Raw genomic sequence first — 288,358 nt, forward strand, 5'->3', positions numbered from 1 at the left:
TGTCTTTTAGCATCAGGAACACATTCTCCTCCTTCTGCCTTTATGAGTAGTCTGACCATGAAACATTGTTGCCTGCCTGACTTCCCTCATTCCTCACAGCTTTTCTTTCTTAAGAAAGGTTCCATCCCCTATTTTGCTGATCTTTGTTGTATCAAAAACTCCCTCTCTACCTAGTCTTTTTTTTTTTTTAAGTGTTGCTTATACCTGAGCCTTTTCTGTCATTACTTTTTTCCCATGCTTACTTGTTTTTGTCTTTTATCACCTCCCACTGCCATAGGCAAATGGATGGAAGGGTAGTTCTTCAATCATTTGCTTAAATATTGCTTTAGACTTTATTCTAATCAAGCTTTCTTAATCTCACTTTCATGCTCCATCTGTCTCAAATTTCTCTTAATTTTCATTAAAACACTTAATGTTACAACTGGTATAATACAAACATCCATTCTCTGTCATTTGAAATAATATTTAAAGTATTTTTTATTTACTATTTTCCCCTACCTTCTTTCTTCAGGAGAGCCTTGGAGACTGGTATCAGGAAGGAAGGGGAGCCAGGAGGGAGAAGAGAAGGGAAGGAGGGAGAGAAAAGAACAAAAAGACAAAGAGAAGGAAAAATAAGGGAAGTTTCTTCTGCTGTTTGGAATCAGCAAACCAAACTCCTTGTTACCACCTTCCTGCATTAAAATACTTTGGCTTTGCTCCATAAATTTTGTAAAACATCATTGTGACATAATTACAAGAGTCTAAAAAGGTAATGATAGGTTTGTCCATCAATAAAGCTTGCTCTTCAAATTGTTCTTTCATCTGAGTGAGCAAGATTCTCTTTGTGAGAGACCTAGCCAAGGACACGGGTGATGTCTGGAGTTATAGAAAAGGGCTCCCCTGACAGCTGAATGGTCCCATGAGTACTGGGCTGAAAGGCAAGCCAACAGCTTTGTTGTTAATGGATGTTAATTGTGGACCCAACAGAATTCTAGGCACTATGGACTATGAAGATGTACACAATAGAGTGCCTGCCCTTGAGCAGTTTATAGTAAATGGTGCTACTGAATTAAGTGTCAATACACACTAGAACATAAAGGTATACAAGAATGGATGTATCAGTGCTGGGAAGGTGAGGACGGTGGACAGAAGTGGGATTGGAACAGTTTCATAAATGAAACTGACTTGAACTGTGTCTGGAAGGGATGGAAGGAGTGGCTGGATTGAGGACATGAAGGCTGGAGAGAGGTGGTCATTGTTATCAAAGAAATATAAATCAACCCAGAGGAAGGAAAAGATAATACAGAGTATTAAGGAAATATTGAAGAGGATAAAAGTGGAAATGTTCTCAAGTACCTTGAATGCCAGACTGAAGATGCCAAATGTCCCTCTCTTTCTCCTGTCTTGACATAAAGAAGGACAGTAATTTCTGAACAGGACTTCTTTGTCTAAGCTACAGCCTGAGCTGCAATGGTCTTGTTCCTACCCATACTCCCCCAACCACCCTTTTCTTGCTACAGCTGTTTCCTTCTCATATTTGCTTTAAATGTCCACTTCCTCATAACACCCTATATATGTAATCTACTCCCCTCTAATATTCTATCATTGCATCTCTGACGTGTTTGCATATAATTAATTCAACCACCAAGTGCAATTCTATGTTTACTTGTCTGCCCAGCCCCTCTGGCAGTAGTACCAAGTATCACACTCAAGGTCCACATCCTCTGTATTTGCTTACAATGTTTTCTTGATAATAATGGCCATCTTTCTCCACCCCTTCTTATTTCAGTCAGCCAATCTTTCCTTCCCTTCCAGACTCAGCTTAAGGCAGACTCATCCCACAAAATTGTTTCAACCCATTTCTGTCCACAGCACATCAAGAAGAGGAGAAGGCCAACACTGCCATGAAACATCAACTTTGTAAGCAGTCAAAAAATAGGAAATAACTCTAGGAAAGAAAGGAATAGAAAAACAATGTCCCCAATCACAGAAAGAAGAGTTTCAAACAGGGGGTGATAAATAGTCTTAGAAAATATACAAATACAGAGTGACAACAGAGGGCTTCTCACTTAGAAATAACCATGGATCTTGGGATGCCTGGGTGGCTCAGTTGGTTAAGCAGCTGCCTTCAGCTCAGGTCATGATCCCAGCGTCCTGGGATCGAGTCCCATATCGGGCTCCTTACTCCGCAGGGAGCCTGCTTCTCCCTCTGACTCTGCCTTCCACTCTGTCTGCCTGGGCTCGCTCTCACTCTCTCTCTCTCACAAATAAATAAATAAAATCTTTGAAAAAAAAAAAAAAGAAAGAACCATGGATCTTTAAGAGACAGTTTCATTGGAGTGGTAGGGATGGAAAACATAATTGTCAAAGTTAAGAGTGTGCTTTTGAGAAGCCTGAAAAAAGAAAGGGGTCAGCTTGCATTTAAGGAAGGGAGAAACATGGAGAGTTAACAAGAGAAAGATTAAAAACATAAGGCAAGGGCGCCTGGGTGGCTCAGTGGGTTAAGCCGCTGCCTTCGGCTCAGGTCATGATCTCAGAGTCCTGGGATCGAGTCCCGCATCGGGCTCTCTGCTCAGCGGAGAGCCTGCTTCTCTCTCTCTCTCTCTGCCTGCCTCTCCATCTACTTGTGATTTCTCTCTGTCAAATAAATAATAAATAAAATCTTAAAAAAAAAAAAAAACAACATAAGGCAAGAAGAGATGGCTGATGGTGCTGAAAAAAGACAGTTGCGAGGGAATCATTGTTAAAGGAAGCTTCAGAACGTTCCTTACAGAATTGCCAAGACTGCATAAGGCAGCAACCTAACATCACATTTGCTAATTTCTCACATATTGGAACAATAGCAAAAGGCCATAAAAGAGACCTGACAAGCAATAGGTCTATGTTAATAAGACATTGAAGAATGAGCATGAAACTGCAATGGGAGGGTTTTCTGTATCACAAAGCCCAGCCATACCCATTTATCTTCTCCTCCAGATATCTTTACAAAAATAAATCTACATGGCTCTCATTCACATACACAAGAAAAGGTTGTACACAATCTTTCCCTATAACATCATATAATTTCAGATATGGAAAGTACATTAAAAATATATAATCTACAATTCAATAACAAAACCCCCGAAGAATCCAATTTAAAAATGGGCAGAAGATCTGAATAGACATTTCTTCAAAGAAGACATATAGATGACCAACAAACACATGAAAAGATGCTCACCATCATTAACCACGAGGAAAATGAACATCCAAACCACAATGAGATGTCACCTTACACCAGTCAGCATGGTTATTATCGAAAACACAAGAAATAACAAGTGTTGGCAAGCATGTGGCAAAAAGGAAACACTCATAGTGTTGGTGAGAATGTAAATTGATACAGCCACTATGGAAAAGAGTATGGAGGTTCTTCAAAAAATTAAAAATAGAACTACTCTATGACCCAGTAATTGCACTGCTAGGTATATACCCCCCAAATACAAAAGCACAAATTCAGAGGGATACATGCACCACTAATGTTTATTGCAGATTATTTATAACCACCAAAACCATGGAAGCCGTCCAAGGGCCCATCAATAGATGAATGGATAAAGAAGATGTGAGCCATAAAAGGAATGAAATCTTGCCATTTGCAACAACCTGGATGGAGCTAGAGAGCATTATGCTAAGTGAAATAAGTCAGTCAGAGAAAAACGTATACTGTATGATCTCATTCATATATGGAATCTAAGAAACAAAACAAACAAGCAAAGGAAAAAGAGAGACAGACCAAAAAACAGAGGGGAGGTAGACTGGGGGACAAGGGAAGTAGGGGATGGGGATTAAAGTGTGTACTTTGGGGCGCCTGGGTGGCTCAGTGGGTTAAGCCGCTGCCTTCGGCTCAGGTCATGATCTCAGGGTCCTGGGATCGAGTCCCACATCGGGCTCTCTGCTCAGCAGGGAGCCTGCTTCCTCCTCTCTCTCTCTGCCTGCCTCTCTGCCTACTTGTAATCTCTCTCTGTCAAATAAATAAATAAAATCTTAAAAAAAAAAGTGTGTACTTTGATGAGCACTAAATAATTTGTATAGAATTATTGAATCACTATATTGTACACCTGAAACTAACATAATACTGTAAGTTAGCTATCCGGAATTAAAATAAAAAACATGATATAAGAAAAGAAAATGAAAACACTAAGTTGAAAAGGGATGTATACCCCTATGTTCATTGTAGCATTATTTACAATAGCTGTGATATAGAAGCAACCAATGTGTCCATTGATAGATGAATGAATAAAGAATATGTGGATATATATCCAACAGTAAAAACTTGAGCATAAAAAATAATGAAATCTGGGTACCTGGGTGGCTCAGTTGGTTAAACAACAGCCTTCGGCTCAGGTCATGATCCCGGGATCCCAGGATCCAGTTCCACACTGGGCTCCCAGCTCCCTGGGGAGTCTGCTTTTCCCTCTGACCTTCTTCCCTCTCATGCTTTCTCTCACTCTCTCTCTCAAATGGATAAATACAATCTTTTTAAAAGATGAAATCTTGCCATTTGTGACATTAATGAACCTAGAGGGTATTATGCTCAGTGAAATAAGTCAGACAGAGAAAGACAAATGCTGTATGACTTCATTTATATGTCAATTCTAAAAAACAAAACAAAACAAAACAAACAAAACCAGACTCAGATAAACAGAACAGACTGATGGTTTCCAGAGGAGAGGAGGATTTGGTGGTGGAGGGAGGGGGAGTGAAATAGGTGAAGGGGATCAAGAGGTACCATCTTGTAGTTATAAAATAAATAAGCCATGGGGATATAAGGTACAACAGCAGGAATATAGTCAATAATACCATATTAGCTTTGTATGGTGACAGATGGTAACTAGATTAATTGTGGTGATCATTTCATAACCTATATGAATGTTGAATCACTGTATTATACATAGGAAATTAACACAATATTGTGTGTCAGCTATACTTTAATAAAAATTTATCTATTCATGGACAACAATGGACCCAAATCAAGATGACATTTTCCTTTCCCAATTATTGTTTCCTTTTGTTTCTCTGCAGAGTAATAATAATTTCTTTTTAAAAAGTTCACTCTTCAACTAAAATATGCCAAAGGCATAGTCGATAAATAGAAATTCTCATCTTTCCATCTCTAAATCTTCCACTGGTTTAATAATTCACTCCTTCTCAGTGCCTTAAAAATGGAACTTTTATCTTTGAATCCATCTGTAAAGCCATTCTCTTCTCCTCCCACTTACTAAATGGACTCCATTTATCACTCATTTTATGGGAGCTTATCTACTCCAGGAGAAGTTTGATTAGACAACTTCATCCTTAAAAAACCAGAGGAAGATTGTTAGGAATGACTTCAATTGTTTGAGAGCTTCTCTTTGATCTGAAATATTAAGGGAGGCTATAGGATGTCCCCTGGGTCTCTTGTGTTTTTGATAGTCCAGGAAATGATCACCCTGGTCTCAGAGTCTGGAGAGCCTTTGCTGAACATGCTCACCGGATCCCATTCTTCAGAATGATTTGAGGATGAGCTTAATCCTCAGCCAGAGACTGAACATTCCTAGTTTAATGTTGTGATAGAATATGACAGATTTATACATTATTCTGACATAATAAAATTCAAAGAGATGAAGTGTTTTATTTACACAGTAACCTCCTATTTCAACAGTTCAGTCATGATTACATAGGCTTTCTTGGCCTTGTCAAAATGGCCTCAGGATGCATGGCCATACCTTGCAGAGCAGCCTCACCCCTTCAAAGACAGGAGATCCAGGCCATAAAGTCACGAAGGAAAAAACAACAACACAAACAAACAAGAAACAAAACCAGGAGACCTGGGACTGTCCACTACTCTAGGGCCTCCATCTTCCTCTGTTTGGATACAGAAGTCACAGAATATATGTTGAACGAAATCCTTTTCAGGTTCATCATTCACTCAGCATGGCTGATCATTGCTTCAGCAAACATTGTGTTCCCTCTAGTAGATATAAGGAAGTGACATAAAGGTGAAAGGGCATGCTGTTCTGTACTCAAGGAGAAGGAAGTCTTGGGAGGGAACCATATGAATACTTAAATTCAATGTGCTATGCCCTTCAGTAGGCAACACACTGGTTATTAGAGAGGGGGACACAGAGAAGAGATTAAACTAACCTTTGGGTAGTCAAGAAAGCTTTAGAGAATCATTCTAACTGAAAATCATTATGGATCTCTTACACCAAACTTATGACTTCAGTAGAGAAGATAAGGAAAGATATGGTACTTTCTCTTCTAACCAGTGTTCTGGACATAATATTGGAGGACACAGAATCCTCGGCTATGAATCTTTGGGAAATTTGAAAAGTGTGTGAGCATATAGAGAGATGCTGGCTCCCACACTGTTCCAGAATAGGACCAGGCCTTGGCATGGGGCAAAATGGGAGTCACCCTAGATAAGGCCATTCTTATTTATTAGAGCAAAGTATATCCTTCCAGATGGGTTTTCTGGTATATCTGGATAGGAGCACGTAGATGAAAAAAAACACCTTCATCACAAACATGGAGAAAATGAGGAGATGATTTGCTCCAAGGTTTTTTACCCACCCCCCTCCAGTTTTGAGAGAAAGGAGAAAAATCAGACCTCATTCTAAAGTAAGGCCTCGCTCCGCAAACTGTGATTGATGCACCAGCAGCATAAGCATCACCTGGAAGCTCGTTAGAAATGCAGAATCTTGGGACATCTGGGTGGCTCAGTTGTTAAACGTCTGCCTTCATCTCAGGTCATGATCCTAGGGTCCTGGGATCCAGCACTACATCGGGCTCCCTGCTCGGCAGGAAGCCTGCTTCTTCCTTCTGCACCTGCTTGTGTTCCCTCTCTTGCTGTGTCTTTTTCTGTCAAATAAATAAAATATTTTAAAAAGAAGGAAGGAAAGAAGGAAGGAAGGAAGAAAAAGAAAAAAAAGAAAAAGAAATGCAGAATCTTGGGCCCCAGCCCCAAATGACTTCATCAGAAGGGACAGTTTAACAGGATGCACAGGTGATTAGATTTGTACGCATGTTAAAGTTTGAGAAGCCCCACTCTAGACCAGCATGGTGGCTGAACATTGGAATCACCTGAATATCCTTTTAAAGCACCAATCCCACCACAGGAATTCTGATTTAAATGGTCTGTCTGGCTTCCTAAGTGATTCCAAATGTGAGTGAAGGTAGTAAAGCCTCTTGATCCCTATGAGAACTTCTGAAATCGCAGCAGGTCTGGGTGTTGCTGACATTGAATGGATACAGAGAGCTCCCAGAAATCCGGCAAACCTGCTGCCCCTTCTCCATACAGGTAGGAGCTGGGTCCAAGCCTGGCTCTTCAGATTCACGGGCCTGACCTTATCCTTGCTCTTATACTCATGAAGGCTACTCACCATGCATCTCAGTATGTGGAATCCATGTAGAAATTTGTTATGGGAGCTCAGAACCTTAAGCCCAGAATGTTCTATGTATGCCTAAGTGTTTTGCTCATCCTCAAGCAAATCATTTGTGTTTAGGATACGGTCCTGTGCCATAGAACATAATAAAAGGAGAAAGGTTGTCCAAGAAAGTTAGGGGCCTAAAGTTATAGAGCAAGAAACAAACAAAAAAACCCAGAAGAAGTTATCCAAAGGAAGCAGCACCCAGTGAACCCCAGCCATGAGTCAGCACAGGGGAGGCCCAGCCCCTTCTAGGGGAGCCTGGTTAAGGATCAGGCTCAGCTGCTGGGCTGAGCTGTGTGTGCTGCTGCTTCTGGTCCCAACACCAAGTTTTAATAGCAATTTCCCTTCTTAGGCTGCTTAAATCCCACCCCCCTCCCCGTGGCTGAAAAGAAGTGTCACATTTTACTAGCTCCCCAGCCTTTGTTCCCACCCCCTTCCAGAGAAGGTTTGCGCATGTGGAGGGGGTCCTGTGAGCCACCTCCAGCCTCAGGTGACTACTGTAAGGGAACTTTCAGCTCCTCTCCCTGCAACACTATGAAGTGCCTCTGGAAGCCCAGGACTTGGACCACTGCTTTTCTGCCTCTTTGCCTGCTTTTTTTGGAGATTCTGCAAGCAGGGCACGGCCACCTTTATAACAACAGCTATGCTGGGTGAGTAGAGCAATTTTCATTTCCTGTGTGACTTTTAGTTGGATAAGGGGGCTGATTCACTCCTGAGTCTGCCTCGGATTTTTTTTTTTTTCCTCATCTGTGATTTTTGTGTGAATCTGTACACTTCGCCCTTACCTAAAGTAAAGCGTGTGTGCGGTTCCCAGCTCTTGGGTCAAGCTCACTGAAAGAACGCGGCGGTCATAAGTCTAGCTTTTCACACTTTTTATAGTGTGCCATCCTCCACTGTGGGCCATTGTTGAATGGGATTCTGTCCTTGGTATGGCCAGTATTTACAGTATCCACATAAGAAGGATGCTGTTGTACCATGTGAATTATGACCTGAAAACCAGAGCTTCTCCTTCAGGATTGTAGGCAGAAAGGGTTGAAATTCACCAGTGATTAAGACCAGAGTGTGGTGTGTGTGCATGGGTGTGTGTGTGTGTGTGTGTGTGTGTGTGTGTTAGCCTGCATAGTGGTTATTAGAAAGATTTTTAAATCTGAGCCATGCAAATGAGCCAGCTCAAAATAAGCCGAATAAAAGTAACCAACAGTAAAATTGGGTGTTTTTTTTCAGAAGGGAAGAATGTAGAAGGGGAAAAAACAATTAGTTCCCCCTCGCCCCGTGTCTGTAGCTTAGGGTACCTTGTATTTGCCTTTCTTAAGGAGGCACAGGACTGCAGAGGAAGCAGTGTGCGACTCTGCACCTCTTCTCCCAAAGGCTTACTGAGGACTCTACAGCATTTGTTTTACTCAGATTTGCAGGGGACATTCTTTGAATCTGCAAATTAGGGCATTACTGCATTTTAAATCAGGAAGAACCTTAAATAGCTCATCTAATTCAATTGCATCTGATAGAGGAGGAAAACCAGGATCTTAAATCTTTATCTTTATGTAACTATCAATTGAGGAAAACTTTCCCCTAGGTGTGCCCAGTGTGTTAAGACACAGTTGTTCTTACTAGTAATAATGTAAAGAAGAACTTATAAGTATGATCCTAGAAAGAGAAATACTTCCCTTTTGTCTCCTAAAGAGTCTAGTGCTAGGGCACCTGGGTGGCTCAGTGGGTTGGGCCTCTGCCTTCGGTTTAGGTCATGATCTCAGGGTCATGCTCCCCCCACCCCCTTTGCCTGCCTCTCTGCCTACTTGTGATTTCTCTCTCTGTCAAATAAATAAAATTTTAAAAAATAATAAATCTAGGCCCTGCCTTTACTGTTTCTCCTGAATATGGTGCTTACAGAGAAAACTTAAAACAATACAAAAAACATGTCCTCCGTTTTGGGGACAATAAGATGGGGAGGAGGCATTGGTGGAGGTAAGGGCTATAGATGGTAATACAATCCTGATTTTTCCACCCTTGTGTTCCAGGGAGAAAGAGAAAGGGGCGGACATCAGAAGGTTTGCTTTTTAGTCTCCTAAACACACAGGGTTCAGGCTTCACATTCTGTCATTCATCATGCTTTTGGATATCTGGACAAGGGAGCCATGTTTCATGACTGGTATTGGCCCCACTGTGGACTTTACAGACTCTTCTGTCTGGTGTCAGGCCATGTGATAATCACAGATCACAGGTTTAGACACACCAGTGTGACCTACTCAGCTCCACCCAGCTGGGGCCCTGTTCTTAATTATTTCAGTGTGTGGTGTTTGATGATGACCAAGTTAGCAGACCTGCTTCAGCGGAGCAGGTGCAGGCACTTAACTAAGCACCATGTAGAGGAAACACAGCCAATGGCAGTAAATTTTTCCTTCTAGAATTTGCTGCAACTGGAACTTCTCTGGAGGAAGCTGCACTATTTTTCTGTTCTGCAATGAAAGCATTAATTGCTGTTTTCCCTTTGGCTGAGACATAATAAGTCAGTTCCAAATGTATAAATTACCGGATGTCTGAAAGTTGGAGAATAAAGCTGAAACATTGGAGAAACTGAAGATCACCTTACCTGTCCATCACTGTAGAAATCTAGAGCTTCTTTAAAACTGGAAGTGTCTGAGCACATTCCCACCAGAGATGGATTTTAACTTCATCTTACTAAATAGGCCATTCTCTCATCACGAAAGACATGGCTTCCCTCAGGAACTACTTTCTGCATGTCTCGTTCTTGAGTGAATGAGAACCTAATGGCATGACATGGTGGCATAGTTACTTCGTGTGATCTTTGTTTCCAATTCAACGTTAAAATTCTAAACCACCTCACTTTTTCTCCTTTAATAGGTTTAGGATTTGTTAATTATGGAGCAGCCCCATTTCTTGCATTTTGGTAAAAACAATTTTGTAGGTCTTTATCAACAATATAATGCAGTTTTGGATATCCCCATTTTACAGTTAAGCTAAATGAAGTACAACTGGGTAATCCAACCCCAGAGCTAACTAACCCAAGGTCATTGTAAGGGCACAGTTGGGATTCTAACCTGGCTCTGCTTGACTGGACAAACTACTTCCTATTCTGTCACTCGTTTAAGATACAGAAGATAATTGGTCTTAAGGAAAACTGAAGGTTTAATCTTGTTTGGGGAACTGATAGTTTCAGGGTAACAAAGTGGATTATGTAGCTAAAACTGGAAGTCTAATTGTTGTTCCCTTCTCTAGGTGATGAGTTACTGATGGTGAATCCTCATTAGAAAAGCAGGCAGACAACACAAGGGATGGAAAGTGTAAGATGAGTAAAAACAAAGTAGCACAGAAACTGGCCATGGGTGTGTGCCTTCATTCATTCAACAAGTAATAATACTCTGTGCCAAGAACATTAACCAACAGAGTCCATGCCCTCTGATAGCTTGGTTTAGTAAATAACTCCACACATAACATTAGTAGACAATGTATAAATGTTGGATGGAATGAAGAGACCATGAGGATTGATTAGTGAGCTCTGAACCAAGAAGGGAGGAGTGGAAATCTATCCCAGGCCTCACCTGTTCTGATCACTCAGCCCTTCCATAGCTCAGCTGGGGAGGAGTGTGAACATGCTTCCTGACACTAGGGTTCCTTGTTGGACTTGAGCCCCGTGGTATTGGATGTGCCCGCTAAGGACTAGAACACTCCTTCCTCACTCAGCCCTGCACATGCTAAAGACTTCTTTCCTGTCACTGTGTGGTCATTTCTCCTTTCAGGGGAGCAACTCTAAGGACTGCCTTTGTCCCATGACCATAGGTATGTATGTGCAAGGATGGTTATGGCCCACTAGACAGCTGGTGCATGCTGAATAGTAAGTGTCCATGCAGTATCCACACCCCCATCCTTCACCCTGTTGCCCCTAACACCCCATACCTCCACCTTGGTTTACTAGTCCTTCATGGAAAAGGGATATGGAGAATTAGGAATGGAAGGAAACAGGGTTTGTTTTTTAAGAAGGCAGTTTGGTCCTTGAAACCTTTAAGGAAAGAGACCCCAAATCAGGATGTGATGTGACCTATTGAAAAGCAGACAACTATGAGAAATACAGTGACTCAGAACAGCTTGAACTTCAGGGATGTCCTATTTGTTTTCCAGCTTACCACTCTGGCTCTTCCTCTGTCTCTCAACAGCAGCTTTTTATTTTCACCCTCCAATGGTGGCTTCCTTTTAATGTCTACTTTTAGAAACCCAGAGCTAGAGTTCAAGAGTACCGAGTGGTCATTGGAATCTGTGTTGTCTTCTATGGTGGTAGTTAAAACTCCTGTCAGGTAAGGTGGCTCGAAATCCCTGTTTGCCTGAGACTGGCCCTAGTAATTGGCAATAGTAATTGGTCTTCTGGCCTAGTAATTGGCAATACCCCATTTCAGTCTGAGCAGAGTCCTGATTTAGATGGTAAATCATGGATTCAGACTTATTCCCTGTGTTTCCTTCTTTAATAAGCATTGTTTCAAGTGTTTAGCTATCTTCTTATTTCAAGTCTGCAAATTTAGTTCCTTACCATCTTCCTATAGAAAGTCTCTTCCTTGTCCTCTCTCTTCTCCCTTGCCATAGCCACCAGCCATATCAGTATTTCCTTATCCTAGCCCAAAGTAATATGGCTTTCTCCTAACTGCTCTACCTCTCTACTCTGTTCTCGTTCTAATGATCTTACTAAAATAAGCCTTTGCATGTCTTACTCCCTTGCTCAAAAATCTACTTTGGCTTCCTATTACTGAGTACATCAAATCCAGAATCCTTTGCCTGCCTTTCAAGACCTCTATAATCAGACTCTCTGGTTCTCCTGTCTCTCTTTCACTCTTCTTCAGCCTTGAGACTCCTTCGGTAGTCCAGAGGAGGGAGCGCTTCAGCCTTAATCCATCTTTTGTTAAAGAAGGCAGGCCCCATTCATCATAAGGGCCTAAAGCAAAAATGAGCCATCTCAGATCACGAATGATAGATTGGAATGTCTGAGCTCTAGGGGCATTAGGGAATTATGAAAGATGTACAGTAGGTTTTAAGTTTGGTTTTTGAACCTATTGTTCACAAGTCAGTGTGGTTTATAGTTCTTCAGTGTTCTCTGGAAAGTTCCTTTGAGCTCTTGGCCCTTATTAATGGGAGAATAACTTAAGTTTTCTTTATGCACTAGCTCAAAGGGCAACTCCTAAGTGCTGATTATCAGGTGTTTATTCCAAAAGCTTTATTCCCCACAATCTGTTCTGTGTGTTGAGGCCTCTCGCTTTGTTTGGTAAAAGCATGCAATGCTGTGGGTCTCTATTTCCTCTGACCTGAACTCCCAGGCAGGCATAGGGATCAGCATTCCCTCTGCCATTGAGCAAGTAGAAAGAGGAGTGTTTTATGTGCTTCTGGACCACTTCTTGGAGCCCAATCTGGTAATGAAGATTTTATTTTATGGCACCAGGATACATTCTGGGTAATACCATGAAGCATGATCACTTCCACTTCCTGAAAAGTAGTGAAGGATGTTACTATTCCATAATTTTATATTGTGAAAGCTACAAAAGCATTAGTCTTTTAGTCTGTGTAAATGGAACTGCTGATCAGAAAATGAAGTTGTCTTGTGAACTGTTCTAGTCTTCACTACGATCCCTCAGTAGAAAACTGGTTCATAGGATTAGAATTTGCTTTGCCAAACAAATACCTTTTCCAGTCTACCTCTGGGTGTTAGTTTCTTCATAATAAAGTGGAATGTAGAATATGAAGTTTTCAAGTAGCTTGTTCTGGGTAGTATAGGAAATTTCATAAATTATTTTATTAAAGGTTCAAGCAAACTTTAAAATTGCTTCAGCAAAATTACCATCTTCCCAGTGTGCTTTGAAAATAATAAAATATTAGTATTTTTTATGTTGGGTTGTGGGTTTGTTGGTTTGTTTTTGTTTGTTCTTTTTCTATAACAATCCCAAATCTCAATGGTTTGAACAAGAAATTTCTTTCTCATGTAGAAATACAAGCGGGTATAGTTGGTAGTGCCAGAGAAATGGACTCTGTCCTGTGTCTCTGCCATGCTCAACACTCAACTCTCAAATGTGGTTCATTGAGTCTAGCTCGTGAGGTCCAGCCAGCAGGACCATGGAAAATGTTGGTCACTCTCCTTTAAGATAACAGTCTTCGCCTTCACTGCCTATTGGCGAGAGTTAGTTAGATAGATTTGGCTGCATGGGAGGCTATGAAATAATGGCTGGGAATGGTGAGTATGGCTTGGGGGAAACATACTAGGAAATAAATAGCAGCCTCTCTCAGTGGTCATTCTGATATTTAATGATTAACCAATTTCATTAAATTGGTTCTTCTATTTCTTTCTCCTATAGAAGCAATCCATCCAAATGGGTTTTTAGAATTGTGTACTTCACACAGATTCAAAATGTGCATTTTTATTCTGTAAATGGTACTTAAATCATAGAATCAGAAAAGAAAGATCACAAAATTAGAGATCAGTCCCTTTCTTTAATAAACGAGGAAGCAAAACTCAAAAACAATTTTTTTTTGCAGAGCTGGTGGAGTGGGACTAAAACCCAGGTCAGCTGAGTTTGAAGTAGTCCTTATAGTTAACAACACTGTTTGGCGAATCCAGAAATCTTACTCTTTCTTATTCCTTAGGGTTACTGGGAATGAAGTAAAATGGCTTCTCAGCCTTAGGAGGCTGAGAAGTATTTAATGAGGGAGGATTTAATTTCATTTCTTTAAATATTCATAGCATATCTGGCCCTCTGCTAGTGTGGGGCTACAGATAAAAGAGCAGTCCATGTGCATAGTGTAATGAGTAACTTGGATAAGTAAACAATTTCAACTCTGGGATCACTGTGCCCACAGACAAAACTCTTGGTGTTGAGTGAGTGCAAGAGAATGGATCACTTAATCTAGACCTCTGAAAGGTCAAAAAAGGCTTTTTTGTTGTGAGAAGAGTCTTTAAAAGACAGAAATCTGAGTGAATTATTAAATATGCAAAGTATTTTACATTTTTCTTCTGAATGCTTGGGACTCCAAGAACAGGGTCCTCATCTCAGGCATAAGGAAATAGAAATTAAGTGAAGGCTTTCCAGACACAGGGAATATATTGCCTGTGCAAAAAACTATAAGTGAGAACTTGGTCAAATCTAGAAAATGAGAGCAATTAAGTATGAACAAAATAAAGGGTGTTTCTCTTGGTAGGAGAGGTGAGGTAAGCCTTCAACGTCATGAACTACTTTATGTCCCATTACATGAAGTTCTAGTTTCTTCCAAGGGTGATTAGATGTTCATCAAGAATTTTACAAAAAAAAAAAAAATCTAGATTACTTTCTTTCCCTGCCCCTCAAGGAAAATTCCCTTTCCCATCATTGAGAAGGGAAGATTTGAAGGCTAATAATTGAGGACAAAAGACTGGGATATTATAGTGATCATGGTAATAACATGGTAGAGCCTGGTTTCTGGCAGTAACGATCAAAGGGAAAGGACAGAACCAATTTAAGAAATACTTAACAGGTAGAATTTTCACAATTAGGTAACTGAAGAGGAGATAAAGGAGGTAATAGTGTAAAATGATTCTTAGGATTAATAGAACTGAGCTTTTTGCACAGAGGGTAAGTACTACAGCTCTGTGTAGTTTGAGGGGTTTATAAAGTACCCAACTGGATAGATCGCTCTGAAGCTCAAGATATCTAGACTGTGAAATAGATTCCAGGAACTGATGTATGCCATCTTAAAACCATCGCGTGTACGATGGGGCATCTAGGAAGCACTCATTACATTAAAAATAACTCAAACCAAGATAGAACAATGGGGGGAAAGGAGAGCCAGAGAAACTAGTAGAAAGTACTAGAAAGAAACCCAGGAGAGTAAGATCCAAGAAAGGTGAGGCCGGTCACATTAAATATGACAAAGTGATATCCATTGGCTTGTCCATTCAAGATCTCAGTTGTATTATCATCAAAGGTGCTTTTAGTGAAATGGTGAGGGAAATCCAGAGCTCGGTCAGTTGAAGAACAAATGGGATGTGAGCACATTAGCGGTGAGTGCTGACCATAATTTAAAGAAGCTTATCCATGAAGTCGGAGTGGAGAGTTGATAAATAATTGAAAGGGTTTTGTTCTTGTTTTTACTACTTAACATAGGGGAGTATGACCAAGTTTTATGCCAGGTGGTAGGAATAAGAGTAAGACTATAGGTAAGAAATGGAGTTAGGTGTCTGAAGAGATAGGAAGCTAACTGGCCTCTTTCCTAAAAAACAAAACAAAACAAAAACAAAAACAAAAACAGAAAACCTAGCCCTATGAAAACATAGTAGATAGAGGACCTGATAAAATATGATTTTTCAGGTTTTTTTTTTTTAAGATTTTATTTATTTATTTGACAGAATTCATGAGTAGGCAGAGAGAGAGGAAGGGAAACAGGCTCCCTGCTCAGCAAAGAGCCCGATGCAGGGCTCGATCCCAGGACCTTGGGATCATGACCTGAGCAGAAGGCAGAGGCTTTAACCCATTGAGCCACCCAGGCACCCCTCAGTTTTGTTTTCTTAAACTTAAATTTTTTTTTAAAGATTTTATTTATTTTTTTGTCAGAGAGAGAGAGCAAGAGCGAGCACAGGCAGAGAGGCAGGCAGAGTCAGAGGGAGAAGCAGGCTCCCTGCAGAGCAAGGAACCTGATGTGGGACTCGATCCGAGGACGCTGGGATCATGACCTGAGCCGAAGGCAGCTGCTTAACCAACTGAGCCACCCAGGCATCCCTTAAACTTAAATTTTACATTTACTGTACAGAGGATTCCTACACCTTGCCTCCTCTAATGTTAACAAATTTCTTACAAAATTTATAAATTGGAATATAATATAGATGTTAAGTATATTATTATGTCTAATATTAGAATATTTGGAAAGTCTCTCATTTAGATAACCTATTACAAAACTATTATCTTTCATCTTCCTGGGAAATTAAAAGTTCTGTTAAAATGTCTTCATGTTCTCTTAGCCAAATGAATGGGCTTCCCTTTTCCTTCCTCCTGTCAATTCCCTCAGGACTGGAGGTACACCATCCTCTCCATCTTTCCAGGCCCGTCTTCCCTCATCGTACCACACTTACCAAGTACCAGCCTTGGCGGTATGCCTTACCACCAATCCTTTGTTCCAGGCAGGGTTAGGAATCCCCAAAGCAGAGAGAAGAGTCTCTGCTTCTTAAGGGCTTTGGGTTTTTTTTTTTTTTTTAATCTTTAAAATTCAATTTAGTTAACATACTATATTAGTTTCAGGGATAGAATCTTATGATTCATCAATTGCATTTAACACCCAGTGCTCTTTACGTCAAGGGCTCTGTTTAATACCCATCGTTCAATTATCCTTTCCCTCCAGCAACCAAAGATGGCTTTGATCTTAATCCAGTGATCTAAACTGAGACAGGGGAGAATGGGGGGAGAATGAAAATGCAACTACATTAGATCAACAATCCTCTTCCTACTCTTGACTTTTAACACACACAATGTGTATTTGTATAGCATTTCAGTCTTAGATTGAGCGTTGCTAAATGTTACAACTAGGGTATCACATTATATCACCAGATGAGCTTATTTTTGCACTTAAAGAATCTGTGACCACCTATACAGGTGACCTTATTTGCCATATTTTCACGTCCCTCCTCTATCTTTTAGATTTCCCTCTTAATGGGACTAATTTATGAATCCTCTAAAAGTCTAAGTTCCTATTTGAGACTTTTGTGAATATAATGAAGACACAAGTTTTCTAGTAAGAGACTCTAATAGGACTGGCCATATCGATCATGTTTCCATGGAAGGTATATCATGTGTGCATGATGTAGTAGCAATACATTTGGCATCAAAATTGGTAAACATATGGAAGGTTAGAGGGATTTGGGAGAACCCTGTATAGCAGGCTGTTTGGAGTAAAAACTTGCTGCTGGAAACTGTATTCTATGCCCTTGACTTACAGGGCAGAAAAGGAGGACACAGGAAGAACTGGGCTCCCCCATAGGAGTTTTCAGGCCTCTGCGTGTCAGGAAAAGGGAATGACTGCAAGTGACAAGTAGGAAATTCTCTTAGATTGAGATAGAAAGACTACTTCTGCATTTCAGAAAGACTACTTCTGCATTTCAGAAAGAATTACAGTCTGACTGGTTTTTCCTCTGCCCTAAATGAGGGTGTTTATTCCCTTAGAATATAGTTGGCCTTCACAGCAGCTATTCTGAAACTCTGCAGTTACTTAAAGCTCTTACTCTACTTCACTCTCCCTCCCTACTACCCCTGACCCCAAACTTTTTACTAATAAAACTAAAGACGTGTGTCTTTAAGATGGAGTCAATGTGGTCTACGGCCATACCACCCTGAACGCGCCCGATCTTGTCTGATCTCGGAAGCTAAGCAGGGTCGGGCCTGGTTAGTACTTGGATGGGAAGATGGAGTCAATGTGGTGTATGGCCTGAGTTATCTTGTCTTCCATCCTCTCTGACTCAATCTATACGAATCCCAAGCTCACCTCTCATTCCAAGACAGTATCTCCTTTATCAAGTCAACACTAATTTTTCCCCAAAGTATAGCTGATGGTTACATTAGTTTCAGGTGTACAACATAGAGATTTGACAAGTTTATACCTTATGCTAAGTTCATCACAAGTGTAGTTGCCATCTGTCATCATAGAATCTATTACAATATCATTGACTACTACCCTATGCTGTTCCTGTCATCCCTTTGACTTACTCATTCCATAACTGGAAGTCCATATCTCCCACTCCCTTTCACTCCTTATACCCCTTCCCCTACCCGTCTCTGCTCTGGCAACCATCCGTGTGTTGTGTGTATTTGAGTCTGTTTCTGTTGGTTTTATTTTTTAGATTCCATATATAAATGAAATCATATGGTCTTTCTCTAATTTAATTGACTTAGCATAATAACGTTTAGATCTATCCAAGTTGTTGTAAATGGCAGGATCTCCTCCCTTTTTTTTACTATTGAATAATATCTGTGTACGTGTGTACAAGATCTTTATTCATCTATTGGTAGACACTTGAGTTGTTTCCATATTTTGCCTATTATAAGTAATGCTGTAATAGCATAGGGATGCCTATATATTTTCAAATTAGTGTGTTTGTTTTCTTTGAGTAGATCTCTAGTAGAATTACTGGATCTTATGGTTAATTAAGTTAATTTTTATTAACTTTTTGAGAAACCTCGATTGTGGCTTCACCAGTCTACATTCCCATGTTTTACCTTTTTAATTTTTGACAATGTGACACCTATTAGGGGGTATCTCACTGTGGTTTTAATTTGCATTTCCCTGATTAGTGATGTTAAACATCTTTTCATGTGTCTATTGGCCACCTGCTGTCATCTTTGGAAAATGTATATTCGGGTTCTCTGCCTATTTCTAATCAGATCATTGGAGTTTTGTTTTTTGTTGTTGTTGTTGTTGTTTTGTTTTGATAAGTTGTATTCTTAGTGGGTTACTATTTAAACTATGTAATCGGAGTTATCCTGTACGAATTTCTCCTCCCATTCAGTAGGTTGCCTTTTCATTTTGTGTTTCCTTTTCTGTGCTAAGCTCTTTATTTTGGTCTAGCCCTGATAGTTTATTTGCTTTTGTTTCCCTTGCCTTAGGAGACCTATCTAGAAAAATATTGCTAAGGCTGATATCAAAGAAATTACTGCCTATATTTTCTCCTAAGATTTTTACGGCTGCAGGTCTCACATTTAGGTCTTCAATCCATTTAAGTTTATTTCTGTGTATAAGAAGGTGTCCCATTTCATTCTTTTACATGCAAAGGACCAGTTTTTCCAGTACTGTTTGAAGACATTGTCTTTTTCCCATTGCATATGCTTTTCTCTTTTGTCCTAGACTAATTGACCATGTAAGTGTGGGTTTGTTTCTGTGTTCTGTTTTGTTCCATTCATCTTGTGTTTGTTTTTATGCCACTGTCATACTGTTTTGATCACTATAGTTCTGTATCATATCTTGAAAACTGAGATTGTAGTATCTCTAGTTTTGTTCAAGATTACATTGGCTTTTTGGGGTCTTTTGTGGTTCTACAAACTTTAGTATGCAAGTTCTGTGAAAAATGTTGTTGGCATGTTGACAGGGATTGCACTGAATCTTTAGATTGCTTTGGGTAATATAGACACTTTAACAGTATTTTTCCAATTCATGAGCATGGAGTATCTTTCCATTTGTTCATGTTGTCTTTGGTTTCTTCAGCGTCTTACAGTTTTCAGAGTATAGGTCTTTCACCTCAATTAAACTTATTCCTAGGCATTTTATACTTTGGTGCAAGTCAACACTATTTGAGTGCCTACTATGTGCCCAATGCTATTTTAATGCCTAAAAACGCAGGAATTTAGGTGCTAGGAATTACAGCACTGCTTTAGGCAACAACTGTCCCTCATGGGGTTTATATCTTAATGGGGGATTAAAAAAAAAGTCACCATAGTGTTAAGATATGATAGGGGTTATGAAAATACAGCATAGACCAGGAATAAAGAGTGTCAGGAGAAAAAATGAGAAGAATAAACCGAGGCCAGGAGCCATGTGACTAGGACTATCTGGGGGTAGAAATTTCCAGGCAGAAGAAATAGCAAGTGGGATGGGAGCTTGTTGGCCATATCTCTGGACAGGGGTTCTCAGACCAGAAGCACCAGCATCACCTGGGAACGTCACAGAAATGCAGACTCTCAGGCTACACATGCTCCTCCCCACAACCCCCTCCACATAAGGAACTCCAGGGTGGACCTAGCAATATAGGCTTTAACAAGCCTTTCAGGTAATGTGAGCTTAAAGTTTGAGAACCCTGTGGTTCTCATGACATGGCTGGAGCTGAGCCACTGAAGGGAATATTTACTCTCTTTTTCTGCTTCTCCCCTGCAATAAATAAATAAATAATAAGTAAGCAAATTCTTTATTTCCTTTTTCTTTATAGTGCAAAACATTCCCCAAATCCCCTCCACCTCCTCCTCTGGGCCTTAGTCTCTGTGGCATGCATTTCTGGGGAATCCCTCCTTCTCCCTCTCTGGAGCCTGCCTGCCTTTCATGAGCTAGTTCAAACATTACTCCTCAGGCAGGAGTTCCCTGATTCCACCAACAGCTGTGATTGCTCCCCACTCTGTGATCCCATAGTACTCTATCTGTCCTTTTTTACAATCACCACCAACTGCTGGGTATTAATAGCTTTTTGTGGCTGTCCTATCTTTGCTATTCCAGGAAGAAAGTTGATTTACAAGCAAGTTGAGAGTAAGGTGCTAGATCTTACTCTTATATTCTCCCAGTGCCCAGATAGTATTTGGGAGATTTGGTAAAAGTTTAGAAGGATGTGAGGGAAGGGCAGGGGAAGGCAGACAAGGGAGAAAACTAATACATTAGGAATCAAACTTCTGACATTTGCAGGCAGTTTTGCCAGACTAGATTCATAAAAATAAAGATGGTAGTGAGAAGTAGAAGCCATTTACCCTTCAGGCCTGCAGGGAGGCTGTGGGGAATATTGAAAGCTACCACCTGCATGTACCTATGTGCGATCTATCCCACCCTCGTGTCATTTTCTCCCTGCTCAATGCATTTCATGTATCACTCCAATGATTGCCCAATTTTGGTCTCAGATACTTTCCTTCTCAGGCTCTTAGGACTGCTTTGAACAGTATTGTACCTCATTATGGGGAAAAAGATGGTAAAGTGGAATTATTACCTATTCAACCATCTCCCCCCAAATTAAGTATTTCTAAACCAACTACTGTAAAGATGCAAAATCTGTATAGCAATCTCATTTCTAGAATAGCAAGATACCTAAAAGGACTTGAGAATGGACAATATTTAACCAAGGTTTTTATATTTACACATACTGCTTGCATATAGGTTACTCACAGCTTCCGGTAAAAAAAAAAAAAAAAAAAAAAGAGAGAGAGAGAGAATGAGAGAAAAGTGCATCTTTAAATATTACTCCTATGATTGTTCTCTTCATTCATACTGTATGGAAGCCAGTTCTTCAATTCACCCAACCTGAAACTGTTAACTTCAAAATAAGAAGAACGGCCAAAGTGGGGCCCATGAAAATAGTACACCCTAAATGATGAGACCTGTAAACTCTCATTATCTACTATGACTATTAACGGCCAACATAGTTCTTAGTTTTCTCAGTTCAAGTGGCAAGTTATAGCTCCCAAACTTTGTGGAACACCTTATATACTTAACCAATTGGTTTAAATTCGATTCTGCGAAGCTTCTGAGTATGCTCATATAATATTTTTTTTTTAAAGATTTATTTATTTATTTATTTGACAGAGAGATCACAAGTAGACAGAGAGGCAGGCAGAGAGAGAGAGAAGCAGGCTCCCCGCTGAGCAGAGAGCCCGACATGGGACTCGATCCCAGGACCCCGAGATCATGACCTGAGCCAAAGGCAGCGGCTTAACCCACTGAGCCACCCAGGCGCCCCGCCCATATAATATTTTGACTAAGGTTTGTATGCTGCCTTTTTTGCCACTAACAGAAGCAAATGATTTTCCGTGTTTATTTTCCAGAACATCATTTACCTTCTTCCAAAGCTCTCAGAATGCTCTCCTGAAGCACTTACCACTTTGCAATGTAATTGTTTGTGTTTTTTTCCCTGACTAACATGTATATTCACTGGGAATAACCTCTTCCACTTCAAGTCCAGTCTCTATTCAAACTAATACCTGTTTTATTGTTATCCTTCCACCCACCCACAGAAGTTGAGCCACACTAAGTTGCCAATATTAAACGTTTTCTCTAAAATAACAGCAGTTTCATATGCTTCAACCTCATAAAAGCTTTAAGTAACTGAAAAATTACTTTTTTTTTTCATGCTGTGGAAATACTAGCTGTTTACATGCAGATTTTCCACTGAAGTACAAAGATCTATCAAGTTTACAGTGTGTTGCCAGAGCTTCTGCAGCTTTAATGTACAAAGGAATCACCAGGGGATCTTGTTAACATGCAGATTCTGCTTCTGGAGGGTTGGGGTAGGACCTGACATTCTGCATTTCTAACAAGCTCCCAGGTGGGGCTGATGCTTTGGTTCATGGGTCACCCTTGGAATAACAAGTGTTTGGACTGCAGGATGAGGAGTCAAGATGTAAAACCTAGATCTGCTACCAGCGATTTGACTTTGTCACTTACTCTTTGTAGGCTTTACTTTCTGTAGCGTCCAGGGGTTCAAGTAGGTGGTCTATTACTTCCAAGTCTAATGTGGATGACCTGCGAAGGTCATGTTTACCTAAGTGATTAGAGAGTCCATACAGCACAAGGGTCAGGAGCACCAGCTCCAGCCTCAAATAGCCTGGGGTAGCATCTCAGCTTTTCCACTTACCCTATGACCTTAGAGAGTTAATCTCTCTGTGCTTCAGTTTCCCCCCTCTGTAAAATTGAACTAATATTGAATGCATATACGTGAAGTGCTGAGGACAGACCCGAACACACAAAAACTCCAACATAAGCTATTTTCAACACTAATATTCTCGGCAGTTTAATTTCTAAGAAGCGTTACTAAGGGAATTATCTGAAGTGTGGGCAAAGACTTAAAGTAGATGGAAAGATGTTTATCACCAATTTTACAAAAATGTGGAACACTACATCTATGTTCAACAAGAAGGGTTACTTCTATATTATGAAATCTGTGCCCATTATAAATGCCTAATATATTAGTGCTCAAGATACAATATGAAATGTTAACCAGACACAAAACTGTATTAACAGCTTATATTCATGCTTCCTTACAAATGATATGGTTAGCTATCTGGTGGGGGATATGCTCTAAAATATTAAGTGATTATTATGACCAATAGACAGCCTTAGGGGGTCCTGTTTTCTTCCTACATTATTTACTAATTCTACATGAGGGATGAACAACTTGTGTATTCAGATGAATTTTTTTTTTTAAGATTTTATTTATTTATTTGACAGAGAGAAATCACAAGTAGATGGAGAGGCAGGCCGAGAGAGAGAGAGAGAGAGAGAGGGAAGCAGGCTCCCCGCTGAGCAGAGAGCCCAATGCGGGACTCGATCCCAGGACCCTGAGATCATGACCTGAGCCGAAGGCAGCGGCTTAACCCACTGAGCCACCCAGGCGCCCTCAGATAAATTTTTAACCTGTGTAAACCTCATGGTATCCCCCCACTCCAAAAGTCAAAACTATCACAAGGATTTCAGCTTTTGTTATGCCAAAAGTTTTACAGAAGAATTGCAAATACGAATCAGAAGCCAGTAAATTTAATGATACAGCACTCAATATCAAACTAATAACTGAAAAGAAAAAGAAGTGCGCTCATTCTTTTAGTTCTGAGCAAAATCTGAGATTGAGTATTCTAACAAAGCATTAAATGGCCAAAGCGGCTGCCTTGCTGTGTGTCCCATACATACCAAGGAAACTAGAAAACACAGGAGCAGGGTTTGTGACTTTGCAGATTGGAAAAATACCAGGCACAACCAGCATCATGCTCTTGTGTTGTTTAAGTAGATTTTCAAATAGAAATTCTGTGGTTGCCATACCACACCACAGAAAAATTTGTATTTCGATCTTTTTTCATTCGAAAGTAATACAATGAGTCAGGACATGCATTTGAAATGACTAGAGGGAGACTCCATTATGCTTTTAGTCTGTTCCTCTATTACATATATTTTTCCAAGACTGAGCTAACCCATCATGTCTTGAAGAAATTCCGGAAAAATATTTGCTAGCAGTTTCCTACACCATCAATTTCTTTTTAAAGCTGCCATTGTAGTGATAATCATAACGTAGTCCAGGTTGAACATTAAGGGTTATTTCGTCTTTTCTCTGTGGGGCATGGGTTGAAAGGAAAGTTTGTCTGCAAAAATTTTCTGCTGCTACTCCACTGTCTGATAAAATTCCACATCCCTAATTTTTTTTTTTTAAATAAACATATTTTTATCCCCAGGGGTACAGGTCTGTGAATCCCACATCCCTAATTTTTATTTGATTTCTCAGTACTTTGAACTTCTCACTTTTTGAGTAGACCTCTCCTATGATCTATGAATACTTGATTACCTCCCTCACCAGTAACTTCAACTAGAAACTAGAAAAAGAACATCTGAATAAAACCACTTTTCAATCACCTGCAAATCATTTTTCTTTGCCCCTCTCTCATACATTCTAGAACCTTGACTATAGAGAGCTCTGTCTTTAAACACAGGTTTTTGCTTAAAGAATATTGCAAAAGATTAGCTTTGCAGCTAACTTTGTGGCTGATTGTCCTGTAACTCTGGATAACTGTCATCCAGGAAAAAAAAAATGGTATAACAGATCTCAAACATTTTCTCATCCTTTAATTTTTGTGTATGTTTTGAAATATAATATAGTGATATTAATTTGAACTGTAGATAAGTCAAATGCTGGACTCCACCTTACCTGTTGGGGTATGTTCCAAGGCCCCCAGTGAGGCCTGAAACTACAGAAAGCACTGAACCCATTATATGTATGCATACTGCAATAAATTTAGATATATGTCAGGCACAATAAGAGGTGAGAAATAACAGAACAATTATTTATAGTATATTATGACAAGTTAGGTGAGTGTGGTCTCTCAAAATGTTGTGTACTGTACTCCCTTTTCGTGTGCTGTGAGAGGACATCCCTATGTGATACCTTGAAGTGGGGTCAATGACCTAGGCATTGTGAAGGCAGCATTAGAATATTACTGACTTATCTGATGATTTGGTGGGAGGATTATCTGCTTCAAGACCATTTGACTGCAGGTAACTGGAATCATGAAGAAGGGTCTGGGCAGGGCAGAGGGGTTTGGGGAGGGCTATTGTATGTAGAAACCAGGAGTGCTCACAACAGTCAATCATGGAGCTTTGAAAATGGAAGGTGGTGATCGCAAAGTTCCATTAAGTCAGCCAACAACAGCCTATACAGAGACCAATATTCATTTAACAAATTCTCATTGAGCACCTATATGTTCCAAGTTCCAGATGTTAAGAATATAAAGGACTAGAAATAAGGAAGGCAAAGCGCCTATTCTTGTGAAGCCCATATTTTCATAAGGGAGATAGATAATGGATAAGTGAACAAACGGTAACAATTAGATTCTTACAGAGGGTATTATGTAAAATGCTGTGACTTTCATTTCGAATGTTTATCTATGCACCTAGCATAGTGCTAAGTATCCCACAAGAAATGTGGTTCGTGCTTTTAGTGAGTTTGTGCTGAAGTCCAGGTGGCAGACATTGATTAGAACTGTAATTGTTATAAAGGAGAAGTAGCACAGAGTGCTGCCTACTCGGGAAAAACTATTAAGGCAGAGAGGTCTTTCTGAGGATGTTGTTCAAGGCAGGGCTTTGAATGATGCTGATTTCCTAGAAGCAGCTATTCTAGCAAATGGCAGCTGGTGAGAAATGTGCTGTCTCCAGTAGGGGATAAGGAGCAAGGGGTATGTGATGCCCCTGCTGATCACAGATTATTTTTAACCACAGTTTTAAAGGAAAATCTAGCCCAATAGGTTACTATTGAGTACCTGAGACTTTACAAAGTACTTTCTCATGAACTCTCTCAGGTGTTCCTCACCTACAGTAACTTACAAGGAAGTGCTTTAAATTCTGCTATAAATAAAGCAAGACAGGTGTCTTTCCTAAACTCGGTTTCTAAACTATAGAACTGGATGTGATTCTCCCATTATAGGGCACACCTGAAATTGTGAATGGTACTCAGTAGAGCTCTTTGCCTAGTACACAGAATTTTCTGAATATTAGCTATTGACTTTAAGAGGTAGTTGAACTGCTTTGAGTTTGTTACAGTGCCGCAGACGGAAGGCTGGGAGGAAGACAAAAGGAAACAAGATGTGATCAGCATGTGAGGCTTACCAAAGGTAACACTCCCACCTGAGGAAATCAGATCCAAATGCCAAGAGACTATAGGCAGGGAACAGATGGCTATGGGAGAAACTTGTATAGGAGGAAATGCACCTCCTATTCAATAATCCGATGTAAACATGTACTTTGTTTACGCTTCAAACACAAGAATCTTCAAAACTTCGTGGAAAAAAATGTCACTGCTTTTTTTTTTTTCCTTTTGTGTATTTTGTATCCATATTTTAAAAGAACCATATTCAGGGATATTAATCTTTTGTTAAAGTCTGTCATGTATTTGATATAATTTATTTGTCTTTAGATGTTTCTGTCAGACAAAAGACAATATAAACAATTTATTGGTTATAAATTCAACTTTACTTTAATTCTTCCTCCTTTGTTACAGTTTTAGATTTATCTTGTTTAATATGTCAAGTAGCTCTTCCACTCAATTAGACAACTTTTTTTCCCCCCTTCTGGCTTTGGCCTCTTTGGACCTTACATGGAATTTTCTTTGTACATGGTGTGAGGAAGAACATTATTTTATCCTAGAGGGCCATTTACAGAAAAGGGTATACAAAGAGCCAACATACACAAAAAGTTATAGTTCATTCCCAGAGAAATGCAAATTAAAGCAACAAAAAAGCCATTTTTCAAATAGAAGATTGAACATTTTTCAATTTTTGAGTTTAATGTTGATGAGGCTGTGAAAAAAAAAACTCACAGTGCTGATGGAAATGTGAAATTGCTACTAACTCTTCAGAAAAGAATCCTACAGAATCTAGTAAGAGTTCTGATTCTTGTACCTTTGCACAAATCAATCTTACTCATAGAAATCATCTGTCCAAAAGGTTAGCACATGTAAGAGCCTGATTAGCCAGAGGTAACCATGTTGTTGTAAGCTTGGATTGACCATGCCCCTCCCAGAGGAACTTACTTACAAATCCCGGATATAGGGGTGGGCCAGGCCGGATGGAGACATCCAATCAGAGGGGTGCACATATATTTGCTATGGTGAGCTGGAATTCAATTGGCCACCGGTATGGTTGAGCGAGCATGACTGTGGAGTTTTCCCTGTGTGTTGCAATCTCATTGGCCACCTGTGTGTGGGCCGGGCTCAACCACCTCTATAAAGGTTAGTGTGGGAGGTCAGGTGGGGGTAGTCGTCCTTGGGGTGGTCGTTGGGAGTCTCGTGGCTGTTGGGAGAGCGGCCTGGTCGGCTGAGCGGCCTGGTTGGCGGGGCGGAGCGGCGCGGCGCGGCCTGGTCGGCGGAGCGGCGCGGCGCGGCCTGGTCGGCGGAGCGGCGCGGCGCGGCCTGGTCGGCGGAGCGGCGCGGCGCGGCCTGGTCGGCGGAGCGGCGCGGCGCGGCCTGGTCGGCGGAGCGGCGCGGCGCGGCCTGGTCGGCGGAGCGGCGCGGCGCGGCCTGGTCGGCGGAGCGGCCTCGTCAGTCAGGTAGGGTTGTGTTGGGGGAGCGGAGCCCTGGGGTGGGGGAGCGGCCTCGCCCGGATAGCAGCCTCAGCGGGGAGCGGCATGGTGGGATAGCGGCCTTGGCGGGGAGCGGCCTCACCGGGGAGCGGCAGTCCCGTGGGGCTTTGTGGTCAGGTAGGGTCGTTGTCAGGTAGCAGAGTTGGGAGCGGCGTTGTCGGGGTCGGTGTCCTGGTCGTTGTCGCCTCTTTGTAAGAGACGCCCCGACTGGTCGGTTTGATTTTCGGTGCTTGGCAGGAAATAAAACTTTGCGGGACTTTCGCATTACAGAAGTCTCGTTCCTTTGATCAGGGACCCTAACAGTGTGCATTAGAATATTAATTGCAGCATTGAGGTAGGGATTAAAAAAACTGATAAGTAGAAGTCCATCAGTAAATCCATTGGAAAAATCAAGATCTAAATCAAGAGAAGTCTATAGTATGGAATATTATGAAGCTGTTACAAAGAATGAGTTATGGACACACACTGACCTAGAGGAATATGTAGGATATGTTAAATGAAAATCGAAAGCTTTAGTGTCATATGCATGATTTTTTTAAGGTAGCCTTTGCACTGTAGGGCTGTCTCTCTGGGATGTTAATTCTTAGGAGGTAGGGAAAAGGTGATGGTGTTTTGAGAGAAATTATCTTTTTTATCCCACTAAAATAATACCATGGGAGATTTAATTTGACCACCTAATTATGTATTTCATAGTAACTGGACTAGGAAAGAAGAAATCCAGGTTCTGTTTTGACTTACATGCCATGGATTATATTATTGGATTCCTAATCTCTTCTATCACCTGTTGAGGAAATATAAGGAATTATCAAATGCTCCAAGGTCCTCCTAGGACAAGATAATGTTTCCTCTGCACTTCTTACATTTTGCTGTAGTTATATACCAAGATTTAGAAGATCATAAATTAGTATGTCAGCTATGGCCCCCTAAAAAAGGGCCATCAGTCTTCACTTGAGAAGGTTCAGTGCATTTATGCCCATACTTAGCATATGGAAAATGGACCCTCAGTCTGGAACACAGCCTACTTTTCATAGAATCTCCCAGTCATAGAACAATACATCTAGGAAGAAATGAGCAGACTTTAAACATGATTGCTCATCAGAATTATCTGCAAATCGAATAAATGCAGATCTATCCTATGCATACCCTCGAATGTACAGAATCAAAATATCTAGAAACTAAGCCCAGGAATCTTTTAAAAAATGACAACCAAGGGATTCTGAGCCATCTCCTTTGTACACTAGTGTTTGTGGACTACAGATGAAGTTTATCCTATAAGGTCGAGCTGCCTGTCAACAAGGCAGGGAAGACAACAAACATTTGTAAAGTCCCTACATAGGAAATACCTCTTAGTGCTAAGCCCTCCTGCACAGCTAGCAAGATGTATGAAATTCAAACATGTTTGTAGAGTTTCATTTTTCCCAGACTAGGATCCTTGATAAGGAATTTTTCCTAAAGTAACATACAAGTCTTGGCATAAAGGGTTACCCTGAGCCACTTTAATCTGCAACTGATTTTCTGTGTCCTGATAGGCTGTGTCCTAATCTTTAGTCCAAGGGCATATACTTTATGCAAAAACTCCATCATTGGGTGGAGCCCTCTCTTTAAAACTTTGTTAAAGCTAATGGTCAAATTGTAGTTGTATAGTCCCTCTTAAAGAAAAAAAAAGTCTATTAACACCAGACCTTCAATTTCTGAAATGCTTAAAAGAATATTACCACTAACAGAAAGACCAAGTGGAAAGGGAACCATTTAGAAACACTGAAACAAAGCAAATGGCACGCATGGTATTTCTTTTTAGCTCTAAAGCAGTGAAGTACCAGATGTCATGTAACAAAGTCTGAGGGGACCATGGAACCTAATGGGCGTAGCCAGAGTGCTAGCTTTAAAAAGCTCGTGTGCTTATAAAAACAAGCAACATGTCACCATTAACTCCATATGTTAGACTTAAGACTTTTTCCATCCTGCATTTGATTTACTTAAACACTTGTAATGCTTACCTTTTGCATTAAAAGGGAGAATATTAGTGAATAAGGGGTTTGTCCAGCCCCTGTTGTGGGTCTTTCACATAGTAGGTTGCTTAGTAAAAATCTGGTGGCTCTGTTAGCTACTACCTTCTAATTGTGCTGATGGAAAAGGAAAGGTCAGCTGAAGTTATCTCTCAAGTTGAAATCAGCTACACAACATAAACACTGACTTCATTATCTAATGGGGATGGCAGGAAATGGTGAGTTTGAAAATCCACAGCAGAAGTCTCTAATTCCACAATCTTAAAATGAGCCTTGGTTAATTTCAGGGTACACAATGCATAGATATAGTTACAAAATTACCAATGAGCAGTCCTTCAAGTTCTTTTTCCTAGAAATCTATGGAATTATCCAAATACGATGTTGCTCACACCTGTCTGACCACTGCTCCTTTGTCTCCATTGATGGATCCCCTCCCTATCCCAACCCTATTTGCTGCTCACATTATCATTCAAAACGTTCTCTGCAAGCTCTGTATTCTCTGCTCCAAACATGCTGATTGTTTTTCAGGGCACTAGTTCTATTATCTCTGTTCTGATGAGTTTCAGGCCTTTATTTCCTGCTCTGGCTTCTTCATGTTTCCAGTCCGATATGTTCATGATGGCTGCTGGACATTTCTATGTAGATGCCAACTTCTTTGAAACTGTTTATCCTTTAACACTTGTCCTCTTCCTATCCTCATTCAGGTTGGAGAAATCTAACCAGCCAAGGTCAAAACTGCTCATTTTTTTCTTCCCCACTATCATTACTCACTGAATCTTAGCATTCCTTTTTCCCAGCAGCAATGTCTTCCCTCCATCTCATTTCTCTCAATCTTCTTTCATTATATCATTCTCATGTGGCCATAATAACCTCCTAATTTCCCACTGCCTCTATCAGTTCTATGCCTCAGTACCAAATTAATCCTCCTCAAGTACATTTATGTCCTATAGCTCTGCTGATCCAGAACACTTCAGGAGGCCATGACTTCTCAAGAATGCTGTTCAAACTCATTTTTCTGAAGTCCCAAACCCTCTGCAACTCTTTCCCTTTCCCCTCTGTTCTGGTCCGAGGAGTCTGCCATTTCACCAGACATGACCACAGCTCACTCCTACTCCATCCACTCCATTTTTAGCACCTAGGAGGCTGTCCTGTGCTCTTTCCTCCCATGTGAAAGGTCCCGTCCCTTCAACCTCTAGATTTATGTTTCATCTCTAGCGTGACCAAACAAACCCACAGAGACCAGCTTTAACAGCTTTTTTGTTAGCACTAGGCACCTTTAATATAGAGCCTGTATCTTCAACTACTTCATATGCTTCCCCTAGTATTTCATAAATAGTAAATGCTCAAAGATTTATTTTGGTTAGATTTAGAAACTGGCCTATTGCCTTGTTTATGATTCTCCATCCAACTTGCCCAAAACAATGAAAGAAAAAAGAACCCAAAGAAAATACTGGCAGCTAAGCTAAGTACCCCTCCTCCAAGGTTCAAACAAAGTTCTGTGAATAGAATTCAGTCTCTGTCTCTGTTCAAATAATGCATGTCTCCTAAGACTGGGAAATCTGTACTTGGGGGAAAAGTACCAGCCCAGATGGAGATGTGGAGGAATGACTCTTGCCATAGGAAATTTTCTAACTTCCAGTTTGAAAAAATTCCTTTTAGGGGGATTTTAGGATATACATGTGTGTCCCTCACCATAACCTGCAACTGGTCCTTGTTTATGTGGGAGAGGCAATTTGCATAGACCTGGATGGTTTCCCTAAGATTTTGCAAATTCTGTTTCTGACCCTTAGAAGAATAAGTCATGATTTTACCTAGATGAATTTTCCTTAGCCAAACTACCTTTTAAAAAATACTAAAAACACAATTCTTCTTTCCAGCCCAAATTTTTATTTTTTCAAATATTCATAGTACAAAAGCATAATTCTTAAAACCCTGGTATGAGTTTCCAGATAGATTTATTTTTCTAAGATCTTACTCATTTTAGAGCAAGTGAGCACACGAGTGGGGAGGGGTGGAGAGAGAGTGAGACAAAATCTGAGGCAGATTCTGCGCTGAGTGGGGGGCTTGATCCCACAACTGCGAGATCATGACTTGAGCTGAAACCAAGAGATGCTCAACTGACTGAGCCACCCAGGCACCCCGAGATACATTACTTTCTTAATTATGTTAACTGGGATTGATTAAGTCTTAATATATTTTGCTGTGAAGAATTGGCTAATACTAAGAATAGATTAAATATTCTAGAAAATGATGGACCCAGGGACTAAACTAAAGTATGTTAGCTTGGAGCGTATACATATAAGTCTTCAGGAAAGAAAAAAAAAAAAAAAGATGCACACCCTTCTCTTTGTCTTCTAGTGTGAGAGATTCATTCCAAAGCCTGCTTCTATTAGTATGCCAATGAGGCTGAAATCAAAGTGTCAACAGGGCAACATTTCCTCTGACAGCTAGAGGGGAGAATCTGTCCATTCCCTCTAGCTTCTGATGACTGTGGCTACCTCATTCCAAACTTTCTCCATGGTCACACTGCCTTGTCAAATCTCTTGCTTCTTTAAGGACATGTGTGATTCCATCTTTAGGCTCTTCCAGATAACCCAGTGCAGTCTCTTGTCTTTATATTCTTTTCTTTTTAAGATTTTATTTATTTATTTATTTATTTATTTATTTATTTATTTGACAGAGGTCACAAGTAGGCAGAGAGGCAGGCAGAGAGAGAAGAGGGAGCAGGCTTTCCGCTGAGCAGAGAGCCCGATGCGGGGCTCGATCCCAGGACCCTGAGATCATGACCTGAGCCGAAGGCAGAGGCTTTAACCCACTGAGCCACCCAGGTGCCCCTCTTGTCTTGATATTCTTAATAAATTTGTAATGCTCTCTTTTCTTTTTTGTCATACAAGGAATACACATTCTAAGGATTAGAACATCAATGTATTTTGCGAGCCATTATTCAGCCTACCAGAATGATGATGATTATTCTGCATATATAAAAAAACTTTTATATTTTTGCTGTTTTACAGTTAAAAACTTTATGTCTATACCATTTGGTCAACAATGATTATTCTTGGGAGTGGGTCGACCAAGAATTTTTACTTTCACTACCACACATGCTTCTTTTTTTCCCCCTAATATTATTGTGCTTTTGAAACCGTTCACTCTTCTGTAAAGAACAATGTAACTGATGTTTGTATTGAGGGATAAAATGGTAAGGATTAAAGTGCAAAATTCCAGCCATATAAAAGCAAAATGATGCCCTAATTGGGTATCTTTCTCCTTCATCTCATGGTACTTCTTTCCAGCACGGCCCTCCCTCATCCTTGTGCTGCTGCTCTTTCACTCGCCTGTGCAACTTGGATTGAAAACACACTTGAGACAATTAAATCCAAACTCGAATTTGCTTGGCCTCAAAGTCCCTGCTGTTCCCTCTGTTGCAGGCTGTTTCTCTTAATTTCTCCTTTCAAAGACCAAAGAAAGAACTTTCCAGAAGAAAGGGGACAAGGAGAAGGATTGGAAGGAATAGGGAATATATATATATTTTTTTGACTTGTGCTCTGAGATGTCTTTGGTTTTGTATATGTTTGTTTTCCTCTACTCAACAAAGGCTGCAGAGTCCTGTGTGGGGATAGATCAAGCCTTACTCTTCACATCCCAAACTCTACTATTTGTGAAAGATTTCTTTGCTATGCTGCTGACTTAGTATCATTTGTTCACTTTCTCAATTTGGATTCTTGGAGCATTTGCTATCTTTTAGGCAAGGATAGTAGGAGAATGCCCTAAGAAATCCAGTTTCCCTTCAATCTGCTACCAGAGCCCAGTGCCACAGATTTAAGATACATAGATCTCATTGGTGATTAATAACTCCCCCCATTACTCTCCTCTAACATCCAGTTTCCTTACACATCCCTCAGAAAGATCAAAGTGTCCACTGGTCTGAGCAAACTAAGGATTTGTAATTATACAGCGATGTCCTTTCCCTAGAAACGAGACTTCATCATGTTTAAGGACAAATCTGGAAACCCATCTTCTTTTCTATAGATATCTTAAAGAATTAGTCACTGTTGCATTGTATCTACTTGGCCATACTTTGCATTTTTTGTAGACAGAAGACATTTTCCATTGTTTTGGTGAAATAACCGACTGTTTTAACATGTATATGCAGTCAGGCATTTTATTAAATCAACTTAGTTTATCACTGGGTGCATTTATTGTACTGTCTAATCACGGAGGTAAACACAGCTGCCATGGGCATGTGGTGAGAATACTCTGGAAAAGGGGGGCATGGTGGGAAATCTGTTTAAAAGCTGCCAATTTATCTTTCCTTTTCTCACTTGAAATTTTGCAGAGAGGGGCTAGTTTTCACTGACAGCAAAGGCAGCAGTCAAGTATATACTTTTTAAAAAGTTGAAGAAATCTAGATTTTATAGAAATGAATCATGGGAAAAGTGTATAACCAAGCTTCTCAAAAATGATGTGCATAGAAATCACCTAGAATCTTGTGAAAATGCAGATTCCAATTTAGTGGGGCTGGGCTGGGGCCCGAGATTTTCAAACAGGCATTTCTGGTATGGTCCCCCACCTCCACCCCCACTCCGGTGGTGCTGATGCTGCTGGGGTTGGTTCAAGAGACGAGCAAGATTGAGAGGAGTCCATCAAATGATTCGAGGTCACCATCTTTTTGAAATCAAGAAAATATCCACATCTTTTGTTTTTAGGGGCCAAAATGTAGTGTCCTTTTTTGATGAATTAAAGAAGCTCTAATCCAGAGGAGTGCCTTTCTGATATTCCAAGCCTGCAATAATAGCTGCTTAGTTCTTTCAATGGCTTGGTTTACTCTGGGCATTTAAAATGTATGTGTTTTTAAATTTCCAAATGCTGCCATACTCATTCAGAGTAGAAACAGGATCCTGATAGTGCTGGACGCATATTAAATATTTAACATGTGTCACCAATTGAGTAAGACTCTTCTGTTTCTATAAGGTATTTCCAGTAACCCTTGTCAGTGAATTGCCCCTTTTGCCAATTAAACAATTGAGAGAGCTTAGGAAGACACTGGGTCTAAGCTTTAAATGTGAACAGGGATTCAAGGCAGGTTTTAGGTTAAGGCTTCCTATTAGATTTCAAAGAAATACTCTGAGATCTCTGGGAAGCTGTCACCACCTGAATGCCCTTTCCTTCCCTTCAGGATTGCTATGCCAACGCCCTTGACATTGCTCCTCATTCAAAGCGAGCCTTCTTTTTCAATCATTTTCCCTTCTGTTTTGGTATGAACTTAACACTTTGTCAGTGGGATAATCCTGTGTATCTTCGAGAGGTTGGAGGTGGGTAAAGAGATCATGGACAACATTTATGTCCCAGCACCTATCTTGACACATCTCATTTATGTATAATTAGGTGTACTTACGATCAGAATTCAAACTTAGGGATATTGCGAATATGACCATTTCCTAAATCATTTCTAGACAAGAACTTTACCTTTGAAATTTTGAAAATACTTTTGAAATCTGTTACTTTAATTTAGGGCTTATATAAAATCAGGATTAAAATTCATTTGTGGGTCGCATCTAACAATTATTAGAGCGTTTGAACTTCAGCCTTGTTTTGTGCTAGGATAGAGAAGCGGACAGTAAATAGCAATGGAATGCAGCTATAAATTGGAGATGCATACAGGAGTTAATGTAATATAGAAGACTAAAGTAGCCTTCCACTTGCCAGGATACTGTAAAATCAATCTTCGTTCAGAAATAAAGAAAAACTGAATGAAGCCATTAGGAGAGTAGGAAGCACTTTCAAAATGTTCATTGTGTCAAATGCTTATGATGGAAACTGCAATTATAAATCCGGGTGACTTAAAAATAGTAGATAAAATCTTCTCAAGCTGCCTATAAACTTCCCAGAGCCCTTACTGTCTATATATTGTTACACACAATATATTATTTGCCAAGTTCCACAAACCTAATTGCCAGAGCAGAGGCTCCCGGCCACCTCCCCCCCCCCCCTTTTCTGAAGCAGAGTCATGAACTGATTACATGGAATAAATAACTCATTAGGGTCATCCATACATACTTGAAATAAGAAAATGTGGCTAAGTGTCCTCTGCAGACAGGCTACTTAACCAGTTTTCTCTATTCAGACTTTATTCACTTACCAAACCAAACTTCAGATCACGTTTGTCTATTAAAATCCTCAACATCCTACTGGAAAGTGAATTGTGCCTAGTGAAGGAACTAATCTTTAAAACGAGGTTACTTTTTTGGGAGAAGGCTTTGGACATCCTAACTTTTCAGTGTCCACAAGGGCTGAAACCTCTCTCTGGCCTTCTAGAAGAAATTTTCATAGCCTTGTGAGGGTTTGTACTCCCCAGTTTGTTTCCCAAAACAGATCTTAACAGATCTTTATCTTGTTTCTTGTATTTAAGATACTGTGCTACACTGGCACATCAGATGATCTATTCTCTGTGTTTCTCTGTGCTTTGTGACATGGAAAGCTGTGTTGATTTACATGCTGATTTTAGTCTCTGACAAAATTCTCCCTGCTACCACAGTGACAGGACTGGCAGTCAGCTGTGGGTAGAAATGTATGTCTCTTAAATCAAACTGATCACTCTTCTGAGGCTGCCAGACGCTGTAGGACATGAAACTGCAGCCCAGTTGTTAATCCGTGCTGTTTGTCTCTACAAACTGCTCCAAAGCCTGGGTGGGGGAGCTTGGTTCCTACTGCATCCCTGTTTCTGCCCTGGGATGATGTGGTTTCTTGTGGCTGAGCCATCTTCAGAAGGGCGGAGCTAGGATTATCACCCATTTACACCCCCTCCAGGTGCTAGCCCAAGCCTGGGTATCAGAGTCGGTTGCTGTAGACTCATCAGGCCAAAGGGACTCAGATAAGATTGAGATTTGGAATCCCTCCCAGTACAAGTCAGCTTGGAGTACAAGCACTACACAGCCCTGTGACTCTGTCCACTGTTGCCTCTTCATGGGATAACCATGCTATAGGGCTGTTGAGTGGAGTACCACCAGACCATTGTATTCCTCAACCGCCCCTTCCCATCTGATATTCGGACTCAGCACTACCTAACTCCGATATTCTCTCCCTTTCTCTTGAGTTCTCTCCAGAGTCTCTGACATCCCTCTCTGAGAAATGGCTTATGTAAGATATGCCATACTCCCATCTTTCAGACAAGTGTGGGGTGTGTGTGTGTGTGTGTGTGTGTGTGTGTGTGTATACATACATACATACTCCTACTGGGGACGGGGTTCAGATACCACTCCACCCTAAACTGGAAGCCTTCTTCGGCTTGTGTCAAAGAGCTGATAGAAATAGATACTTAAGACAGGTGGTACTCAGTTCCACACACTGGATTCATCAGAGTGTGATCATCAGCCCAAACCGAGCCCCTGCTCCTACATCCTGGAGCCCTGGAAATGAGAGCTGTCACAAGTTTCTTTCAAATTCTCCATAGAAACCCTGATCAATCTGATATTTTCCAAACTATCATAATCTGGATTTTTTATCCAATTAGCATTTCACCTGTTGTGTATCTAAGTGTCTATTGTTTGTAAGTAACAAAAACCAATTTGAGATACTTTAGACTAAAAAGGGGAATTTATTGCGAGGATTCAGACTGGGCTCTGGGGACTTGAAGGTGAAATCATGGACCTTTCTCAAAAGCCCTGGTCTCACCAGACCTACAGTCTCTCAGTATCACAGTACCTGAATTCTGAAAAGAAAGAAGTGGCTATCCATGTTTCAACTAACAAAGGCCAGGGACTCAATTTTAGGTAACTTAAGTCAAAAACCTGGTGCCAAGCGCTACAGACAAGGTACAGAGCTAGGGAATCTCTGTGGCCCAGCCTACAAATAGTACCCACTACAGGAAGTATTGATTTTTCTTTTTTAAACATTAAGACAATGGTAGTGATCAAATTTTTACAAGTCCTTAATCTGTACTTCATACAAGGCTACTTAAAATGTTCTCAGAAGGGTTGAAGATAAACCCAGTAGTTCTGAGCTTGGGTTTCCTGGACCTATAAAGATCCATGCTAGGATTCTGAACGTTCTTCAGCCGCTCCAGTGTTCTGAGAAGCCTTCACTTAACTTACCAGGATAAAGCTGCAAAGGATCACTAGCCCCTTGAGTTTCTTGGGTTTTTAGCTAAAATGTTATTAAGTTGATGTGGTAATGTTCTGTGTCCTCATGATAGAAGTTCATTATATAGATCTTTATTTAATCATGGAGAAATTAAACTCAGAAACAGACACAGTACTAATAGCAAACACTCATGCAATGTCTTCTGTGTGCCTGTGCTCCTCCAGTACTCCAGACATGATCTTTCCAAAGCTGCAGTTCATTGACAAGGGAGGTAGAAGGAGATATTTAAGTGCCAGAGAAGACTGGGAGCCACCCAACCAAGTCTTCAGTTAGAGTTCAGCGTCAGCGGTGATCCTCATGCAGAGATAGAAACATCTTGCTCTTGACAGGGAGTTAGTTATTCCCAGAACAAACTTCATAACTGAGTCTTCTTTTGCTTGCCACCCCTGAGTTTGATTCTAGCCACAGTTTCACACATTCCTAAGTTGTAGTTTTGGTCTGTGTTCAAAGTAACCCTTCAGGAGGCTTGCATTTTTTACTGTGCTGGACATCTGGGGTTAGACTGTTTAGCAAGATAAAATATCCTCATTAGACTATAGAACAATTTGAAACCACATAGGGCTGTTGTACTCTTTCAAGAATTTGAAATGTGTACTCTGATCTGCCACATGGCTTGTCTATCACTTCAAAACCACAAAGTAGTTATTTAATAACAATCCAGATCTAAGTGTTACTTTGTTAGATAATGAACCAGATACCTTTTCATAAATATTCATGGAAACACTCAGAGATGATATCCCCTCCTTTACAGATAAAGCAACTGAGGCTTGGCAAATAGCTTGGCAAATAGCAAATAAAAAGTACTCCAAAGCACCCCAGGAGTGGAAGCTGTAATGTTCTAGGCAGCAGAGACTGTACCTGTTTCCTGTTGTATTCTCAGTCCCCAGCACAAAATGGGTCCATAATAAATACACAAGTAAGAAATAAACGAACAACTCCAACTCTTATTTTGAAGTTCATGCTCCTTTCTGCTATATTGTTTCCTTTAAGATTACCCTGGCATACATTTTGTGCCTAAGCAAAGAAATAATTTATCAGCACTAGTAGGAGTAAAATATTCTGTTGTCATAGAATAAATGTATACTTCCACCCATTGGCTTGTCTTTTGTGTTGTTCGCATGAAGGTTAGTTGCAGTATATAGAAATAAATCCCCATAAGAAAAGCAATCACCATAAATCCATGCTTGAGGAAAGGGGCCATCATCATTTTGTTGGAATGCCGGTACAATATGCGAGCTATCAAAATTCACCTAATTCTGGGATATTTTTCCCCAGATAACAATATATAAAAGGTAATTCCATTGAACTAATCTTGTCAGTATGTTTAGTTGATGTTTTATAGCAGTAAAAATGTACTTAACTGCAAACCTCAAACCAAGTTACTGGAAGGAAAGATAAATACACGGGTGATCTGTGTTATGAAAATCATAAGGCAAAATTGCTCTAACTTTACTCTTACATCTGTTGATCATACCACATTGCTTTAAACATTCGAATTCCAGTTCTAAGTATTCATTGGCCTGAAAGAAATACTGTATGAATTATAACATTTACTTGCAATCCTTAAAAAATAAGGAGGATGTATGCAGAAGACTTTGTCTTGGGAAATGCTGCCCAATGTTTGCTGGAGAAAATGGCTATATTGATTCCAGACAATGGTTTATATTATCTTAGCAAATATAGTTTGAGGTCAGTTACCAGAAATGCTAGTTTTTCACTGAGTTTATAAACTTCCTGGTATTTATAAAACTGAAAGAATGTGTGCTGTTCAACTTGTAACCATGATTATTCAGTGGGTCACTTTAAGTAAATATGTAAACATCTGGTTCCAAGAGACCAGCAAAGACCTCACAGCTTCAGATCTGTAAATAGTGCCTCTCTATTAAACCTCCTATATTAGTGTTTGGGGGAAAAAAAAAATACCCAAAACAGCTAAATGTTGTTCAGGGGAATATATAAGGTCAATCTTAGTTTTGTAAGCTTCATGATTATATGACCCAAAATAGATTATTTAGACCAGAGAGGGATAAATTCCTTTTTGGTTCTGGATCCTTTTGTGAAGCTGATGACCCCAAAATTGGCAGAATATTACATACAGCTTTAGAAGGTTCTCTGATCTGAAGTTCATCAATCTACATTAAGAATATAAATATCGGGATGCCTGGGTGGCTCAGTTGGTTAAGCAGCTGCCTTCGGCTCAGGTCATGATCCCAGTGTCCTGGGATCGAGTCCCACATCGGGCTCCTTGCTTGGCAGGGAGCCTGCTTCTCCCTCTGTCTCAGCCTGCCACTCTGTCTGCCTGCGCTCGCTCTCGCTCCCTCTCTCTCTGAAAAAAAAAAAAAAAAGAATATAAATATCACTTCAATTTTTAGGCACAGGTGTACATGAATTTAAATCTACATATTAGCCTATTTTTCTCTTTAAACTCTTCATTATATTCATGTGCCTCTAAGTGCCCAAAGCCATAATGCTACAAATGTGAGAAAAGTTATTCTAGCAAAGTGGTATTTGATACTGTGCTGTTTATCTAGGCCCTCCCCTTTCCCTTGTCCACTAGGCAGTAGCTTATATTCCTTAACCTTATGTGGAGAGGCCTGCTCTGAGTTTTTGGTTGTTCAAGTGTAGGATTTTCTCTGGAAATTTTTTAGAAGTCATATTCAGGAAATGGGAGAAAACTGAACCTGGGAACATAATAAAACTTTTGAGCATCATGCTTCCCTTTTCCAGCTAATTCCATGGTGGTGTTACTCAGCTAAAATCTGTATGTCAATATCTTTGCCTTTCTTAAGTATCAGTTACAAAGTTTCTGCCTGAAATAGACATCTGTCTCTAGGATCTTACAAATCCAATTGGAGAGAAGAGGCTATACACGGAACAAGAAAATAGTGAATTATTCAGTATTGATACAGAATTGTAAATATTGATGGGGGTAATGGATGCTAAGAGCAAGTCTACAATTAAATCATTATAAACATAATGAGTAATAGTGTGTTCCCAAGCTTATCCGAGCCTAAATCCTATTTTATAACACTGATTAACATCCAAAACAAACTAAGGAACTATTATCTAGAATTATCATAAATTTTCCTGAGGCTGAGGGAAGCCCTTGAGAAATAGACAGGATGTGAGTTTGGTTTGGTCCAGAATCACCAGGGATTATTTGTTTTAAAAAAAATTCATTACTGGGCACTACCTCTGTCGTATGAAATCATAATTTTTGATGTGGTGGCATTGGATCTCCACATTTTAATACCATCTCTGCCTTTATGAACAGTCAGACATGAGAACCCCCTTACAGACATGTGTGATGAAGAGGAAAGGTGTCCATACCATGTAGACAAAAAATGTTCAACAGTAAAATTCTTTGAGCACTTTGAGTCTAACCTCAAAACTTGACAACTTGAAAGATTTTGTAAATAGTGACCTCTTCCAGGCTATCATTTGCTGGACCTAATAAAATGAACTTCTCATAGCTAAAATAGTCCTTTTAGATTTCCATTTCAGCACATGGTTTCAAATATTTACTTCCTGCCAAAAAATTCAAATAATGCAAGTTTGTGTACATATAAGTCACAAACACATCTATCTACATAATTTCTTTTGATTTTTTTTAAAGATTATTTATTTATTTATTTAACAGACAGAGATCACAAGTAGGCAGAGAGGCAGGCAGAGAGAGAGAGAGAGAGAGAGAGAGAGAGAGAGGGAAGCAGGCTTACTGCGGAGCAGGGAGCCTGATGCGGGGCTCGATCGCAGGACCCTGAGATCATGACCTGAGCCGAAGGCAGCAGCCCAAACCACTGAGCAACCCAGGCGCCCCTCTTGATTTTTTTATGGGAGCATGTGGAGGCACTGATTGCCTTATATGTCAAACTTCATAAAAGTGAAGCAAGGGAAGAAAATAATTACAGAGTAAAAGGAGTTTCATGCACTTTTTTTCTTCATGACTGTGAGATCTTGGATAAAATTTGAGGACCTGCTAAGTCTGATGCCCAGAAGGACTTCTGATGAATAATTCCCATTTTTCCTCAGTGAGAAACACTTTTTAAAAAAAAAATCTAACTCCTTATTAAATGGTGGGACTGGATGTTTTTTTCTCTTAGGAACTAAAAGGGAAGGGAATTTAAAAGTATTTTACTTTTTAAAAAAGAATTTACTTTTCCTGAGGCTCTACTAAGGATCAGGTTCTTTATTTCACTTACTGCCCCTTCAACATCCAACACAACTCCATAAAGGAGGTGGTATGTCTCTAAATCCTTTTCATGGATTAAGAAACTGAAGCAGTAAGAAGTTGCATGGCCTCCTTAAGGTCTTAAGGACTGTTAAGTGCCAAAACCAGAGTTTTAACCCTCTTCTCTGTGCTGTGCTTGTTTTTCTGTAGCACATTTCCCGAGAGCAGCAGGACGTCTAAACATTGTACCTCTAGCCCAGGACACCCCTCACTTCCTGGTGGCAGACCATTTCTGTAGAGGGGAGCAGCCTACACCAGTTTCAGCTTGGGTGGAATCTGCTGATTGTGGAAACTTCTAGGAGCATCACAAGGTACCTAGTGTCTCCTCCACTCCAACAAGCAGAGTAGAGCAGTGATTACCAATGTGGACTTAGGTTTGATAATGACTAGCTGTTTAGCGTTAAGTGAGTTACCCAGCCTTTGAGACTCTTCCCTCAGTTGCACAATGGAAGTGAGGTCTACCGCACAGAGCTGTATGGGTTTAACAGCTTTAGTGAGGTGTCATTTACATGCTCTAAAATCAATTTATGTATAAATTTCACTGAATTTGGTAAGCATCTTTAGTTGGGAAATTGCCACCACAACCTAGTTTTAGGACTTTTGCATCACCCCCTAAAGTAAAGGGCCTTTTTCAATCCCTAATGCCTACCTTTCCTTGGTCCCAGAAACCATTTGACTGCTTTCTGTTCCAACAGTTTTGCTTTTTTCCGGAATATCACGTGAATGGAAACTGTGTAGTCTTTTAGCGTTTTTCAGTTAGCATGTTGTTTTGTGGTGCATGCATTTTGTTTGTACCTTGTATCAGTAGTTCATCCCTTTTATGGCTGAAAAGTATTCCATTGTATAACCTACCACATCTTATTTATGTTTGGGTAGTATCTATTTGGGGTTACTATGGATAATGCTGCTACACATAATCATATAAATATTTCTGTGGCCATAGGTTTTGTCTTGGGTAGATACCTAGAAGTAGAATTGTTGAGCCAAGTAAGTATATGTTTAATATTATAAGATGCTGTCAAACTTTTCAAAGTGGTTCTACCATTTTGCATATCCACCTACAGTACATAGTGTTTCAGTTCCTCCACATCCTCAACAACACTTGGTATTGTCCACCTTTCTAACCTGAATTATTCCAGTGGGCATGGAATGGTGTCTCAATGAGGGCTTAATTTAATTTCAATGATGGTGAGCTTCTTTGTGTCTTGTGGATTATTTGTATATCTTCTGTGGAGTATCTGTTCAACTTATATACCTTCTTTTGTGTGGTGCTTGTAAAGAAAACTATGTATCTTTTGTGTAAGGTGTGTTCAAATATTTTGCCCAATTTAAAATTAAGTTGTATGGTTACTAACATAAAAATTTTTTCTTACTGTGTATTTTAAGCACTTTTTATATTTTTTGGAAACAAATTTTTCATTAGATATTTCTGTAAATATTTTCTCAGTCTTTAACTTTTCATTTCCTTGCTGGTATATCTCAAAGACCAGAGTACTTGTAATAAAAGCTGACTTACTAATTTTTTTCTTCTATGACACAATAAACATAAGCCAGAAAAGAAGCTTTGGGTGTCACATCTCAGAAATCTTAACGCAGTGTCATGGATTTTTTTTTCCCTAGGTTTTCTTCTAGAATTTTTAGTTTTAAAATAAGTTCTCATTTAGATTTATGATCTGTTTTAAGTTAACTTTTGTGCATGGTACAAGAATCAAGGTTCATTGTTTGCATGCAGATGGCCAGGTATCCTAGCACTATTTGTTGAAAAGATTTTCTTTTCACTATTGGTTTACTTCACCCCTTTGTTAAAAAATCAATTAACCATTTAAACATCTTTCCAAATTCTCCATTCTCTTTCATTGATCTGTATTTCTATTCTTATGCCAATACTATATGATTATTTTTATATTGTTTTGAAATCAGGTAGTATATAAGTCCTCTATCTTTGCTGTTCTTCTTTAAAAATGCTTGGTATTGAGGAGAGCCCAGGCAGCAACCTCTTTGACCTCAGCCACAGCAACTTCTTCCTAGAAAGAACCATTTCAAAGAACCATTTGAATGGTTCAGTGAACCATTTCAAAGAACCATTTCTTGGTTTCATTGATCTATTTAATTTTTAACATTTTTATTTTTATTTCTGCTCTACTCCTTATTTCTTTCCTTCTGCTGCCTTTAGGCTTTGTTTGTTGTCCCTTTTCTATACATGTAAGGTGAGGTTGTTTGAGATTTTTCTTCCTTCTTGAAATAGGCCTGTATTGCTATATAGTTGCCTCTTAGAATTGTTTTTACTGCATCCAAAGATTTTGGACCATTGTGTTTTCATTTTCATGTACTTTATTTCTGTTTTTATTTCCTGGTGTTGGGCTGGCAGGAAGGGCTACTAAAGATGGTGAAAGTTCCCGCCACAAGACCTGAGCTCGGACAGGAGAACAAAGGCCCAAGCAGGAATCTGAGACCCCCCCGCCCCGGGCTCCCGTGGACCAATGGGATCCCGATGAGCAAGCGGGATATCCAAATAAGGGAAACTTCCAAAAGACCCCTGAGCTTCCTCCGAGACCCCTTAAAAGCCCCCTCCTCCCTGCCTTGGGCGCGACTTCCGCCACTCTGCTTTCCAGAGTGGCGGAACCTCGCCCGAGGGTGCCCACCTCCTCCCGGCGCAACTTTCCTGGCTCCCCTTCTCCTGAGCCCTGAAACTTCGCCAGAGAGCATTTTTAATAAATCTTGCCTTGCACCCACTTTGCCTGGTGTTGTGTTTATCTCGCCGGAAAAAACTTTACACCTGGTTGACCTATTCATTGTTCAGTAAAGCATGTTAAACTCCATGTATTTGTGTTCTTTGCAGATTTTTTTCTTGTGGTTAATGTCTAGCTTTATAGCATTGTGGTCAGTAAAAGATGCATGGTAGGACTTCGATCTTCCTGAATTTGCTGAAGCGTGTTTTGTGAACCAGCATGTGATCTTTTCTGGAGAATATTCTGTGATACACTTGAAAAGAATGTGTTTTCTTTTAAGATAGATTTAACAGATATACTCAAAATATCCTATTCCAGTGTGTCAGTCAAAGCCATTGTTTCCTTGATTTTCCATTTATATTATCTGACCATTGCTATAAATGGTGTTTTTAAAGCCCCCTATTATTATTAGCTCCTTTGTTACTGTTTTATATATTTGAGTGTTCCCCTCTTTGGTGCATAAATATTGATAATTTCTATTTTCTTGTTGGAATGTTCCTTTTATGATTATATAGTATTCTTCTTTATCTCTTATTATAGTCATTGATTTAAGGTTTTTTATCTGGGGGGGTCTGGGTGGCTTAGTTGGTGAAGCATCTGAATCTTGAATTCAGTTCAGGTCATGATCTTGCAGTGGTGGGATTGAGCTCCACATCAGGCTCTGCATTCAATGGGGAGACCACTTGAGATTCTCTCCCTTTACCTCTTCCCCTTCTCACACGTGCTCTCTCTCTAAAGTAAAACTTTAAGTTCTATTTTGTCTGAACTAAGTATTGCTACTCCCACTTCCTTTGACATCCATTTGTATGATAAATGTTTTTCCATACCCTTTCAATTTGCAGGTGTCTAGGCCTAAAACGAGTCTACTATAGGCAGTATAAATGGGTCTTTTTTCCCTCAATCCATTCTGTTTTTTTTTTTTTCTTCAATCCTCTATGTCTTTTGATTGGAGCATTTAGTCCACTTACATTCTAAATAATTATTGATATGTATTTATAGCCATTTTATTACATGTTATATTTTTTGAAGTGTTTCTCTAATCCTTCTCTTATCATGATTTTTGACTTTTTTTTTTTAGTGATATTCTATCCTCTTCTACATATAGCTTTCTATATTAAGTTGGTTGTCATTTAACTTTGTGACCATTCTTTGTTCCTTAACTCCCCACATTTTAGGTGTATGTTTATATTTTATATCCTTTTATTCTGTGAGTTCTTTGACTCTGTGGTTTTTTTGTTTTGCTTTTTTTTTTTTTTTTAAGAGGAAAGAATCATTTTTACTACTTTTGTGTTTCCTACCTCTATATTGTCACTTTTGGGGTTTCCTTTCCACTCAATGAATCCCCTTTAATATTTCTTGCAGGACTGGTTTAGTGGTCATGAACTCCTAGGAGGTTTTTGTTGGGGAAACTCTTTATCCCTTCTTCTATTCCTAATGGTAGTCCTGCTGGATAGAGTGTTCTTGGCTGCAGATTTTTCCAACTCAGCATTTTGGATATATCATGCCACTCTACTCTGGCTTGCAAAATTTTTTGAAAAATCTCCTGCTAGCCTTATGAGTTTTCATTTGTAAGTTACTGACTTCTTTTGTCTTACTGCTTTTAAAATATTGTTTTTAGCATTATATTTTGCCAGTTTAATATATGTTCTGGTGTAGGTCTGCTTTTGTTGATTTGATGGTAGTTTTTGTGCCCCCTGGATCTAGATATGTTTCCCTCCCCAGATTAGGGAAGTTTTCAGCTATTATTTCTTCAAATAAATTTTCTGCTCCCTACTCCCTTTTTTTCTGGAACTCTTAAAATACAAATGTCCTGTTTGAAGTCACCGAGTTCCTTAAATGTATTGTTTTATATAATTCCTATTTCTTTTCTTCAGTTTACTTCCCATTCTGTCTTCTAGGTCACTAAATTTTTCTGCTGCTTCTACCTAGTGTTCATTCCATCAAGCACATTTCTCATTTTGTTTATTGAGCCCTTTCTCTCTTCTGTATCATGCCTTATTTCTGTTAAGGGTTTCATTCATGTCCTCCACTCTTGTCTCAAGTCCAGTGAGTACCCTCCTGATCATTGCCTTAAATTCTCTATCAGGTATATTACTTATATCTGTTTCACTTAGATCTCTAGGCATGGCCTTGTCCTGTTCTTGCATTTGGGATAAATTTCTCTGTCTCCTCATTTTTTTTCTGCATTTCTGTGTCTATTTCCCTGTGTTGAGAAAATCAGCTATGTCTTCTGTTCTTGAAAAGAGTTACTTTATAAAAAAGAGGTCTTGGAGTGCCCTGCAATAGAGTGTCCCCTGTTCACAGAATCTGGCATTTCAAAAGAGTATTCTGTGTGTGAGGCCTATAATCTGTTGTTGTGTCTGAGTCACTTAGGTTCCTTTCAGTGCACTTGTCTGCACTGACATTCTGCCTGTTGTGGGCTGTGCTTGTTCTCTGTAGTGTTAGTAGGACCCAGGCACACCAGTTCTGAGGGAGCATGGCCACCAGGGAACTTGGGAGTGGGCAGCAGGATTAGCAAAATTTCCATTAGGCCGCAAATCCTATGCCAGATCTCTCGAAATGCTATAGTGGCTGGGGGCCATACACCAGCAGTTGGAGGCACAAGGTGTGGGGCATAGTATGCAGCAATGTCTGGGCAGGGTACATGTGCAGCTTTAACAGAACTTACCTTGAGGTCAGGCCTGAGTTATATTTTGCAGTGCTTGATATTGACCCACAGATCTTCAAGTTTGTTTATTTTTAACTTTATTGTTCTGTTTTTAGATTGTGACCTACTGATTTTTCATTCATTGTTTTTTTCTTCACCATTTCAAATCTGTTTGAGTATATACAATATATTTTTCATTTCCATTAATATGCTTTTCTTCTCTACAATAGCCATTGGATTCTTTTAGTTTCCTTCTCTTAGTATTTACTATTTGTTCATTATTTGAATATTCCTTGAACAGGATTTCCTTTAATTTTTTAATGTATTTATAATAGCTCTTTGAAGTCTTTGTCTTAAATCCAACCTCTGAGCCCACTCAGTGTCAAATTCTAATGGCTGCCTTTTTCCCTAGATATGGGTCATTCCTGTTCCTTTTCCCATCTCATATATTTTGGTCAAAAATTAGTAAAAAGCATTTGTAGTTGTACTCACAGTGAATCTGAAATCGGTTTTGTTCTTTGGAGGGATTTAGACTTTAACATGCCTGGAGTCAAACTGAAATCTCCAACCACAGATGTTTTTTCTTTTGCCTAGTTCTCTAAGGAGTTCCTCTGCACCTGCATAGTTCAGAGGCCAAACAGGCAGAGATTGTAGTCAGAGACTCTGAGTTAGTCAGGCTTTCATCCTCCTCTGTTTTGTGTAGATTTCACTGTGCATTCAGATGTGTGGCAAATTCACATGCTTTCTTTCAATTTTTGTTGGGTTCCCTGCTGTATCCAATAAGCACACATAGTTTAGCAGTTAACCAGGTATATATGGAAAGCTTATTGTATCAGTTGCTCTATAGCTTTCTCACATCCAAAATCTCCCTCTGAAATTTCTAACTGCTTTGTTGCCTGCTCCTGAGTCTGTCACCTCCAGCTCATAAAGCTGGATTTTCACTGCCCATGTTTGGTAGTTGGTGGAGCTTGGGAATGCTCTCAGACTCCCACCTCCCCTCCAAAAGTTAATTCTTAGTTATTACTCAATGCAGTACAGTAGCAGTTTCACATGAATTAGTATTTCCCAAGTTGTTGCCTACCTTTGGTTATTTTCCAGTGCCCTGAAATGATTGTCACAAATGGTTTTGTCCAGTGTATAGTCATTTTCTATGGAGCAGTCATCTGACCATCTCATGCTGTTGTTACCAGAAGTAGAGTCCCTAGATTACTTTAAGGATAAAAAGAAATAGTGTGCATTAAGTGTTGGGTATAGTTGCTGGCATATGGTAAGCACTCAGCAGGTGATAGAATCTGTTAAATAATAACAGGAAAAGCTAGATCCCTCAATGGACTCTCAGTATTATTCATCTTTTCTGGAACATAGCTTCCAAACTATGTGCTGGAGGATCCATCTCATCAGCCCTCAGGTTTCCTGTCACTTCCACTTTATGCAGGATTCCGAAATCCTCCATTTAACCACTGTTTCATACAAATACTATCATTTTCTGTGTATGTCATGATGTAGAAAGGCTTAGGAAGCATTACTCTTAGAGGAAAGCCCAGAACAGGATCCCTATTGGATGTTCTAGATCTGCTTCCAAACAAGTTCATGGGAACAAGTCTTTTAAGGTACTTTTCAAAGTTCTCTGAAATAGGAACTCCCTTACATATAAGACTCTCCATTCAATAAGTAATGTTGATGACTTGCAATGTGCCAGGCCCCTTTTCCCACCTTCTCTTAATTCCAGGAGTAAACCAGAGGTCCTGACTCCAGTGTGGCCCATGGTATTCTCTTCACTACCCTAAGGGATTGAAAGGCCCTAATTAGATGTGTGGCTTGCCAAAGACCTCTGGGTGTGTACATGCATGCATACATGCAGGAGATAGCTCTAGTAATAGCTCTGAGTATCCTGCCATATGTCTTCTAGGATAGTGCTGCAGAATAAGGTAATGGTGATCTTGGGTCACACAGTTTACAGTGCTGTATGGGAAATAGGCAGAACTTCATTTCAGTTATTTTCTTGTCTGGGGCCAGTCTTTTCAGTCACCAACACACAGTTACTGTTGCAGCCATCAGCCTTACTAGCTAGAGATGGACAATAATGTTGGTGCTCTAAGTCGTTGTTGGAATTTTCAAGTTTCTATTCCTGCTTGTGTGAACTAACCCTCACTAGAGTTCTTTGTGCCCTAGGCTTATGGGTTTATGCTAATTCGTATAACTTGGTGAATATATATCTACTTTCACAACTCTAGCATATTAACTAATAAATATTACATTTGAACTAACTTGGGTATTGCTTTTTACTGTTTATCTGTGTCCCAATTTGATTCAAAGAGGTTAACACTTTTATAGAGACCTATGATTTAATGGCAAAGTACATCAGCTTCCCACTAATGGATCATGTTTTGATGTTGCCACTTAATAAACCTTTTATGTAACTGTCAGCATTTCTGTGTGATACTAGCTTCAGTAAAAATAGCCTATGATGCCCACTTTTGAAGTAATATAAAGAAGACATGATTTACACATAATAAATTATGGCAAGAAAAATAAGCTTCACTGTTAAAAAAAAATACAAACAAAAAACACATTCCCAGGGAAAGGTTTACTGTTGGTAATTAAAATGCTTTACAGAAATGTTTCACTGAAAATAGTACAATGGTGAATTGTATTATTAGACTTACAAATCAAAACCCCAGTGAGATACCACATCACACCAGTCAGAATGGCTAAAATTAATGAGATAGGAAACAACAAATGTTGGCAAGGATGTGGAAGCAGGGGAACCCACTTACACTCTGGGTGGGAAGGCAAGCTGGTACATTCTTTACTCTGGAAAGTGGTATAAAGTATGGAGGCTCCTCAAGATGTTAAAAATAGAGCTGCCCTATGACCTACCAATTGCACTACTAGGTATTTACCCCAGAGGTATAAATGTAGTGATCCAAAGGGGCACCTGTGCCCCAATGTTCATAGCAGCAATGTCCACAGTAGCCAAACTGTGGTAAGAGTCTAGATGTCCATTGACAGATGATTGGATAAAGATGTAGTACATATATAAAATGTAATATATACAATATGACTCAGCCATTAGAAAGGATAAATACCATTTACACTGATGTGGATAGAATTGGAGGGTATTATGCTGATGGAAATAAGTCAGTCAGAAGGACAATGATCATATGGTTTCACTTTTATGTGGAATAAAACAGCATAGAGGGATCATAAGGGAAGGGAGGGAAAACAGAATGGGAAGTCATCAGAGAGGGAGAAAAAACTATGAGAGATTCTTAACTATGGGAAACAGGGTTACTGGAGGGGAGGTGGGTAGGGGGATGGGTAATTCGGTGATGGGCATTAAGAAAGGCTCATGATGTGATGTGCAATGGGTGTTATATGCAACTGATAAGTTACTGAACACTACATCTGAGACTAATGATGTACTGTAAGTTGGCTAATTGAATTTAAATAAAGAATAACATAAATTTTTCAAGCAGCTGCCAGTGCACAGTTCACACTGTAACAAGGGAAACATGGCTTCATCACACTCAAGTTGCAACAACCTCTTGTTCTTTAAATCTGTTTTTCATCTCTGCACAAGCAACTGCTAGTACAGAAAGATGTGTTAATTAAGTCCAGCATAGTTCATAAGGGAATTATTCTCTATCAACAAGAGAAGTTTTGAAGTCAGTGCCAAAGGTTTATCTGAGGTTTTGTTTTAATTTAATCAGTTCATGTTTGGGCCCCTGCAATTAATATTCTTCTTCTAAAATGATCCTGAAATCTATGTACCATTTCAAAGTTCTGTAGGTAAAATATCAGATAAATTTAAAAAGAAAAAGTCTGTGAGGTAACTTGGTAAAGTATTGAACCAAGTATTTAAAGCTTGAAATTAAATGTCACAACCATAGTTGCAGAAATATATAGGAAACATGAAGGATTTGTTGTTCATGACGCAATGGGTAGGCTAACGATGCAATATTCCACAGTCATGGAGGGATCCAAGCTCTTTTAATCTTTTCTCAGTCTTGCAGTGGGTTCTTGCACCCCTAATCACATGAGGAAAGTGAAGGTGAAGATGATCTCAAGTGAAGTTTCAGGGGCCAGGTTTGAAAGAGGTACATAGTACTTCTTCCCTCATGCCATTGACCAGACTAGTCTCTCAGGGCCGCCTAAATGAGCTGAAGAAATAGACTGTGATAATCTAAATAAAAAGATAAAAATAAAGATATTGATGAGCACCACTAATCTTGATCACAAGCATGGAGCTATACACTTACATAAATACATAACGTGAGCTCTGAACAGGTGTATGAGGCCAATAAGCCTTACTTCTAAAAACTTAAATATTTGGTTATTATGTGAACTTCCTTTCATTTTGTTTTTTAATAAGATACCCCTTTTTATTGAGAGAAAATTGACAAATAGAGTTCTCAGAATGTAATTTTCAAGTTCATGTTCAAAGTTTCATTCAGGGAATACCATGTGCTTAGCCATTCGTCACTTGCTGTTAATTTTTATTAAAATATTTGTACAGTAAGCTTATTGTAGATAAACTTGTACTATACCAACTATGTAATACAATTATATTTTTCATCTCATTTGTATTTATAAGCATTTTATTTTCTCTTGAAATATCTTTTGTAGCTAAAACATTAAAAATATAATATGTAACTGACATATTCCCTGCAACATATCTAAAAGTTAAATATATACTGAAGAAAATTAAAAAAAAAAATCTGTTGCTCTACTGTGATATTTTCTGACTTATATTTTTAACTCCTAAGTATAGAAGGCATTTCTTAACCTCTTCTAAAGTACTTCTTCAATACTAATACTGTTTCACATGCACTTTTAGTTTAAAATAACATAACTTTGAATGAGCACTGATGTGCTTCTTTGGATGTATGACTATAAGGATCAATGCCTCCTGAAGATTACTAGAACCAAATTTCTTAAGTTTATCTGACACAATCACAAGTATTTTAAACTTCTAACTTTTGGTAGTAGTTAATAATTATGTTACTCTAAATCTGTCACCATTGAAAACTTTAAATATATTAACCTCTAATATATTAACAATTAAGAACATGAGAATATTCTACCAAGATCAGTCCCATCTTTCCCAAATGAAATGTTAGGAAATGTAATCAGCATTGAGTATCAATGAGGTATGGAGATGAATAAAAATAATTCCTATACTTAAGCTTGCATTCCAGTTCTGAATGGGCATGAGAGCTATTATGTGAATATGTGCGTGTCTATAACTAGAGATCTAGACATGAGAGTATCTTCCCAAAATGGACAGATGGAAAAGTGTCACTGAGTCTTTGGTGATTTTTAGTGGATGACATTTTTGGAATGTTTCAGAAGATATTAAGGACAAGATCTTTAAAAATAAAATGAGTTGGTTTACAACAAATGATGGAACGTTATATTTAAATCTGAGGAATCTGTATTAGCATGTAGGGGCTTACTTAATCACTATATTTTATATATAATGTTCACAGTGCAAGGATCATAAGAGTTCAAAATGGATAGTGGATGTGTAGAAAGATCAATGGATGGTCAAACAAATGAAAGTTAGAATCATTTATTTTTATTCATCCAATCAAAAACCAAAAGTAGTCCAAAACTATGTAATATCATAGAAGAAAAGATAAGCAAGAATTTCAAGAATGGGTCATACTCCAAAGATCATTTCACAAATGTTTTCTTCCAAACAGACCTCAGAGTTAAGGATATAGCCTGTAATTAACACATGCATAACAAGTTCATAGTAAGGTAGCTAGAACTTTATGAGGTAGTTCATTTCTAGGCTTTAAATCTTGGGTTAATGAGTCTGTGAGTGATGGCTCTTCAGGAATAAAGAGTACCAATGTGTATTTGCCCTAAAATCTTTCTTTCAAGAAGCATGGAGTATTCTCTTTGTGGGGAACTGGCAAAAAAAAATCTAGAGTTAACTTTCTCAAATCATTTCTTAGAATTGAGTCATTGTCTGGTTATCCTACATCCTTTCTGTCTTCTTGGCTGTTGGATTGCCCTTCTCTAGACCCTCTTCAAATTTGTCTTTTTGTCTTTTTTATTTCCTTGGTAGTTTTGGGATACTTTAAGGCTCATTTTAAAAAATTTATTGAAGTATAGCTGGTCACATAAAGTTATGCTGGTTTCATTTGTACAACATAGTGATTCAAATCTATACCTTATGTTATGCTCACAGGTGTAATTACCATGTGTCACCAACCAATCCTATTTCAGTATCATTGACTATATTCTCTATATCCTACCTTTTATCCCTATGACTCTTTCCATAACCAGAATCCTGCACCTCCCTTCCCCTTTCACCCATTTTACCCATCCCACACCACAGCCTCCTGCTCTCTAGCAACCACAAGTTTGTTCTCTGTATTTATGGGGGATTTATTTATTAATTTGAGACCGAGAGAGAGCATGAGTAGGGGGAGAGGCAGAGGGAGAGGGAGAAGCAGCCTCCTGCTGATCCAGGAGCCCAATATGGGGCTTGATCCCAAGACCCCGAGATCATGACCTAGAGGAAGGCAGATGCTTACCTGATGAGCCACCCAAGTGCCCCTGCATCTGCTTCTGATTTGTTTTTTAGATTTCATGCACAGGTGAAATCCTACAACATTTGTCCTTCATCGTCTTACTCCATTGAGCGTAATACTCCTTAGGTCCATCCATGTTGTTGCAAATGGCAAGACCTCATTATTTATGGATGAGTATTATTTTATTTGTGTGTGTGTGTGTGTGTGTGTGTGTATACACACCTAAACACTTTCATCTATTCATAGATCAGTGGACTCTTGAGTTGTTCCATGTCTTGGCTATTATAAATGATAATGCAATGAACATTGGGATGGAAATATCTTTTCAAGTTAGTGTTCTCAATTTTGAGGGTGACTACTCAACAATAGAATTACCAAATCAATGGTATTTCTATTTTTAATTTTTTGAGGAAATTCTATACTGTTTACCTGAGTGGTTGCACCAATTTATATTCCCACCACCTATGCATGAGGGTTTTTTTTTCCCTCCATAGCCTTACCAACGCTTGTTATTTTTTGTTGATAGTATCCATTCTGACAGTTAAAAGGAGATCTCATTGTGGTTTTGATGTGTATTTCCCTGGTTAGTGATGGAGAGCACTTTTTCATGTGTCTGTTGGTCACCTGTAGGTCATCTTTGTAAAAATTTGTATATTCGGTTCCCTGCCCATTTAATCAGATGTTTTTGTGTGTTAAGTAGTGTAAGTTCTTTATGTATTAATTATCCAAATTAATAGTTTGGATATTAACCCCATATCAAATACATCATTTGCAAATATCTTCTCAGTAGGTTGCCTTTTCATTTGTTTATCATTTCCTTTGCTGTGCTAAATATTTTTATTTTGGTGTAGCCCCAATAGTTTATTTTTGCTTTTGTGTCCCTTGCCTATCTAGAAAAATGTTATGGCCACCCTCAAACAGATTATTGCTTATGTTTTCCTCTAGGAGTTTTATGGTTTCAAGTCTGACATTTAGGTTCACTAATCCATTTTGAGTTTATTTTATGTGTGGTGTAAGAAAGTGGTCCAGTTTCATTCTTTTGCATGTAGCTGTCTAGTTTTCCCAAGCACCATTTATTGAAGAGACTGTCTTTTCCCTATTGTATATTCTTGCCTTCCTGTAATAGATTGATGGACCATACAAACGTGAATTTATTTTTGGGCTCTCCTATTGTGTGCCATTGATCTGTGTGTTGATTTATGGGCCATTACCATAATTTTTTGATTACTGCAGCTTTGCAATACAATATTGAAATACCTGGTATTTTGATACCTCAGTCGTTGCTCTTTCTCAAGATTGTGTTAGCTATTCAGGATTTTTGTAGTTCCATACAAATATTAGGACTATTCCAGTGTTTTGAAAAGCACTGTTGGTATTTTCACAGGAATTGGTTTGAATCTGTAGATCGCTCTGGGTGGAGTGAACATTTTACCAATAGTATTCTAATCCATGAACATGTATCTTCCATTTGTTCATGTACTTTTCCATTTCATCAATGTTTTATAGTTTTCAGGGTACATCTTTTTCTTGGGTTTATTCCTAAGTATTTTTATTCTTTTTGTGTAACTTTAAATGGAGTCTTTTAAAATTTTGTTTTCTGCTCCTTTTTTTGGTGGAGTCTTATGGGATTTTATTTATGGTGTCATGTCATCTGCAAATAGTGACAATTTTACTTCTTTACCAATTTGGATGGCTTTTATTTCTTGTTTGATTGCTGTGGTTAGGACTTCAGGTTATGCAGAATAAAAGTGGTGAGAGTGGAATCCTTGTGTTCTATTACCTGTGGGTTTTGCCATCAATGGTCTTTCTTATGTTTGAGGTATGTGTTCCATGTAATCCCACTTATGAGTTTGTATCACAAACAGCTGTTGAGTTTTATTATGACTTTTCGACATCAATTAAGATACCATTTTTATCCTTCATTTTGTTAATGTAGTATCAGTTGATTTTGTAAATATTGAACCATTCTTACACTCCCAGATTAAGTCTCACTTGATTGTGGTGAATGATTGTTTTACCGTATTGTTAAATGTGGTTTGCTAACTTTTTTCAGGAATTCTGGCATCTGTATTCTTTACGGATATTGGCCTGTAATTCTTCCTCCTGCTCCTCTTTGTAGTGTATCTGTCTCATTTTGGTATCAGGGTAATGCTAGCCTCATAGAATGAATTTAGAAGCGTTCCTTCCTCTTCTATTTTTTGAAATAGTTGGAGAATAGATAGTATCTCTTCTCTTAAATATTCTAGAACTTGTGAATATGTCTAGTTTTGGACTTCTGTTTCTTGACTTTCTTTACCAATTCAATTTTATTACCAATCATCTGTTCATTATTTTCTATTTCTATTTACTTTTGGAAGATTGTATGCTTCTAGAAATTTATCCATTTCTTCTAAATTGTCTAATTTGTTAGCATATAATTTTTGATAATCTCTAATCTGTATTTTTGTGGTATTGTTATTTCTCCTCTTCCTGATTTCAGTTGGGTACTCTTTATTTTTCTTCATGAGTCTTGTTAAAAGTTTATCATTTTGTTTATATTTTCAAAGAAAGCTCTTGATTTAACTGATATTTTCTATTTTGGTAATTTTTTAGTGCCTATTTCATCTGTTTCTGCTCTGATTGTTATTTCTTTCTTGTACTAACTTTTGGCTTTGGGTTTTATTGGTTCTTTATCTAGTTCTTTAGATGAAAGGATGAATTGTTTACTTTAGATTTCTATTGCTTCTTTTTTTTTTTTTTAAAGATTTTATTTATTTATTTGACAGAGAGAAATCACAAGTAGACGGAGAGGCAGGCAGAGAGAGAGAGGAAGGAAGCAGGCTCCCTGCTGAGCAGAGAGCCCGACACGGGACTCGATCCCAGGATCCCGAGATCATGACCTGAGCCGAAGGCAGCGGCTTAACCCACTGAGCCACCCAGGCGCCCGATTTCTATTGTTTCTTGAGGTAGGTTTTTCTCGCTATAAATTTCTCTTAGGATGGTATTGTTGTGTCTCAAAGGTTTTGGACCACTATGTCTTCCTATTTATCTCCATGTATTTTATTTTTCTTTGATTTTTTTCACTGACTCGTTGGTAATTTAGTAGCATGTTGTTTAGCCTACATGTCTTTTTTTCCATTTTTTTTTCTTTTGTAATTGATTTCTAGTTTCATTCCATTGTGGCCAGAAAAAAAAAAAAATGCTTGATATGATCTCCATTTCAAATTTTTTTTTTTTAAAGATTTTATGTATTTATTTGACAGAGAGATATCACAAGCAGATGGAGAGGCAGGCAGAGAGGGAAATAGAGGGAAGAGGGAAGCAGGCTCCCTGCTGAGCAGAGAGCCCGATGCAGGACTCGATCCCAGGACCCCAAGATCATGACCTGAGCCGAAGGCAGCGGCTTAACCCACTGAGCCACCCAGGCGCCCTCCATTTCAAATTTATTGAAACTTGTTTTGCTGTCTCCCATATGATCTATGCTGGGGAATGTCCATGTGCACTTGAAAAAAAAGTATATTCTATTTTGGGTGTTCTGTTTATATAAGTGTATCTGATTTAATGTGCTATTCAAAAACATTGTTTTCTACTGCTTTTTTCTCCTCTGCCTGGATGACCTATCCACTGATGTAAATGGAGTGTCAAAGTCCCCTACTGTTACTGTATTACTGTCACTTTCCTCCTTTATGTCAATATTTGCTTTGTGTTTAGGTACTCTAATGTTGGGTGCATAGATGTCTACAAGTGTTATATCCTTTTGTTGGATTAATCCCTTTATCATTATGCAGTGCCCTTTGTCTCTTATTATAGTCCTTGTTTAAACGTTATTGTGTCTAAGTATTGCTATTCAGCTTTTTATTTTTCATTTGAATTTGCATGGAGTAAATTATTTTATCCTTCACTGTTAGTCTGTATGTGTCTTTAAGTCTGTAGTGTCTTGTATGCATCATATAGATGGGTATTAGGTGTTTTGTTTACCATTCAGTCACCCTGTGTCATTTAGAGTATTTAGGCCATTTACACTTAGTTGATTTGTTTTTGCCATTTTGTTAATTGCTTTCTGATTACTTTTGTAATTCTCTTGCTCTTATCGATGAGTTTTAGTGCTATGCTTGATTTCATTTCTCTTCACTTTTTGTGCATCTGTTGTAAATTTTTGGTTTGTGATTACCATAAGGTTCATATATAACATCCTAAATCAATCTATATTAAGTTATCTTCACTTAAGTTTGAATACACGTTAAGGAAGTTTCATTCTTCCTACTTCCATGTTTTTTATGTATACTGTCCTATTTTATATCTTTATTTTGCCAGTCCCTGCAACTAGTAATATCTTATTATTTTTGTCTCTTAATCTTTATAATAGCTTTATAAGTGGTTCTACTACCTTTAGTGTATGTTTGCATTACTGGTGAAATTTTTTCTTCCATAATTTTCTTATAATTATGGTCTTTCTACTTAAAGTATGTTTAACATTTTTTATAAGGCCAGGTTAGTAGTGATAAACTCTTAACTTTTGTTCATCTAAGAAACTTTCTCCTTCAATTCTGAATGATAATCTTGCCAGGTAGAGTATTCTCAGTTGTAGGTTTTTTTTTTTTTTTTTTTTTTTTTTTTTACCTTCCAGTACTTTGTAGCCAGAAGGGAGTGGCATGATATAGTCGGTTTCTGACAAAAGTCATCTGATGTTGTTATTAGGAGGTTTCCCTTGTATGTAACTAGTTGTTTCTTGCTACTATTAAAATTGTCTTGATGTTTAATATTTGCCATCTTATTTTTTTAAAGATTTATTTAGAGAGTGAGCATGCAGTGGGGGAGGGCCTGAGAGAGAGGTAGAGAGAAACTGTAAGCAGACCCTGTGTTTAGTGTGGATCCCCACATGAGGCTGGATCTCAGACTCTGAGATCATGACCTGAGCCTAAACCAAGAGGTGGACACTCAACTGACTGTGCCACCCAGGTGCTCCTAATCTTTACCATTTTAATTTTTATGTGTCTTGATGTGGACCTCAGTGGCTTTTTCTTGTTTGGTACTTTCTGTCCTTCCTGAACTCAATGTCTGTTTCTATCCCCAGGTTAGGTAAGTTTTCTGTTATCATTTCTTCAAGTAATTTTCTGCCCTACCTCTCTTCTCCTCCTGGAACTACTATAATACAAATGTTTGTTTTATATTATCAAAAAAATATCACTTACTCTAACCTCATTTAATATTTTTTTCATTTTGCTGTTGAGCTTGGGTACTTTCCATTATCCAGTATTCCAGATCACCTATCCATTCTTCTATATCCTCTGATTTACCAAAGCTTAGCTTTGATTTCAGTTATTTTTCAACTCTGGTAATTTTATATTTATTATCTAGATCTTTGCTGAAGTACTCATTAAGTTCATCTACTTTTCTCTCCAGTCCAGTGAGCACTTTTATGATCAGTACTTTGAACTCTTTATCGGATAGATTACTTATCTGCTCTGTTCTTTTTCTGAGGTTTTGTTTCTTTTAGAGCAATTTCCTCTTAATTTTCTGGGTGTATTTCTATGAATTAGGTGTAAAATCTACTTCTCCTAAACTTAGAGTAATAGTCTTGTGTGTGGCCATCACCAGTGTACACTTGTGTGCCTGGTGACTTTGGGTGGCTGACTAGAGCGGTGGCTGGTGGGGGTGTCCTGTGTCATTCTTTTCTGGGGCTACCCTGGTGGGATTGTTGGAGCCAAAGTATGCACAGACTGGTATGGTCCTGGGGATTTCTTTATCGACAGTACCTTGGCAGGGTTGCTGAAGCTGAAATGGGTACAAGCTGGAAGGTCCCAGGGCTTGCTTTGTAGAGGACATGCTTTTTCAGAACAACTGAAGGCAAAGTAGATGACAGCCATGGTGTCATGGGGCACTCTGTATAGAGGGTGCACTGGCAGGGTGGCTGGAGCTGAGACAATGTGGGCTGCAGGATCCCAGAACACTCCACATTAGGGGGTGTCCTGGTTGGGCAGCTGGGGCTGAGCTGGCACCAAATTGTGGGGTGGGGAGGGAGGTCCTTGTGTGTTTTGCTTAAGGGTGTTCTGTGAGTTGTCTGAGTCTAAAGCAGCTATAGGCTGAGAGGTCCTGAGGTGCTCTGCACTGGGGATGTTCCTAAAATTCTGGTGCTGAAGTGGTGCAGTGATTTGTGCCTGTGCCATTTTAGCAAAATGGCTGGAGCTAAGGGAGTACTGCCAAGGGGTATCCCAGTATGCACTGTACTGAGGCTACCTTGGTGGGACAGCTGGAGATAGTCTGCAGCAGAACCCCAGTTCTCCTTGAAGCAGCAGGCCAACTATAGTGCCCAGTTCCTCCCCCCATCTGTACTCTCAAAGTGGAGGGGTAGCATAAAGTATTGTGCTTACCATCACCTTAGATCCAGGGAGCGTTCTAGCCACTCCCCTGACATTTGGCAGGGATTCAGGGCTAGTTCCTTTGAAAGGGCAACTAGAATTTAAAATGGCAGCTTCTGCCTCCCCACCACCATGTTTCCCAGGGAGAAAAATTTGTTCCTGGTCCTTCAGTACTGTCCCTTCCTATGATAGTTTGCAACATCAGGGTTGGGGGTTTCTTTCATTACTGTATCTCCATCTCTCTTGCCATTCTTCATTGTGCAGAAGCTGTTCAATCAGGCCTCCATTCTTCAGAAGGAATTGCTCTATATGAAAGTATAGATTTGGTTTGTTTGTGGAGAAGTTGAGTTCAGGATTTTCCTACATTGCCATCTTAGAGTCTCCCTGATTGTTTTGTCTTTCTTGAGGTTTAATAACTAGCACCACAGGCAATACACCAACTGACTTTTTAAATAAGTGTAACTACTGTTATCCATTTCATTTCTGGAGGTCCAGTCCTTCCTTCAGCACTGACACATTAGCAGATCTTGAATCTTTGCATTTGAATCCAACTTTACAATATACATTTCTCTTAACCTACATCTTCTCATTTGATTTTATAATAATCTTCCAGTACAAGGATGGGTTCTATAGTTCTCTTCACTTTACAGGTAAGAAAACTGAGGTCTAGGACAGGGAAAAGTCTTGACCAAGGTCACAATAATAGATAATGAAAGAGCCTGAACCTTTGATTCTTAGGGCCATGATAATGATGAGGATGAAGAGGAGGAGATACCATCTACTGCAGCTTATTAAAAATATACACAACTAATGAATCATTGAAAACCACATCAAAAACTAATGATGAACTAATAATAAATTACATAGAGATACTTAACTCTAGGCACCATGCTAAGTAACTTCCTATTTCCGTGTTATAAGCAGTCCTCCTAGCCGAAGGTCAAAATTGTTAAGGGATTTGCAAAAGCTCACAGGGCTAGTAAACAGCAGAACATAGTATCTAGGCAAGATGTCTGCCAGATGCAAAAGCTCATTATCTGGTATAGACCCTAAGACCCAGTCCATTGTTTTGGTCTTGGTACATCAGGCAATGACTTCACAAAACCAAATAAATAGTTTTGGGTCTGATCTGATAACTTGGGCTTGTTATCATTAGAGAGATATCTGTAAGGGTGACAGCCATCCCAGTTTGCCCAGGACTCCATGGTTTCCCTGATTGTTGAATTTTAGTCCTAAAGCTGAAAAGTCTTGGACAAACCAGGATGACTTGCTCACTGTAGGTCCTGTGTCCTTTAATGCATCTTGTTGGAAATTCCTGGTTTTTTAAATCCTAGTTTGCTATCTTGTTTCCTAGAAGAGCTAATTTATCACTGGAGTTAAGATATCAACTTTAACCAAGCAGAAAAGGAGGAATTTGAGCCCTGACAGGTAGAGGTAACTTTGAGTAATCCATAAGGTTCTTTGGCCTCTGAAGGCCTAAAGTAAAGAAAGACTGTATGTAGGTATCTATTATATACCAAAATGTAGTTTAATTGAATTGTTCTTCAAAATTATTTTTGTGAACTCTCCCACACTTAAATAAAAGTCAATTCTATGTATTTTTCCATTCCCTAAATGCTTAAATTTTATGATTTCTTAGAAGCCACTCCCTGCCTTTCCCTTATGTATTTAATTTGTGTCTATAAATTTATTCTTTAGTTGACATGTTCCCTAAGAACAACATCAGCATATAAACTGTTCCTTCATATGGTTTGAGATTGTGAAATCCATGCTTGCAATGCAACCATTAAACATGAATAAAGTTCCATTTTGTTTTATTAGAGTTTTGAGAGTTTGTATCTTAAAGCAAAGGCTCTAACAGCTTTCTTTTGCAATATAAAGTGGGTTTGTGGTCAGCCAGGGCAGAGTGGTTAGGCCCCAAAACTCATAATTCCTGTTATCACCACTTTCTTTTTGGCTACATACATATATGTACATTAAGAGATTTTTTTTTTATAACACTAGTGTGTGTTGTACCAGGTTTTTTATGAGAGTTGAATTAAATGACAAATGGTTGGGTAGTAGTAGCCTAGGCTAAGGGGGAAATGTGATCCAAAAAAAAGATCCTAATGACTTGATTTTCTGTCATGGTGATATATCACAGACAGTTGAGCTGAGCTATTCATGTTGGCTACTATGATGGAGAAGAGAATAATGAATAAATGTATCAAGTGGCTGTAAGTACTATAATGAAACCCAACAAGATAAGAAGATAGAAAGTGAGGTTGGGGAAGTTGCCTCCAATAAAATGGTGACTGATTAGAGCTATGACTGAAGTGAAAGTGACCCATGCCTATGTCTGGTGGAAGAAAACTCCAGGCTGAAAAAATGTGAGAGATCAGTCAGTACCCTTGGATCACTTCCTTCGTCAAGGAAATGGTGGCATATACCGCAAGTTAAGAAGAGGCTAGTTAGTAGCAATGAGAATGACCTTTTACAGGCACCATGGTCTTTATATCCTGGTAGTTAGCAACTCTGTTCTTTAAATGTGAGCCAGAGTACCAAAAAAGGAAAAGCCACTGGGCTATCTACACTATGAGGGTGGCTGGGAATCTCAAAATATAGGGAGAAGATTCTCTTTAGGGTATTGGGAATTGTTTGACATATCTGGATACCCAACAAAAAGGACCCTGCCTTTTGAATACCCATAGCTCCTGAGAGAGTGGACAAAACCTCTACTTCTCTAAGATGAAAGATGACTGGGACCTTTACTAGAACACAGATTTACCAAGCATCAGGAGAGCCTTGTGCTGTGGAGAGACAGAGGTGTCTCATTGTTTCATTGGCAATAAGGTGTTCTGTTGGCATTCCTCACCCTGTTGCAGAATCACTCCACATATGAAGCTGATAATTTTTTCCTGAAGGGGAAATAGTAAAGGAGGTAAGAACTTAAAGGAAGAGTTCCTACAGCCTATCACCTTGAAGCTTTGCAGAGCTGACAGGTTATCAGGGATAAGAAACTTATATTGACATTTTTAGTAAAAGAATGTGAATAGCACAGAGACTGACCATGAAATATTACACTCCTAGAGGACACAGTGATGAGCTTAAGCATGTAGGTAATGGTGTATAAGACAAGCTTCTGATGTCAAGAGATATATCATCTAGTGAGGGAAAAATCAGACTTGCCTATCAAAAATTAATTTTTACAAATGAAAAGAACCTGAACTTCTAAGCTTTGTTCTGTAAAGTTACTAGGAAAATTGTCAAAAACCTATTAAACTACCATCTTGGTAGGCAAGGCAATAATTTTAGGCAGTAAGGACAAAAAAATAATACACATAGAAGCTTCATGGAGTAGGGTCTTAAAGGATCTAAAAAGAAAGTGAAACTTTCTTATAGGGAGGAGTATGAAAAGGAGTGGGGAGCGAGAATACTAATAAAAAAATAAGTGAACCACCAAAGCCTGAGAGAATCACCAACAAGATATTAGAGAACAATTCCTATATCTCAAAGTAAAAATAGTTTCTCTTCTTGAAGACTAGAGTAGAAAACCCCAGTAATTCATAGGATATCAGAAGACTACTCAGAAAGATCTACCTTCAGTAGTGAAGCAAAATTGTCTATGGAATGAAGCCTGCTCTAATCCTGACATTTTAAAGGAAGTTAGAGAAGAATCCAATTGTTTCCAGGTAATTTAACAGTGTCAAAGAATAAACTTCAAAAATATTTATAAGAACAAAAAAAAGATAAATAGTCAAGATGGAAACAACGATGTCAATTGGTGGATGAATGGATAAGGATATGAGACACACATACATGCATATATATACTATACACACACATGCACAAATACTACTCAGCCACAAAAGGAATAAAATCTTGCCATTTGTAACAACATGGAGGACTTCAAGGGTATCCTTCTAAGTAAAATAAGTCAGAGAAAGACAAATACCATATGATATAATTGGCATGTAAAATCTAAAAAACAAAGATGAACAAACAAAACTCATGAATACAAAGAACACAGGGATGGTTACCAGTGGAGAAAGGGCCTGGTGTGCAGGCAAAATGGATGAAAGGGAAGGTACAGATTTCCAGTTGTGAAATGAATAGGAATGTGGTGTGAGCCTGGTGATTATGGTCAATGGTATTGTGCATATTAGAAGGTTCCCAGGAGAGTGGATCTTAAATATTTGCATTACAAGAACAAAGTTTGTAACCTTTTATGATAATTAATGGTGACTAGACTTACTGTGGTAATCATTTCACAGATAAGGATTGAATCATACTGTATTCCTGAAACTAATGTTTCATATCAACTCTTACTCAAAAACAATTATGTCCAGAACCCAACAAGGTAAAATTCCCAGTGTCATCCAATCAAATATACCAGCCATGCAAAAGAGTAGGAAAATAAGTCATGATGAGGAGAAAAATTAATCAATAGAAACAGACCCACAAATGCTACCAGTGATACAGGTAAGAACACTTTTTCTTTCATTTTATTTTTAATTTTTATTTAAAATTTTATTTTATTTTTTTTTATAAACATATAATGTATTATTAGTCTCAGGAGTACAGGTCTGTGAATCACCAGGCTTACAACTTCATGGCACTCACCCCAATGTCCATAACCCCACCACCCTCTCCCTACCCCCACCCCTGGCCACCCTCAGTTTGTTTTGTGACATTAAGAGTCCCTTATGATTTGTCTCCTTTCCGAGCCCATCTTGTTTCATATTCTTTTCCTACCTCCCAAACCACCCACATTCCATCTCCACTTCCTCATATCAGGGAGATCATATGAAAGTTGTCTTTCTCTGACTGACTTATTTCGCTAAGCATAATACCCTCTAATTCCATCCACGTCATTGCAAATGGCAAGATTTCATTTCTTTTGATGGCTGCATAGTATTCCATTGTGTATATATACTCCACTTCTTCTTTATCTATTCATCTGTTGATGGACAGCTAGGCTCTTTCCATAGTTTGGTTATTGTGGACATTGCTGCTATAAACAATCGGGTGCACATGGCCCTTTGGATCACTATCTTTGTGTCTTTAGGGTAATACCCAGTAGTGCAATTGCTGGGTGGTAAGGTAGCTCTATTTTCAGCTTTTTGAGGAACCTCCATGCTGTTTTCCAGAGTGGTTGCACCAGCTTGCATTCCAAACAGTGTAGGAGGGTTCCCCTTTCTTCGCATTCTCACCAGCATCTGTCATTTCCTGACTTGTAAATTTTAGCCATTCTGACTGGTGTGAGGTGGTATCTCATTGTGGTTGATTTGTATTTCCCTGATACTGAGTGATGTGGAGCACTTTTTCATGTGTCTGTTGGCCATCTGGATGTCTTCTCTAGAGAAATGTCTGTTCATGTTTTCTGCCCATTTCTTGATTGGATTATTTGTTCTTTGGGTGTTGAGTTTGCTAATTTTTTTATAGATTTTTGATACTAGCCCTTTATCTGATATGTCATTTGCAAATATCTTCTCCCATTCTGTGTGTTGTCTTTTGGTTTTGTCAACTGTTTTCCTTTGCTGTGCAAAAGCCTTTGATCTTGATGAAGTCCAAATAGTTCATTTTTCCTCCTGCTTCCCTTGCCTTTAGCAATGTTCCTAGTAAGAAGTTGCTGCTGCTGAGGTTGAAGAGGTTGCTGCCTGTGTTCTTCTCAAGGATTTTGATGGATTCCTTTCTCACATTGAGGTCCTTCATCCATTTTGAGTCTATTTTCGTGTGTCGTATAAAGAAATGGTCCAATTTCACTTTTATGCATGTTCCTGTCCTATTTTCCCAACACCATTTATTGAAGAGACTGTCTTTTTTCCATTGGACATTCTTTCCCACTTTGTTGAAGATTAGTTGACCATAGAGTTGAGGGTCTATTTCTGGGCTCTCTATTCTGTTCCATTGATCTATGTGTCTGTTTTTGTGCCAGTACCATACTGGGCAAGAACGTTTTTTAACAGTCATTTCATAATATTCCATATGAACAAGAGGGTAGATAAGATAGATCATGTAAGTAGAGATAGAAAACATGAAAGACACAAATTAAAATTCTAGAGATAAAGCTGTCTAAATATACACTGGACGAGTGAACACATCACCAAAAAAGATGTACAAATGGCCAAATCAACATATGAAAAATAGTTTGTAATTAGCCATTAGGCAAATGTGAATTAAAACTACAATGTGGGTAAAAGGTGACTTCAAACTTTGGACCTTGAGTAACTGGAATATTTATGGTATGCATGATTATTAATATAGGAAAGCTAGTTAGAACTGGAAGTAAGGGATTGAATCTTAGATATGATACGTTTGAGGTAATAGAGGAACATCCTGAGTGGAAATATTTATCAGACAGATGAAGATATAGAACTAGAACTTGGAAGACACGTGATGTCCAGATATATAATTAAAAGAAATAGAGCCATGTAAGCTATACCTAAATGATTTTTTCTTGATGATACAGTGTTCTATGTATGTTTTGTGTATGCTCATGTGTGTAGTCATGTGAAAAGCTTATGTTTCATTGCTTTGAAGTAGCAAGCACTCAATTGTCTAAATTAAATTACATTTGGTTAAATGAGAAACAGCATACTCAACCCTTACCTATTCCTCTTGTTCAGAGTGACACGAAGTTAGAAATCCTGGGGAAAATGCATTTTAATACTAATATTTAGAAAAGATCAATGTTAGCTTTAAGTCTAATCCTGCATGCAAGTCATTTTTCATAGGTATGCCTCATCCTTCATGGCTACTGTCAAAAACAATACACAGTCCCTAGCACACCTCCCCTCCAAGTCTGTGTTAGGAACACCATTAACAATTATAGCCAAATAGTAACATGCTGTATCACTAATGGAGGAAATGAGATAATTAAGTCTTAGCATCCTTGGATTTAAGCCTAATATTAGATTGAACTATGTAAGGAAATGTTCTTTTAGAGAGAGCCATTTGCACAAATGGCTGAATTTGGTGAGGGTGTTGGCTAAGAAGTTCTTGCTTGCTTGCAGCTTCCTATCCATTGAAAGCATGACCGCTATGGATATCCCTGGGTATTTTTCAGCTCGACTACTTTATGTAGACAAAGAAATTTCCATTCTGGCATCCCAAGTATCAAGCTGATTAGCATAAGCATTTGTTGATCTTTCAGTAGTAAAAACATAGTAGTATTCAAGTCAATGATATGAAATTGAAAATGTTTAGGTCAGCACATTATCAATAAAACGACTTTTAGAGGCATTGAAATCCATTCAAAACTGATGCCTAGAAGCATTTTGTCTCAAAAGTGTTTCCTCTGCCAAATATCAAGTAAGGATTTTAACACAGAGACCTATGTTTGAGCAAAAATGTCCTTTCTGTAAAAAGCAGGATAACACTAAGCAGTGTTTTTTGTTTGTTTGTTTGTTTTTTTAGCAGTGTTTTAATCAATAAGCTTTCATGAATAGAATACCTATAAAATTCTTTTGTTTTGGGGGGTGTGTAGGGTGTTTTTTTAAATGTGAACTTCTATTGGCCTCATACACAAGAATAACACACAAAAAAATATGCACAAATGATACATGTTCAGTTGAATGACTTTCCAGAAAGTGAACACACCTATGTATTTGATAACCAAAGACTGAAAATTACCAGCACCTAGAATCTCTCTTGAGTTCCTCACAGTCCTTGCTTCTCTCCTCAGGGTTAACCACCATTGTAACTTTTAACACTGTTACTTAGTTTTACTTGTGTCTGAATTTTATGTAAATGGAATCCTATTCTTCAGGTCTGAGTTTCTTTCACTCAACATTGTGTTCAGGAGAGGTGTCAATGTTTGTGCATGCATGATGGTACAGTGTTCTCTTATGCATTCTCTTATCTCAATGTATCCATTCTGTTGATAGACATTGAGTTTTCAGTTTGGGACTATGACAATTATTACTACTATAAATGTTCCTTTATGTCTTTTGGTAAACATAGGGGTATAGTCCTGTTGGGTATATGGTAGAACTTACTGAAACATTGGGTAGATACTACTAATTTCACCTAAGAAGTTGCAGTGTACATTTTCATCACCAAGCATTGTAGTTGTTGCATAACATAGCTAATAGTTGATCCTTAAAAACTTGGGTATGAACTGCTCAAGTCCACTTCTATACTGGATTTTTTTTTAAATAGTACTGTAAATGCATTTTCTCCAAGGATTTCTTAACAGTTTCTTCAGCATGCTTTGTTGGAAGAATACAATATATGATACATATAACATACAAAATGTGTTAACTGACTTTGTGTTATCAGTAGGGCTTCCAGTCAACAATAGTTAGGTTTGGGGGGAGTCAAAATTTACACATGGATTTTCAAATACGCAGGTGTCAGTGCCCCTCATCTCTGTGCTATTCAAGAGTCAACTGTATGTGGTATTATTTGCCTTTAATTTGAGCCATACCAGTGGTGGTACTGCACTGAGTTTTAATTTGCATTATTCTGATGATTACTGATGAGCCATTGGTGTGTTTGGCCATTTTCAATGTCTTTTTTCATAAAGTGCTTATTTAAGTCCTTTTCTCATATTTCTGTTAGATTATCCTTGAGTTGTAGGAGTCCTTTATATATTTTGGATATGACATCTTATTGGAAATATATGGTAGTCATAATTAAAATTTGTAAAAAAAATTGTAAATATCCTCTCGCATTCTGTTGTACCTTTTGATAAATAGAATTTCTTCATTTTAAAGTAGTCTAACACTTCAGCTTTTTTTGTCTACACCTTTTTTTTGTTTTTAGAAATTTTTGCCTATCCTGAGGTTTTGAAGACATTCTATTTTTTTTTTTCCTTTGGATTTCTCCTTTATTAAGAGGTTTTTTTTTAATTTTTTATTTTTTATAAACATATATTTTTATCCCCAGGTGTACAGGTCTGTGAATCACCAGGTTTACACACTTCACAGCACTCACCACCAAAGCACATACCTTCCACAATGTCCATAATCCCACCCCCTTCTCCCAAACCCCCTCCCCCAGCAACCCTCAGTTTGTTTTGTGAGATTAAGAGTCACTTATGGTTTGTCTCCCTCCCAATCCCATCTTGTTTCATTGATTCTTCTCCTACCCACTTAAGCCCCCATGTTGCATCACCACTTCCTCATATCAGGGAGATCATATGATAGTTGTCTTTCTCTGCTTGACTTATTTTGCTAAGCATGATACACTCTAGTTCCATCCATGTTGTTGAAAATGGCAAGATTTCATTTATTTTGATGACTGCATAGTATTCCATTGTGTATATATACCACATCTTCTTGATCCATTCATCTGTTGATGGACATCAAGGTTCTTTCCATAGTTTGGCTATTGTGGACATTGCTGCTATAAACATTCGGGTGCACGTGCCCCTTTGGATCTTTAGGGTAAATACCCAATAGTGCAATTGCTGGGTCATAGGGCAGTTCTATTTTCAACATTTTGAGGAACCTCCATGCTGTTTTCCAGAGTGGCTGCACCAGCTTGCATTCCCACCAACAGTGTAGGAGGGTTCCCCTTTCTCTGCATCCTCGCCAGCATCTGTCATTTTCCTGACTTGTTTATTTTAGCCATTCTGATTGGTGTGAGGTGATATCTCATTGTGGTTTTGATTTGTATTTCCCTGATGCCGAGTGATATGGAGCACTTTTTCATGTGTCTGTTGGCCATCTGGATGTCTTCTTTGCAGAAATGTCTGTTCATGTCCTCTGCCCATTTCTTGATTGGATTATTTGTTCTTTGGGTGTTGAGTTTGCTAAGTTCTTTATAGATTCTGGACACTAGTCCTTTATCTGATATGTCGTTTGCAAATATCTTCTCCCATTCTGTCAGTTGTCTTTTGATTTTGTTAACTGTTTCCTTTGCTGTGCAAAAGCTTTTGATCTTGATGAAATCCCAATAGTTTATTCTTGCCCTTGCTTCCCTTGCCTTTGGTGTTGTTCCTAGGAAGATGTTGCTGCTGCTGAGGTTGAAGAGGTCGCTGCCTGTGTTCTCCTCAAGGATTTTGATGGATTCCTTTCGCACATTGAGGTCCTTCATCCATTTTGAGTCTATTTTTGTGTGTGGTGTAAGGAAATGGTCCAATTTCATTTTTCTGCATGTGGCTGTCCAATTTTCCCAGCACCATTTATTGAAGAGGCTGTCTTTTTTCCATTGGACATTCTTTCCTGCTTTGTCGAAGATTAGTTGACCATAGAGTTGAGGGTCTATTTCTGGGCTCTCTATTCTGTTCCATTGATCTATGTGTCTGTTTTTGTGCCAGTACCATGCTGTCTTGATGATGACAGCTTTGTAATAGAGCTTGAAGTCCGGAATTGTGATGCCACCAACGTTGGCTTTCTTTTTCAATATCCCTTTGGCTATTCGAGGTCTTTTCTGGTTCCATATAAATTTTAGAATTATTTGTTCCATTTCTTTGAAAAAGATGGATGGTACTTTGATAGGAATTGCATTAAATGTGTAGATTGCTTTAGGTAGCATAGACATTTTCACAATATTTATTCTTCCAATCCAGGAGCATGGAACATTTTTCCATTTCTTTGTTTCTTCCTCAATTTCTTTCATGAGTACTTTATAGTTTTCTGAGTATAGATTCTGTGCCTCCTTGGTTAGGTTTATTCCTAGGTATCTTGTGGTTTTGGGTGCAATTGTAAATGGGATTGACTCCAGGGGGCACCTGGGTGGCTCAGTTGGTTAAATGGGATTGACTCCTTAATTTCTCTTTCTTCTGTCTTGCTGTTGGTGTAGAGAAATGCAACTGATTTATGTGCATTGATTTTATATCCTGACACTTTACTGAATTCCTGTATAAGTTCTAGCAGTTTTGGAGTGGAGTCTTTTGGGTTTTCCACATATAGTATCATATCATCTGCGAAGAGTGATAATTTGACTTCTTCTTTGCTGATTTGGATGCCTTTAATTTCCTTTTGTTGTCTGATTGCTGAGGCTAGGACCTCTAGTACTATGTTGAATAGCAGTGGTGATAAGGGACATCCCTGCCGTGTTCCTGACCTTAGCGGAAAAGCTTTCAGTTTTTCTCCATTGAGAATGATATTTGCAGTGGGTTTTTCATAAATGGCTTTGAAGATATTGAGGTATGTGCCCTCTATCCCTACACTTTGAAGAGTTTTGATCAGGAAGGGATGCTGTACTTTGTCAAATGCTTTTTCAGCATCTATTGAGAGTATCATATGGTTCTTGTTCTTTCTTTTATTGATGTGTTGTATCACATTGACTGATTTCCGGATGTTGAACCAACCTTGCAGCCCTGGAATAAATCCCACTTGGTCGTGGTGAATAATCCTTTTAATGTACTGTTGAATCCTATTAGCTAGTATTTTGTTGAGTATTTTCGCATCTGTGTTCATCAAGAATATTGGTCTATAGCTCTCTTTTTTGATGGGATCCTTGTCTGGTTTTTATGGGATCCTATGCTGGCCTCATAAAATGAGTTTGGAAGTTTTCCTTCCATTCTATTTTTTGGAACAGTTTCAGGAGAATAGGAATTAGTTCTTCTTTAAATGTTTGGTAGAATTCCCCCGGGAAGCTGTCTGGCCCTGGGCTTTTGTTTGTTTGGAGATTTTTAATGACTGTTTCAATCTCCTTACTGGTGATGGGTCTGTTCAGGCTTTCTACTTCTTCCTGGTTCAGTTGTGGTAGTTTATATGTTTCTAGGAATGCATCCATTTCTTCCAGATTGTCAAATTTATTGGCGTAGAGTTGCTCATAGTATGTTCTTATAATAGTTTGTATTTCTTTGGTGTTAGTTGTGATCTCTCCTCTTTCATTCATGATTTTATTTATTTGGGTCCTTTCTCTTTTCTTTTTGATAAGTCGGGCCAGGGGTTTATCAATTTTATTAATTCTTTCAAAGAACCAGCTCATAGTTTCATTGATTTGTTCTATTGTTTCTTTGGTTTCTATTTCATTGATTTCTGCTCTGATCTTTATGATTTATCTTCTGCTGGGCTTAGGGTTTCTTTCTTGTTCTTTCTCCAGCTCCTTTAGGTGTAAGGTTAAGTTGTGTACCTGAGACCTTTCTTGTTTCTTGAGAAAGGCTTGTACCGCTATATATTTTCCTCTCAGGACTGCCTTTGTTGTGTCCCACAGATTTTGAACCGTTGTATTTTCATTATCATTTGTTTCCATGATTTTTTTCAATTCTTCTTTAATTTCCCGGTTGACCCATTTCTTTTTTAGAAGGATGCTGTTTAGTCTGCATGTATTTGGGTTCTTTCCAAACTTCCTTTTGTGGTTGAGTTCTAGCTTTAGAGCATTGTGGTCTGAAAATATGCAGGGAATGATCCCAATCTTTTGATACTGGTTGAGTCCTGATTTAGGACCAAGGATGTGATCTATTCTGGAGAATGTTCCATATGCACTAGAGAAGAATGTGTATTCTGTTGCTTTGTGATGAAATGTTCTGAATATATCTGTGATGTCCATCTGGTCCAGTGTGTCGTTTAAGGCCTTTATTTCCTTGCTGATCTTTTGCTTGGATGATCTGTCCATTTCAGTAAGGGGAGTGTTAAAGTCCCCCACTATTATTGTATTGTTGTTGATGTGTTTCTTTGATTTGGTTATTAATTGGTTTATATAGTTGGCTGCTCCCACGTTGGGGGCATAGATATTTAAAATTGTTAGATCTTCTTGTTGGACAGACCCTTTGAGTATGATATAGTGTCCTTCCTCATCTCTTATTATAGTCTTTGGCTTAAAATCTAATTGACCTGATATAAGGATTGCCACTCCTGCTTTCTTCTGATGTCCATTAGCATGGTAAATTCTTTTCCACCCCCTCAGTTTAAATCTGGAGGTGTCTTCGGGCTTAAAATGAGTTTCTTGGAGGCAACATATAGATGGGTTTTGTTTTTTTATCCATTCTGATACCCTGTGTCTTTTGACAGGGGCATTTAGCCCATTCACATTCAGGGTAACTATTGAGAGATATGAATTTAGTGCCATTGTATTGCCTGTAAGGTGACTGTTACTGTATATGGTCTCTTTTCCTTTCTGATCTACCACTTGTAGGCTCTCTCTTTGCTTAGGGGACCCCTTTCAATATTTCCTGTAGAGCTGGTTTGGTGTTTGCAAATTCTTTCAGTTTTTGTTTGTCCTGGAAGTTTTTAATCTCTCCTTCTATTTTCAATGATAGCCTAGCTGGATATAGTATTCTTGGCTGCATGTTTTTCTCATTTAGTGCTCTAAAAATATCATGCCACTCTTTCTGGCCTGCCAGGTCTCTGTGGATAAGTCAGCTGCCAATCTAATATTTTTACCATTGTATGTTACAGACTTCTTTTCCCGGGCTGCTTTCAGGATTTTCTCTTTGTCACTGAGACTTGTAAATTTTACTATTAGGTGATGGGGTGTGGGCCTATTCTTCTTGATTTTGAGGGGCGTTCTCTGAACCTCCTGAATTTTGATGCTCGTTCCCTTTGCCATATTGGGGAATTTCTCCCCAATGATTCTCTCCACTATACCTTCTGCTCCCCTCTGTCTTTCTTCTTCTTCTGGAATCCCAATTATTCTAATGTTGTTTCATCTCATTTTGTCACTTATCTCTCGAATTCTCCCCTCGTGGTCCAGTAGCTGTTTGTTCCTCTTTTGCTCAGCTTCTTTATTCTCTGTCATTTGGTCTTCTATATCACTAATTCTTTCTTCTGCCTCATTTATACTAGCAGTGAGAGCCTCCATTTTTGATTGCACCTCATTAATAGCTTTTTTGATTTCAATTTGGCTAGATTTTAGTTCTTTTATTTCTCCAGAAAGGGCTTTTATATCTCTCGAGAGGGTTTCTCTCATATCTTCCATGCCTTTTTTGAGCCTGGCTAGAACCTTGAGAATTGTCATTCTGAACTCTAGATCTGACATATTACCAATGTCTGTATTGATTAGGTCCCTAGCCTTTGGTACTGCCTCTTGTTCTTTTTTGAGCATTGTATTTTTCCATCTTGTCTTTTTGTCCAGATAAGAGTATATGAAGGAGCAAGTAAAATACTAAAAGTGTGTCAACAACCCCAGGAAAATATGCTTTAACCAAATTAGAAGAGATCCCAAATCGTGAGGTGGGGAAAAGGGGATGAAAAGAGGTTCAAAAAGGAAGAAAGAAAAAAAAAGAAATTAGAAAAAAAAAAGAAAAGAATTAAAAAAAAGAAAACAAATAAGTAAAGTATAAAAAAGAAAAAGTATGTATATTATATAAACTAGTTAAAAAACTTTAAAAAAGAAAAAGGTAAAAGTTAAAAAAAATGTAATCAGAAGGCGAGAAAAAAATAAAAACAAAAATGAAAAAGAAAAAAATTAACTGCAAGCCTAAAAAAAAAATCACAGGGAAAAAGCCATATGTTCCGTGCTTTGCTTTCTCCTCCTCTGGAATTCTGTTGCTCTCCTTGGTATTGAAACCGCACTCCTTGGTAGGTGAACTTGGTCTCCGCTGTATTTCTTGTTGATCTTCTGGGGGAGGGGCCTGTTGTAGTGATTCTCAAGTGTCTTTGCCCCAGGAGGAATTGCACCGCCCTTATCAGGGGCTGGGGTGAGTAATCCGCTTGCGTTTGCTTTCAGGAACTTTTGTTCCCTGAGCGCTTTCCATAGAGTTCTGGAGGACGGGGAATACAAATGGCGGCCTCCTGGTCTCCAGCCCGGAGGAGCCGAGAGCCCAGGGCCCCACTCCTCAGTGCGTCCTCAGAGAGCAGCGCCCAGTCTGCCTGACCTCCGGCTGCGCTCTGAGCTCACCGAGCCTGCGACTGGTTCAAGGTAACACCGAGCTGTGAGCTTACTGTCGTGAGCTTACTGTTGGCACTGTCTCTGTAGCCGGCTTTCCCGTTCCAATACCCGCAGGCTCTGCGACACTCAGACACCCCCGATCCTTCTGTGACCCTGCGGGACCTGAGGCCACGCTTACCCCGCGTGGGATTCGCCCGGGTTTAGCCCCTGGAGCGATTTCCCTCAGCGGAACAGACTTTTAAAAGTCCTGATTTTGTGCGCCGTTGCTCCGCCGCTTGCCGGGAGCCGGCCCTTCCCTCCGGGGTCTATCTTCTCTTCGCTTTGGATTCACTTCTTCGCCAGTCCTACCTTTCAGAAAGTGGTTGTTTTTCTGTTTCCAGAATTGCTGTTCTTCTTCTCTTTGATCTGCCAATGGATTTTCAGGTGTTTGCAATCTTTAGATAAGCTATCTAGCTGATCTCCAGCTAGCTGAAGTAGTCTAGGCCTGCTACTTCTCCGCCATCTTGACTCCTCCCCCCCTGTTTCTTGTGTTTTTCAATTAGCCATTCTGATAAGTGTGAAGTGTGAAGTGATACCTCATTGTGGTTTTGATTTGCATTTCCCTGCTGATGAGTGATGTTTAACATCTTTCCATGTGTCTGTTGGCCATCTTTATATTTTTTGGATACTGATCTCTTACCAGATATGTCATTTGCAAATATCTTCTTCCATTCAGTAAGTTGTCTTTTTGTTTTGTTGATTGTTTCCTTTGCTTTGCAGAATATTTTTATTTTGATGTAGTCCCAATATCTTATTTTTGCTTTTTTTTTTTAAGATTTTATTTATTTGACAGACAGAGACCACAAGTAGGCAGAGAGGCAGGCAGAGAGAGAGAGAGATGAGGAAGCAGGCTCCCCGCTGAGCAGAGAGCCAGATGCGGGGCTCTATCCCAGGACCCTGGGATCATGAACCGAGCCGAAGGCAGAGGCTTAACCACTGAGCCACCCAGGTGCCCCTTATTTTTGCTTTTGTGTCTTTGCTGTAGGAGACATATCCAGAGAAACATTGCTGTAGCCAGTGTCCATGATATTATTGCTTCTGATTTCTTTTAGGATTTTTATGGTTTCAAGTCTCAGATTTGTGTCTCTACTCCATTTTGAGTTTATTTTTTGGGTATGGTATAAGAAAGTGGTCCATTTTTATTCTTTGCATGTAGTTGTCCAGTTTTCCTAACACCATTTGAAGAGACTGTCTTTTTTCTGATTACATATTGTTCCATCCTTTGTCATAGAGTAATTGACCATATAATTGTAGGTTTATTCCTGGACTCTTTATTCTGTTCCATTGATCAACCTGTCTGTTTTTATACCAGTACCATTGTGGTTTGATTACTATAGCTTGTAGAATATCTTGAAATCTCAGATTGTGATACTTTCAATTTTCTTCTTTTTCAAGATTTCTTGGGCTATTCAGGTTCTTTTATGATTCCATACAAATTTTAAGATCGTTCTATTTCTGTTAAAAATGCTGTTGGTATTTTGATAGGGATTGCATTAAATCTGTAGATTGCTTTGGATAGTATGGACATTTTAACAATAACTGTTCTCCCAATTCATGAGCATGGGATATCTTTCTATTTGTTTGTGTTGTCTTCATTTTCTTTCATCATTGTTTTATAGTTTTTGGAATACAGGTATTTCACCTCTATGGTGACATTTTATTATATTTTGCACTAATATAAATGAGATTGTTAATTTTGCTTTCCACTACTTTGTTATTTGTGTGTAGCACTGCATTGGATTTCTGTATATTGGTTTTTGAATCCTTTGATCTTACTGAATTTATATATCTGTTCTAGTCATTTTCTGGTAGTCTTTAGGATTTTCTAAATATAGTATAATGTCATCTGCAAAGGGTGAAAATTTTACTTTTCCTTACCAATTTGGATATCTTTTTATTTCTTGTCTAATTGCTGCAGCTAGGATGCCCAGTACTATGTTCAATAAAAGTGGTGAGAGTCCGTATTCTTGTCATCTTCCAGATCTTAGAGGAAGAGCTTTCAGTTTTCACCATTGAGTATGATATTAGTTGTGTATTTTTCCTAATAGCCTTTATTATGTTGAGATACATTCTCTCTAAAGCCACTTCACTGGCAGCCTTTATCATGAAAGATTTTACCATGAGAGGTTGTACTTTGTCAAATACTTTTTCTATTGACATGATATATGGTTTTTTTCCTTTTTCTTGTTAATATGATGATTAATCTCTGCACTCTTTTTTCTCCCTGAGGCTTTGTCCTGTTCTTTCCTTTGGATCATATTCCTCTGCCTCACATTTTGTTTGACTTTCTCTCTTTCTGTGAATTAGACCTAATAGCTATGTCTCCTAAACTTGAAGGAATGGCCTTGTTTTTAGATGCCCCCAGTGTCAACTGTGTGTACCTCATGTCACTGCGTGGCTGGTAGCTAGAACTGTATCTGGCATGGGATAAGGGTCTGGGCCACTTTGTGCTAGGCCACTTTGATGGGAAAGCCAGAACTGAAGTATGTACAGGCCATGGGGGTGGGGCTGTTCCAGTGTTCTTCATCCAGGGTGTGTCCTTAGAGGACAGCTGAAGCTGAAGTGAGTTCCAGTCAAGGAATCCTGAGTAAGTCTGTGAAAGGGCACTCTCACAGTCTGGCTGGAGCCAAAGCAAGTGGAAGCCAGGGATAGTGGTGTATTTTTCTGGGGTATAGAGATCTGAGGTGGGTGTTGAAGGTCCTGTAGTGCTCTACTCAGGAGACACACTGCTAGGATGACTGGGACCATGGCAGGCATAGGCCAGGCAATCCTGGGTACTCTGCACAGGGAGATTCTGATGGAACAACTAGAGCTAAAGTGGGAGTAGACTGGGAGGTTCTGGGGTGCTCTATGTCATTGGTATCCTGGAGAGTCATTTAAAGCTGAAGTGATAAAGACCTGGAGTGTTCTATGGTGCCTTGTGCCTATGTTGTCTCTGTGAGATGACTGGAGCTACAGCAAGTGGTTTTGAGGTGTGTCTTGGTGTGTACCATGCTCGAGCCATCTTAGGATCTGGAACAGGTGTCTGGAACTTGATGAGGGACAAATCAGCTGTGTGGCATCTAGACCCTGCTCATTATGAAGCTGAAAAGGGGATCCAATCCATGGCATGGCCACCCTTTGACACAGAAAGTTCCAGAGTTTGATGAAGGGCTAGTTTTTTTTATGTAGTACTTGCACTTTTAAATGGTAGCTTTTTTTCTTTGCCCCAGGGGAGACAAATCTCAGTTCCTCAGTTCTGTCCCCTCTTTCCCTGCTGCAGTTCCTAACATCAAGGGTAGGTATTCCTGTATTACAGTGTCTTCATCTTTCTGCTCCTCTCTATGTAGTCCCTCTGTCCTCTGTTGTGCAGAAGCTGTTCAGACAGTCCTCAGGTCTTCTTCAGAAGGAATTCTTGATATATAGGTATAGATTTGGTTTGTCCATGGAGGAGGTGAGTTTAGGGTCTTCCTATGTTAGCATCATGAATTCTCCTTGTAATTCATCTATTTTAACTGATGTTTAAAGCTCCATTTTTGTGGAGACCTACAACTTACCATTTCTACTACTGGTGGAAATTCACATTTTTCTTTGTTCTGTGATTATGAAATAAATCTGTGTTGAACAGTCCTGTGTGATTTTCCTGGTGCACATGTGCATGAGTGTTTTCAATTTACTAGTTAACACCAAACTGTATTCTTTCAAGGTGCTACTCCAATTTATATTCAATTGAGCAAAGAGGCAAGTTTCAATTGCAATTTTCCTGATACTGTCAAAATTGAAGAACTGTAGTTGTGAAATGGTGTCATAGTTTGGTTTTCATTTCCACTTCCCTGTTTACAATAATACTGAGCATCTATTCATATTTTTATCATTTATTTCTTTTGAAATACATGTTTATATCTTTTGCCCATTTTCATAAATACGCACTCTGTTTTCATGTTGATGCTCATCTTCTGATTGATGCTTACATATCTTCTTTCCATGTGTGACTTGACTTTTGACTTTTTCTACAGTATATTTTGATGAAAAGCTCCTAAATTTAATAGAACTGAATTAATCATAAATTTATTATTTCTGCATCTTGTTTGACAAATCCCTTTCTACCCTGAGGCGATTTCTACCCTGAAGTTATTTTGTCTACCCTGAAGTTATTTTGTCTACAAAGTCTTCTAAGGTTTCACCTTTCAGTTCTTAATCCAACTTAAATTGTGTAAAGGCCCAAGTTAATTTTATTCCCATGTGAATAACTAGTTGTCCCAGTTATATTTATTAAACAGTCCATCCTTTCCCTACTGACCTGCAACACTACATCTGTCAATGATCAAGTTTCTCTTTAAGAATCTACTGCTGACCTAATTGTCTGTCCTCATGCCAATTCCACAATCTTAATTACTATAGCTTTATAATATCTTGATATTTATGACAAGTCACTCTACTTCTTCTGTAGGAGTACTTGCCTCTTCCTCACCATTTGCTGTTTCAGTATTGTTCAGATTTGAATTATCCAATTTTAACAAATAAATCAAAATTTTGATTGAAATTAAATATGCTGTGTTTCTGTTTATTTGTCACCTTTAATTTCTTTTCATAACATTTTATCATTTACTCTTTAAATAATTTGTGTATCTTTTGTTATAGATGTGTTGCTAAATACCTTATATTTTTGTGGATGATATATTTTTACATAATATTTTATGTGTTGATAATTTATAGAAATTCATAGGACTTTTGAATTTTAATTACATAGCAGTTGACCATGCTAAATTCTCTCACCAGTTGTATAACTATAGATATTCTAAAGTTTTCTATGTGGTTAGTCATATCATCTATGAAAGCTGACATTTTTCTTTTTAATACCCCTACCCTTTGTGTCTTGTTTATGTTGCACTAATTCTGTTGAATAAAAATGATGGGGCACCTGAGTGGCTCAGTGGGTTAAGCCGCTGCCTTCGGCTCAGGTCATGATCTCAGGGTCCTGGGATTGAGTCCCCCATCGGACTCTCTGCTCATCAGGGAGTCTGCTTCCTCCTCTCTCTCTTTGCCTGCCTCTCTGCCTACTTGTAATCTCTCTCTGTCAAATAAATAAATAAATAAATAAAATCTTTAAAAAAAATGATGACCATAGCCATCTTCATTCTTGATTCAAAGAAAAAAGTTTTGAGTACTTTATGGCTGAGTGATGTGTGTAGATCAGAAACAGAATAGGTTGTCTCATACTATGTTACATGACTCTAAGCTGCTTTATATTTTATAACTGTTTCTTTATGTTTTCAATAATTTCTTGAATGTACTTTCTGTATTCCCTCCTTTCATCACCTTATATCATATTCTTTATCTCAGACATTATACTATATCCAGCTCTCCACCTGTTTTAGTCAATAGTATTGTACTAAAACAGAGTCATATCTACTTGTTTCATATCATCTGGGTTGTGAACCATACTATGTCAGAATTGAATAGTTGCAACAGAGACTGTATGGCCTACAAGCCTAAAATATTTACCATTAGGTCCTTGGCAGGAAAACTTTTTTCCAAACTTTACTCTCCCTGATCACTTCAACATCAGCAAGCTGTACAGGTCTAATTCTGCTCTTAGTTGTTTCTTCTGACTTTTGCCCATGGTGGCTTATTTCCTGGTATCCTTAATAAGTATTGATAGTTCATATTTTGGAACTTCATCTGTGGGAATTCTTTGAAAGATTTCCTTTTTTCTGCTAGGAACCTAGAGACAGGTCATGTCACAAACCAAGTTCTCCCAGGGAATGAACTCTGCGTGGAAAATCTTCATGGAAGCACTTTACTGAGGAGTACTCTCACAAATGAACAGCTATAAGGGAATGAAGGAAGTACAAATTAGTAGGAAACTTGAACTTCTATGCAGTTAAAACAGATTTCACAGTATATTTTTTCCGTTTTGTCGAAGATTATTTGCCCATAGAGTTGAGGGTCCATATCTGGGCTCTCTCTACTCTGTTCCACTGGTCTATGTGTCTGTTTTTATGCCAGTACCATGCTTTCTTGGTGATCACAGCTTTGTAGTAAAGCTTGAAATCCTGTAATGTGATGCCCCCAGTTTTATTTTTGTTTTTCAACATTTATTTAGTGATTTGGAGTCTCTGCTGATTCCATACAAATTTTTGGATTATTTGCTCCAGCTCTTTGAAGAATACTGGTGGAATTTTGATCAGAATGGCATTAAAAGTATAGATTGCTCTAGGCAGTATAGACATTTTAACAATGTTTATTCTTCTGATCCAAGAGCATGGAATGGTCTTCCATCTTTCTGTGTCTTCTTCAATTTCTTTCATGAGTGTTTTCTAGTTCCTCAAATACAGATCCTTTACCTCTTTGGTTAGGTTTATTCCCAGGTATCTTATGGTTCTGGGTGCTATAGTAAATGGAATCGGTTCTCTAATTTCCCTTTCTGTATTTTCATTGTTAGTGTATAAGAAAGCCACTGATTTCTGTACATTGACTTTATATCCTGCCACATTGCTGAATTGCTGTATGAGTTCTAGTAGTTTGGGGGTGGAGTCTTTATATCTTTCCAATATAAAGAATCATGTCATCTGCGAAGAGAGAGAGTTTGACTTCCCTATGACCCTGCAATTGCACTACTGGGTATTTATCCCAAAGATACAGATGTAGTGAAAAGAAGGGCCATCTGTACCCCAATGTTTATAGCAGCAATGGTCACGGTCGCCAAACTGTGAAAAGAACCAAGATGCCCTTCAACAGACGAATGGATAAGGAAGATGTGGTCCATATACACTATGGAGTATTATGCCTTCATCAGAAAGGATGAATACCCAACTTTTGTAGCAACATGGACGGGACTGGAAGAGATTATGCTGAGTGAAATAAGTCCAGCAGAGAGAGTCAGTTATCTTATGGTTTCACTTATTTGTGGAGCATAACAAATAGCATGGAGGACATGAGGAGTTAGAGAGGAGAAGGGAGTTGGAGGAAATTGGAAGGGGAGGTGAACCATGAGAGACTATGGACTCTGAAAAACAATCTGAGGGTTTTGAAGGGGCGGGGGGTTGGAGGTCGGGGTACTAGGTGGTGGGTATTATAGAGGGCATGGATTGCATGGAGCACTGGGTGTGGAGCAAAAATAATGAATACTGTTATGCTGAAAATAAATAAAAAATAAACTAAAAAAAAAACATTTCACAGAGAACAGTAAAGCAGGGCTGGCCCTTCAACAACATTTCAAGTTAAGACAAGGGACACAAGACTTTGTGCCTCAGCATAATTTAGTGTGTACATTTGGGCTACCCCTGGGAAGGAATCTTAATCTTAAGTGGAGCCCCCTTTAGCTGTGAAAAGCTTTTTATTTTTGTGTAGTCCCAGTAGTTCATTTTGGCTTTTGTTTTCCTTATCAGAGGAGAAATATCCATCAATATTTTCGAAATGCCAAAGTCCAAAGATTACTGCTTTTGTTTTCTTCTTGAATTTTTATTATTTCAGGTCTCATATTTAGGTTGTATCCATTCTGAGTTTATAGAAGTAGTTCAGGTGCATTAACTGCCTGCAACTGTCCAGTTTATCTAGCACTATTCATTAAAGATTGTTTGCCCCCCCAGAATTAAATGTATATATTTTTGCCTCCTTTATCACAGATTAATTGATCATATAAAAATGGGTCTATTTCTGGACACTCTATCCTGTTCCATTGCTCTGTGTGTATCTTTGTGCCAGTATCTTACTCTTTTGATTTCTATAGCTTTATAGTGTATCCTAATGAATCTGATATCATATGTCTTTTTACTGGAGTATTTAGTCCATCTACATTCAGAGTAAATAATGAAAGATATGAATTTAATGCCATTGTATTAAACTGTGAAGTCACAATGTCTGTAGATTATCTATTCCTTCTGTTATTTGTTACTTTTGGGTTTTATCTTTACTTAAAGGATCCCCTAATTTAATAGTTCTTGAAGAGCTGGTTTAATGTTTGTGAATTCCTTTGGGAAACTCTTTGTCTCTTCTATTCTGAATGACAGCCTTGCTGGGTAAAGTATTCTTGGCTGCATATTTTTTCCCCATTTAGCACCTTGAATATATCATGCCAGTCCTTTCTGGTTGGGCAGGTCTCTCTGGGCCTGTCTGCTGCCAGACTTATGTTTATGCCCTTATATATTAAGGACCTCCTGTCCCAAGCTGCTTTCAGAATTTTCTATTTATCTCTGAAATTTTCAAGCTTCACTATTATATGTCAAGGTGTTGACCTATTTTTATTAATTTTGAGGGGAATTCTCTGTGACTCTTGGACTTGAATGTCTGTTTCTTTCCCTAGATTAGGGAGTTTCTCAGGTATAATTTGTTCAAATAAACCTTCTGCCCCCATCACTCTCTCTTTATCTTCTGGAACTCCTATTATCCAGATATTATTTTGCTTAATGGAATTGCTGAGGTCTCAAAGGTTCCCTTCATGATCCAATAGTTGTCTTTCTCTATTCTTTTCCTTATTTTCCATTATTTTGTCTTCTGCATCACTGAATCTCTTCTATGTCATTTATCCCCACTATTAAACCCTCCATTTATGACTGCATCTCAGTAATAGTAATTTTTTTTTATTTTGGCCTGATTAGATTTTAGTTCTTTTATTTCTCCAGTAAGGGATTCTCTAGTATCTTCTATGCCTTTTTCAAGCCCAGCAAGTGTTCTTCAGAATTGCTGTTTTAAGTTCTAGTTCAGAGATCTTACTTATATCTATATTGATTAAACCCCTGGTAGTGAGTACTACCTCCTATTATTTCTTTTGGGGTGAATTTCTCCATCTCATTATATCAGAGGGAGAGAGGGAGGAAGGAAAACAGTAACAACAATAGGGGGAAAAACCCCACAAGAATTCAGAAGAAAACAAAACAAGAGAAAATCAAATAACCAAAACAGAACAAAACAAAACAAACAAAGAACACTAGATCCTGGTGTATTTTGGCTTGTTAAAAAAAACTAGATCCCCAAATAGGAAATAAAGAAAGAAAAACATATATACAAAAATAAAATATAGAATGAAAGGAAACCCGAACATATATTTATATATATACATTATATATATAAAAGAATTGAAAAAAATAAGAAAATAGCTGAAAAGAATAAAACTGAAATACTAAAGAATTAAAAAAAAATGCAAGTACTATATACTGTTTTCCCCAAGAGCAGAAGATTATATAGTTTTCAATAATTGGTAAACTTGGCAGTAGCCAGCTGTTCCTGCTAGTCTTTTGGGACAGAGACCTGTTTAACTGATTTTCAGGTGCCCTTACACATGTGGAAATATGCCTCTCTTTCCAGGGCCAGGTTCAGTGTAAGTGGCTCTGGACTCTGCTATGTGATGCTTTTTGATCACTGAAGGCTTTCTGCAGTGATGAGGGGAATGAAAATGGTGGTGCTGCTCTCTAGCCCCAGAGCTGAAAGTTTCCACCCCCACCCCCACCTCTTCAGTGAGCCCTCACTGGAATGTAGTCAATTACTTGTGTCCCCTCGTTTCTGTCCCAACTCTGAGTTCACCCAGTCTGTGACCGAGCATTTATCTCAGGCATGCGACGGATTTTCAAGTCTCCAAATTTTAGAGACTTTTGCAGAACAGACCCATGTTGTTCCTTCTGAGGAAGGGAGGGGGATATCTCCATGCTTCTGCCTGCCTAGACACCTTCTAGGAGAATGGTCCTGCGACTGTGCAGTGATTCACAGTTTATGGCAACCCCAAGCACAAAGCTGATGCCCAGGCTTTCTGTCTGTGGCTGGCTTCCCCATCTGATAACTGGGAACTCTACAGCATCAGGCAGCCCCCCGCCCCCATCCTTCTTATGACCCTGGGGATCCTGAGACCATGCTGTCCCACCTGGGATTCTACCTTGCTTCACCACGAAGCACCTTTAAGCCAGAGATATCCCCCACTGCAGCAAACTTCTAAAAGTTCAGATTTTGTGTTTTGATGCTTATAGTAATTTGCCATAGTCTCCTTAAGCCAGCTCCCTCCCCACTCCCATATCCTCTGATATATCACACTACCTACCTTCCAAAAACTAGTCACTTTAATTGCAGCATTTCTTTTCTCAGATCTCCACTTGTTTTTACAGGTGTTCATAATGGTTTGATAACTAGCTGAATTCCAGAGACCAGACAAACTTAGGGTCCCCTACTCCCCTGCCATCTTAATCCTTCCCCCTGGTAGTACATCTTAAAATGTAGGATTTTGATACCTTCAGCTTCATTCTTTTTCAAGATTGCTTTGGTTATTCAGGATCTTTTGTGGTTCCACACAAATTTAAGGATTATTTGTTCTATGAAAAGTGCTGTTGGTATTTTGATTGAATCTGTAGATTGGATTTAGTGATGGACATTTTAATAAAATCAATTCTTTCAATCCATGAGCATGAAATATCTTTACATTTGTATCATCTTCAGTTTCTTTCATCAGTGTTTTGTAGTTTTCAGAGAAAAGGTTTTTCACCTCCATGGTTAAGTTTATTCCTAAGTCTTTTATTATCTTTGGTGCAACTGTAATGAAATTGTTTTCCTTTTTCTTTTCTTTTTAAATTAGGCCCCATGCCCAGTGTTGAGCCCAAGGCAGGACTTGCACTCATAACCCTGAGTTCAAGTCTTGAACTGAGATCAACAGCTAGACCCTCAAACAACTAAGCCACTCAGGCATCTCTGGAATTATTTTCTTAATTTCTTCTTCTGTTACTTCATTATCAGTGTATAAAAGCACTGAGCCAATTTCTGGGTTATTAATTCTGTATCCTGCAACTTTACTAAATTTACTTATCAGTTCTTACAATTTTTAAATAGATTCTTTGGAGTTTTCTATGTAGAATATCATGTCATCTGTAAATAGTGATGGTTTAACTTCTTTACAAATATAAATGTTTGTCTTGTCTGATTTCTGCAGGTAAAACTTCTAGTACTATAGTGAATAAAAATGGTGAAACACATCCTTGTCTTGTTACCGATCTTAGGGGAAAACTGTTTTTCACCATTTAGTATAATGTTAGTTGCGGGTTTTTCATGTCTGGTCTTTATGATGTTGAAGTATGTGGCCCTGTGCACTTTTTTTTTTTTAATCATTTAAAGATGGTGTATTCAGTCAGATCTTTTTTCTGAATCTATTGAGATAATTATATGGTTTTTATATTTCCTCTTAATGACATATCGCATTTTTATATCAAATATTAATTCATCTCTGGAATAAATCTCACTGATTCTTTTGTATTGTGAATTCAGTTTTCTCATATCTTCTTGCATATTTTTGCATCTATATTCATCAGAGATATTGGCCTGTAGCTTTCTTTCTTTCTTTCTTTCTTTTTTTTTTTAAGTGTGTTTTCCTAGTTTGGGGTGCAGGATAATTGTGGCCTCATAGAATGAGTTTGGAAGCTTTCCTTCCTCTTCCAATTTTTGGAACAGTTTGAGAAGAATAGGTATTAACTTTTCTTTGAATGTTTGATAGAATTAATCTGTGAAGCTATCTGGTCCCGGACATTTGTTTCAAGTTTTTTGATTACTGATTGATTCCCTCTTTTCTTTTTTCCCCTAGTAATCAGTCTGTTCAGATTTTCTCTTTCTTCCCAATTCAGTTCTGGAAGATTGTATGTTTCAAGGAATCTATCCATTTCTTCTAGGTTTTCCACTTCGTTGGCATATTATTTTTCATAGTATTTTATTATCCTTTGTATTTCTGTGGTGTTGGTGCTTATTCCTCTTACATTTCTGATTTTTTTTTTAGAATGCATATTTCAATTAACATCTCTTAAAAATTTTTATTTAAATTTAACTTAGTTAACATTTACTGCGTTATTAGTTTCAGGAGTAGAATTTAATGATTTGTCAGTTGTCATTTCTGATTTTGAGTTGTCTCTCTTTTTTTTTTTCATGAATCTGGCTATAGGTTAACTAATTTTTTTTATTTATTTTTAATCTTTCCAAAGAACCACCTCTTAGTTTCAGTGATCTTTTCTCTTGTTTTTTTGTTTGTTTGTTTGCATATTTACTATCTCATTCATTTCTACTCTAATATGTATTGTTTCTTTCCTTCTAGTTCCTTTAGTTATAAGACTTAAATTGTTCATTTCAAATTGTCTTATTCCTTAATAGTAGGCCTAGATTGCTATAAACTTCACTGTTAGAACTGCTTTTTCTGTGTCCCAGAGTTTGGACCATTGTGTTTCCATTTTTATTTGCCTCCATATATTTTTTTAAATCTTTTGCTTGGATTTCATTCACTCATTTGTTGTTTAATACTATGTTTAGCCTTCATATGTTTGTGTTTTTTTCCAATTTTCTTCTTGTAATTAATTTTTAGTTTTATATCATTGTGGTTGAAAAAGGTGCTTGATATAATTTCAATATTCATTAATCATTTTGATATAATTTCAATATTCATTAATACATAATCTATCTTGGAGAATGGGCATATGCACTTGAAAAGAATGCATAGTCTGTTCTTGGATAGAATGTTTTCTATATATCTGTTAAGTCCATTTGGTCCAATATGTCATTCAAAGCTACTACTTTCTTATCGACTCCTGCCTGGCTGATCTATCCATTGTTGTAAATGGCTTGTTCAATCCCCTACTATTATTGTATCTGTCAACATCTCCCTTTATTCTATTAATATTTGCTTTATATATTTTGGTACTCCTATTTTGGATGCATATATATTTACAAATGTTCTATCATCTTGTTGAATTGATTCCTTTATCATATAATGCCTGCCTGCTTGCTTGCTTGCTTGCTTGCTTTCTTTCTTTCTTTCTTTCTTTCTTTCTTTCTTTCTTGTTAGAGACTTTAAGTTCCATATCTGCTGTTCTAATTATTGTTACTTCAATTTTTTTTGTTTGTTTCCATTTTCATGAAATGTCTTTTTTCATTCCTTCACTTTCAGTGTGTGTATGTCTACATTTAAAGTAATTTTTGATAGGTCTGTACATCTTGTTATTTTGTTTATTGTTTTCGGGGTGTTTTGTAGTTCTCTATTCCTTCCTTTCTTGCTTTCTTCCCCTGTATTTTGATGACTTTCTTTAGTGTTAAATTGGCTTCTTTCATCTTTTTAAAATGTTTCTATTATAGATTTTTGATTCACGGTTACCATGGGATTCACATATAACACCATTTGTTATAGCGTATAGCAGTCCATATTAAGTTGGTTTACTTAAGTTTGAATCCATTCTAAAAGCACTACATTTTTACTAACCCCATCATATTTTATGTTTGTAATGTCATAATTTACATCTTATTGTGTATCTTTTGTAGATATATTTGATTTCCTACTTTTGTGTTTTAACCTTCATACTGGCTTTTTAAGTGAGTGATCTATGTTTACTATATGCTTGCTCTTGTTTGTGTTACTTTGATTATTATTATTATTATTATTTACTTCTAGTTATCTTTTCTCCTCACTTAGTAAATTCCTTTCAACATTTATTGTAAGGCTGGTTTAGTGGGGATGAACTTCTTAAACCTTTTTGGGGAAACTCTATATCTCCTTTTATGCTGAATGATAACCTTTCTGGGTAGAATATTCTTTGTTCTATTTTGTCCTTCTTAGTACTTTGAATATATCATTTCACTTTCTTCTGGCCCACAAGATTTCTTCTAAAAAACCAACTTATAGCCTTATGGGGTTTCTTGGTGCATAACTTTGCTTTTCTCATGTTCTTTTTAAAATTCTCTTTGTCTTTAATTTTTGAGGTTTTAATTATTATGTGTGTTGGTGTGAATGTTTTTTGGTTTATCTTGTTAGGGGCTCCCTATGCTTCCTGGGCCTAGATACTTGTTTCCCTCTCCAGGCAAGTGAATTTTTCAGCAATTATTTCTTCAAATAATTTTCTGCCCCCTTTTGTCTTCTTCTGAGACCCCTGTAAGGTAAACTTAGTGGTCCCTTAACCTATTATAATTTTTTATTACTTTTTTCTTTTTGCTACTCAGGTTGAGAGCTCTCCATTACCCTATCTTTCCCAATCACTGATCCATTCTTCTTCATCCTCTAATCTGCTATTGATTCCCTGTAGTATATTTTTATTTCAGCTTTTATATTTTTTAAAAGATTTTTTATTGATTTATTTGACAGAGAGAGATCACAAGTAGGCAGAGAGGGAGGCAGAGAGGAAGGGAAGCAGGCTACCTGCTGAGCAGAGAGCCCCATGCGGGACTGGATCCCAGGACCCTGTGATCATGACCTGAGCCGAAGCCAGTGGCTTAACCCACTGAGCCATTTTTTAACTCAGACTCATTATTTTTACATCTTCTAGCTCTTTGTTGAGGTTTTTAGTATATTAATCCACTCTTCAAGTCTGGTGAGTATCATTATGACCATTACTTTGAACTGTTTATCAGATAAATTTCTGTTTTTTTTTTAAGATTTTATTTATTCATTTGACACAGAGAGATCACAGGTAGGCAGAGAGGCAGGCAGAGTGGGGGGGGGGTCAGGCTCCCTGCTGAGCAGAGCCTGATGTGGGGCTCGATCCCAGGACCCTGAGATCATGACCTGAGCCAAAGGCAGAGGCTTAATCCACTGAGCCACCAGGCGCCCGTATCAGACATATTTCTTACCTCCATTTCATTTAGTTTTTTTCCTGTGATATAGGCCTATTCTTTCATTTACCACCGATTCCTTTGTCTCTTTGTTTTGGCTAACTCTGTTTCTATGTTTTAGGTCAGCTATGTGTCCTGGTTTTGAAATTAGTTGCCTTGTGCAAATGTCCTGTGGTGCCCTGTAGCACAATACCCCCTCATCACCAGAACTGGACACTCCTGGGTTGTCTCGTGTATGGATTGCATGTTACTTCCTATTGTGGTTGAGCTATGGATACTGTGGGTGTGCTGGTGGGTGGGACTGGACCTCAGCCCAGCTGGCTGCAATGACTCACTTTCCCTGTGAAAAGTGTGTCCACTGCTGGTACACTGGGTAAGGTTGTTACCTGAGCTTTGAAGCTTATGGGCTCATTGATGGGTACAGCCTGGCTGCTATTAACCACTGTGACAGCTGTGGGCACACTAAAGCAGAGAGCTTGTTCACTGTGTAGCCAGCTAAGAGATCCAACTTCAGGAAATGTGAGGGCCCTGGTGTCTGGGGATATCCTCCCTGCACCATTTCCAGGGCAGGAATCACTTTGAAGGATTGCCAGTCTGAACCAGGGTTGCCTGCCAGTTGTGTTTGAGCAGGAATTGCTTTGGAAGGAGTACCTGGTAGGTTGGGTTGAGTAGGTCCAGAGGGAATGTGAGGGAGCAGGGGGTATTAGCAATGTAGAAGGAAAGTGCTAAAACAGGCTTCTATAAACATCCAATTATCTAGGCTAGGGTAGAGCAAGAAAAAAAGGCCCATCCACCCCTGCACCTCTGTTCTAGAGAAGTCTGTAGATCCCTATTTCTCTGACACATATCCTAAAATTAATTAAAAAAAAAAAAAGAAAAAAAAAGAGAAAAATCTCCTTCACTTATATCCCAGGGGTTTTTAAACTGCTGCTTCTGTGGTGTGTCTTGGACTGGTTTTTTAAGGGTGGGGACATGGTCTTCTATCACCCCTCAATTATCTCAGATTTAAGGACTGCTTATTTTCAAAGTCAAACATTATGGGGACTTGTCTTCCAAGTATGGGTGCCCAAGGCTATGGGTGCCCAGTGTGATGGATGGGGGGTGGAGTGGGGTCTGATTCGCTTTTCTGTGCTTGTGATATCCCTTCTGTTTGTGGTTGGATGCACTGGGGGTTTGGCTCCTCTGTCTCAACCTTTTTTTGAGGTGGTCTTCTCTATGACTAGCTATAGAAGTTCTCTTCCACCAGTCTCACAACATTTCAACAGTTAGTTACAATATATATAATTGTTGCCTTGTTGTGCACTGGGGACAAGGTGAGCTTAAGAACCAGTTTCGTTATCTCATTCCTTAAAAATAACTAAGTAAAATGACCGTTATTATGCAGGGTCCTTTTGGTTACAAGTAGGACAGCTGACTCAAACTGACTCAAACTGGTCTATACAGTAAAATTTTTATATTACATAACAGGAGGCCCAGAGGTAGGACTAGCTTAATTGCTTGATTCAACAAGATTACCAAAGACCCAGGTTCTTTCTTTCTCCCCACTCAACAGTCCACAAAGTCTGCTTCACTCTACAGCTCATTCCCTTCCTAATTACAGGCTTCCACTGGCAAATACAGTTATTCATTTCCTTGTTTACATTTAACAGGAAAGTGACCGCCCCCCTCACCATGAAATAATAATCCTTCCCTTTAATTTGATTTGGCCAATTCACAACACATGTTAATCTCCACACTAACAAAATTTCCTGGGCACTGATTGTTCTGATTGGCTGATCAAGACCCATTCCTAATGAAGGTATAGAGTGAGTATCAGAGCAAACCCCTTCTGCTAGAGCTTAAGAAGGGGAAAATAGATTTGGAGGAGCAGCCAGCAGCATCCAACAGTCATCTAGTCTTATACCTCTGAAGAAGAGCATTAGATATCCTTTTCTACATCTGGGTAAATTGTGCCTTTAAAAGTATCGAAGCTGTGTAGCTTGTACCAATAGAGAGAATGTCTATACAGAACTTATTCTGAAATTTTCCATTTTTATTTTATATAAAGTGTCCTATTTGTCAGTAGCTGTTGTAGAAAATACCATCTAATGTGTGTGATAAAGAGATGCCAGCCTGAGAAGAGAGGAAATAGTTTCAAATTAAATAACTGATCAACAATTAGGTTCAAATACCCAATGGAAAGGTCAAGAAACAAAAACACGGGGCGCCTGGGTGGCTCAGTGGGTTAAGCCGCTGCCTTCAGCTCAGGTCATGATCTCAGAGTCCTGGGATCGAGCCCCGCATCGGGCAATCTGCTCAGCGGGGGGCCTGTTTCCTCTTCTCTCTCTGCCTGCCTCTCTGCCTGCTTGTGATCTCTGTCAAATAAATAAATAAAATCTTAAAAAAAAAACAAAAACACCAGGAACAGCAATAAAAAAAGGTTAAATAGATCCATAATAAAATAGTGTTTTATTGTTTCTAATGTTCACAGTGGAACATACTTGGAGAAGCATCTGCTCTCAGCTCTTGAAGTTGTACAGGAGGAGAATATACTTTTCCTGTAGACATAGTAACAGAAGTTACTGTGCATTAAGAGTCTCTAACAAATTAAGCATTTTCCAGACAATATCTCATTGGTACCATGAGTGTAAGCCCATCACTGGCAGAAACTGCTATATCCCTAGCACCTACTGCCATACCAGGCATAAAAGTAACTTTAACAAATGTGTCCAAATGAAATAAATCTCACAAAAATCTTATGCAACAATATATTGCTCTTTCCTCAATTTCAGGATTAGGAATCATTGGCTCTAAATGTTTAAGCAGTTTGGTCAAGTGATAGCGCATGGATTAAAATCCAGCCTTACTCTCTTTTTTCCCCCACTACCTGAAGAGGAAATAGATGGGAGAAGATAAATCCAGTGACTTAGAGATCAGATATTTTTAATTTATTGTTTAAATATTCTTAGCAGTAGTACATTTGTTAGGTTTTAAGAAAAGACATACTCCAGATACATCAGATAATAGCAGTTTATTATAGGAAACACAGGAAGAATTGAGACTATTTCCAGACCTGCCTCTGGAGGCTAAAAGATCATTTGCAAAGGACAGTGTGTCCAGTGCCTATGATCCCTGCTTGAGAACCTTGCCATGGTGGTTATTGAGCTATTACCTGTGTCTACTGCCTTTGCTCCTGATACTGAAAAAGGATTTTTTTGTTGTTGCTGTTTTGAGTGTAAACTCCCCAAGATCTGACTACATCAGCAGTTAGTCACCGTCAAGTGGAGTGAGCCCAGCTAGGCAGGAGTCACTTGTCATTCCACCTGATCATCCACTGGCTGCCTTTAAGTTCAGTGTCAAACTAAGTGTGGTTACAGGGGAAGGAGTTAGAAGATACCAGGCAAATGATACCTCAAAGGAAGACTGTGGACAAGTCAGACATTCTTAAGATATCCAGGATGTCTGCTATAAGTACTTTCCTCTAAAAAGAATCTTACGCATTTTATTCAATGTATTAGTTCTTGAGTCTAATAGAACATAGAAGACAGAGTTGTTATAGTCAGGAACCCTAAGGTACAAATATTGGATAAAGTGAAAATACACAAAAAATTCAAAAACTTCATAGGATCAAACATCTATATTGTCTTTAGTCTGTATTAGGTGTTATTCTAAGCACTGAACATGTGTCCTGCTTTAATCCTCATAATAACCCATGAACTAAGTACCAGGAACTCCAGTCTATAGATAGAGAGGCAGAGGCACAGAGAGGTGAAAAGCATTGCCTGAAGTCCCCCCAGCTAGTGCCAGCAACTTGTCTCCAGAGTACGGGCTTTCACCACCCTGTCATTTGTTTTATTAGGTAATTGAACTTTGTAGGAAACAGGGAAATTTCCAGATGCCAAACATTTGGAGGCCAAAAGCATCAGCTAACATGCAAAAAAAAAAAGCTGATACTCTGTACTTCTGGGGTCAAGACTATGAAAAGAGACTATCAAGTCTGAGGCTGGGATTCCAATGTCTATATCAGGAAGATACGGAGAGCTTACAAGCAAGTTTATAAAAAGAAAGGGAACTGGGATGCCTGGGTGGCTCAGTTGGTTAAGCAGCTGCCTTCAGCTCAGGTCATGATCCCAGTGTCCAGAGATCGAGTCCCACATCAGGCTCCTTGATCGGCAGGGAGCCTGCATCTCCCTGTCTCTGCCTGCCATTCTGTCTGCCTGTGCTCACTCACTCTCCCTCTCTCTCTCTGACAAATAAATAAAGTCTTTAAAAAAAATAGAAAAAAAAAAAAAAAGAAAGGGAACTTCAAAGTGTGGTGAAAAACTCCCTATAGCAGGAGAAATAGAGGAAGTTTTAGTCCACTTGAGATTTGGGTGATGGGAGATCACTGAAAAATAGACACCCCAGGTCTCTACCATGTATGGGTGCGGTCTCCTAATTTACACTCTGCATGATAGATAAATTGCAATTAAGAGCTAACCTATAACCCAGCAGTCTCAATACTGGGTATTTACCTTAAAGATGGAAATGTAGCTATCTGAAGTTGCATGTGCACTCAAATGTTTATAGCAGCATTGTCCACTATAGTCAAACTATGGAAAGAACCTAGATATGTCCATCAACAGAAGATTTGATAAAGAAGATATGATATATATATATGATATATATCATATATATATATATATATAAAATGGAATACTATGCATTCATCAGAAGAAATGAAATCTTGCCATTTCCAATGACATGGATCAACTACAGGGTTAACTTGGTATAGTGAGACTAAACCTGCATTGTGCTGGTGCTGGGCATGGTGGCTGCTTAATCATCTCTCTCTCTTTCTGCACCCTTTCCCTGTCTCTGTCTCTGTCTGTCTCTCTCTCTCTAAAAAAGAGTCTCAAAACTATAATCTCCCTACTTTAGAACCTAGAAAAAGAGGAGAAAATAAAACTAAAGAGGAAAATCAGAAAAATCATTCTACCCAATCTCAAGATATTCGTCTACAGTAATCAAAAGTGCGTGGTGTTGATGAAGTGCTAGACCAATGGAACAGAATAAAGATCGATAAGTGGAACAGAATCAAGGACCCAGAAAGAGAACTGCACCCTATGTACAATGGGGCCTTGACAAAGGTAAAAGGCATTTCAGTGGAGGAGAGAAAGCATTTTGAATAAATGGTGCTAGAGCAAGTGGACATGCATAGGCAAAGAAGAAGAAAGAGAAGCAGAAGAGGGAGCGGGAGAGGGGAGGAGGAGGTGGAGGACGAGGAGGCCGGGGACCACAATCTAAGTATCAAACACTATACAAAACTTAACTCAGGCTGCCTGGGTGAGGCAGCCTGTGCGGCAGCCAGCTCTTGATTTCGGCTCTTGTCAAGCTCTCAGCGTCCCGGGACAAAGTCAGGCTCCAAGCTCACTGGTGAGGCTGCTTGAGGATGCTCTTTTCCCTTCTCCTTCCAGGCCCCTGCCCGCTCATGCACATGTTCACTCTCCCAGAAAGAAAAAAAAAAAGAGTATTTTAAAAAGTAGCTCAAAATTAATCACTGCCTTACATGGAAAATGATAAATCTTATAGGGAAAATGTGGGGAAACATTTCCAGAATGGAAAGCTAGGTAAAGAATCCTCCAGTCGAACATCAAATTATTTTCCCTAAGGTAAAGTTGATTAATTAGACTTTATCCAACAATCAGAATTGTAAATCTGTGCCGTGTGAAAGACCTCCTTAAGAAGACCCAAAAGACAAGCTACCAACTTGGAGGAAATAGGTCCAAATCACATAGCTAATAGAGGACTCCTGTCTGAAGCATGGAAACTCAGAATTTGACCCCAAGTAAGCATGCAATCTAGTTAGCAAAAGGAAATAGAAGGGGGGTGGGGAAAAAGTAAAGGGCCTGCCACCTTTACCAAAGCGTAGACAGATGGAAACCACATAGAAAGTTGCCATTGGGGCAATTCAAATGAAAACTCCAGTGAGCTCTCACTGCACACCTATCAGAGTGATTCAAACCAAATGCGCCAGAGAGGGAGAGAGAGACCCCACCACCAAATGCAAGGCAGGATGTGGAATGACTGGATCACTCCCGCATCACAGTTGGGAATGGAAAATGATAGAGCTGACTCTTGAAAACAGTTAAGAGTTTCTTTTCCTTTTCCAAGCCGTGAGTTACATTCCCGTTCACATGCAGTATAATATCAATTTCAGGTGTCCAATAGAGTGGCTCAACCCTTCCACACAGATTCTTTGAGAACTAGACTTGCTACCGCCATAGGAGCAGGTCATGGCACTATGGCATTTATCTTAGAGAAATCAAAACTTAACGTTTGCTCCAAAGCCTGTAGGGGAATGTATCTGTGTCCTTATGAAAGCATTGGGGCTGCCAAGGGGGTGGAAGGGACTGGAGTGGTTGGATATTGACACTTGACAGGGCTGCTGTAAGTGATAAACTCCTCTTGCTTCTTTGAAGGACCCTTCCCCTTAATGGTGGTCCTGAGGACGAGGAGAATAGGAATGTCAACGATTTCAATCGATTTCAACCTGCCAAGCATTAGAACACCATCTCTTCTACACTAGTTCACTCTCGTCTTAATCCTCAGTATCCCAAAGCAGACAGGTGGGGTCTGGTCCAAGAGGGGTTGCAGGCAGTGTCCCTTCCACAGGCCATCTCCCCTCTTGCCCAGAAGCCCAATGACCAGGTCCCAGGCTTTCAACTCATCTAATTTCTGTGCCTTCTCTAGGGACACCAGGGAACTTCTGGGCTCTTTTTCTGGCTTCAAGGAGGCTCTGCGACGCTGGGTCTAGTGCTCTCAGCCGACTTGGACCACACGGCCAGTTGTCTCCTCCTGCATGGGCCACCTATTGGCTCGGGTGGATCAGGTGAGGGCATGTCCTCTCAGAGAGATACATGGAGAACAGAATAGAGGACCTCTTTCTGGCATTGTTTACCCTAATCTCTCAGTGGTTGCTACCATCGCTTGACTTCCCTGGAATTTCAAGCCCAGGAGAGGGGGGTGGGTCAGCAGCCAGAACTGTGGCTTCACCCTTGTGTCTTTTTTGAATGTTTTCCGCAACCCAGAGGGCTTCCGACAACACCAATTGATAACCGCATATGGTTTCCGTGGGCCAGGCATCCAGGTGCATCTAGCCAGGGACCTGTGTCTCAGGATCTCTCACAAGGCTGCAGTCAAGATGTCATGTGGGTCTTCAGTCATCTCCAGGCTTGTTGGCGGGAAATCTGCTTGTGTGCTCACTCGGGTGGCTCCTAGCAGCCAGAGGTCCTCCATTGCGGTGAGCAAGAAATATTCATTCCTTGCCACATGGGCCTCTCCATCATACAGCCCACAAGGAGCAGGCGGCTTCCCTCGAAACCAATGGTGAGGGAGTGAGAGCAAGCCCAAGAGGAGACCAGTGTCTTTGTCTACGAGCCTCAGAAGGGACATGCTATCTATCTCTCGGGCCATATTCTGTCCTTTCGAAGTGAGGCAGGAGTTCCTGACTCTAATCCAGTGGTAGAGTATGGAACACAAAACGAGGTGTACCCACGAAGGGAATCGTTGGAGACCCTGAAAGGCTGCCCTCCATGCTTTGCTGGGACTTTACCTCTTCTAGGCATCACCATAATCCTTGCATCCAAACTAGAATGTGACCTATGAGAAAATTTTGTCAAGCCCTTCTGGGATCCTTACAGCAGCTTGCCTAGAAGTTCCTTGCACAAGGGAAGGGTGCCTGTGTGGCTTAGTCAGGTCAACGTCTGACTCTTGATTTTGGCTCAGGGCGTGGTCCCATGGTCTGTGAAATCCAGCCCAGCGTCTGGTTGTGCACTTGAGTGGGAAGGCTGTCTAGGAATCTCTCTCTCCCTGCCCCTCCCCCGCTTGCATGTGTGTGTGCCCTCGCTCTTTCTCTCTCTCAGAAATGAAGAAGCAGAAGTCATCGTAGTGGTAGGAGTGGTAGTTATTTTCACATCAGTGGGTAATGAGACAACCTTGGCTTGGAATGGGAGCTCTGAAATTCACTAGCTGTGTGATCTTGGGGCAAGTTGTGGCCCCTCTCTGAACCTCAGTAGTATATGACACACTGGGTTATTGGGACAATTAAGTGATCAGTAAATGACACTTAAAACCCTTGGTTGCTGGCATAGAATCCCTTCATACAATCAATTCTCAGTCGCAGTAGGATCAGCAATTTGATCGTTTTATTTTTTTGGTCCTTAACAATGAAAAAATGCTCTCTCACATGGCTATAGGGAATAGGTAGCATCAGTTCAAGAATGGGGTGGATCTCCAGTCAAAGGAGCAATGGGTGTGGCTGAAGGGGTAAGGAAGCACAGGAGCTTTTGTGCTCTGGTTGTGAGTGTTGGTGGCTGCTGGGAAAGGGAATCAGACCTGCAGGGGACCCGAGAACTTGGAGTCTGGCCAGTGCACCCTTGCTCCCTTCTTGGGCTTCTGGGCTTTCAGGGGAGCCTGTGGCCCTTGAGGGCATTTGGAGGCTGTGCCCAGAAGAGCAGGAGCAGGAGCTGGAGCTGGAGCAGGAGCAGGAGCAGGAGCAGGAGGCCCCCCGGAGACAGGCTGGACCTTGGGCCCAGAGTTGGCCAGCTTCTGCCTGAGGCAATGGTTTTCTTCCTTGAGCCTTTGGAACTCCCTCTCTGCCCACAGAACAGCCTTCTGGCTCTCCTCACTTCTGTTCTCCACCAGGAGGCGCTCTCGGTCATGCAAGGAGGAGATTCTCTGCCATTCTTGGTGCAGGTCGTCGGCCATCTTCTTGTAGAGGCCTAAGTTCCAGTGGGCAGCATCCACCTTCCTGCGCACCTTGGCGAGTTCGTTCTTCACTTGCAGGCAGCGTGCCTTCTCCTCCATCATCTTCCTCTCCAGGTGTTTGAGGTGCTCTTCGCACAGCTTAGGCTCTGCCTCAAGCTTCAGGTGCAGCTTCTGAATCTCCCTTTCCAGGAGGCTGTTTCGCTGGTGAAAAGATACTTGCTCAGCTTGGTGGATTGTTGTGTTTCCTGGGAGCTCTTCATTCCCCTGACGTGCCTTCTTCAGTGCCCTGGATGGCTTTCCTTGATTCAGGGGGCTCCCACGGGGCACGTGATCAGTGGAGGAGGAGCCAGTCTGCACCTGCCTCCTTGAGCCCCCACCTTCCAGATGATCTCGAAGGAGCTCTAGCAGATGCATCACCGTCAGTAGGATCTGGCTGAGGGTGTGGTGTTGGCTCTGGCCCTCAGCGGGGGCCTGCCACGGCACACCTCCGTCAGGAAGCTCTGGCCTGCCTGCCTCCCCTGCCTCTTCCTGCCCTCTCAGTCCACAGCTGCCAATGTCCTGAGACAGAGGGTCTGCACTTCCCCGCAGATCAGGGCTGTCCTTGAAGTCTTCTGGCATATTCCTCGCAGGGTGTTCTCCATCGTCCTGGGCTGCTCCACAGATGGGATTTTCATCGGTGAGCTGGTGAGGGCTCTTCTTCAACAGCCTTTGCCGAACTCCCTTCAGCAGTTGCGTAGCGTCTCCCACAGAAAAGTACCCGACATCTTGATTCAGGGCAGCCAGAGCAAGGATCTGTAGCGGGAGAGGACTGGCCTTGTGCTCCGATGATGCGACGGCTCCATGGGCTGGTGCATCCGGGTCGGTCTTCTCCATGTCTTTTCCAGATACTTCATTCTGGGCACAGTGCCCCTTTCTTCCTCTTAAGCGGAGTCCACACTTTACTGGAATGAACACCAGCAACACAGTGCACACGAGGATCTCCCAGCCAAACCCAGAGTCTCGTGGCCCATGTGGCCAACGTTCGATTATCGGCAACCCAGAAGCCCACAGCTGTTCCCGGAGAGCCCACAGCGGCTCCAGAACTGTGTGGGGAGACATTGTAATGGCCACCAGCTGGCTCCAGAGAGCCTGGGGGCTTTGTCTCTGATCACCAGTGTCCTCTCGGCCACTAGAAACTGCTTGGAACCCCTACGAGGGTTCCGTCTCCAATGCAAACCAGTGCCTGGCAACAGGAGCTGAAGGGAGTAGGGGTGGGGGAGGTGCACCCGAGACTCCAACGCAAATCAGTGCCTGGCAACAGGAGCTAACAGTCGTTGGGCAGCGGAGGAGAATCTCTATATTGTGTACCTGAAAAAAATGCAACCCTATGTAGCATTGTCTTGGAATTAAACTTTGACACTTATAAAAAAGTTAAAAATGAAACTAGATATCAAAGGGAGAAACATAACAAAATCTAAACACGTAGAAAGTAACTTTCTAGATTATCGGAGACAAAAGATAAAATTTCAGTGCACTGACCCGAAGGAAAATAAAACTACAACGTATTAAAATTGATGGGACACAGCTAAATCAACAGAGAGCTCAATTTTTAGCACTCAATGCATACATTAGAAAGGAGGAGGAGCATCTGGGTGGCTCAGTCAGTTAGTCCAACTCTTGATTTTGACTCGGGTCATGGTCAACCTTGGGATAGTGAGGCTGAACCTGCATTGTGCTGGTGCTGGGCATGGTGGCTGCTTAATCATCTCTCTCTCTTTCTGCACCGCTTCCGTTTCTCTGTCTCTGTCTCTGTCTCTGTCTGTGTGTCTATCTCTCTCTCTCTCTCTAAAAAGAAAAGGAGTCTCAAAACTATAATCTTTCTATTTTAGAACCTGAAAAAAGAGGAGAAACTAAAACTAAAGAAGAAAACCAGAAGAATCCTTCCACCCCATTTCAAGATATTCGTCTACAGTAATCAAAAGTGCGTGGTGTTGGTGAAGAGCTAGACCAATGGAACAGAATAAAGATGGATAAGTGGAACAGAATCAGGGACCCAGAAAGAGAACTACGCCCATATGTCGAATGGGGCCTTGACAAAGGTAAAAAGCCGTTCAGTGGAGGAGTGACAGCGTTTTGAATAAATGGTGCTAGAGCAAGTGGACATGCATAGGCAAAGAAGAAGGAGAAGCAGAAGAGGGAGCGGGAGAGGGGAGGAGGAGGTGGAGGACGAGGAGGCCGGGGACCACAATCTAAGTATCAAACCCTATACAAAACTTAACTCAGGCTGCCTGGGTGAGGCAGCCTGTGCGGCAGCCAGCTCTTGATTTCGGCTCTTGTCAAGCTCTCAGCGTCCCGGGACAAAGTCAGGCTCCAAGCTCACTGGCGAGGCTGCTTGAGGATGCTCTTTTCCCTTCTCCCTCCAGGCCCCTGCCCGCTCATGCACATGTTCACTCTCCCAAAGGAAAAAAAGAAAAAAAGAGTATTTTAAAAAGTAGCTCAAAATTAATCACTGCCTTACATGGAAAATGATAAATCTTATAGGGAAAATGTGGGGGAAAATTTCCAGAATGGAAAGCTAGGTAAAGAATCCTCCAGTCGAACATCAAATTATTTTCCCTAAGGTAAAGTTGATTAATTAGACTTTATCCAACAATCAGAATTGTAAATCTGTGCCGTGTGAAAGACCTCCTTAAGAAGACCCAAAAGACAAGCTACCAACTTGGAGGAAATAGGTCCAAATCACATAGCTAATAGAGGACTCCTGTCTGAAGCATGGAAACTCAGAATTTGATCCCCAAGTAAGCATGCAATCTAGTTAGCAAAAGGAAATAGAAGGGGGGTGGGGAAAAAGTAAAGGGCCTGCCACCTTTACCAAAGCGTAGACAGATGGAAACCACATAGAAAGTTGCCATTGGGGCAATTCAAATGAAAACTCCAGTGAGCTCTCACTGCACACCTATCAGAGTGATTCAAACCAAATGCGCCAGAGAGGGAGAGAGAGACCCCACCACCAAATGCAAGGCAGGATGTGGAATGACTGGATCACTCCCGCATCACAGTTGGGAATGGAAAATGATAGAGCTGACTCTTGAAAACAGTTAAGAGTTTCTTTTCCTTTTCCAAGCCGTGAGTTACATTCCCGTTCACATGCAGTATAATATCAATTTCAGGTGTCCAATAGAGTGGCTCAACCCTTCCACACAGATTCTTTGAGAACTAGACTTGCTACCGCCCTAGGAGCAGGTCATGGCACTATGGCATTTATCTTAGAGAAATCAAAACTTAACGTTTGCTCCAAAGCCTGTAGGGGAATGTATCTGTGTCCTTATGAAAGCAGTGGGGCTGCCAAGGGGGTGGAAGGGACTGGAGTGGTTGGATATTGACACTTGACAGGGCTGCTGTAAGTGATAAACTCCTCTTGCTTCTTTGAAGGCCCCTTCCCCTTAATGGTGGTCCTGAGGACGAGGAGAATAGGAATGTCAACGATTTCAATCGCTTTCAACCTGCCAAGCATTAGAACACCATCTCTTCTACACTAGTTCACTCTCGTCTTAATCCTCAGTATCCCAAAGCAGACAGGTGGGGTCTGGTCCAAGAGGGGTTGCAGGCAGTGTCCCTTCCCCAGGCCATCTCCCCTCTTGCCCAGAAGCCCAATGACCAGGTCCCAGGCTTTCAACTCATCTAATTTCTGTGCCTTCTCTAGGGACACCAGGGAACTTCTGGGCTCTTTTTCTGGCTTCAAGGAGGCTCTGCAACGCTGGGACTAGTGCTCTCAGCCGACTTGGACCACACGGCCAGTTGTCTCCTCCTGCATGGGCCACCTATTGGCTCGGGTGTATCAGGTGAGGGCATGTCCTCTCAGAGAGATACATGGAGAACAGAATAGAGGACCTCTTTCTGGCATTGTTTACCCTAATCTCTCAGTGGTTGCTACCATCGCTTGACTTCCCTGGAATTTCAAGCCCAGGAGAGGGGGGTGGGTCAGCAGCCAGAACTGTGGCTTCACCCTTGTGTCTTTTTTGAATGTTTTCCGCAACCCAGAGGGCTTCCGACAACACCAATTGATAACCGCATATGGTTTCCGTGGGCCAGGCATCCAGGTGCATCTAGCCAGGGACCTGTGTCTCAGGATCTCTCACAAGGCTGCAGTCAAGATGTCATGTGGGTCTTCAGTCATCTCCAGGCTTGTTGGCGGGAAATCTGCTTGTGTGCTCACTCGGGTGGCTCCTAGCAGCCAGAGGTCCTCCATTGCGGTGAGCAAGAAATATTCATTCCTTGCCACATGGGCCTCTCCATCATACAGCCCACAAGGAGCAGGCGGCTTCCCTCGAAACCAATGGTGAGGGAGTGAGAGCAAGCCCAAGAGGAGACCAGTGTCTTTGTCTACGAGCCTCAGAAGGGACATGCTATCTATCTCTCGGGCCATATTCTGTCCTTTCGAAGTGAGGCAGGAGTTCCTGACTCTAATCCAGTGGTAGAGTATGGAACACAAAACGAGGTGTACCCACGAAGGGAATCGTTGGAGACCCTGAAAGGCTGCCCTCCATGCTTTGCTGGGACTTTACCTCAGCTAGGCATCACCATAATCCTTGCATCCAAACTAGAACGTGACCTATGAGAAAATTTTGTCAAGCCCTTCTGGGATCCTTACAGCAGCTTGCCTAGAAGTTCCTTGCACAAGGGAAGGGTGCCTGTGTGGCTTAGTCAGGTCAACGTCTGACTCTTGATTTCGGCTCAGGGCGTGGTCCCATGGTCTGTGAAATCCAGCCCAGCGTCTGGTTGTGCACTTGAGTGGGAAGGCTGTCTAGGAATCTCTCTCTCCCTGCCCCTCCCCCGCTTGCATGTGTGTGTGCCCTCGCTCTTTCTCTCTCTCAGAAATGAAGAAGCAGAAGTCATCGTAGTGGTAGGAGTGGTAGTTATTTTCACATCAGTGGGTAATGAGACAACCTTGGCTTGGAATGGGAGCTCTGAAATTCACTAGCTGTGTGATCTTGGGGCAAGTTGTGTCCCCTCTCTGAACCTCAGTAGTATAGGACACACTGGGTTATTGGGACAATTAAGTGATCAGTAAAGGACACTTAAAACCCTTGGTTGCTTGGCATAGAATCCCTTCATACAATCAATTCTCAGTCGCAGTAGGATCAGCAATTTGATCGTTTTATTTTTTTGGTCCTTAACAATGAAAAATGCTCTCTCACATGGCTATAGGGAATAGGTAGCATCAGTTCAAGAATGGGGTGGATCTCCAGTCAAAGGAGCAATGGGTGTGGCTGAAGGGGTAAGGAAGCACAGGAGCTTTTGTGCTCTGGTTGTGAGTGTTGGTGGCTGCTGGGAAAGGGAATCAGACCTGCAGGGGACCCGAGAACTTGGAGTCTGGCCAGTGCACCCTTGCTCCCTTCTTGGGCTTCTGGGCTTTCAGGGGAGCCTGTGGCCCTTGAGGGCATTTGGAGGCTGTGCCCAGAAGAGCAGGAGCAGGAGCTGGAGCTGGAGCAGGAGCAGGAGCAGGAGCAGGAGGCCCCCCGGAGACAGGCTGAACCTTGGGCCCAGAGTTGGCCAGCTTCTGCCTGAGGCAATGGTTTTCTTCCTTGAGCCTTTGGAACTCCCTCTCTGCCCACAGAACAGCCTTCTGGCTCTCCTCACTTCTGTTCTTTACCAGGAGACGCTCTCGGTCATGCAAGGAGGAGATTCTCTGCCATTCTCGGTGCAGGTCGTCGGCCATCTTCTTGTAGAGGCCTAAGTTCCAGTGGGCAGCATCCACCTTCCTGCGCACCTTGGCGAGTTCGTTCTTCACTTGCAGGCAGCGTGCCTTCTCCTCCATCATCTTCCTCTCCAGGTGTTTGAGGTGCTCTTCGCACAGCTTAGGCTCTGCCTCGAGCTTCAGGTGCAGCTTCTGAATCTCCCTTTCCAGGAGGCTGTTTCGCTGGTGAAAAGATACTTGCTCAGCTTGGTGGATTGTTGTGTTTCCTGGGAGCTCTTCATTCCCCTGACGTGCCTTCTTCAGTGCCCTGGATGGCTTTCCTTGATTCAGGGGGCTCCCACGGGGCACGTGATCAGTGGAGGAGGAGCCAGTCTTCACCTGCCTCCTTGAGCCCCCACCTTCCAGATGATCTCGAAGGAGCTCTAGCAGATGCATCACCGTCAGTAGGATCTGGCTGAGGGTGTGGTGTTGGCTCTGGCCCTCAGCGGGGGCCTGCCACGGCACACCTCCGTCAGGAAGCTCTGGCCTGCCTGCCTCCCCTGCCTCTTCCTGCCCTCTCAGTCCACAGCTGCCAATGTCCTGAGACAGAGGGTCTGCACTTCCCCGCAGATCAGGGCTGTCCTTGAAGTCTTCTGGCATATTCCTCGCAGGGGGTTCTCCATCGTCCTGGGCTGCTCCACAGATGGGATTTTCATCGGTGAGCTGGTGAGGGCTCTTCTTCAACAGCCTTTGCCGAACTCCCTTCAGCAGTTGCGTAGCGTCTCCCACAGAAAAGTACCCGACATCTTGATTCAGGGCAGCCAGAGCAAGGATCTGTAGCGGGAGAGGACTGGCCTTGTGCTCCGATGATGCGACGGCTCCATGGGCTGGTGCATCCGGGTCGGTCTTCTCCATGTCTTTTCCAGATACTTCATTCTGGGCACAGTGCCCCTTTCTTCCTCTTAAGCGGAGTCCACACTTTACTGGAATGAACACCAGCAACACAGTGCACACGAGGATCTCCCAGCCAAACCCAGAGTCTCGTGGCCCATGTGGCCAACGTTCGATTATCGGCAACCCAGAAGCCCACAGCTGTTCCCGGAGAGCCCACAGCGGCTCCAGAACTGTGTGGGGAGACATTGTAATGGCCACCAGCTGGCTCCAGAGAGCCTGGGGGCTTTGTCTCTGATCACCAGTGTCCTCTCGGCCACTAGAAACTGCTTGGAACCCCTACGAGGGTTCCGTCTCCAATGCAAACCAGTGCCTGGCAACAGGAGCTGAAGGGAGTAGGGGTGGGGGAGGTGCACCCGAGACTCCAACGCAAATCAGTGCCTGGCAACAGGAGCTAACAGTCGTTGGGCAGCGGAGGAGAATCTCTATATTGTGTACCTGAAAAAAATGCAACCCTATGTAGCATTGTCTTGGAATTAAACTTTGACACTTATAAAAAAAAGTTAAAAATGAAACTAGATATCAAAGGGAGAAACATAACAAAATCTAAACACGTAGAAAGTAACTTTCTAGATTATCGGAGACAAAAGATAAAATTTCAGTGCACTGACCCGAAGGAAAATAAAACTACAACGTATTAAAATTGATGGGACACAGCTAAATCAACAGAGAGCTCAATTTTTAGCACTCAATGCATACATTAGAAAGGAGGAGGAGCATCTGGGTGGCTCAGTCAGTTAGTCCAACTCTTGATTTTGACTCGGGTCATGGTCAACCTTGGGATAGTGAGGCTGAACCTGCATTGTGCTGGTGCTGGGCATGGTGGCTGCTTAATCATCTCTCTCTCTTTCTGCACCGCTTCCGTTTCTCTGTCTCTGTCTCTGTCTCTGTCTGTGTGTCTATCTCTCTCTCTCTCTCTAAAAAGAAAAGGAGTCTCAAAACTATAATCTTTCTATTTTAGAACCTGAAAAAAGAGGAGAAACTAAAACTAAAGAAGAAAACCAGAAGAATCCTTCCACCCCATTTCAAGATATTCGTCTACAGTAATCAAAAGTGCGTGGTGTTGGTGAAGAGCTAGACCAATGGAACAGAATACAGATGGATAAGTGGAACAGAATCAGGGACCCAGAAAGAGAACTACGCCCATATGTCGAATGGGGCCTTGACAAAGGTAAAAAGCCGTTCAGTGGAGGAGTGACAGCGTTTTGAATAAATGGTGCTAGAGCAAGTGGACATGCATAGGCAAAGAAGAAGGAGAAGCAGAAGAGGGAGCGGGAGAGGGGAGGAGGAGGTGGAGGACGAGGAGGCCGGGGACCACAATCTAAGTATCAAACCCTATACAAAACTTAACTCAGGCTGCCTGGGTGAGGCAGCCTGTGCGGCAGCCAGCTCTTGATTTCGGCTCTTGTCAAGCTCTCAGCGTCCCGGGACAAAGTCAGGCTCCAAGCTCACTGGCGAGGCTGCTTGAGGATGCTCTTTTCCCTTCTCCCTCCAGGCCCCTGCCCGCTCATGCACATGTTCACTCTCCCAAAGGAAAAAAAGAAAAAAAGAGTATTTTAAAAAGTAGCTCAAAATTAATCACTGCCTTACATGGAAAATGATAAATCTTATAGGGAAAATGTGGGGGAAAATTTCCAGAATGGAAAGCTAGGTAAAGAATCCTCCAGTCGAACATCAAATTATTTTCCCTAAGGTAAAGTTGATTAATTAGACTTTATCCAACAATCAGAATTGTAAATCTGTGCCGTGTGAAAGACCTCCTTAAGAAGACCCAAAAGACAAGCTACCAACTTGGAGGAAATAGGTCCAAATCACATAGCTAATAGAGGACTCCTGTCTGAAGCATGGAAACTCAGAATTTGATCCCCAAGTAAGCATGCAATCTAGTTAGCAAAAGGAAATAGAAGGGGGGTGGGGAAAAAGTAAAGGGCCTGCCACCTTTACCAAAGCGTAGACAGATGGAAACCACATAGAAAGTTGCCATTGGGGCAATTCAAATGAAAACTCCAGTGAGCTCTCACTGCACACCTATCAGAGTGATTCAAACCAAATGCGCCAGAGAGGGAGAGAGAGACCCCACCACCAAATGCAAGGCAGGATGTGGAATGACTGGATCACTCCCGCATCACAGTTGGGAATGGAAAATGATAGAGCTGACTCTTGAAAACAGTTAAGAGTTTCTTTTCCTTTTCCAAGCCGTGAGTTACATTCCCGTTCACATGCAGTATAATATCAATTTCAGGTGTCCAATAGAGTGGCTCAACCCTTCCACACAGATTCTTTGAGAACTAGACTTGCTACCGCCCTAGGAGCAGGTCATGGCACTATGGCATTTATCTTAGAGAAATCAAAACTTAACGTTTGCTCCAAAGCCTGTAGGGGAATGTATCTGTGTCCTTATGAAAGCAGTGGGGCTGCCAAGGGGGTGGAAGGGACTGGAGTGGTTGGATATTGACACTTGACAGGGCTGCTGTAAGTGATAAACTCCTCTTGCTTCTTTGAAGGCCCCTTCCCCTTAATGGTGGTCCTGAGGACGAGGAGAATAGGAATGTCAACGATTTCAATCGCTTTCAACCTGCCAAGCATTAGAACACCATCTCTTCTACACTAGTTCACTCTCGTCTTAATCCTCAGTATCCCAAAGCAGACAGGTGGGGTCTGGTCCAAGAGGGGTTGCAGGCAGTGTCCCTTCCCCAGGCCATCTCCCCTCTTGCCCAGAAGCCCAATGACCAGGTCCCAGGCTTTCAACTCATCTAATTTCTGTGCCTTCTCTAGGGACACCAGGGAACTTCTGGGCTCTTTTTCTGGCTTCAAGGAGGCTCTGCGACGCTGGGTCTAGTGCTCTCAGCCGACTTGGACCACACGGCCAGTTGTCTCCTCCTGCATGGGCCACCTATTGGCTCGGGTGGATCAGGTGAGGGCATGTCCTCTCAGAGAGATACATGGAGAACAGAATAGAGGACCTCTTTCTGGCATTGTTTACCCTAATCTCTCAGTGGTTGCTACCATCGCTTGACTTCCCTGGAATTTCAAGCCCAGGAGAGGGGGGTGGGTCAGCAGCCAGAACTGTGGCTTCACCCTTGTGTCTTTTTTGAATGTTTTCCGCAACCCAGAGGGCTTCCGACAACACCAATTGATAACCGCATATGGTTTCCGTGGGCCAGGCATCCAGGTGCATCTAGCCAGGGACCTGTGTCTCAGGATCTCTCACAAGGCTGCAGTCAAGATGTCATGTGGGTCTTCAGTCATCTCCAGGCTTGTTGGCGGGAAATCTGCTTGTGTGCTCACTCGGGTGGCTCCTAGCAGCCAGAGGTCCTCCATTGCGGTGAGCAAGAAATATTCATTCCTTGCCACATGGGCCTCTCCATCATACAGCCCACAAGGAGCAGGCGGCTTCCCTCGAAACCAATGGTGAGGGAGCGAGAGCAAGCCCAAGAGGAGACCAGTGTCTTTGTCTACGAGCCTCAGAAGGGACATGCTATCTATCTCTCGGGCCATATTCTGTCCTTTCGAAGTGAGGCAGGAGTTCCTGACTCTAATCCAGTGGTAGAGTATGGAACACAAAACGAGGTGTACCCACGAAGGGAATCGTTGGAGACCCTGAAAGGCTGCCCTCCATGCTTTGCTGGGACTTTACCTCAGCTAGGCATCACCATAATCCTTGCATCCAAACTAGAACGTGACCTATGAGAAAATTTTGTCAAGCCCTTCTGGGATCCTTACAGCAGCTTGCCTAGAAGTTCCTTGCACAAGGGAAGGGTGCCTGTGTGGCTTAGTCAGGTCAACGTCTGACTCTTGATTTCGGCTCAGGGCGTGGTCCCATGGTCTGTGAAATCCAGCCCAGCGTCTGGTTGTGCACTTGAGTGGGAAGGCTGTCTAGGAATCTCTCTCTCCCTGCCCCTCCCCCGCTTGCATGTGTGTGTGCCCTCGCTCTTTCTCTCTCTCAGAAATGAAGAAGCAGAAGTCATCGTAGTGGTAGGAGTGGTAGTTATTTTCACATCAGTGGGTAATGAGACAACCTTGGCTTGGAATGGGAGCTCTGAAATTCACTAGCTGTGTGATCTTGGGGCAAGTTGTGTCCCCTCTCTGAACCTCAGTAGTATATGACACACTGGGTTATTGGGACAATTAAGTGATCAGTAAAGGACACTTAAAACCCTTGGTTGCTTGGCATAGAATCCCTTCATACAATCAATTCTCAGTCGCAGTAGGATCAGCAATTTGATCGTTTTATTTTTTTGGTCCTTAACAATGAAAAATGCTCTCTCACATGGCTATAGGGAATAGGTAGCATCAGTTCAAGAATGGGGTGGATCTCCAGTCAAAGGAGCAATGTGTGTGGCTGAAGGGGTAAGGAAGCACAGGAGCTTTTGTGCTCTGGTTGTGAGTGTTGGTGGCTGCTGGGAAAGGGAATCAGACCTGCAGGGGACCCGAGAACTTGGAGTCTGGCCAGTGCACCCTTGCTCCCTTCTTGGGCTTCTGGGCTTTCAGGGGAGCCTGTGGCCCTTGAGGGCATTTGGAGGCTGTGCCCAGAAGAGCAGGAGCAGGAGCTGGAGCTGGAGCAGGAGCAGGAGCAGGAGCAGGAGGCCCCCCGGAGACAGGCTGAACCTTGGGCCCAGAGTTGGCCAGCTTCTGCCTGAGGCAATGGTTTTCTTCCTTGAGCCTTTGGAACTCCCTCTCTGCCCACAGAACAGCCTTCTGGCTCTCCTCACTTCTGTTCTTTACCAGGAGACGCTCTCGGTCATGCAAGGAGGAGATTCTCTGCCATTCTCGGTGCAGGTCGTCGGCCATCTTCTTGTAGAGGCCTAAGTTCCAGTGGGCAGCATCCACCTTCCTGCGCACCTTGGCGAGTTCGTTCTTCACTTGCAGGCAGCGTGCCTTCTCCTCCATCATCTTCCTCTCCAGGTGTTTGAGGTGCTCTTCGCACAGCTTAGGCTCTGCCTCGAGCTTCAGGTGCAGCTTCTGAATCTCCCTTTCCAGGAGGCTGTTTCGCTGGTGAAAAGATACTTGCTCAGCTTGGTGGATTGTTGTGTTTCCTGGGAGCTCTTCATTCCCCTGACGTGCCTTCTTCAGTGCCCTGGATGGCTTTCCTTGATTCAGGGGGCTCCCACGGGGCACGTGATCAGTGGAGGAGGAGCCAGTCTTCACCTGCCTCCTTGAGCCCCCACCTTCCAGATGATCTCGAAGGAGCTCTAGCAGATGCATCACCGTCAGTAGGATCTGGCTGAGGGTGTGGTGTTGGCTCTGGCCCTCAGCGGGGGCCTGCCACGGCACACCTCCGTCAGGAAGCTCTGGCCTGCCTGCCTCCCCTGCCTCTTCCTGCCCTCTCAGTCCACAGCTGCCAATGTCCTGAGACAGAGGGTCTGCACTTCCCCGCAGATCAGGGCTGTCCTTGAAGTCTTCTGGCATATTCCTCGCAGGGGGTTCTCCATCGTCCTGGGCTGCTCCACAGATGGGATTTTCATCGGTGAGCTGGTGAGGGCTCTTCTTCAACAGCCTTTGCCGAACTCCCTTCAGCAGTTGCGTAGCGTCTCCCACAGAAAAGTACCCGACATCTTGATTCAGGGCAGCCAGAGCAAGGATCTGTAGCGGGAGAGGACTGGCCTTGTGCTCCGATGATGCGACGGCTCCATGGGCTGGTGCATCCGGGTCGGTCTTCTCCATGTCTTTTCCAGATACTTCATTCTGGGCACAGTGCCCCTTTCTTCCTCTTAAGCGGAGTCCACACTTTACTGGAATGAACACCAGCAACACAGTGCACACGAGGATCTCCCAGCCAAACCCAGAGTCTCGTGGCCCATGTGGCCAACGTTCGATTATCGGCAACCCAGAAGCCCACAGCTGTTCCCGGAGAGCCCACAGCGGCTCCAGAACTGTGTGGGGAGACATTGTAATGGCCACCAGCTGGCTCCAGAGAGCCTGGGGGCTTTGTCTCTGATCACCAGTGTCCTCTCGGCCACTAGAAACTGCTTGGAACCCCTACGAGGGTTCCGTCTCCAATGCAAACCAGTGCCTGGCAACAGGAGCTGAAGGGAGTAGGGGTGGGGGAGGTGCACCCGAGACTCCAACGCAAATCAGTGCCTGGCAACAGGAGCTAACAGTCGTTGGGCAGCGGAGGAGAATCTCTATATTGTGTACCTGAAAAAAATGCAACCCTATGTAGCATTGTCTTGGAATTAAACTTTGACACTTATAAAAAAAAGTTAAAAATGAAACTAGATATCAAAGGGAGAAACATAACAAAATCTAAACACGTAGAAAGTAACTTTCTAGATTATCGGAGACAAAAGATAAAATTTCAGTGCACTGACCCGAAGGAAAATAAAACTACAACGTATTAAAATTGATGGGACACAGCTAAATCAACAGAGAGCTCAATTTTTAGCACTCAATGCATACATTAGAAAGGAGGAGGAGCATCTGGGTGGCTCAGTCAGTTAGTCCAACTCTTGATTTTGACTCGGGTCATGGTCAACCTTGGGATAGTGAGGCTGAACCTGCATTGTGCTGGTGCTGGGCATGGTGGCTGCTTAATCATCTCTCTCTCTTTCTGCACCGCTTCCGTTTCTCTGTCTCTGTCTCTGTCTCTGTCTGTGTGTCTATCTCTCTCTCTCTCTCTAAAAAGAAAAGGAGTCTCAAAACTATAATCTTTCTATTTTAGAACCTGAAAAAAGAGGAGAAACTAAAACTAAAGAAGAAAACCAGAAGAATCCTTCCACCCCATTTCAAGATATTCGTCTACAGTAATCAAAAGTGCGTGGTGTTGGTGAAGAGCTAGACCAATGGAACAGAATACAGATGGATAAGTGGAACAGAATCAGGGACCCAGAAAGAGAACTACGCCCATATGTCGAATGGGGCCTTGACAAAGGTAAAAAGCCGTTCAGTGGAGGAGTGACAGCGTTTTGAATAAATGGTGCTAGAGCAAGTGGACATGCATAGGCAAAGAAGAAGGAGAAGCAGAAGAGGGAGCGGGAGAGGGGAGGAGGAGGTGGAGGACGAGGAGGCCGGGGACCACAATCTAAGTATCAAACCCTATACAAAACTTAACTCAGGCTGCCTGGGTGAGGCAGCCTGTGCGGCAGCCAGCTCTTGATTTCGGCTCTTGTCAAGCTCTCAGCGTCCCGGGACAAAGTCAGGCTCCAAGCTCACTGGCGAGGCTGCTTGAGGATGCTCTTTTCCCTTCTCCCTCCAGGCCCCTGCCCGCTCATGCACATGTTCACTCTCCCAAAGGAAAAAAAGAAAAAAAGAGTATTTTAAAAAGTAGCTCAAAATTAATCACTGCCTTACATGGAAAATGATAAATCTTATAGGGAAAATGTGGGGAAAAATTTCCAGAATGGAAAGCTAGGTAAAGAATCCTCCAGTCGAACATCAAATTATTTTCCCTAAGGTAAAGTTGATTAATTAGACTTTATCCAACAATCAGAATTGTAAATCTGTGCCGTGTGAAAGACCTCCTTAAGAAGACCCAAAAGACAAGCTACCAACTTGGAGGAAATAGGTCCAAATCACATAGCTAATAGAGGACTCCTGTCTGAAGCATGGAAACTCAGAATTTGATCCCCAAGTAAGCATGCAATCTAGTTAGCAAAAGGAAATAGAAGGGGGGTGGGGAAAAAGTAAAGGGCCTGCCACCTTTACCAAAGCGTAGACAGATGGAAACCACATAGAAAGTTGCCATTGGGGCAATTCAAATGAAAACTCCAGTGAGCTCTCACTGCACACCTATCAGAGTGATTCAAACCAAATGCGCCAGAGAGGGAGAGAGAGACCCCACCACCAAATGCAAGGCAGGATGTGGAATGACTGGATCACTCCCGCATCACAGTTGGGAATGGAAAATGATAGAGCTGACTCTTGAAAACAGTTAAGAGTTTCTTTTCCTTTTCCAAGCCGTGAGTTACATTCCCGTTCACATGCAGTATAATATCAATTTCAGGTGTCCAATAGAGTGGCTCAACCCTTCCACACAGATTCTTTGAGAACTAGACTTGCTACCGCCCTAGGAGCAGGTCATGGCACTATGGCATTTATCTTAGAGAAATCAAAACTTAACGTTTGCTCCAAAGCCTGTAGGGGAATGTATCTGTGTCCTTATGAAAGCAGTGGGGCTGCCAAGGGGGTGGAAGGGACTGGAGTGGTTGGATATTGACACTTGACAGGGCTGCTGTAAGTGATAAACTCCTCTTGCTTCTTTGAAGGCCCCTTCCCCTTAATGGTGGTCCTGAGGACGAGGAGAATAGGAATGTCAACGATTTCAATCGCTTTCAACCTGCCAAGCATTAGAACACCATCTCTTCTACACTAGTTCACTCTCGTCTTAATCCTCAGTATTTCAAAGCAGACAGGTGGGGTCTGGTCCAAGAGGGGTTGCAGGCAGTGTCCCTTCCCCAGGCCATCTCCCCTCTTGCCCAGAAGCCCAATGACCAGGTCCCAGGCTTTCAACTCATCTAATTTCTGTGCCTTCTCTAGGGACACCAGGGAACTTCTGGGCTCTTTTTCTGCCTTCAAGGAGGCTCTGCGACGCTGGGTCTAGTGCTCTCAGCCGACTTGGACCACACGGCCAGTTGTCTCCTCCTGCATGGGCCACCTATTGGCTCGGGTGGATCAGGTGAGGGCATGTCCTCTCAGAGAGATACATGGAGAACAGAATAGAGGACCTCTTTCTGGCATTGTTTACCCTAATCTCTCAGTGGTTGCTACCATCGCTTGACTTCCCTGGAATTTCAAGCCCAGGAGAGGGGGGTGGGTCAGCAGCCAGAACTGTGGCTTCACCCTTGTGTCTTTTTTGAATGTTTTCCGCAACCCAGAGGGCTTCCGACAACACCAATTGATAACCGCATATGGTTTCCGTGGGCCAGGCATCCAGGTGCATCTAGCCAGGGACCTGTGTCTCAGGATCTCTCACAAGGCTGCAGTCAAGATGTCATGTGGGTCTTCAGTCATCTCCAGGCTTGTTGGCGGGAAATCTGCTTGTGTGCTCACTCGGGTGGCTCCTAGCAGCCAGAGGTCCTCCATTGCGGTGAGCAAGAAATATTCATTCCTTGCCACATGGGCCTCTCCATCATACAGCCCACAAGGAGCAGGCGGCTTCCCTCGAAACCAATGGTGAGGGAGCGAGAGCAAGCCCAAGAGGAGACCAGTGTCTTTGTCTACGAGCCTCAGAAGGGACATGCTATCTATCTCTCGGGCCATATTCTGTCCTTTCGAAGTGAGGCAGGAGTTCCTGACTCTAATCCAGTGGTAGAGTATGGAACACAAAACGAGGTGTACCCACGAAGGGAATCGTTGGAGACCCTGAAAGGCTGCCCTCCATGCTTTGCTGGGACTTTACCTCAGCTAGGCATCACCATAATCCTTGCATCCAAACTAGAACGTGACCTATGAGAAAATTTTGTCAAGCCCTTCTGGGATCCTTACAGCAGCTTGCCTAGAAGTTCCTTGCACAAGGGAAGGGTGCCTGTGTGGCTTAGTCAGGTCAACGTCTGACTCTTGATTTCGGCTCAGGGCGTGGTCCCATGGTCTGTGAAATCCAGCCCAGCGTCTGGTTGTGCACTTGAGTGGGAAGGCTGTCTAGGAATCTCTCTCTCCCTGCCCCTCCCCCGCTTGCATGTGTGTGTGCCCTCGCTCTTTCTCTCTCTCAGAAATGAAGAAGCAGAAGTCATCGTAGTGGTAGGAGTGGTAGTTATTTTCACATCAGTGGGTAATGAGACAACCTTGGCTTGGAATGGGAGCTCTGAAATTCACTAGCTGTGTGATCTTGGGGCAAGTTGTGTCCCCTCTCTGAACCTCAGTAGTATAGGACACACTGGGTTATTGGGACAATTAAGTGATCAGTAAAGGACACTTAAAACCCTTGGTTGCTTGGCATAGAATCCCTTCATACAATCAATTCTCAGTCGCAGTAGGATCAGCAATTTGATCGTTTTATTTTTTTGGTCCTTAACAATGAAAAATGCTCTCTCACATGGCTATAGGGAATAGGTAGCATCAGTTCAAGAATGGGGTGGATCTCCAGTCAAAGGAGCAATGGGTGAGGCTGAAGGGGTAAGGAAGCACAGGAGCTTTTGTGCTCTGGTTGTGAGTGTTGGTGGCTGCTGGGAAAGGGAATCAGACCTGCAGGGGACCCGAGAACTTGGAGTCTGGCCAGTGCACCCTTGCTCCCTTCTTGGGCTTCTGGGTTTCAGGGGAGCCTGTGGCCCTTGAGGGCATTTGGAGGCTGTGCCCAGAAGAGCAGGAGCAGGAGCTGGAGCTGGAGCAGGAGCAGGAGCAGGAGCAGGAGGCCCCCCGGAGACAGGCTGGACCTTGGGCCCAGAGTTGGCCAGCTTCTGCCTGAGGCAATGGTTTTCTTCCTTGAGCCTTTGGAACTCCCTCTCTGCCCACAGAACAGCCTTCTGGCTCTCCTCACTTCTGTTCTCCACCAGGAGGCGCTCTCGGTCATGCAAGGAGGAGATTCTCTGCCATTCTCGGTGCAGGTCGTCGGCCATCTTCTTGTAGAGGCCTAAGTTCCAGTGGGCAGCATCCACCTTCCTGCGCACCTTGGCGAGTTCGTTCTTCACTTGCAGGCAGCGTGCCTTCTCCTCCATCATCTTCCTCTCCAGGTGTTTGAGGTGCTCTTCGCACAGCTTAGGCTCTGCCTCGAGCTTCAGGTGCAGCTTCTGAATCTCCCTTTCCAGGAGGCTGTTTCGCTGGTGAAAAGATACTTGCTCAGCTTGGTGGATTGTTGTGTTTCCTGGGAGCTCTTCATTCCCCTGACGTGCCTTCTTCAGTGCCCTGGATGGCTTTCCTTGATTCAGGGGGCTCCCACGGGGCACGTGATCAGTGGAGGAGGAGCCAGTCTTCACCTGCCTCCTTGAGCCCCCACCTTCCAGATGATCTCGAAGGAGCTCTAGCAGATGCATCACCGTCAGTAGGATCTGGCTGAGGGTGTGGTGTTGGCTCTGGCCCTCAGCGGGGGCCTGCCACAGCACACCTCCGTCAGGAAGCTCTGGCCTGCCTGCCTCCCCTGCCTCTTCCTGCCCTCTCAGTCCACAGCTGCCAATGTCCTGAGACAGAGGGTCTGCACTTCCCCGCAGATCAGGGCTGTCCTTGAAGTCTTCTGGCATATTCCTCGCAGGGGGTTCTCCATCGTCCTGGGCTGCTCCACAGATGGGATTTTCATCGGTGAGCTGGTGAGGGCTCTTCTTCAACAGCCTTTGCCGAACTCCCTTCAGCAGTTGCGTAGCGTCTCCCACAGAAAAGTACCCGACATCTTGATTCAGGGCAGCCAGAGCAAGGATCTGTAGCGGGAGAGGACTGGCCTTGTGCTCCGATGATGCGACGGCTCCATGGGCTGGTGCATCCGGGTCGGTCTTCTCCATGTCTTTTCCAGATACTTCATTCTGGGCACAGTGCCCCTTTCTTCCTCTTAAGCGGAGTCCACACTTTACTGGAATGAACACCAGCAACACAGTGCACACGAGGATCTCCCAGCCAAACCCAGAGTCTCGTGGCCCATGTGGCCAACGTTCGATTATCGGCAACCCAGAAGCCCACAGCTGTTCCCGGAGAGCCCACAGCGGCTCCAGAACTGTGTGGGGAGACATTGTAATGGCCACCAGCTGGCTCCAGAGAGCCTGGGGGCTTTGTCTCTGATCACCAGTGTCCTCTCGGCCACTAGAAACTGCTTGGAACCCCTACGAGGGTTCTGTCTCCAATGCAAACCAGTGCCTGGCAACAGGAGCTGAAGGGAGTAGGGGTGGGGGAGGTGCACCCGAGACTCCAACGCAAATCAGTGCCTGGCAACAGGAGCTAACAGTCGTTGGGCAGCGGAGGAGAATCTCTATATTGTGTACCTGAAAAAAATGCAACCCTCTGTAGCATTGTCTTGGAATTAAACTTTGACACTTATAAAAAAAAGTTAAAAATGAAACTAGATATCAAAGGGAGAAACATAACAAAATCTAAACACGTAGAAAGTAACTTTCTAGATTATCGGAGACAAAAGATAAAATTTCAGTGCACTGACCCGAAGGAAAATAAAACTACAACGTATTAAAATTGATGGGACACAGCTAAATCAACAGAGAGCTCAATTTTTAGCACTCAATGCATACATTAGAAAGGAGGAGGAGCATCTGGGTGGCTCAGTCAGTTAGTCCAACTCTTGATTTTGACTCGGGTCATGGTCAACCTTGGGATAGTGAGGCTGAACCTGCATTGTGCTGGTGCTGGGCATGGTGGCTGCTTAATCATCTCTCTCTCTTTCTGCACCGCTTCCGTTTCTCTGTCTCTGTCTCTGTCTCTGTCTGTGTGTCTATCTCTCTCTCTCTCTCTAAAAAGAAAAGGAGTCTCAAAACTATAATCTTTCTATTTTAGAACCTGAAAAAAGAGGAGAAACTAAAACTAAAGAAGAAAACCAGAAGAATCCTTCCACCCCATTTCAAGATATTCGTCTACAGTAATCAAAAGTGCGTGGTGTTGGTGAAGAGCTAGACCAATGGAACAGAATACAGATGGATAAGTGGAACAGAATCAGGGACCCAGAAAGAGAACTACGCCCATATGTCGAATGGGGCCTTGACAAAGGTAAAAAGCCGTTCAGTGGAGGAGTGACAGCGTTTTGAATAAATGGTGCTAGAGCAAGTGGACATGCATAGGCAAAGAAGAAGGAGAAGCAGAAGAGGGAGCGGGAGAGGGGAGGAGGAGGTGGAGGACGAGGAGGCCGGGGACCACAATCTAAGTATCAAACCCTATACAAAACTTAACTCAGGCTGCCTGGGTGAGGCAGCCTGTGCGGCAGCCAGCTCTTGATTTCGGCTCTTGTCAAGCTCTCAGCGTCCCGGGACAAAGTCAGGCTCCAAGCTCACTGGCGAGGCTGCTTGAGGATGCTCTTTTCCCTTCTCCCTCCAGGCCCCTGCCCGCTCATGCACATGTTCACTCTCCCAAAGGAAAAAAAGAAAAAAAGAGTATTTTAAAAAGTAGCTCAAAATTAATCACTGCCTTACATGGAAAATGATAAATCTTATAGGGAAAATGTGGGGGAAAATTTCCAGAATGGAAAGCTAGGTAAAGAATCCTCCAGTCGAACATCAAATTATTTTCCCTAAGGTAAAGTTGATTAATTAGACTTTATCCAACAATCAGAATTGTAAATCTGTGCCGTGTGAAAGACCTCCTTAAGAAGACCCAAAAGACAAGCTTCCAACTTGGAGGAAATAGGTCCAAATCACATAGCTAATAGAGGACTCCTGTCTGAAGCATGGAAACTCAGAATTTGATCCCCAAGTAAGCATGCAATCTAGTTAGCAAAAGGAAATAGAAGGGGGGTGGGGAAAAAGTAAAGGGCCTGCCACCTTTACCAAAGCGTAGACAGATGGAAACCACATAGAAAGTTGCCATTGGGGCAATTCAAATGAAAACTCCAGTGAGCTCTCACTGCACACCTATCAGAGTGATTCAAACCAAATGCGCCAGAGAGGGAGAGAGAGACCCCACCACCAAATGCAAGGCAGGATGTGGAATGACTGGATCACTCCCGCATCACAGTTGGGAATGGAAAATGATAGAGCTGACTCTTGAAAACAGTTAAGAGTTTCTTTTCCTTTTCCAAGCCGTGAGTTACATTCCCGTTCACATGCAGTATAATATCAATTTCAGGTGTCCAATAGAGTGGCTCAACCCTTCCACACAGATTCTTTGAGAACTAGACTTGCTACCGCCCTAGGAGCAGGTCATGGCACTATGGCATTTATCTTAGAGAAATCAAAACTTAACGTTTGCTCCAAAGCCTGTAGGGGAATGTATCTGTGTCCTTATGAAAGCAGTGGGGCTGCCAAGGGGGTGGAAGGGACTGGAGTGGTTGGATATTGACACTTGACAGGGCTGCTGTAAGTGATAAACTCCTCTTGCTTCTTTGAAGGCCCCTTCCCCTTAATGGTGGTCCTGAGGACGAGGAGAATAGGAATGTCAACGATTTCAATCGCTTTCAACCTGCCAAGCATTAGAACACCATCTCTTCTACACTAGTTCACTCTCGTCTTAATCCTCAGTATCCCAAAGCAGACAGGTGGGGTCTGGTCCAAGAGGGGTTGCAGGCAGTGTCCCTTCCACAGGCCATCTCCCCTCTTGCCCAGAAGCCCAATGACCAGGTCCCAGGCTTTCAACTCATCTAATTTCTGTGCCTTCTCTAGGGACACCAGGGAACTTCTGGGCTCTTTTTCTGCCTTCAAGGAGGCTCTGCGACACTGTGTCTAGTGCTCTCAGCCGACTTGGACCACACGGCCAGTTGTCTCCTCCTGCATGGGCCACCTATTGGCTCGGGTGGATCAGGTGAGGGCATGTCCTCTCAGAGAGATACATGGAGAACAGAATAGAGGACCTCTTTCTGGCATTGTTTACCCTAATCTCTCAGTGGTTGCTACCATCGCTTGACTTCCCTGGAATTTCAAGCCCAGGAGAGGGGGGTGGGTCAGCAGCCAGAACTGTGGCTTCACCCTTGTGTCTTTTTTGAATGTTTTCCGCAACCCAGAGGGCTTCCGACAACACCAATTGATAACCGCATATGGTTTCCGTGGGCCAGGCATCCAGGTGCATCTAGCCAGGGACCTGTGTCTCAGGATCTCTCACAAGGCTGCAGTCAAGATGTCATGTGGGTCTTCAGTCATCTCCAGGCTTGTTGGCGGGAAATCTGCTTGTGTGCTCACTCGGGTGGCTCCTAGCAGCCAGAGGTCCTCCATTGCGGTGAGCAAGAAATATTCATTCCTTGCCACATGGGCCTCTCCATCATACAGCCCACAAGGAGCAGGCGGCTTCCCTCGAAACCAATGGTGAGGGAGCGAGAGCAAGCCCAAGAGGAGACCAGTGTCTTTGTCTACGAGCCTCAGAAGGGACATGCTATCTATCTCTCGGGCCATATTCTGTCCTTTCGAAGTGAGGCAGGAGTTCCTGACTCTAATCCAGTGGTAGAGTATGGAACACAAAACGAGGTGTACCCACGAAGGGAATCGTTGGAGACCCTGAAAGGCTGCCCTCCATGCTTTGCTGGGACTTTACCTCAGCTAGGCATCACCATAATCCTTGCATCCAAACTAGAACGTGACCTATGAGAAAATTTTGTCAAGCCCTTCTGGGATCCTTACAGCAGCTTGCCTAGAAGTTCCTTGCACAAGGGAAGGGTGCCTGTGTGGCTTAGTCAGGTCAACGTCTGACTCTTGATTTCGGCTCAGGGCGTGGTCCCATGGTCTGTGAAATCCAGCCCAGCGTCTGGTTGTGCACTTGAGTGGGAAGGCTGTCTAGGAATCTCTCTCTCCCTGCCCCTCCCCCGCTTGCATGTGTGTGTGCCCTCGCTCTTTCTCTCTCTCAGAAATGAAGAAGCAGAAGTCATCGTAGTGGTAGGAGTGGTAGTTATTTTCACATCAGTGGGTAATGAGACAACCTTGGCTTGGAATGGGAGCTCTGAAATTCACTAGCTGTGTGATCTTGGGGCAAGTTGTGTCCCTTCTCTGAACCTCAGTAGTATAGGACACACTGGGTTATTGGGACAATTAAGTGATCAGTAAAGGACACTTAAAACCCTTGGTTGCTTGGCATAGAATCCCTTCATACAATCAATTCTCAGTCGCAGTAGGATCAGCAATTTGATCGTTTTATTTTTTTGGTCCTTAACAATGAAAAATGCTCTCTCACATGGCTATAGGGAATAGGTAGCATCAGTTCAAGAATGGGGTGGATCTCCAGTCAAAGGAGCAATGGGTGTGGCTGAAGGGGTAAGGAAGCACAGGAGCTTTTGTGCTCTGGTTGTGAGTGTTGGTGGCTGCTGGGAAAGGGAATCAGACCTGCAGGGGACCCGAGAACTTGGAGTCTGGCCAGTGCACCCTTGCTCCCTTCTTGGGCTTCTGGGCTTTGAGGGGAGCCTGTGGCCCTTGAGGGCGTTTGGAGCCTGTGCCCAGAAGAGCAGGAGCAGGAGCTGGAGCTGGAGCAGGAGCAGGAGCAGGAGCAGGAGGCCCCCCGGAGACAGGCTGGACCTTGGGCCCAGAGTTGGCCAGCTTCTGCCTGAGGCAATGGTTTTCTTCCTTGAGCCTTTGGAACTCCCTCTCTGCCCACAGAACAGCCTTCTGGCTCTCCTCACTTCTGTTCTCCACCAGGAGGCGCTCTCGGTCATGCAAGGAGGAGATTCTCTGCCATTCTCGGTGCAGGTCGTCGGCCATCTTCTTGTAGAGGCCTAAGTTCCAGTGGGCAGCATCCACCTTCCTGCGCACCTTGGCGAGTTCGTTCTTCACTTGCAGGCAGCGTGCCTTCTCCTCCATCATCTTCCTCTCCAGGTGTTTGAGGTGCTCTTCGCACAGCTTAGGCTCTGCCTCGAGCTTCAGGTGCAGCTTCTGAATCTCCCTTTCCAGGAGGCTGTTTCGCTGGTGAAAAGATACTTGCTCAGCTTGGTGGATTGTTGTGTTTCCTGGGAGCTCTTCATTCCCCTGACGTGCCTTCTTCAGTGCCCTGGATGGCTTTCCTTGATTCAGGGGGCTCCCACGGGGCACGTGATCAGTGGAGGAGGAGCCAGTCTGCACCTGCCTCCTTGAGCCCCCACCTTCCAGATGATCTCGAAGGAGCTCTAGCAGATGCATCACCGTCAGTAGGATCTGGCTGAGGGTGTGGTGTTGGCTCTGGCCCTCAGCGGGGGCCTGCCACGGCACACCTCCGTCAGGAAGCTCTGGCCTGCCTGCCTCCCCTGCCTCTTCCTGCCCTCTCAGTCCACAGCTGCCAATGTCCTGAGACAGAGGGTCTGCACTTCCCCGCAGATCAGGGCTGTCCTTGAAGTCTTCTGGCATATTCCTCGCAGGGGGTTCTCCATCGTCCTGGGCTGCTCCACAGATGGGATTTTCATCGGTGAGCTGGTGAGGGCTCTTCTTCAACAGCCTTTGCCGAACTCCCTTCAGCAGTTGCGTAGCGTCTCCCACAGAAAAGTACCCGACATCTTGATTCAGGGCAGCCAGAGCAAGGATCTGTAGCGGGAGAGGACTGGCCTTGTGCTCCGATGATGCGACGGCTCCATGGGCTGGTGCATCCGGGTCGGTCTTCTCCATGTCTTTTCCAGATACTTCATTCTGGGCACAGTGCCCCTTTCTTCCTCTTAAGCGGAGTCCACACTTTACTGGAATGAACACCAGCAACACAGTGCACACGAGGATCTCCCAGCCAAACCCAGAGTCTCGTGGCCCATGTGGCCAACGTTCGATTATCGGCAACCCAGAAGCCCACAGCTGTTCCCGGAGAGCCCACAGCGGCTCCAGAACTGTGTGGGGAGACATTGTAATGGCCACCAGCTGGCTCCAGAGAGCCTGGGGGCTTTGTCTCTGATCACCAGTGTCCTCTCGGCCACTAGAAACTGCTTGGAACCCCTATGAGGGTTCCGTCTCCAATGCAAACCAGTGCCTGGCAACAGGAGCTGAAGGGAGTAGGGGTGGGGGAGGTGCACCCGAGACTCCAACGCAAATCAGTGCCTGGCAACAGGAGCTAACAGTCGTTGGGCAGCGGAGGAGAATCTCTATATTGTGTACCTGAAAAAAATGCAACCCTATGTAGCATTGTCTTGGAATTAAACTTTGACACTTATAAAAAAGTTAAAAATGAAACTAGATATCAAAGGGAGAAACATAACAAAATCTAAACACGTAGAAAGTAACTTTCTAGATTATCGGAGACAAAAGATAAAATTTCAGTGCACTGACCCGAAGGAAAATAAAACTACAACGTATTAAAATTGATGGGACACAGCTAAATCAACAGAGAGCTCAATTTTTAGCACTCAATGCATACATTAGAAAGGAGGAGGAGCATCTGGGTGGCTCAGTCAGTTAGTCCAACTCTTGATTTTGACTCGGGTCATGGTCAACCTTGGGATAGTGAGGCTGAACCTGCATTGTGCTGGTGCTGGGCATGGTGGCTGCTTAATCATCTCTCTCTCTTTCTGCACCGCTTCCGTTTCTCTGTCTCTGTCTCTGTCTCTGTCTGTGTGTCTATCTCTCTCTCTCTCTCTAAAAAGAAAAGGAGTCTCAAAACTATAATCTTTCTATTTTAGAACCTGAAAAAAGAGGAGAAACTAAAACTAAAGAAGAAAACCAGAAGAATCCTTCCACCCCATTTCAAGATATTCGTCTACAGTAATCAAAAGTGCGTGGTGTTGGTGAAGAGCTAGACCAATGGAACAGAATAAAGATGGATAAGTGGAACAGAATCAGGGACCCAGAAAAAGAACTACGCCCATATGTCGAATGGGGCCTTGACAAAGGTAAAAAGCCGTTCAGTGGAGGAGTGACAGCGTTTTGAATAAATGGTGCTAGAGCAAGTGGACATGCATAGGCAAAGAAGAAGGAGAAGCAGAAGAGGGAGCGGGAGAGGGGAGGAGGAGGTGGAGGACGAGGAGGCCGGGGACCACAATCTAAGTATCAAACCCTATACAAAACTTAACTCAGGCTGCCTGGGTGAGGCAGCCTGTGCGGCAGCCAGCTCTTGATTTCGGCTCTTGTCAAGCTCTCAGCGTCCCGGGACAAAGTCAGGCTCCAAGCTCACTGGCGAGGCTGCTTGAGGATGCTCTTTTCCCTTCTCCCTCCAGGCCCCTGCCCGCTCATGCACATGTTCACTCTCCCAAAGGAAAAAAAGAAAAAAAGAGTATTTTAAAAAGTAGCTCAAAATTAATCACTGCCTTACATGGAAAATGATAAATCTTATAGGGAAAATGTGGGGGAAATTTTCCAGAATGGAAAGCTAGGTAAAGAATCCTCCAGTCGAACATCAAATTATTTTCCCTAAGGTAAAGTTGATTAATTAGACTTTATCCAACAATCAGAATTGTAAATCTGTGCCGTGTGAAAGACCTCCTTAAGAAGACCCAAAAGACAAGCTACCAACTTGGAGGAAATAGGTCCAAATCACATAGCTAATAGAGGACTCCTGTCTGAAGCATGGAAACTCAGAATTTGATCCCCAAGTAAGCATGCAATCTAGTTAGCAAAAGGAAATAGAAGGGGGGTGGGGAAAAAGTAAAGGGCCTGCCACCTTTACCAAAGCGTAGACAGATGGAAACCACATAGAAAGTTGCCATTGGGGCAATTCAAATGAAAACTCCAGTGAGCTCTCACTGCACACCTATCAGAGTGATTCAAACCAAATGCGCCAGAGAGGGAGAGAGAGACCCCACCACCAAATGCAAGGCAGGATGTGGAATGACTGGATCACTCCCGCATCACAGTTGGGAATGGAAAATGATAGAGCTGACTCTTGAAAACAGTTAAGAGTTTCTTTTCCTTTTCCAAGCCGTGAGTTACATTCCCGTTCACATGCAGTATAATATCAATTTCAGGTGTCCAATAGAGTGGCTCAACCCTTCCACACAGATTCTTTGAGAACTAGACTTGCTACCGCCCTAGGAGCAGGTCATGGCACTATGGCATTTATCTTAGAGAAATCAAAACTTAACGTTTGCTCCAAAGCCTGTAGGGGAATGTATCTGTGTCCTTATGAAAGCAGTGGGGCTGCCAAGGGGGTGGAAGGGACTGGAGTGGTTGGATATTGACACTTGACAGGGCTGCTGTAAGTGATAAACTCCTCTTGCTTCTTTGAAGGCCCCTTCCCCTTAATGGTGGTCCTGAGGACGAGGAGAATAGGAATGTCAACGATTTCAATCGCTTTCAACCTGCCAAGCATTAGAACACCATCTCTTCTACACTAGTTCACTCTCGTCTTAATCCTCAGTATCCCAAAGCAGACAGGTGGGGTCTGGTCCAAGAGGGGTTGCAGGCAGTGTCCCTTCCCCAGGCCATCTCCCCTCTTGCCCAGAAGCCCAATGACCAGGTCCCAGGCTTTCAACTCATCTAATTTCTGTGCCTTCTCTAGGGACACCAGGGAACTTCTGGGCTCTTTTTCTGGCTTCAAGGAGGCTCTGCGACGCTGGGTCTAGTGCTCTCAGCCGACTTGGACCACACGGCCAGTTGTCTCCTCCTGCATGGGCCACCTATTGGCTCGGGTGGATCAGGTGAGGGCATGTCCTCTCAGAGAGATACATGGAGAACAGAATAGAGGACCTCTTTCTGGCATTGTTTACCCTAATCTCTCAGTGGTTGCTACCATCGCTTGACTTCCCTGGAATTTCAAGCCCAGGAGAGGGGGGTGGGTCAGCAGCCAGAACTGTGGCTTCACCCTTGTGTCTTTTTTGAATGTTTTCCGCAACCCAGAGGGCTTCCGACAACACCAATTGATAACCGCATATGGTTTCCGTGGGCCAGGCATCCAGGTGCATCTAGCCAGGGACCTGTGTCTCAGGATCTCTCACAAGGCTGCAGTCAAGATGTCATGTGGGTCTTCAGTCATCTCCAGGCTTGTTGGCGGGAAATCTGCTTGTGTGCTCACTCGGGTGGCTCCTAGCAGCCAGAGGTCCTCCATTGCGGTGAGCAAGAAATATTCATTCCTTGCCACATGGGCCTCTCCATCATACAGCCCACAAGGAGCAGGCGGCTTCCCTCGAAACCAATGGTGAGGGAGCGAGAGCAAGCCCAAGAGGAGACCAGTGTCTTTGTCTACGAGCCTCAGAAGGGACATGCTATCTATCTCTCGGGCCATATTCTGTCCTTTCGAAGTGAGGCAGGAGTTCCTGACTCTAATCCAGTGGTAGAGTATGGAACACAAAACGAGGTGTACCCATGAAGGGAATCGTTGGAGACCCTGAAAGGCTGCCCTCCATGCTTTGCTGGGACTTTACCTCAGCTAGGCATCACCATAATCCTTGCATCCAAACTAGAACGTGACCTATGAGAAAATTTTGTCAAGCCCTTCTGGGATCCTTACAGCAGCTTGCCTAGAAGTTCCTTGCACAAGGGAAGGGTGCCTGTGTGGCTTAGTCAGGTCAACGTCTGACTCTTGATTTCGGCTCAGGGCATGGTTCCATGGTCTGTGAAATCCAGCCCAGCGTCTGGTTGTGCACTTGAGTGGGAAGGCTGTCTAGGAATCTCTCTCTCCCTGCCCCTCTCCCGCTTGCATGTGTGTGTGCCCTCGCTCTTTCTCTCTCTCAGAAATGAAGAAGCAGAAGTCATCGTAGTGGTAGGAGTGGTAGTTATTTTCACATCAGTGGGTAATGAGACAACCTTGGCTTGGAATGGGAGCTCTGAAATTCACTAGCTGTGTGATCTTGGGGCAAGTTGTGTCCCCTCTCTGAACCTCAGTAGTATAGGACACACTGGGTTATTGGGACAATTAAGTGATCAGTAAAGGACACTTAAAACCCTTGGTTGCTTGGCATAGAATCCCTTCATACAATCAATTCTCAGTCGCAGTAGGATCAGCAATTTGATCGTTTTATTTTTTTGGTCCTTAACAATGAAAAATGCTCTCTCACATGGCTATAGGGAATAGGTAGCATCAGTTCAAGAATGGGGTGGATCTCCAGTCAAAGGAGCAATGGGTGTGGCTGAAGGGGTAAGGAAGCACAGGAGCTTTTGTGCTCTGGTTGTGAGTGTTGGTGGCTGCTGGGAAAGGGAATCAGACCTGCAGGGGACCCGAGAACTTGGAGTCTGGCCAGTGCACCCTTGCTCCCTTCTTGGGCTTCTGGGCTTTCAGGGGAGCCTGTGGCCCTTGAGGGCATTTGGAGGCTGTGCCCAGAAGAGCAGGAGCAGGAGCTGGAGCTGGAGCAGGAGCAGGAGCAGGAGCAGGAGGCCCCCCGGAGACAGGCTGGACCTTGGGCCCAGAGTTGGCCAGCTTCTGCCTGAGGCAATGGTTTTCTTCCTTGAGCCTTTGGAACTCCCTCTCTGCCCACAGAACAGCCTTCTGGCTCTCCTCACTTCTGTTCTCCACCAGGCGGCGCTCTCGGTCATGCAAGGAGGAGATTCTCTGCCATTCTCGGTGCAGGTCGTCGGCCATCTTCTTGTAGAGGCCTAAGTTCCAGTGGGCAGCATCCACCTTCCTGCGCACCTTGGCGAGTTCGTTCTTCACTTGCAGGCAGCGTGCCTTCTCCTCCATCATCTTCCTCTCCAGGTGTTTGAGGTGCTCTTCGCACAGCTTAGGCTCTGCCTCGAGCTTCAGGTGCAGCTTCTGAATCTCCCTTTCCAGGAGGCTGTTTCGCTGGTGAAAAGATACTTGCTCAGCTTGGTGGATTGTTGTGTTTCCTGGGAGCTCTTCATTCCCCTGACGTGCCTTCTTCAGTGCCCTGGATGGCTTTCCTTGATTCAGGGGGCTCCCACGGGGCACGTGATCAGTGGAGGAGGAGCCAGTCTGCACCTGCCTCCTTGAGCCCCCACCTTCCAGATGATCTCGAAGGAGCTCTAGCAGATGCATCACCGTCAGTAGGATCTGGCTGAGGGTGTGGTGTTGGCTCTGGCCCTCAGCGGGGGCCTGCCACGGCACACCTCCGTCAGGAAGCTCTGGCCTGCCTGCCTCCCCTGCCTCTTCCTGCCCTCTCAGTCCACAGCTGCCAATGTCCTGAGACAGAGGGTCTGCACTTCCCCGCAGATCAGGGCTGTCCTTGAAGTCTTCTGGCATATTCCTCGCAGGGGGTTCTCCATCGTCCTGGGCTGCTCCACAGATGGGATTTTCATCGGTGAGCTGGTGAGGGCTCTTCTTCAACAGCCTTTGCCGAACTCCCTTCAGCAGTTGCGTAGCGTCTCCCACAGAAAAGTACCCGACATCTTGATTCAGGGCAGCCAGAGCAAGGATCTGTAGCGGGAGAGGACTGGCCTTGTGCTCCGATGATGCGACGGCTCCATGGGCTGGTGCATCCGGGTCGGTCTTCTCCATGTCTTTTCCAGATACTTCATTCTGGGCACAGTGCCCCTTTCTTCCTCTTAAGCGGAGTCCACACTTTACTGGAATGAACACCAGCAACACAGTGCACACGAGGATCTCCCAGCCAAACCCAGAGTCTCGTGGCCCATGTGGCCAACGTTCGATTATCGGCAACCCAGAAGCCCACAGCTGTTCCCGGAGAGCCCACAGCGGCTCCAGAACTGTGTGGGGAGACATTGTAATGGCCACCAGCTGGCTCCAGAGAGCCTGGGGGCTTTGTCTCTGATCACCAGTGTCCTCTCGGCCACTAGAAACTGCTTGGAACCCCTACGAGGGTTCCGTCTCCAATGCAAACCAGTGCCTGGCAACAGGAGCTGAAGGGAGTAGGGGTGGGGGAGGTGCACCCGAGACTCCAAGGCAAATCAGTGCCTGGCAACAGGAGCTAACAGTCGTTGGGCAGCGGAGGAGAATCTCTATATTGTGTACCTGAAAAAAATGCAACCCTCTGTAGCATTGTCTTGGAATTAAACTTTGACACTTATAAAAAAAAGTTAAAAATGAAACTAGATATCAAAGGGAGAAACATAACAAAATCTAAACACGTAGAAAGTAACTTTCTAGATTATCGGAGACAAAAGATAAAATTTCAGTGCACTGAACCGAAGGAAAATAAAACTACAACGTATTAAAATTGGTGGGACACAGCTAAATCAACAGAGAGCTCAATTTATAGCACTCAATGCATACATTAGAAAGGAGGAGGAGCATCTGGGTGGCTCAGTCAGTTAGTCCAACTCTTGATTTTGACTCGGGTCATGGTCAACCTTGGGATAGTGAGGCTGAACCTGCATTGTGCTGGTGCTGGGCATGGTGGCTGCTTAATCATCTCTCTCTCCCTTTCTCTGTCTCTGTCTCTGTCTCTCTCTCTAAAAAGAAAAGGAGTCTCAAAACTATAATCTTTCTATTTTAGAACCTAGAAAAAGAGGAGAAACTAAAACTAAAGAAGAAAACCAGAAGAATACTTCTACCCCATTTCAAGATATTCGTCTACAGTAATCAAAAGTGTGTGGTGTTGGTGAAGAGCTAGACCAATGGAACAGAATAAAGATGGATAAGTGGAACAGAATCAAGGACCCAGAAAGTGAACTACACCCATATGTCGAATGGGGCCTTGACAAAGGTAAAAAGCCGTTCAGTGGAGGAGTGACAGCGTTTTGAATAAATGGTGCTAGAGCAAGTGGACATGCATAGGCATGAAAGAAGAAGGAGAAGCAGAAGAGGGAGCGGGAGAGGGGAGGAGGAGGTGGAGGACGAGGAGGCCGGGGACCACAATCTAAGTATCAAACCCTATACAAAACTTAACTCAGGCTGCCTGGGTGAGGCAGCCTGTGCGGCAGCCAGCTCTTGATTTCGGCTCTTGTCAAGCTCTCAGCGTCCCGGGACAAAGTCAGGCTCCAAGCTCACTGGCGAGGCTGCTTGAGGATGCTCTTTTCCCTTCTCCCTCCAGGCCCCTGCCCGCTCATGCACATGTTCACTCTCCCAAAGGAAAAAAAGAGTATTTTAAAAAGTAGCTCAAAATTAATCACTGCCTTACATGGAAAATGATAAATCTTATAGGGAAAATGTGGGGGAAATTTTCCAGAATGGAAAGCTAGGTAAAGAATCCTCCAGTCGAACATCAAATTATTTTCCCTAAGGTAAAGTTGATTAATTAGACTTTATCCAACAATCAGAATTGTAAATCTGTGCCGTGTGAAAGACCTCCTTAAGAAGACCCAAAAGACAAGCTACCAACTTGGAGGAAATAGGTCCAAATCACATAGCTAATAGAGGACTCCTGTCTGAAGCATGGAAACTCAGAATTTGATCCCCAAGTAAGCATGCAATCTAGTTAGCAAAAGGAAATAGAAGGGGGGTGGGGAAAAAGTAAAGGGCCTGCCACCTTTACCAAAGCGTAGACAGATGGAAACCACATAGAAAGTTGCCATTGGGGCAATTCAAATGAAAACTCCAGTGAGCTCTCACTGCACACCTATCAGAGTGATTCAAACCAAATGCGCCAGAGAGGGAGAGAGAGACCCCACCACCAAATGCAAGGCAGGATGTGGAATGACTGGATCACTCCCGCATCACAGTTGGGAATGGAAAATGATAGAGCTGACTCTTGAAAACAGTTAAGAGTTTCTTTTCCTTTTCCAAGCCGTGAGTTACATTCCCGTTCACATGCAGTATAATATCAATTTCAGGTGTCCAATAGAGTGGCTCAACCCTTCCACACAGATTCTTTGAGAACTAGACTTGCTACCGCCCTAGGAGCAGGTCATGGCACTATGGCATTTATCTTAGAGAAATCAAAACTTAACGTTTGCTCCAAAGCCTGTAGGGGAATGTATCTGTGTCCTTATGAAAGCAGTGGGGCTGCCAAGGGGGTGGAAGGGACTGGAGTGGTTGGATATTGACACTTGACAGGGCTGCTGTAAGTGATAAACTCCTCTTGCTTCTTTGAAGGCCCCTTCCCCTTAATGGTGGTCCTGAGGACGAGGAGAATAGGAATGTCAACGATTTCAATCGCTTTCAACCTGCCAAGCATTAGAACACCATCTCTTCTACACTAGTTCACTCTCGTCTTAATCCTCAGTATCCCAAAGCAGACAGGTGGGGTCTGGTCCAAGAGGGGTTGCAGGCAGTGTCCCTTCCCCAGGCCATCTCCCCTCTTGCCCAGAAGCCCAATGACCAGGTCCCAGGCTTTCAACTCATCTAATTTCTGTGCCTTCTCTAGGGACACCAGGGAACTTCTGGGCTCTTTTTCTGGCTTCAAGGAGGCTCTGCGACGCTGGGTCTAGTGCTCTCAGCCGACTTGGACCACACGGCCAGTTGTCTCCTCCTGCATGGGCCACCTATTGGCTCGGGTGGATCAGGTGAGGGCATGTCCTCTCAGAGAGATACATGGAGACAGAATAGAGGACCTCTTTCTGGCATTGTTTACCCTAATCTCTCAGTGGTTGCTACCATCGCTTGACTTCCCTGGAATTTCAAGCCCAGGAGAGGGGGGTGGGTCAGCAGCCAGAACTGTGGCTTCACCCTTGTGTCTTTTTTGAATGTTTTCCGCAACCCAGAGGGCTTCCGACAACACCAATTGATAACCGCATATGGTTTCCGTGGGCCAGGCATCCAGGTGCATCTAGCCAGGGACCTGTGTCTCAGGATCTCTCACAAGGCTGCAGTCAAGATGTCATGTGGGTCTTCAGTCATCTCCAGGCTTGTTGGCGGGAAATCTGCTTGTGTGCTCACTCGGGTGGCTCCTAGCAGCCAGAGGTCCTCCATTGCGGTGAGCAAGAAATATTCATTCCTTGCCACATGGGCCTCTCCATCATACAGCCCACAAGGAGCAGGCGGCTTCCCTCGAAACCAATGGTGAGGGAGCGAGAGCAAGCCCAAGAGGAGACCAGTGTCTTTGTCTACGAGCCTCAGAAGGGACATGCTATCAATCTCTCGGGCCATATTCTGTCCTTTCGAAGTAAGGCAGGAGTTCCTGACTCTAATCCAGTGGTAGAGTATGGAACACAAAACGAGGTGTACCCACGAAGGGAATCGTTGGAGACCCTGAAAGGCTGCCCTCCATGCTTTGCTGGGACTTTACCTCAGCTAGGCATCACCATAATCCTTGCATCCAAACTAGAACGTGACCTATGAGAAAATTTTGTCAAGCCCTTCTGGGATCCTTACAGCAGCTTGCCTAGAAGTTCCTTGCACAAGGGAAGGGTGCCTGTGTGGCTTAGTCAGGTCAACGTCTGACTCTTGATTTCGGCTCAGGGCGTGGTCCCATGGTCTGTGAAATCCAGCCCAGCGTCTGGTTGTGCACTTGAGTGGGAAGGCTGTCTAGGAATCTCTCTCTCCCTGCCCCTCCCCCGCTTGCATGTGTGTGTGCCCTCGCTCTTTCTCTCTCTCAGAAATGAAGAAGCAGAAGTCATCGTAGTGGTAGGAGTGGTAGTTATTTTCACATCAGTGGGTAATGAGACAACCTTGGCTTGGAATGGGAGCTCTGAAATTCACTAGCTGTGTGATCTTGGGGCAAGTTGTGTCCCCTCTCTGAACCTCAGTAGTATAGGACACACTGGGTTATTGGGACAATTAAGTGATCAGTAAAGGACACTTAAAACCCTTGGTTGCTTGGCATAGAATCCCTTCATACAATCAATTCTCAGTCGCAGTAGGATCAGCAATTTGATCGTTTTATTTTTTTGGTCCTTAACAATGAAAAATGCTCTCTCACATGGCTATAGGGAATAGGTAGCATCAGTTCAAGAATGGGGTGGATCTCCAGTCAAAGGAGCAATGTGTGTGGCTGAAGGGGTAAGGAAGCACAGGAGCTTTTGTGCTCTGGTTGTGAGTGTTGGTGGCTGCTGGGAAAGGGAATCAGACCTGCAGGGGACCCGAGAACTTGGAGTCTGGCCAGTGCACCCTTGCTCCCTTCTTGGGCTTCTGGGGTTTCAGGGGAGCCTGTGGCCCTTGAGGGCATTTGGAGGCTGTGCCCAGAAGAGCAGGAGCAGGAGCTGGAGCTGGAGCAGGAGCAGGAGCAGGAGCAGGAGGCCCCCCGGAGACAGGCTGGACCTTGGGCCCAGAGTTGGCCAGCTTCTGCCTGAGGCAATGGTTTTCTTCCTTGAGCCTTTGGAACTCCCTCTCTGCCCACAGAACAGCCTTCTGGCTCTCCTCACTTCTGTTCTCCACCAGGAGGCGCTCTCGGTCATGCAAGGAGGAGATTCTCTGCCATTCTCGGTGCAGGTCGTCGGCCATCTTCTTGTAGAGGCCTAAGTTCCAGTGGGCAGCATCCACCTTCCTGCGCACCTTGGCGAGTTCGTTCTTCACTTGCAGGCAGCGTGCCTTCTCCTCCATCATCTTCCTCTCCAGGTGTTTGAGGTGCTCTTCGCACAGCTTAGGCTCTGCCTCGAGCTTCAGGTGCAGCTTCTGAATCTCCCTTTCCAGGAGGCTCTTTCGCTGGTGAAAAGATACTTGCTCAGCTTGGTGGATTGTTGTGTTTCCTGGGAGCTCTTCATTCCCCTGACGTGCCTTCTTCAGTGCCCTGGATGGCTTTCCTTGATTCAGGGGGCTCCCACGGGGCACGTGATCAGTGGAGGAGGAGCCAGTCTTCACCTGCCTCCTTGAGCCCCCACCTTCCAGATGATCTCGAAGGAGCTCTAGCAGATGCATCACCGTCAGTAGGATCTGGCTGAGGGTGTGGTGTTGGCTCTGGCCCTCAGCGGGGGCCTGCCACGGCACACCTCCGTCAGGAAGCTCTGGCCTGCCTGCCTCCCCTGCCTCTTCCTGCCCTCTCAGTCCACAGCTGCCAATGTCCTGAGACAGAGGGTCTGCACTTCCCCGCAGATCAGGGCTGTCCTTGAAGTCTTCTGGCATATTCCTCGCAGGGGGTTCTCCATCGTCCTGGGCTGCTCCACAGATGGGATTTTCATCGGTGAGCTGGTGAGGGCTCTTCTTCAACAGCCTTTGCCGAACTCCCTTCAGCAGTTGCGTAGCGTCTCCCACAGAAAAGTACCCGACATCTTGATTCAGGGCAGCCAGAGCAAGGATCTGTAGCGGGAGAGGACTGGCCTTGTGCTCCGATGATGCGACGGCTCCATGGGCTGGTGCATCCGGGTCGGTCTTCTCCATGTCTTTTCCAGATACTTCATTCTGGGCACAGTGCCCCTTTCTTCCTCTTAAGCGGAGTCCACACTTTACTGGAATGAACACCAGCAACACAGTGCACACGAGGATCTCCCAGCCAAACCCAGAGTCTCGTGGCCCATGTGGCCAACGTTCGATTATCGGCAACCCAGAAGCCCACAGCTGTTCCCGGAGAGCCCACAGCGGCTCCAGAACTGTGTGGGGAGACATTGTAATGGCCACCAGCTGGCTCCAGAGAGCCTGGGGGCTTTGTCTCTGATCACCAGTGTCCTCTCGGCCACTAGAAACTGCTTGGAACCCCTACGAGGGTTCCGTCTCCAATGCAAACCAGTGCCTGGCAACAGGAGCTGAAGGGAGTAGGGGTGGGGGAGGTGCACCCGAGACTCCAACGCAAATCAGTGCCTGGCAACAGGAGCTAACAGTCGTTGGGCAGCGGAGGAGAATCTCTATATTGTGTACCTGAAAAAAATGCAACCCTCTGTAGCATTGTCTTGGAATTAAACTTTGACACTTATAAAAAAAAGTTAAAAATGAAACTAGATATCAAAGGGAGAAAGATAACAAAATCTAAACACGTAGAAAGTAACTTTCTAGATTATCGGAGACAAAAGATAAAATTTCAGTGCACTGACCCGAAGGAAAATAAAACTACAACGTATTAAAATTGATGGGACACAGCTAAATCAACAGAGAGCTCAATTTTTAGCACTCAATGCATACATTAGAAAGGAGGAGGAGCATCTGGGTGGCTCAGTCAGTTAGTCCAACTCTTGATTTTGACTCGGGTCATGGTCAACCTTGGGATAGTGAGGCTGAACCTGCATTGTGCTGGTGCTGGGCATGGTGGCTGCTTAATCATCTCTCTCTCTTTCTGCACCGCTTCCGTTTCTCTGTCTCTGTCTCTGTCTCTGTCTGTGTGTCTATCTCTCTCTCTCTCTCTCTAAAAAGAAAAGGAGTCTCAAAACTATAATCTTTCTATTTTAGAACCTGAAAAAAGAGGAGAAACTAAAACTAAAGAAGAAAACCAGAAGAATCCTTCCACCCCATTTCAAGATATTCGTCTACAGTAATCAAAAGTGCGTGGTGTTGGTGAAGAGCTAGACCAATGGAACAGAATACAGATGGATAAGTGGAACAGAATCAGGGACCCAGAAAGAGAACTACGCCCATATGTCGAATGGGGCCTTGACAAAGGTAAAAAGCCGTTTAGTGGAGGAGTGACAGCGTTTTGAATAAATGGTGCTAGAGCAAGTGGACATGCATAGGCAAAGAAGAAGGAGAAGCAGAAGAGGGAGCGGGAGAGGGGAGGAGGAGGTGGAGGACGAGGAGGCCGGGGACCACAATCTAAGTATCAAACCCTATACAAAACTTAACTCAGGCTGCCTGGGTGAGGCAGCCTGTGCGGCAGCCAGCTCTTGATTTCGGCTCTTGTCAAGCTCTCAGCGTCCCGGGACAAAGTCAGGCTCCAAGCTCACTGGCGAGGCTGCTTGAGGATGCTCTTTTCCCTTCTCCCTCCAGGCCCCTGCCCGCTCATGCACATGTTCACTCTCCCAAAGGAAAAAAAGAAAAAAAGAGTATTTTAAAAAGTAGCTCAAAATTAATCACTGCCTTACATGGAAAATGATAAATCTTATAGGGAAAATGTGGGGGAAAATTTCCAGAATGGAAAGCTAGGTAAAGAATCCTCCAGTCGAACATCAAATTATTTTCCCTAAGGTAAAGTTGATTAATTAGACTTTATCCAACAATCAGAATTGTAAATCTGTGCCGTGTGAAAGACCTCCTTAAGAAGACCCAAAAGACAAGCTACCAACTTGGAGGAAATAGGTCCAAATCACATAGCTAATAGAGGACTCCTGTCTGAAGCATGGAAACTCAGAATTTGATCCCCAAGTAAGCATGCAATCTAGTTAGCAAAAGGAAATAGAAGGGGGGTGGGGAAAAAGTAAAGGGCCTGCCACCTTTACCAAAGCGTAGACAGATGGAAACCACATAGAAAGTTGCCATTGGGGCAATTCAAATGAAAACTCCAGTGAGCTCTCACTGCACACCTATCAGAGTGATTCAAACCAAATGCGCCAGAGAGGGAGAGAGAGACCCCACCACCAAATGCAAGGCAGGATGTGGAATGACTGGATCACTCCTGCATCACAGTTGGGAATGGAAAATGATAGAGCTGACTCTTGAAAACAGTTAAGAGTTTCTTTTCCTTTTCCAAGCCGTGAGTTACATTCCCGTTCACATGCAGTATAATATCAATTTCAGGTGTCCAATAGAGTGGCTCAACCCTTCCACACAGATTCTTTGAGAACTAGACTTGCTACCGCCCTAGGAGCAGGTCATGGCACTATGGCATTTATCTTAGAGAAATCAAAACTTAACGTTTGCTCCAAAGCCTGTAGGGGAATGTATCTGTGTCCTTATGAAAGCAGTGGGGCTGCCAAGGGGGTGGAAGGGACTGGAGTGGTTGGATATTGACACTTGACAGGGCTGCTGTAAGTGATAAACTCCTCTTGCTTCTTTGAAGGCCCCTTCCCCTTAATGGTGGTCCTGAGGACGAGGAGAATAGGAATGTCAACGATTTCAATCGCTTTCAACCTGCCAAGCATTAGAACACCATCTCTTCTACACTAGTTCACTCTCGTCTTAATCCTCAGTATCCCAAAGCAGACAGGTGGGGTCTGGTCCAAGAGGGGTTGCAGGCAGTGTCCCTTCCCCAGGCCATCTCCCCTCTTGCCCAGAAGCCCAATGACCAGGTCCCAGGCTTTCAACTCATCTAATTTCTGTGCCTTCTCTAGGGACACCAGGGAACTTCTGGGCTCTTTTTCTGGCTTCAAGGAGGCTCTGCGACGCTGGGTCTAGTGCTCTCAGCCGACTTGGACCACACGGCCAGTTGTCTCCTCCTGCATGGGCCACCTATTGGCTCGGGTGGATCAGGTGAGGGCATGTCCTCTCAGAGAGATACATGGAGAACAGAATAGAGGACCTCTTTCTGGCATTGTTTACCCTAATCTCTCAGTGGTTGCTACCATCGCTTGACTTCCCTGGAATTTCAAGCCCAGGAGAGGGGGGTGGGTCAGCAGCCAGAACTGTGGCTTCACCCTTGTGTCTTTTTTGAATGTTTTCCGCAACCCAGAGGGCTTCCGACAACACCAATTGATAACCGCATATGGTTTCCGTGGGCCAGGCATCCAGGTGCATCTAGCCAGGGACCTGTGTCTCAGGATCTCTCACAAGGCTGCAGTCAAGATGTCATGTGGGTCTTCAGTCATCTCCAGGCTTGTTGGCGGGAAATCTGCTTGTGTGCTCACTCGGGTGGCTCCTAGCAGCCAGAGGTCCTCCATTGCGGTGAGCAAGAAATATTCATTCCTTGCCACATGGGCCTCTCCATCATACAGCCCACAAGGAGCAGGCGGCTTCCCTCGAAACCAATGGTCAGGGAGCGAGAGCAAGCCCAAGAGGAGACCAGTGTCTTTGTCTACGAGCCTCAGAAGGGACATGCTATCTATCTCTCGGGCCATATTCTGTCCTTTCGAAGTGAGGCAGGAGTTCCTGACTCTAATCCAGTGGTAGAGTATGGAACACAAAACGAGGTGTACCCACGAAGGGAATCGTTGGAGACCCTGAAAGGCTGCCCTCCATGCTTTGCTGGGACTTTACCTCAGCTAGGCATCACCATAATCCTTGCATCCAAACTAGAACGTGACCTATGAGAAAATTTTGTCAAGCCCTTCTGGGATCCTTACAGCAGCTTGCCTAGAAGTTCCTTGCACAAGGGAAGGGTGCCTGTGTGGCTTAGTCAGGTCAACGTCTGACTCTTGATTTCGGCTCAGGGCGTGGTCCCATGGTCTGTGAAATCCAGCCCAGCGTCTGGTTGTGCACTTGAGTGGGAAGGCTGTCTAGGAATCTCTCTCTCCCTGCCCCTCCCCCGCTTGCATGTGTGTGTGCCCTCGCTCTTTCTCTCTCTCAGAAATGAAGAAGCAGAAGTCATCGTAGTGGTAGGAGTGGTAGTTATTTTCACATCAGTGGGTAATGAGACAACCTTGGCTTGGAATGGGAGCTCTGAAATTCACTAGCTGTGTGATCTTGGGGCAAGTTGTGTCCCCTCTCTGAACCTCAGTAGTATAGGACACACTGGGTTATTGGGACAATTAAGTGATCAGTAAAGGACACTTAAAACCCTTGGTTGCTTGGCATAGAATCCCTTCATACAATCAATTCTCAGTCGCAGTAGGATCAGCAATTTGATCGTTTTATTTTTTTGGTCCTTAACAATGAAAAATGCTCTCTCACATGGCTATAGGGAATAGGTAGCATCAGTTCAAGAATGGGGTGGATCTCCAGTCAAAGGAGCAATGGGTGTGGCTGAAGGGGTAAGGAAGCACAGGAGCTTTTGTGCTCTGGTTGTGAGTGTTGGTGGCTGCTGGGAAAGGGAATCAGACCTGCAGGGGACCCGAGAACTTGGAGTCTGGCCAGTGCACCCTTGCTCCCTTCTTGGGCTTCTGGGCTTTCAGGGGAGCCTGTGGCCCTTGAGGGCATTTGGAGGCTGTGCCCAGAAGAGCAGGAGCAGGAGCTGGAGCTGGAGCAGGAGCAGGAGCAGGAGCAGGAGGCCCCCCGGAGACAGGCTGGACCTTGGGCCCAGAGTTGGCCAGCTTCTGCCTGAGGCAATGGTTTTCTTCCTTGAGCCTTTGGAACTCCCTCTCTGCCCACAGAACAGCCTTCTGGCTCTCCTCACTTCTGTTCTCCACCAGGCGGCGCTCTCGGTCATGCAAGGAGGAGATTCTCTGCCATTCTCGGTGCAGGTCGTCGGCCATCTTCTTGTAGAGGCCTAAGTTCCAGTGGGCAGCATCCACCTTCCTGCGCACCTTGGCGAGTTCGTTCTTCACTTGCAGGCAGCGTGCCTTCTCCTCCATCATCTTCCTCTCCAGGTGTTTGAGGTGCTCTTCGCACAGCTTAGGCTCTGCCTCGAGCTTCAGGTGCAGCTTCTGAATCTCCCTTTCCAGGAGGCTGTTTCGCTGGTGAAAAGATACTTGCTCAGCTTGGTGGATTGTTGTGTTTCCTGGGAGCTCTTCATTCCCCTGACGTGCCTTCTTCAGTGCCCTGGATGGCTTTCCTTGATTCAGGGGGCTCCCACGGGGCACGTGATCAGTGGAGGAGGAGCCAGTCTGCACCTGCCTCCTTGAGCCCCCACCTTCCAGATGATCTCGAAGGAGCTCTAGCAGATGCATCACCGTCAGTAGGATCTGGCTGAGGGTGTGGTGTTGGCTCTGGCCCTCAGCGGGGGCCTGCCACGGCACACCTCCGTCAGGAAGCTCTGGCCTGCCTGCCTCCCCTGCCTCTTCCTGCCCTCTCAGTCCACAGCTGCCAATGTCCTGAGACAGAGGGTCTGCACTTCCCCGCAGATCAGGGCTGTCCTTGAAGTCTTCTGGCATATTCCTCGCAGGGGGTTCTCCATCGTCCTGGGCTGCTCCACAGATGGGATTTTCATCGGTGAGCTGGTGAGGGCTCTTCTTCAACAGCCTTTGCCGAACTCCCTTCAGCAGTTGCGTAGCGTCTCCCACAGAAAAGTACCCGACATCTTGATTCAGGGCAGCCAGAGCAAGGATCTGTAGCGGGAGAGGACTGGCCTTGTGCTCCGATGATGCGACGGCTCCATGGGCTGGTGCATCCGGGTCGGTCTTCTCCATGTCTTTTCCAGATACTTCATTCTGGGCACAGTGCCCCTTTCTTCCTCTTAAGCGGAGTCCACACTTTACTGGAATGAACACCAGCAACACAGTGCACACGAGGATCTCCCAGCCAAACCCAGAGTCTCGTGGCCCATGTGGCCAACGTTCGATTATCGGCAACCCAGAAGCCCACAGCTGTTCCCGGAGAGCCCACAGCGGCTCCAGAACTGTGTGGGGAGACATTGTAATGGCCACCAGCTGGCTCCAGAGAGCCTGGGGGCTTTGTCTCTGATCACCAGTGTCCTCTCGGCCACTAGAAACTGCTTGGAACCCCTACGAGGGTTCCGTCTCCAATGCAAACCAGTGCCTGGCAACAGGAGCTGAAGGGAGTAGGGGTGGGGGAGGTGCACCCGAGACTCCAACGCAAATCAGTGCCTGGCAACAGGAGCTAACAGTCGTTGGGCAGCGGAGGAGAATCTCTATATTGTGTACCTGAAAAAAATGCAACCCTCTGTAGCATTGTCTTGGAATTAAACTTTGACACTTATAAAAAAAAGTTAAAAATGAAACTAGATATCAAAGGGAGAAAGATAACAAAATCTAAACACGTAGAAAGTAACTTTCTAGATTATCGGAGACAAAAGATAAAATTTCAGTGCACTGACCCGAAGGAAAATAAAACTACAACGTATTAAAATTGATGGGACACAGCTAAATCAACAGAGAGCTCAATTTTTAGCACTCAATGCATACATTAGAAAGGAGGAGGAGCATCTGGGTGGCTCAGTCAGTTAGTCCAACTCTTGATTTTGACTCGGGTCATGGTCAACCTTGGGATAGTGAGGCTGAACCTGCATTGTGCTGGTGCTGGGCATGGTGGCTGCTTAATCATCTCTCTCTCTTTCTGCACCGCTTCCGTTTCTCTGTCTCTGTCTCTGTCTCTGTCTGTGTGTCTATCTCTCTCTCTCTCTCTAAAAAGAAAAGGAGTCTCAAAACTATAATCTTTCTATTTTAGAACCTGAAAAAAGAGGAGAAACTAAAACTAAAGAAGAAAACCAGAAGAATCCTTCCACCCCATTTCAAGATATTCGTCTACAGTAATCAAAAGTGCGTGGTGTTGGTGAAGAGCTAGACCAATGGAACAGAATACAGATGGATAAGTGGAACAGAATCAGGGACCCAGAAAGAGAACTACGCCCATATGTCGAATGGGGCCTTGACAAAGGTAAAAAGCCGTTCAGTGGAGGAGTGACAGCGTTTTGAATAAATGGTGCTAGAGCAAGTGGACATGCATAGGCAAAGAAGAAGGAGAAGCAGAAGAGGGAGCGGGAGAGGGGAGGAGGAGGTGGAGGACGAGGAGGCCGGGGACCACAATCTAAGTATCAAACCCTATACAAAACTTAACTCAGGCTGCCTGGGTGAGGCAGCCTGTGCGGCAGCCAGCTCTTGATTTCGGCTCTTGTCAAGCTCTCAGCGTCCCGGGACAAAGTCAGGCTCCAAGCTCACTGGCGAGGCTGCTTGAGGATGCTCTTTTCCCTTCTCCCTCCAGGCCCCTGCCCGCTCATGCACATGTTCACTCTCCCAAAGGAAAAAAAGAAAAAAAGAGTATTTTAAAAAGTAGCTCAAAATTAATCACTGCCTTACATGGAAAATGATAAATCTTATAGGGAAAATGTGGGGGAAAATTTCCAGAATGGAAAGCTAGGTAAAGAATCCTCCAGTCGAACATCAAATTATTTTCCCTAAGGTAAAGTTGATTAATTAGACTTTATCCAACAATCAGAATTGTAAATCTGTGCCGTGTGAAAGACCTCCTTAAGAAGACCCAAAAGACAAGCTACCAACTTGGAGGAAATAGGTCCAAATCACATAGCTAATAGAGGACTCCTGTCTGAAGCATGGAAACTCAGAATTTGATCCCCAAGTAAGCATGCAATCTAGTTAGCAAAAGGAAATAGAAGGGGGGTGGGGAAAAAGTAAAGGGCCTGCCACCTTTACCAAAGCGTAGACAGATGGAAACCACATAGAAAGTTGCCATTGGGGCAATTCAAATGAAAACTCCAGTGAGCTCTCACTGCACACCTATCAGAGTGATTCAAACCAAATGCGCCAGAGAGGGAGAGAGAGACCCCACCACCAAATGCAAGGCAGGATGTGGAATGACTGGATCACTCCCGCATCACAGTTGGGAATGGAAAATGATAGAGCTGACTCTTGAAAACAGTTAAGAGTTTCTTTTCCTTTTCCAAGCCGTGAGTTACATTCCCGTTCACATGCAGTATAATATCAATTTCAGGTGTCCAATAGAGTGGCTCAACCCTTCCACACAGATTCTTTGAGAACTAGACTTGCTACCGCCCTAGGAGCAGGTCATGGCACTATGGCATTTATCTTAGAGAAATCAAAACTTAACGTTTGCTCCAAAGCCTGTAGGGGAATGTATCTGTGTCCTTATGAAAGCAGTGGGGCTGCCAAGGGGGTGGAAGGGACTGGAGTGGTTGGATATTGACACTTGACAGGGCTGCTGTAAGTGATAAACTCCTCTTGCTTCTTTGAAGGCCCCTTCCCCTTAATGGTGGTCCTGAGGACGAGGAGAATAGGAATGTCAACGATTTCAATCGCTTTCAACCTGCCAAGCATTAGAACACCATCTCTTCTACACTAGTTCACTCTCGTCTTAATCCTCAGTATCCCAAAGCAGACAGGTGGGGTCTGGTCCAAGAGGGGTTGCAGGCAGTGTCCCTTCCACAGGCCATCTCCCCTCTTGCCCAGAAGCCCAATGACCAGGTCCCAGGCTTTCAACTCATCTAATTTCTGTGCCTTCTCTAGGGACACCAGGGAACTTCTGGGCTCTTTTTCTGCCTTCAAGGAGGCTCTGCGACACTGGGTCTAGTGCTCTCAGCCGACTTGGACCACACGGCCAGTTGTCTCCTCCTGCATGGGCCACCTATTGGCTCGGGTGGATCAGGTGAGGGCATGTCCTCTCAGAGAGATACATGGAGAACAGAATAGAGGACCTCTTTCTGGCATTGTTTACCCTAATCTCTCAGTGGTTGCTACCATCGCTTGACTTCCCTGGAATTTCAAGCCCAGGAGAGGGGGGTGGGTCAGCAGCCAGAACTGTGGCTTCACCCTTGTGTCTTTTTTGAATGTTTTCCGCAACCCAGAGGGCTTCCGACAACACCAATTGATAACCGCATATGGTTTCCGTGGGCCAGGCATCCAGGTGCATCTAGCCAGGGACCTGTGTCTCAGGATCTCTCACAAGGCTGCAGTCAAGATGTCATGTGGGTCTTCAGTCATCTCCAGGCTTGTTGGCAGGAAATCTGCTTGTGTGCTCACTCGGGTGGCTCCTAGCAGCCAGAGGTCCTCCATTGCGGTGAGCAAGAAATATTCATTCCTTGCCACATGGGCCTCTCCATCATACAGCCCACAAGGAGCAGGCGGCTTCCCTCGAAACCAATGGTCAGGGAGCGAGAGCAAGCCCAAGAGGAGACCAGTGTCTTTGTCTACGAGCCTCAGAAGGGACATGCTATCTATCTCTCGGGCCATATTCTGTCCTTTCGAAGTGAGGCAGGAGTTCCTGACTCTAATCCAGTGGTAGAGTATGGAACACAAAACGAGGTGTACCCACGAAGGGAATCGTTGGAGACCCTGAAAGGCTGCCCTCCATGCTTTGCTGGGACTTTACCTCAGCTAGGCATCACCATAATCCTTGCATCCAAACTAGAACGTGACCTATGAGAAAATTTTGTCAAGCCCTTCTGGGATCCTTACAGCAGCTTGCCTAGAAGTTCCTTGCACAAGGGAAGGGTGCCTGTGTGGCTTAGTCAGGTCAACGTCTGACTCTTGATTTCGGCTCAGGGCGTGGTCCCATGGTCTGTGAAATCCAGCCCAGCGTCTGGTTGTGCACTTGAGTGGGAAGGCTGTCTAGGAATCTCTCTCTCCCTGCCCCTCCCCCGCTTGCATGTGTGTGTGCCCTCGCTCTTTCTCTCTCTCAGAAATGAAGAAGCAGAAGTCATCGTAGTGGTAGGAGTGGTAGTTATTTTCACATCAGTGGGTAATGAGACAACCTTGGCTTGGAATGGGAGCTCTGAAATTCACTAGCTGTGTGATCTTGGGGCAAGTTGTGTCCCCTCTCTGAACCTCAGTAGTATAGGACACACTGGGTTATTGGGACAATTAAGTGATCAGTAAAGGACACTTAAAACCCTTGGTTGCTTGGCATAGAATCCCTTCATACAATCAATTCTCAGTCGCAGTAGGATCAGCAATTTGATCGTTTTATTTTTTTGGTCCTTAACAATGAAAAATGCTCTCTCACATGGCTATAGGGAATAGGTAGCATCAGTTCAAGAATGGGGTGGATCTCCAGTCAAAGGAGCAATGGGTGTGGCTGAAGGGGTAAGGAAGCACAGGAGCTTTTGTGCTCTGGTTGTGAGTGTTGGTGGCTGCTGGGAAAGGGAATCAGACCTGCAGGGGACCCGAGAACTTGGAGTCTGGCCAGTGCACCCTTGCTCCCTTCTTGGGCTTCTGGGCTTTGAGGGGAGCCTGTGGCCCTTGAGGGCGTTTGGAGCCTGTGCCCAGAAGAGCAGGAGCAGGAGCTGGAGCTGGAGCAGGAGCAGGAGCAGGAGCAGGAGGCCCCCCGGAGACAGGCTGGACATTGGGCCCAGAGTTGGCCAGCTTCTGCCTGAGGCAATGGTTTTCTTCCTTGAGCCTTTGGAACTCCCTCTCTGCCCACAGAACAGCCTTCTGGCTCTCCTCACTTCTGTTCTCCACCAGGAGGCGCTCTCGGTCATGCAAGGAGGAGATTCTCTGCCATTCTCAGTGCAGGTCGTCGGCCATCTTCTTGTAGAGGCCTAAGTTCCAGTGGGCAGCATCCACCTTCCTGCGCACCTTGGCGAGTTCGTTCTTCACTTGCAGGCAGCGTGCCTTCTCCTCCATCATCTTCCTCTCCAGGTGTTTGAGGTGCTCTTCGCACAGCTTAGGCTCTGCCTCGAGCTTCAGGTGCAGCTTCTGAATCTCCCTTTCCAGGAGGCTGTTTCGCTGGTGAAAAGATACTTGCTCAGCTTGGTGGATTGTTGTGTTTCCTGGGAGCTCTTCATTCCCCTGACGTGCCTTCTTCAGTGCCCTGGATGGCTTTCCTTGATTCAGGGGGCTCCCACGGGGCACGTGATCAGTGGAGGAGGAGCCAGTCTGCACCTGCCTCCTTGAGCCCCCACCTTCCAGATGATCTCGAAGGAGCTCTAGCAGATGCATCACCGTCAGTAGGATCTGGCTGAGGGTGTGGTGTTGGCTCTGGCCCTCAGCGGGGGCCTGCCACGGCACACCTCCGTCAGGAAGCTCTGGCCTGCCTGCCTCCCCTGCCTCTTCCTGCCCTCTCAGTCCACAGCTGCCAATGTCCTGAGACAGAGGGTCTGCACTTCCCCGCAGATCAGGGCTGTCCTTGAAGTCTTCTGGCATATTCCTCGCAGGGGGTTCTCCATCGTCCTGGGCTGCTCCACAGATGGGATTTTCATCGGTGAGCTGGTGAGGGCTCTTCTTCAACAGCCTTTGCCGAACTCCCTTCAGCAGTTGCGTAGCGTCTCCCACAGAAAAGTACCCGACATCTTGATTCAGGGCAGCCAGAGCAAGGATCTGTAGCGGGAGAGGACTGGCCTTGTGCTCCGATGATGCGACGGCTCCATGGGCTGGTGCATCCGGGTCGGTCTTCTCCATGTCTTTTCCAGATACTTCATTCTGGGCACAGTGCCCCTTTCTTCCTCTTAAGCGGAGTCCACACTTTACTGGAATGAACACCAGCAACACAGTGCACACGAGGATCTCCCAGCCAAACCCAGAGTCTCGTGGCCCATGTGGCCAACGTTCGATTATCGGCAACCCAGAAGCCCACAGCTGTTCCCGGAGAGCCCACAGCGGCTCCAGAACTGTGTGGGGAGACATTGTAATGGCCACCAGCTGGCTCCAGAGAGCCTGGGGGTTTTGTCTCTGATCATCAGTGTCCTCTCGGCCACTAGAAACTGCTTGGAACCCCTACGAGGGTTCCGTCTCCAATGCAAACCAGTGCCTGGCAACAGGAGCTGAAGGGAGTAGGGGTGGGGGAGGTGCACCCGAGACTCCAACGCAAATCACTGCCTGGCAACAGGAGCTAACAGTCGTTGGGCAGCGGAGGAGAATCTCTATATTGTGTACCTGAAAAAAATGCAACCCTCTGTAGCATTGTCTTGGAATTAAACTTTGACACTTATAAAAAAAAGTTAAAAATGAAACTAGATATCAAAGGGAGAAACATAACAAAATCTAAACACGTAGAAAGTAACTTTCTAGATTATCGGAGACAAAAGATAAAATTTCAGTGCACTGACCCGAAGGAAAATAAAACTACAACGTATTAAAATTGATGGGACACAGCTAAATCAACAGAGAGCTCAATTTTTAGCACTCAATGCATACATTAGAAAGGAGGAGGAGCATCTGGGTGGCTCAGTCAGTTAGTCCAACTCTTGATTTTGACTCGGGTCATGGTCAACCTTGGGATAGTGAGGCTGAACCTGCATTGTGCTGGTGCTGGGCATGGTGGCTGCTTAATCATCTCTCTCTCTTTCTGCACCGCTTCCGTTTCTCTGTCTCTGTCTCTGTCTGTGTGTCTATCTCTCTCTCTCTCTCTAAAAAGAAAAGGAGTCTCAAAACTATAATCTTTCTATTTTAGAACCTGAAAAAAGAGGAGAAACTAAAACTAAGGAAGAAAACCAGAAGAATCCTTCCACCCCATTTCAAGATATTCGTCTACAGTAATCAAAAGTGCGTGGTGTTGGTGAAGAGCTAGACCAATGGAACAGAATACAGATGGATAAGTGGAACAGAATCAGGGACCCAGAAAGAGAACTACGCCCATATGTCGAATGGGGCCTTGACAAAGGTAAAAAGCCGTTCAGTGGAGGAGTGACAGCGTTTTGAATAAATGGTGCTAGAGCAAGTGGACATGCATAGGCAAAGAAGAAGGAGAAGCAGAAGAGGGAGCGGGAGAGGGGAGGAGGAGGTGGAGGACGAGGAGGCCGGGGACCACAATCTAAGTATCAAACCCTATACAAAACTTAACTCAGGCTGCCTGGGTGAGGCAGCCTGTGCGGCAGCCAGCTCTTGATTTCGGCTCTTGTCAAGCTCTCAGCGTCCCGGGACAAAGTCAGGCTCCAAGCTCACTGGCGAGGCTGCTTGAGGATGCTCTTTTCCCTTCTCCCTCCAGGCCCCTGCCCGCTCATGCACATGTTCACTCTCCCAAAGGAAAAAAAGAAAAAAAGAGTATTTTAAAAAGTAGCTCAAAATTAATCACTGCCTTACATGGAAAATGATAAATCTTATAGGGAAAATGTGGGGAAAAATTTCCAGAATGGAAAGCTAGGTAAAGAATCCTCCAGTCGAACATCAAATTATTTTCCCTAAGGTAAAGTTGATTAATTAGACTTTATCCAACAATCAGAATTGTAAATCTGTGCCGTGTGAAAGACCTCCTTAAGAAGACCCAAAAGACAAGCTACCAACTTGGAGGAAATAGGTCCAAATCACATAGCTAATAGAGGACTCCTGTCTGAAGCATGGAAACTCAGAATTTGACCCCAAGTAAGCATGCAATCTAGTTAGCAAAAGGAAATAGAAGGGGGGTGGGGAAAAAGTAAAGGGCCTGCCACCTTTACCAAAGCGTAGACAGATGGAAACCACATAGAAAGTTGCCATTGGGGCAATTCAAATGAAAACTCCAGTGAGCTCTCACTGCACACCTATCAGAGTGATTCAAACCAAATGCGCCAGAGAGGGAGAGAGAGACCCCACCACCAAATGCAAGGCAGGATGTGGAATGACTGGATCACTCCCGCATCACAGTTGGGAATGGAAAATGATAGAGCTGACTCTTGAAAACAGTTAAGAGTTTCTTTCCTTTTCCAAGCCGTGAGTTACATTCCCGTTCACATGCAGTATAATATCAATTTCAGGTGTCCAATAGAGTGGCTCAACCCTTCCACACAGATTCTTTGAGAACTAGACTTGCTACCGCCCTAGGAGCAGGTCATGGCACTATGGCATTTATCTTAGAGAAATCAAAACTTAACGTTTGCTCCAAAGCCTGTAGGGGAATGTATCTGTGTCCTTATGAAAGCAGTGGGGCTGCCAAGGGGGTGGAAGGGACTGGAGTGGTTGGATATTGACACTTGACAGGGCTGCTGTAAGTGATAAACTCCTCTTGCTTCTTTGAAGGCCCCTTCCCCTTAATGGTGGTCCTGAGGACGAGGAGAATAGGAATGTCAATGATTTCAATCGCTTTCAACCTGCCAAGCATTAGAACACCATCTCTTCTACACTAGTTCACTCTCGTCTTAATCCTCAGTATCCCAAAGCAGACAGGTGGGGTCTGGTCCAAGAGGGGTTGCAGGCAGTGTCCCTTCCCCAGGCCATCTCCCCTCTTGCCCAGAAGCCCAATGACCAGGTCCCAGGCTTTCAACTCATCTAATTTCTGTGCCTTCTCTAGGGACACCAGGGAACTTCTGGGCTCTTTTTCTGGCTTCAAGGAGGCTCTGCGACGCTGGGTCTAGTGCTCTCAGCCGACTTGGACCACACGGCCAGTTGTCTCCTCCTGCATGGGCCACCTATTGGCTCGGGTGGATCAGGTGAGGGCATGTCCTCTCAGAGAGATACATGGAGAACAGAATAGAGGACCTCTTTCTGGCATTGTTTACCCTAATCTCTCAGTGGTTGCTACCATCGCTTGACTTCCCTGGAATTTCAAGCCCAGGAGAGGGGGGTGGGTCAGCAGCCAGAACTGTGGCTTCACCCTTGTGTCTTTTTTGAATGTTTTCCGCAACCCAGAGGGCTTCCGACAACACCAATTGATAACCGCATATGGTTTCCGTGGGCCAGGCATCCAGGTGCATCTAGCCAGGGACCTGTGTCTCAGGATCTCTCACAAGGCTGCAGTCAAGATGTTATGTGGGTCTTCAGTCATCTCCAGGCTTGTTGGTGGGAAATCTGCTTGTGTGCTCACTCGGGTGGCTCCTAGCAGCCAGAGGTCCTCCATTGCGGTGAGCAAGAAATATTCATTCCTTGCCACATGGGCCTCTCCATCATACAGCCCACAAGGAGCAGGCGGCTTCCCTCGAAACCAATGGTCAGGGAGCGAGAGCAAGCCCAAGAGGAGACCAGTGTCTTTGTCTACGAGCCTCAGAAGGGACATGCTATCTATCTCTCGGGCCATATTCTGTCCTTTCGAAGTGAGGCAGGAGTTCCTGACTCTAATCCAGTGGTAGAGTATGGAACACAAAACGAGGTGTACCCACGAAGGGAATCGTTGGAGACCCTGAAAGGCTGCCCTCCATGCTTTGCTGGGACTTTACCTCAGCTAGGCATCACCATAATCCTTGCATCCAAACTAGAACGTGACCTATGAGAAAATTTTGTCAAGCCCTTCTGGGATCCTTACAGCAGCTTGCCTAGAAGTTCCTTGCACAAGGGAAGGGTGCCTGTGTGGCTTAGTCAGGTCAACGTCTGACTCTTGATTTCGGCTCAGGGCGTGGTCCCATGGTCTGTGAAATCCAGCCCAGCGTCTGGTTGTGCACTTGAGTGGGAAGGCTGTCTAGGAATCTCTCTCTCCCTGCCCCTCCCCCGCTTGCATGTGTGTGTGCCCTCGCTCTTTCTCTCTCTCAGAAATGAAGAAGCAGAAGTCATCGTAGTGGTAGGAGTGGTAGTTATTTTCACATCAGTGGGTAATGAGACAACCTTGGCTTGGAATGGGAGCTCTGAAATTCACTAGCTGTGTGATCTTGGGGCAAGTTGTGTCCCCTCTCTGAACCTCAGTAGTATAGGACACACTGGGTTATTGGGACAATTAAGTGATCAGTAAAGGACACTTAAAACCCTTGGTTGCTTGGCATAGAATCCCTTCATACAATCAATTCTCAGTCGCAGTAGGATCAGCAATTTGATCGTTTTATTTTTTTGGTCCTTAACAATGAAAAATGCTCTCTCACATGGCTATAGGGAATAGGTAGCATCAGTTCAAGAATGGGGTGGATCTCCAGTCAAAGGAGCAATGGGTGTGGCTGAAGGGGTAAGGAAGCACAGGAGCTTTTGTGCTCTGGTTGTGAGTGTTGGTGGCTGCTGGGAAAGGGAATCAGACCTGCAGGGGACCCGAGAACTTGGAGTCTGGCCAGTGCACCCTTGCTCCCTTCTTGGGCTTCTGGGCTTTCAGGGGAGCCTGTGGCCCTTGAGGGCATTTGGAGGCTGTGCCCAGAAGAGCAGGAGCAGGAGCTGGAGCTGGAGCAGGAGCAGGAGCAGGAGCAGGAGGCCCCCCGGAGACAGGCTGGACCTTGGGCCCAGAGTTGGCCAGCTTCTGCCTGAGGCAATGGTTTTCTTCCTTGAGCCTTTGGAACTCCCTCTCTGCCCACAGAACAGCCTTCTGGCTCTCCTCACTTCTGTTCTCCACCAGGAGGCGCTCTCGGTCATGCAAGGAGGAGATTCTCTGCCATTCTCGGTGCAGGTCGTCGGCCATCTTCTTGTAGAGGCCTAAGTTCCAGTGGGCAGCATCCACCTTCCTGCGCACCTTGGCGAGTTCGTTCTTCACTTGCAGGCAGCGTGCCTTCTCCTCCATCATCTTCCTCTCCAGGTGTTTGAGGTGCTCTTCGCACAGCTTAGGCTCTGCCTCGAGCTTCAGGTGCAGCTTCTGAATCTCCCTTTCCAGGAGGCTGTTTCGCTGGTGAAAAGATACTTGCTCAGCTTGGTGGATTGTTGTGTTTCCTGGGAGCTCTTCATTCCCCTGACGTGCCTTCTTCAGTGCCCTGGATGGCTTTCCTTGATTCAGGGGGCTCCCACGGGGCACGTGATCAGTGGAGGAGGAGCCAGTCTGCACCTGCCTCCTTGAGCCCCCACCTTCCAGATGATCTCGAAGGAGCTCTAGCAGATGCATCACCGTCAGTAGGATCTGGCTGAGGGTGTGGTGTTGGCTCTGGCCCTCAGCGGGGGCCTGCCACGGCACACCTCCGTCAGGAAGCTCTGGCCTGCCTGCCTCCCCTGCCTCTTCCTGCCCTCTCAGTCCACAGCTACCAATGTCCTGAGACAGAGGGTCTGCACTTCCCCGCAGATCAGGGCTGTCCTTGAAGTCTTCTGGCATATTCCTCGCAGGGGGTTCTCCATCGTCCTGGGCTGCTCCACAGATGGGATTTTCATCGGTGAGCTGGTGAGGGCTCTTCTTCAACAGCCTTTGCCGAACTCCCTTCAGCAGTTGCGTAGCGTCTCCCACAGAAAAGTACCCGACATCTTGATTCAGGGCAGCCAGAGCAAGGATCTGTAGCGGGAGAGGACTGGCCTTGTGCTCCGATGATGCGACGGCTCCATGGGCTGGTGCATCCGGGTCGGTCTTCTCCATGTCTTTTCCAGATACTTCATTCTGGGCACAGTGCCCCTTTCTTCCTCTTAAGCGGAGTCCACACTTTACTGGAATGAACACCAGCAACACAGTGCACACGAGGATCTCCCAGCCAAACCCAGAGTCTCGTGGCCCATGTGGCCAACGTTCGATTATCGGCAACCCAGAAGCCCACAGCTGTTCCCGGAGAGCCCACAGCGGCTCCAGAACTGTGTGGGGAGACATTGTAATGGCCACCAGCTGGCTCCAGAGAGCCTGGGGGCTTTGTCTCTGATCACCAGTGTCCTCTCGGCCACTAGAAACTGCTTGGAACCCCTACGAGGGTTCCGTCTCCAATGCAAACCAGTGCCTGGCAACAGGAGCTGAAGGGAGTAGGGGTGGGGGAGGTGCACCCGAGACTCCAACGCAAATCAGTGCCTGGCAACAGGAGCTAACAGTCGTTGGGCAGCGGAGGAGAAAAAAATGCAACCCTATGTAGCATTGTCTTGGAATTAAACTTTGACACTTATAAAAAAAAGTTAAAAATGAAACTAGATATCAAAGGGAGAAACATAACAAAATCTAAACACGTAGAAAGTAACTTTCTAGATTATCGGAGACAAAAGATAAAATTTCAGTGCACTGACCCGAAGGAAAATAAAACTACAACGTATTAAAATTGATGGGACACAGCTAAATCAACAGAGAGCTCAATTTTTAGCACTCAATGCATACATTAGAAAGGAGGAGGAGCATCTGGGTGGCTCAGTCAGTTAGTCCAACTCTTGATTTTGACTCGGGTCATGGTCAACCTTGGGATAGTGAGGCTGAACCTGCATTGTGCTGGTGCTGGGCATGGTGGCTGCTTAATCATCTCTCTCTCTTTCTGCACCGCTTTCGTTTCTCTGTCTCTGTCTCTGTCTCTGTCTGTGTGTCTATCTCTCTCTCTCTCTCTAAAAAGAAAAGGAGTCTCAAAACTATAATCTTTCTATTTTAGAACCTGAAAAAAGAGGAGAAACTAAAACTAAAGAAGAAAACCAGAAGAATCCTTCCACCCCATTTCAAGATATTCGTCTACAGTAATCAAAAGTGCGTGGTGTTGGTGAAGAGCTAGACCAATGGAACAGAATAAAGATGGATAAGTGGAACAGAATCAGGGACCCAGAAAGAGAACTACGCCCATATGTCGAATGGGGCCTTGACAAAGGTAAAAAGCCGTTCAGTGGAGGAGTGACAGCGTTTTGAATAAATGGTGCTAGAGCAAGTGGACATGCATAGGCAAAGAAGAAGGAGAAGCAGAAGAGGGAGCGGGAGAGGGGAGGAGGAGGTGGAGGACGAGGAGGCCGGGGACCACAATCTAAGTATCAAACCCTATACAAAACTTAACTCAGGCTGCCTGGGTGAGGCAGCCTGTGCGGCAGCCAGCTCTTGATTTCGGCTCTTGTCAAGCTCTCAGCGTCCCGGGACAAAGTCAGGCTCCAAGCTCACTGGCGAGGCTGCTTGAGGATGCTCTTTTCCCTTCTCCCTCCAGGCCCCTGCCCGCTCATGCACATGTTCACTCTCCCAAAGGAAAAAAAGAAAAGAAGAGTATTTTAAAAAGTAGCTCAAAATTAATCACTGCCTTACATGGAAAATGATAAATCTTATAGGGAAAATGTGGGGGAAAATTTCCAGAATGGAAAGCTAGGTAAAGAATCCTCCAGTCGAACATCAAATTATTTTCCCTAAGGTAAAGTTGATTAATTAGACTTTATCCAACCATCAGAATTGTAAATCTGTGCCGTGTGAAAGACCTCCTTAAGAAGACCCAAAAGACAAGCTACCAACTTGGAGGAAATAGGTCCAAATCACATAGCTAATAGAGGACTCCTGTCTGAAGCATGGAAACTCAGAATTTGACCCCAAGTAAGCATGCAATCTAGTTAGCAAAAGGAAATAGAAGGGGGGTGGGGAAAAAGTAAAGGGCCTGCCACCTTTACCAAAGCGTAGACAGATGGAAACCACATAGAAAGTTGCCATTGGGGCAATTCAAATGAAAACTCCAGTGAGCTCTCACTGCACACCTATCAGAGTGATTCAAACCAAATGCGCCAGAGAGGGAGAGAGAGACCCCACCACCAAATGCAAGGCAGGATGTGGAATGACTGGATCACTCCCGCATCACAGTTGGGAATGGAAAATGATAGAGCTGACTCTTGAAAACAGTTAAGAGTTTCTTTTCCTTTTCCAAGCCGTGAGTTACATTCCCGTTCACATGCAGTATAATATCAATTTCAGGTGTCCAATAGAGTGGCTCAACCCTTCCACACAGATTCTTTGAGAACTAGACTTGCTACCGCCATAGGAGCAGGTCATGGCACTATGGCATTTATCTTAGAGAAATCAAAACTTAACGTTTGCTCCAAAGCCTGTAGGGGAATGTATCTGTGTCCTTATGAAAGCAGTGGGGCTGCCAAGGGGGTGGAAGGGACTGGAGTGGTTGGATATTGACACTTGACAGGGCTGCTGTAAGTGATAAACTCCTCTTGCTTCTTTGAAGGCCCCTTCCCCTTAATGGTGGTCCTGAGGACGAGGAGAATAGGAATGTCAACGATTTCAATCGCTTTCAACCTGCCAAGCATTAGAACACCATCTCTTCTACACTAGTTCACTCTCGTCTTAATCCTCAGTATCCCAAAGCAGACAGGTGGGGTCTGGTCCAAGAGGGGTTGCAGGTAGTGTCCCTTCCACAGGCCATCTCCCCTCTTGCCCAGAAGCCCAATGACCAGGTCCCAGGCTTTCAACTCATCTAATTTCTGTGCCTTCTCTAGGGACACCAGGGAACTTCTGGGCTCTTTTTCTGGCTTCAAGGAGGCTCTGCGACGCTGGGTCTAGTGCTCTCAGCCGACTTGGACCACACGGCCAGTTGTCTCCTCCTGCATGGGCCACCTATTGGCTCGGGTGGATCAGGTGAGGGCATGTCCTCTCAGAGAGATACATGGAGAACAGAATAGAGGACCTCTTTCTGGCATTGTTTACCCTAATCTCTCAGTGGTTGCTACCATCGCTTGACTTCCCTGGAATTTCAAGCCCAGGAGAGGGGGGTGGGTCAGCAGCCAGAACTGTGGCTTCACCCTTGTGTCTTTTTTGAATGTTTTCCGCAACCCAGAGGGCTTCCGACAACACCAATTGATAACCGCATATGGTTTCCGTGGGCCAGGCATCCAGGTGCATCTAGCCAGGGACCTGTGTCTCAGGATCTCTCACAAGGCTGCAGTCAAGATGTCATGTGGGTCTTCAGTCATCTCCAGGCTTGTTGGCGGGAAATCTGCTTGTGTGCTCACTCGGGTGGCTCCTAGCAGCCAGAGGTCCTCCATTGCGGTGAGCAAGAAATATTCATTCCTTGCCACATGGGCCTCTCCATCATACAGCCCACAAGGAGCAGGCGGCTTCCCTCGAAACCAATGGTCAGGGAGCGAGAGCAAGCCCAAGAGGAGACCAGTGTCTTTGTCTACGAGCCTCAGAAGGGACATGCTATCTATCTCTCGGGCCATATTCTGTCCTTTCGAAGTGAGGCAGGAGTTCCTGACTCTAATCCAGTGGTAGAGTATGGAACACAAAACGAGGTGTACCCACGAAGGGAATCGTTGGAGACCCTGAAAGGCTGCCCTCCATGCTTTGCTGGGACTTTACCTCAGCTAGGCATCACCATAATCCTTGCATCCAAACTAGAACGTGACCTATGAGAAAATTTTGTCAAGCCCTTCTGGGATCCTTACAGCAGCTTGCCTAGAAGTTCCTTGCACAAGGGAAGGGTGCCTGTGTGGCTTAGTCAGGTCAACGTCTGACTCTTGATTTCGGCTCAGGGCGTGGTCCCATGGTCTGTGAAATCCAGCCCAGCGTCTGGTTGTGCACTTGAGTGGGAAGGCTGTCTAGGAATCTCTCTCTCCCTGCCCCTCCCCCGCTTGCATGTGTGTGTGCCCTCGCTCTTTCTCTCTCTCAGAAATGAAGAAGCAGAAGTCATCGTAGTGGTAGGAGTGGTAGTTATTTTCACATCAGTGGGTAATGAGACAACCTTGGCTTGGAATGGGAGCTCTGAAATTCACTAGCTGTGTGATCTTGGGGCAAGTTGTGTCCCCTCTCTGAACCTCAGTAGTATAGGACACACTGGGTTATTGGGACAATTAAGTGATCAGTAAAGGACACTTAAAACCCTTGGTTGCTTGGCATAGAATCCCTTCATACAATCAATTCTCAGTCGCAGTAGGATCAGCAATTTGATCGTTTTATTTTTTTGGTCCTTAACAATGAAAAATGCTCTCTCACATGGCTATAGGGAATAGGTAGCATCAGTTCAAGAATGGGGTGGATCTCCAGTCAAAGGAGCAATGGGTGTGGCTGAAGGGGTAAGGAAGCACAGGAGCTTTTGTGCTCTGGTTGTGAGTGTTGGTGGCTGCTGGGAAAGGGAATCAGACCTGCAGGGGACCCGAGAACTTGGAGTCTGGCCAGTGCACCCTTGCTCCCTTCTTGGGCTTCTGGGTTTCAGGGGAGCCTGTGGCCCTTGAGGGCATTTGGAGGCTGTGCCCAGAAGAGCAGGAGCAGGAGCTGGAGCTGGAGCAGGAGCAGGAGCAGGAGCAGGAGGCCCCCCGGAGACAGGCTGGACCTTGGGCCCAGAGTTGGCCAGCTTCTGCCTGAGGCAATGGTTTTCTTCCTTGAGCCTTTGGAACTCCCTCTCTGCCCACAGAACACCCTTCTGGCTCTCCTCACTTCTGTTCTCCACCAGGAGGCGCTCTCGGTCATGCAAGGAGGAGATTCTCTGCCATTCTCGGTGCAGGTCGTCGGCCATCTTCTTGTAGAGGCCTAAGTTCCAGTGGGCAGCATCCACCTTCCTGCGCACCTTGGCGAGTTCGTTCTTCACTTGCAGGCAGCGTGCCTTCTCCTCCATCATCTTCCTCTCCAGGTGTTTGAGGTGCTCTTCGCACAGCTTAGGCTCTGCCTCAAGCTTCAGGTGCAGCTTCTGAATCTCCCTTTCCAGGAGGCTGTTTCGCTGGTGAAAAGATACTTGCTCAGCTTGGTGGATTGTTGTGTTTCCTGGGAGCTCTTCATTCCCCTGACGTGCCTTCTTCAGTGCCCTGGATGGCTTTCCTTGATTCAGGGGGCTCCCACGGGGCACGTGATCAGTGGAGGAGGAGCCAGTCTGCACCTGCCTCCTTGAGCCCCCACCTTCCAGATGATCTCGAAGGAGCTCTAGCAGATGCATCACCGTCAGTAGGATCTGGCTGAGGGTGTGGTGTTGGCTCTGGCCCTCAGCGGGGGCCTGCCACGGCACACCTCCGTCAGGAAGCTCTGGCCTGCCTGCCTCCCCTGCCTCTTCCTGCCCTCTCAGTCCACAGCTGCCAATGTCCTGAGACAGAGGGTCTGCACTTCCCCGCAGATCAGGGCTGTCCTTGAAGTCTTCTGGCATATTCCTCGCAGGGGGTTCTCCATCGTCCTGGGCTGCTCCACAGATGGGATTTTCATCGGTGAGCTGGTGAGGGCTCTTCTTCAACAGCCTTTGCCGAACTCCCTTCAGCAGTTGCGTAGCGTCTCCCACAGAAAAGTACCCGACATCTTGATTCAGGGCAGCCAGAGCAAGGATCTGTAGCGGGAGAGGACTGGCCTTGTGCTCCGATGATGCGACGGCTCCATGGGCTGGTGCATCCGGGTCGGTCTTCTCCATGTCTTTTCCAGATACTTCATTCTGGGCACAGTGCCCCTTTCTTCCTCTTAAGCGGAGTCCACACTTTACTGGAATGAACACCAGCAACACAGTGCACACGAGGATCTCCCAGCCAAACCCAGAGTCTCGTGGCCCATGTGGCCAACGTTCGATTATCGGCAACCCAGAAGCCCACAGCTGTTCCCGGAGAGCCCACAGCGGCTCCAGAACTGTGTGGGGAGACATTGTAATGGCCACCAGCTGGCTCCAGAGAGCCTGGGGGCTTTGTCTCTGATCACCAGTGTCCTCTCGGCCACTAGAAACTGCTTGGAACCCCTACGAGGGTTCCGTCTCCAATGCAAACCAGTGCCTGGCAACAGGAGCTGAAGGGAGTAGGGGTGGGGGAGGTGCACCCGAGACTCCAACGCAAATCAGTGCCTGGCAACAGGAGCTAACAGTCGTTGGGCAGCGGAGGAGAATCTCTATATTGTGTACCTGAAAAAAATGCAACCCTATGTAGCATTGTCTTGGAATTAAACTTTGACACTTATAAAAAAAAGTTAAAAATGAAACTAGATATCAAAGGGAGAAACATAACAAAATCTAAACACGTAGAAAGTAACTTTCTAGATTATCGGAGACAAAAGATAAAATTTCAGTGCACTGACCCGAAGGAAAATAAAACTACAACGTATTAAAATTGATGGGACACAGCTAAATCAACAGAGAGCTCAATTTTTAGCACTCAATGCATACATTAGAAAGGAGGAGGAGCATCTGGGTGGCTCAGTCAGTTAGTCCAACTCTTGATTTTGACTCGGGTCATGGTCAACCTTGGGATAGTGAGGCTGAACCTGCATTGTGCTGGTGCTGGGCATGGTGGCTGCTTAATCATCTCTCTCTCTTTCTGCACCGCTTCCGTTTCTCTGTCTCTGTCTCTGTCTGTGTGTCTATCTCTCTCTCTCTCTCTAAAAAGAAAAGGAGTCTCAAAACTATAATCTTTCTATTTTAGAACCTGAAAAAAGAGGAGAAACTAAAACTAAAGAAGAAAACCAGAAGAATCCTTCCACCCCATTTCAAGATATTCGTCTACAGTAATCAAAAGTGCGTGGTGTTGGTGAAGAGCTAGACCAATGGAACAGAATAAAGATGGATAAGTGGAACAGAATCAGGGACCCAGAAAGAGAACTACGCCCATATGTCGAATGGGGCCTTGACAAAGGTAAAAAGCCGTTCAGTGGAGGAGTGACAGCGTTTTGAATAAATGGTGCTAGAGCAAGTGGACATGCATAGGCAAAGAAGAAGGAGAAGCAGAAGAGGGAGCGGGAGAGGGGAGGAGGAGGTGGAGGACGAGGAGGCCGGGGACCACAATCTAAGTATCAAACCCTATACAAAACTTAACTCAGGCTGCCTGGGTGAGGCAGCCTGTGCGGCAGCCAGCTCTTGATTTCGGCTCTTGTCAAGCTCTCAGCGTCCCGGGACAAAGTCAGGCTCCAAGCTCACTGGCGAGGCTGCTTGAGGATGCTCTTTTCCCTTCTCCCTCCAGGCCCCTGCCCGCTCATGCACATGTTCACTCTCCCAAAGGAAAAAAAGAAAAAAAGAGTATTTTAAAAAGTAGCTCAAAATTAATCACTGCCTTACATGGAAAATGATAAATCTTATAGGGAAAATGTGGGGAAAAATTTCCAGAATGGAAAGCTAGGTAAAGAATCCTCCAGTCGAACATCAAATTATTTTCCCTAAGGTAAAGTTGATTAATTAGACTTTATCCAACAATCAGAATTGTAAATCTGTGCCGTGTGAAAGACCTCCTTAAGAAGACCCAAAAGACAAGCTACCAACTTGGAGGAAATAGGTCCAAATCACATAGCTAATAGAGGACTCCTGTCTGAAGCATGGAAACTCAGAATTTGACCCCAAGTAAGCATGCAATCTAGTTAGCAAAAGGAAATAGAAGGGGGGTGGGGAAAAAGTAAAGGGCCTGCCACCTTTACCAAAGCGTAGACAGATGGAAACCACATAGAAAGTTGCCATTGGGGCAATTCAAATGAAAACTCCAGTGAGCTCTCACTGCACACCTATCAGAGTGATTCAAACCAAATGCGCCAGAGAGGGAGAGAGAGACCCCACCACCAAATGCAAGGCAGGATGTGGAATGACTGGATCACTCCCGCATCACAGTTGGGAATGGAAAATGATAGAGCTGACTCTTGAAAACAGTTAAGAGTTTCTTTTCCTTTTCCAAGCCGTGAGTTACATTCCCGTTCACATGCAGTATAATATCAATTTCAGGTGTCCAATAGAGTGGCTCAACCCTTCCACACAGATTCTTTGAGAACTAGACTTGCTACCGCCCTAGGAGCAGGTCATGGCACTATGGCATTTATCTTAGAGAAATCAAAACTTAACGTTTGCTCCAAAGCCTGTAGGGGAATGTATCTGTGTCCTTATGAAAGCAGTGGGGCTGCCAAGGGGGTGGAAGGGACTGGAGTGGTTGGATATTGACACTTGACAGGGCTGCTGTAAGTGATAAACTCCTCTTGCTTCTTTGAAGGCCCCTTCCCCTTAATGGTGGTCCTGAGGACGAGGAGAATAGGAATGTCAACGATTTCAATCGCTTTCAACCTGCCAAGCATTAGAACACCATCTCTTCTACACTAGTTCACTCTCGTCTTAATCCTCAGTATCCCAAAGCAGACAGGTGGGGTCTGGTCCAAGAGGGGTTGCAGGCAGTGTCCCTTCCCCAGGCCATCTCCCCTCTTGCCCAGAAGCCCAATGACCAGGTCCCAGGCTTTCAACTCATCTAATTTCTGTGCCTTCTCTAGGGACACCAGGGAACTTCTGGGCTCTTTTTCTGGCTTCAAGGAGGCTCTGCGACGCTGGGTCTAGTGCTCTCAGCCGACTTGGACCACACGGCCAGTTGTCTCCTCCTGCATGGGCCACCTATTGGCTCGGGTGGATCAGGTGAGGGCATGTCCTCTCAGAGAGATACATGGAGAACAGAATAGAGGACCTCTTTCTGGCATTGTTTACCCTAATCTCTCAGTGGTTGCTACCATCGCTTGACTTCCCTGGAATTTCAAGCCCAGGAGAGGGGGGTGGGTCAGCAGCCAGAACTGTGGCTTCACCCTTGTGTCTTTTTTGAATGTTTTCCGCAACCCAGAGGGCTTCCGACAACACCAATTGATAACCGCATATGGTTTCCGTGGGCCAGGCATCCAGGTGCATCTAGCCAGGGACCTGTGTCTCAGGATCTCTCACAAGGCTGCAGTCAAGATGTCATGTGGGTCTTCAGTCATCTCCAGGCTTGTTGGCGGGAAATCTGCTTGTGTGCTCACTCGGGTGGCTCCTAGCAGCCAGAGGTCCTCCATTGCGGTGAGCAAGAAATATTCATTCCTTGCCACATGGGCCTCTCCATCATACAGCCCACAAGGAGCAGGCGGCTTCCCTCGAAACCAATGGTGAGGGAGCGAGAGCAAGCCCAAGAGGAGACCAGTGTCTTTGTCTACGAGCCTCAGAAGGGACATGCTATCTATCTCTCGGGCCATATTCTGTCCTTTCGAAGTGAGGCAGGAGTTCCTGACTCTAATCCAGTGGTAGAGTATGGAACACAAAACGAGGTGTACCCACGAAGGGAATCGTTGGAGACCCTGAAAGGCTGCCCTCCATGCTTTGCTGGGACTTTACCTCAGCTAGGCATCACCATAATCCTTGCATCCAAACTAGAACGTGACCTATGAGAAAATTTTGTCAAGCCCTTCTGGGATCCTTACAGCAGCTTGCCTAGAAGTTCCTTGCACAAGGGAAGGGTGCCTGTGTGGCTTAGTCAGGTCAACGTCTGACTCTTGATTTCGGCTCAGGGCGTGGTCCCATGGTCTGTGAAATCCAGCCCAGCGTCTGGTTGTGCACTTGAGTGGGAAGGCTGTCTAGGAATCTCTCTCTCCCTGCCCCTCCCCCGCTTGCATGTGTGTGTGCCCTCGCTCTTTCTCTCTCTCAGAAATGAAGAAGCAGAAGTCATCGTAGTGGTAGGAGTGGTAGTTATTTTCACATCAGTGGGTAATGAGACAACCTTGGCTTGGAATGGGAGCTCTGAAATTCACTAGCTGTGTGATCTTGGGGCAAGTTGTGTCCCCTCTCTGAACCTCAGTAGTATAGGACACACTGGGTTATTGGGACAATTAAGTGATCAGTAAAGGACACTTAAAACCCTTGGTTGCTTGGCATAGAATCCCTTCATACAATCAATTCTCAGTCGCAGTAGGATCAGCAATTTGATCGTTTTATTTTTTTGGTCCTTAACAATGAAAAATGCTCTCTCACATGGCTATAGGGAATAGGTAGCATCAGTTCAAGAATGGGGTGGATCTCCAGTCAAAGGAGCAATGGGTGTGGCTGAAGGGGTAAGGAAGCACAGGAGCTTTTGTGCTCTGGTTGTGAGTGTTGGTGGCTGCTGGGAAAGGGAATCAGACCTGCAGGGGACCCGAGAACTTGGAGTCTGGCCAGTGCACCCTTGCTCCCTTCTTGGGCTTCTGGGCTTTCAGGGGAGCCTGTGGCCCTTGAGGGCATTTGGAGGCTGTGCCCAGAAGAGCAGGAGCAGGAGCTGGAGCTGGAGCAGGAGCAGGAGCAGGAGCAGGAGGCCCCCCGGAGACAGGCTGGACCTTGGGCCCAGAGTTGGCCAGCTTCTGCCTGAGGCAATGGTTTTCTTCCTTGAGCCTTTGGAACTCCCTCTCTGCCCACAGAACAGCCTTCTGGCTCTCCTCACTTCTGTTCTCCACCAGGAGGCGCTCTCGGTCATGCAAGGAGGAGATTCTCTGCCATTCTCGGTGCAGGTCGTCGGCCATCTTCTTGTAGAGGCCTAAGTTCCAGTGGGCAGCATCCACCTTCCTGCGCACCTTGGCGAGTTCGTTCTTCACTTGCAGGCAGCGTGCCTTCTCCTCCATCATCTTCCTCTCCAGGTGTTTGAGGTGCTCTTCGCACAGCTTAGGCTCTGCCTCGAGCTTCAGGTGCAGCTTCTGAATCTCCCTTTCCAGGAGGCTGTTTCGCTGGTGAAAAGATACTTGCTCAGCTTGGTGGATTGTTGTGTTTCCTGGGAGCTCTTCATTCCCCTGACGTGCCTTCTTCAGTGCCCTGGATGGCTTTCCTTGATTCAGGGGGCTCCCACGGGGCACGTGATCAGTGGAGGAGGAGCCAGTCTGCACCTGCCTCCTTGAGCCCCCACCTTCCAGATGATCTCGAAGGAGCTCTAGCAGATGCATCACCGTCAGTAGGATCTGGCTGAGGGTGTGGTGTTGGCTCTGGCCCTCAGCGGGGGCCTGCCACGGCACACCTCCGTCAGGAAGCTCTGGCCTGCCTGCCTCCCCTGCCTCTTCCTGCCCTCTCAGTCCACAGCTGCCAATGTCCTGAGACAGAGGGTCTGCACTTCCCCGCAGATCAGGGCTGTCCTTGAAGTCTTCTGGCATATTCCTCGCAGGGGGTTCTCCATCGTCCTGGGCTGCTCCACAGATGGGATTTTCATCGGTGAGCTGGTGAGGGCTCTTCTTCAACAGCCTTTGCCGAACTCCCTTCAGCAGTTGCGTAGCGTCTCCCACAGAAAAGTACCCGACATCTTGATTCAGGGCAGCCAGAGCAAGGATCTGTAGCGGGAGAGGACTGGCCTTGTGCTCCGATGATGCGACGGCTCCATGGGCTGGTGCATCCGGGTCGGTCTTCTCCATGTCTTTTCCAGATACTTCATTCTGGGCACAGTGCCCCTTTCTTCCTCTTAAGCGGAGTCCACACTTTACTGGAATGAACACCAGCAACACAGTGCACACGAGGATCTCCCAGCCAAACCCAGAGTCTCGTGGCCCATGTGGCCAACGTTCGATTATCGGCAACCCAGAAGCCCACAGCTGTTCCCGGAGAGCCCACAGCGGCTCCAGAACTGTGTGGGGAGACATTGTAATGGCCACCAGCTGGCTCCAGAGAGCCTGGGGGCTTTGTCTCTGATCACCAGTGTCCTCTCGGCCACTAGAAACTGCTTGGAACCCCTACGAGGGTTCCGTCTCCAATGCAAACCAGTGCCTGGCAACAGGAGCTGAAGGGAGTAGGGGTGGGGGAGGTGCACCCGAGACTCCAACGCAAATCAGTGCCTGGCAACAGGAGCTAACAGTCGTTGGGCAGCGGAGGAGAATCTCTATATTGTGTACCTGAAAAAAATGCAACCCTCTGTAGCATTGTCTTGGAATTAAACTTTGACACTTATAAAAAAAAGTTAAAAATGAAACTAGATATCAAAGGGAGAAACATAACAAAATCTAAACACGTAGAAAGTAACTTTCTAGATTATCGGAGACAAAAGATAAAATTTCAGTGCACTGACCCGAAGGAAAATAAAACTACAACGTATTAAAATTGATGGGACACAGCTAAATCAACAGAGAGCTCAATTTTTAGCACTCAATGCATACATTAGAAAGGAGGAGGAGCATCTGGGTGGCTCAGTCAGTTAGTCCAACTCTTGATTTTGACTCGGGTCATGGTCAACCTTGGGATAGTGAGGCTGAACCTGCATTGTGCTGGTGCTGGGCATGGTGGCTGCTTAATCATCTCTCTCTCTTTCTGCACCGCTTCCGTTTCTCTGTCTCTGTCTCTGTCTCTGTCTGTGTGTCTATCTCTCTCTCTCTCTCTCTAAAAAGAAAAGGAGTCTCAAAACTATAATCTTTCTATTTTAGAACCTGAAAAAAGAGGAGAAACTAAAACTAAAGAAGAAAACCAGAAGAATCCTTCCACCCCATTTCAAGATATTCGTCTACAGTAATCAAAAGTGCGTGGTGTTGGTGAAGAGCTAGACCAATGGAACAGAATAAAGATGGATAAGTGGAACAGAATCAGGGACCCAGAAAGAGAACTACGCCCATATGTCGAATGGGGCCTTGACAAAGGTAAAAAGCCGTTCAGTGGAGGAGTGACAGCGTTTTGAATAAATGGTGCTAGAGCAAGTGGACATGCATAGGCAAAGAAGAAGGAGAAGCAGAAGAGGGAGCGGGAGAGGGGAGGAGGAGGTGGAGGACGAGGAGGCCGGGGACCACAATCTAAGTATCAAACCCTATACAAAACTTAACTCAGGCTGCCTGGGTGAGGCAGCCTGTGCGGCAGCCAGCTCTTGATTTCGGCTCTTGTCAAGCTCTCAGCGTCCCGGGACAAAGTCAGGCTCCAAGCTCACTGGCGAGGCTGCTTGAGGATGCTCTTTTCCCTTCTCCCTCCAGGCCCCTGCCCGCTCATGCACATGTTCACTCTCCCAAAGGAAAAAAAGAAAAAAAGAGTATTTTAAAAAGTAGCTCAAAATTAATCACTGCCTTACATGGAAAATGATAAATCTTATAGGGAAAATGTGGGGAAAAATTTCCAGAATGGAAAGCTAGGTAAAGAATCCTCCAGTCGAACATCAAATTATTTTCCCTAAGGTAAAGTTGATTAATTAGACTTTATCCAACAATCAGAATTGTAAATCTGTGCCGTGTGAAAGACCTCCTTAAGAAGACCCAAAAGACAAGCTACCAACTTGGAGGAAATAGGTCCAAATCACATAGCTAATAGAGGACTCCTGTCTGAAGCATGGAAACTCAGAATTTGATCCCCAAGTAAGCATGCAATCTAGTTAGCAAAAGGAAATAGAAGGGGGGTGGGGAAAAAGTAAAGGGCCTGCCACCTTTACCAAAGCGTAGACAGATGGAAACCACATAGAAAGTTGCCATTGGGGCAATTCAAATGAAAACTCCAGTGAGCTCTCACTGCACACCTATCAGAGTGATTCAAACCAAATGCGCCAGAGAGGGAGAGAGAGACCCCACCACCAAATGCAAGGCAGGATGTGGAATGACTGGATCACTCCCGCATCACAGTTGGGAATGGAAAATGATAGAGCTGACTCTTGAAAACAGTTAAGAGTTTCTTTTCCTTTTCCAAGCCGTGAGTTACATTCCCGTTCACATGCAGTATAATATCAATTTCAGGTGTCCAATAGAGTGGCTCAACCCTTCCACACAGATTCCTTGAGAACTAGACTTGCTACCGCCCTAGGAGCAGGTCATGGCACTATGGCATTTATCTTAGAGAAATCAAAACTTAACGTTTGCTCCAAAGCCTGTAGGGGAATGTATCTGTGTCCTTATGAAAGCAGTGGGGCTGCCAAGGGGGTGGAAGGGACTGGAGTGGTTGGATATTGACACTTGACAGGGCTGCTGTAAGTGATAAACTCCTCTTGCTTCTTTGAAGGCCCCTTCCCCTTAATGGTGGTCCTGAGGACGAGGAGAATAGGAATGTCAACGATTTCAATCGCTTTCAACCTGCCAAGCATTAGAACACCATCTCTTCTACACTAGTTCACTCTCGTCTTAATCCTCAGTATCCCAAAGCAGACAGGTGGGGTCTGGTCCAAGAGGGGTTGCAGGCAGTGTCCCTTCCACAGGCCATCTCCCCTCTTGCCCAGAAGCCCAATGACCAGGTCCCAGGCTTTCAACTCATCTAATTTCTGTGCCTTCTCTAGGGACACCAGGGAACTTCTGGGCTCTTTTTCTGGCTTCAAGGAGGCTCTGCGACGCTGGGTCTAGTGCTCTCAGCCGACTTGGACCACACGGCCAGTTGTCTCCTCCTGCATGGGCCACCTATTGGCTCGGGTGGATCAGGTGAGGGCATGTCCTCTCAGAGAGATACATGGAGAACAGAATAGAGGACCTCTTTCTGGCATTGTTTACCCTAATCTCTCAGTGGTTGCTACCATCGCTTGACTTCCCTGGAATTTCAAGCCCAGGAGAGGGGGGTGGGTCAGCAGCCAGAACTGTGGCTTCACCCTTGTGTCTTTTTTGAATGTTTTCCGCAACCCAGAGGGCTTCCGACAACACCAATTGATAACCGCATATGGTTTCCGTGGGCCAGGCATCCAGGTGCATCTAGCCAGGGACCTGTGTCTCAGGATCTCTCACAAGGCTGCAGTCAAGATGTCATGTGGGTCTTCAGTCATCTCCAGGCTTGTTGGCGGGAAATCTGCTTGTGTGCTCACTCGGGTGGCTCCTAGCAGCCAGAGGTCCTCCATTGCGGTGAGCAAGAAATATTCATTCCTTGCCACATGGGCCTCTCCATCATACAGCCCACAAGGAGCAGGCGGCTTCCCTCGAAACCAATGGTGAGGGAGCGAGAGCAAGCCCAAGAGGAGACCAGTGTCTTTGTCTACGAGCCTCAGAAGGGACATGCTATCTATCTCTCGGGCCATATTCTGTCCTTTCGAAGTGAGGCAGGAGTTCCTGACTCTAATCCAGTGGTAGAGTATGGAACACAAAACGAGGTGTACCCACGAAGGGAATCGTTGGAGACCCTGAAAGGCTGCCCTCCATGCTTTGCTGGGACTTTACCTCAGCTAGGCATCACCATAATCCTTGCATCCAAACTAGAACGTGACCTATGAGAAAATTTTGTCAAGCCCTTCTGGGATCCTTACAGCAGCTTGCCTAGAAGTTCCTTGCACAAGGGAAGGGTGCCTGTGTGGCTTAGTCAGGTCAACGTCTGACTCTTGATTTCGGCTCAGGGCGTGGTCCCATGGTCTGTGAAATCCAGCCCAGCGTCTGGTTGTGCACTTGAGTGGGAAGGCTGTCTAGGAATCTCTCTCTCCCTGCCCCTCCCCCGCTTGCATGTGTGTGTGCCCTCGCTCTTTCTCTCTCTCAGAAATGAAGAAGCAGAAGTCATCGTAGTGGTAGGAGTGGTAGTTATTTTCACATCAGTGGGTAATGAGACAACCTTGGCTTGGAATGGGAGCTCTGAAATTCACTAGCTGTGTGATCTTGGGGCAAGTTGTGTCCCCTCTCTGAACCTCAGTAGTATAGGACACACTGGGTTATTGGGACAATTAAGTGATCAGTAAAGGACACTTAAAACCCTTGGTTGCTTGGCATAGAATCCCTTCATACAATCAATTCTCAGTCGCAGTAGGATCAGCAATTTGATCGTTTTATTTTTTTGGTCCTTAACAATGAAAAATGCTCTCTCACATGGCTATAGGGAATAGGTAGCATCAGTTCAAGAATGGGGTGGATCTCCAGTCAAAGGAGCAATGGGTGTGGCTGAAGGGGTAAGGAAGCACAGGAGCTTTTGTGCTCTGGTTGTGAGTGTTGGTGGCTGCTGGGAAAGGGAATCAGACCTGCAGGGGACCCGAGAACTTGGAGTCTGGCCAGTGCACCCTTGCTCCCTTCTTGGGCTTCTGGGTTTCAGGGGAGCCTGTGGCCCTTGAGGGCATTTGGAGGCTGTGCCCAGAAGAGCAGGAGCAGGAGCTGGAGCTGGAGCAGGAGCAGGAGCAGGAGCAGGAGGCCCCCCGGAGACAGGCTGGACCTTGGGCCCAGAGTTGGCCAGCTTCTGCCTGAGGCAATGGTTTTCTTCCTTGAGCCTTTGGAACTCCCTCTCTGCCCACAGAACAGCCTTCTGGCTCTCCTCACTTCTGTTCTCCACCAGGAGGCGCTCTCGGTCATGCAAGGAGGAGATTCTCTGCCATTCTCGGTGCAGGTCGTCGGCCATCTTCTTGTAGAGGCCTAAGTTCCAGTGGGCAGCATCCACCTTCCTGCGCACCTTGGCGAGTTCGTTCTTCACTTGCAGGCAGCGTGCCTTCTCCTCCATCATCTTCCTCTCCAGGTGTTTGAGGTGCTCTTCGCACAGCTTAGGCTCTGCCTCGAGCTTCAGGTGCAGCTTCTGAATCTCCCTTTCCAGGAGGCTGTTTCGCTGGTGAAAAGATACTTGCTCAGCTTGGTGGATTGTTGTGTTTCCTGGGAGCTCTTCATTCCCCTGACGTGCCTTCTTCAGTGCCCTGGATGGCTTTCCTTGATTCAGGGGGCTCCCACGGGGCACGTGATCAGTGGAGGAGGAGCCAGTCTGCACCTGCCTCCTTGAGCCCCCACCTTCCAGATGATCTCGAAGGAGCTCTAGCAGATGCATCACCGTCAGTAGGATCTGGCTGAGGGTGTGGTGTTGGCTCTGGCCCTCAGCGGGGGCCTGCCACGGCACACCTCCGTCAGGAAGCTCTGGCCTGCCTGCCTCCCCTGCCTCTTCCTGCCCTCTCAGTCCACAGCTGCCAATGTCCTGAGACAGAGGGTCTGCACTTCCCCGCAGATCAGGGCTGTCCTTGAAGTCTTCTGGCATATTCCTCGCAGGGGGTTCTCCATCGTCCTGGGCTGCTCCACAGATGGGATTTTCATCGGTGAGCTGGTGAGGGCTCTTCTTCAACAGCCTTTGCCGAACTCCCTTCAGCAGTTGCGTAGCGTCTCCCACAGAAAAGTACCCGACATCTTGATTCAGGGCAGCCAGAGCAAGGATCTGTAGCGGGAGAGGACTGGCCTTGTGCTCCGATGATGCGACGGCTCCATGGGCTGGTGCATCCGGGTCGGTCTTCTCCATGTCTTTTCCAGATACTTCATTCTGGGCACAGTGCCCCTTTCTTCCTCTTAAGCGGAGTCCACACTTTACTGGAATGAACACCAGCAACACAGTGCACACGAGGATCTCCCAGCCAAACCCAGAGTCTCGTGGCCCATGTGGCCAACGTTCGATTATCGGCAACCCAGAAGCCCACAGCTGTTCCCGGAGAGCCCACAGCGGCTCCAGAACTGTGTGGGGAGACATTGTAATGGCCACCAGCTGGCTCCAGAGAGCCTGGGGGCTTTGTCTCTGATCACCAGTGTCCTCTCGGCCACTAGAAACTGCTTGGAACCCCTACGAGGGTTCCGTCTCCAATGCAAACCAGTGCCTGGCAACAGGAGCTGAAGGGAGTAGGGGTGGGGGAGGTGCACCCGAGACTCCAAGGCAAATCAGTGCCTGGCAACAGGAGCTAACAGTCGTTGGGCAGCGGAGGAGAATCTCTATATTGTGTACCTGAAAAAAATGCAACCCTATGTAGCATTGTCTTGGAATTAAACTTTGACACTTATAAAAAAAAGTTAAAAATGAAACTAGATATCAAAGGGAGAAACATAACAAAATCTAAACACGTAGAAAGTAACTTTCTAGATTATCGGAGACAAAAGATAAAATTTCAGTGCACTGACCCGAAGGAAAATAAAACTACAACGTATTAAAATTGATGGGACACAGCTAAATCAACAGAGAGCTCAATTTTTAGCACTCAATGCATACATTAGAAAGGAGGAGGAGCATCTGGGTGGCTCAGTCAGTTAGTCCAACTCTTGATTTTGACTCGGGTCATGGTCAACCTTGGGATAGTGAGGCTGAACCTGCATTGTGCTGGTGCTGGGCATGGTGGCTGCTTAATCATCTCTCTCTCTTTCTGCACCGCTTCCGTTTCTCTGTCTCTGTCTCTGTCTCTGTCTGTGTGTCTATCTCTCTCTCTCTCTCTAAAAAGAAAAGGAGTCTCAAAACTATAATCTTTCTATTTTAGAACCTGAAAAAAGAGGAGAAACTAAAACTAAAGAAGAAAACCAGAAGAATCCTTCCACCCCATTTCAAGATATTCGTCTACAGTAATCAAAAGTGCGTGGTGTTGGTGAAGAGCTAGACCAATGGAACAGAATAAAGATGGATAAGTGGAACAGAATCAGGGACCCAGAAAGAGAACTACGCCCATATGTCGAATGGGGCCTTGACAAAGGTAAAAAGCCGTTCAGTGGAGGAGTGACAGCGTTTTGAATAAATGGTGCTAGAGCAAGTGGACATGCATAGGCAAAGAAGAAGGAGAAGCAGAAGAGGGAGCGGGAGAGGGGAGGAGGAGGTGGAGGACGAGGAGGCCGGGGACCACAATCTAAGTATCAAACCCTATACAAAACTTAACTCAGGCTGCCTGGGTGAGGCAGCCTGTGCGGCAGCCAGCTCTTGATTTCGGCTCTTGTCAAGCTCTCAGCGTCCCGGGACAAAGTCAGGCTCCAAGCTCACTGGCGAGGCTGCTTGAGGATGCTCTTTTCCCTTCTCCCTCCAGGCCCCTGCCCGCTCATGCACATGTTCACTCTCCCAAAGGAAAAAAAGAAAAAAAGAGTATTTTAAAAAGTAGCTCAAAATTAATCACTGCCTTACATGGAAAATGATAAATCTTATAGGGAAAATGTGGGGGAAAATTTCCAGAATGGAAAGCTAGGTAAAGAATCCTCCAGTCGAACATCAAATTATTTTCCCTAAGGTAAAGTTGATTAATTAGACTTTATCCAACAATCAGAATTGTAAATCTGTGCCGTGTGAAAGACCTCCTTAAGAAGACCCAAAAGACAAGCTACCAACTTGGAGGAAATAGGTCCAAATCACATAGCTAATAGAGGACTCCTGTCTGAAGCATGGAAACTCAGAATTTGATCCCCAAGTAAGCATGCAATCTAGTTAGCAAAAGGAAATAGAAGGGGGGTGGGGAAAAAGTAAAGGGCCTGCCACCTTTACCAAAGCGTAGACAGATGGAAACCACATAGAAAGTTGCCATTGGGGCAATTCAAATGAAAACTCCAGTGAGCTCTCACTGCACACCTATCAGAGTGATTCAAACCAAATGCGCCAGAGAGGGAGAGAGAGACCCCACCACCAAATGCAAGGCAGGATGTGGAATGACTGGATCACTCCCGCATCACAGTTGGGAATGGAAAATGATAGAGCTGACTCTTGAAAACAGTTAAGAGTTTCTTTTCCTTTTCCAAGCCGTGAGTTACATTCCCGTTCACATGCAGTATAATATCAATTTCAGGTGTCCAATAGAGTGGCTCAACCCTTCCACACAGATTCTTTGAGAACTAGACTTGCTACCGCCCTAGGAGCAGGTCATGGCACTATGGCATTTATCTTAGAGAAATCAAAACTTAACGTTTGCTCCAAAGCCTGTAGGGGAATGTATCTGTGTCCTTATGAAAGCAGTGGGGCTGCCAAGGGGGTGGAAGGGACTGGAGTGGTTGGATATTGACACTTGACAGGGCTGCTGTAAGTGATAAACTCCTCTTGCTTCTTTGAAGGCCCCTTCCCCTTAATGGTGGTCCTGAGGACGAGGAGAATAGGAATGTCAACGATTTCAATCGCTTTCAACCTGCCAAGCATTAGAACACCATCTCTTCTACACTAGTTCACTCTCGTCTTAATCCTCAGTATCCCAAAGCAGACAGGTGGGGTCTGGTCCAAGAGGGGTTGCAGGCAGTGTCCCTTCCCCAGGCCATCTCCCCTCTTGCCCAGAAGCCCAATGACCAGGTCCCAGGCTTTCAACTCATCTAATTTCTGTGCCTTCTCTAGGGACACCAGGGAACTTCTGGGCTCTTTTTCTGGCTTCAAGGAGGCTCTGCGACGCTGGGTCTAGTGCTCTCAGCCGACTTGGACCACACGGCCAGTTGTCTCCTCCTGCATGGGCCACCTATTGGCTCGGGTGGATCAGGTGAGGGCATGTCCTCTCAGAGAGATACATGGAGAACAGAATAGAGGACCTCTTTCTGGCATTGTTTACCCTAATCTCTCAGTGGTTGCTACCATCGCTTGACTTCCCTGGAATTTCAAGCCCAGGAGAGGGGGGTGGGTCAGCAGCCAGAACTGTGGCTTCACCCTTGTGTCTTTTTTGAATGTTTTCCGCAACCCAGAGGGCTTCCGACAACACCAATTGATAACCGCATATGGTTTCCGTGGGCCAGGCATCCAGGTGCATCTAGCCAGGGACCTGTGTCTCAGGATCTCTCACAAGGCTGCAGTCAAGATGTCATGTGGGTCTTCAGTCATCTCCAGGCTTGTTGGCGGGAAATCTGCTTGTGTGCTCACTCGGGTGGCTCCTAGCAGCCAGAGGTCCTCCATTGCGGTGAGCAAGAAATATTCATTCCTTGCCACATGGGCCTCTCCATCATACAGCCCACAAGGAGCAGGCGGCTTCCCTCGAAACCAATGGTCAGGGAGCGAGAGCAAGCCCAAGAGGAGACCAGTGTCTTTGTCTACGAGCCTCAGAAGGGACATGCTATCTATCTCTCGGGCCATATTCTGTCCTTTCGAAGTGAGGCAGGAGTTCCTGACTCTAATCCAGTGGTAGAGTATGGAACACAAAACGAGGTGTACCCACGAAGGGAATCGTTGGAGACCCTGAAAGGCTGCCCTCCATGCTTTGCTGGGACTTTCCCTCAGCTAGGCATCACCATAATCCTTGCATCCAAACTAGAACGTGACCTATGAGAAAATTTTGTCAAGCCCTTCTGGGATCCTTACAGCAGCTTGCCTAGAAGTTCCTTGCACAAGGGAAGGGTGCCTGTGTGGCTTAGTCAGGTCAACGTCTGACTCTTGATTTTGGCTCAGGGCGTGGTCCCATGGTCTGTGAAATCCAGCCCAGCGTCTGGTTGTGCACTTGAGTCGAAGGCTGTCTAGGAATCTCTGTCTCCCTGCCCCTCCCCCGCTTGCATGTGTGTGTGCCCTCGCTCTTTCTCTCTCTCAGAAATGAAGAAGCAGAAGTCATCGTAGTGGTAGGAGTGGTAGTTATTTTCACATCAGTGGGTAATGAGACAACCTTGGCTTGGAATGGGAGCTCTGAAATTCACTAGCTGTGTGATCTTGGGGCAAGTTGTGTCCCCTCTCTGAACCTCAGTAGTATAGGACACACTGGGTTATTGGGACAATTAAGTGATCAGTAAAGGACACTTAAAACCCTTGGTTGCTTGGCATAGAATCCCTTCATACAATCAATTCTCAGTCGCAGTAGGATCAGAAATTTGATCGTTTTATTTTTTTGGTCCTTAACAATGAAAAATGCTCTCTCACATGGCTATAGGGAATAGGTAGCATCAGTTCAAGAATGGGGTGGATCTCCAGTCAAAGGAGCAATGGGTGTGGCTGAAGGGGTAAGGAAGCACAGGAGCTTTTGTGCTCTGGTTGTGAGTGTTGGTGGCTGCTGGGAAAGGGAATCAGACCTGCAGGGGACCCGAGAACTTGGAGTCTGGCCAGTGCACCCTTGCTCCCTTCTTGGGCTTCTGGGCTTTCAGGGGAGCCTGTGGCCCTTGAGGGCATTTGGAGGCTGTGCCCAGAAGAGCAGGAGCAGGAGCTGGAGCTGGAGCAGGAGCAGGAGCAGGAGCAGGAGGCCCCCCGGAGACAGGCTGGACCTTGGGCCCAGAGTTGGCCAGCTTCTGCCTGAGGCAATGGTTTTCTTCCTTGAGCCTTTGGAACTCCCTCTCTGCCCACAGAACAGCCTTCTGGCTCTCCTCACTTCTGTTCTCCACCAGGAGGCGCTCTCGGTCATGCAAGGAGGAGATTCTCTGCCATTCTCGGTGCAGGTCGTCGGCCATCTTCTTGTAGAGGCCTAAGTTCCAGTGGGCAGCATCCACCTTCCTGCGCACCTTGGCGAGTTCGTTCTTCACTTGCAGGCAGCGTGCCTTCTCCTCCATCATCTTCCTCTCCAGGTGTTTGAGGTGCTCTTCGCACAGCTTAGGCTCTGCCTCGAGCTTCAGGTGCAGCTTCTGAATCTCCCTTTCCAGGAGGCTGTTTCGCTGGTGAAAAGATACTTGCTCAGCTTGGTGGATTGTTGTGTTTCCTGGGAGCTCTTCATTCCCCTGACGTGCCTTCTTCAGTGCCCTGGATGGCTTTCCTTGATTCAGGGGGCTCCCACGGGGCACGTGATCAGTGGAGGAGGAGCCAGTCTGCACCTGCCTCCTTGAGCCCCCACCTTCCAGATGATCTCGAAGGAGCTCTAGCAGATGCATCACCGTCAGTAGGATCTGGCTGAGGGTGTGGTGTTGGCTCTGGCCCTCAGCGGGGGCCTGCCACGGCACACCTCCGTCAGGAAGCTCTGGCCTGCCTGCCTCCCCTGCCTCTTCCTGCCCTCTCAGTCCACAGCTGCCAATGTCCTGAGACAGAGGGTCTGCACTTCCCCGCAGATCAGGGCTGTCCTTGAAGTCTTCTGGCATATTCCTCGCAGGGGGTTCTCCATCGTCCTGGGCTGCTCCACAGATGGGATTTTCATCGGTGAGCTGGTGAGGGCTCTTCTTCAACAGCCTTTGCCGAACTCCCTTCAGCAGTTGCGTAGCGTCTCCCACAGAAAAGTACCCGACATCTTGATTCAGGGCAGCCAGAGCAAGGATCTGTAGCGGGAGAGGACTGGCCTTGTGCTCCGATGATGCGACGGCTCCATGGGCTGGTGCATCCGGGTCGGTCTTCTCCATGTCTTTTCCAGATACTTCATTCTGGGCACAGTGCCCCTTTCTTCCTCTTAAGCGGAGTCCACACTTTACTGGAATGAACACCAGCAACACAGTGCACACGAGGATCTCCCAGCCAAACCCAGAGTCTCGTGGCCCATGTGGCCAACGTTCGATTATCGGCAACCCAGAAGCCCACAGCTGTTCCCGGAGAGCCCACAGCGGCTCCAGAACTGTGTGGGGAGACATTGTAATGGCCACCAGCTGGCTCCAGAGAGCCTGGGGGCTTTGTCTCTGATCACCAGTGTCCTCTCGGCCACTAGAAACTGCTTGGAACCCCTACGAGGGTTCCGTCTCCAATGCAAACCAGTGCCTGGCAACAGGAGCTGAAGGGAGTAGGGGTGGGGGAGGTGCACCCGAGACTCCAACGCAAATCAGTGCCTGGCAACAGGAGCTAACAGTCGTTGGGCAGCGGAGGAGAATCTCTATATTGTGTACCTGAAAAAAATGCAACCCTCTGTAGCATTGTCTTGGAATTAAACTTTGACACTTATAAAAAAAAGTTAAAAATGAAACTAGATATCAAAGGGAGAAACATAACAAAATCTAAACACGTAGAAAGTAACTTTCTAGATTATCGGAGACAAAAGATAAAATTTCAGTGCACTGACCCGAAGGAAAATAAAACTACAACGTATTAAAATTGATGGGACACAGCTAAATCAACAGAGAGCTCAATTTTTAGCACTCAATGCATACATTAGAAAGGAGGAGGAGCATCTGGGTGGCTCAGTCAGTTAGTCCAACTCTTGATTTTGACTCGGGTCATGGTCAACCTTGGGATAGTGAGGCTGAACCTGCATTGTGCTGGTGCTGGGCATGGTGGCTGCTTAATCATCTCTCTCTCTTTCTGCACCGCTTCCGTTTCTCTGTCTCTGTCTCTGTCTCTGTCTGTGTGTCTATCTCTCTCTCTCTCTCTAAAAAGAAAAGGAGTCTCAAAACTATAATCTTTCTATTTTAGAACCTGAAAAAAGAGGAGAAACTAAAACTAAAGAAGAAAACCAGAAGAATCCTTCCACCCCATTTCAAGATATTCGTCTACAGTAATCAAAAGTGCGTGGTGTTGGTGAAGAGCTAGACCAATGGAACAGAATAAAGATGGATAAGTGGAACAGAATCAGGGACCCAGAAAGAGAACTACGCCCATATGTCGAATGGGGCCTTGACAAAGGTAAAAAGCCGTTCAGTGGAGGAGTGACAGCGTTTTGAATAAATGGTGCTAGAGCAAGTGGACATGCATAGGCAAAGAAGAAGGAGAAGCAGAAGAGGGAGCGGGAGAGGGGAGGAGGAGGTGGAGGACGAGGAGGCCGGGGACCACAATCTAAGTATCAAACCCTATACAAAACTTAACTCAGGCTGCCTGGGTGAGGCAGCCTGTGCGGCAGCCAGCTCTTGATTTCGGCTCTTGTCAAGCTCTCAGCGTCCCGGGACAAAGTCAGGCTCCAAGCTCACTGGCGAGGCTGCTTGAGGATGCTCTTTTCCCTTCTCCCTCCAGGCCCCTGCCCGCTCATGCACATGTTCACTCTCCCAAAGGAAAAAAAGAAAAAAAGAGTATTTTAAAAAGTAGCTCAAAATTAATCACTGCCTTACATGGAAAATGATAAATCTTATAGGGAAAATGTGGGGGAAAATTTCCAGAATGGAAAGCTAGGTAAAGAATCCTCCAGTCGAACATCAAATTATTTTCCCTAAGGTAAAGTTGATTAATTAGACTTTATCCAACAATCAGAATTGTAAATCTGTGCCGTGTGAAAGACCTCCTTAAGAAGACCCAAAAGACAAGCTACCAACTTGGAGGAAATAGGTCCAAATCACATAGCTAATAGAGGACTCCTGTCTGAAGCATGGAAACTCAGAATTTGATCCCCAAGTAAGCATGCAATCTAGTTAGCAAAAGGAAATAGAAGGGGGGTGGGGAAAAAGTAAAGGGCCTGCCACCTTTACCAAAGCGTAGACAGATGGAAACCACATAGAAAGTTGCCATTGGGGCAATTCAAATGAAAACTCCAGTGAGCTCTCACTGCACACCTATCAGAGTGATTCAAACCAAATGCGCCAGAGAGGGAGAGAGAGACCCCACCACCAAATGCAAGGCAGGATGTGGAATGACTGGATCACTCCCGCATCACAGTTGGGAATGGAAAATGATAGAGCTGACTCTTGAAAACAGTTAAGAGTTTCTTTTCCTTTTCCAAGCCGTGAGTTACATTCCCGTTCACATGCAGTATAATATCAATTTCAGGTGTCCAATAGAGTGGCTCAACCCTTCCACACAGATTCTTTGAGAACTAGACTTGCTACCGCCCTAGGAGCAGGTCATGGCACTATGGCATTTATCTTAGAGAAATCAAAACTTAACGTTTGCTCCAAAGCCTGTAGGGGAATGTATCTGTGTCCTTATGAAAGCAGTGGGGCTGCCAAGGGGGTGGAAGGGACTGGAGTGGTTGGATATTGACACTTGACAGGGCTGCTGTAAGTGATAAACTCCTCTTGCTTCTTTGAAGGCCCCTTCCCCTTAATGGTGGTCCTGAGGACGAGGAGAATAGGAATGTCAACGATTTCAATCGCTTTCAACCTGCCAAGCATTAGAACACCATCTCTTCTACACTAGTTCACTCTCGTCTTAATCCTCAGTATCCCAAAGCAGACAGGTGGGGTCTGGTCCAAGAGGGGTTGCAGGCAGTGTCCCTTCCCCAGGCCATCTCCCCTCTTGCCCAGAAGCCCAATGACCAGGTCCCAGGCTTTCAACTCATCTAATTTCTGTGCCTTCTCTAGGGACACCAGGGAACTTCTGGGCTCTTTTTCTGGCTTCAAGGAGGCTCTGCGACGCTGGGTCTAGTGCTCTCAGCCGACTTGGACCACACGGCCAGTTGTCTCCTCCTGCATGGGCCACCTATTGGCTCGGGTGGATCAGGTGAGGGCATGTCCTCTCAGAGAGATACATGGAGAACAGAATAGAGGACCTCTTTCTGGCATTGTTTACCCTAATCTCTCAGTGGTTGCTACCATCGCTTGACTTCCCTGGAATTTCAAGCCCAGGAGAGGGGGGTGGGTCAGCAGCCAGAACTGTGGCTTCACCCTTGTGTCTTTTTTGAATGTTTTCCGCAACCCAGAGGGCTTCCGACAACACCAATTGATAACCGCATATGGTTTCCGTGGGCCAGGCATCCAGGTGCATCTAGCCAGGGACCTGTGTCTCAGGATCTCTCACAAGGCTGCAGTCAAGATGTCATGTGGGTCTTCAGTCATCTCCAGGCTTGTTGGCGGGAAATCTGCTTGTGTGCTCACTCGGGTGGCTCCTAGCAGCCAGAGGTCCTCCATTGCGGTGAGCAAGAAATATTCATTCCTTGCCACATGGGCCTCTCCATCATACAGCCCACAAGGAGCAGGCGGCTTCCCTCGAAACCAATGGTGAGGGAGCGAGAGCAAGCCCAAGAGGAGACCAGTGTCTTTGTCTACGAGCCTCAGAAGGGACATGCTATCTATCTCTCGGGCCATATTCTGTCCTTTCGAAGTGAGGCAGGAGTTCCTGACTCTAATCCAGTGGTAGAGTATGGAACACAAAACGAGGTGTACCCACGAAGGGAATCGTTGGAGACCCTGAAAGGCTGCCCTCCATGCTTTGCTGGGACTTTCCCTCAGCTAGGCATCACCATAATCCTTGCATCCAAACTAGAACGTGACCTATGAGAAAATTTTGTCAAGCCCTTCTGGGATCCTTACAGCAGCTTGCCTAGAAGTTCCTTGCACAAGGGAAGGGTGCCTGTGTGGCTTAGTCAGGTCAACGTCTGACTCTTGATTTTGGCTCAGGGCGTGGTCCCATGGTCTGTGAAATCCAGCCCAGCGTCTGGTTGTGCACTTGAGTCGAAGGCTGTCTAGGAATCTCTGTCTCCCTGCCCCTCCCCCGCTTGCATGTGTGTGTGCCCTCGCTCTTTCTCTCTCTCAGAAATGAAGAAGCAGAAGTCATCGTAGTGGTAGGAGTGGTAGTTATTTTCACATCAGTGGGTAATGAGACAACCTTGGCTTGGAATGGGAGCTCTGAAATTCACTAGCTGTGTGATCTTGGGGCAAGTTGTGTCCCCTCTCTGAACCTCAGTAGTATAGGACACACTGGGTTATTGGGACAATTAAGTGATCAGTAAAGGACACTTAAAACCCTTGGTTGCTTGGCATAGAATCCCTTCATACAATCAATTCTCAGTCGCAGTAGGATCAGAAATTTGATCGTTTTATTTTTTTGGTCCTTAACAATGAAAAATGCTCTCTCACATGGCTATAGGGAATAGGTAGCATCAGTTCAAGAATGGGGTGGATCTCCAGTCAAAGGAGCAATGGGTGTGGCTGAAGGGGTAAGGAAGCACAGGAGCTTTTGTGCTCTGGTTGTGAGTGTTGGTGGCTGCTGGGAAAGGGAATCAGACCTGCAGGGGACCCGAGAACTTGGAGTCTGGCCAGTGCACCCTTGCTCCCTTCTTGGGCTTCTGGGCTTTCAGGGGAGCCTGTGGCCCTTGAGGGCATTTGGAGGCTGTGCCCAGAAGAGCAGGAGCAGGAGCTGGAGCTGGAGCAGGAGCAGGAGCAGGAGCAGGAGGCCCCCCGGAGACAGGCTGGACCTTGGGCCCAGAGTTGGCCAGCTTCTGCCTGAGGCAATGGTTTTCTTCCTTGAGCCTTTGGAACTCCCTCTCTGCCCACAGAACAGCCTTCTGGCTCTCCTCACTTCTGTTCTCCACCAGGAGGCGCTCTCGGTCATGCAAGGAGGAGATTCTCTGCCATTCTCGGTGCAGGTCGTCGGCCATCTTCTTGTAGAGGCCTAAGTTCCAGTGGGCAGCATCCACCTTCCTGCGCACCTTGGCGAGTTCGTTCTTCACTTGCAGGCAGCGTGCCTTCTCCTCCATCATCTTCCTCTCCAGGTGTTTGAGGTGCTCTTCGCACAGCTTAGGCTCTGCCTCGAGCTTCAGGTGCAGCTTCTGAATCTCCCTTTCCAGGAGGCTGTTTCGCTGGTGAAAAGATACTTGCTCAGCTTGGTGGATTGTTGTGTTTCCTGGGAGCTCTTCATTCCCCTGACGTGCCTTCTTCAGTGCCCTGGATGGCTTTCCTTGATTCAGGGGGCTCCCACGGGGCACGTGATCAGTGGAGGAGGAGCCAGTCTGCACCTGCCTCCTTGAGCCCCCACCTTCCAGATGATCTCGAAGGAGCTCTAGCAGATGCATCACCGTCAGTAGGATCTGGCTGAGGGTGTGGTGTTGGCTCTGGCCCTCAGCGGGGGCCTGCCACGGCACACCTCCGTCAGGAAGCTCTGGCCTGCCTGCCTCCCCTGCCTCTTCCTGCCCTCTCAGTCCACAGCTGCCAATGTCCTGAGACAGAGGGTCTGCACTTCCCCGCAGATCAGGGCTGTCCTTGAAGTCTTCTGGCATATTCCTCGCAGGGGGTTCTCCATCGTCCTGGGCTGCTCCACAGATGGGATTTTCATCGGTGAGCTGGTGAGGGCTCTTCTTCAACAGCCTTTGCCGAACTCCCTTCAGCAGTTGCGTAGCGTCTCCCACAGAAAAGTACCCGACATCTTGATTCAGGGCAGCCAGAGCAAGGATCTGTAGCGGGAGAGGACTGGCCTTGTGCTCCGATGATGCGACGGCTCCATGGGCTGGTGCATCCGGGTCGGTCTTCTCCATGTCTTTTCCAGATACTTCATTCTGGGCACAGTGCCCCTTTCTTCCTCTTAAGCGGAGTCCACACTTTACTGGAATGAACACCAGCAACACAGTGCACACGAGGATCTCCCAGCCAAACCCAGAGTCTCGTGGCCCATGTGGCCAACGTTCGATTATCGGCAACCCAGAAGCCCACAGCTGTTCCCGGAGAGCCCACAGCGGCTCCAGAACTGTGTGGGGAGACATTGTAATGGCCACCAGCTGGCTCCAGAGAGCCTGGGGGCTTTGTCTCTGATCACCAGTGTCCTCTCGGCCACTAGAAACTGCTTGGAACCCCTACGAGGGTTCCGTCTCCAATGCAAACCAGTGCCTGGCAACAGGAGCTGAAGGGAGTAGGGGTGGGGGAGGTGCACCCGAGACTCCAACGCAAATCAGTGCCTGGCAACAGGAGCTAACAGTCGTTGGGCAGCGGAGGAGAATCTCTATATTGTGTACCTGAAAAAAATGCAACCCTCTGTAGCATTGTCTTGGAATTAAACTTTGACACTTATAAAAAAAAGTTAAAAATGAAACTAGATATCAAAGGGAGAAACATAACAAAATCTAAACACGTAGAAAGTAACTTTCTAGATTATCGGAGACAAAAGATAAAATTTCAGTGCACTGACCCGAAGGAAAATAAAACTACAACGTATTAAAATTGATGGGACACAGCTAAATCAACAGAGAGCTCAATTTTTAGCACTCAATGCATACATTAGAAAGGAGGAGGAGCATCTGGGTGGCTCAGTCAGTTAGTCCAACTCTTGATTTTGACTCGGGTCATGGTCAACCTTGGGATAGTGAGGCTGAACCTGCATTGTGCTGGTGCTGGGCATGGTGGCTGCTTAATCATCTCTCTCTCTTTCTGCACCGCTTCCGTTTCTCTGTCTCTGTCTCTGTCTCTGTCTGTGTGTCTATCTCTCTCTCTCTCTCTCTAAAAAGAAAAGGAGTCTCAAAACTATAATCTTTCTATTTTAGAACCTGAAAAAAGAGGAGAAACTAAAACTAAAGAAGAAAACCAGAAGAATCCTTCCACCCCATTTCAAGATATTCGTCTACAGTAATCAAAAGTGCGTGGTGTTGGTGAAGAGCTAGACCAATGGAACAGAATAAAGATGGATAAGTGGAACAGAATCAGGGACCCAGAAAGAGAACTACGCCCATATGTCGAATGGGGCCTTGACAAAGGTAAAAAGCCGTTCAGTGGAGGAGTGACAGCGTTTTGAATAAATGGTGCTAGAGCAAGTGGACATGCATAGGCAAAGAAGAAGGAGAAGCAGAAGAGGGAGCGGGAGAGGGGAGGAGGAGGTGGAGGACGAGGAGGCCGGGGACCACAATCTAAGTATCAAACCCTATACAAAACTTAACTCAGGCTGCCTGGGTGAGGCAGCCTGTGCGGCAGCCAGCTCTTGATTTCGGCTCTTGTCAAGCTCTCAGCGTCCCGGGACAAAGTCAGGCTCCAAGCTCACTGGCGAGGCTGCTTGAGGATGCTCTTTTCCCTTCTCCCTCCAGGCCCCTGCCCGCTCATGCACATGTTCACTCTCCCAAAGGAAAAAAAGAAAAAAAGAGTATTTTAAAAAGTAGCTCAAAATTAATCACTGCCTTACATGGAAAATGATAAATCTTATAGGGAAAATGTGGGGAAAAATTTCCAGAATGGAAAGCTAGGTAAAGAATCCTCCAGTCGAACATCAAATTATTTTCCCTAAGGTAAAGTTGATTAATTAGACTTTATCCAACAATCAGAATTGTAAATCTGTGCCGTGTGAAAGACCTCCTTAAGAAGACCCAAAAGACAAGCTACCAACTTGGAGGAAATAGGTCCAAATCACATAGCTAATAGAGGACTCCTGTCTGAAGCATGGAAACTCAGAATTTGACCCCAAGTAAGCATGCAATCTAGTTAGCAAAAGGAAATAGAAGGGGGGTGGGGAAAAAGTAAAGGGCCTGCCACCTTTACCAAAGCGTAGACAGATGGAAACCACATAGAAAGTTGCCATTGGGGCAATTCAAATGAAAACTCCAGTGAGCTCTCACTGCACACCTATCAGAGTGATTCAAACCAAATGCGCCAGAGAGGGAGAGAGAGACCCCACCACCAAATGCAAGGCAGGATGTGGAATGACTGGATCACTCCCGCATCACAGTTGGGAATGGAAAATGATAGAGCTGACTCTTGAAAACAGTTAAGAGTTTCTTTTCCTTTTCCAAGCCGTGAGTTACATTCCCGTTCACATGCAGTATAATATCAATTTCAGGTGTCCAATAGAGTGGCTCAACCCTTCCACACAGATTCCTTGAGAACTAGACTTGCTACCGCCCTAGGAGCAGGTCATGGCACTATGGCATTTATCTTAGAGAAATCAAAACTTAACGTTTGCTCCAAAGCCTGTAGGGGAATGTATCTGTGTCCTTATGAAAGCAGTGGGGCTGCCAAGGGGGTGGAAGGGACTGGAGTGGTTGGATATTGACACTTGACAGGGCTGCTGTAAGTGATAAACTCCTCTTGCTTCTTTGAAGGCCCCTTCCCCTTAATGGTGGTCCTGAGGACGAGGAGAATAGGAATGTCAACGATTTCAATCGCTTTCAACCTGCCAAGCATTAGAACACCATCTCTTCTACACTAGTTCACTCTCGTCTTAATCCTCAGTATCCCAAAGCAGACAGGTGGGGTCTGGTCCAAGAGGGGTTGCAGGCAGTGTCCCTTCCCCAGGCCATCTCCCCTCTTGCCCAGAAGCCCAATGACCAGGTCCCAGGCTTTCAACTCATCTAATTTCTGTGCCTTCTCTAGGGACACCAGGGAACTTCTGGGCTCTTTTTCTGGCTTCAAGGAGGCTCTGCGACGCTGGGTCTAGTGCTCTCAGCCGACTTGGACCACACGGCCAGTTGTCTCCTCCTGCATGGGCCACCTATTGGCTCGGGTGGATCAGGTGAGGGCATGTCCTCTCAGAGAGATACATGGAGAACAGAATAGAGGACCTCTTTCTGGCATTGTTTACCCTAATCTCTCAGTGGTTGCTACCATCGCTTGACTTCCCTGGAATTTCAAGCCCAGGAGAGGGGGGTGGGTCAGCAGCCAGAACTGTGGCTTCACCCTTGTGTCTTTTTTGAATGTTTTCCGCAACCCAGAGGGCTTCCGACAACACCAATTGATAACCGCATATGGTTTCCGTGGGCCAGGCATCCAGGTGCATCTAGCCAGGGACCTGTGTCTCAGGATCTCTCACAAGGCTGCAGTCAAGATGTCGAGTGGGTCTTCAGTCATCTCCAGGCTTGTTGGCAGGAAATCTGCTTGTGTGCTCACTCGGGTGGCTCCTAGCAGCCAGAGGTCCTCCATTGCGGTGAGCAAGAAATATTCATTCCTTGCCACATGGGCCTCTCCATCATACAGCCCACAAGGAGCAGGCGGCTTCCCTCGAAACCAATGGTGAGGGAGCGAGAGCAAGCCCAAGAGGAGACCAGTGTCTTTGTCTACGAGCCTCAGAAGGGACATGCTATCTATCTCTCGGGCCATATTCTGTCCTTTCGAAGTGAGGCAGGAGTTCCTGACTCTAATCCAGTGGTAGAGTATGGAACACAAAACGAGGTGTACCCACGAAGGGAATCGTTGGAGACCCTGAAAGGCTGCCCTCCATGCTTTGCTGGGACTTTACCATAATCCTTGCATCCAAACTAGAACGTGACCTATGAGAAAATTTTGTCAAGCCCTTCTGGGATCCTTACAGCAGCTTGCCTAGAAGTTCCTTGCACAAGGGAAGGGTGCCTGTGTGGCTTAGTCAGGTCAACGTCTGACTCTTGATTTCGGCTCAGGGCGTGGTCCCATGGTCTGTGAAATCCAGCCCAGCGTCTGGTTGTGCACTTGAGTCGAAGGCTGTCTAGGAATCTCTCTCTCCCTGCCCCTCCCCCGCTTGCATGTGTGTGTGCCCTCGCTCTTTCTCTCTCTCAGAAATGAAGAAGCAGAAGTCATCGTAGTGGTAGGAGTGGTAGTTATTTTCACATCAGTGGGTAATGAGACAACCTTGGCTTGGAATGGGAGCTCTGAAATTCACTAGCTGTGTGATCTTGGGGCAAGTTGTGTCCCCTCTCTGAACCTCAGTAGTATAGGACACACTGGGTTATTGGGACAATTAAGTGATCAGTAAAGGACACTTAAAACCCTTGGTTGCTTGGCATAGAATCCCTTCATACAATCAATTCTCAGTCGCAGTAGGATCAGCAATTTGATCGTTTTATTTTTTTGGTCCTTAACAATGAAAAATGCTCTCTCACATGGCTATAGGGAATAGGTAGCATCAGTTCAAGAATGGGGTGGATCTCCAGTCAAAGGGGCAATGGGTGTGGCTGAAGGGGTAAGGAAGCACAGGAGCTTTTGTGCTCTGGTTGTGAGTGTTGGTGGCTGCTGGGAAAGGGAATCAGACCTGCAGGGGACCCGAGAACTTGGAGTCTGGCCAGTGCACCCTTGCTCCCTTCTTGGGCTTCTGGGTTTCAGGGGAGCCTGTGGCCCTTGAGGGCATTTGGAGGCTGTGCCCAGAAGAGCAGGAGCAGGAGCTGGAGCTGGAGCAGGAGCAGGAGCAGGAGCAGGAGGCCCCCCGGAGACAGGCTGGACCTTGGGCCCAGAGTTGGCCAGCTTCTGCCTGAGGCAATGGTTTTCTTCCTTGAGCCTTTGGAACTCCCTCTCTGCCCACAGAACAGCCTTCTGGCTCTCCTCACTTCTGTTCTCCACCAGGAGGCGCTCTCGGTCATGCAAGGAGGAGATTCTCTGCCATTCTCGGTGCAGGTCGTCGGCCATCTTCTTGTAGAGGCCTAAGTTCCAGTGGGCAGCATCCACCTTCCTGCGCACCTTGGCGAGTTCGTTCTTCACTTGCAGGCAGCGTGCCTTCTCCTCCATCATCTTCCTCTCCAGGTGTTTGAGGTGCTCTTCGCACAGCTTAGGCTCTGCCTCGAGCTTCAGGTGCAGCTTCTGAATCTCCCTTTCCAGGAGGCTGTTTCGCTGGTGAAAAGATACTTGCTCAGCTTGGTGGATTGTTGTGTTTCCTGGGAGCTCTTCATTCCCCTGACGTGCCTTCTTCAGTGCCCTGGATGGCTTTCCTTGATTCAGGGGGCTCCCACGGGGCACGTGATCAGTGGAGGAGGAGCCAGTCTGCACCTGCCTCCTTGAGCCCCCACCTTCCAGATGATCTCGAAGGAGCTCTAGCAGATGCATCACCGTCAGTAGGATCTGGCTGAGGGTGTGGTGTTGGCTCTGGCCCTCAGCGGGGGCCTGCCACGGCACACCTCCGTCAGGAAGCTCTGGCCTGCCTGCCTCCCCTGCCTCTTCCTGCCCTCTCAGTCCACAGCTGCCAATGTCCTGAGACAGAGGGTCTGCACTTCCCCGCAGATCAGGGCTGTCCTTGAAGTCTTCTGGCATATTCCTCGCAGGGGGTTCTCCATCGTCCTGGGCTGCTCCACAGATGGGATTTTCATCGGTGAGCTGGTGAGGGCTCTTCTTCAACAGCCTTTGCCGAACTCCCTTCAGCAGTTGCGTAGCGTCTCCCACAGAAAAGTACCCGACATCTTGATTCAGGGCAGCCAGAGCAAGGATCTGTAGCGGGAGAGGACTGGCCTTGTGCTCCGATGATGCGACGGCTCCATGGGCTGGTGCATCCGGGTCGGTCTTCTCCATGTCTTTTCCAGATACTTCATTCTGGGCACAGTGCCCCTTTCTTCCTCTTAAGCGGAGTCCACACTTTACTGGAATGAACACCAGCAACACAGTGCACACGAGGATCTCCCAGCCAAACCCAGAGTCTCGTGGCCCATGTGGCCAACGTTCGATTATCGGCAACCCAGAAGCCCACAGCTGTTCCCGGAGAGCCCACAGCGGCTCCAGAACTGTGTGGGGAGACATTGTAATGGCCACCAGCTGGCTCCAGAGAGCCTGGGGGCTTTGTCTCTGATCACCAGTGTCCTCTCGGCCACTAGAAACTGCTTGGAACCCCTACGAGGGTTCCGTCTCCAATGCAAACCAGTGCCTGGCAACAGGAGCTGAAGGGAGTAGGGGTGGGGGAGGTGCACCCGAGACTCCAACGCAAATCAGTGCCTGGCAACAGGAGCTAACAGTCGTTGGGCAGCGGAGGAGAATCTCTATATTGTGTACCTGAAAAAAATGCAACCCTCTGTAGCATTGTCTTGGAATTAAACTTTGACACTTATAAAAAAAAGTTAAAAATGAAACTAGATATCAAAGGGAGAAACATAACAAAATCTAAACACGTAGAAAGTAACTTTCTAGATTATCGGAGACAAAAGATAAAATTTCAGTGCACTGACCCGAAGGAAAATAAAACTACAACGTATTAAAATTGGTGGGACACAGCTAAATCAACAGAGAGCTCAATTTTTAGCACTCAATGCATACATTAGAAAGGAGGAGGAGCATCTGGGTGGCTCAGTCAGTTAGTCCAACTCTTGATTTTGACTCGGGTCATGGTCAACCTTGGGATAGTGAGGCTGAACCTGCATTGTGCTGGTGCTGGGCATGGTGGCTGCTTAATCATCTCTCTCTCTTTCTGCACCGCTTCCGTTTCTCTGTCTCTGTCTCTGTCTCTGTCTGTGTGTCTATCTCTCTCTCTCTCTCTCTAAAAAGAAAAGGAGTCTCAAAACTATAATCTTTCTATTTTAGAACCTGAAAAAAGAGGAGAAACTAAAACTAAAGAAGAAAACCAGAAGAATCCTTCCACCCCATTTCAAGATATTCGTCTACAGTAATCAAAAGTGCGTGGTGTTGGTGAAGAGCTAGACCAATGGAACAGAATAAAGATGGATAAGTGGAACAGAATCAGGGACCCAGAAAGAGAACTACGCCCATATGTCGAATGGGGCCTTGACAAAGGTAAAAAGCCGTTCAGTGGAGGAGTGACAGCGTTTTGAATAAATGGTGCTAGAGCAAGTGGACATGCATAGGCAAAGAAGAAGGAGAAGCAGAAGAGGGAGCGGGAGAGGGGAGGAGGAGGTGGAGGACGAGGAGGCCGGGGACCACAATCTAAGTATCAAACCCTATACAAAACTTAACTCAGGCTGCCTGGGTGAGGCAGCCTGTGCGGCAGCCAGCTCTTGATTTCGGCTCTTGTCAAGCTCTCAGCGTCCCGGGACAAAGTCAGGCTCCAAGCTCACTGGCGAGGCTGCTTGAGGATGCTCTTTTCCCTTCTCCCTCCAGGCCCCTGCCCGCTCATGCACATGTTCACTCTCCCAAAGGAAAAAAAGAAAAAAAGAGTATTTTAAAAAGTAGCTCAAAATTAATCACTGCCTTACATGGAAAATGATAAATCTTATAGGGAAAATGTGGGGAAAAATTTCCAGAATGGAAAGCTAGGTAAAGAATCCTCCAGTCGAACATCAAATTATTTTCCCTAAGGTAAAGTTGATTAATTAGACTTTATCCAACAATCAGAATTGTAAATCTGTGCCGTGTGAAAGACCTCCTTAAGAAGACCCAAAAGACAAGCTACCAACTTGGAGGAAATAGGTCCAAATCACATAGCTAATAGAGGACTCCTGTCTGAAGCATGGAAACTCAGAATTTGACCCCAAGTAAGCATGCAATCTAGTTAGCAAAAGGAAATAGAAGGGGGGTGGGGAAAAAGTAAAGGGCCTGCCACCTTTACCAAAGCGTAGACAGATGGAAACCACATAGAAAGTTGCCATTGGGGCAATTCAAATGAAAACTCCAGTGAGCTCTCACTGCACACCTATCAGAGTGATTCAAACCAAATGCGCCAGAGAGGGAGAGAGAGACCCCACCACCAAATGCAAGGCAGGATGTGGAATGACTGGATCACTCCCGCATCACAGTTGGGAATGGAAAATGATAGAGCTGACTCTTGAAAACAGTTAAGAGTTTCTTTTCCTTTTCCAAGCCGTGAGTTACATTCCCGTTCACATGCAGTATAATATCAATTTCAGGTGTCCAATAGAGTGGCTCAACCCTTCCACACAGATTCTTTGAGAACTAGACTTGCTACCGCCCTAGGAGCAGGTCATGGCACTATGGCATTTATCTTAGAGAAATCAAAACTTAACGTTTGCTCCAAAGCCTGTAGGGGAATGTATCTGTGTCCTTATGAAAGCAGTGGGGCTGCCAAGGGGGTGGAAGGGACTGGAGTGGTTGGATATTGACACTTGACAGGGCTGCTGTAAGTGATAAACTCCTCTTGCTTCTTTGAAGGCCCCTTCCCCTTAATGGTGGTCCTGAGGACGAGGAGAATAGGAATGTCAACGATTTCAATCGCTTTCAACCTGCCAAGCATTAGAACACCATCTCTTCTACACTAGTTCACTCTCGTCTTAATCCTCAGTATCCCAAAGCAGACAGGTGGGGTCTGGTCCAAGAGGGGTTGCAGGCAGTGTCCCTTCCCCAGGCCATCTCCCCTCTTGCCCAGAAGCCCAATGACCAGGTCCCAGGCTTTCAACTCATCTAATTTCTGTGCCTTCTCTAGGGACACCAGGGAACTTCTGGGCTCTTTTTCTGGCTTCAAGGAGGCTCTGCGACGCTGGGTCTAGTGCTCTCAGCCGACTTGGACCACACGGCCAGTTGTCTCCTCCTGCATGGGCCACCTATTGGCTCGGGTGGATCAGGTGAGGGCATGTCCTCTCAGAGAGATACATGGAGAACAGAATAGAGGACCTCTTTCTGGCATTGTTTACCCTAATCTCTCAGTGGTTGCTACCATCGCTTGACTTCCCTGGAATTTCAAGCCCAGGAGAGGGGGGTGGGTCAGCAGCCAGAACTGTGGCTTCACCCTTGTGTCTTTTTTGAATGTTTTCCGCAACCCAGAGGGCTTCCGACAACACCAATTGATAACCGCATATGGTTTCCGTGGGCCAGGCATCCAGGTGCATCTAGCCAGGGACCTGTGTCTCAGGATCTCTCACAAGGCTGCAGTCAAGATGTCGAGTGGGTCTTCAGTCATCTCCAGGCTTGTTGGCAGGAAATCTGCTTGTGTGCTCACTCGGGTGGCTCCTAGCAGCCAGAGGTCCTCCATTGCGGTGAGCAAGAAATATTCATTCCTTGCCACATGGGCCTCTCCATCATACAGCCCACAAGGAGCAGGCGGCTTCCCTCGAAACCAATGGTGAGGGAGCGAGAGCAAGCCCAAGAGGAGACCAGTGTCTTTGTCTACGAGCCTCAGAAGGGACATGCTATCTATCTCTCGGGCCATATTCTGTCCTTTCGAAGTGAGGCAGGAGTTCCTGACTCTAATCCAGTGGTAGAGTATGGAACACAAAACGAGGTGTACCCACGAAGGGAATCGTTGGAGACCCTGAAAGGCTGCCCTCCATGCTTTGCTGGGACTTTACCATAATCCTTGCATCCAAACTAGAACGTGACCTATGAGAAAATTTTGTCAAGCCCTTCTGGGATCCTTACAGCAGCTTGCCTAGAAGTTCCTTGCACAAGGGAAGGGTGCCTGTGTGGCTTAGTCAGGTCAACGTCTGACTCTTGATTTCGGCTCAGGGCGTGGTCCCATGGTCTGTGAAATCCAGCCCAGCGTCTGGTTGTGCACTTGAGTCGAAGGCTGTCTAGGAATCTCTCTCTCCCTGCCCCTCCCCCGCTTGCATGTGTGTGTGCCCTCGCTCTTTCTCTCTCTCAGAAATGAAGAAGCAGAAGTCATCGTAGTGGTAGGAGTGGTAGTTATTTTCACATCAGTGGGTAATGAGACAACCTTGGCTTGGAATGGGAGCTCTGAAATTCACTAGCTGTGTGATCTTGGGGCAAGTTGTGTCCCCTCTCTGAACCTCAGTAGTATAGGACACACTGGGTTATTGGGACAATTAAGTGATCAGTAAAGGACACTTAAAACCCTTGGTTGCTTGGCATAGAATCCCTTCATACAATCAATTCTCAGTCGCAGTAGGATCAGCAATTTGATCGTTTTATTTTTTTGGTCCTTAACAATGAAAAATGCTCTCTCACATGGCTATAGGGAATAGGTAGCATCAGTTCAAGAATGGGGTGGATCTCCAGTCAAAGGGGCAATGGGTGTGGCTGAAGGGGTAAGGAAGCACAGGAGCTTTTGTGCTCTGGTTGTGAGTGTTGGTGGCTGCTGGGAAAGGGAATCAGACCTGCAGGGGACCCGAGAACTTGGAGTCTGGCCAGTGCACCCTTGCTCCCTTCTTGGGCTTCTGGGTTTCAGGGGAGCCTGTGGCCCTTGAGGGCATTTGGAGGCTGTGCCCAGAAGAGCAGGAGCAGGAGCTGGAGCTGGAGCAGGAGCAGGAGCAGGAGCAGGAGGCCCCCCGGAGACAGGCTGGACCTTGGGCCCAGAGTTGGCCAGCTTCTGCCTGAGGCAATGGTTTTCTTCCTTGAGCCTTTGGAACTCCCTCTCTGCCCACAGAACAGCCTTCTGGCTCTCCTCACTTCTGTTCTCCACCAGGAGGCGCTCTCGGTCATGCAAGGAGGAGATTCTCTGCCATTCTCGGTGCAGGTCGTCGGCCATCTTCTTGTAGAGGCCTAAGTTCCAGTGGGCAGCATCCACCTTCCTGCGCACCTTGGCGAGTTCGTTCTTCACTTGCAGGCAGCGTGCCTTCTCCTCCATCATCTTCCTCTCCAGGTGTTTGAGGTGCTCTTCGCACAGCTTAGGCTCTGCCTCGAGCTTCAGGTGCAGCTTCTGAATCTCCCTTTCCAGGAGGCTGTTTCGCTGGTGAAAAGATACTTGCTCAGCTTGGTGGATTGTTGTGTTTCCTGGGAGCTCTTCATTCCCCTGACGTGCCTTCTTCAGTGCCCTGGATGGCTTTCCTTGATTCAGGGGGCTCCCACGGGGCACGTGATCAGTGGAGGAGGAGCCAGTCTGCACCTGCCTCCTTGAGCCCCCACCTTCCAGATGATCTCGAAGGAGCTCTAGCAGATGCATCACCGTCAGTAGGATCTGGCTGAGGGTGTGGTGTTGGCTCTGGCCCTCAGCGGGGGCCTGCCACGGCACACCTCCGTCAGGAAGCTCTGGCCTGCCTGCCTCCCCTGCCTCTTCCTGCCCTCTCAGTCCACAGCTGCCAATGTCCTGAGACAGAGGGTCTGCACTTCCCCGCAGATCAGGGCTGTCCTTGAAGTCTTCTGGCATATTCCTCGCAGGGGGTTCTCCATCGTCCTGGGCTGCTCCACAGATGGGATTTTCATCGGTGAGCTGGTGAGGGCTCTTCTTCAACAGCCTTTGCCGAACTCCCTTCAGCAGTTGCGTAGCGTCTCCCACAGAAAAGTACCCGACATCTTGATTCAGGGCAGCCAGAGCAAGGATCTGTAGCGGGAGAGGACTGGCCTTGTGCTCCGATGATGCGACGGCTCCATGGGCTGGTGCATCCGGGTCGGTCTTCTCCATGTCTTTTCCAGATACTTCATTCTGGGCACAGTGCCCCTTTCTTCCTCTTAAGCGGAGTCCACACTTTACTGGAATGAACACCAGCAACACAGTGCACACGAGGATCTCCCAGCCAAACCCAGAGTCTCGTGGCCCATGTGGCCAACGTTCGATTATCGGCAACCCAGAAGCCCACAGCTGTTCCCGGAGAGCCCACAGCGGCTCCAGAACTGTGTGGGGAGACATTGTAATGGCCACCAGCTGGCTCCAGAGAGCCTGGGGGCTTTGTCTCTGATCACCAGTGTCCTCTCGGCCACTAGAAACTGCTTGGAACCCCTACGAGGGTTCCGTCTCCAATGCAAACCAGTGCCTGGCAACAGGAGCTGAAGGGAGTAGGGGTGGGGGAGGTGCACCCGAGACTCCAACGCAAATCAGTGCCTGGCAACAGGAGCTAACAGTCGTTGGGCAGCGGAGGAGAATCTCTATATTGTGTACCTGAAAAAAATGCAACCCTCTGTAGCATTGTCTTGGAATTAAACTTTGACACTTATAAAAAAAAGTTAAAAATGAAACTAGATATCAAAGGGAGAAACATAACAAAATCTAAACACGTAGAAAGTAACTTTCTAGATTATCGGAGACAAAAGATAAAATTTCAGTGCACTGACCCGAAGGAAAATAAAACTACAACGTATTAAAATTGGTGGGACACAGCTAAATCAACAGAGAGCTCAATTTTTAGCACTCAATGCATACATTAGAAAGGAGGAGGAGCATCTGGGTGGCTCAGTCAGTTAGTCCAACTCTTGATTTTGACTCGGGTCATGGTCAACCTTGGGATAGTGAGGCTGAACCTGCATTGTGCTGGTGCTGGGCATGGTGGCTGCTTAATCATCTCTCTCTCTTTCTGCACCGCTTCCGTTTCTCTGTCTCTGTCTCTGTCTCTGTCTGTGTGTCTATCTCTCTCTCTCTCTCTAAAAAGAAAAGGAGTCTCAAAACTATAATCTTTCTATTTTAGAACCTGAAAAAAGAGGAGAAACTAAAACTAAAGAAGAAAACCAGAAGAATCCTTCCACCCCATTTCAAGATATTCGTCTACAGTAATCAAAAGTGCGTGGTGTTGGTGAAGAGCTAGACCAATGGAACAGAATAAAGATGGATAAGTGGAACAGAATCAGGGACCCAGAAAGAGAACTACGCCCATATGTCGAATGGGGCCTTGACAAAGGTAAAAAGCCGTTCAGTGGAGGAGTGACAGCGTTTTGAATAAATGGTGCTAGAGCAAGTGGACATGCATAGGCAAAGAAGAAGGAGAAGCAGAAGAGGGAGCGGGAGAGGGGAGGAGGAGGTGGAGGACGAGGAGGCCGGGGACCACAATCTAAGTATCAAACCCTATACAAAACTTAACTCAGGCTGCCTGGGTGAGGCAGCCTGTGCGGCAGCCAGCTCTTGATTTCGGCTCTTGTCAAGCTCTCAGCGTCCCGGGACAAAGTCAGGCTCCAAGCTCACTGGCGAGGCTGCTTGAGGATGCTCTTTTCCCTTCTCCCTCCAGGCCCCTGCCCGCTCATGCACATGTTCACTCTCCCAAAGGAAAAAAAGAAAAAAAGAGTATTTTAAAAAGTAGCTCAAAATTAATCACTGCCTTACATGGAAAATGATAAATCTTATAGGGAAAATGTGGGGAAAAATTTCCAGAATGGAAAGCTAGGTAAAGAATCCTCCAGTCGAACATCAAATTATTTTCCCTAAGGTAAAGTTGATTAATTAGACTTTATCCAACAATCAGAATTGTAAATCTGTGCCGTGTGAAAGACCTCCTTAAGAAGACCCAAAAGACAAGCTACCAACTTGGAGGAAATAGGTCCAAATCACATAGCTAATAGAGGACTCCTGTCTGAAGCATGGAAACTCAGAATTTGACCCCAAGTAAGCATGCAATCTAGTTAGCAAAAGGAAATAGAAGGGGGGTGGGGAAAAAGTAAAGGGCCTGCCACCTTTACCAAAGCGTAGACAGATGGAAACCACATAGAAAGTTGCCATTGGGGCAATTCAAATGAAAACTCCAGTGAGCTCTCACTGCACACCTATCAGAGTGATTCAAACCAAATGCGCCAGAGAGGGAGAGAGAGACCCCACCACCAAATGCAAGGCAGGATGTGGAATGACTGGATCACTCCCGCATCACAGTTGGGAATGGAAAATGATAGAGCTGACTCTTGAAAACAGTTAAGAGTTTCTTTTCCTTTTCCAAGCCGTGAGTTACATTCCCGTTCACATGCAGTATAATATCAATTTCAGGTGTCCAATAGAGTGGCTCAACCCTTCCACACAGATTCCTTGAGAACTAGACTTGCTACCGCCCTAGGAGCAGGTCATGGCACTATGGCATTTATCTTAGAGAAATCAAAACTTAACGTTTGCTCCAAAGCCTGTAGGGGAATGTATCTGTGTCCTTATGAAAGCAGTGGGGCTGCCAAGGGGGTGGAAGGGACTGGAGTGGTTGGATATTGACACTTGACAGGGCTGCTGTAAGTGATAAACTCCTCTTGCTTCTTTGAAGGCCCCTTCCCCTTAATGGTGGTCCTGAGGACGAGGAGAATAGGAATGTCAACGATTTCAATCGCTTTCAACCTGCCAAGCATTAGAACACCATCTCTTCTACACTAGTTCACTCTCGTCTTAATCCTCAGTATCCCAAAGCAGACAGGTGGGGTCTGGTCCAAGAGGGGTTGCAGGCAGTGTCCCTTCCCCAGGCCATCTCCCCTCTTGCCCAGAAGCCCAATGACCAGGTCCCAGGCTTTCAACTCATCTAATTTCTGTGCCTTCTCTAGGGACACCAGGGAACTTCTGGGCTCTTTTTCTGGCTTCAAGGAGGCTCTGCGACGCTGGGTCTAGTGCTCTCAGCCGACTTGGACCACACGGCCAGTTGTCTCCTCCTGCATGGGCCACCTATTGGCTCGGGTGGATCAGGTGAGGGCATGTCCTCTCAGAGAGATACATGGAGAACAGAATAGAGGACCTCTTTCTGGCATTGTTTACCCTAATCTCTCAGTGGTTGCTACCATCGCTTGACTTCCCTGGAATTTCAAGCCCAGGAGAGGGGGGTGGGTCAGCAGCCAGAACTGTGGCTTCACCCTTGTGTCTTTTTTGAATGTTTTCCGCAACCCAGAGGGCTTCCGACAACACCAATTGATAACCGCATATGGTTTCCGTGGGCCAGGCATCCAGGTGCATCTAGCCAGGGACCTGTGTCTCAGGATCTCTCACAAGGCTGCAGTCAAGATGTCGAGTGGGTCTTCAGTCATCTCCAGGCTTGTTGGCAGGAAATCTGCTTGTGTGCTCACTCGGGTGGCTCCTAGCAGCCAGAGGTCCTCCATTGCGGTGAGCAAGAAATATTCATTCCTTGCCACATGGGCCTCTCCATCATACAGCCCACAAGGAGCAGGCGGCTTCCCTCGAAACCAATGGTGAGGGAGCGAGAGCAAGCCCAAGAGGAGACCAGTGTCTTTGTCTACGAGCCTCAGAAGGGACATGCTATCTATCTCTCGGGCCATATTCTGTCCTTTCGAAGTGAGGCAGGAGTTCCTGACTCTAATCCAGTGGTAGAGTATGGAACACAAAACGAGGTGTACCCACGAAGGGAATCGTTGGAGACCCTGAAAGGCTGCCCTCCATGCTTTGCTGGGACTTTACCATAATCCTTGCATCCAAACTAGAACGTGACCTATGAGAAAATTTTGTCAAGCCCTTCTGGGATCCTTACAGCAGCTTGCCTAGAAGTTCCTTGCACAAGGGAAGGGTGCCTGTGTGGCTTAGTCAGGTCAACGTCTGACTCTTGATTTCGGCTCAGGGCGTGGTCCCATGGTCTGTGAAATCCAGCCCAGCGTCTGGTTGTGCACTTGAGTCGAAGGCTGTCTAGGAATCTCTCTCTCCCTGCCCCTCCCCCGCTTGCATGTGTGTGTGCCCTCGCTCTTTCTCTCTCTCAGAAATGAAGAAGCAGAAGTCATCGTAGTGGTAGGAGTGGTAGTTATTTTCACATCAGTGGGTAATGAGACAACCTTGGCTTGGAATGGGAGCTCTGAAATTCACTAGCTGTGTGATCTTGGGGCAAGTTGTGTCCCCTCTCTGAACCTCAGTAGTATAGGACACACTGGGTTATTGGGACAATTAAGTGATCAGTAAAGGACACTTAAAACCCTTGGTTGCTTGGCATAGAATCCCTTCATACAATCAATTCTCAGTCGCAGTAGGATCAGCAATTTGATCGTTTTATTTTTTTGGTCCTTAACAATGAAAAATGCTCTCTCACATGGCTATAGGGAATAGGTAGCATCAGTTCAAGAATGGGGTGGATCTCCAGTCAAAGGAGCAATGGGTGTGGCTGAAGGGGTAAGGAAGCACAGGAGCTTTTGTGCTCTGGTTGTGAGTGTTGGTGGCTGCTGGGAAAGGGAATCAGACCTGCAGGGGACCCGAGAACTTGGAGTCTGGCCAGTGCACCCTTGCTCCCTTCTTGGGCTTCTGGGTTTCAGGGGAGCCTGTGGCCCTTGAGGGCATTTGGAGGCTGTGCCCAGAAGAGCAGGAGCAGGAGCTGGAGCTGGAGCAGGAGCAGGAGCAGGAGCAGGAGGCCCCCCGGAGACAGGCTGGACCTTGGGCCCAGAGTTGGCCAGCTTCTGCCTGAGGCAATGGTTTTCTTCCTTGAGCCTTTGGAACTCCCTCTCTGCCCACAGAACAGCCTTCTGGCTCTCCTCACTTCTGTTCTCCACCAGGAGGCGCTCTCGGTCATGCAAGGAGGAGATTCTCTGCCATTCTCGGTGCAGGTCGTCGGCCATCTTCTTGTAGAGGCCTAAGTTCCAGTGGGCAGCATCCACCTTCCTGCGCACCTTGGCGAGTTCGTTCTTCACTTGCAGGCAGCGTGCCTTCTCCTCCATCATCTTCCTCTCCAGGTGTTTGAGGTGCTCTTCGCACAGCTTAGGCTCTGCCTCGAGCTTCAGGTGCAGCTTCTGAATCTCCCTTTCCAGGAGGCTGTTTCGCTGGTGAAAAGATACTTGCTCAGCTTGGTGGATTGTTGTGTTTCCTGGGAGCTCTTCATTCCCCTGACGTGCCTTCTTCAGTGCCCTGGATGGCTTTCCTTGATTCAGGGGGCTCCCACGGGGCACGTGATCAGTGGAGGAGGAGCCAGTCTGCACCTGCCTCCTTGAGCCCCCACCTTCCAGATGATCTCGAAGGAGCTCTAGCAGATGCATCACCGTCAGTAGGATCTGGCTGAGGGTGTGGTGTTGGCTCTGGCCCTCAGCGGGGGCCTGCCACGGCACACCTCCGTCAGGAAGCTCTGGCCTGCCTGCCTCCCCTGCCTCTTCCTGCCCTCTCAGTCCACAGCTGCCAATGTCCTGAGACAGAGGGTCTGCACTTCCCCGCAGATCAGGGCTGTCCTTGAAGTCTTCTGGCATATTCCTCGCAGGGGGTTCTCCATCGTCCTGGGCTGCTCCACAGATGGGATTTTCATCGGTGAGCTGGTGAGGGCTCTTCTTCAACAGCCTTTGCCGAACTCCCTTCAGCAGTTGCGTAGCGTCTCCCACAGAAAAGTACCCGACATCTTGATTCAGGGCAGCCAGAGCAAGGATCTGTAGCGGGAGAGGACTGGCCTTGTGCTCCGATGATGCGACGGCTCCATGGGCTGGTGCATCCGGGTCGGTCTTCTCCATGTCTTTTCCAGATACTTCATTCTGGGCACAGTGCCCCTTTCTTCCTCTTAAGCGGAGTCCACACTTTACTGGAATGAACACCAGCAACACAGTGCACACGAGGATCTCCCAGCCAAACCCAGAGTCTCGTGGCCCATGTGGCCAACGTTCGATTATCGGCAACCCAGAAGCCCACAGCTGTTCCCGGAGAGCCCACAGCGGCTCCAGAACTGTGTGGGGAGACATTGTAATGGCCACCAGCTGGCTCCAGAGAGCCTGGGGGCTTTGTCTCTGATCACCAGTGTCCTCTCGGCCACTAGAAACTGCTTGGAACCCCTACGAGGGTTCCGTCTCCAATGCAAACCAGTGCCTGGCAACAGGAGCTGAAGGGAGTAGGGGTGGGGGAGGTGCACCCGAGACTCCAACGCAAATCAGTGCCTGGCAACAGGAGCTAACAGTCGTTGGGCAGCGGAGGAGAATCTCTATATTGTGTACCTGAAAAAAATGCAACCCTATGTAGCATTGTCTTGGAATTAAACTTTGACACTTATAAAAAAAAGTTAAAAATGAAACTAGATATCAAAGGGAGAAACATAACAAAATCTAAACACGTAGAAAGTAACTTTCTAGATTATCGGAGACAAAAGATAAAATTTCAGTGCACTGACCCGAAGGAAAATAAAACTACAACGTATTAAAATTGGTGGGACACAGCTAAATCAACAGAGAGCTCAATTTTTAGCACTCAATGCATACATTAGAAAGGAGGAGGAGCATCTGGGTGGCTCAGTCAGTTAGTCCAACTCTTGATTTTGACTCGGGTCATGGTCAACCTTGGGATAGTGAGGCTGAACCTGCATTGTGCTGGTGCTGGGCATGGTGGCTGCTTAATCATCTCTCTCTCTTTCTGCACCGCTTCCGTTTCTCTGTCTCTGTCTCTGTCTCTGTCTGTGTGTCTATCTCTCTCTCTCTCTCTAAAAAGAAAAGGAGTCTCAAAACTATAATCTTTCTATTTTAGAACCTGAAAAAAGAGGAGAAACTAAAACTAAAGAAGAAAACCAGAAGAATCCTTCCACCCCATTTCAAGATATTCGTCTACAGTAATCAAAAGTGCGTGGTGTTGGTGAAGAGCTAGACCAATGGAACAGAATAAAGATGGATAAGTGGAACAGAATCAGGGACCCAGAAAGAGAACTACGCCCATATGTCGAATGGGGCCTTGACAAAGGTAAAAAGCCGTTCAGTGGAGGAGTGACAGCGTTTTGAATAAATGGTGCTAGAGCAAGTGGACATGCATAGGCAAAGAAGAAGGAGAAGCAGAAGAGGGAGCGGGAGAGGGGAGGAGGAGGTGGAGGACGAGGAGGCCGGGGACCACAATCTAAGTATCAAACCCTATACAAAACTTAACTCAGGCTGCCTGGGTGAGGCAGCCTGTGCGGCAGCCAGCTCTTGATTTCGGCTCTTGTCAAGCTCTCAGCGTCCCGGGACAAAGTCAGGCTCCAAGCTCACTGGCGAGGCTGCTTGAGGATGCTCTTTTCCCTTCTCCCTCCAGGCCCCTGCCCGCTCATGCACATGTTCACTCTCCCAAAGGAAAAAAAGAAAAAAAGAGTATTTTAAAAAGTAGCTCAAAATTAATCACTGCCTTACATGGAAAATGATAAATCTTATAGGGAAAATGTGGGGAAAAATTTCCAGAATGGAAAGCTAGGTAAAGAATCCTCCAGTCGAACATCAAATTATTTTCCCTAAGGTAAAGTTGATTAATTAGACTTTATCCAACAATCAGAATTGTAAATCTGTGCCGTGTGAAAGACCTCCTTAAGAAGACCCAAAAGACAAGCTACCAACTTGGAGGAAATAGGTCCAAATCACATAGCTAATAGAGGACTCCTGTCTGAAGCATGGAAACTCAGAATTTGACCCCAAGTAAGCATGCAATCTAGTTAGCAAAAGGAAATAGAAGGGGGGTGGGGAAAAAGTAAAGGGCCTGCCACCTTTACCAAAGCGTAGACAGATGGAAACCACATAGAAAGTTGCCATTGGGGCAATTCAAATGAAAACTCCAGTGAGCTCTCACTGCACACCTATCAGAGTGATTCAAACCAAATGCGCCAGAGAGGGAGAGAGAGACCCCACCACCAAATGCAAGGCAGGATGTGGAATGACTGGATCACTCCCGCATCACAGTTGGGAATGGAAAATGATAGAGCTGACTCTTGAAAACAGTTAAGAGTTTCTTTTCCTTTTCCAAGCCGTGAGTTACATTCCCGTTCACATGCAGTATAATATCAATTTCAGGTGTCCAATAGAGTGGCTCAACCCTTCCACACAGATTCCTTGAGAACTAGACTTGCTACCGCCCTAGGAGCAGGTCATGGCACTATGGCATTTATCTTAGAGAAATCAAAACTTAACGTTTGCTCCAAAGCCTGTAGGGGAATGTATCTGTGTCCTTATGAAAGCAGTGGGGCTGCCAAGGGGGTGGAAGGGACTGGAGTGGTTGGATATTGACACTTGACAGGGCTGCTGTAAGTGATAAACTCCTCTTGCTTCTTTGAAGGCCCCTTCCCCTTAATGGTGGTCCTGAGGACGAGGAGAATAGGAATGTCAACGATTTCAATCGCTTTCAACCTGCCAAGCATTAGAACACCATCTCTTCTACACTAGTTCACTCTCGTCTTAATCCTCAGTATCCCAAAGCAGACAGGTGGGGTCTGGTCCAAGAGGGGTTGCAGGCAGTGTCCCTTCCCCAGGCCATCTCCCCTCTTGCCCAGAAGCCCAATGACCAGGTCCCAGGCTTTCAACTCATCTAATTTCTGTGCCTTCTCTAGGGACACCAGGGAACTTCTGGGCTCTTTTTCTGGCTTCAAGGAGGCTCTGCGACGCTGGGTCTAGTGCTCTCAGCCGACTTGGACCACACGGCCAGTTGTCTCCTCCTGCATGGGCCACCTATTGGCTCGGGTGGATCAGGTGAGGGCATGTCCTCTCAGAGAGATACATGGAGAACAGAATAGAGGACCTCTTTCTGGCATTGTTTACCCTAATCTCTCAGTGGTTGCTACCATCGCTTGACTTCCCTGGAATTTCAAGCCCAGGAGAGGGGGGTGGGTCAGCAGCCAGAACTGTGGCTTCACCCTTGTGTCTTTTTTGAATGTTTTCCGCAACCCAGAGGGCTTCCGACAACACCAATTGATAACCGCATATGGTTTCCGTGGGCCAGGCATCCAGGTGCATCTAGCCAGGGACCTGTGTCTCAGGATCTCTCACAAGGCTGCAGTCAAGATGTCATGTGGGTCTTCAGTCATCTCCAGGCTTGTTGGCGGGAAATCTGCTTGTGTGCTCACTCGGGTGGCTCCTAGCAGCCAGAGGTCCTCCATTGCGGTGAGCAAGAAATATTCATTCCTTGCCACATGGGCCTCTCCATCATACAGCCCACAAGGAGCAGGCGGCTTCCCTCGAAACCAATGGTGAGGGAGCGAGAGCAAGCCCAAGAGGAGACCAGTGTCTTTGTCTACGAGCCTCAGAAGGGACATGCTATCTATCTCTCGGGCCATATTCTGTCCTTTCGAAGTGAGGCAGGAGTTCCTGACTCTAATCCAGTGGTAGAGTATGGAACACAAAACGAGGTGTACCCACGAAGGGAATCGTTGGAGACCCTGAAAGGCTGCCCTCCATGCTTTGCTGGGACTTTACCTCAGCTAGGCATCACCATAATCCTTGCATCCAAACTAGAACGTGACCTATGAGAAAATTTTGTCAAGCCCTTCTGGGATCCTTACAGCAGCTTGCCTAGAAGTTCCTTGCACAAGGGAAGGGTGCCTGTGTGGCTTAGTCAGGTCAACGTCTGACTCTTGATTTCGGCTCAGGGCGTGGTCCCATGGTCTGTGAAATCCAGCCCAGCGTCTGGTTGTGCACTTGAGTGGGAAGGCTGTCTAGGAATCTCTCTCTCCCTGCCCCTCCCCCGCTTGCATGTGTGTGTGCCCTCGCTCTTTCTCTCTCTCAGAAATGAAGAAGCAGAAGTCATCGTAGTGGTAGGAGTGGTAGTTATTTTCACATCAGTGGGTAATGAGACAACCTTGGCTTGGAATGGGAGCTCTGAAATTCACTAGCTGTGTGATCTTGGGGCAAGTTGTGTCCCCTCTCTGAACCTCAGTAGTATAGGACACACTGGGTTATTGGGACAATTAAGTGATCAGTAAAGGACACTTAAAACCCTTGGTTGCTTGGCATAGAATCCCTTCATACAATCAATTCTCAGTCGCAGTAGGATCAGCAATTTGATCGTTTTATTTTTTTGGTCCTTAACAATGAAAAATGCTCTCTCACATGGCTATAGGGAATAGGTAGCATCAGTTCAAGAATGGGGTGGATCTCCAGTCAAAGGAGCAATGGGTGTGGCTGAAGGGGTAAGGAAGCACAGGAGCTTTTGTGCTCTGGTTGTGAGTGTTGGTGGCTGCTGGGAAAGGGAATCAGACCTGCAGGGGACCCGAGAACTTGGAGTCTGGCCAGTGCACCCTTGCTCCCTTCTTGGGCTTCTGGGCTTTCAGGGGAGCCTGTGGCCCTTGAGGGCATTTGGAGGCTGTGCCCAGAAGAGCAGGAGCAGGAGCTGGAGCTGGAGCAGGAGCAGGAGCAGGAGCAGGAGGCCCCCCGGAGACAGGCTGGACCTTGGGCCCAGAGTTGGCCAGCTTCTGCCTGAGGCAATGGTTTTCTTCCTTGAGCCTTTGGAACTCCCTCTCTGCCCACAGAACAGCCTTCTGGCTCTCCTCACTTCTGTTCTCCACCAGGAGGCGCTCTCGGTCATGCAAGGAGGAGATTCTCTGCCATTCTCGGTGCAGGTCGTCGGCCATCTTCTTGTAGAGGCCTAAGTTCCAGTGGGCAGCATCCACCTTCCTGCGCACCTTGGCGAGTTCGTTCTTCACTTGCAGGCAGCGTGCCTTCTCCTCCATCATCTTCCTCTCCAGGTGTTTGAGGTGCTCTTCGCACAGCTTAGGCTCTGCCTCGAGCTTCAGGTGCAGCTTCTGAATCTCCCTTTCCAGGAGGCTGTTTCGCTGGTGAAAAGATACTTGCTCAGCTTGGTGGATTGTTGTGTTTCCTGGGAGCTCTTCATTCCCCTGACGTGCCTTCTTCAGTGCCCTGGATGGCTTTCCTTGATTCAGGGGGCTCCCACGGGGCACGTGATCAGTGGAGGAGGAGCCAGTCTGCACCTGCCTCCTTGAGCCCCCACCTTCCAGATGATCTCGAAGGAGCTCTAGCAGATGCATCACCGTCAGTAGGATCTGGCTGAGGGTGTGGTGTTGGCTCTGGCCCTCAGCGGGGGCCTGCCACGGCACACCTCCGTCAGGAAGCTCTGGCCTGCCTGCCTCCCCTGCCTCTTCCTGCCCTCTCAGTCCACAGCTGCCAATGTCCTGAGACAGAGGGTCTGCACTTCCCCGCAGATCAGGGCTGTCCTTGAAGTCTTCTGGCATATTCCTCGCAGGGGGTTCTCCATCGTCCTGGGCTGCTCCACAGATGGGATTTTCATCGGTGAGCTGGTGAGGGCTCTTCTTCAACAGCCTTTGCCGAACTCCCTTCAGCAGTTGCGTAGCGTCTCCCACAGAAAAGTACCCGACATCTTGATTCAGGGCAGCCAGAGCAAGGATCTGTAGCGGGAGAGGACTGGCCTTGTGCTCCGATGATGCGACGGCTCCATGGGCTGGTGCATCCGGGTCGGTCTTCTCCATGTCTTTTCCAGATACTTCATTCTGGGCACAGTGCCCCTTTCTTCCTCTTAAGCGGAGTCCACACTTTACTGGAATGAACACCAGCAACACAGTGCACACGAGGATCTCCCAGCCAAACCCAGAGTCTCGTGGCCCATGTGGCCAACGTTCGATTATCGGCAACCCAGAAGCCCACAGCTGTTCCCGGAGAGCCCACAGCGGCTCCAGAACTGTGTGGGGAGACATTGTAATGGCCACCAGCTGGCTCCAGAGAGCCTGGGGGCTTTGTCTCTGATCACCAGTGTCCTCTCGGCCACTAGAAACTGCTTGGAACCCCTACGAGGGTTCCGTCTCCAATGCAAACCAGTGCCTGGCAACAGGAGCTGAAGGGAGTAGGGGTGGGGGAGGTGCACCCGAGACTCCAAGGCAAATCAGTGCCTGGCAACAGGAGCTAACAGTCGTTGGGCAGCGGAGGAGAATCTCTATATTGTGTACCTGAAAAAAATGCAACCCTATGTAGCATTGTCTTGGAATTAAACTTTGACACTTATAAAAAAAAGTTAAAAATGAAACTAGATATCAAAGGGAGAAACATAACAAAATCTAAACACGTAGAAAGTAACTTTCTAGATTATCGGAGACAAAAGATAAAATTTCAGTGCACTGACCCGAAGGAAAATAAAACTACAACGTATTAAAATTGGTGGGACACAGCTAAATCAACAGAGAGCTCAATTTTTAGCACTCAATGCATACATTAGAAAGGAGGAGGAGCATCTGGGTGGCTCAGTCAGTTAGTCCAACTCTTGATTTTGACTCGGGTCATGGTCAACCTTGGGATAGTGAGGCTGAACCTGCATTGTGCTGGTGCTGGGCATGGTGGCTGCTTAATCATCTCTCTCTCTTTCTGCACCGCTTCCGTTTCTCTGTCTCTGTCTCTGTCTCTGTCTGTGTGTCTATCTCTCTCTCTCTCTCTAAAAAGAAAAGGAGTCTCAAAACTATAATCTTTCTATTTTAGAACCTGAAAAAAGAGGAGAAACTAAAACTAAAGAAGAAAACCAGAAGAATCCTTCCACCCCATTTCAAGATATTCGTCTACAGTAATCAAAAGTGCGTGGTGTTGGTGAAGAGCTAGACCAATGGAACAGAATAAAGATGGATAAGTGGAACAGAATCAGGGACCCAGAAAGAGAACTACGCCCATATGTCGAATGGGGCCTTGACAAAGGTAAAAAGCCGTTCAGTGGAGGAGTGACAGCGTTTTGAATAAATGGTGCTAGAGCAAGTGGACATGCATAGGCAAAGAAGAAGGAGAAGCAGAAGAGGGAGCGGGAGAGGGGAGGAGGAGGTGGAGGACGAGGAGGCCGGGGACCACAATCTAAGTATCAAACCCTATACAAAACTTAACTCAGGCTGCCTGGGTGAGGCAGCCTGTGCGGCAGCCAGCTCTTGATTTCGGCTCTTGTCAAGCTCTCAGCGTCCCGGGACAAAGTCAGGCTCCAAGCTCACTGGCGAGGCTGCTTGAGGATGCTCTTTTCCCTTCTCCCTCCAGGCCCCTGCCCGCTCATGCACATGTTCACTCTCCCAAAGGAAAAAAAGAAAAAAAGAGTATTTTAAAAAGTAGCTCAAAATTAATCACTGCCTTACATGGAAAATGATAAATCTTATAGGGAAAATGTGGGGGAAAATTTCCAGAATGGAAAGCTAGGTAAAGAATCCTCCAGTCGAACATCAAATTATTTTCCCTAAGGTAAAGTTGATTAATTAGACTTTATCCAACAATCAGAATTGTAAATCTGTGCCGTGTGAAAGACCTCCTTAAGAAGACCCAAAAGACAAGCTACCAACTTGGAGGAAATAGGTCCAAATCACATAGCTAATAGAGGACTCCTGTCTGAAGCATGGAAACTCAGAATTTGATCCCCAAGTAAGCATGCAATCTAGTTAGCAAAAGGAAATAGAAGGGGGGTGGGGAAAAAGTAAAGGGCCTGCCACCTTTACCAAAGCGTAGACAGATGGAAACCACATAGAAAGTTGCCATTGGGGCAATTCAAATGAAAACTCCAGTGAGCTCTCACTGCACACCTATCAGAGTGATTCAAACCAAATGCGCCAGAGAGGGAGAGAGAGACCCCACCACCAAATGCAAGGCAGGATGTGGAATGACTGGATCACTCCCGCATCACAGTTGGGAATGGAAAATGATAGAGCTGACTCTTGAAAACAGTTAAGAGTTTCTTTTCCTTTTCCAAGCCGTGAGTTACATTCCCGTTCACATGCAGTATAATATCAATTTCAGGTGTCCAATAGAGTGGCTCAACCCTTCCACACAGATTCTTTGAGAACTAGACTTGCTACCGCCCTAGGAGCAGGTCATGGCACTATGGCATTTATCTTAGAGAAATCAAAACTTAACGTTTGCTCCAAAGCCTGTAGGGGAATGTATCTGCGTCCTTATGAAAGCAGTGGGGCTGCCAAGGGGGTGGAAGGGACTGGAGTGGTTGGATATTGACACTTGACAGGGCTGCTGTAAGTGATAAACTCCTCTTGCTTCTTTGAAGGCCCCTTCCCCTTAATGGTGGTCCTGAGGACGAGGAGAATAGGAATGTCAACGATTTCAATCGCTTTCAACCTGCCAAGCATTAGAACACCATCTCTTCTACACTAGTTCACTCTCGTCTTAATCCTCAGTATCCCAAAGCAGACAGGTGGGGTCTGGTCCAAGAGGGGTTGCAGGCAGTGTCCCTTCCCCAGGCCATCTCCCCTCTTGCCCAGAAGCCCAATGACCAGGTCCCAGGCTTTCAACTCATCTAATTTCTGTGCCTTCTCTAGGGACACCAGGGAACTTCTGGGCTCTTTTTCTGGCTTCAAGGAGGCTCTGCGACGCTGGGTCTAGTGCTCTCAGCCGACTTGGACCACACGGCCAGTTGTCTCCTCCTGCATGGGCCACCTATTGGCTCGGGTGGATCAGGTGAGGGCATGTCCTCTCAGAGAGATACATGGAGAACAGAATAGAGGACCTCTTTCTGGCATTGTTTACCCTAATCTCTCAGTGGTTGCTACCATCGCTTGACTTCCCTGGAATTTCAAGCCCAGGAGAGGGGGGTGGGTCAGCAGCCAGAACTGTGGCTTCACCCTTGTGTCTTTTTTGAATGTTTTCCGCAACCCAGAGGGCTTCCGACAACACCAATTGATAACCGCATATGGTTTCCGTGGGCCAGGCATCCAGGTGCATCTAGCCAGGGACCTGTGTCTCAGGATCTCTCACAAGGCTGCAGTCAAGATGTCGAGTGGGTCTTCAGTCATCTCCAGGCTTGTTGGCAGGAAATCTGCTTGTGTGCTCACTCGGGTGGCTCCTAGCAGCCAGAGGTCCTCCATTGCAGTGAGCAAGAAATATTCATTCCTTGCCACATGGGCCTCTCCATCATACAGCCCACAAGGAGCAGGCGGCTTCCCTCGAAACCAATGGTGAGGGAGCGAGAGCAAGCCCAAGAGGAGACCAGTGTCTTTGTCTACGAGCCTCAGAAGGGACATGCTATCTATCTCTCGGGCCATATTCTGTCCTTTCGAAGTGAGGCAGGAGTTCCTGACTCTAATCCAGTGGTAGAGTATGGAACACAAAACGAGGTGTACCCACGAAGGGAATCGTTGGAGACCCTGAAAGGCTGCCCTCCATGCTTTGCTGGGACTTTACCTCAGCTAGGCATCACCATAATCCTTGCATCCAAACTAGAACGTGACCTATGAGAAAATTTTGTCAAGCCCTTCTGGGATCCTTACAGCAGCTTGCCTAGAAGTTCCTTGCACAAGGGAAGGGTGCCTGTGTGGCTTAGTCAGGTCAACGTCTGACTCTTGATTTCGGCTCAGGGCGTGGTCCCATGGTCTGTGAAATCCAGCCCAGCGTCTGGTTGTGCACTTGAGTGGGAAGGCTGTCTAGGAATCTCTCTCTCCCTGCCCCTCCCCCGCTTGCATGTGTGTGTGCCCTCGCTCTTTCTCTCTCTCAGAAATGAAGAAGCAGAAGTCATCGTAGTGGTAGGAGTGGTAGTTATTTTCACATCAGTGGGTAATGAGACAACCTTGGCTTGGAATGGGAGCTCTGAAATTCACTAGCTGTGTGATCTTGGGGCAAGTTGTGTCCCCTCTCTGAACCTCAGTAGTATAGGACACACTGGGTTATTGGGACAATTAAGTGATCAGTAAAGGACACTTAAAACCCTTGGTTGCTTGGCATAGAATCCCTTCATACAATCAATTCTCAGTCGCAGTAGGATCAGCAATTTGATCGTTTTATTTTTTTGGTCCTTAACAATGAAAAATGCTCTCTCACATGGCTATAGGGAATAGGTAGCATCAGTTCAAGAATGGGGTGGATCTCCAGTCAAAGGAGCAATGGGTGTGGCTGAAGGGGTAAGGAAGCACAGGAGCTTTTGTGCTCTGGTTGTGAGTGTTGGTGGCTGCTGGGAAAGGGAATCAGACCTGCAGGGGACCCGAGAACTTGGAGTCTGGCCAGTGCACCCTTGCTCCCTTCTTGGGCTTCTGGGCTTTCAGGGGAGCCTGTGGCCCTTGAGGGCATTTGGAGGCTGTGCCCAGAAGAGCAGGAGCAGGAGCTGGAGCTGGAGCAGGAGCAGGAGCAGGAGCAGGAGGCCCCCCGGAGACAGGCTGGACCTTGGGCCCAGAGTTGGCCAGCTTCTGCCTGAGGCAATGGTTTTCTTCCTTGAGCCTTTGGAACTCCCTCTCTGCCCACAGAACAGCCTTCTGGCTCTCCTCACTTCTGTTCTCCACCAGGAGGCGCTCTCGGTCATGCAAGGAGGAGATTCTCTGCCATTCTCGGTGCAGGTCGTCGGCCATCTTCTTGTAGAGGCCTAAGTTCCAGTGGGCAGCATCCACCTTCCTGCGCACCTTGGCGAGTTCGTTCTTCACTTGCAGGCAGCGTGCCTTCTCCTCCATCATCTTCCTCTCCAGGTGTTTGAGGTGCTCTTCGCACAGCTTAGGCTCTGCCTCGAGCTTCAGGTGCAGCTTCTGAATCTCCCTTTCCAGGAGGCTGTTTCGCTGGTGAAAAGATACTTGCTCAGCTTGGTGGATTGTTGTGTTTCCTGGGAGCTCTTCATTCCCCTGACGTGCCTTCTTCAGTGCCCTGGATGGCTTTCCTTGATTCAGGGGGCTCCCACGGGGCACGTGATCAGTGGAGGAGGAGCCAGTCTGCACCTGCCTCCTTGAGCCCCCACCTTCCAGATGATCTCGAAGGAGCTCTAGCAGATGCATCACCGTCAGTAGGATCTGGCTGAGGGTGTGGTGTTGGCTCTGGCCCTCAGCGGGGGCCTGCCACGGCACACCTCCGTCAGGAAGCTCTGGCCTGCCTGCCTCCCCTGCCTCTTCCTGCCCTCTCAGTCCACAGCTGCCAATGTCCTGAGACAGAGGGTCTGCACTTCCCCGCAGATCAGGGCTGTCCTTGAAGTCTTCTGGCATATTCCTCGCAGGGGGTTCTCCATCGTCCTGGGCTGCTCCACAGATGGGATTTTCATCGGTGAGCTGGTGAGGGCTCTTCTTCAACAGCCTTTGCCGAACTCCCTTCAGCAGTTGCGTAGCGTCTCCCACAGAAAAGTACCCGACATCTTGATTCAGGGCAGCCAGAGCAAGGATCTGTAGCGGGAGAGGACTGGCCTTGTGCTCCGATGATGCGACGGCTCCATGGGCTGGTGCATCCGGGTCGGTCTTCTCCATGTCTTTTCCAGATACTTCATTCTGGGCACAGTGCCCCTTTCTTCCTCTTAAGCGGAGTCCACACTTTACTGGAATGAACACCAGCAACACAGTGCACACGAGGATCTCCCAGCCAAACCCAGAGTCTCGTGGCCCATGTGGCCAACGTTCGATTATCGGCAACCCAGAAGCCCACAGCTGTTCCCGGAGAGCCCACAGCGGCTCCAGAACTGTGTGGGGAGACATTGTAATGGCCACCAGCTGGCTCCAGAGAGCCTGGGGGCTTTGTCTCTGATCACCAGTGTCCTCTCGGCCACTAGAAACTGCTTGGAACCCCTACGAGGGTTCCGTCTCCAATGCAAACCAGTGCCTGGCAACAGGAGCTGAAGGGAGTAGGGGTGGGGGAGGTGCACCCGAGACTCCAACGCAAATCAGTGCCTGGCAACAGGAGCTAACAGTCGTTGGGCAGCGGAGGAGAATCTCTATATTGTGTACCTGAAAAAAATGCAACCCTATGTAGCATTGTCTTGGAATTAAACTTTGACACTTATAAAAAAAAGTTAAAAATGAAACTAGATATCAAAGGGAGAAACATAACAAAATCTAAACACGTAGAAAGTAACTTTCTAGATTATCGGAGACAAAAGATAAAATTTCAGTGCACTGACCCGAAGGAAAATAAAACTACAACGTATTAAAATTGGTGGGACACAGCTAAATCAACAGAGAGCTCAATTTTTAGCACTCAATGCATACATTAGAAAGGAGGAGGAGCATCTGGGTGGCTCAGTCAGTTAGTCCAACTCTTGATTTTGACTCGGGTCATGGTCAACCTTGGGATAGTGAGGCTGAACCTGCATTGTGCTGGTGCTGGGCATGGTGGCTGCTTAATCATCTCTCTCTCTTTCTGCACCGCTTCCGTTTCTCTGTCTCTGTCTCTGTCTCTGTCTGTGTGTCTATCTCTCTCTCTCTCTCTAAAAAGAAAAGGAGTCTCAAAACTATAATCTTTCTATTTTAGAACCTGAAAAAAGAGGAGAAACTAAAACTAAAGAAGAAAACCAGAAGAATCCTTCCACCCCATTTCAAGATATTCGTCTACAGTAATCAAAAGTGCGTGGTGTTGGTGAAGAGCTAGACCAATGGAACAGAATAAAGATGGATAAGTGGAACAGAATCAGGGACCCAGAAAGAGAACTACGCCCATATGTCGAATGGGGCCTTGACAAAGGTAAAAAGCCGTTCAGTGGAGGAGTGACAGCGTTTTGAATAAATGGTGCTAGAGCAAGTGGACATGCATAGGCAAAGAAGAAGGAGAAGCAGAAGAGGGAGCGGGAGAGGGGAGGAGGAGGTGGAGGACGAGGAGGCCGGGGACCACAATCTAAGTATCAAACCCTATACAAAACTTAACTCAGGCTGCCTGGGTGAGGCAGCCTGTGCGGCAGCCAGCTCTTGATTTCGGCTCTTGTCAAGCTCTCAGCGTCCCGGGACAAAGTCAGGCTCCAAGCTCACTGGCGAGGCTGCTTGAGGATGCTCTTTTCCCTTCTCCCTCCAGGCCCCTGCCCGCTCATGCACATGTTCACTCTCCCAAAGGAAAAAAAGAAAAAAAGAGTATTTTAAAAAGTAGCTCAAAATTAATCACTGCCTTACATGGAAAATGATAAATCTTATAGGGAAAATGTGGGGAAAAATTTCCAGAATGGAAAGCTAGGTAAAGAATCCTCCAGTCGAACATCAAATTATTTTCCCTAAGGTAAAGTTGATTAATTAGACTTTATCCAACAATCAGAATTGTAAATCTGTGCCGTGTGAAAGACCTCCTTAAGAAGACCCAAAAGACAAGCTACCAACTTGGAGGAAATAGGTCCAAATCACATAGCTAATAGAGGACTCCTGTCTGAAGCATGGAAACTCAGAATTTGACCCCAAGTAAGCATGCAATCTAGTTAGCAAAAGGAAATAGAAGGGGGGTGGGGAAAAAGTAAAGGGCCTGCCACCTTTACCAAAGCGTAGACAGATGGAAACCACATAGAAAGTTGCCATTGGGGCAATTCAAATGAAAACTCCAGTGAGCTCTCACTGCACACCTATCAGAGTGATTCAAACCAAATGCGCCAGAGAGGGAGAGAGAGACCCCACCACCAAATGCAAGGCAGGATGTGGAATGACTGGATCACTCCCGCATCACAGTTGGGAATGGAAAATGATAGAGCTGACTCTTGAAAACAGTTAAGAGTTTCTTTTCCTTTTCCAAGCCGTGAGTTACATTCCCGTTCACATGCAGTATAATATCAATTTCAGGTGTCCAATAGAGTGGCTCAACCCTTCCACACAGATTCCTTGAGAACTAGACTTGCTACCGCCCTAGGAGCAGGTCATGGCACTATGGCATTTATCTTAGAGAAATCAAAACTTAACGTTTGCTCCAAAGCCTGTAGGGGAATGTATCTGTGTCCTTATGAAAGCAGTGGGGCTGCCAAGGGGGTGGAAGGGACTGGAGTGGTTGGATATTGACACTTGACAGGGCTGCTGTAAGTGATAAACTCCTCTTGCTTCTTTGAAGGCCCCTTCCCCTTAATGGTGGTCCTGAGGACGAGGAGAATAGGAATGTCAACGATTTCAATCGCTTTCAACCTGCCAAGCATTAGAACACCATCTCTTCTACACTAGTTCACTCTCGTCTTAATCCTCAGTATCCCAAAGCAGACAGGTGGGGTCTGGTCCAAGAGGGGTTGCAGGCAGTGTCCCTTCCCCAGGCCATCTCCCCTCTTGCCCAGAAGCCCAATGACCAGGTCCCAGGCTTTCAACTCATCTAATTTCTGTGCCTTCTCTAGGGACACCAGGGAACTTCTGGGCTCTTTTTCTGGCTTCAAGGAGGCTCTGCGACGCTGGGTCTAGTGCTCTCAGCCGACTTGGACCACACGGCCAGTTGTCTCCTCCTGCATGGGCCACCTATTGGCTCGGGTGGATCAGGTGAGGGCATGTCCTCTCAGAGAGATACATGGAGAACAGAATAGAGGACCTCTTTCTGGCATTGTTTACCCTAATCTCTCAGTGGTTGCTACCATCGCTTGACTTCCCTGGAATTTCAAGCCCAGGAGAGGGGGGTGGGTCAGCAGCCAGAACTGTGGCTTCACCCTTGTGTCTTTTTTGAATGTTTTCCGCAACCCAGAGGGCTTCCGACAACACCAATTGATAACCGCATATGGTTTCCGTGGGCCAGGCATCCAGGTGCATCTAGCCAGGGACCTGTGTCTCAGGATCTCTCACAAGGCTGCAGTCAAGATGTCATGTGGGTCTTCAGTCATCTCCAGGCTTGTTGGCGGGAATTCTGCTTGTGTGCTCACTCGGGTGGCTCCTAGCAGCCAGAGGTCCTCCATTGCGGTGAGCAAGAAATATTCATTCCTTGCCACATGGGCCTCTCCATCATACAGCCCACAAGGAGCAGGCGGCTTCCCTCGAAACCAATGGTGAGGGAGCGAGAGCAAGCCCAAGAGGAGACCAGTGTCTTTGTCTACGAGCCTCAGAAGGGACATGCTATCTATCTCTCGGGCCATATTCTGTCCTTTCGAAGTGAGGCAGGAGTTCCTGACTCTAATCCAGTGGTAGAGTATGGAACACAAAACGAGGTGTACCCACGAAGGGAATCGTTGGAGACCCTGAAAGGCTGCCCTCCATGCTTTGCTGGGACTTTCCCTCAGCTAGGCATCACCATAATCCTTGCATCCAAACTAGAACGTGACCTATGAGAAAATTTTGTCAAGCCCTTCTGGGATCCTTACAGCAGCTTGCCTAGAAGTTCCTTGCACAAGGGAAGGGTGCCTGTGTGGCTTAGTCAGGTCAACGTCTGACTCTTGATTTTGGCTCAGGGCGTGGTCCCATGGTCTGTGAAATCCAGCCCAGCGTCTGGTTGTGCACTTGAGTCGAAGGCTGTCTAGGAATCTCTGTCTCCCTGCCCCTCCCCCGCTTGCATGTGTGTGTGCCCTCGCTCTTTCTCTCTCTCAGAAATGAAGAAGCAGAAGTCATCGTAGTGGTAGGAGTGGTAGTTATTTTCACATCAGTGGGTAATGAGACAACCTTGGCTTGGAATGGGAGCTCTGAAATTCACTAGCTGTGTGATCTTGGGGCAAGTTGTGTCCCCTCTCTGAACCTCAGTAGTATAGGACACACTGGGTTATTGGGACAATTAAGTGATCAGTAAAGGACACTTAAAACCCTTGGTTGCTTGGCATAGAATCCCTTCATACAATCAATTCTCAGTCGCAGTAGGATCAGCAATTTGATCGTTTTATTTTTTTGGTCCTTAACAATGAAAAATGCTCTCTCACATGGCTATAGGGAATAGGTAGCATCAGTTCAAGAATGGGGTGGATCTCCAGTCAAAGGAGCAATGGGTGTGGCTGAAGGGGTAAGGAAGCACAGGAGCTTTTGTGCTCTGGTTGTGAGTGTTGGTGGCTGCTGGGAAAGGGAATCAGACCTGCAGGGGACCCGAGAACTTGGAGTCTGGCCAGTGCACCCTTGCTCCCTTCTTGGGCTTCTGGGCTTTCAGGGGAGCCTGTGGCCCTTGAGGGCATTTGGAGGCTGTGCCCAGAAGAGCAGGAGCTGGAGCTGGAGCAGGAGCAGGAGCAGGAGCAGGAGCAGGAGGCCCCCCGGAGACAGGCTGGACCTTGGGCCCAGAGTTGGCCAGCTTCTGCCTGAGGCAATGGTTTTCTTCCTTGAGCCTTTGGAACTCCCTCTCTGCCCACAGAACAGCCTTCTGGCTCTCCTCACTTCTGTTCTCCACCAGGAGGCGCTCTCGGTCATGCAAGGAGGAGATTCTCTGCCATTCTCGGTGCAGGTCGTCGGCCATCTTCTTGTAGAGGCCTAAGTTCCAGTGGGCAGCATCCACCTTCCTGCGCACCTTGGCGAGTTCGTTCTTCACTTGCAGGCAGCGTGCCTTCTCCTCCATCATCTTCCTCTCCAGGTGTTTGAGGTGCTCTTCGCACAGCTTAGGCTCTGCCTCGAGCTTCAGGTGCAGCTTCTGAATCTCCCTTTCCAGGAGGCTGTTTCGCTGGTGAAAAGATACTTGCTCAGCTTGGTGGATTGTTGTGTTTCCTGGGAGCTCTTCATTCCCCTGACGTGCCTTCTTCAGTGCCCTGGATGGCTTTCCTTGATTCAGGGGGCTCCCACGGGGCACGTGATCAGTGGAGGAGGAGCCAGTCTGCACCTGCCTCCTTGAGCCCCCACCTTCCAGATGATCTCGAAGGAGCTCTAGCAGATGCATCACCGTCAGTAGGATCTGGCTGAGGGTGTGGTGTTGGCTCTGGCCCTCAGCGGGGGCCTGCCACGGCACACCTCCGTCAGGAAGCTCTGGCCTGCCTGCCTCCCCTGCCTCTTCCTGCCCTCTCAGTCCACAGCTGCCAATGTCCTGAGACAGAGGGTCTGCACTTCCCCGCAGATCAGGGCTGTCCTTGAAGTCTTCTGGCATATTCCTCGCAGGGGGTTCTCCATCGTCCTGGGCTGCTCCACAGATGGGATTTTCATCGGTGAGCTGGTGAGGGCTCTTCTTCAACAGCCTTTGCCGAACTCCCTTCAGCAGTTGCGTAGCGTCTCCCACAGAAAAGTACCCGACATCTTGATTCAGGGCAGCCAGAGCAAGGATCTGTAGCGGGAGAGGACTGGCCTTGTGCTCCGATGATGCGACGGCTCCATGGGCTGGTGCATCCGGGTCGGTCTTCTCCATGTCTTTTCCAGATACTTCATTCTGGGCACAGTGCCCCTTTCTTCCTCTTAAGCGGAGTCCACACTTTACTGGAATGAACACCAGCAACACAGTGCACACGAGGATCTCCCAGCCAAACCCAGAGTCTCGTGGCCCATGTGGCCAACGTTCGATTATCGGCAACCCAGAAGCCCACAGCTGTTCCCGGAGAGCCCACAGCAGCTCCAGAACTGTGTGGGGAGACATTGTAATGGCCACCAGATGGCTCCAGAGAGCCTGGGGGCTTTGTCTCTGATCACCAGTGTCCTCTCGGCCACTAGAAACTGCTTGGAACCCCTACGAGGGTTCCGTCTCCAATGCAAACCAGTGCCTGGCAACAGGAGCTGAAGGGAGTAGGGGTGGGGGAGGTGCACCCGAGACTCCAACGCAAATCAGTGCCTGGCAACAGGAGCTAACAGTCGTTGGGCAGCGGAGGAGAATCTCTATATTGTGTACCTGAAAAAAATGCAACCCTATGTAGCATTGTCTTGGAATTAAACTTTGACACTTATAAAAAAAAGTTAAAAATGAAACTAGATATCAAAGGGAGAAACATAACAAAATCTAAACACGTAGAAAGTAACTTTCTAGATTATCGGAGACAAAAGATAAAATTTCAGTGCACTGACCCAAAGGAAAATAAAACTACAACGTATTAAAATTGATGGGACACAGCTAAATCAACAGAGAGCTCAATTTTTAGCACTCAATGCATACATTAGAAAGGAGGAGGAGCATCTGGGTGGCTCAGTCAGTTAGTCCAACTCTTGATTTTGACTCGGGTCATGGTCAACCTTGGGATAGTGAGGCTGAACCTGCATTGTGCTGGTGCTGGGCATGGTGGCTGCTTAATCATCTCTCTCTCTTTCTGCACCACTTCCGTTTCTCTGTCTCTGTCTCTGTCTCTGTGTCTATCTCTCTCTCTCTCTCTAAAAAGAAAAGGAGTCTCAAAACTATAATCTTTCTATTTTAGAACCTAGAAAAAGAGGAGAAACTAAAACTAAAGAAGAAAACCAGAAGAATCCTTCTACCCCATTTCAAGATATTCGTCTACAGTAATCAAAAGTGCGTGGTGTTGGTGAAGAGCTAGACCAATGGAACAGAATACAGATGGATAAGTGGAACAGAATCAGGGACCCAGAAAGAGAACTACGCCCATATGTCGAATGGGGCCTTGACAAAGGTAAAAAGCCGTTCAGTGGAGGAGTGACAGCGTTTTGAATAAATGGTGCTAGAGCAAGTGGACATGCATAGGCAAAGAAGAAGGAGAAGCAGAAGAGGGAGCGGGAGAGGGGAGGAGGAGGTGGAGGACGAGGAGGCCGGGGACCACAATCTAAGTATCAAACCCTATACAAAACTTAACTCAGGCTGCCTGGGTGAGGCAGCCTGTGCGGCAGCCAGCTCTTGATTTCGGCTCTTGTCAAGCTCTCAGCGTCCTGGGACAAAGTCAGGCTCCAAGCTCACTGGCGAGGCTGCTTGAGGATGCTCTTTTCCCTTCTCCCTCCAGGCCCCTGCCCGCTCATGCACATGTTCACTCTCCCAAAGGAAAAAAAGAAAAAAAGAGTATTTTAAAAAGTAGCTCAAAATTAATCACTGCCTTACATGGAAAATGATAAATCTTATAGGGAAAATGTGGGGGAAAATTTCCAGAATGGAAAGCTAGGTAAAGAATCCTCCAGTCGAACATCAAATTATTTTCCCTAAGGTAAAGTTGATTAATTAGACTTTATCCAACAATCAGAATTGTAAATCTGTGCCGTGTGAAAGACCTCCTTAAGAAGACCCAAAAGACAAGCTACCAACTTGGAGGAAATAGGTCCAAATCACATAGCTAATAGAGGACTCCTGTCTGAAGCATGGAAACTCAGAATTTGATCCCCAAGTAAGCATGCAATCTAGTTAGCAAAAGGAAATAGAAGGGGGGTGGGGAAAAAGTAAAGGGCCTGCCACCTTTACCAAAGCGTAGACAGATGGAAACCACATAGAAAGTTGCCATTGGGGCAATTCAAATAAAAACTCCAGTGAGCTCTCACTGCACACCTATCACAGTGATTCAAACCAAATGCGCCAGAGAGGGAGAGAGAGACCCCACCACCAAATGCAAGGCAGGATGTGGAATGACTGGATCACTCCCGCCTCACAGTTGGGAATGGAAAATGATAGAGCTGACTCTTGAAAACAGTTAAGAGTTTCTTTTCCTTTTCCAAGCCGTGAGTTACATTCCCGTTCACATGCAGTATAATATCAATTTCAGGTGTCCAATAGAGTGGCTCAACCCTTCCACACAGATTCTTTGAGAACTAGACTTGCTACCGCCATAGGAGCAGGTCATGGCACTATGGCATTTATCTTAGAGAAATCAAAACTTAACGTTTGCTCCAAAGCCTGTAGGGGAATGTATCTGTGTCCTTATGAAAGCATTGGGGCTGCCAAGGGGGTGGAAGGGACTGGAGTGGTTGGATATTGACACTTGACAGGGCTGCTGTAAGTGATAAACTCCTCTTGCTTCTTTGAAGGCCCCTTCCCCTTAATGGTGGTCCTGAGGACGAGGAGAATAGGAATGTCAACGATTTCAATCGCTTTCAACCTGCCAAGCATTAGAACACCATCTCTTCTACACTAGTTCACTCTCGTCTTAATCCTCAGTATCCCAAAGCAGACAGGTGGGGTCTGGTCCAAGAGGGGTTGCAGGCAGTGTCCCTTCCCCAGGCCATCTCCCCTCTTGCCCAGAAGCCCAATGACCAGGTCCCAGGCTTTCAACTCATCTAATTTCTGTGCCTTCTCTAGGGACACCAGGGAACTTCTGGGCTCTTTTTCTGGCTTCAAGGAGGCTCTGCGACGCTGGGTCTAGTGCTCTCAGCCGACTTGGACCACACGGCCAGTTGTCTCCTCCTGCATGGGCCACCTATTGGCTCGGGTGGATCAGGTGAGGGCATGTCCTCTCAGAGAGATACATGGAGAACAGAATAGAGGACCTCTTTCTGGCATTGTTTACCCTAATCTCTCAGTGGTTGCTACCATCGCTTGACTTCCCTGGAATTTCAAGCCCAGGAGAGGGGGGTGGGTCAGCAGCCAGAACTGTGGCTTCACCCTTGTGTCTTTTTTGAATGTTTTCCGCAACCCAGAGGGCTTCCGACAACACCAATTGATAACCGCATATGGTTTCCGTGGGCCAGGCATCCAGGTGCATCTAGCCAGGGACCTGTGTCTCAGGATCTCTCACAAGGCTGCAGTCAAGATGTCATGTGGGTCTTCAGTCATCTCCAGGCTTGTTGGCGGGAAATCTGCTTGTGTGCTCACTCGGGTGGCTCCTAGCAGCCAGAGGTCCTCCATTGCGGTGAGCAAGAAATATTCATTCCTTGCCACATGGGCCTCTCCATCATACAGCCCACAAGGAGCAGGCGGCTTCCCTCGAAACCAATGGTGAGGGAGCGAGAGCAAGCCCAAGAGGAGACCAGTGTCTTTGTCTACGAGCCTCAGAAGGGACATGCTATCTATCTCTCGGGCCATATTCTGTCCTTTCGAAGTGAGGCAGGAGTTCCTGACTCTAATCCAGTGGTAGAGTATGGAACACAAAACGAGGTGTACCCACGAAGGGAATCGTTGGAGACCCTGAAAGGCTGCCCTCCATGCTTTGCTGGGACTTTACCTCAGCTAGGCATCACCATAATCCTTGCATCCAAACTAGAACGTGACCTATGAGAAAATTTTGTCAAGCCCTTCTGGGATCCTTACAGCAGCTTGCCTAGAAGTTCCTTGCACAAGGGAAGGGTGCCTGTGTGGCTTAGTCAGGTCAACGTCTGACTCTTGATTTCGGCTCAGGGCGTGGTCCCATGGTCTGTGAAATCCAGCCCAGCGTCTGGTTGTGCACTTGAGTGGGAAGGCTGTCTAGGAATCTCTCTCTCCCTGCCCCTCCCCCGCTTGCATGTGTGTGTGCCCTCGCTCTTTCTCTCTCTCAGAAATGAAGAAGCAGAAGTCATCGTAGTGGTAGGAGTGGTAGTTATTTTCACATCAGTGGGTAATGAGACAACCTTGGCTTGGAATGGGAGCTCTGAAATTCACTAGCTGTGTGATCTTGGGGCAAGTTGTGTCCCCTCTCTGAACCTCAGTAGTATAGGACACACTGGGTTATTGGGACAATTAAGTGATCAGTAAAGGACACTTAAAACCCTTGGTTGCTTGGCATAGAATCCCTTCATACAATCAATTCTCAGTCGCAGTAGGATCAGCAATTTGAACGTTTTATTTTTTTGGTCCTTAACAATGAAAAATGCTCTCTCACATGGCTATAGGGAATAGGTAGCATCAGTTCAAGAATGGGGTGGATCTCCAGTCAAAGGAGCAATGGGTGTGGCTGAAGGGGTAAGGAAGCACAGGAGCTTTTGTGCTCTGGTTGTGAGTGTTGGTGGCTGCTGGGAAAGGGAATCAGACCTGCAGGGGACCCGAGAACTTGGAGTCTGGCCAGTGCACCCTTGCTCCCTTCTTGGGCTTCTGGGCTTTGAGGGGAGCCTGTGGTCCTTGAGAACATTTGGAGGCTGTGCCCAGAAGAGCAGGAGCAGGAGCTGGATCTGGAGCTGGAGCAGGAGCAGGAGCAGGAGGCCCCCCGGAGACAGGCTGGACCTTGGGCCCAGAGTTGGCCAGCTTCTGCCTGAGGCAATGGTTTTCTTCCTTGAGCCTTTGGAACTCCCTCTCTTCCCACAGAACAGCCTTCTGGCTCTCCTCACTTCTGTTCTCCACCAGGAGGCGCTCTCGGTCATGCAAGGAGGAGATTCTCTGCCATTCTCGGTGCAGGTCGTCGGCCATCTTCTTGTAGAGGCCTAAGTTCCAGTGGGCAGCATCCACCTTCCTGCGCACCTTGGCGAGTTCGTTCTTCACTTGCGGGCAGCGTGCCTTCTCCTCCATCATCTTCCTCTCCAGGTGTTTGAGGTGCTCTTCGCACAGCTTAGGCTCTGCCTCGAGCTTCAGGTGCAGCTTCTGAATCTCCCTTTCCAGGAGGCTGTTTCGCTGGTGAAAAGATACTTGCTCAGCTTGGTGGATTGTTGTGTTTCCTGGGAGCTCTTCATTCCCCTGACGTGCCTTCTTCAGTGCCCTGGATGGCTTTCCTTGATTCAGGGGGCTCCCACGGGCCAGTGATCAGTGGAGGAGGAGCCAGTCTGCACCTGCCTCCTTGAGCCCCCACCTTCCAGATGATCTCGAAGGAGCTCTAGCAGATGCATCACCGTCAGTAGGATCTGGCTGAGGGTGTGGTGTTGGCTCTGGCCCTCAGCGGGGGCCTGCCACGGCACACCTCCGTCAGGAAGCTCTGGCCTGCCTGCCTCCCCTGCCTCTTCCTGCCCTCTCAGTCCACAGCTGCCAATGTCCTGAGACAGAGGGTCTGCACTTCCCCGCAGATCAGGGCTGTCCTTGAAGTCTTCTGGCATATTCCTCGCAGGGGGTTCTCCATCGTCCTGGGCTGCTCCACAGATGGGATTTTCATCGGTGAGCTGGTGAGGGCTCTTCTTCAACAGCCTTTGCCGAACTCCCTTCAGCAGTTGCGTAGCGTCTCCCACAGAAAAGTACCCGACATCTTGATTCAGGGCAGCCAGAGCAAGGATCTGTAGCGGGAGAGGACTGGCCTTGTGCTCCGATGATGCGACGGCTCCATGGGCTGGTGCATCCGGGTCGGTCTTCTCCATGTCTTTTCCAGATACTTCATTCTGGGCACAGTGCCCCTTTCTTCCTCTTAAGCGGAGTCCACACTTTACTGGAATGAACACCAGCAACACAGTGCACACGAGGATCTCCCAGCCAAACCCAGAGTCTCGTGGCCCATGTGGCCAACGTTCGATTATCGGCAACCCAGAAGCCCACAGCTGTTCCCGGAGAGCCCACAGCAGCTCCAGAACTGTGTGGGGGAGACATTGTAATGGCCACCAGCTGGCTCCAGAGAGCCTGGGGGCTTTGTCTCTGATCACCAGTGTCCTCTCGGCCACTAGAAACTGCTTGGAACCCCTACGAGGGTTCCGTCTCCAATGCAAACCAGTGCCTGGCAACAGGAGCTGAAGGGAGTAGGGGTGGGGGAGGTGCACCCGAGACTCCAACGCAAATCAGTGCCTGGCAACAGGAGCTAACAGTCGTTGGGCAGCGGAGGAGAATCTCTATATTGTGTACCTGAAAAAAATGCAACCCTATGTAGCATTGTCTTGGAATTAAACTTTGACACTTATAAAAAAAAGTTAAAAATGAAACTAGATATCAAAGGGAGAAACATAACAAAATCTAAACACGTAGAAAGTAACTTTCTAGATTATCGGAGACAAAAGATAAAATTTCAGTGCACTGACCCAAAGGAAAATAAAACTACAACGTATTAAAATTGATGGGACACAGCTAAATCAACAGAGAGCTCAATTTTTAGCACTCAATGCATACATTAGAAAGGAGGAGGAGCATCTGGGTGGCTCAGTCAGTTAGTCCAACTCTTGATTTTGACTCGGGTCATGGTCAACCTTGGGATAGTGAGGCTGAACCTGCATTGTGCTGGTGCTGGGCATGGTGGCTGCTTAATCATCTCTCTCTCTTTCTGCACCGCTTCCGTTTCTCTGTCTCTGTCTCTGTCTCTGTGTCTATCTCTCTCTCTTTCTCTAAAAAGAAAAGGAGTCTCAAAACTATAATCTTTCTATTTTAGAACCTAGAAAAAGAGGAGAAACTAAAACTAAAGAAGAAAACCAGAAGAATCCTTCTACCCCATTTCAAGATATTCGTCTACAGTAATCAAAAGTGCGTGGTGTTGGTGAAGAGCTAGACCAATGGAACAGAATACAGATGGATAAGTGGAACAGAATCAGGGACCCAGAAAGAGAACTACGCCCATATGTCGAATGGGGCCTTGACAAAGGTAAAAAGCCGTTCAGTGGAGGAGTGACAGCGTTTTGAATAAATGGTGCTAGAGCAAGTGGACATGCATAGGCAAAGAAGAAGGAGAAGCAGAAGAGGGAGCGGGAGAGGGGAGGAGGAGGTGGAGGACGAGGAGGCCGGGGACCACAATCTAAGTATCAAACCCTATACAAAACTTAACTCAGGCTGCCTGGGTGAGGCAGCCTGTGCGGCAGCCAGCTCTTGATTTCGGCTCTTGTCAAGCTCTCAGCGTCCCGGGACAAAGTCAGGCTCCAAGCTCACTGGCGAGGCTGCTTGAGGATGCTCTTTTCCCTTCTCCCTCCAGGCCCCTGCCCGCTCATGCACATGTTCACTCTCCCAAAGGAAAAAAAGAAAAAAAGAGTATTTTAAAAAGTAGCTCAAAATTAATCACTGCCTTACATGGAAAATGATAAATCTTATAGGGAAAATGTGGGGGAAAATTTCCAGAATGGAAAGCTAGGTAAAGAATCCTCCAGTCGAACATCAAATTATTTTCCCTAAGGTAAAGTTGATTAATTAGACTTTATCCAACAATCAGAATTGTAAATCTGTGCCGTGTGAAAGACCTCCTTAAGAAGACCCAAAAGACAAGCTACCAACTTGGAGGAAATAGGTCCAAATCACATAGCTAATAGAGGACTCCTGTCTGAAGCATGGAAACTCAGAATTTGATCCCCAAGTAAGCATGCAATCTAGTTAGCAAAAGGAAATAGAAGGGGGGTGGGGAAAAAGTAAAGGGCCTGCCACCTTTACCAAAGCGTAGACAGATGGAAACCACATAGAAAGTTGCCATTGGGGCAATTCAAATGAAAACTCCAGTGAGCTCTCACTGCACACCTATCACAGTGATTCAAACCAAATGCGCCAGAGAGGGAGAGAGAGACCCCACCACCAAATGCAAGGCAGGATGTGGAATGACTGGATCACTCCCGCCTCACAGTTGGGAATGGAAAATGATAGAGCTGACTCTTGAAAACAGTTAAGAGTTTCTTTTCCTTTTCCAAGCCGTGAGTTACATTCCCGTTCACATGCAGTATAATATCAATTTCAGGTGTCCAATAGAGTGGCTCAACCCTTCCACACAGATTCTTTGAGAACTAGACTTGCTACCGCCCTAGGAGCAGGTCATGGCACTATGGCATTTATCTTAGAGAAATCAAAACTTAACGTTTGCTCCAAAGCCTGTAGGGGAATGTATCTGTGTCCTTATGAAAGCATTGGGGCTGCCAAGGGGGTGGAAGGGACTGGAGTGGTTGGATATTGACACTTGACAGGGCTGCTGTAAGTGATAAACTCCTCTTGCTTCTTTGAAGGCCCCTTCCCCTTAATGGTGGTCCTGAGGACGAGGAGAATAGGAATGTCAACGATTTCAATCGCTTTCAACCTGCCAAGCATTAGAACACCATCTCTTCTACACTAGTTCACTCTCGTCTTAATCCTCAGTATCCCAAAGCAGACAGGTGGGGTCTGGTCCAAGAGGGGTTGCAGGCAGTGTCCCTTCCCCAGGCCATCTCCCCTCTTGCCCAGAAGCCCAATGACCAGGTCCCAGGCTTTCAACTCATCTAATTTCTGTGCCTTCTCTAGGGACACCAGGGAACTTCTGGGCTCTTTTTCTGGCTTCAAGGAGGCTCTGCGACGCTGGGTCTAGTGCTCTCAGCCGACTTGGACCACACGGCCAGTTGTCTCCTCCTGCATGGGCCACCTATTGGCTCGGGTGGATCAGGTGAGGGCATGTCCTCTCAGAGAGATACATGGAGAACAGAATAGAGGACCTCTTTCTGGCATTGTTTACCCTAATCTCTCAGTGGTTGCTACCATCGCTTGACTTCCCTGGAATTTCAAGCCCAGGAGAGGGGGGTGGGTCAGCAGCCAGAACTGTGGCTTCACCCTTGTGTCTTTTTTGAATGTTTTCCGCAACCCAGAGGGCTTCCGACAACACCAATTGATAACCGCATATGGTTTCCGTGGGCCAGGCATCCAGGTGCATCTAGCCAGGGACCTGTGTCTCAGGATCTCTCACAAGGCTGCAGTCAAGATGTCATGTGGGTCTTCAGTCATCTCCAGGCTTGTTGGCGGGAAATCTGCTTGTGTGCTCACTCGGGTGGCTCCTAGCAGCCAGAGGTCCTCCATTGCGGTGAGCAAGAAATATTCATTCCTTGCCACATGGGCCTCTCCATCATACAGCCCACAAGGAGCAGGCGGCTTCCCTCGAAACCAATGGTGAGGGAGCGAGAGCAAGCCCAAGAGGAGACCAGTGTCTTTGTCTACGAGCCTCAGAAGGGACATGCTATCTATCTCTCGGGCCATATTCTGTCCTTTCGAAGTGAGGCAGGAGTTCCTGACTCTAATCCAGTGGTAGAGTATGGAACACAAAACGAGGTGTACCCACGAAGGGAATCGTTGGAGACCCTGAAAGGCTGCCCTCCATGCTTTGCTGGGACTTTACCTCAGCTAGGCATCACCATAATCCTTGCATCCAAACTAGAACGTGACCTATGAGAAAATTTTGTCAAGCCCTTCTGGGATCCTTACAGCAGCTTGCCTAGAAGTTCCTTGCACAAGGGAAGGGTGCCTGTGTGGCTTAGTCAGGTCAACGTCTGACTATTGATTTCGGCTCAGGGCGTGGTCCCATGGTCTGTGAAATCCAGCCCAGCGTCTGGTTGTGCACTTGAGTGGGAAGGCTGTCTAGGAATCTCTCTCTCCCTGCCCCTCCCCCGCTTGCATGTGTGTGTGCCCTCGCTCTTTCTCTCTCTCAGAAATGAAGAAGCAGAAGTCATCGTAGTGGTAGGAGTGGTAGTTATTTTCACATCAGTGGGTAATGAGACAACCTTGGCTTGGAATGGGAGCTCTGAAATTCACTAGCTGTGTGATCTTGGGGCAAGTTGTGTCCCCTCTCTGAACCTCAGTAGTATAGGACACACTGGGTTATTGGGACAATTAAGTGATCAGTAAAGGACACTTAAAACCCTTGGTTGCTTGGCAAAGAATCCCTTCATACAATCAATTCTCAGTCGCAGTAGGATCAGCAATTTGATCGTTTTATTTTTTTGGTCCTTAACAATGAAAAATGCTCTCTCACATGGCTATAGGGAATAGGTAGCATCAGTTCAAGAATGGGGTGGATCTCCAGTCAAAGGAGCAATGGGTGTGGCTGAAGGGGTAAGGAAGCACAGGAGCTTTTGTGCTCTGGTTGTGAGTGTTGGTGGCTGCTGGGAAAGGGAATCAGACCTGCAGGGGACCCGAGAACTTGGAGTCTGGCCAGTGCACACTTGCTCCCTTCTTGGGCTTCTGGGTTTCAGGGGAGCCTGTGGCCCTTGAGGGCATTTGGAGGCTGTGCCCAGAAGAGCAGGAGCAGGAGCTGGAGCTGGAGCAGGAGCAGGAGCAGGAGCAGGAGGCCCCCCGGAGACAGGCTGGACCTTGGGCCCAGAGTTGGCCAGCTTCTGCCTGAGGCAATGGTTTTCTTCCTTGAGCCTTTGGAACTCCCTCTCTGCCCACAGAACAGCCTTCTGGCTCTCCTCACTTCTGTTCTCCACCAGGCGGCGCTCTCGGTCATGCAAGGAGGAGATTCTCTGCCATTCTCGGTGCAGGTCGTCGGCCATCTTCTTGTAGAGGCCTAAGTTCCAGTGGGCAGCATCCACCTTCCTGCGCACCTTGGCGAGTTCGTTCTTCACTTGCAGGCAGCGTGCCTTCTCCTCCATCATCTTCCTCTCCAGGTGTTTGAGGTGCTCTTCGCACAGCTTAGGCTCTGCCTCGAGCTTCAGGTGCAGCTTCTGAATCTCCCTTTCCAGGAGGCAGTTTCGCTGGTGAAAAGATACTTGCTCAGCTTGGTGGATTGTTGTGTTTCCTGGGAGCTCTTCATTCCCCTGACGTGCCTTCTTCAGTGCCCTGGATGGCTTTCCTTGATTCAGGGGGCTCCCACGGGGCACGTGATCAGTGGAGGAGGAGCCAGTCTGCACCTGCCTCCTTGAGCCCCCACCTTCCAGATGATCTCGAAGGAGCTCTAGCAGATGCATCACCGTCAGTAGGATCTGGCTGAGGGTGTGGTGTTGGCTCTGGCCCTCAGCGGGGGCCTGCCACGGCACACCTCCGTCAGGAAGCTCTGGCCTGCCTGCCTCCCTTGCCTCTTCCTGCCCTCTCAGTCCACAGCTGCCAATGTCCTGAGACAGAGGGTCTGCACTTCCCCGCAGATCAGGGCTGTCCTTGAAGTCTTCTGGCATATTCCTCGCAGGGGGTTCTCCATCGTCCTGGGCTGCTCCACAGATGGGATTTTCATCGGTGAGCTGGTGAGGGCTCTTCTTCAACAGCCTTTGCCGAACTCCCTTCAGCAGTTGCGTAGCGTCTCCCACAGAAAAGTACCCGACATCTTGATTCAGGGCAGCCAGAGCAAGGATCTGTAGCGGGAGAGGACTGGCCTTGTGCTCCGATGATGCGACGGCTCCATGGGCTGGTGCATCCGGGTCGGTCTTCTCCATGTCTTTTCCAGATACTTCATTCTGGGCACAGTGCCCCTTTCTTCCTCTTAAGCGGAGTCCACACTTTACTGGAATGAACACCAGCAACACAGTGCACACGAGGATCTCCCAGCCAAACCCAGAGTCTCGTGGCCCATGTGGCCAACGTTCGATTATCGGCAACCCAGAAGCCCACAGCTGTTCCCGGAGAGCCCACAGCGGCTCCAGAACTGTGTGGGGAGACATTGTAATGGCCACCAGCTGGCTCCAGAGAGCCTGGGGGCTTTGTCTCTGATCACCAGTGTCCTCTCGGCCACTAGAAACTGCTTGGAACCCCTACGAGGGTTCCGTCTCCAATGCAAACCAGTGCCTGGCAACAGGAGCTGAAGGGAGTAGGGGTGGGGGAGGTGCACCCGAGACTCCAAGGCAAATCAGTGCCTGGCAACAGGAGCTAACATTCGTTGGGCAGCGGAGGAGAATCTCTATATTGTGTACCTGAAAAAAATGCAACCCTCTGTAGCATTGTCTTGGAATTAAACTTTGACACTTATAAAAAAAAGTTAAAAATGAAACTAGATATCAAAGGGAGAAACATAACAAATTCTAAACACGTAGAAAGTAACTTTCTAGATTATCGGAGACAAAAGATAAAATTTCAGTGCACTGAACGGAAGGAAAATAAAACTACAACGTATTAAAATTGGTGGGACACAGCTAAATCAACAGAGAGCTCAATTTATAGCACTCAATGCATACATTAGAAAGGAGGAGGAGCATCTGGGTGGCTCAGTCAGTTAGTCCAACTCTTGATTTTGACTCGGGACATGGTCAACCTTGGGATAGTGAGGCTGAACCTGCATTGTGCTGGTGCTGGGCATGGTGGCTGCTTAATCATCTCTCTCTCCCTTTCTCTGTCTCTGTCTCTGTCTCTCTCTAAAAAGAAAAGGAGTCTCAAAACTATAATCTTTCTATTTTAGAACCTAGAAAAAGAGGAGAAACTAAAACTAAAGAAGAAAACCAGAAGAATACTTCTACCCCATTTCAAGATATTCGTCTACAGTAATCAAAAGTGTGTGGTGTTGGTGAAGAGCTAGACCAATGGAACAGAATAAAGATGGATAAGTGGAACAGAATCAAGGACCCAGAAAGTGAACTACACCCATATGTCGAATGGGGCCTTGACAAAGGTAAAAAGCCGTTCAGTGGAGGAGTGACAGCGTTTTGAATAAATGGTGCTAGAGCAAGTGGACATGCATAGGCATGAAAGAAGAAGGAGAAGCAGAAGAGGGAGCGGGAGAGGGGAGGAGGAGGTGGAGGACGAGGAGGCCGGGGACCACAATCTAAGTATCACACCCTATACAAAACTTAACTCAGGCTGCCTGGGTGAGGCAGCCTGTGCGGCAGCCAGCTCTTGATTTCGGCTCTTGTCAAGCTCTCAGCGTCCCGGGACAAAGTCAGGCTCCAAGCTCACTGGCGAGGCTGCTTGAGGATGCTCTTTTCCCTTCTCCCTCCAGGCCCCTGCCCGCTCATGTACATGTTCACTCTCCCAAAGGAAAAAAAGAAAAAAAGAGTATTTTAAAAAGTAGCTCAAAATTAATCACTGCCTTACATGGAAAATGATAAATCTTATAGGGAAAATGTGGGGGAAAATTTCCAGAATGGAAAGCTAGGTAAAGAATCCTCCAGTCGAACATCAAATTATTTTCCCTAAGGTAAAGTTGATTAATTAGACTTTATCCAACAATCAGAATTGTAAATCTGTGCCGTGTGAAAGACCTCCTTAAGAAGACCCAAAAGACAAGCTACCAACTTGGAGGAAATAGGTCCAAATCACATAGCTAATAGAGGACTCCTGTCTGAAGCATGGAAACTCAGAATTTGATCCCCATGTAAGCATGCAATCTAGTTAGCAAAAGGAAATAGAAGGGGGGTGGGGAAAAAGTAAAGGGCCTGCCACCTTTACCAAAGCGTAGACAGATGGAAACCACATAGAAAGTTGCCATTGGGGCAATTCAAATGAAAACTCCAGTGAGCTCTCACTGCACACCTATCACAGTGATTCAAACCAAATGCGCCAGAGAGGGAGAGAGAGACCCCACCACCAAATGCAAGGCAGGATGTGGAATGACTGGATCACTCCCGCCTCACAGTTGGGAATGGAAAATGATAGAGCTGACTCTTGAAAACAGTTAAGAGTTTCTTTTCCTTTTCCAAGCCGTGAGTTACATTCCCGTTCACATGCAGTATAATATCAATTTCAGGTGTCCAATAGAGTGGCTCAACCCTTCCACACAGATTCTTTGAGAACTAGACTTGCTACCGCCATAGGAGCAGGTCATGGCACTATGGCATTTATCTTAGAGAAATCAAAACTTAACGTTTGCTCCAAAGCCTGTAGGGGAATGTATCTGTGTCCTTATGAAAGCATTGGGGCTGCCAAGGGGGTGGAAGGGACTGGAGTGGTTGGATATTGACACTTGACAGGGCTGCTGTAAGTGATAAACTCCTCTTGCTTCTTTGAAGGCCCCTTCCCCTTAATGGTGGTCCTGAGGACGAGGAGAATAGGAATGTCAACGATTTCAATCGCTTTCAACCTGCCAAGCATTAGAACACCATCTCCTCTACACTAGTTCACTCTCGTCTTAATCCTCAGTATCCCAAAGCAGACAGGTGGGGTCTGGTCCAAGAGGGGTTGCAGGCAGTGTCCCTTCCCCAGGCCATCTCCCCTCTTGCCCAGAAGCCCAATGACCAGGTCCCAGGCTTTCAACTCATCTAATTTCTGTGCCTTCTCTAGGCACACCAGGGAACTTCTGGGCTCTTTTTCTGGCTTCAAGGAGGCTCTGCGACGCTGGGTCTAGTGCTCTCAGCCGACTTGGACCACACGGCCAGTTGTCTCCTCCTGCATGGGCCACCTATTGGCTCGGGTGGATCAGGTGAGGGCATGTCCTCTCAGAGAGATACATGGAGAACAGAATAGAGGACCTCTTTCTGGCATTGTTTACCCTAATCTCTCAGTGGTTGCTACCATCGCTTGACTTCCCTGGAATTTCAAGCCCAGGAGAGGGGGGTGGGTCAGCAGCCAGAACTGTGGCTTCACCCTTGTGTCTTTTTTGAATGTTTTCCGCAACCCAGAGGGCTTCCGACAACACCAATTGATAACCGCATATGGTTTCCGTGGGCCAGGCATCCAGGTGCATCTAGCCAGGGACCTGTGTCTCAGGATCTCTCACAAGGCTGCAGTCAAGATGTCATGTGGGTCTTCAGTCATCTCCAGGCTTGTTGGCGGGAAATCTGCTTGTGTGCTCACTCGGGTGGCTCCTAGCAGCCAGAGGTCCTCCATTGCGGTGAGCAAGAAATATTCATTCCTTGCCACATGGGCCTCTCCATCATACAGCCCACAAGGAGCAGGCGGCTTCCCTCGAAACCAATGGTGAGGGAGCGAGAGCAAGCCCAAGAGGAGACCAGTGTCTTTGTCTACGAGCCTCAGAAGGGACATGCTATCTATCTCTCGGGCCATATTCTGTCCTTTCGAAGTGAGGCAGGAGTTCCTGACTCTAATCCAGTGGTAGAGTATGGAACACAAAACGAGGTGTACCCACGAAGGGAATCGTTGGAGACCCTGAAAGGCTGCCCTCCATGCTTTGCTGGGACTTTACCTCAGCTAGGCATCACCATAATCCTTGCATCCAAACTAGAACGTGACCTATGAGAAAATTTTGTCAAGCCCTTCTGGGATCCTTACAGCAGCTTGCCTAGAAGTTCCTTGCACAAGGGAAGGGTGCCTGTGTGGCTTAGTCAGGTCAACGTCTGACTCTTGATTTCGGCTCAGGGCGTGGTCCCATGGTCTGTGAAATCCAGCCCAGCGTCTGGTTGTGCACTTGAGTGGGAAGGCTGTCTAGGAATCTCTCTCTCCCTGCCCCTCCCCCGCTTGCATGTGTGTGTGCCCTCGCTCTTTCTCTCTCTCAGAAATGAAGAAGCAGAAGTCATCGTAGTGGTAGGAGTGGTAGTTATTTTCACATCAGTGGGTAATGAGACAACCTTGGCTTGGAATGGGAGCTCTGAAATTCACTAGCTGTGTGATCTTGGGGCAAGTTGTGTCCCCTCTCTGAACCTCAGTAGTATAGGACACACTGGGTTATTGGGACAATTAAGTGATCAGTAAAGGACACTTAAAACCCTTGGTTGCTTGGCATAGAATCCCTTCATACAATCAATTCTCAGTCGCAGTAGGATCAGCAATTTGATCGTTTTATTTTTTTGGTCCTTAACAATGAAAAATGCTCTCTCACATGGCTATAGGGAATAGGTAGCATCAGTTCAAGAATGGGGTGGATCTCCAGTCAAAGGAGCAATGGGTGTGGCTGAAGGGGTAAGGAAGCACAGGAGCTTTTGTGCTCTGGTTGTGAGTGTTGGTGGCTGCTGGGAAAGGGAATCAGACCTGCAGGGGACCCGAGAACTTGGAGTCTGGCCAGTGCACCCTTGCTCCCTTCTTGGGCTTCTGGGCTTTGAGGGGAGCCTGTGGCCCTTGAGAACATTTGGAGGCTGTGCCCAGAAGAGCAGGAGCAGGAGCTGGAGCTGGAGCAGGAGCAGGAGCAGGAGCAGGAGGCCCCCCGGAGACAGGCTGGACCTTGGGCCCAGAGTTGGCCAGCTTCTGCCTGAGGCAATGGTTTTCTTCCTTGAGCCTTTGGAACTCCCTCTCTGCCCACAGAACAGCCTTCTGGCTCTCCTCACTTCTGTTCTCCACCAGGAGGCGCTCTCGGTCATGCAAGGAGGAGATTCTCTGCCATTCTCGGTGCAGGTCGTCGGCCATCTTCTTGTAGAGGCCTAAGTTCCAGTGGGCAGCATCCACCTTCCTGCGCACCTTGGCGAGTTCGTTCTTCACTTGCAGGCAGCGTGCCTTCTCCTCCATCATCTTCCTCTCCAGGTGTTTGAGGTGCTCTTCGCACAGCTTAGGCTCTGCCTCGAGCTTCAGGTGCAGCTTCTGAATCTCCCTTTCCAGGAGGCTGTTTCGCTGGTGAAAAGATACTTGCTCAGCTTGGTGGATTGTTGTGTTTCCTGGGAGCTCTTCATTCCCCTGACGTGCCTTCTTCAGTGCCCTGGATGGCTTTCCTTGATTCAGGGGGCTCCCACGGGGCACGTGATCAGTGGAGGAGGAGCCAGTCTGCACCTGCCTCCTTGAGCCCCCACCTTCCAGATGATCTCGAAGGAGCTCTAGCAGATGCATCACCGTCAGTAGGATCTGGCTGAGGGTGTGGTGTTGGCTCTGGCCCTCAGCGGGGGCCTGCCACGGCACACCTCCGTCAGGAAGCTCTGGCCTGCCTGCCTCCCCTGCCTCTTCCTGCCCTCTCAGTCCACAGCTGCCAATGTCCTGAGACAGAGGGTCTGCACTTCCCCGCAGATCAGGGCTGTCCTTGAAGTCTTCTGGCATATTCCTCGCAGGGGGTTCTCCATCGTCCTGGGCTGCTCCACAGATGGGATTTTCATCGGTGAGCTGGTGAGGGCTCTTCTTCAACAGCCTTTGCCGAACTCCCTTCAGCAGTTGCGTAGCGTCTCCCACAGAAAAGTACCCGACATCTTGATTCAGGGCAGCCAGAGCAAGGATCTGTAGCGGGAGAGGACTGGCCTTGTGCTCCGATGATGCGACGGCTCCATGGGCTGGTGCATCCGGGTCGGTCTTCTCCATGTCTTTTCCAGATACTTCATTCTGGGCACAGTGCCCCTTTCTTCCTCTTAAGCGGAGTCCACACTTTACTGGAATGAACACCAGCAACACAGTGCACACGAGGATCTCCCAGCCAAACCCAGAGTCTCGTGGCCCATGTGGCCAACGTTCGATTATCGGCAACCCAGAAGCCCACAGCTGTTCCCGGAGAGCCCACAGCGGCTCCAGAACTGTGTGGGGAGACATTGTAATGGCCACCAGCTGGCTCCAGAGAGCCTGGGGGCTTTGTCTCTGATCACCAGTGTCCTCTCGGCCACTAGAAACTGCTTGGAACCCCTACGAGGGTTCCGTCTCCAATGCAAACCAGTGCCTGGCAACAGGAGCTGAAGGGAGTAGGGGTGGGGGAGGTGCACCCGAGACTCCAACGCAAATCAGTGCCTGGCAACAGGAGCTAACAGTCGTTGGGCAGCGGAGGAGAATCTCTATATTGTGTACCTGAAAAAAATGCAACCCTATGTAGCATTGTCTTGGAATTAAACTTTGACACTTATAAAAAAAAGTTAAAAATGAAACTAGATATCAAAGGGAGAAACATAACAAAATCTAAACACGTAGAAAGTAACTTTCTAGATTATCGGAGACAAAAGATAAAATTTCAGTGCACTGACCCGAAGGAAAATAAAACTACAACGTATTAAAATTGGTGGGACACAGCTAAATCAACAGAGAGCTCAATTTTTAGCACTCAATGCATACATTAGAAAGGAGGAGGAGCATCTGGGTGGCTCAGTCAGTTAGTCCAACTCTTGATTTTGACTCGGGTCATGGTCAACCTTGGGATAGTGAGGCTGAACCTGCATTGTGCTGGTGCTGGGCATGGTGGCTGCTTAATCATCTCTCTCTCTTTCTGCACCGCTTCCGTTTCTCTGTCTCTGTCTCTGTCTCTGTCTGTGTGTCTATCTCTCTCTCTCTCTCTAAAAAGAAAAGGAGTCTCAAAACTATAATCTTTCTATTTTAGAACCTGAAAAAAGAGGAGAAACTAAAACTAAAGAAGAAAACCAGAAGAATCCTTCCACCCCATTTCAAGATATTCGTCTACAGTAATCAAAAGTGCGTGGTGTTGGTGAAGAGCTAGACCAATGGAACAGAATAAAGATGGATAAGTGGAACAGAATCAGGGACCCAGAAAGAGAACTACGCCCATATGTCGAATGGGGCCTTGACAAAGGTAAAAAGCCGTTCAGTGGAGGAGTGACAGCGTTTTGAATAAATGGTGCTAGAGCAAGTGGACATGCATAGGCAAAGAAGAAGGAGAAGCAGAAGAGGGAGCGGGAGAGGGGAGGAGGAGGTGGAGGACGAGGAGGCCGGGGACCACAATCTAAGTATCAAACCCTATACAAAACTTAACTCAGGCTGCCTGGGTGAGGCAGCCTGTGCGGCAGCCAGCTCTTGATTTCGGCTCTTGTCAAGCTCTCAGCGTCCCGGGACAAAGTCAGGCTCCAAGCTCACTGGCGAGGCTGCTTGAGGATGCTCTTTTCCCTTCTCCCTCCAGGCCCCTGCCCGCTCATGCACATGTTCACTCTCCCAAAGGAAAAAAAGAAAAAAAGAGTATTTTAAAAAGTAGCTCAAAATTAATCACTGCCTTACATGGAAAATGATAAATCTTATAGGGAAAATGTGGGGAAAAATTTCCAGAATGGAAAGCTAGGTAAAGAATCCTCCAGTCGAACATCAAATTATTTTCCCTAAGGTAAAGTTGATTAATTAGACTTTATCCAACAATCAGAATTGTAAATCTGTGCCGTGTGAAAGACCTCCTTAAGAAGACCCAAAAGACAAGCTACCAACTTGGAGGAAATAGGTCCAAATCACATAGCTAATAGAGGACTCCTGTCTGAAGCATGGAAACTCAGAATTTGACCCCAAGTAAGCATGCAATCTAGTTAGCAAAAGGAAATAGAAGGGGGGTGGGGAAAAAGTAAAGGGCCTGCCACCTTTACCAAAGCGTAGACAGATGGAAACCACATAGAAAGTTGCCATTGGGGCAATTCAAATGAAAACTCCAGTGAGCTCTCACTGCACACCTATCAGAGTGATTCAAACCAAATGCGCCAGAGAGGGAGAGAGAGACCCCACCACCAAATGCAAGGCAGGATGTGGAATGACTGGATCACTCCCGCATCACAGTTGGGAATGGAAAATGATAGAGCTGACTCTTGAAAACAGTTAAGAGTTTCTTTTCCTTTTCCAAGCCGTGAGTTACATTCCCGTTCACATGCAGTATAATATCAATTTCAGGTGTCCAATAGAGTGGCTCAACCCTTCCACACAGATTCTTTGAGAACTAGACTTGCTACCGCCCTAGGAGCAGGTCATGGCACTATGGCATTTATCTTAGAGAAATCAAAACTTAACGTTTGCTCCAAAGCCTGTAGGGGAATGTATCTGTGTCCTTATGAAAGCAGTGGGGCTGCCAAGGGGGTGGAAGGGACTGGAGTGGTTGGATATTGACACTTGACAGGGCTGCTGTAAGTGATAAACTCCTCTTGCTTCTTTGAAGGCCCCTTCCCCTTAATGGTGGTCCTGAGGACGAGGAGAATAGGAATGTCAACGATTTCAATCGCTTTCAACCTGCCAAGCATTAGAACACCATCTCTTCTACACTAGTTCACTCTCGTCTTAATCCTCAGTATCCCAAAGCAGACAGGTGGGGTCTGGTCCAAGAGGGGTTGCAGGCAGTGTCCCTTCCCCAGGCCATCTCCCCTCCTGCCCAGAAGCCCAATGACCAGGTCCCAGGCTTTCAACTCATCTAATTTCTGTGCCTTCTCTAGGGACACCAGGGAACTTCTGGGCTCTTTTTCTGGCTTCAAGGAGGCTCTGCGACGCTGGGTCTAGTGCTCTCAGCCGACTTGGACCACACGGCCAGTTGTCTCCTCCTGCATGGGCCACCTATTGGCTCGGGTGGATCAGGTGAGGGCATGTCCTCTCAGAGAGATACATGGAGAACAGAATAGAGGACCTCTTTCTGGCATTGTTTACCCTAATCTCTCAGTGGTTGCTACCATCGCTTGACTTCCCTGGAATTTCAAGCCCAGGAGAGGGGGGTGGGTCAGCAGCCAGAACTGTGGCTTCACCCTTGTGTCTTTTTTGAATGTTTTCCGCAACCCAGAGGGCTTCCGACAACACCAATTGATAACCGCATATGGTTTCCGTGGGCCAGGCATCCAGGTGCATCTAGCCAGGGACCTGTGTCTCAGGATCTCTCACAAGGCTGCAGTCAAGATGTCATGTGGGTCTTCAGTCATCTCCAGGCTTGTTGGCGGGAAATCTGCTTGTGTGCTCACTCGGGTGGCTCCTAGCAGCCAGAGGTCCTCCATTGCGGTGAGCAAGAAATATTCATTCCTTGCCACATGGGCCTCTCCATCATACAGCCCACAAGGAGCAGGCGGCTTCCCTCGAAACCAATGGTGAGGGAGCGAGAGCAAGCCCAAGAGGAGACCAGTGTCTTTGTCTACGAGCCTCAGAAGGGACATGCTATCTATCTCTCGGGCCATATTCTGTCCTTTCGAAGTGAGGCAGGAGTTCCTGACTCTAATCCAGTGGTAGAGTATGGAACACAAAACGAGGTGTACCCACGAAGGGAATCGTTGGAGACCCTGAAAGGCTGCCCTCCATGCTTTGCTGGGACTTTACCTCAGCTAGGCATCACCATAATCCTTGCATCCAAACTAGAACGTGACCTATGAGAAAATTTTGTCAAGCCCTTCTGGGATCCTTACAGCAGCTTGCCTAGAAGTTCCTTGCACAAGGGAAGGGTGCCTGTGTGGCTTAGTCAGGTCAACGTCTGACTCTTGATTTCGGCTCAGGGCGTGGTCCCATGGTCTGTGAAATCCAGCCCAGCGTCTGGTTGTGCACTTGAGTGGGAAGGCTGTCTAGGAATCTCTCTCTCCCTGCCCCTCCCCCGCTTGCATGTGTGTGTGCCCTCGCTCTTTCTCTCTCTCAGAAATGAAGAAGCAGAAGTCATCGTAGTGGTAGGAGTGGTAGTTATTTTCACATCAGTGGGTAATGAGACAACCTTGGCTTGGAATGGGAGCTCTGAAATTCACTAGCTGTGTGATCTTGGGGCAAGTTGTGTCCCCTCTCTGAACCTCAGTAGTATAGGACACACTGGGTTATTGGGACAATTAAGTGATCAGTAAAGGACACTTAAAACCCTTGGTTGCTTGGCATAGAATCCCTTCATACAATCAATTCTCAGTCGCAGTAGGATCAGCAATTTGAACGTTTTATTTTTTTGGTCCTTAACAATGAAAAATGCTCTCTCACATGGCTATAGGGAATAGGTAGCATCAGTTCAAGAATGGGGTGGATCTCCAGTCAAAGGAGCAATGGGTGTGGCTGAAGGGGTAAGGAAGCACAGGAGCTTTTGTGCTCTGGTTGTGAGTGTTGGTGGCTGCTGGGAAAGGGAATCAGACCTGCAGGGGACCCGAGAACTTGGAGTCTGGCCAGTGCACCCTTGCTCCCTTCTTGGGCTTCTGGGCTTTGAGGGGAGCCTGTGGTCCTTGAGAACATTTGGAGGCTGTGCCCAGAAGAGCAGGAGCAGGAGCTGGATCTGGAGCTGGAGCAGGAGCAGGAGCAGGAGGCCCCCCGGAGACAGGCTGGACCTTGGGCCCAGAGTTGGCCAGCTTCTGCCTGAGGCAATGGTTTTCTTCCTTGAGCCTTTGGAACTCCCTCTCTGCCCACAGAACAGCCTTCTGGCTCTCCTCACTTCTGTTCTCCACCAGGAGGCGCTCTCGGTCATGCAAGGAGGAGATTCTCTGCCATTCTCGGTGCAGGTCGTCGGCCATCTTCTTGTAGAGGCCTAAGTTCCAGTGGGCAGCATCCACCTTCCTGCGCACCTTGGCGAGTTCGTTCTTCACTTGCGGGCAGCGTGCCTTCTCCTCCATCATCTTCCTCTCCAGGTGTTTGAGGTGCTCTTCGCACAGCTTAGGCTCTGCCTCGAGCTTCAGGTGCAGCTTCTGAATCTCCCTTTCCAGGAGGCTGTTTCGCTGGTGAAAAGATACTTGCTCAGCTTGGTGGATTGTTGTGTTTCCTGGGAGCTCTTCATTCCCCTGACGTGCCTTCTTCAGTGCCCTGGATGGCTTTCCTTGATTCAGGGGGCTCCCACGGGGCACGTGATCAGTGGAGGAGGAGCCAGTCTGCACCTGCCTCCTTGAGCCCCCACCTTCCAGATGATCTCGAAGGAGCTCTAGCAGATGCATCACCGTCAGTAGGATCTGGCTGAGGGTGTGGTGTTGGCTCTGGCCCTCAGCGGGGGCCTGCCACGGCACACCTCCGTCAGGAAGCTCTGGCCTGCCTGCCTCCCCTGCCTCTTCCTGCCCTCTCAGTCCACAGCTGCCAATGTCCTGAGACAGAGGGTCTGCACTTCCCCGCAGATCAGGGCTGTCCTTGAAGTCTTCTGGCATATTCCTCGCAGGGGGTTCTCCATCGTCCTGGGCTGCTCCACAGATGGGATTTTCATCGGTGAGCTGGTGAGGGCTCTTCTTCAACAGCCTTTGCCGAACTCCCTTCAGCAGTTGCGTAGCGTCTCCCACAGAAAAGTACCCGACATCTTGATTCAGGGCAGCCAGAGCAAGGATCTGTAGCGGGAGAGGACTGGCCTTGTGCTCCGATGATGCGACGGCTCCATGGGCTGGTGCATCCGGGTCGGTCTTCTCCATGTCTTTTCCAGATACTTCATTCTGGGCACAGTGCCCCTTTCTTCCTCTTAAGCGGAGTCCACACTTTACTGGAATGAACACCAGCAACACAGTGCACACGAGGATCTCCCAGCCAAACCCAGAGTCTCGTGGCCCATGTGGCCAACGTTCGATTATCGGCAACCCAGAAGCCCACAGCTGTTCCCGGAGAGCCCACAGCAGCTCCAGAACTGTGTGGGGGAGACATTGTAATGGCCACCAGCTGGCTCCAGAGAGCCTGGGGGCTTTGTCTCTGATCACCAGTGTCCTCTCGGCCACTAGAAACTGCTTGGAACCCCTACGAGGGTTCCGTCTCCAATGCAAACCAGTGCCTGGCAACAGGAGCTGAAGGGAGTAGGGGTGGGGGAGGTGCACCCGAGACTCCAACGCAAATCAGTGCCTGGCAACAGGAGCTAACAGTCGTTGGGCAGCGGAGGAGAATCTCTATATTGTGTACCTGAAAAAAATGCAACCCTATGTAGCATTGTCTTGGAATTAAACTTTGACACTTATAAAAAAAAGTTAAAAATGAAACTAGATATCAAAGGGAGAAACATAACAAAATCTAAACACGTAGAAAGTAACTTTCTAGATTATCGGAGACAAAAGATAAAATTTCAGTGCACTGACCCAAAGGAAAATAAAACTACAACGTATTAAAATTGATGGGACACAGCTAAATCAACAGAGAGCTCAATTTTTAGCACTCAATGCATACATTAGAAAGGAGGAGGAGCATCTGGGTGGCTCAGTCAGTTAGTCCAACTCTTGATTTTGACTCGGGTCATGGTCAACCTTGGGATAGTGAGGCTGAACCTGCATTGTGCTGGTGCTGGGCATGGTGGCTGCTTAATCATCTCTCTCTCTTTCTGCACCGCTTCCGTTTCTCTGTCTCTGTCTCTGTCTCTGTGTCTATCTCTCTCTCTTTCTCTAAAAAGAAAAGGAGTCTCAAAACTATAATCTTTCTATTTTAGAACCTAGAAAAAGAGGAGAAACTAAAACTAAAGAAGAAAACCAGAAGAATCCTTCTACCCCATTTCAAGATATTCGTCTACAGTAATCAAAAGTGCGTGGTGTTGGTGAAGAGCTAGACCAATGGAACAGAATACAGATGGATAAGTGGAACAGAATCAGGGACCCAGAAAGAGAACTACGCCCATATGTCGAATGGGGCCTTGACAAAGGTAAAAAGCCGTTCAGTGGAGGAGTGACAGCGTTTTGAATAAATGGTGCTAGAGCAAGTGGACATGCATAGGCAAAGAAGAAGGAGAAGCAGAAGAGGGAGCGGGAGAGGGGAGGAGGAGGTGGAGGACGAGGAGGCCGGGGACCACAATCTAAGTATCAAACCCTATACAAAACTTAACTCAGGCTGCCTGGGTGAGGCAGCCTGTGCGGCAGCCAGCTCTTGATTTCGGCTCTTGTCAAGCTCTCAGCGTCCCGGGACAAAGTCAGGCTCCAAGCTCACTGGCGAGGCTGCTTGAGGATGCTCTTTTCCCTTCTCCCTCCAGGCCCCTGCCCGCTCATGCACATGTTCACTCTCCCAAAGGAAAAAAAGAAAAAAAGAGTATTTTAAAAAGTAGCTCAAAATTAATCACTGCCTTACATGGAAAATGATAAATCTTATAGGGAAAATGTGGGGAAAAATTTCCAGAATGGAAAGCTAGGTAAAGAATCCTCCAGTCGAACATCAAATTATTTTCCCTAAGGTAAAGTTGATTAATTAGACTTTATCCAACAATCAGAATTGTAAATCTGTGCCGTGTGAAAGACCTCCTTAAGAAGACCCAAAAGACAAGCTACCAACTTGGAGGAAATAGGTCCAAATCACATAGCTAATAGAGGACTCCTGTCTGAAGCATGGAAACTCAGAATTTGATCCCCAAGTAAGCATGCAATCTAGTTAGCAAAAGGAAATAGAAGGGGGGTGGGGAAAAAGTAAAGGGCCTGCCACCTTTACCAAAGCGTAGACAGATGGAAACCACATAGAAAGTTGCCATTGGGGCAATTCAAATGAAAACTCCAGTGAGCTCTCACTGCACACCTATCAGAGTGATTCAAACCAAATGCGCCAGAGAGGGAGAGAGAGACCCCACCACCAAATGCAAGGCAGGATGTGGAATGACTGGATCACTCCCGCCTCACAGTTGGGAATGGAAAATGATAGAGCTGACTCTTGAAAACAGTTAAGAGTTTCTTTTCCTTTTCCAAGCCGTGAGTTACATTCCCGTTCACATGCAGTATAATATCAATTTCAGGTGTCCAATAGAGTGGCTCAACCCTTCCACACAGATTCTTTGAGAACTAGACTTGCTACCGCCCTAGGAGCAGGTCATGGCACTATGGCATTTATCTTAGAGAAATCAAAACTTAACGTTTGCTCCAAAGCCTGTAGGGGAATGTATCTGTGTCCTTATGAAAGCATTGGGGCTGCCAAGGGGGTGGAAGGGACTGGAGTGGTTGGATATTGACACTTGACATGGCTGCTGTAAGTGATAAACTCCTCTTGCTTCTTTGAAGGCCCCTTCCCCTTAATGGTGGTCCTGAGGACGAGGAGAATAGGAATGTCAACGATTTCAATCGCTTTCAACCTGCCAAGCATTAGAACACCATCTCTTCTACACTAGTTCACTCTCGTCTTAATCCTCAGTATCCCAAAGCAGACAGGTGGGGTCTGGTCCAAGAGGGGTTGCAGGCAGTGTCCCTTCCCCAGGCCATCTCCCCTCTTGCCCAGAAGCCCAATGACCAGGTCCCAGGCTTTCAACTCATCTAATTTCTGTGCCTTCTCTAGGGACACCAGGGAACTTCTGGGCTCTTTTTCTGGCTTCAAGGAGGCTCTGCGACGCTGGGTCTAGTGCTCTCAGCCGACTTGGACCACACGGCCAGTTGTCTCCTCCTGCATGGGCCACCTATTGGCTCGGGTGGATCAGGTGAGGGCATGTCCTCTCAGAGAGATACATGGAGAACAGAATAGAGGACCTCTTTCTGGCATTGTTTACCCTAATCTCTCAGTGGTTGCTACCATCGCTTGACTTCCCTGGAATTTCAAGCCCAGGAGAGGGGGGTGGGTCAGCAGCCAGAACTGTGGCTTCACCCTTGTGTCTTTTTTGAATGTTTTCCGCAACCCAGAGGGCTTCCGACAACACCAATTGATAACCGCATATGGTTTCCGTGGGCCAGGCATCCAGGTGCATCTAGCCAGGGACCTGTGTCTCAGGATCTCTCACAAGGCTGCAGTCAAGATGTCATGTGGGTCTTCAGTCATCTCCAGGCTTGTTGGCGGGAAATCTGCTTGTGTGCTCACTCGGGTGGCTCCTAGCAGCCAGAGGTCCTCCATTGCGGTGAGCAAGAAATATTCATTCCTTGCCACATGGGCCTCTCCATCATACAGCCCACAAGGAGCAGGCGGCTTCCCTCGAAACCAATGGTGAGGGAGCGAGAGCAAGCCCAAGAGGAGACCAGTGTCTTTGTCTACGAGCCTCAGAAGGGACATGCTATCTATCTCTCGGGCCATATTCTGTCCTTTCGAAGTGAGGCAGGAGTTCCTGACTCTAATCCAGTGGTAGAGTATGGAACACAAAACGAGGTGTACCCACGAAGGGAATCGTTGGAGACCCTGAAAGGCTGCCCTCCATGCTTTGCTGGGACTTTACCTCAGCTAGGCATCACCATAATCCTTGCATCCAAACTAGAACGTGACCTATGAGAAAATTTTGTCAAGCCCTTCTGGGATCCTTACAGCAGCTTGCCTAGAAGTTCCTTGCACAAGGGAAGGGTGCCTGTGTGGCTTAGTCAGGTCAACGTCTGACTATTGATTTCGGCTCAGGGCGTGGTCCCATGGTCTGTGAAATCCAGCCCAGCGTCTGGTTGTGCACTTGAGTGGGAAGGCTGTCTAGGAATCTCTCTCTCCCTGCCCCTCCCCCGCTTGCATGTGTGTGTGCCCTCGCTCTTTCTCTCTCTCAGAAATGAAGAAGCAGAAGTCATCGTAGTGGTAGGAGTGGTAGTTATTTTCACATCAGTGGGTAATGAGACAACCTTGGCTTGGAATGGGAGCTCTGAAATTCACTAGCTGTGTGATCTTGGGGCAAGTTGTGTCCCCTCTCTGAACCTCAGTAGTATAGGACACACTGGGTTATTGGGACAATTAAGTGATCAGTAAAGGACACTTAAAACCCTTGGTTGCTTGGCAAAGAATCCCTTCATACAATCAATTCTCAGTCGCAGTAGGATCAGCAATTTGATCGTTTTATTTTTTTGGTCCTTAACAATGAAAAATGCTCTCTCACATGGCTATAGGGAATAGGTAGCATCAGTTCAAGAATGGGGTGGATCTCCAGTCAAAGGAGCAATGGGTGTGGCTGAAGGGGTAAGGAAGCACAGGAGCTTTTGTGCTCTGGTTGTGAGTGTTGGTGGCTGCTGGGAAAGGGAATCAGACCTGCAGGGGACCCGAGAACTTGGAGTCTGGCCAGTGCACACTTGCTCCCTTCTTGGGCTTCTGGGTTTCAGGGGAGCCTGTGGCCCTTGAGGGCATTTGGAGGCTGTGCCCAGAAGAGCAGGAGCAGGAGCTGGAGCTGGAGCAGGAGCAGGAGCAGGAGCAGGAGGCCCCCCGGAGACAGGCTGGACCTTGGGCCCAGAGTTGGCCAGCTTCTGCCTGAGGCAATGGTTTTCTTCCTTGAGCCTTTGGAACTCCCTCTCTGCCCACAGAACAGCCTTCTGGCTCTCCTCACTTCTGTTCTCCACCAGGAGGCGCTCTCGGTCATGCAAGGAGGAGATTCTCTGCCATTCTCGGTGCAGGTCGTCGGCCATCTTCTTGTAGAGGCCTAAGTTCCAGTGGGCAGCATCCACCTTCCTGCGCACCTTGGCGAGTTCGTTCTTCACTTGCAGGCAGCGTGCCTTCTCCTCCATCATCTTCCTCTCCAGGTGTTTGAGGTGCTCTTCGCACAGCTTAGGCTCTGCCTCGAGCTTCAGGTGCAGCTTCTGAATCTCCCTTTCCAGGAGGCTGTTTCGCTGGTGAAAAGATACTTGCTCAGCTTGGTGGATTGTTGTGTTTCCTGGGAGCTCTTCATTCCCCTGACGTGCCTTCTTCAGTGCCCTGGATGGCTTTCCTTGATTCAGGGGGCTCCCACGGGGCACGTGATCAGTGGAGGAGGAGCCAGTCTGCACCTGCCTCCTTGAGCCCCCACCTTCCAGATGATCTCGAAGGAGCTCTAGCAGATGCATCACCGTCAGTAGGATCTGGCTGAGGGTGTGGTGTTGGCTCTGGCCCTCAGCGGGGGCCTGCCACGGCACACCTCCGTCAGGAAGCTCTGGCCTGCCTGCCTCCCCTGCCTCTTCCTGCCCTCTCAGTCCACAGCTGCCAATGTCCTGAGACAGAGGGTCTGCACTTCCCCGCAGATCAGGGCTGTCCTTGAAGTCTTCTGGCATATTCCTCGCAGGGGGTTCTCCATCGTCCTGGGCTGCTCCACAGATGGGATTTTCATCGGTGAGCTGGTGAGGGCTCTTCTTCAACAGCCTTTGCCGAACTCCCTTCAGCAGTTGCGTAGCGTCTCCCACAGAAAAGTACCCGACATCTTGATTCAGGGCAGCCAGAGCAAGGATCTGTAGCGGGAGAGGACTGGCCTTGTGCTCCGATGATGCGACGGCTCCATGGGCTGGTGCATCCGGGTCGGTCTTCTCCATGTCTTTTCCAGATACTTCATTCTGGGCACAGTGCCCCTTTCTTCCTCTTAAGCGGAGTCCACACTTTACTGGAATGAACACCAGCAACACAGTGCACACGAGGATCTCCCAGCCAAACCCAGAGTCTCGTGGCCCATGTGGCCAACGTTCGATTATCGGCAACCCAGAAGCCCACAGCTGTTCCCGGAGAGCCCACAGCGGCTCCAGAACTGTGTGGGGAGACATTGTAATGGCCACCAGCTGGCTCCAGAGAGCCTGGGGGCTTTGTCTCTGATCACCAGTGTCCTCTCGGCCACTAGAAACTGCTTGGAACCCCTACGAGGGTTCCGTCTCCAATGCAAACCAGTGCCTGGCAACAGGAGCTGAAGGGAGTAGGGGTGGGGGAGGTGCACCCGAGACTCCAACGCAAATCAGTGCCTGGCAACAGGAGCTAACAGTCGTTGGGCAGCGGAGGAGAATCTCTATATTGTGTACCTGAAAAAAATGCAACCCTATGTAGCATTGTCTTGGAATTAAACTTTGACACTTATAAAAAAAAGTTAAAAATGAAACTAGATATCAAAGGGAGAAACATAACAAAATCTAAACACGTAGAAAGTAACTTTCTAGATTATCGGAGACAAAAGATAAAATTTCAGTGCACTGACCCAAAGGAAAATAAAACTACAACGTATTAAAATTGATGGGACACAGCTAAATCAACAGAGAGCTCAATTTTTAGCACTCAATGCATACATTAGAAAGGAGGAGGAGCATCTGGGTGGCTCAGTCAGTTAGTCCAACTCTTGATTTTGACTCGGGTCATGGTCAACCTTGGGATAGTGAGGCTGAACCTGCATTGTGCTGGTGCTGGGCATGGTGGCTGCTTAATCATCTCTCTCTCTTTCTGCACCACTTCCGTTTCTCTGTCTCTGTCTCTGTCTCTGTGTCTATCTCTCTCTCTCTCTCTAAAAAGAAAAGGAGTCTCAAAACTATAATCTTTCTATTTTAGAACCTAGAAAAAGAGGAGAAACTAAAACTAAAGAAGAAAACCAGAAGAATCCTTCTACCCCATTTCAAGATATTCGTCTACAGTAATCAAAAGTGCGTGGTGTTGGTGAAGAGCTAGACCAATGGAACAGAATACAGATGGATAAGTGGAACAGAATCAGGGACCCAGAAAGAGAACTACGCCCATATGTCGAATGGGGCCTTGACAAAGGTAAAAAGCCGTTCAGTGGAGGAGTGACAGCGTTTTGAATAAATGGTGCTAGAGCAAGTGGACATGCATAGGCAAAGAAGAAGGAGAAGCAGAAGAGGGAGCGGGAGAGGGGAGGAGGAGGTGGAGGACGAGGAGGCCGGGGACCACAATCTAAGTATCAAACCCTATACAAAACTTAACTCAGGCTGCCTGGGTGAGGCAGCCTGTGCGGCAGCCAGCTCTTGATTTCGGCTCTTGTCAAGCTCTCAGCGTCCTGGGACAAAGTCAGGCTCCAAGCTCACTGGCGAGGCTGCTTGAGGATGCTCTTTTCCCTTCTCCCTCCAGGCCCCTGCCCGCTCATGCACATGTTCACTCTCCCAAAGGAAAAAAAGAAAAAAAGAGTATTTTAAAAAGTAGCTCAAAATTAATCACTGCCTTACATGGAAAATGATAAATCTTATAGGGAAAATGTGGGGGAAAATTTCCAGAATGGAAAGCTAGGTAAAGAATCCTCCAGTCGAACATCAAATTATTTTCCCTAAGGTAAAGTTGATTAATTAGACTTTATCCAACAATCAGAATTGTAAATCTGTGCCGTGTGAAAGACCTCCTTAAGAAGACCCAAAAGACAAGCTACCAACTTGGAGGAAATAGGTCCAAATCACATAGCTAATAGAGGACTCCTGTCTGAAGCATGGAAACTCAGAATTTGATCCCCAAGTAAGCATGCAATCTAGTTAGCAAAAGGAAATAGAAGGGGGGTGGGGAAAAAGTAAAGGGCCTGCCACCTTTACCAAAGCGTAGACAGATGGAAACCACATAGAAAGTTGCCATTGGGGCAATTCAAATAAAAACTCCAGTGAGCTCTCACTGCACACCTATCACAGTGATTCAAACCAAATGCGCCAGAGAGGGAGAGAGAGACCCCACCACCAAATGCAAGGCAGGATGTGGAATGACTGGATCACTCCCGCCTCACAGTTGGGAATGGAAAATGATAGAGCTGACTCTTGAAAACAGTTAAGAGTTTCTTTTCCTTTTCCAAGCCGTGAGTTACATTCCCGTTCACATGCAGTATAATATCAATTTCAGGTGTCCAATAGAGTGGCTCAACCCTTCCACACAGATTCTTTGAGAACTAGACTTGCTACCGCCATAGGAGCAGGTCATGGCACTATGGCATTTATCTTAGAGAAATCAAAACTTAACGTTTGCTCCAAAGCCTGTAGGGGAATGTATCTGTGTCCTTATGAAAGCATTGGGGCTGCCAAGGGGGTGGAAGGGACTGGAGTGGTTGGATATTGACACTTGACAGGGCTGCTGTAAGTGATAAACTCCTCTTGCTTCTTTGAAGGCCCCTTCCCCTTAATGGTGGTCCTGAGGACGAGGAGAATAGGAATGTCAACGATTTCAATCGCTTTCAACCTGCCAAGCATTAGAACACCATCTCTTCTACACTAGTTCACTCTCGTCTTAATCCTCAGTATCCCAAAGCAGACAGGTGGGGTCTGGTCCAAGAGGGGTTGCAGGCAGTGTCCCTTCCCCAGGCCATCTCCCCTCTTGCCCAGAAGCCCAATGACCAGGTCCCAGGCTTTCAACTCATCTAATTTCTGTGCCTTCTCTAGGGACACCAGGGAACTTCTGGGCTCTTTTTCTGGCTTCAAGGAGGCTCTGCGACGCTGGGTCTAGTGCTCTCAGCCGACTTGGACCACACGGCCAGTTGTCTCCTCCTGCATGGGCCACCTATTGGCTCGGGTGGATCAGGTGAGGGCATGTCCTCTCAGAGAGATACATGGAGAACAGAATAGAGGACCTCTTTCTGGCATTGTTTACCCTAATCTCTCAGTGGTTGCTACCATCGCTTGACTTCCCTGGAATTTCAAGCCCAGGAGAGGGGGGTGGGTCAGCAGCCAGAACTGTGGCTTCACCCTTGTGTCTTTTTTGAATGTTTTCCGCAACCCAGAGGGCTTCCGACAACACCAATTGATAACCGCATATGGTTTCCGTGGGCCAGGCATCCAGGTGCATCTAGCCAGGGACCTGTGTCTCAGGATCTCTCACAAGGCTGCAGTCAAGATGTCATGTGGGTCTTCAGTCATCTCCAGGCTTGTTGGCGGGAAATCTGCTTGTGTGCTCACTCGGGTGGCTCCTAGCAGCCAGAGGTCCTCCATTGCGGTGAGCAAGAAATATTCATTCCTTGCCACATGGGCCTCTCCATCATACAGCCCACAAGGAGCAGGCGGCTTCCCTCGAAACCAATGGTGAGGGAGCGAGAGCAAGCCCAAGAGGAGACCAGTGTCTTTGTCTACGAGCCTCAGAAGGGACATGCTATCTATCTCTCGGGCCATATTCTGTCCTTTCGAAGTGAGGCAGGAGTTCCTGACTCTAATCCAGTGGTAGAGTATGGAACACAAAACGAGGTGTACCCACGAAGGGAATCGTTGGAGACCCTGAAAGGCTGCCCTCCATGCTTTGCTGGGACTTTACCTCAGCTAGGCATCACCATAATCCTTGCATCCAAACTAGAACGTGACCTATGAGAAAATTTTGTCAAGCCCTTCTGGGATCCTTACAGCAGCTTGCCTAGAAGTTCCTTGCACAAGGGAAGGGTGCCTGTGTGGCTTAGTCAGGTCAACGTCTGACTCTTGATTTCGGCTCAGGGCGTGGTCCCATGGTCTGTGAAATCCAGCCCAGCGTCTGGTTGTGCACTTGAGTGGGAAGGCTGTCTAGGAATCTCTCTCTCCCTGCCCCTCCCCCGCTTGCATGTGTGTGTGCCCTCGCTCTTTCTCTCTCTCAGAAATGAAGAAGCAGAAGTCATCGTAGTGGTAGGAGTGGTAGTTATTTTCACATCAGTGGGTAATGAGACAACCTTGGCTTGGAATGGGAGCTCTGAAATTCACTAGCTGTGTGATCTTGGGGCAAGTTGTGTCCCCTCTCTGAACCTCAGTAGTATAGGACACACTGGGTTATTGGGACAATTAAGTGATCAGTAAAGGACACTTAAAACCCTTGGTTGCTTGGCATAGAATCCCTTCATACAATCAATTCTCAGTCGCAGTAGGATCAGCAATTTGAACGTTTTATTTTTTTGGTCCTTAACAATGAAAAATGCTCTCTCACATGGCTATAGGGAATAGGTAGCATCAGTTCAAGAATGGGGTGGATCTCCAGTCAAAGGAGCAATGGGTGTGGCTGAAGGGGTAAGGAAGCACAGGAGCTTTTGTGCTCTGGTTGTGAGTGTTGGTGGCTGCTGGGAAAGGGAATCAGACCTGCAGGGGACCCGAGAACTTGGAGTCTGGCCAGTGCACCCTTGCTCCCTTCTTGGGCTTCTGGGCTTTGAGGGGAGCCTGTGGTCCTTGAGAACATTTGGAGGCTGTGCCCAGAAGAGCAGGAGCAGGAGCTGGATCTGGAGCTGGAGCAGGAGCAGGAGCAGGAGGCCCCCCGGAGACAGGCTGGACCTTGGGCCCAGAGTTGGCCAGCTTCTGCCTGAGGCAATGGTTTTCTTCCTTGAGCCTTTGGAACTCCCTCTCTGCCCACAGAACAGCCTTCTGGCTCTCCTCACTTCTGTTCTCCACCAGGAGGCGCTCTCGGTCATGCAAGGAGGAGATTCTCTGCCATTCTCGGTGCAGGTCGTCGGCCATCTTCTTGTAGAGGCCTAAGTTCCAGTGGGCAGCATCCACCTTCCTGCGCACCTTGGCGAGTTCGTTCTTCACTTGCGGGCAGCGTGCCTTCTCCTCCATCATCTTCCTCTCCAGGTGTTTGAGGTGCTCTTCGCACAGCTTAGGCTCTGCCTCGAGCTTCAGGTGCAGCTTCTGAATCTCCCTTTCCAGGAGGCTGTTTCGCTGGTGAAAAGATACTTGCTCAGCTTGGTGGATTGTTGTGTTTCCTGGGAGCTCTTCATTCCCCTGACGTGCCTTCTTCAGTGCCCTGGATGGCTTTCCTTGATTCAGGGGGCTCCCACGGGGCACGTGATCAGTGGAGGAGGAGCCAGTCTGCACCTGCCTCCTTGAGCCCCCACCTTCCAGATGATCTCGAAGGAGCTCTAGCAGATGCATCACCGTCAGTAGGATCTGGCTGAGGGTGTGGTGTTGGCTCTGGCCCTCAGCGGGGGCCTGCCACGGCACACCTCCGTCAGGAAGCTCTGGCCTGCCTGCCTCCCCTGCCTCTTCCTGCCCTCTCAGTCCACAGCTGCCAATGTCCTGAGACAGAGGGTCTGCACTTCCCCGCAGATCAGGGCTGTCCTTGAAGTCTTCTGGCATATTCCTCGCAGGGGGTTCTCCATCGTCCTGGGCTGCTCCACAGATGGGATTTTCATCGGTGAGCTGGTGAGGGCTCTTCTTCAACAGCCTTTGCCGAACTCCCTTCAGCAGTTGCGTAGCGTCTCCCACAGAAAAGTACCCGACATCTTGATTCAGGGCAGCCAGAGCAAGGATCTGTAGCGGGAGAGGACTGGCCTTGTGCTCCGATGATGCGACGGCTCCATGGGCTGGTGCATCCGGGTCGGTCTTCTCCATGTCTTTTCCAGATACTTCATTCTGGGCACAGTGCCCCTTTCTTCCTCTTAAGCGGAGTCCACACTTTACTGGAATGAACACCAGCAACACAGTGCACACGAGGATCTCCCAGCCAAACCCAGAGTCTCGTGGCCCATGTGGCCAACGTTCGATTATCGGCAACCCAGAAGCCCACAGCTGTTCCCGGAGAGCCCACAGCAGCTCCAGAACTGTGTGGGGGAGACATTGTAATGGCCACCAGCTGGCTCCAGAGAGCCTGGGGGCTTTGTCTCTGATCACCAGTGTCCTCTCGGCCACTAGAAACTGCTTGGAACCCCTACGAGGGTTCCGTCTCCAATGCAAACCAGTGCCTGGCAACAGGAGCTGAAGGGAGTAGGGGTGGGGGAGGTGCACCCGAGACTCCAACGCAAATCAGTGCCTGGCAACAGGAGCTAACAGTCGTTGGGCAGCGGAGGAGAATCTCTATATTGTGTACCTGAAAAAAATGCAACCCTATGTAGCATTGTCTTGGAATTAAACTTTGACACTTATAAAAAAAAGTTAAAAATGAAACTAGATATCAAAGGGAGAAACATAACAAAATCTAAACACGTAGAAAGTAACTTTCTAGATTATCGGAGACAAAAGATAAAATTTCAGTGCACTGACCCAAAGGAAAATAAAACTACAACGTATTAAAATTGATGGGACACAGCTAAATCAACAGAGAGCTCAATTTTTAGCACTCAATGCATACATTAGAAAGGAGGAGGAGCATCTGGGTGGCTCAGTCAGTTAGTCCAACTCTTGATTTTGACTCGGGTCATGGTCAACCTTGGGATAGTGAGGCTGAACCTGCATTGTGCTGGTGCTGGGCATGGTGGCTGCTTAATCATCTCTCTCTCTTTCTGCACCGCTTCCGTTTCTCTGTCTCTGTCTCTGTCTCTGTGTCTATCTCTCTCTCTTTCTCTAAAAAGAAAAGGAGTCTCAAAACTATAATCTTTCTATTTTAGAACCTAGAAAAAGAGGAGAAACTAAAACTAAAGAAGAAAACCAGAAGAATCCTTCTACCCCATTTCAAGATATTCGTCTACAGTAATCAAAAGTGCGTGGTGTTGGTGAAGAGCTAGACCAATGGAACAGAATACAGATGGATAAGTGGAACAGAATCAGGGACCCAGAAAGAGAACTACGCCCATATGTCGAATGGGGCCTTGACAAAGGTAAAAAGCCGTTCAGTGGAGGAGTGACAGCGTTTTGAATAAATGGTGCTAGAGCAAGTGGACATGCATAGGCAAAGAAGAAGGAGAAGCAGAAGAGGGAGCGGGAGAGGGGAGGAGGAGGTGGAGGACGAGGAGGCCGGGGACCACAATCTAAGTATCAAACCCTATACAAAACTTAACTCAGGCTGCCTGGGTGAGGCAGCCTGTGCGGCAGCCAGCTCTTGATTTCGGCTCTTGTCAAGCTCTCAGCGTCCCGGGACAAAGTCAGGCTCCAAGCTCACTGGCGAGGCTGCTTGAGGATGCTCTTTTCCCTTCTCCCTCCAGGCCCCTGCCCGCTCATGCACATGTTCACTCTCCCAAAGGAAAAAAAGAAAAAAAGAGTATTTTAAAAAGTAGCTCAAAATTAATCACTGCCTTACATGGAAAATGATAAATCTTATAGGGAAAATGTGGGGGAAAATTTCCAGAATGGAAAGCTAGGTAAAGAATCCTCCAGTCGAACATCAAATTATTTTCCCTAAGGTAAAGTTGATTAATTAGACTTTATCCAACAATCAGAATTGTAAATCTGTGCCGTGTGAAAGACCTCCTTAAGAAGACCCAAAAGACAAGCTACCAACTTGGAGGAAATAGGTCCAAATCACATAGCTAATAGAGGACTCCTGTCTGAAGCATGGAAACTCAGAATTTGATCCCCAAGTAAGCATGCAATCTAGTTAGCAAAAGGAAATAGAAGGGGGGTGGGGAAAAAGTAAAGGGCCTGCCACCTTTACCAAAGCGTAGACAGATGGAAACCACATAGAAAGTTGCCATTGGGGCAATTCAAATGAAAACTCCAGTGAGCTCTCACTGCACACCTATCACAGTGATTCAAACCAAATGCGCCAGAGAGGGAGAGAGAGACCCCACCACCAAATGCAAGGCAGGATGTGGAATGACTGGATCACTCCCGCCTCACAGTTGGGAATGGAAAATGATAGAGCTGACTCTTGAAAACAGTTAAGAGTTTCTTTTCCTTTTCCAAGCCGTGAGTTACATTCCCGTTCACATGCAGTATAATATCAATTTCAGGTGTCCAATAGAGTGGCTCAACCCTTCCACACAGATTCTTTGAGAACTAGACTTGCTACCGCCCTAGGAGCAGGTCATGGCACTATGGCATTTATCTTAGAGAAATCAAAACTTAACGTTTGCTCCAAAGCCTGTAGGGGAATGTATCTGTGTCCTTATGAAAGCATTGGGGCTGCCAAGGGGGTGGAAGGGACTGGAGTGGTTGGATATTGACACTTGACAGGGCTGCTGTAAGTGATAAACTCCTCTTGCTTCTTTGAAGGCCCCTTCCCCTTAATGGTGGTCCTGAGGACGAGGAGAATAGGAATGTCAACGATTTCAATCGCTTTCAACCTGCCAAGCATTAGAACACCATCTCTTCTACACTAGTTCACTCTCGTCTTAATCCTCAGTATCCCAAAGCAGACAGGTGGGGTCTGGTCCAAGAGGGGTTGCAGGCAGTGTCCCTTCCCCAGGCCATCTCCCCTCTTGCCCAGAAGCCCAATGACCAGGTCCCAGGCTTTCAACTCATCTAATTTCTGTGCCTTCTCTAGGGACACCAGGGAACTTCTGGGCTCTTTTTCTGGCTTCAAGGAGGCTCTGCGACGCTGGGTCTAGTGCTCTCAGCCGACTTGGACCACACGGCCAGTTGTCTCCTCCTGCATGGGCCACCTATTGGCTCGGGTGGATCAGGTGAGGGCATGTCCTCTCAGAGAGATACATGGAGAACAGAATAGAGGACCTCTTTCTGGCATTGTTTACCCTAATCTCTCAGTGGTTGCTACCATCGCTTGACTTCCCTGGAATTTCAAGCCCAGGAGAGGGGGGTGGGTCAGCAGCCAGAACTGTGGCTTCACCCTTGTGTCTTTTTTGAATGTTTTCCGCAACCCAGAGGGCTTCCGACAACACCAATTGATAACCGCATATGGTTTCCGTGGGCCAGGCATCCAGGTGCATCTAGCCAGGGACCTGTGTCTCAGGATCTCTCACAAGGCTGCAGTCAAGATGTCATGTGGGTCTTCAGTCATCTCCAGGCTTGTTGGCGGGAAATCTGCTTGTGTGCTCACTCGGGTGGCTCCTAGCAGCCAGAGGTCCTCCATTGCGGTGAGCAAGAAATATTCATTCCTTGCCACATGGGCCTCTCCATCATACAGCCCACAAGGAGCAGGCGGCTTCCCTCGAAACCAATGGTGAGGGAGCGAGAGCAAGCCCAAGAGGAGACCAGTGTCTTTGTCTACGAGCCTCAGAAGGGACATGCTATCTATCTCTCGGGCCATATTCTGTCCTTTCGAAGTGAGGCAGGAGTTCCTGACTCTAATCCAGTGGTAGAGTATGGAACACAAAACGAGGTGTACCCACGAAGGGAATCGTTGGAGACCCTGAAAGGCTGCCCTCCATGCTTTGCTGGGACTTTACCTCAGCTAGGCATCACCATAATCCTTGCATCCAAACTAGAACGTGACCTATGAGAAAATTTTGTCAAGCCCTTCTGGGATCCTTACAGCAGCTTGCCTAGAAGTTCCTTGCACAAGGGAAGGGTGCCTGTGTGGCTTAGTCAGGTCAACGTCTGACTATTGATTTCGGCTCAGGGCGTGGTCCCATGGTCTGTGAAATCCAGCCCAGCGTCTGGTTGTGCACTTGAGTGGGAAGGCTGTCTAGGAATCTCTCTCTCCCTGCCCCTCCCCCGCTTGCATGTGTGTGTGCCCTCGCTCTTTCTCTCTCTCAGAAATGAAGAAGCAGAAGTCATCGTAGTGGTAGGAGTGGTAGTTATTTTCACATCAGTGGGTAATGAGACAACCTTGGCTTGGAATGGGAGCTCTGAAATTCACTAGCTGTGTGATCTTGGGGCAAGTTGTGTCCCCTCTCTGAACCTCAGTAGTATAGGACACACTGGGTTATTGGGACAATTAAGTGATCAGTAAAGGACACTTAAAACCCTTGGTTGCTTGGCAAAGAATCCCTTCATACAATCAATTCTCAGTCGCAGTAGGATCAGCAATTTGATCGTTTTATTTTTTTGGTCCTTAACAATGAAAAATGCTCTCTCACATGGCTATAGGGAATAGGTAGCATCAGTTCAAGAATGGGGTGGATCTCCAGTCAAAGGAGCAATGGGTGTGGCTGAAGGGGTAAGGAAGCACAGGAGCTTTTGTGCTCTGGTTGTGAGTGTTGGTGGCTGCTGGGAAAGGGAATCAGACCTGCAGGGGACCCGAGAACTTGGAGTCTGGCCAGTGCACACTTGCTCCCTTCTTGGGCTTCTGGGTTTCAGGGGAGCCTGTGGCCCTTGAGGGCATTTGGAGGCTGTGCCCAGAAGAGCAGGAGCAGGAGCTGGAGCTGGAGCAGGAGCAGGAGCAGGAGCAGGAGGCCCCCCGGAGACAGGCTGGACCTTGGGCCCAGAGTTGGCCAGCTTCTGCCTGAGGCAATGGTTTTCTTCCTTGAGCCTTTGGAACTCCCTCTCTGCCCACAGAACAGCCTTCTGGCTCTCCTCACTTCTGTTCTCCACCAGGAGGCGCTCTCGGTCATGCAAGGAGGAGATTCTCTGCCATTCTCGGTGCAGGTCGTCGGCCATCTTCTTGTAGAGGCCTAAGTTCCAGTGGGCAGCATCCACCTTCCTGCGCACCTTGGCGAGTTCGTTCTTCACTTGCAGGCAGCGTGCCTTCTCCTCCATCATCTTCCTCTCCAGGTGTTTGAGGTGCTCTTCGCACAGCTTAGGCTCTGCCTCGAGCTTCAGGTGCAGCTTCTGAATCTCCCTTTCCAGGAGGCTGTTTCGCTGGTGAAAAGATACTTGCTCAGCTTGGTGGATTGTTGTGTTTCCTGGGAGCTCTTCATTCCCCTGACGTGCCTTCTTCAGTGCCCTGGATGGCTTTCCTTGATTCAGGGGGCTCCCACGGGGCACGTGATCAGTGGAGGAGGAGCCAGTCTGCACCTGCCTCCTTGAGCCCCCACCTTCCAGATGATCTCGAAGGAGCTCTAGCAGATGCATCACCGTCAGTAGGATCTGGCTGAGGGTGTGGTGTTGGCTCTGGCCCTCAGCGGGGGCCTGCCACGGCACACCTCCGTCAGGAAGCTCTGGCCTGCCTGCCTCCCCTGCCTCTTCCTGCCCTCTCAGTCCACAGCTGCCAATGTCCTGAGACAGAGGGTCTGCACTTCCCCGCAGATCAGGGCTGTCCTTGAAGTCTTCTGGCATATTCCTCGCAGGGGGTTCTCCATCGTCCTGGGCTGCTCCACAGATGGGATTTTCATCGGTGAGCTGGTGAGGGCTCTTCTTCAACAGCCTTTGCCGAACTCCCTTCAGCAGTTGCGTAGCGTCTCCCACAGAAAAGTACCCGACATCTTGATTCAGGGCAGCCAGAGCAAGGATCTGTAGCGGGAGAGGACTGGCCTTGTGCTCCGATGATGCGACGGCTCCATGGGCTGGTGCATCCGGGTCGGTCTTCTCCATGTCTTTTCCAGATACTTCATTCTGGGCACAGTGCCCCTTTCTTCCTCTTAAGCGGAGTCCACACTTTACTGGAATGAACACCAGCAACACAGTGCACACGAGGATCTCCCAGCCAAACCCAGAGTCTCGTGGCCCATGTGGCCAACGTTCGATTATCGGCAACCCAGAAGCCCACAGCTGTTCCCGGAGAGCCCACAGCGGCTCCAGAACTGTGTGGGGAGACATTGTAATGGCCACCAGCTGGCTCCAGAGAGCCTGGGGGCTTTGTCTCTGATCACCAGTGTCCTCTCGGCCACTAGAAACTGCTTGGAACCCCTACGAGGGTTCCGTCTCCAATGCAAACCAGTGCCTGGCAACAGGAGCTGAAGGGAGTAGGGGTGGGGGAGGTGCACCCGAGACTCCAAGGCAAATCAGTGCCTGGCAACAGGAGCTAACAGTCGTTGGGCAGCGGAGGAGAATCTCTATATTGTGTACCTGAAAAAAATGCAACCCTCTGTAGCATTGTCTTGGAATTAAACTTTGACACTTATAAAAAAAAGTTAAAAATGAAACTAGATATCAAAGGGAGAAACATAACAAATTCTAAACACGTAGAAAGTAACTTTCTAGATTATCGGAGACAAAAGATAAAATTTCAGTGCACTGAACGGAAGGAAAATAAAACTACAACGTATTAAAATTGGTGGGACACAGCTAAATCAACAGAGAGCTCAATTTATAGCACTCAATGCATACATTAGAAAGGAGGAGGAGCATCTGGGTGGCTCAGTCAGTTAGTCCAACTCTTGATTTTGACTCGGGACATGGTCAACCTTGGGATAGTGAGGCTGAACCTGCATTGTGCTGGTGCTGGGCATGGTGGCTGCTTAATCATCTCTCTCTCCCTTTCTCTGTCTCTGTCTCTGTCTCTCTCTAAAAAGAAAAGGAGTCTCAAAACTATAATCTTTCTATTTTAGAACCTAGAAAAAGAGGAGAAACTAAAACTAAAGAAGAAAACCAGAAGAATACTTCTACCCCATTTCAAGATATTCGTCTACAGTAATCAAAAGTGTGTGGTGTTGGTGAAGAGCTAGACCAATGGAACAGAATAAAGATGGATAAGTGGAACAGAATCAAGGACCCAGAAAGTGAACTACACCCATATGTCGAATGGGGCCTTGACAAAGGTAAAAAGCCGTTCAGTGGAGGAGTGACAGCGTTTTGAATAAATGGTGCTAGAGCAAGTGGACATGCATAGGCATGAAAGAAGAAGGAGAAGCAGAAGAGGGAGCGGGAGAGGGGAGGAGGAGGTGGAGGACGAGGAGGCCGGGGACCACAATCTAAGTATCACACCCTATACAAAACTTAACTCAGGCTGCCTGGGTGAGGCAGCCTGTGCGGCAGCCAGCTCTTGATTTCGGCTCTTGTCAAGCTCTCAGCGTCCCGGGACAAAGTCAGGCTCCAAGCTCACTGGCGAGGCTGCTTGAGGATGCTCTTTTCCCTTCTCCCTCCAGGCCCCTGCCCGCTCATGTACATGTTCACTCTCCCAAAGGAAAAAAAGAAAAAAAGAGTATTTTAAAAAGTAGCTCAAAATTAATCACTGCCTTACATGGAAAATGATAAATCTTATAGGGAAAATGTGGGGGAAAATTTCCAGAATGGAAAGCTAGGTAAAGAATCCTCCAGTCGAACATCAAATTATTTTCCCTAAGGTAAAGTTGATTAATTAGACTTTATCCAACAATCAGAATTGTAAATCTGTGCCGTGTGAAAGACCTCCTTAAGAAGACCCAAAAGACAAGCTACCAACTTGGAGGAAATAGGTCCAAATCACATAGCTAATAGAGGACTCCTGTCTGAAGCATGGAAACTCAGAATTTGATCCCCATGTAAGCATGCAATCTAGTTAGCAAAAGGAAATAGAAGGGGGGTGGGGAAAAAGTAAAGGGCCTGCCACCTTTACCAAAGCGTAGACAGATGGAAACCACATAGAAAGTTGCCATTGGGGCAATTCAAATGAAAACTCCAGTGAGCTCTCACTGCACACCTATCACAGTGATTCAAACCAAATGCGCCAGAGAGGGAGAGAGAGACCCCACCACCAAATGCAAGGCAGGATGTGGAATGACTGGATCACTCCCGCCTCACAGTTGGGAATGGAAAATGATAGAGCTGACTCTTGAAAACAGTTAAGAGTTTCTTTTCCTTTTCCAAGCCGTGAGTTACATTCCCGTTCACATGCAGTATAATATCAATTTCAGGTGTCCAATAGAGTGGCTCAACCCTTCCACACAGATTCTTTGAGAACTAGACTTGCTACCGCCATAGGAGCAGGTCATGGCACTATGGCATTTATCTTAGAGAAATCAAAACTTAACGTTTGCTCCAAAGCCTGTAGGGGAATGTATCTGTGTCCTTATGAAAGCATTGGGGCTGCCAAGGGGGTGGAAGGGACTGGAGTGGTTGGATATTGACACTTGACAGGGCTGCTGTAAGTGATAAACTCCTCTTGCTTCTTTGAAGGCCCCTTCCCCTTAATGGTGGTCCTGAGGACGAGGAGAATAGGAATGTCAACGATTTCAATCGCTTTCAACCTGCCAAGCATTAGAACACCATCTCCTCTACACTAGTTCACTCTCGTCTTAATCCTCAGTATCCCAAAGCAGACAGGTGGGGTCTGGTCCAAGAGGGGTTGCAGGCAGTGTCCCTTCCCCAGGCCATCTCCCCTCTTGCCCAGAAGCCCAATGACCAGGTCCCAGGCTTTCAACTCATCTAATTTCTGTGCCTTCTCTAGGCACACCAGGGAACTTCTGGGCTCTTTTTCTGGCTTCAAGGAGGCTCTGCGACGCTGGGTCTAGTGCTCTCAGCCGACTTGGACCACACGGCCAGTTGTCTCCTCCTGCATGGGCCACCTATTGGCTCGGGTGGATCAGGTGAGGGCATGTCCTCTCAGAGAGATACATGGAGAACAGAATAGAGGACCTCTTTCTGGCATTGTTTACCCTAATCTCTCAGTGGTTGCTACCATCGCTTGACTTCCCTGGAATTTCAAGCCCAGGAGAGGGGGGTGGGTCAGCAGCCAGAACTGTGGCTTCACCCTTGTGTCTTTTTTGAATGTTTTCCGCAACCCAGAGGGCTTCCGACAACACCAATTGATAACCGCATATGGTTTCCGTGGGCCAGGCATCCAGGTGCATCTAGCCAGGGACCTGTGTCTCAGGATCTCTCACAAGGCTGCAGTCAAGATGTCATGTGGGTCTTCAGTCATCTCCAGGCTTGTTGGCGGGAAATCTGCTTGTGTGCTCACTCGGGTGGCTCCTAGCAGCCAGAGGTCCTCCATTGCGGTGAGCAAGAAATATTCATTCCTTGCCACATGGGCCTCTCCATCATACAGCCCACAAGGAGCAGGCGGCTTCCCTCGAAACCAATGGTGAGGGAGCGAGAGCAAGCCCAAGAGGAGACCAGTGTCTTTGTCTACGAGCCTCAGAAGGGACATGCTATCTATCTCTCGGGCCATATTCTGTCCTTTCGAAGTGAGGCAGGAGTTCCTGACTCTAATCCAGTGGTAGAGTATGGAACACAAAACGAGGTGTACCCACGAAGGGAATCGTTGGAGACCCTGAAAGGCTGCCCTCCATGCTTTGCTGGGACTTTACCTCAGCTAGGCATCACCATAATCCTTGCATCCAAACTAGAACGTGACCTATGAGAAAATTTTGTCAAGCCCTTCTGGGATCCTTACAGCAGCTTGCCTAGAAGTTCCTTGCACAAGGGAAGGGTGCCTGTGTGGCTTAGTCAGGTCAACGTCTGACTCTTGATTTCGGCTCAGGGCGTGGTCCCATGGTCTGTGAAATCCAGCCCAGCGTCTGGTTGTGCACTTGAGTGGGAAGGCTGTCTAGGAATCTCTCTCTCCCTGCCCCTCCCCCGCTTGCATGTGTGTGTGCCCTCGCTCTTTCTCTCTCTCAGAAATGAAGAAGCAGAAGTCATCGTAGTGGTAGGAGTGGTAGTTATTTTCACATCAGTGGGTAATGAGACAACCTTGGCTTGGAATGGGAGCTCTGAAATTCACTAGCTGTGTGATCTTGGGGCAAGTTGTGTCCCCTCTCTGAACCTCAGTAGTATAGGACACACTGGGTTATTGGGACAATTAAGTGATCAGTAAAGGACACTTAAAACCCTTGGTTGCTTGGCATAGAATCCCTTCATACAATCAATTCTCAGTCGCAGTAGGATCAGCAATTTGATCGTTTTATTTTTTTGGTCCTTAACAATGAAAAATGCTCTCTCACATGGCTATAGGGAATAGGTAGCATCAGTTCAAGAATGGGGTGGATCTCCAGTCAAAGGAGCAATGGGTGTGGCTGAAGGGGTAAGGAAGCACAGGAGCTTTTGTGCTCTGGTTGTGAGTGTTGGTGGCTGCTGGGAAAGGGAATCAGACCTGCAGGGGACCCGAGAACTTGGAGTCTGGCCAGTGCACCCTTGCTCCCTTCTTGGGCTTCTGGGCTTTGAGGGGAGCCTGTGGCCCTTGAGAACATTTGGAGGCTGTGCCCAGAAGAGCAGGAGCAGGAGCTGGAGCTGGAGCAGGAGCAGGAGCAGGAGCAGGAGGCCCCCCGGAGACAGGCTGGACCTTGGGCCCAGAGTTGGCCAGCTTCTGCCTGAGGCAATGGTTTTCTTCCTTGAGCCTTTGGAACTCCCTCTCTGCCCACAGAACAGCCTTCTGGCTCTCCTCACTTCTGTTCTCCACCAGGAGGCGCTCTCGGTCATGCAAGGAGGAGATTCTCTGCCATTCTCGGTGCAGGTCGTCGGCCATCTTCTTGTAGAGGCCTAAGTTCCAGTGGGCAGCATCCACCTTCCTGCGCACCTTGGCGAGTTCGTTCTTCACTTGCAGGCAGCGTGCCTTCTCCTCCATCATCTTCCTCTCCAGGTGTTTGAGGTGCTCTTCGCACAGCTTAGGCTCTGCCTCGAGCTTCAGGTGCAGCTTCTGAATCTCCCTTTCCAGGAGGCTGTTTCGCTGGTGAAAAGATACTTGCTCAGCTTGGTGGATTGTTGTGTTTCCTGGGAGCTCTTCATTCCCCTGACGTGCCTTCTTCAGTGCCCTGGATGGCTTTCCTTGATTCAGGGGGCTCCCACGGGGCACGTGATCAGTGGAGGAGGAGCCAGTCTGCACCTGCCTCCTTGAGCCCCCACCTTCCAGATGATCTCGAAGGAGCTCTAGCAGATGCATCACCGTCAGTAGGATCTGGCTGAGGGTGTGGTGTTGGCTCTGGCCCTCAGCGGGGGCCTGCCACGGCACACCTCCGTCAGGAAGCTCTGGCCTGCCTGCCTCCCCTGCCTCTTCCTGCCCTCTCAGTCCACAGCTGCCAATGTCCTGAGACAGAGGGTCTGCACTTCCCCGCAGATCAGGGCTGTCCTTGAAGTCTTCTGGCATATTCCTCGCAGGGGGTTCTCCATCGTCCTGGGCTGCTCCACAGATGGGATTTTCATCGGTGAGCTGGTGAGGGCTCTTCTTCAACAGCCTTTGCCGAACTCCCTTCAGCAGTTGCGTAGCGTCTCCCACAGAAAAGTACCCGACATCTTGATTCAGGGCAGCCAGAGCAAGGATCTGTAGCGGGAGAGGACTGGCCTTGTGCTCCGATGATGCGACGGCTCCATGGGCTGGTGCATCCGGGTCGGTCTTCTCCATGTCTTTTCCAGATACTTCATTCTGGGCACAGTGCCCCTTTCTTCCTCTTAAGCGGAGTCCACACTTTACTGGAATGAACACCAGCAACACAGTGCACACGAGGATCTCCCAGCCAAACCCAGAGTCTCGTGGCCCATGTGGCCAACGTTCGATTATCGGCAACCCAGAAGCCCACAGCTGTTCCCGGAGAGCCCACAGCGGCTCCAGAACTGTGTGGGGAGACATTGTAATGGCCACCAGCTGGCTCCAGAGAGCCTGGGGGCTTTGTCTCTGATCACCAGTGTCCTCTCGGCCACTAGAAACTGCTTGGAACCCCTACGAGGGTTCCGTCTCCAATGCAAACCAGTGCCTGGCAACAGGAGCTGAAGGGAGTAGGGGTGGGGGAGGTGCACCCGAGACTCCAACGCAAATCAGTGCCTGGCAACAGGAGCTAACAGTCGTTGGGCAGCGGAGGAGAATCTCTATATTGTGTACCTGAAAAAAATGCAACCCTATGTAGCATTGTCTTGGAATTAAACTTTGACACTTATAAAAAAAAGTTAAAAATGAAACTAGATATCAAAGGGAGAAACATAACAAAATCTAAACACGTAGAAAGTAACTTTCTAGATTATCGGAGACAAAAGATAAAATTTCAGTGCACTGACCCGAAGGAAAATAAAACTACAACGTATTAAAATTGGTGGGACACAGCTAAATCAACAGAGAGCTCAATTTTTAGCACTCAATGCATACATTAGAAAGGAGGAGGAGCATCTGGGTGGCTCAGTCAGTTAGTCCAACTCTTGATTTTGACTCGGGTCATGGTCAACCTTGGGATAGTGAGGCTGAACCTGCATTGTGCTGGTGCTGGGCATGGTGGCTGCTTAATCATCTCTCTCTCTTTCTGCACCGCTTCCGTTTCTCTGTCTCTGTCTCTGTCTCTGTCTGTGTGTCTATCTCTCTCTCTCTCTCTAAAAAGAAAAGGAGTCTCAAAACTATAATCTTTCTATTTTAGAACCTGAAAAAAGAGGAGAAACTAAAACTAAAGAAGAAAACCAGAAGAATCCTTCCACCCCATTTCAAGATATTCGTCTACAGTAATCAAAAGTGCGTGGTGTTGGTGAAGAGCTAGACCAATGGAACAGAATAAAGATGGATAAGTGGAACAGAATCAGGGACCCAGAAAGAGAACTACGCCCATATGTCGAATGGGGCCTTGACAAAGGTAAAAAGCCGTTCAGTGGAGGAGTGACAGCGTTTTGAATAAATGGTGCTAGAGCAAGTGGACATGCATAGGCAAAGAAGAAGGAGAAGCAGAAGAGGGAGCGGGAGAGGGGAGGAGGAGGTGGAGGACGAGGAGGCCGGGGACCACAATCTAAGTATCAAACCCTATACAAAACTTAACTCAGGCTGCCTGGGTGAGGCAGCCTGTGCGGCAGCCAGCTCTTGATTTCGGCTCTTGTCAAGCTCTCAGCGTCCCGGGACAAAGTCAGGCTCCAAGCTCACTGGCGAGGCTGCTTGAGGATGCTCTTTTCCCTTCTCCCTCCAGGCCCCTGCCCGCTCATGCACATGTTCACTCTCCCAAAGGAAAAAAAGAAAAAAAGAGTATTTTAAAAAGTAGCTCAAAATTAATCACTGCCTTACATGGAAAATGATAAATCTTATAGGGAAAATGTGGGGAAAAATTTCCAGAATGGAAAGCTAGGTAAAGAATCCTCCAGTCGAACATCAAATTATTTTCCCTAAGGTAAAGTTGATTAATTAGACTTTATCCAACAATCAGAATTGTAAATCTGTGCCGTGTGAAAGACCTCCTTAAGAAGACCCAAAAGACAAGCTACCAACTTGGAGGAAATAGGTCCAAATCACATAGCTAATAGAGGACTCCTGTCTGAAGCATGGAAACTCAGAATTTGACCCCAAGTAAGCATGCAATCTAGTTAGCAAAAGGAAATAGAAGGGGGGTGGGGAAAAAGTAAAGGGCCTGCCACCTTTACCAAAGCGTAGACAGATGGAAACCACATAGAAAGTTGCCATTGGGGCAATTCAAATGAAAACTCCAGTGAGCTCTCACTGCACACCTATCAGAGTGATTCAAACCAAATGCGCCAGAGAGGGAGAGAGAGACCCCACCACCAAATGCAAGGCAGGATGTGGAATGACTGGATCACTCCCGCATCACAGTTGGGAATGGAAAATGATAGAGCTGACTCTTGAAAACAGTTAAGAGTTTCTTTTCCTTTTCCAAGCCGTGAGTTACATTCCCGTTCACATGCAGTATAATATCAATTTCAGGTGTCCAATAGAGTGGCTCAACCCTTCCACACAGATTCTTTGAGAACTAGACTTGCTACCGCCCTAGGAGCAGGTCATGGCACTATGGCATTTATCTTAGAGAAATCAAAACTTAACGTTTGCTCCAAAGCCTGTAGGGGAATGTATCTGTGTCCTTATGAAAGCAGTGGGGCTGCCAAGGGGGTGGAAGGGACTGGAGTGGTTGGATATTGACACTTGACAGGGCTGCTGTAAGTGATAAACTCCTCTTGCTTCTTTGAAGGCCCCTTCCCCTTAATGGTGGTCCTGAGGACGAGGAGAATAGGAATGTCAACGATTTCAATCGCTTTCAACCTGCCAAGCATTAGAACACCATCTCTTCTACACTAGTTCACTCTCGTCTTAATCCTCAGTATCCCAAAGCAGACAGGTGGGGTCTGGTCCAAGAGGGGTTGCAGGCAGTGTCCCTTCCCCAGGCCATCTCCCCTCTTGCCCAGAAGCCCAATGACCAGGTCCCAGGCTTTCAACTCATCTAATTTCTGTGCCTTCTCTAGGGACACCAGGGAACTTCTGGGCTCTTTTTCTGGCTTCAAGGAGGCTCTGCGACGCTGGGTCTAGTGCTCTCAGCCGACTTGGACCACACGGCCAGTTGTCTCCTCCTGCATGGGCCACCTATTGGCTCGGGTGGATCAGGTGAGGGCATGTCCTCTCAGAGAGATACATGGAGAACAGAATAGAGGACCTCTTTCTGGCATTGTTTACCCTAATCTCTCAGTGGTTGCTACCATCGCTTGACTTCCCTGGAATTTCAAGCCCAGGAGAGGGGGGTGGGTCAGCAGCCAGAACTGTGGCTTCACCCTTGTGTCTTTTTTGAATGTTTTCCGCAACCCAGAGGGCTTCCGACAACACCAATTGATAACCGCATATGGTTTCCGTGGGCCAGGCATCCAGGTGCATCTAGCCAGGGACCTGTGTCTCAGGATCTCTCACAAGGCTGCAGTCAAGATGTCATGTGGGTCTTCAGTCATCTCCAGGCTTGTTGGCGGGAAATCTGCTTGTGTGCTCACTCGGGTGGCTCCTAGCAGCCAGAGGTCCTCCATTGCGGTGAGCAAGAAATATTCATTCCTTGCCACATGGGCCTCTCCATCATACAGCCCACAAGGAGCAGGCGGCTTCCCTCGAAACCAATGGTGAGGGAGCGAGAGCAAGCCCAAGAGGAGACCAGTGTCTTTGTCTACGAGCCTCAGAAGGGACATGCTATCTATCTCTCGGGCCATATTCTGTCCTTTCGAAGTGAGGCAGGAGTTCCTGACTCTAATCCAGTGGTAGAGTATGGAACACAAAACGAGGTGTACCCACGAAGGGAATCGTTGGAGACCCTGAAAGGCTGCCCTCCATGCTTTGCTGGGACTTTACCTCAGCTAGGCATCACCATAATCCTTGCATCCAAACTAGAACGTGACCTATGAGAAAATTTTGTCAAGCCCTTCTGGGATCCTTACAGCAGCTTGCCTAGAAGTTCCTTGCACAAGGGAAGGGTGCCTGTGTGGCTTAGTCAGGTCAACGTCTGACTCTTGATTTCGGCTCAGGGCGTGGTCCCATGGTCTGCGAAATCCAGCCCAGCGTCTTGTTGTGCACTTGAGTCGAAGGCTGTCTAGGAATCTCTCTCTCCCTGCCCCTCCCCCGCTTGCATGTGTGTGTGCCCTCGCTCTTTCTCTCTCTCAGAAATGAAGAAGCAGAAGTCATCGTAGTGGTAGGAGTGGTAGTTATTTTCACATCAGTGGGTAATGAGACAACCTTGGCTTGGAATGGGAGCTCTGAAATTCACTAGCTGTGTGATCTTGGGGCAAGTTGTGTCCCCTCTCTGAACCTCAGTAGTATAGGACACACTGGGTTATTGGGACAATTAAGTGATCAGTAAAGGACACTTAAAACCCTTGGTTGCTTGGCATAGAATCCCTTCATACAATCAATTCTCAGTCGCAGTAGGATCAGCAATTTGATCGTTTTATTTTTTTGGTCCTTAACAATGAAAAATGCTCTCTCACATGGCTATAGGGAATAGGTAGCATCAGTTCAAGAATGAGGTGGATCTCCAGTCAAAAGAGCAATGGGTGTGGCTGAAGGGGTAAGGAAGCACAGGAGCTTTTGTGCTCTGGTTGTGAGTGTTGGTGGCTGCTGGGAAAGGGAATCAGACCTGCAAGGGACCCGAGAACTTGGAGTCTGGCCAGTGCACCCTTGCTCCCTTCTTGGGCTTCTGGGCTTTCAGGGGAGCCTGTGGCCCTTGAGGGCATTTGGAGGCTGTGCCCAGAAGAGCAGGAGCAGGAGCTGGAGCAGGAGCAGGAGCAGGAGCAGGAGGCCCCCCGGAGACAGGCTGGACCTTGGGCCCAGAGTTGGCCAGCTTCTGCCTGAGGCAATGGTTTTCTTCCTTGAGCCTTTGGAACTCCCTCTCTGCCCACAGAACAGCCTTCTGGCTCTCCTCACTTCTGTTCTCCACCAGGAGGCGCTCTCGGTCATGCAAGGAGGAGATTCTCTGCCATTCTCGGTGCAGGTCGTCGGCCATCTTCTTGTAGAGGCCTAAGTTCCAGTGGGCAGCATCCACCTTCCTGCGCACCTTGGCGAGTTCGTTCTTCACTTGCAGGCAGCGTGCCTTCTCCTCCATCATCTTCCTCTCCAGGTGTTTGAGGTGCTCTTCGCACAGCTTAGGCTCTGCCTCGAGCTTCAGGTGCAGCTTCTGAATCTCCCTTTCCAGGAGGCTGTTTCGCTGGTGAAAAGATACTTGCTCAGCTTGGTGGATTGTTGTGTTTCCTGGGAGCTCTTCATTCCCCTGACGTGCCTTCTTCAGTGCCCTGGATGGCTTTCCTTGATTCAGGGGGCTCCCACGGGGCACGTGATCAGTGGAGGAGGAGCCAGTCTGCACCTGCCTCCTTGAGCCCCCACCTTCCAGATGATCTCGAAGGAGCTCTAGCAGATGCATCACCGTCAGTAGGATCTGGCTGAGGGTGTGGTGTTGGCTCTGGCCCTCAGCGGGGGCCTGCCACGGCACACCTCCGTCAGGAAGCTCTGGCCTGCCTGCCTCCCCTGCCTCTTCCTGCCCTCTCAGTCCACAGCTGCCAATGTCCTGAGACAGAGGGTCTGCACTTCCCCGCAGATCAGGGCTGTCCTTGAAGTCTTCTGGCATATTCCTCGCAGGGGGTTCTCCATCGTCCTGGGCTGCTCCACAGATGGGATTTTCATCGGTGAGCTGGTGAGGGCTCTTCTTCAACAGCCTTTGCCGAACTCCCTTCAGCAGTTGCGTAGCGTCTCCCACAGAAAAGTACCCGACATCTTGATTCAGGGCAGCCAGAGCAAGGATCTGTAGCGGGAGAGGACTGGCCTTGTGCTCCGATGATGCGACGGCTCCATGGGCTGGTGCATCCGGGTCGGTCTTCTCCATGTCTTTTCCAGATACTTCATTCTGGGCACAGGGCCCATTTCTTCCTCTTAAGCGGAGTCCACACTTTACTGGAATGAACAACACAGTGCACACGAGGATCTCCCAGCCAAACCAGAGTCTTGTGGCCCATGTGGCCAACGTTCGATTATCGGCAACCCAGAAGCCCACAGCTGTTCCCGGAGAGCCCACAGCGGCTCCTGAACTGTGTGGGGAGACATTGTAATGGCCACCAGCTGGCTCCAGAGAGCCTGGGGGCTTTGTCTCTGATCACCAGTGTCCTCTCGGCCACTAGAAACTGCTTGGAACCCCTACGAAGGTTCCGTCTCCAATGCAAACCAGTGCCTGGCAACATGAGCTGAAGGGAGTAGGGGTGGGGGAGGTGCACCCGAGACTCCAAGGCAAATCATTGCCTGGCAACAGGAGCTAACAGTCGTTGGGCAGCGGAGGAGAATCTCTATATTGTGTACCTGAAAAAAATGCAACCCTATGTAGCATTGTCTTGGAATTAAACTTTGACACTTATAAAAAAAAGTTAAAAATGAAACTAGATATCAAAGCGAGAAAGATAACAAAATCTAAACACGTAGAAAGTAACTTTCTAGATTATCGGAGACAAAAGATAAAATTTCAGTGCACTGACCCGAAGGAAAATAAAACTACAACGTATTAAAATTGATGGGACACAGCTAAATCAACAGAGAGCTCAATTTTTAGCACTCAATGAATACATTAGAAAGGAGGAGGAGCATCTGGGTGGCTCAGTCAGTTAGTCCAACTCTTGATTTTGACTCGGGTCATGGTCAACCTTGGGATAGTGAGGCTGAACCTGCATTGTGCTGGTGCTGGGCATGGTGGCTGCTTAATCATCTCTCTCTCTTTCTGCACCGCTTCCGTTTCTCTGTCTCTGTCTCTGTGTCTATCTCTCTCTCTCTCTCTAAAAAGAAAAGGAGTCTCAAAACTATAATCTTTCTATTTTAGAACCTAGAAAAAGAGGAGAAACTAAAACTAAAGAAGAAAACCAGAAGAATCCTTCTACCCCATTTCAAGATATTCGTCTACAGTAATCAAAAGTGCGTGGTGTTGGTGAAGAGCTAGACCAATGGAACAGAATACAGATGGATAAGTGGAACAGAATCAGGGACCCAGAAAGAGAACTACACCCATATGTAGAATGGGGCCTTGACAAAGGTAAAAAGCCGTTCAGTGGAGGAGTGACAGCGTTTAGAATAAATGGTGCTAGAGCAAGTGGACATGCATAGGCAAAGAAGAAGGAGAAGCAGAAGAGGGAGCGGGAGAGGGGAGGAGGAGGTGGAGGACGAGGAGGCCGGGGACCACAATCTAAGTATCAAACCCTATACAAAACTTAACTCAGGCTGCCTGGGTGAGGCAGCCTGTGCGGCAGCCAGCTCTTGATTTCGGCTCTTGTCAAGCTCTCAGCGTCCCGGGACAAAGTCAGGCTCCAAGCTCACTGGCGAGGCTGCTTGAGGATGCTCTTTTCCCTTCTCCCTCCAGGCCCCTGCCCGCTCATGCACATGTTCACTCTCCCAAAGGAAAAAAAGAAAAAAAGAGTATTTTAAAAAGTAGCTCAAAATTAATCACTGCCTTACATGGAAAATGATAAATCTTATAGGGAAAATGTGGGGGAAAATTTCCAGAATGGAAAGCTAGGTAAAGAATCCTCCAGTCGAACATCAAATTATTTTCCCTAAGGTAAAGTTGATTAATTAGACTTTATCCAACAATCAGAATTGTAAATCTGTGCCGTGTGAAAGACCTCCTTAAGAAGACCCAAAAGACAAGCTACCAACTTGGAGGAAATAGGTCCAAATCACATAGCTAATAGAGGACTCCTGTCTGAAGCATGGAAACTCAGAATTTGATCCCCAAGTAAGCATGCAATCTAGTTAGCAAAAGGAAATAGAAGGGGGGTGGGGAAAAAGTAAAGGGCCTGCCACCTTTACCAAAGCGTAGACAGATGGAAACCACATAGAAAGTTGCCATTGGGGCAATTCAAATGAAAACTCCAGTGAGCTCTCACTGCACACCTATCACAGTGATTCAAACCAAATGCGCCAGAGAGGGAGAGAGAGACCCCACCACCAAATGCAAGGCAGGATGTGGAATGACTGGATCACTCCCACATCACAGTTGGGAATGGAAAATGATAGAGCTGACTCTTGAAAACAGTTAAGAGTTTCTTTTCCTTTTCCAAGCCGTGAGTTACATTCCCGTTCACATGCAGTATAATATCAATTTCAGGTGTCCAATAGAGTGGCTCAACCCTTCCACACAGATTCTTTGAGAACTAGACTTGCTACCGCCCTAGGAGCAGGTCATGGCACTATGGCATTTATCTTAGAGAAATCAAAACTTAACGTTTGCTCCAAAGCCTGTAGGGGAATGTATCTGTGTCCTTATGAAAGCAGTGGGGCTGCCAAGGGGGTGGAAGGGACTGGAGTGGTTGGATATTGACACTTGACAGGGCTGCTGTAAGTGATAAACTCCTCTTGCTTCTTTGAAGGCCCCTTCCCCTTAATGGTGGTCCTGAGGACGAGGAGAATAGGAATGTCAACGATTTCAATCGCTTTCAACCTGCCAAGCATTAGAACACCATCTCTTCTACACTAGTTCACTCTCGTCTTAATCCTCAGTATCCCAAAGCAGACAGGTGGGGTCTGGTCCAAGAGGGGTTGCAGGCAGTGTCCCTTCCCCAGGCCATCTCCCCTCTTGCCCAGAAGCCCAATGACCAGGTCCCAGGCTTTCAACTCATCTAATTTCTGTGCCTTCTCTAGGGACACCAGGGAACTTCTGGGCTCTTTTTCTGGCTTCAAGGAGGCTCTGCGACGCTGGGTCTAGTGCTCTCAGCCGACTTGGACCACACGGCCAGTTGTCTCCTCCTGCATGGGCCACCTATTGGCTCGGGTGGATCAGGTGAGGGCATGTCCTCTCAGAGAGATACATGGAGAACAGAATAGAGGACCTCTTTCTGGCATTGTTTACCCTAATCTCTCAGTGGTTGCTACCATCGCTTGACTTCCCTGGAATTTCAAGCCCAGGAGAGGGGGGTGGGTCAGCAGCCAGAACTGTGGCTTCACCCTTGTGTCTTTTTTGAATGTTTTCCGCAACCCAGAGGGCTTCCGACAACACCAATTGATAACCGCATATGGTTTCCGTGGGCCAGGCATCCAGGTGCATCTAGCCAGGGACCTGTGTCTCAGGATCTCTCACAAGGCTGCAGTCAAGATGTCATGTGGGTCTTCAGTCATCTCCAGGCTTGTTGGCGGGAAATCTGCTTGTGTGCTCACTCGGGTGGCTCCTAGCAGCCAGAGGTCCTCCATTGCGGTGAGCAAGAAATATTCATTCCTTGCCACATGGGCCTCTCCATCATACAGCCCACAAGGAGCAGGCGGCTTCCCTCGAAACCAATGGTGAGGGAGCGAGAGCAAGCCCAAGAGGAGACCAGTGTCTTTGTCTACGAGCCTCAGAAGGGACATGCTATCTATCTCTCGGGCCATATTCTGTCCTTTCGAAGTGAGGCAGGAGTTCCTGACTCTAATCCAGTGGTAGAGTATGGAACACAAAACGAGGTGTACCCACGAAGGGAATCGTTGGAGACCCTGAAAGGCTGCCCTCCATGCTTTGCTGGGACTTTACCTCAGCTAGGCATCACCATAATCCTTGCATCCAAACTAGAACGTGACCTATGAGAAAATTTTGTCAAGCCCTTCTGGGATCCTTACAGCAGCTTGCCTAGAAGTTCCTTGCACAAGGGAAGGGTGCCTGTGTGGCTTAGTCAGGTCAACGTCTGACTCTTGATTTCGGCTCAGGGCGTGGTCCCATGGTCTGTGAAATCCAGCCCAGCGTCTGGTTGTGCACTTGAGTGGGAAGGCTGTCTAGGAATCTCTCTCTCCCTGCCCCTCCCCCGCTTGCATGTGTGTGTGCCCTCGCTCTTTCTCTCTCTCAGAAATGAAGAAGCAGAAGTCATCGTAGTGGTAGGAGTGGTAGTTATTTTCACATCAGTGGGTAATGAGACAACCTTGGCTTGGAATGGGAGCTCTGAAATTCACTAGCTGTGTGATCTTGGGGCAAGTTGTGTCCCCTCTCTGAACCTCAGTAGTATAGGACACACTGGGTTATTGGGACAATTAAGTGATCAGTAAAGGACACTTAAAACCCTTGGTTGCTTGGCATAGAATCCCTTCATACAATCAATTCTCAGTCGCAGTAGGATCAGCAATTTGATCGTTTTATTTTTTTGGTCCTTAACAATGAAAAATGCTCTCTCACATGGCTATAGGGAATAGGTAGCATCAGTTCAAGAATGGGGTGGATCTCCAGTCAAAGGAGCAATGGGTGTGGCTGAAGGGGTAAGGAAGCACAGGAGCTTTTGTGCTCTGGTTGTGAGTGTTGGTGGCTGCTGGGAAAGGGAATCAGACCTGCAGGGGACCCGAGAACTTGGAGTCTGGCCAGTGCACCCTTGCTCCCTTCTTGGGCTTCTGGGCTTTCAGGGGAGCCTGTGGCCCTTGAGGGCATTTGGAGGCTGTGCTCAGAAGAGCAGGAGCAGGAGCTGGAGCTGGAGCAGGAGCAGGAGCAGGAGCAGGAGGCCCCCCAGAGACAGGCTGGACCTTGGGCCCAGAGTTGGCCAGCTTCTGCCTGAGGCAATGGTTTTCTTCCTTGAGCCTTTGGAACTCCCTCTCTGCCCACAGAACAGCCTTCTGGCTCTCCTCACTTCTGTTCTCCACCAGGCGGCGCTCTCGGTCATGCAAGGAGGAGATCCTCTGCCATTCTCGGTGCAGGTCGTCGGCCATCTTCTTGTAGAGGCCTAAGTTCCAGTGGGCAGCATCCACCTTCCTGCGCACCTTGGCGAGTTCGTTCTTCACTTGCAGGCAGCGTGCCTTCTCCTCCATCATCTTCCTCTCCAGGTGTTTGAGGTGCTCTTCGCACAGCTTAGGCTCTGCCTCGAGCTTCAGGTGCAGCTTCTGAATCTCCCTTTCCAGGAGGCTGTTTCGCTGGTGAAAAGATACTTGCTCAGCTTGGTGGATTGTTGTGTTTCCTGGGAGCTCTTCATTCCCCTGACGTGCCTTCTTCAGTGCCCTGGATGGCTTTCCTTGATTCAGGGGGCTCCCACGGGGCACGTGATCAGTGGAGGAGGAGCCAGTCTGCCCCTGCCTCCTTGAGCCCCCACCTTCCAGATGATCTCGAAGGAGCTCTAGCAGATGCATCACTGTCAGTAGGATCTGGCTGAGGGTGTGGTGTTGGCTCTGGCCCTCAGCGGGGGCCTGCCACGGCACACCTCCGTCAGGAAGCTCTGGCCTGCCTGCCTCCCCTGCCTCTTCCTGCCCTCTCAGTCCACAGCTGCCAATGTCCTGAGACAGAGGGTCTGCACTTCCCCGCAGATCAGGGCTGTCCTTGAAGTCTTCTGGCATATTCCTCGCAGGGGGTTCTCCATCGTCCTGGGCTGCTCCACAGATGGGATTTTCATCGGTGAGCTGGTGAGGGCTCTTCTTCAACAGCCTTTGCCGAACTCCCTTCAGCAGTTGCGTAGCGTCTCCCACAGAAAAGTACCCGACATCTTGATTCAGGGCAGCCAGAGCAAGGATCTGTAGCGGGAGAGGACTGGCCTTGTGCTCCGATGATGCGACGGCTCCATGGGCTGGTGCATCCGGGTCGGTCTTCTCCATGTCTTTTCCAGATACTTCATTCTGGGCACAGTGCCCCTTTCTTCCTCTTAAGCGGAGTCCACACTTTACTGGAATGAACACCAGCAACACAGTGCACACGAGGATCTCCCAGCCAAACCCAGAGTCTCGTGGCCCATGTGGCCAACGTTCGATTATCGGCAACCCAGAAGCCCACAGCTGTTCCCGGAGAGCCCACAGCGGCTCCAGAACTGTGTGGGGAGACATTGTAATGGCCACCAGCTGGCTCCAGAGAGCCTGGGGGCTTTGTCTCTGATCACCAGTGTCCTCTCGGCCACTAGAAACTGCTTGGAACCCCTACGAGGGTTCCGTCTCCAATGCAAACCAGTGCCTGGCAACAGGAGCTGAAGGGAGTAGGGGTGGGGGAGGTGCACCCGAGACTCCAACACAAAGCAGTGCCTGGCAACAGGAGCTAACAGTCGTTGGGCAGCGGAGGAGAATCTCTATATTGGGTACCTGAAAAAAATGCAACCCTATGTAGCATTGTCTTGGAATTAAACTTTGACACTTATATAAAAAAGTTAAAAATGAAACTAGATATCAAAGGGAGAAACATAACAAAATCTAAACACGTAGAAAGTAACTTTCTAGATTATCGGAGACAAAAGATAAAATTTCAGTGCACTGACCCGAAGGAAAATAAAACTACAACGTATTAAAATTGGTGGGACACAGCTAAATCAACAGAGAGCTCAATTTATAGCACTCAATGCATACATTAGAAAGGAGGAGGAGCATCTGGGTGGCTCAGTCAGTTAGTCCAACTCTTGATTTTGACTCGGGTCATGGTCAACCTTGGGATAGTGAGGCTGAACCTGCATTGTGCTGGTGCTGGGCATGGTGGCTGCTTAATCATCTCTCTCTCCCTTTCTCTGAATCTGTCTCTGTCTCTCTCTCTAAAAAGAAAAGGAGTCTCAAAACTATAATCTTTCTATTTTAGAACCTAGAAAAAGAGGAGAAACTAAAACTAAAGAAGAAAACCAGAAGAATCCTTCTACCCCATTTCAAGATATTCGTCTACAGTAATCAAAAGTGCGTGGTGTTGGTGAAGAGCTAGACCAATGGAACAGAATAAAGATGGATAAGTGGAACAGAATCAAGGACCCAGAAAGTGAACTACACCCATATGTCGAATGGAGCCTTGACAAAGGTAAAAAGTTGTTCAGTGGAGGAGTGACAGCGTTTTGAATAAATGGTGCTAGAGCAAGTGGACATGCATAGGCAAAGAAGAAGGAGAAGCAGAAGAGGGAGCGGGAGAGGGGAGGAGGAGGTGGAGGACGAGGAGGCCGGGGACCACAATCTAAGTATCAAACCCTATACAAAACTTAACTCAGGCTGCCTGGGTGAGGCAGCCTGTGCGGCAGCCAGCTCTTGATTTCGGCTCTTGTCAAGCTCTCATCGTCCCGGGACAAAGTCAGGCTCCAAGCTCACTGGCGAGGCTGCTTGAGGATGCTCTTTTCCCTTCTCCCTCCAGGCCCCTGCCCGCTCATGCACATGTTCACTCTCCCAAAGGAAAAAAAGAAAAAAAGAGTATTTTAAAAAGTAGCTCAAAATTAATCACTGCCTTACATGGAAAATGATAAATCTTATAGGGAAAATGTGGGGGAAAATTTCCAGAATGGAAAGCTAGGTAAAGAATCCTCCAGTCGAACATCAAATTATTTTCCCTAAGGTAAAGTTGATTAATTAGACTTTATCCAACAATCAGAATTGTAAATCTGTGCCGTGTGAAAGACCTCCTTAAGAAGACCCAAAAGACAAGCTACCAACTTGGAGGAAATAGGTCCAAATCACATAGCTAATAGAGGACTCCTGTCTGAAGCATGGAAACTCAGAATTTGATCCCCAAGTAAGCATGCAATCTAGTTAGCAAAAGGAAATAGAAGGGGGGTGGGGAAAAAGTAAAGGGCCTGCCACCTTTACCAAAGCGTAGACAGATGGAAACCACATAGAAAGTTGCCATTGGGGCAATTCAAATGAAAACTCCAGTGAGCTCTCACTGCACACCTATCACAGTGATTCAAACCAAATGCGCCAGAGAGGGAGAGAGAGACCCCACCACCAAATGCAAGGCAGGATGTGGAATGACTGGATCACTCCCGCCTCACAGTTGGGAATGGAAAATGATAGAGCTGACTCTTGAAAACAGTTAAGAGTTTCTTTTCCTTTTCCAAGCCGTGAGTTACATTCCCATTCACATGCAGGATAATATCAATTTCAGGTGTCCAATAGAGTGGCTCAACCCTTCCACACAGATTCTTTGAGAACTAGACTTGCTACCGCCTTAGGAGCAGGTCATGGCACTATGGCATTTATCTTAGAGAAATCAAAACTTAACGTTTGCTCCAAAGCCTGTAGGGGAATGTATCTGTGTCCTTATGAAAGCATTGGGGCTGCCAAGGGGGTGGAAGGGACTGGAGTGGTTGGATATTGACACTTGACATGGCTGCTGTAAGTGATAAACTCCTCTTGCTTCTTTGAAGGCCCCTTCCCCTTAATGGTGGTCCTGAGGACGAGGAGAATAGGAATGTCAACGATTTCAATCGCTTTCAACCTGCCAAGCATTAGAACACCATCTCTTCTACACTAGTTCACTCTCGTCTTAATCCTCAGTATCCCAAAGCAGACAGGTGGGGTCTGGTCCAAGAGGGGTTGCAGGCAGTGTCCCTTCCACAGGCCATCTCCCCTCTTGCCCAGAAGCCCAATGACCAGGTCCCAGGCTTTCAACTCATCTAATTTCTGTGCCTTCTCTAGGGACACCAGGGAACTTCTGGGCTCTTTTTCTGGCTTCAAGGAGGCTCTGCGACGCTGGGTCTAGTGCTCTCAGCCGACTTGGACCACACGGCCAGTTGTCTCCTCCTGCATGGGCCACCTATTGGCTCGGGTGGATCAGGTGAGGGCATGTCCTCTCAGAGAGATACATGGAGAACAGAATAGAGGACCTCTTTCTGGCATTGTTTACCCTAATCTCTCAGTGGTTGCTACCATCGCTTGACTTCCCTGGAATTTCAAGCCCAGGAGAGGGGGGTGGGTCAGCAGCCAGAACTGTGGCTTCACCCTTGTGTCTTTTTTGAATGTTTTCCGCAACCCAGAGGGCTTCCGACAACACCAATTGATAACCGCATATGGTTTCCGTGGGCCAGGCATCCAGGTGCATCTAGCCAGGGACCTGTGTCTCAGGATCTCTCACAAGGCTGCAGTCAAGATGTCATGTGGGTCTTCAGTCATCTCCAGGCTTGTTGGCGGGAAATCTGCTTGTGTGCTCACTCGGGTGGCTCCTAGCAGCCAGAGGTCCTCCATTGCGGTGAGCAAGAAATATTCATTCCTTGCCACATGGGCCTCTCCATCATACAGCCCACAAGGAGCAGGCGGCTTCCCTCGAAACCAATGGTGAGGGAGCGAGAGCAAGCCCAAGAGGAGACCAGTGTCTTTGTCTACGAGCCTCAGAAGGGACATGCTATCTATCTCTCGGGCCATATTCTGTCCTTTCGAAGTGAGGCAGGAGTTCCTGACTCTAATCCAGTGGTAGAGTATGGAACACAAAACGAGGTGTACCCACGAAGGGAATCGTTGGAGACCCTGAAAGGCTGCCCTCCATGCTTTGCTGGGACTTTACCTCAGCTAGGCATCACCATAATCCTTGCATCCAAACTAGAACGTGACCTTTGAGAAAATTTTGTCAAGCCCTTCTGGGATCCTTACAGCAGCTTGCCTAGAAGTTCCTTGCACAAGGGAAGGGTGCCTGTGTGGCTTAGTCAGGTCAACGTCTGACTCTTGATTTCGGCTCAGGGCGTGGTCCCATGGTCTGTGAAATCCAGCCCAGCGTCTGGTTGTGCACTTGAGTGGGAAGGCTGTCTAGGAATCTCTCTCTCCCTGCCCCTCTCCCGCTTGCATGTGTGTGTGCCCTCGCTCTTTCTCTCCCTCAGAAATGAAGAAGCAGAAGTCATCGTAGTGGTAGGAGTGGTAGTTATTTTCACATCAGTGGGTAATGAGACAACCTTGGCTTGGAATGGGAGCTCTGAAATTCACTAGCTGTGTGATCTTGGGGCAAGTTGTGTCCCCTCTCTGAACCTCAGTAGTATAGGACACACTGGGTTATTGGGACAATTAAGTGATCAGTAAAGGACACTTAAAACCCTTGGTTGCTTGGCATAGAATCCCTTCATACAATCAATTCTCAGTCGCAGTAGGATCAGCATTTTGATCGTTTTATTTTTTTGGTCCTTAACAATGAAAAATGCTCTCTCACATGGCTATAGGGAATAGGTAGCATCAGTTCAAGAATGGGGTGGATCTCCAGTCAAAGGAGCAATGGGTGTGGCTGAAGGGGTAAGGAAGCACAGGAGCTTTTGTGCTCTGGTTGTGAGTGTTGGTGGCTGCTGGGAAAGGGAATCAGACCTGCAGGGGACCCGAGAACTTGGAGTCTGGCCAGTGCACCCTTGCTCCCTTCTTGGGCTTCTGGGCTTTCAGGGGAGCCTGTGGCCCTTGAGGGCATTTGGAGGCTGTGCCCAGAAGAGCAGGAGCAGGAGCTGGAGCTGGAGCAGGAGCAGGAGCAGGAGCAGGAGGCCCCCCGGAGACAGGCTGGACCTTGGGCCCAGAGTTGGCCAGCTTCTGCCTGAGGCAATGGTTTTCTTCCTTGAGCCTTTGGAACTCCCTCTCTGCCCACAGAACAGCCTTCTGGCTCTCCTCACTTCTGTTCTCCACCAGGAGGCGCTCTCGGTCATGCAAGGAGGAGATTCTCTGCCATTCTCGGTGCAGGTCGTCGGCCATCTTCTTGTAGAGGCCTAAGTTCCAGTGGGCAGCATCCACCTTCCTGCGCACCTTGGCGAGTTCGTTCTTCACTTGCAGGCAGCGTGCCTTCTCCTCCATCATCTTCCTCTCCAGGTGTTTGAGGTGCTCTTCGCACAGCTTAGGCTCTGCCTCGAGCTTCAGGTGCAGCTTCTGAATCTCCCTTTCCAGGAGGCTGTTTCGCTGGTGAAAAGATACTTGCTCAGCTTGGTGGATTGTTGTGTTTCCTGGGAGCTCTTCATTCCCCTGACGTGCCTTCTTCAGTGCCCTGGATGGCTTTCCTTGATTCAGGGGGCTCCCACGGGGCACGTGATCAGTGGAGGAGGAGCCAGTCTGCCCCTGCCTCCTTGAGCCCCCACCTTCCAGATGATCTCGAAGGAGCTCTAGCAGATGCATCACTGTCAGTAGGATCTGGCTGAGGGTGTGGTGTTGGCTCTGGCCCTCAGCGGGGGCCTGCCACGGCACACCTCCGTCAGGAAGCTCTGGCCTGCCTGCCTCCCCTGCCTCTTCCTGCCCTCTCAGTCCACAGCTGCCAATGTCCTGAGACAGAGGGTCTGCACTTCCCCGCAGATCAGGGCTGTCCTTGAAGTCTTCTGGCATATTCCTCGCAGGGGGTTCTCCATCGTCCTGGGCTGCTCCACAGATGGGATTTTCATCGGTGAGCTGGTGAGGGCTCTTCTTCAACAGCCTTTGCCGAACTCCCTTCAGCAGTTGCGTAGCGTCTCCCACAGAAAAGTACCCGACATCTTGATTCAGGGCAGCCAGAGCAAGGATCTGTAGCGGGAGAGGACTGGCCTTGTGCTCCGATGATGCGACGGCTCCATGGGCTGGTGCATCCGGGTCGGTCTTCTCCATGTCTTTTCCAGATACTTCATTCTGGGCACAGTGCCCCTTTCTTCCTCTTAAGCGGAGTCCACACTTTACTGGAATGAACACCAGCAACACAGTGCACACGAGGATCTCCCAGCCAAACCCAGAGTCTCGTGGCCCATGTGGCCAACGTTCGATTATCGGCAACCCAGAAGCCCACAGCTGTTCCCGGAGAGCCCACAGCGGCTCCAGAACTGTGTGGGGAGACATTGTAATGGCCACCAGCTGGCTCCAGAGAGCCTGGGGGCTTTGTCTCTGATCACCAGTGTCCTCTCGGCCACTAGAAACTGCTTGGAACCCCTACGAGGGTTCCGTCTCCAATGCAAACCAGTGCCTGGCAACAGGAGCTGAAGGGAGTAGGGGTGGGGGAGGTGCACCCGAGACTCCAACACAAAGCAGTGCCTGGCAACAGGAGCTAACAGTCGTTGGGCAGCGGAGGAGAATCTCTATATTGGGTACCTGAAAAAAATGCAACCCTATGTAGCATTGTCTTGGAATTAAACTTTGACACTTATATAAAAAAGTTAAAAATGAAACTAGATATCAAAGGGAGAAACATAACAAAATCTAAACACGTAGAAAGTAACTTTCTAGATTATCGGAGACAAAAGATAAAATTTCAGTGCACTGAACGGAAGGAAAATAAAACTACAACGTATTAAAATTGGTGGGACACAGCTAAATCAACAGAGAGCTCAATTTATAGCACTCAATGCATACATTAGAAAGGAGGAGGAGCATCTGGGTGGCTCAGTCAGTTAGTCCAACTCTTGATTTTGACTCGGGTCATGGTCAACCTTGGGATAGTGAGGCTGAACCTGCATTGTGCTGGTGCTGGGCATGGTGGCTGCTTAATCATCTCTCTCTCCCTTTCTCTGAATCTGTCTCTGTCTCTCTCTCTAAAAAGAAAAGGAGTCTCAAAACTATAATCTTTCTATTTTAGAACCTAGAAAAAGAGGAGAAACTAAAACTAAAGAAGAAAACCAGAAGAATCCTTCTACCCCATTTCAAGATATTCGTCTACAGTAATCAAAAGTGCGTGGTGTTGGTGAAGAGCTAGACCAATGGAACAGAATAAAGATGGATAAGTGGAACAGAATCAAGGACCCAGAAAGTGAACTACACCCATATGTCGAATGGAGCCTTGACAAAGGTAAAAAGCCGTTCAGTGGAGGAGTGACAGCGTTTTGAATAAATGGTGCTAGAGCAAGTGGACATGCATAGGCAAAGAAGAAGGAGAAGCAGAAGAGGGAGCGGGAGAGGGGAGGAGGAGGTGGAGGACGAGGAGGCCGGGGACCACAATCTAAGTATCAAACCCTATACAAAACTTAACTCAGGCTGCCTGGGTGAGGCAGCCTGTGCGGCAGCCAGCTCTTGATTTCGGCTCTTGTCAAGCTCTCAGCGTCCCGGGACAAAGTCAGGCTCCAAGCTCACTGGCGAGGCTGCTTGAGGATGCTCTTTTCCCTTCTCCCTCCAGGCCCCTGCCCGCTCATGCACATGTTCACTCTCCCAAAGGAAAAAAAGAAAAAAAGAGTATTTTAAAAAGTAGCTCAAAATTAATCACTGCCTTACATGGAAAATGATAAATCTTATAGGGAAAATGTGGGGAAAAATTTCCAGAATGGAAAGCTAGGTAAAGAATCCTCCAGTCGAACATCAAATTATTTTCCCGAAGGTAAAGTTGATTAATTAGACTTTATCCAACAATCAGAATTGTAAATCTGTGCCGTGTGAAAGACCTCCTTAAGAAGACCCAAAAGACAAGCTACCAACTTGGAGGAAATAGGTCCAAATCACATAGCTAATAGAGGACTCCTGTCTGAAGCATGGAAACTCAGAATTTGATCCCCAAGTAAGCATGCAATCAGGTTACCATGAGGAAAGAGAAGGGGGGTGGGGAAAAAGTAAAGGGCCTGCCACCTTTACCAAAGCGTAGACAGATGGAAACCACATAGAAAGTTGCCATTGGGGCAATTCAAATGAAAACTCCAGTGAGCTCTCACTGCACACCTATCACAGTGATTCAAACCAAATGCACCAGAGAGGGAGAGAGAGACCCCACCACCAAATGCAAGGCAGGATATGGAATGACTGGATCACTCCCGCATCACAGTTGGGAATGGAAAATGATAGAGCTGACTCTTGAAAACAGTTAAGAGTTTCTTTTCCTTTTCCAAGCCGTGAGTTACATTCCCATTCACATGCAGGATAATATCAATTTCAGGTGTCCAATAGAGTGGCTCAACCCTTCCACACAGATTCTTTGAGAACTAGACTTGCTACCGCCTTAGGAGCAGGTCATGGCACTATGGCATTTATCTTAGAGAAATCAAAACTTAACGTTTGCTCCAAAGCCTGTAGGGGAATGTATCTGTGTCCTTATGAAAGCATTGGGGCTGCCAAGGGGGTGGAAGGGACTGGAGTGGTTGGATATTGACACTTGACATGGCTGCTGTAAGTGATAAACTCCTCTTGCTTCTTTGAAGGCCCCTTCCCCTTAATGGTGGTCCTGAGGACGAGGAGAATAGGAATGTCAACGATTTCAATCGCTTTCAACCTGCCAAGCATTAGAACACCATCTATTCTACACTAGTTCACTCTCGACTTAATCCTCAGTATCCCAAAGCAGACAGGTGGGGTCTGGTCCAAGAGGGGTTGCAGGCAGTGTCCCTTCCACAGGCCATCTCCCCTCTTGCCCAGAAGCCCAATGACCAGGTCCCAGGCTTTCAACTCATCTAATTTCTGTGCCTTCTCTAGGGACACCAGGGAACTTCTGGGCTCTTTTTCTGGCTTCAAGGAGGCTCTGCGACGCTGGGTCTAGTGCTCTCAGCCGACTTGGACCACACGGCCAGTTGTCTCCTCCTGCATGGGCCACCTATTGGCTCGGGTGGATCAGGTGAGGGCATGTCCTCTCAGAGAGATACATGGAGAACAGAATAGAGGACCTCTTTCTGGCATTGTTTACCCTAATCTCTCAGTGGTTGCTACCATCGCTTGACTTCCCTGGAATTTCAAGCCCAGGAGAGGGGGGTGGGTCAGCAGCCAGAACTGTGGCTTCACCCTTGTGTCTTTTTTGAATGTTTTCCGCAACCCAGAGGGCTTCCGACAACACCAATTGATAACCGCATATGGTTTCCGTGGGCCAGGCATCCAGGTGCATCTAGCCAGGGACCTGTGTCTCAGGATCTCTCACAAGGCTGCAGTCAAGATGTCATGTGGGTCTTCAGTCATCTCCAGGCTTGTTGGCGGGAAATCTGCTTGTGTGCTCACTCGGGTGGCTCCTAGCAGCCAGAGGTCCTCCATTGCGGTGAGCAAGAAATATTCATTCCTTGCCACATGGGCCTCTCCATCATACAGCCCACAAGGAGCAGGCGGCTTCCCTCGAAACCAATGGTGAGGGAGCGAGAGCAAGCCCAAGAGGAGACCAGTGTCTTTGTCTACGAGCCTCAGAAGGGACATGCTATCTATCTCTCGGGCCATATTCTGTTTTTTCGAAGTGAGGCAGGAGTTCCTGACTCTAATCCAGTGGTAGAGTATGGAACACAAAACGAGGTGTACCCATGAAGGGAATCGTTGGAGACCCTGAAAGGCTGCCCTCCATGCTTTGCTGGGACTTTACCATAATCCTTGCATCCAAACTAGAACGTGACCTATGAGAAAATTTTGTCAAGCCCTTCTGGCATCCTTACAGCAGCTTGCCTAGAAGTTCCTTGCACAAGGGAAGGGTGCCTGTGTGGCTTAGTCAGGTCAACGTCTGACTCTTGATTTCGGCTCAGGGCGTGGTCCCATGGTCTGTGAAATCCAGCCCAGCGTCTGGTTGTGCACTTGAGTGGGAAGGCTGTCTAGGAATCTCTCTCTCCCTGCCCCTCTCCCACTTGCATGTGTGTGTGCCCTCGCTCTTTCTCTCCCTCAGAAATGAAGAAGCAGAAGTCATCGTAGTGGTAGGAGTAGTAGTTATTTTCACATCAGTGGGTAATGAGACAACCTTGGCTTGGAATGGGAGCTCTGAAATTCACTAGCTGTGTGATCTTGGGGCAAGTTGTGTCCCCTCTCTGAACCTCAGTAGTATAGGACACACTGGGTTATTGGGACAATTAAGTGATCAGTAAAGGACACTTAAAACCCTTGGTTGCTTGGCATAGAATCCCTTCATACAATCAATTCTCAGTCGCAGTAGGATCAGCAATTTGATCGTTTTATTTTTTTGGTCCTTAACAATGAAAAATGCTCTCTCACATGGCTATAGGGAATAGGTAGCATCAGTTCAAGAATGGGGTGGATCTCCAGTCAAAGGAGCAATGGGTGTGGCTGAAGGGGTAAGGAAGCACAGGAGCTTTTGTGCTCTGGTTGTGAGTGTTGGTGGCTGCTGGGAAAGGGAATCAGACCTGCAGGGGACCCGAGAACTTGGAGTCTGGCCAGTGCACCCTTGCTCCCTTCTTGGGCTTCTGGGCTTTCAGGGGAGCCTGTGGCCCTTGAGGGCATTTGGAGGCTGTGCCCAGAAGAGCAGGAGCAGGAGCTGGAGCTGGAGCAGGAGCAGGAGCAGGAGCAGGAGGCCCCCCGGAGACAGGCTGGACCTTGGGCCCAGAGTTGGCCAGCTTCTGCCTGAGGCAATGGTTTTCTTCCTTGAGCCTTTGGAACTCCCTCTCTGCCCACAGAACAGCCTTCTGGCTCTCCTCACTTCTGTTCTCCACCAGGAGGCGCTCTCGGTCATGCAAGGAGGAGATTCTCTGCCATTCTCGGTGCAGGTCGTCGGCCATCTTCTTGTAGAGGCCTAAGTTCCAGTGGGCAGCATCCACCTTCCTGCGCACCTTGGCGAGTTCGTTCTTCACTTGCAGGCAGCGTGCCTTCTCCTCCATCATCTTCCTCTCCAGGTGTTTGAGGTGCTCTTCGCACAGCTTAGGCTCTGCCTCGAGCTTCGGGTGCAGCTTCTGAATCTCCCTTTCCAGGAGGCTGTTTCGCTGGTGAAAAGATACTTGCTCAGCTTGGTGGATTGTTGTGTTTCCTGGGAGCTCTTCATTCCCCTGACGTGCCTTCTTCAGTGCCCTGGATGGCTTTCCTTGATTCAGGGGGCTCCCACGGGGCACGTGATCAGTGGAGGAGGAGCCAGTCTGCACCTGCCTCCTTGAGCCCCCACCTTCCAGATGATCTCGAAGGAGCTCTAGCAGATGCATCACCGTCAGTAGGATCTGGCTGAGGGTGTGGTGTTGGCTCTGGCCCTCAGCGGGGGCCTGCCACGGCACACCTCCGTCAGGAAGCTCTGGCCTGCCTGCCTCCCCTGCCTCTTCCTGCCCTCTCAGTCCACAGCTGCCAATGTCCTGAGACAGAGGGTCTGCACTTCCCCGCAGATCAGGGCTGTCCTTGAAGTCTTCTGGCATATTCCTCGCAGGGGGTTCTCCATCGTCCTGGGCTGCTCCACAGATGGGATTTTCATCGGTGAGCTGGTGAGGGCTCTTCTTCAACAGCCTTTGCCGAACTCCCTTCAGCAGTTGCGTAGCGTCTCCCACAGAAAAGTACCCGACATCTTGATTCAGGGCAGCCAGAGCAAGGATCTGTAGCGGGAGAGGACTGGCCTTGTGCTCCGATGATGCGACGGCTCCATGGGCTGGTGCATCCGGGTCGGTCTTCTCCATGTCTTTTCCAGATACTTCATTCTGGGCACAGTGCCCCTTTCTTCCTCTTAAGCGGAGTCCACACTTTACTGGAATGAACACCAGCAACACAGTGCACACGAGGATCTCCCAGCCAAACCCAGAGTCTCGTGGCCCATGTGGCCAACGTTCGATTATCGGCAACCCAGAAGCCCACAGCTGTTCCCGGAGAGCCCACAGCGGCTCCAGAACTGTGTGGGGAGACATTGTAATGGCCACCAGCTGGCTCCAGAGAGCCTGGGGGCTTTGTCTCTGATCACCAGTGTCCTCTCGGCCACTAGAAACTGCTTGGAACCCCTACGAGGGTTCCGTCTCCAATGCAAACCAGTGCCTGGCAACAGGAGCTGAAGGGAGTAGGGGTGGGGGAGGTGCACCCGAGACTCCAAGGCAAATCAGTGCCTGGCAACAGGAGCTAACAGTCGTTGGGCAGCGGAGGAGAATCTCTATATTGTGGACCTGAAAAAAATGCAACCCTCTGTAGCATTGTCTTGGAATTAAACTTTGACACTTATAAAAAAAAGTTAAAAATGAAACTAGATATCAAAGGGAGAAAGATAACAAAATCTAAACACGTAGAAAGTAACTTTCTAGATTATCGGAGACAAAAGATAAAATTTCAGTGCACTGAACGGAAGGAAAATAAAACTACAACGTATTAAAATTGGTGGGACACAGCTAAATCAACAGAGAGCTCAATTTATAGCACTCAATGCATACATTAGAAAGGAGGAGGAGCATCTGGGTGGCTCAGTCAGTTAGTCCAACTCTTGATTTTGACTCGGGTCATGGTCAACCTTGGGATAGTGAGGCTGAACCTGCATTGTGCTGGTGCTGGGCATGGTGGCTGCTTAATCATCTCTCTCTCCCTTTCTCTGAATCTGTCTCTGTCTCTCTCTCTAAAAAGAAAAGGAGTCTCAAAACTATAATCTTTCTATTTTAGAACCTAGAAAAAGAGGAGAAACTAAAACTAAAGAAGAAAACCAGAAGAATCCTTCTACCCCATTTCAAGATATTCGTCTACAGTAATCAAAAGTGCGTGGTGTTGGTGAAGAGCTAGACCAATGGAACAGAATAAAGATGGATAAGTGGAACAGAATCAAGGACCCAGAAAGTGAACTACACCCATATGTCGAATGGAGCCTTGACAAAGGTAAAAAGCCGTTCAGTGGAGGAGTGACAGCGTTTTGAATAAATGGTGCTAGAGCAAGTGTACATGCATAGGCAAAGAAGAAGGAGAAGCAGAAGAGGGAGCGGGAGAGGGGAGGAGGAGGTGGAGGACGAGGAGGCCGGGGACCACAATCTAAGTATCAAACCCTATACAAAACTTAACTCAGGCTGCCTGGGTGAGGCAGCCTGTGCGGCAGCCAGCTCTTGATTTCGGCTCTTGTCAAGCTCTCAGCGTCCCGGGACAAAGTCAGGCTCCAAGCTCACTGGCGAGGCTGCTTGAGGATGCTCTTTTCCCTTCTCCCTCCAGGCCCCTGCCCGCTCATGCACATGTTCACTCTCCCAAAGGAAAAAAAGAAAAAAAGAGTATTTTAAAAAGTAGCTCAAAATTAATCACTGCCTTACATGGAAAATGATAAATCTTATAGGGAAAATGTGGGGAAAAATTTCCAGAATGGAAAGCTAGGTAAAGAATCCTCCAGTCGAACATCAAATTATTTTCCCTAAGGTAAAGTTGATTAATTAGACTTTATCCAACAATCAGAATTGTAAATCTGTGCCATGTGAAAGACCTCCTTAAGAAGACCCAAAAGACAAGCTACCAACTTGGAGGAAATAGGTCCAAATCACATAGCTAATAGAGGACTCCTGTCTGAAGCATGGAAACTCAGAATTTGATCCCCATGTAAGCATGCAATCTAGTTAGCAAAAGGAAATAGAAGGGGGGTGGGGAAAAAGTAAAGGGCCTGCCACCTTTACCAAAGCGTAGACAGATGGAAACCACATAGAAAGTTGCCATTGGGGCAATTCAAATGAAAACTCCAGTGAGCTCTCACTGCACACCTATCACAGTGATTCAAACAAATGCACCAGAGAGGGAGAGAGAGACCCCACCACCAAATGCAAGGCAGGATATGGAATGACTGGATCACTCCCGCATCACAGTTGGGAATGGAAAATGATAGAGCTGACTCTTGAAAACAGTTAAGAGTTTCTTTTCCTTTTCCAAGCCGTGAGTTACATTCCCATTCACATGCAGGATAATATCAATTTCAGGTGTCCAATAGAGTGGCTCAACACTTCCACACAGATTCTTTGAGAACTAGACTTGCTACCGCCTTAGGAGCAGGTCATGGCACTATGGCATTTATCTTAGAGAAATCAAAACTTAACGTTTGCTCCAACGCCTGTAGGGGAATGTATCTGTGTCCTTATGAAAGCATTGGGGCTGCCAAGGGGGTGGAAGGGACTGGAGTGGTTGGATATTGACACTTGACATGGCTGCTGTAAGTGATAAACTCCTCTTGCTTCTTTGAAGGCCCCTTCCCCTTAATGGTGGTCCTGAGGACGAGGAGAATAGGAATGTCAACGATTTCAATCGCTTTCAACCTGCCAAGCATTAGAACACCATCTATTCTACACTAGTTCACTCTCGTCTTAATCCTCAGTATCCCAAAGCAGACAGGTGGGGTCTGGTCCAAGAGGGGTTGCAGGCAGTGTCCCTTCCACAGGCCATCTCCCCTCTTGCCCAGAAGCCCAATGACCAGGTCCCAGGCTTTCAACTCATCTAATTTCTGTGCCTTCTCTAGGGACACCAGGGAACTTCTGGGCTCTTTTTCTGGCTTCAAGGAGGCTCTGCGACGCTGGGTCTAGTGCTCTCAGCCGACTTGGACCACACGGCCAGTTGTCTCCTCCTGCATGGGCCACCTATTGGCTCGGGTGGATCAGGTGAGGGCATGTCCTCTCAGAGAGATACATGGAGAACAGAATAGAGGACCTCTTTCTGGCATTGTTTACCCTAATCTCTCAGTGGTTGCTACCATCGCTTGACTTCCCTGGAATTTCAAGCCCAGGAGAGGGGGGTGGGTCAGCAGCCAGAACTGTGGCTTCACCCTTGTGTCTTTTTTGAATGTTTTCCGCAACCCAGAGGGCTTCCGACAACACCAATTGATAACCGCATATGGTTTCCGTGGGCCAGGCATCCAGGTGCATCTAGCCAGGGACCTGTGTCTCAGGATCTCTCACAAGGCTGCAGTCAAGATGTCATGTGGGTCTTCAGTCATCTCCAGGCTTGTTGGTGGGAAATCTGCTTGTGTGCTCACTCGGGTGGCTCCTAGCAGCCAGAGGTCCTCCATTGCGGTGAGCAAGAAATATTCATTCCTTGCCACATGGGCCTCTCCATCATACAGCCCACAAGGAGCAGGCGGCTTCCCTCGAAACCAATGGTGAGGGAGCGAGAGCAAGCCCAAGAGGAGACCAGTGTCTTTGTCTACGAGCCTCAGAAGGGACATGCTATCTATCTCTCGGGCCATATTCTGTCCTTTCGAAGTGAGGCAGGAGTTCCTGACTCTAATCCAGTGGTAGAGTATGGAACACAAAACGAGGTGTACCCATGAAGGGAATCGTTGGAGACCCTGAAAGGCTGCCCTCCATGCTTTGCTGGGACTTTACCTCAGCTAGGCATCACCATAATCCTTGCATCCAAACTAGAACGTGACCTATGAGAAAATTTTGTCAAGCCCTTCTGGGATCCTTACAGCAGCTTGCCTAGAAGTTCCTTGCACAAGGGAAGGGTGCCTGTGTGGCTTAGTCAGGTCAACGTCTGACTCTTGATTTCGGCTCAGGGCGTGGTCCCATGGTCTGTGAAATCCAGCCCAGCGTCTGGTTGTGCACTTGAGTGGGAAGGCTGTCTAGGAATCTCTCTCTCCCTGCCCCTCTCCCGCTTGCATGTGTGTGTGCCCTCGCTCTTTCTCTCCCTCAGAAATGAAGAAGCAGAAGTCATCGTAGTGGTAGGAGTGGTAGTTATTTTCACATCAGTGGGTAATGAGACAACCTTGGCTTGGAATGGGAGCTCTGAAATTCCCTAGCTGTGTGATCTTGGGGCAAGTTGTGTCCCCTCTCTGAACCTCAGTAGTATAGGACACACTGGGTTATTGGGACAATTAAGTGATCAGTAAAGGACACTTAAAACCCTTGGTTGCTTGGCATAGAATCCCTTCATACAATCAATTCTCAGTCGCAGTAGGATCAGCAATTTGATCGTTTTATTTTTTTGGTCCTTAACAATGAAAAATGCTCTCTCACATGGCTATAGGGAATAGGTAGCATCAGTTCAAGAATGGGGTGGATCTCCAGTCAAAGGAGCAATGGGTGTGGCTGAAGGGGTAAGGAAGCACAGGAGCTTTTGTGCTCTGGTTGTGAGTGTTGGTGGCTGCTGGGAAAGGGAATCAGACCTGCAGGGGACCCGAGAACTTGGAGTCTGGCCAGTGCACCCTTGCTCCCTTCTTGGGCTTCTGGGCTTTCAGGGGAGCCTGTGGCCCTTGAGGGCATTTGGAGGCTGTGCCCAGAAGAGCAGGAGCAGGAGCTGGAGCTGGAGCAGGAGCAGGAGCAGGAGCAGGAGGCCCCCCGGAGACAGGCTGGACCTTGGGCCCAGAGTTGGCCAGCTTCTGCCTGAGGCAATGGTTTTCTTCCTTGAGCCTTTGGAACTCCCTCTCTGCCCACAGAACAGCCTTCTGGCTCTCCTCACTTCTGTTCTCCACCAGGCGGCGCTCTCGGTCATGCAAGGAAGAGATCCTCTGCCATTCTCGGTGCAGGTCGTCGGCCATCTTCTTGTAGAGGCCTAAGTTCCAGTGGGCAGCATCCACCTTCCTGCGCACCTTGGCGAGTTCGTTCTTCACTTGCAGGCAGCGTGCCTTCTCCTCCATCATCTTCCTCTCCAGGTGTTTGAGGTGCTCTTCGCACAGCTTAGGCTCTGCCTCGAGCTTCAGGTGCAGCTTCTGAATCTCCCTTTCCAGGAGGCTGTTTCGCTGGTGAAAAGATACTTGCTCAGCTTGGTGGATTGTTGTGTTTCCTGGGAGCTCTTCATTCCCCTGACGTGCCTTCTTCAGTGCCCTGGATGGCTTTCCTTGATTCAGGGGGCTCCCACGGGGCACGTGATCAGTGGAGGAGGAGCCAGTCTGCACCTGCCTCCTTGAGCCCCCACCTTCCAGATGATCTCGAAGGAGCTCTAGCAGATGCATCACCGTCAGTAGGATCTGGCTGAGGGTGTGGTGTTGGCTCTGGCCCTCAGCGGGGGCCTGCCACGGCACACCTCCGTCAGGAAGCTCTGGCCTGCCTGCCTCCCCTGCCTCTTCCTGCCCTCTCAGTCCACAGCTGCCAATGTCCTGAGACAGAGGGTCTGCACTTCCCCGCAGATCAGGGCTGTCCTTGAAGTCTTCTGGCATATTCCTCGCAGGGGGTTCTCCATCGTCCTGGGCTGCTCCACAGATGGGATTTTCATCGGTGAGCTGGTGAGGGCTCTTCTTCAACAGCCTTTGCCGAACTCCCTTCAGCAGTTGCGTAGCGTCTCCCACAGAAAAGTACCCGACATCTTGATTCAGGGCAGCCAGAGCAAGGGTCTGTAGCGGGAGAGGACTGGCCTTGTGCTCCGATGATGCGACGGCTCCATGGGCTGGTGCATCCGGGTCGGTCTTCTCCATGTCTTTTCCAGATACTTCATTCTGGGCACAGTGCCCCTTTCTTCCTCTTAAGCGGAGTCCACACTTTACTGGAATGAACACCAGCAACACAGTGCACACGAGGATCTCCCAGCCAAACCCAGAGTCTCGTGGCCCATGTGGCCAACGTTCGATTATCGGCAACCCAGAAGCCCACAGCTGTTCCCGGAGAGCCCACAGCGGCTCCAGAACTGTGTGGGGAGACATTGTAATGGCCAACAGCTGGCTCCAGAGAGCCTGGGGGCTTTGTCTCTGATCACCAGTGTCCTCTCGGCCACTAGAAACTGCTTGGAACCCCTACGAGGGTTCCGTCTCCAATGCAAACCAGTGCCTGGCAACAGGAGCTGAAGGGAGTAGGGGTGGGGGAGGTGCACCCGAGACTCCAAGGCAAATCAGTGCCTGGCAACAGGAGCTAACAGTCGTTGGGCAGCGGAGGAGAATCTCTATATTGTGTACCTGAAAAAAATGCAACCCTCTGTAGCATTGTCTTGGAATTAAACTTTGACACTTATAAAAAAAAGTTAAAAATGAAACTAGATATCAAAGGGAGAAACATAACAAATTCTAAACACGTAGAAAGTAACTTTCTAGATTATCGGAGACAAAAGATAAAATTTCAGTGCACTGACCCGAAGGAAAATAAAACTACAACGTATTAAAATTGATGGGACACAGCTAAATCAACAGAGAGCTCAATTTTTAGCACTCAATGCATACATTAGAAAGGAGGAGGAGCATCTGGGTGGCTCAGTCAGTTAGTCCAACTCTTGATTTTGACTCGGGTCATGGGCAACCTTGGGATAGTGAGGCTGAACCTGCATTGTGCTGGTGCTGGGCATGGTGGCTGCTTAATCATCTCTCTCTCCCTTTCTCTGTCTCTGTCTCTCTCTCTAAAAAGAAAAGGAGTCTCAAAACTATAATCTTTCTATTTTAGAACCTAGAAAAAGAGGAGAAACTAAAACTAAAGAAGAAAACCAGAAGAATCCTTCTACCCCATTTCAAGATATTCGTCTACAGTAATCAAAAGTGCGTGGTGTTGGTGAAGAGCTAGACCAAGGGAACAGAATAAAGATGGATAAGTGGAACAGAATCAAGGACCCAGAAAGTGAACTACACCCATATGTCGAATGGGGCCTTGACAAAGGTAAAAAGCCGTTCAGTGGAGGAGTGACAGCGTTTTGAATAAATGGTGCTAGAGCAAGTGGACATGCATAGGCAAAGAAGAAGGAGAAGCAGAAGAGGGAGCGGGAGAGGGGAGGAGGAGGTGGAGGACGAGGAGGCCGGGGACCACAATCTAAGTATCAAACCCTATACAAAACAGGGTGAGGCAGCCTGTGCGGCAGCCAGCTCTTGATTTCGGCTCTTGTCAAGCTCTCAGCGTCCCGGGACAAAGTCAGGCTCCAAGCTCACTG

The sequence above is a fragment of the Mustela nivalis genome, assembly GCF_964662115.1.
Source record: "Mustela nivalis genome assembly, contig: HAP1_SCAFFOLD_422, whole genome shotgun sequence".
In the NCBI taxonomy this organism is placed as follows: Eukaryota; Metazoa; Chordata; class Mammalia; order Carnivora; family Mustelidae; genus Mustela; species Mustela nivalis.